The sequence below is a fragment of the Neoarius graeffei genome, chromosome 7 (genome assembly GCF_027579695.1).
Source record: "Neoarius graeffei isolate fNeoGra1 chromosome 7, fNeoGra1.pri, whole genome shotgun sequence".
NCBI classification, from domain to species: Eukaryota; Metazoa; Chordata; class Actinopteri; order Siluriformes; family Ariidae; genus Neoarius; species Neoarius graeffei.
Window position 1 is genome coordinate 22,597,410 of NC_083575.1, and position 288,358 is coordinate 22,885,767.

Below are 288,358 nucleotides of genomic sequence, written 5' to 3' on the forward strand. Positions count from 1 at the left end.
AGGAGTCCAAGCCGCCCGAGACCATCCTTCCTCCATGCTGCCTGGTGGGAGCCACCATTCTAGAGGTTGAGACGCTCATGCAGAAGGCCCTGGAGCAGGACCCCGGTGAAGGTAACCGCAGCAACATTCCTCCTAACCATCTGTTTGTTCCTGGTCCTGTGTGAACTCAGGTGCTGGATTGGGGTCATGGCTCCAAGCTGGCCTGTCATCCGGAAGCTGCCTGAACCCTGGCACTCATCCAGCAGCGCTTTTGGTGGCCATCTATCAAGGAGGATGTCCAGGAGTTCGTGGCAGCCTGCAACACATGCTTCCGGAACAAGACAGCCAATCAACCCCCTGCCAGCTTGCTAAGACCTCTCCTGACTCCACATCGACCTTGGTCTCACATCACCCTGGACTTCATCACAGGACTCCCCAACTCAGGTGGCAACACATGCATTCTCGTGGTCATTGACCGTTTCTCCAAGACCGTTCATTTCATCCCTCTTCCCAATCTCCCCTCAGCCGAAGAAACCACTGAACTACTCATCCAGCACATTTTTCGTCTATATGGACTGCCCACTGACATCGTTTCTGACTGGGGTCCTCAGTTCACTGCGCAATTCTGGAGGGCTTTCTGCAAACTCTTTGGGGCCACCTGTAGTCTCTCTGTTGGTCTGTGGTTGGAAGCCATAGGCCAGACAGAATGGGCAAACCAGGCTTTGGAGGTTGCACTCAGGTGCATGGCGTCCAGGGATGCCAGTTCTTGGAGTAAGTACCTACCCTGGATCAAGTACGCTCATAACAATCTTCCTTTATCTGCCACAGGTCTCTCACCCTTCCAGTGCTACCTAGGTTACCAACCACCACTCTTCCCCAACCAAGAGGAGGTCGCCATACCCTCTGCCCAGATCTTCATACGCTGCTGCAGGAGGAAGTGGGCATTGGCCTGGAGAAAACTCATTCACTCCACCCTAGCATCCAAGAGACAGGCCGACAAATGCCACTCTAAGGCGCCCGCTTACCGGGTGGGGCAACAGGTAATGCTCTCCACACGCCATCTGCCACTCAGAACAGTCTCCTGCAAGCTGGCTCCCAGGTACCTAGGACCCTTCCTCATCAAAAAGGTCATCAACCCATGTTCCGTCAGACTGGCACTACCACTCACCATGCGACGCATCCACCCCACGTTCCACGTGTAGCAGCTTAAACCTCTGGTCTCTAGTTCTTTGTAGCTTAAACCTCTTTGGTCTCTAGTTTTATGAACCCTTTAGAATTTTCTATATTTCTGCATAAATATGACCTAAAACATAATCAGATTTTCACACAAGTCCTAAGAGTAGATAAAGAGAACCCAGTTAAACAAATGAGACAAAAATATCATACTTGGTCATTTATTTATTGAAGAAAATGATCCAATATTACATATCTGTGAGTGGCAAAAGTATGCGAACCTTTACTTTCAGTATCTGCTGTGACTCCCTTGTGCAGCAATAACTGCAATAAAACGTTTCCGGTAACTGTTGATCAGTCCTGCACACCAGCTTGGAGGAATTTTAGCCCATTCCTCTGTTCAGAACAGCTTTAACTCTGGGATGTTGGTGGGTTTCCTCACATGAACTGCTCGCTTCAGGTCCTTCCACAACATTTCGATTGGATTAAGGTCAGGACTTTGACTTGGCCATTCCAAAACATTAACTTTTATTCTTCTTTAACCATTCTTTGGTAGAACGACTTGTGTGCTTAGGGTCATTGTCTTGCTGCATGACTCACCTTCTCTTGAGATTCAGTTCATGGACAGATGTCCTGACATTTTCCTTTAGAATTCGCTGGTTTAATTCAGAATTCATTGTTCCATCAATGATGGCAAGCCATCCTGGCCCAGATACAGCAAAACAGGCCCAAACCATGATACTACCACCACCATGTTTCACAGATGGGATAAGGTTCTTATGCTGGAATGCAGTGTTTTTTCCTTTTTCCAAACATAACGCTTCTCATTTAAACCAAAAAGTTCTATTTTGGTCTCATCCACAAAGCATTTTTCCAATAGCCTTCTGGCTTGTCCACATGATCCCTGTTCTTTAAATAAAACAGGGTGCTCACTCACACCTGATTGAAAACATCTGACTCTAATTTCACCTTCAAATTAACTGCTAATCCTAGAGGTTCACATACCTTTGCCACTCACAGATATGTAATATTGGATCATCTCATCTCATCTCATTATCTCTAGCCGCTTTATCCTTCTACAGGGGCGCAGGCAAGCTGGAGCCTATCCCAGCTGACTACGGGCGAAAGGCGGGGTACACCCTGGACAAGTCGCCAGGTCATCACAGGGCTGACACATAGACACAGACAACCATTCACACTCACATTCACACCTACGGTCAATTTAGAGTCACAATATTGGATCATTTTCCTCAGTAAAATAAATTGCCAAGTATAATATTTTGTCTTACTTGTTTAACTGGGTTCTCTTTATCTGATTTTTAGGTCAGATTTATGCAGAAATATAGAAAATTCTAAAGGGTTCACAAACTTTCAAGCACCACTGTATAATTGGCCCATTTGTTATGCTCTCTGAAGTCAAAATAAAAGTCCTTCCTAATGCTGTACAATTGAGGGCACATTTCTTTTATACATGTCAACAATTTAAAACATTTGGCACATTATGAAGCACAAAATATGACAAAGGAGACCCCAAACTGTTGAGCAACTGAAATTGTATATCAGGCAAGAATGGGACAATATTTCTCTTTCAAAACTACAGCAATTGGTCTCCTCAGTTCCCAAACATTTACAGAGTGGTGTTAAGAGGTCATACAACACAGTAGTAAGCATGCCCCTGTCCCATCTTTTCTGAAACGTGTTGCTGACATCAAATTCAAAATGAGCATATATTTTTCAAAGAACAATAAAATTTCTCGGTTTCAACATTTGATATGTTGTGTCTGTACTATTTTCAATGAAATATAGTTTCCATGATTTGCAAATTATCGCATTCTGTTTTTATTTATAGTATACAGTGTCCCAACTTTTTTGGAATTGGGGTTGTAAAATTAATAAAAACCCAGCTTTTCCACCTGGCTTTGCACCCACCCAATGACTCATGTATTTATTGAATTGTACCCTTTCCATTTTAGTTTGCTATTTGTTTAATCTTACAGTTCTATCATGGGTTTTTCTTTGTATTCCCTTTTCTTTAAGTTTTATTATTTAGTGGAAAAAGATGTGATAAACTAAACAAGACTACACGCATTATACCGATGTGTGTACACAAAAGTGACCATGGCCTTTTTGCATTCAGCTTCAGAGGTGCTTCTGTTTCATGTTTGTTTGCACATCAGTCATTCTAACTGAAGGTTGGACCCCCACAGGGTAGCTCGTGGTATGTGTATATATAATTGTCACATGGGGTCTTTCTGTTTTGATTTTTTTTTTAAACTTCAAACAAGTGACATAAAAGAGGGCTTGTTGAATGTTTCCAAGTTCTTACCACTCATAGACCTGAGGTATCACTTGGAATACATTACAAATCAGCCTTCAAATTGTTCCTGTAGGACAGGCATTTTTCCAAACCCTACTGTGAAATATGATCAGGAAAATTATCGTTATAGATATCTTGCAGGCGGCACGGTGGTGTAGTGGTTAGCGCTGTTGCCTCACAGCAAGAAGGTCCGGGTTCGAGCCCCGTGGCCGGCGAGGGCCTTTCTGTGCGGAGTTTGCATGTTGTCCGCGTGGGTTTCCTCCGGGTGCTCCGGTTTCCCCCACAGTCCAAAGACATGCAGGTTAGGTTAACTGGTGACTCTAAATTGACTGTAGGTGTGAGTGTGAATGGTTGTCTGTGTCTATGTGTCAACCCTGTGATGACCTGGTGACTTGTCCAGGATGTACCTCGCCTTTCGCCTGTAGTCAGCTGGGATAGGCTCCAGCTTGCCTGCGACCCTGTAGAAGGATAAAGCGGCTAGAGATAATGAGATGAGATATCTTGCAGTTTATTTGTTTCACGTATTGATGAATAGGGAGTTTGGAAATAAAGTACATATTCTGAAATGATTTAACAGATGAACCATAGCTGAGCAGAGAAACACATTTGCATGTTATAAATAAACATTTGGTTTCATACCTAGATTGTGTTCACAAAAATGTGATATTAGTGTTAAGTGTGTGTATAACGTGTGAGGAATTCCCTATTGGATGATCTGAAACTGTATGTTAATGAGCAGATAAACGTACACCAGTTCACTAAAATAGCTTACTCGAGATTTCTCTTTGTGGAATGGTGAAAGCTAGGATCCACCATGCCATATTGAGGGAAAAAAAGGGAAAGAAAGTAAAATGACAGTATCATTGAAGTGCAAGATGGAATACAGTATGTTTGATAATGGAGGAGGTGAGTGGAGTGGAAATAGACATTTCATAAAAACATTTTCATTTCCCCTGTCTTTGGCTGTTGTGTGTGTGTGTGTGTGTGTGTGTGTGTGTGTATATATAATGCAAGATAACAATGTGTACATTGTAGTGTTGTAACACAATGACAGCACAAAGAGGGCAAGATTGTGTAGATATGATTTTATACTGTTGCATGAACAGAACTGTATCGAAAAGTAATTTGTGTACTTTTAGTGCAACTAGTGTATTCATCATTGAAAATTCATAGTTGAAATGTGTAATATTAGTAACATATTAAATATTAGTAATCCCAATGTGTACCACTTGATACTTTTTGCACTTGGTGGTTGTTACCTTCCTGTCTGCAGCAGAAGACAAGTGGATACAGAAGAACTGGCTACAAACACTTCTGAGGGTGTTCTGGTATTGACAGTAGATCACGTCACATAAACATTCTATGCCTACTATGTACACCTCATATTTTTGCAAACTTTTAGTTATGCCCTTTATTTTAAACACTTGTTGTCAGGCTTGTGGTCGTGCAAGTTGTACCTGAGCATTAGGTCACATGACCAAAATATGTATGTAAGCAATATCTGTGCTTGGAACTCAAAACTTACTTTAAGCCCCTGTTGCCTCTCTAACATTCTTTTAAAGGCTATTAATCATTTATTGTTCAGTGTGTTACACTTGGCTAATACTTGGTTTTGATTTTTTATGTCAGGAGACCAAGCTAGAAAAGATATATAAAGAGCTTGGTAGAATGTGTCTTTATATGTAAGCAGATCTCTAATAATATGTCAGTTACTATATACAGTACTATACTGTATATTATTATACATACATGCATAAATATATGTATTATACATACATATTACAATACATACAATAATGCATAAATATGTACTATACATACATACAGTGGGGCAAAAAAGTATTTAGTCAGCCACCAATCGAGATCTTGCAGTTACGTGACCAGAAAGTACACAACCGCCATCTTGTCGGTCAAAAACACCGCTGAATACTGCTGCACTCATGTACAGAATGGATCAATTTCAACCGACGGACTACACGGCTCATTTTTCTAATGAACAGATAACTACCCAGATAGCAGAGGGACGTTGATTCGACGGGGAATCATTGGCATGTTCTTCGACCATACGCCGTCGAATCATCGTGGATCACTGGCGTTGATTCAACACCGCTTTGCTCATACGAGTTTGCGTTGAAACGACGTTGAAAAGTGGATGGTGGCCGACAGAGAATAGACCCCCTTTCACCCTTTATTCAACTACGGATTTCGGTCGATTTATAGTTTAATTTTCGGCGATGATTCATCCAACTTTACTTCCTGTTTTATGTACAACAGGAAGGCTACAAATTAAGCAAAACAGGCTAAATTAAACTAGCTAACAATAAAGCATCGGGGCTCTTGCCTAGGATGAACACACACATGCATACTTCAACCATGAAAGTGAAACTTAATTTATATCAATGTGCGTAGGCTACGTCCTGTTTTATGTACAACAGGATATAAAAATGCATGCAACAATGCACCTCTCCTAATGTTTGTCAAGCTATCTAATGAGGCATAACTTTTAACATTTATAAGGAACAGAACACACTTGAACAAGTTCTTAGAAACATTTTATGATTTATTTATAATTTATAATTGTGGCCTATTCCTCCTGCGGCGCAGACACCTGTACATGGAAACAGAAAAACATAACCAAAATTAATTTGATGCAGCATTGATAAAGAAAGTCAGCAGTAGGCTGGTTTCTGGTAGCCTGGATAATCTTTAAAGTTCATGGCCGCGAGGCGCGACCCATGGCTACACAAAAGAACAGGTCAGCTCAAAACGACATGCGACCTAGGCCTACATGCTCGATTTAAACGCTAAGTTTTCACTCCAACGCTAAGTTTTCACTCCAACAAGACAAGTACTTCGACTCATTTTTCGATTGAATAATGCATCTGCATTGTTGTTGTTTCAAATGGATACTAGTTGAGGGAAATTTCTCCAATGCGTGATATGACTGAAGTTCATCATAACTTCTTAAACTGCTTGAAATTGTATTCGAAATTCCCTTTATTAATAGTGACTGAATAATGGTACATACCAGATGTCCAGGGATGAATGAAAATGTAGCGTGGTCCAGTGTTTTTCTCAATGTTGTTTCAATGGTCCAAGCGTAACAGCAGGCCGATCCACAAGAGAGTCGCGATCCAACCGAGTGGTGTGGGAGTTTCACGTGCACCCAGGTATATAACGAAAATGATGTCATCCAGTAAACAGCAGTGGTAATCGCACTGCATTATGGGTCATCCTACCAATGTTGAAAACTGGCCGGCAAAAGTGACGATGGTTCAACATTGTATATTTGACCTTCTCTGATGGTCGACAGATCAACCTTTACCCACGGTGATTCAACAGTGATAAATCGACCTTCTCCGACGGCGGAGAAATCGACGTTTCATGGCGCCGTTTCAGCGTTGATTTTCTGACTTACGACGGAAACCGACCATTCTGACCAAGAATGGTCGTTTCAACGTCCCTCTGCTATCTGGGTAGATATATGTCTAAAATAAACGATCTACAGATTTGTGACCCTTATGGCTTTCCGGACGGAGTTTTCACGACCAGATTTTGAACTGCCAGCGGAATACCCGGACGTGTATAATTACCTCATTAACTTTCCCTCGCTTTCAGTGGTGAAACACTGCATGCCTATAAATCTCTGGACAGTTATCTTTCCAGAAATTCAGGATTTGTCAGCGACTCAGATGTGGCATCTTGTAAACAAGAATCCTCATTGGATGGGTAAGTCACTTAAGTATTGAGTATAGCACTGACCAGCCGATTATAGAATAGAATAAGGTAATTCCAAATCGTCCGTCTTGTTTACATGGATCTGGCGTTGGAGAGGTAGAGGCTTAGCAGTGGAGGTTTGAGTGGCTGTTTTCTGAGCTTAGTCAACAGGCCGGCTCTGCCTGCAGCCTCGCTTTTGCTCCCGGCGCCGCCTCCTTCGCTTTGCTTCCGATAACAATCCACGGAGACCCTGCTGGTCTCGCTATCTCATCCAGAATGTTTTTTTTTTCTTCGTCCGGAATGTTGTGCATGCGATGGAAATCACTACAAACCGTCATTTTCTGCTGGAAACCAATGTCCAGTAAGTCCATACGGTTGTAGTGGATATTGAAGTCCAGTACAGACGAACAACACGCAAAAATACACACAAAATACATAAAAAACGTGCACAGGTAGGGAGAGCTTGTAGCCACAGCCGTTGTAGTAGAATTGTATATAGTAGGGTTTTCCAGAAGAAAAGGCAGAAGTAGAAGCAGAAGTAGAAGGCGGAATATGGCGTTTGACCGACAAGATGGCATCTGTCACAATCTGGATCGGCTGTGACGTCACATGCAAGTGCTCCATTGTGCAAGTTCTCCCACTTAAAAAGATGAGAGAGCCTGTAATGTTAGGGTTTTGCTGGGATTCGAACCTGGTTCGTTGGTGTGATGATCCAACAAACCCCCACTAGGCCACCAGGGGAATGACTCAAATGCAGAGGCGTGAGGCGGAAGTAGAAAAAGTAACAAAAGGTTTATTTATACTATGTACACTATATACAATCCAGGGCAAAACAAAAAAAACAAAAACAAAGAGTATAATTCAAAAAGAAAAAGGCAAAAATGCAAAAGCTCAGAAGAGCCACAAAACACAGTACAAAGGAAACTGGAGATAAACATAACAGCACAAAGACTCCGTGACAAGAGGACTGAACTCAGGGGTATAAATACACAAACTAATTAAGGACACAGGTGAAGATAATTAGGACTAACAGGCAATTAACAAAAAAAAAAAAACACAAAACACAGGAACAGTGGCGGCCTCTAGAGGCCAAAATAAATATGACACGAAAAGGAAATAACAGCGGCCTCTAGAGGCCAAAACAGTCCAAGTCCTAACAGGACCCCCCCCCAGGAGCGTCTCCTGACGTTCCCAGGGCGATCCGGATGGGCCGAATGGAAGTCCCGACACAGTTCTTTATCCAGGACATCCCGAGCAGGAACCCAGCAGCGCTCCTCAGGACCATAGCCCTCCCAGTCCACCAGATATTGCAACCCGCCGCGGACCCGGCGGGAGTCAAGCAGGCGATGCACAGTGAACACAGTCTGCCCCTGGAAGATGCGGGGGGGTGGGGGGTTCCTAGGGGCAGGGGCATACGTAGACGTCAGTACAGGCCGCAACAGGGAAACATGGAAAGTGGGGTTGATCCTCAGAGTCCGGGGCAACTGAAGCCGGTAGGAGACAGGGTTCACCCTGCGCACCACCTTGAAGGGGCCAATGTAGCGAGGAGCAAGCTTGCGGTTCTCCACCCGCAGCGGAAGGTCCTTAGTGGACAGCCAAACCCGCTGCCCAGGGCGGAAAGTGTGTGCAGGTCTTCTGTGGCGGTTGGCCTGAGTCTGGTTGGTTCTGGAGGTCTGTATGAGGGTCTTCCTGACCTTGCTCCAGGTCTTGCGACACCGTCTCACATATTGGTTGACCGAGGGCACCCCCGCGTCCTCCTCCTGGTCCGGGAACAGAGGTGGCTGGAACCCGAATTGGCACTGGAATGGCGACAGCTTGGTGGCCGATGACTGCAGGGTGTTGTGGGCGTACTCTGCCCATGGCAGCCAGGTGCTCCACGATGTCGGGTTATCCATAGCCAGGCCTCGCAGGGTGGTTTCCAGGTCCTGGTTGAGCCTCTCCGTCTGACCATTGGACTGTGGGTGAAACCCAGAGGAGAGGCTGGCAGTGGCTCCGATGACCTTGCAGAACCCGTGCCACACTCGGGAGGAGAACTGGGGCCCTCGGTCTGAGACGATGTCCTGTGGAAGACCAAAGACTCGGAAGACATGATTAAATATAAGTTTCGCTGTTTCAAGAGCAGAGGGGAGTTTGCACAGAGGTATGAAGCGGCAGGCCTTGGAGAATCTGTCAACAATGACCAAAATGACCATGTTACCTTGTGACTCAGGGAGACCCGTGATGAAGTCGACTGCCACGTGGGACCAGGGACGCCGGGGAATGGTCAGAGGATGCAGGAGACCCTGGGGACGCTGTCGTGGGTTCTTGGTTCTGGTGCAAACCTCACAGGACAGGACAAATGACCTTACTTCCTGCTCCATGTTAGGCCACCAGAAGCGTCTTTTCAGGAAGTCCAGGGTCCTCCGAGCTCCCGGGTGGGCGGTGAGAGGGGAAGAGTGACCCCACTGGAGAACCTTGGCCCGGGCTTGATGTGGGACGTACAAGAGGCCCGGTGGCCCCGTCCCAGGACCGGGGTCCTGGCGTTGGGCTCGTCGAACAGCCTCCTCAATACCCCAGCGGACAGGGGCCACAATCCGGGACACCGGGATAATAGGCCCGACTTCATTCTCCCTGTTAGTGGCAGAGAACAGCCTGGACAGTGCGTCAGGTTTGGTGTTCTTGGAGCCGGGACGGTACGAGAGGGTGAAGTCAAACCGACTGAAAAACAGGGCCCACCTAGCCTGTCGAGGGTTCAGTCTCTTGGCTTGCTGGAGGTACTCCAGGTTCTTGTGGTCAGTCCAAACCAGGAATGGATGTTGCGCTCCCTCCAGCCAGTGCCTCCACTCCTCAAGGGCCAGTTTGACCGCTAGCAGTTCTCGATCCCCCACATCGTACCGGGACTCCGCAGGACTCAGGCGGTGGGAGAAGTAAGCGCAGGGGTGCAGCTTTCCTTCCGAATGTTGAGAGAGTACCACGCCGACACCACTGTCCGAGGCGTCCACCTCCACGATGAATGGTTGGGAGGTGTCCGGGAGGACCAGAATGGGTGCCGTGCAGAAGTGGGCCTTGAGGTCTTTGAACGCCTTTTCTGCCTGAGGAGACCAGCCATAAGATCCACCTGTCCCTTTGGTGAGGTCTGACATGGGTGCTGCCACAGAACTGAAGTTCCTGATGAACTTGCAGTAGAAGTTAGCGAATCCTAAGAACCGCTGAACCTCCTTAACGGACTTGGGAGTAGGCCAGTCCCGGACGGCCAGGGTCTTGGCAGGGTCCATTTGGAGTTGGCCTGTCCGTACAATAAATCCCAGAAAGGAGACCTCGGGAACATGAAATTCGCATTTCTGGGCCTTGGCGAACAGATTGTTCTGTAGCAGCCTCTGGAGAACCTGGCGGACATGGTGGCGGTGCTCCTGCACAGTCTTGGAAAAGATAAGGATGTCATCGAGGTAGACAAAGACGTACAGGTTAATCATATCCCTTAAGACGTCGTTGATTAGGGCCTGAAAAACAGCTGATGCGTTGGTGAGTCCGAAGGGCATCACCTGGTATTCGTAGTGCCCAGACGGGGTGTTAAAGGCAGTCTTCCACTCGTCTCCCTGTTGGATATGGATGAGGTGGTATGCGTTCCGTAGGTCCAACTTGGTGAAGACGGTGGCGCCTTGGAGCAGGTCGAAAGCAGTGGACATCAGCGGAAGGGGATATCGGTTGCGCACAGTGATCTTGTTCAGGCCCCTGTAGTCAATACATGGTCGAAGCCCCCCATCCTTCTTGCCGACAAAGAAGAAGCCGGCACCAGCAGGTGAGGTGGAGGGTCGAATGAACCCAGAGACCAGGGCGTCTTTGAGGTATTCCTCCATAGCCTTGCGTTCTGGCTGAGAGAGGGAAAACAGTCTGCCACGAGGAGGGGTAGTCCCAGGGAGCAAGTCGATGGCACAGTCGTAGGCCCGGTGCGGAGGAAGAACGGCGGCCCTGCTCTTGCTGAATACCTCCTTGAGATCCCAGTACTCTGTGGGAACTTGAGATAACTCTGTGAGATCAGGGGGCTCGGCAGGAGACACAGGAGAGCTAGAGAGCAGACAAGAGGCATGGCATGCAGGGCCCCATTCCACAACCTGGCTTGTTACCCAGTCTATGCGAGGGTTGTGGCGAGTAAGCCAAGGAAGGCCTAGAATAACTGGGAACTCAGGTGAAGGAATCAGGTGCAGGGATATTTCTTCCTTGTGACCTTGAGACTGGAGGAAGACTGGAGAAGTAACTTGAGTGACTCTTCCATCACCTAACGCTTGGCCATCGAGGGCAGACACAGACAGAGGGACTTCAAGAGGTGCAGTAGGTATATTGATGCTTTGGGCGAAGTGAATATCCATAAAGTTCCCAGCCGCCCCTGAGTCTATCAAAGCTTGACAAGAGTGGACAGACTCACCCCAGGAGATGGAGACCGGGATGTAGATTCCTTGGCCAGGGAGTCCGGGAGAGAGGGTAGGCCCCGTCACAACCCTCCCTCGGCTGGACGGGGCGGTCCTTTTCCCAAGAGTTCGGGACATGATGCTCGGAAGTGACCAGGCTTGCCACAGTAGATGCAGCACTTGTCCCTCCTTCTGCGCTCCCTCTCAGATGCGGAGAGGCGAGTATGACCCACTTGCATGGGTTCTGGACAGTCACTGAAGGAGGTAGACGGTCTCCAGGTAGAGGTAGGGAGGCTGGGGGGGCTCAAAGCTTGGTGGCGTTCTCTCATCCTGTTGTCCAGACGAATAGCATGTGAGATGAGGGTTTCGAGGTCACTTGGGCATCCAATAGAGGCCAGACCGTCCTTGATGGGGTCAGACAGACCATGGTGGAAGGCTGACACCAGGGCAGTCTCGTTCCATCCACTTACTGCTGCGAGTGTTCGGAACGAGATGGCGTAATCTGCGATGCTTCCTCCTTGCCGGATGGACATGAGCTTTCGGGCTGCATCGGTACTGATGTCTGCCTGATCGAAGACCCGAAGCATCTCTTCAGAAAACAGCTGGAAATCAAAGCACTCAGGTCCCTGTCTTTGCCAGATAGCAGTAGCCCAGGCTCGCGCCTTACCAGCTAATAAGGTGATCACAAAGGCAATCTTGCGGCGATCCGTAGTGTAGGTGGTAGGCTGAAGCTCAAAGGTGAGTTGACACTGGGTAAGGAACTCTCAGCACTCACTGTGCTTGCCGTCATACCTCTGTGGTGCAGGAAGGCTGGGTTCACGAGGTGAAGAAGGCAGCATGGCAGGAGGCACTGGAGCAGGAGTGGGAGCTGGATCAGGAGCAGGAACTGGATCAGGAGATGCAGGCAGAGATGTCAGCTGTGCCAGGGTTTTCTCAATTTGCTGAAGCAGTTCCTCGTGGCGAGCAAGGGCCTCACGTTGGCTGGTGAGCATACGTCCATGAGCGTCCATGGTCGCTCCGAAGCGTGTCAAAGCTGCCATAATTCCCTGAAGGTTGGCCGGGTAGACAGTTGAAGCAGCCTCTGCTGAGTCGGTCATGACGGAGTCTTTCTGTTAGGGTTTTGCTGGGATTCGAACCTGGTTCGTTGGTGTGATGATCCAGCAAACCCCCACTAGGCCACCAGGGGAATGACTCAAATGCAGAGGCGTGAGGCGGAAGTAGAAAAAGTAACAAAAGGTTTATTTATACTATGTACACTATATACAATCCAGGGCAAAACAAAAAAAACAAAAACAAAGAGTATAATTCAAAAAGAAAAAGGCAAAAATGCAAAAGCTCAGAAGATCCACAAAACACAGTACAAAGGAAACTGGAGATAAACATAACAGCACAAAGACTCCGTGACAAGAGGACTGAACTCAGGGGTATAAATACACAAACTAATTAAGGACACAGGTGAAGATAATTAGGACTAACAGGCAATTAACAAAAAAAAAAAACACAAAACACAGGAACAGTGGCGGCCTCTAGAGGCCAACATAAATATGACACGAAAAGGAAATAACAGCGGCCTCTAGAGGCCAAAACAGTCCAAGTCCTAACATGTAATTTTCATCATAGGTACACTTCAACTATGAGAGACAGAATGGGGGGAAAGAATCCAGGAAATCACATTGTAGGATTTTTAATAAATTAATTGGTAAATTCCTCAGTAAAATAAGTATTTGGTCACCTACAAACAAGCAAGATTTCTGGCTCTCACAGACCTGTAACTTCTTCTTTAAGAGGCTCCTCTGTCCTCCACTCGTTACCTGTATTAATGGCACCTGTTTGAACTCGTTATCAGCATAAAAGACACCTATCCACAACCTCAAACAGTCACACTCAAAACTCCACTATGGCCAAGACCAAAGAGCTGTCAGAGGACACCAGAAACAAAATTGTCGACCTGCACCAGGCTGGGAAGACTGAATCTGCAATAGGTAAGCAGCTTGGTGTGAAGAAATCAACTGTGGGAGCAATTATTAGAAAATGGAAGACATACAAGACCACTGATAATCTCCCTCGATCTGGGGCTCCACGCAAGATCTCACCCCGTGGGGTCAAAATTATCACAAGAACGGTGAGCAAAAATCCCAGAACCACATGGGGGGACCTAGTGAATGACCTGCAGAGAGCTGGGACCAAAGTAACAAAGGCTACCATCAGTAACACACTACGCTGCCAGGGACTCAAATCCTGCAGTGCCAGACGTGTCCCCCTGCTTAAGCCAGTACATGTCCAGGCCCGTCTGAAGTTTGCTAGAGAGCATTTGGATGATCCAGAAGAGGATTGGGAGAATGTCATATGGTCAGATGAAACCAAAATAGAACTTTTTGGTAAAAACTCAACTTGTCATGTTTGGAGGAGAAAGAATGCTGAGTTGCATCCAAAGAACACCATACCTATTGTGAAGCACGGGGGTGGAAACATCATGCTTTGGGGCTGTTTTTCTGCAAAGGGACCAGGACGACTGATCCGTGTAAGGGAAAGAATGAATGGGGCCATGTATCGTGAGATTTTGAGTGAAAACCTCCTTCCATCAGCAAGGGCATTGATGAAACGTGGCTGGGTCTTTCAGCATGACAATGATCCCAAACACACCGCCCGGGCAATGAAGGAGTGGCTTCGTAAGAATCATTTCAAGGTCCTGGAGTGGCCTAGCCAGTCTCCAGATCCCAACCCCATAGAAAGTCTTTGGAGGGAGTTGAAAGTCCGTGTTGCCCAGCGACAGCCCCCAAACGTCACTGCTCTAGAAGAGACCTGCATGGAGGAATGGGCCAAAATACCAGCAACAGTGTGTGAAAACCTTGTGAAGACTTACAGAAAACGTTTGACCTCTGTCATTGTTGCCAACAAAGGGTATATAACAAAGTATTGAGATGAACTTTTGTTATTGACCAAATACTTATTTTCCACCATACTTTGCAAATAAATTCTTTAAAAATCAGACATTGTGATTTTCTGGATTTTTTTTCTCATTCTGTCTCTCATAGTTGAAGTGTACCTATGATGAAAATTACAGGCCTCTCTCATCTTTTTAAGTGGGAGAACTTGCACAATTGGTGACTGACTAAATACTTTTTTGCCCCACTGTAAATACGTATATATTATACATACACTTTTTCCATGGAATAAAAACATGTATTTTATTCCCTTCTAGTGGGTTTATTGATCGCATGCAATATTGTTATCATATTGTTTATCATCCATGTATTATGCCACTCTCCCCAATGGAGAATGAGCATGCAATATTGTTACAATATTGCACGTTAAGACACCACAACGTCACACATCGGAGCTCATGTGAAGATCCAATGACAAAATTTTTCCACTGTGCATGCGCAGAATCATTCCTTTGCCAGCTGGGACAGAAAGAAGACGAGGCTAATCCAGTGCTAGGTGGAGTAAATAAGAAAATAAATAAAATTTGTGCAATGCTGTTGCTATAATGGCCAGGTGATTTTGTATGGAGCAAGTTTATTTATTTGTATAGTGCTTTTAAGAATAAACATTGTTGCAAAGCAGGAGCATATTGAAGAAAAGAAGAAACTTTTGTTACATGCACACTTCAAGCAGAGTGAATTCATCCTCTGCATTTAACCCATCTGAAGCAGGGAATACACATGTGCACACACACCCAGAGCAGTGGGCAGCCACACTAGAGCGCCCGGGGAGCAGTCAGGGGTCAGGTACACCTTGCTCAAGGGCACCTCAGCCCAAGGCCACCCCACGTTAACCTGACTGCATGTCTTTGGACTGTGGGGGAAACTGGAGCACCTGGAGGAAACCCACGCAGACACGGAGAGAACATGCAAACTCCACACAGAAAGGCCCTCGCCGGCCGCTGGGTTTGAACCCAGAACCTTCTTGCTGTGAGGCGACCATGCTAACCACTACAGCACCATGCCATCCTCTTAGCACTAAATAAATAAACTGAAAACTGAAACTAAAGACATGCTGAACACCCAAAAGGCTAGCAAAACTTCATTATATATTCTTCACACATATTTACAAGATAAAAACATACTGTGGCAGCAGGGGCGTGGTCAAGCACCGGTCTGTGACAGGAGGGCGGAGTCAGGGAAGGTGAGTGGCAGAATCACTACACCTGACGGCAATTAACCTGTGTTTGTGTGTCTTCCCAGTGACCGCGCCCTATTTAAGGAGGCAGAGGGAGAGCAGAGAGAGAGCTTCCCGAGACAAGACGACAGTGTGTGTGTGTCTCGAATTTACGTTTGAAATTGTCAGACTGGAAAGTACGGCAATAAAGCCTTCTGATTACCTTGATCTCTGTCCTGCCGTCCTCTGTGCTCCACCCACACATAGGGAACATACTACACATACCAACGGACATGGAAAAACTGGAAAAGAGATACATCGGAGATGTAAAACTTCTGTGCTAGCGAGTGACTGTGACAGTTTGTAAACAAACATGGCTGTGAGGTTTGCTTCTTTAAAAGTGGAAGATTTTGAGAGAATTTTGGCTGCCAAGTCGCCCTGTTGTGTGTAGTTGTCGATGTTGATTTTAAAAGTAGCTAAGTAAATTACACAGGGAAAATAATAATAATAATAATAATAATAATAATAATAATAATAATCTCATCTCATTATCTCTAGCTGCTTTATCCTGTTCTACAGGGTCGCAGGCAAGCTGGAGCCTATCCCAGCTGACTACGGGCGAAAGGCGGGGTACACCCTGGACAAGTCGCCAGGTCATCACAGGGACGACACATACCGTAGACACAGACAACCATTCACACTCACATTCACACCTACAGTCAATTTAGAGTCACCAGTTAACCTAACCTGCATGTCTTTGGACTGTGGGGGAAACCGGAGCACCCGGAGGAAACCCACGCGGATACAGGGAGTACATGCAAACTCCGCACAGAAAGGCCCTCGCCGGCCACGGGGCTCGAACCCGGACCTTCTTGCTGTGAGGCGACAGCGCTAACCACTACACCACTGTGCCGCCCAATAATAATAATAATAATAATTATTATTATTATTATTATTTATTATTATTACAGGTAGAGGCAGGCCAAATCAACTCAGCTTTGCACTACCTCAGGGATGACGTTGGTGGAGGCATCCTCCCTTTAAGTGATGATGTCATGAGGCAGCTCAGAGAAAGGCAGCTCAGAGAAAAGCACCCCATAGCACAGGAAGCCTGCCTAGGATCTCTACTCTTCGGACAAATCAAAGGCATCAGCAGATCAATGGTGAAATGGTCAGGGACACTGCGCTTAGGACAAAGGGCTCCGGGGGGCCGTGAGGCATTGATGCTAATGAATCAGGCACAGATTTGTGCAATGCTACCGCTATAATGGCCAGGTGATTTTGTACGGAGCATATTGATCCTCTTAGTATTGAGGCAATACTAGCAAATCGACTGATTCCATTTGACAAAGGGGAGGACGCAGTCCAGCCGATTAGGGTTGGAGAAGTATTACATAGGATTATTGGGACGTGTGTGATGAGAGTAACAAAATCTGATGTCAATGATGCAAGCAGCTTGCTTCATGTGTGTGCTGGTCTTAAGAGTGGAAGTGAGGCTGCAATTCATGCAATGCACAGCATTTTTGATGCCGATGAAACAGACGGCGTTCTGCTTATCGATGCCTCTAATGCCTTTAATGCCCTGAACAGAGCCACTGCATTACACAGTATTAGAGTGTTGTGCCCAACCATAGCGACTTTCATGAACAACACCTACAGACAGCCTGCGCAACTCTTCATTACTGGTGGGCAAGAACTGAGATTGGCAGAGGGCATGACACAGGGTGACCCTCTTGCCATGAGCCTGTATGCCATCGGTCTTCAGCAGCTGATAACTCATCTACAACTCTCAAGCACAACTAAGTAGTGCTAGTTTGCTGATGATACAACTGGAAGTGGCTCACTGGAGGATGTGAGAAAATGTTGGGATTAGATTAGACTAGATTAGATTAGATTAGATAAAACTTTATTGATCCCTTTGGGAGAGTTCCCTCAGGGAAATTAAGATTCCAGCAGCATCACTACAGATAAACAGAGAAAAAAAATAGAGAAAACTTATAGATAAATTAAAATAAATTATTTACATATACAAATATAAAAATAATAAGATATGGGGAAGAGAGGAAGGGGGGAGAGAGAGGAGAGGAAAAAAGGGAAAAGGGGGGCAGCAGGAGAGATATTGCACTTTATATTGCACGTTATATTGCACATTGTCCGGTATTGCTTATTGTTAGGCTAGGCTACTGCTCCTTCCCGTCCTCTGTCCTCCTGTTACCCCTCCTCCCCCCCAGAGAGGAGTTGTACAGTCTGATGGCATGAGGGACAAAGGAGTTTTTTAGTCTGTTCATCCTGCACTTGGGAAGGAGCATTCTGTCACTGAACAGGCTCCTCTGGTTGCTGATGACAGTGTGCAGAGGGTGATTGGCATCGTCCATGATGTTCAATAGTTTGTCCATAGACCTCTTCTCTGCCACCATCACCAGAGAGTCCAGCTTCATGCTGACCACAGAACCGGCCCGCCTGATCAGTTTGTCCAGCCTGGATGTGTCCTTCTTGGATGTGCTGCCACCCCAGCACACCACGGTGTAAAACAGGACACTGGCAACCACAGACTGAGAGAACATCCACAGGAGTTTCCTGCAGATGTTAAAGGACCGCAGCCTCCTAAGGAAGTATAGCCTGCTCTGTCCCTTCCTGTATAAGTGATTGGTGTTGCAAGTCCAGTCCAGCTTGCTGTCCAGCCACAGCCTGAGGTACTTGTAGGAATCCACAGCCTCCACCTCGACTCCCTCAATCAGAAGTGGTCATGACCTTGGTCTGGACCTCCCAAAGTCAATGACCAGCTCCTTGAGTGGACCAACACTAGGATACTTCCTGAATGTGAAAAAGTGCTGGCTGATTACTAAGCCTGAGAAAGAAGATGTAGCCAGGGAGGTCTTCGGTGACACGGCAATTAACATCACTACTGAGGGTCACAAACACCTTGCGGCAGCTCTTGGATTGAGGTTGAATCTTAAGGAATATGTCGGTGAGAAGGTAGAAGTCTGGATACATCAAGTCATCAAGCTTGCAGAGTTCACCACATCACAACCTCAAGTGAGCTACGCAGGCTTCATATTTGGTTTAAGGCATCGCTGGACGTACTTCCTTAGGACACTGCCTGATATTGTTGACCTGCTGGAGCCACTTGAGCGCACGATAACCGATGATCTAATTCCTGCTATTATGGACCGTTGAGTCACCGAAGCCAAGTGTGACCCCCTTGCACTTCCTGTGCAAGTTAGCACTGTCATGTCACAGCAAGAAGGTTCTGGGTTCAAACCTCATGGCTGACTGGGGCCTTTCAGTGTGGAGTTTGCATGTTCTCCTCATGCCTGCATGGGTTTCCTCCAGGTGCTCTGGTTTCCTCCCACAGGCCAAAGACATGCAGGTTAGGTTAACTGGTGACTCTAAATTGACTGTAGGTGTGAATGTGAGTGTGAATGGTTGTTTGTGTCTATGTGTCAGCCCTACAATGACCTGGTGACTTGTCCAGGTGTACCCCGCCTCTCGCCCATAGTCAGCTGGGATAGGCTCCAGCTTGCCTGCGACCCTGTACAGGATAAGTGGCTACAGATAATGGATGGATGGATGGATGAAAAGGCACATCTACATCACCTTGCTAACATGTATACCAAGTTTCAAATCCATATCATGAATAGTTTGGGATATATGCACCGGAAACGAATATTGCTCTTAGAAACTAAGTCAAAATCTATTTTTCATGTAAAAATTTGAAAAATAATTTTTTTTTCAAAAATCCAAAATAACAAATGGCACCAGTTCACATGTTGCTTGATATGTATACAAAGTTTCATGAAAATATCTTCAATAGTTTTAAAGAGATGGCCTGGAAACGAAAACGTGACCAGATTGACAGCCGGACAGACAGAACCCATTTCTAAAAGTCACATCTACTGTACATCACCTTGTTAAAATGTATACCAAGTTTCAAACCCATATCATGAATAGTTTTGGATATATGCTCCGGAAACGAACATTGCTTTTAGAAACTAAGTCAAAATCTATTTTCTATGTAAAAATTAAAAATTTTTTTTTTCAAAAATCCAAAATAGCAAAAGGCACCAGTTCACATGTTGCTTGATAGGTATACAAAGTTTCATGAAGATATCTTCAGTAGTTTTAAAGATATGGCCCGGAAACGAAAATGTGATCGGACGGACAGCTGAACAGAAGAAACCCGTTTCTATATCCCCCGCCCAAGTTTGGGCAGGGGATAATGAGCCATTAACTGATGTTGGGAAGACATTGTATTGTGACCTGCATACTAATACTGTCTTTAACACTCCCCTATTAACATGCCCTTGCCCATTCATTTTTCATTTTCAACAAACACTTTATCCAGATCAGGGTCAAAGTGGATCTGGAACCTACACCAGGAACACTGGTCACCAGGACTGAATGGGATGCCAGTGCATTGGAGAGCACCATACAAACTCATTCACACCTAGGGGAATATTTTAGCATAACGTTCACCTACTGGTAAGTTTCTGGGAGCTGGAGACACCACATGGACACAGGGAGAAAACTCTGCACAGACAGCAACCCGAATTCAAGAGTGAACCAAGAACCCTGGAGCTGTGAGGCAGCAATGTATACTGGCTGTGTCATTATGCCACGCCTAACCATTTCCTTCCTGGAAATCATTATCTCCTTCTAAATGTAGGGTGACCAGACGTCCCGGTTTAACCAGGACAGTCCCGATTTGGGGTTGTGTGTCCCGAGTCCCGACAAAAGTCTGTCGGGACACGGATATGTCCCGGTTTTTGCCACTCGCGATGTTTGCGACTGAGCAGCGTGGGACTCATTAGCGGAGAAATGTCTGCATTTACTATTCTGATGAATTGACAGGAATCGCAAACTTTCCTGGTTACTGTCCCCTGGCCCTGTGGCATGGGTGTTTATTTAGCCACATTATTCCAGACAACAGAACTTGTTGCCATGCAACAATAAAATAAACATTAACTGGCGCGAATGTTCTTTGTCTAGCAGCAGTAATGCTGCAGCAATTATGCCGAAAAGAAAATGTACCTTTTCCAAAGATTTACAGGGCACCTACCCCTTCCTCCGAGAGGTGCAGAACAATGCGCACGAAGCCTACTGCACACACTGTAAGTGTTCCTTCTCCGTAGCCCACAGTGGTAACGCCGATATACAGGATCACATTAAAACGGCTAAACACAAGCGAGGCTACTTTTCCTACTGGAAAAGATTCACTCTTCTTGTAAATATACGTAGGCTAATGCATTTTGTTTAGGGTGGGTGGATTGACAGTCGCCTTAGCTTTGTTCCTGTGCTTTATTCTTGTACTGAATTGGGTAGCCTATGTTGCAAATGCTGTGCGCTCCTGTGGGGGCTTTCCTCGGGCTGTCGCCCCCTCCTCCTTTATTGCTGTTTTGTTTGAGTGTATATTCTCAAATCACTTGTCTCTTTTTTGTTTCTGTTTAACATACCATTCTGACAGTTTGGCCATATTGCTGTGTTGAACAGCAGTGTTGAACAGCTTCCATTAAAAAGTGTTCACTTTTGTACACATCTTCTTGCTTTATTCATTCAGTTGTGGGGAATGGTTAGTAAGGTTGATTCTGACCTAGGCTATGTTGAGGTCACATATCTACTTTTTAAGTTCATGCTATAGTGCATACAATTTTAGAGATATAGCCTACATGTGCATATGCATTCTTCTTGGTGTTCTCACAAACAGGTGAAATAAATCAGTTTAAATTTGGCCTATGGACATAGCCTGGCCTATTCTCAGCCATTACAAAATCTGTTGTCTGACCATAATTTAACTGATCTGTATACCACTATGCTACTAGATAACAAAATGCCTGTTTGTTTTATTTCATGTGAGATGTTGATAAATATGAGCTTCAACAAAATGATAAGAGCACCTCTCTGAGTGTCACGTTTACGTAAAAAAAAGGTGTGCGGGCACGAGCATGGTCGCGCGCAAAAGTGTCCCGGTTTCAGACTAGGGAAATCTGGTCACCCTATCTAAATGCCTGTTACAATAAATGAACTCTGATATGCCCAGAAGTCACTGAGAGCTGACCAAATGGCAGACAAAGCAGTGTATAAATAAAAACAAGACCAGTGAATTCTTATTATTTTTAAAATATCATATTTGATTTGATACATTCAGGGGTGGACAAACTAACAGAAATCTATAATAATATATTAACAACAAGGACCTAATAAAGAGTAGGTTCAATAACAGCTTGAATCCTTCTTGGAATGCTGCTATACAAGTCCTGAATGGTTATAGTGTGACGTTGGATCATTATTCACAAAACTTCTTGGCATCATAAATCTTGCGTTTAAATCAGATGATTTAAAGGAAGGGCGGCACGGTGGTGTAGTGGTTAGCGCTGTCGCCTCACAGCGAGAAGGTCCAGGTTCGAGTCCCTTGGCCAACGAGGGCCTTTCTGTGTGGAGTTTGCATGTTCTCCCCGTGTCCGCGTGGGTTTCCTCCGGGTGCTCTGGTTTCCCCCACAGTCCAAAGACATGCAGGTTAGGTTAACTGGTGACTCTAAATTGACCGTAGGTGTGAATGTGAGTGTGAATGGTTGTCTGTGTCTATGTGTCGGCCCTGTGATGACCTGGCGACTTGTCCAGGGTGTACCCCGCCTTTCGCCCGTAGTCAGCTGGGATAGGCTCCAGCTTGCCTGCGACCCTGTAGAAGGATAAAGCGGCTAGAGATAATGAGATGAGATGAGATATTTGATTTGATACATTCAGGGGTGGACAAACTAACAGAAATCTATAATAATATATTAACAACAAGGACCTAATAAAGAGTAGGTTCAATAACAGCTTGAATCCTTCTTGGAATGCTGCTATACAAGTCCTGAATGGTTATAGTGTGACGTTGGATCATTATTCACAAAACTTCTTGGCATCATAAATCTTGCGTTTAAATCAGATGATTTAAAGGAAGGGCGGCACGGTGGTGTAGTGGTTAGCGCTGTTGCCTCACAGCGAGAAGGTCCAGGTTCGAGTCCCTTGGCCAACGATGGCCTTTCTGTGTGGAGTTTGCATGTTCTCCCCGTGTCCGCGTGGGTTTCCTCCGGGTGCTCTGGTTTCCCCCACAGTCCAAAGACATGCAGGTTTGGTTAACTGGTGACTCTAAATTGACCGTAGGTGTGAATGTGAGTGTGAATGGTTGTCTGTGTCTATGTGTCAGCCCTGTGATGACCTGGCGACTTGTCCAGGGTGTACCCCGCCTTTCGCCCGTAGTCAGCTGGGATAGGCTTCAGCTTGCCTGCGACCCTGTAGAACAGGACAAAGCGGCTAGAGATAATGAGATGAGATGAGATTTAAAGGAAGCCATGGATTGGAACTTGACTTCATTCTGGTAATATTCAAAATGCAACCCTGATTCCAGAAAAGCTGGGATGCTGTGTAAAATGTAAATAAAGACAATGCAATGATTTGCAAATCCTTTTTGATCTATATTCAGTTGAATGCAATACAAAGACACAGTATTTTTAATGTTCAACCTGATAAAGTTTATTGTTTTTTGTAAATATATATTCATTCTTAATTTGGTGCCAGCAATACTTTCCAATAAAGTTGGGACGGGGCAACAAAAGACTGGGAAAGTTGTGGAATGCTCAAAAAACACCTTATTTACATACAATAAAAAACAACAACAACAACACACATTTGCAGTGTCTTGCAAAAGTATTCCCCCCGGTGTTTGTCCTATTTTGTTGCATTACAAGCTGGAATTAAAATGGAGTTCTGGTGGTTAGCACCATTTGATTTACACAACATGCCTACTGCTTTAAAGGTGCATTTTTTTTTTTATTGTGAAACAAATAATAATTAAGATAAAAAACCAGAAATCTGGAGTGTGCAAAGGTATTCGCCCCCTTTCATATGAAACCCCTAAATAAGAGCTGCTCCAACCAATTCACTTCATAAGTCAAACAATTAGTTGATTGAGATCCACCTGTGTGCACTGAAAGTATCACATGAACTGTCCACATGATGTCTGTATAAATCAACCTGTTGTGGAAGGACCCTGACTCTGCAACACTACTCAGCAAGCAACATGAAAACCAAGGAGCCTCCAAACAGGTCAGAGACAAAGTTGTGGAGAAGTATAGATCAGGGTTGGGTTATAAAAAAAAAAATCCCAAACTTTAAATATCCCACAGAGCACCATTAAATCATTAAAATAGCAAAATGGAAAAAATATGGCACCGCTACAAACCTGACAAGAGAAGGCCGTCCACCAAAACTCACAAACTGGGCAAGGAGGGCATTAATCAGAGATGCAACAAATACACCAAAGATAACACTGAAGGAGCTGCAAACATCCACAGCGGAGATGGGAATATCTGTCCATAGGACCACTTTAAGCCATACACTAGACTGGGGCTTTATGGAAGAATGGCCAGAAAAAAGCCATTGCTTAAATTATAAATAAATAAATAAGAAAACATGTTTGGAGTTTGCCCAACAGCATGTGGCAGACTCCCCAAACACATGGAAGGGTCCTCAGACATAGAGTGTTTTGGTAAACTGGGATGTATGGATGCTGTCAGTCTCCTACTTGCTTGCTCACTCGAGTTTGTTGACGGTGTAGTGGCTGGCTGCTTTATGTCCTGGGGCTCCCTCATGCCTGTGTTACCTTCTGGCTCTCTCCTTTTAGTTATGCTCTCATAGTTAGTTTTGCCAGAGTCCCTGCTTGTAATCAGCGCAAAATGTTTACTGTACCTACTTATTCAGGTGACATTGGGCATACCTGTGTTTTCTCTCTCTTCTCTCCCCACACCCCCAAAAAATATATATATCTGTCCCTCTGAGTTACATGTCAATCCTGGGATTGAGGTACTGACCTCTTTTGCTCCTCAGACCTGCCTGATCCATCCTGATGTCCTATGTCTGGTTGGAGTCTCATCACATCGCTCCTGTGGAGGACGGCCCCATATGGACAGTTGAAAGTCACACTTGGAAGACACTCTGGACACTTACAGTAATGCTTTTGTGGCTGAGGACTACAGTTGGCTTGCTAACTTTGGGACTGCAGTTGTCATGAACAGTTTTGCACTCAAGTTTCCATTAATGAAGAGTTATAACATCAACAAAACTGACTTCATGTTAAAACTGTTAATGCTATAGTCATGTTGTCTGTTGTTGTCCAGGTGAGGGTGGGTTCCCTTTTGGGTCTGGTTCCTCTCGGGGTTACCTCCTCGTGTCGTCTGAAGGGGGGGGGGGGGGTTCCTTGCTGGTGTCACCACGGGCTTGCTCATTGGGGATAGATTAGGGATAAAATTGGCTCATGTCTTGGGCCATTCAGATTCTGTAAAGCTGCTTTGGGACAATGTCTATTGTTAAAAGCACTATACAACCAAACTTGACTTGACTTGACTTGACATGGAAGAAGATTCTCTAGTCAGATAAGACTAAAATTGAACTTTTTGGCCATCATGGGAAATACCATGTACAGCACAAACCCAACACTTCCCATCACCCTGAGAACACCATTCCTACAGTGTAGCATGGTGTTGGCATCATCATGCTGTGGGGATGTTTTTCATCTGCAGGGACAGGAAAGCTGGTCAGGACTGAAGGAAAGATGGATGGCACTAAATACAGGGTAATTCTGGAGGAAAACCTGTTTGAGTCAGCCAGAGGTTTGAAACTGAGACGAAGGCTCAAATGCAACAAAACAGGACAAACACCAAGGGGGATGAATACTTTTGCAAGACACTGTATATGGGATTACAAATCATTACAGTATACAGATGCAGAAGAGAAAAGGCAAACAGCACAATTGTGTTGAAAGGAAATTCAGTATGAGTGTATTGTGAATACATGCACAGTAGGGCAGTCTTGATTATATAAGAGTATTTATGAATACAGCAGCAAAGCTCCAGGCAGAAGTATTGAGATGAATCCGGCAGGTTAAGCTGGGACAGCAGGTTTAGCTATGACAGCATAATTAAAAGGAAGAGCCAGAAGGTAAAACAGGCATGAGGGCACCTGAGGATGTAAAGTGTTCTGCCACTCCACCATCAACAAACCTTTGTGACAATGTTTAAAGGTAGACTGCCTTTCAGATTTTTCAAATGTAGGTCATAAAAAGAATTTTCGTTGACACCCAATTATTTTTGTTTAGTGGACCAAAAGCTACTGAATTTGAATCACAGACTTCCAATTTTATTAGGATTTAAAAAAAAAAAAAATAGAACAATTAATGAATTTAGGGCCACATAGCCCTAAATTCTCAGCTATTTTTTTCTTGCTTCATCATGACCCAATTCAAGATACTATGTCATGCATCACATGGTGGGCTTTCCCCATTCGCGCAAGGCATTGTGAGCTACAAATTTGAAATGGGAGAGAAAAATGGAAGAAGTGAGTATGTGAATAAAATGTGAAAGACTGACTACAGTAACGGAAAGTGAGAAGAAAAGACGTTATGTTGCGAAGGAAAGGAAACACAGGACCAAACTAATAAATATCGGTGGTCAGTGAGCACCTCGGTGTGATCAGCTGTTCATTTAGCGACAGAATGATGTAACTGTCAGTGCACGGTCAAAGGTCAACTTGTGCATGCGCACACGGACTTCCTCTGTCTGCTTGACTGCGCAAAGCAAGTGATTTCATGCACATTATTTGCTAGGGAATCCCCTCAATTTAAATAACTTCCCAGCCACAGAATAGCCTGATATTTTGTGAGATATTACAGAAATTAACATATCACAATGACCAAATTTCAGAGGGAACTAAATTTCACCAATTTTATGAAATCGAAAGGTCGTCTCGCTTTAAGTTGAGGGACAGCATCAGAATGTCCCACTTTACCATATCTGACTATGCCCATGAACACAGAGATCTGTACCTTTACCTAACAGGAAAACAACTGAATAAGCATTAAAGGCGTCACGCAGTGGCGATAAAAGTCGCATTATTCTGCACCAGAATGCTTTCGAGATTCGAAATAAATTGACCGTTGATTTTTCAAAAGCTTCCCGCGGTTGTAATCGGTCCTTATTTGATCATGCCCATCACTTGAAATTTTCCACGTTCGCAGCGCCCCCTCTCGGTCAATGGAACAGCTGCGTGACGTCATACCAGTAACCACTCGGTGCAGTTGCAATGACGGACACACCAGAAAATAGGAGCGATGCTGAGGAAATTAGCTTTGATTTTACCAATACAGAAGAAGAAAATGGCCCACAAGTAGAGATTTTGACAGCTGAATGTCCTGGTGGTATCCAGCCTTACAGATTTGAACCTGAGCGCTCATCTTCAGAAGAAAATGAGGACAGTTCTGACGACGACAGAAACGAAGACGAGAATGAAGACCGGCGGCTTGAAGACTTGTTTTGGTTGGTTTCTCTGACTAAATCACTACTTGTGCGTTTTTTTAAAAGACCATTTTCACTTGAATTAGAATGCTGTGTGATTAATCTATGATTATGTGTAATACTGATAGCTGTAGGGGGTGAAAGTATAACTAGAAAGATTGAATTCTAGCAACTTGACAGCTTGCGATCTCGCGAAATGCAGTGGGCCTTCTGATACAGTAGACCCCTTGATATTCCAGTTTTCATCATTTTCCTTTTATTGCGGTTGATTTTAACTTGATATTCAGTATGTTATAGGCTGGGAGTATTGAGCTTTGTATTGTATTGTTTAGTAAACGTACAATCGTCAGTAATAAGTGATAATTATTAGTTAAAGGCAGCTCTGTGGCATAAATCTTTCAATTAATCTTCTGTCATCCATTTGCTAAAATTATGTGCCACATATGTTATCAAGACAACACTTCATGTGACAAAGAAAGATATGACAAATAAATGTATGAAAATCGTTTTGTACAATTAATGATTGATACATAGAAACACTTAAAACGTGTGTGGCAGCGGGGGCGTGGTCAAGCGCCGGTCTGTGACAGGAGGGCGGAGCCAGGGAAGGTGAGTGGCAGAACCACTACACCTGACGGTAATTAACCTGTGTTTTGTGTGTTTTCCCAGTAACCGCACCCTATTTAAGGAGGCAGAGGGAGAGCTCATCCCGGGACAAGAACACAGTGTGTGTGTGTTTCGCTATCAGATTAAAACTGGCGGTTATACTGAAAAGTCTGGCAATAAAAAGCCTATTTGCATCTGAAGCGTTGTCCTGCCGTCCTCTGTGCTCCACCCACACTTCAGAGAGCTCTACAGTGGTGCCAAAACCCGGGACAAGGTGGAGCACTAACCTCGCAGCCCCATGGAATCCTCCCCGTTCGCGGACCTGGTCCACGCCCTCGCCACGGCTCAGCAAAGCCAGCACCAGGCGCTCGTCACGCTCCGAAAGGAGCAAGAGCGGCGCTTCGAAGCCCTGGTGCTGGCCCAGCAGGAAGATCGCGAGGCGTTCTGGCATCTCCTCGCGTCGGCGGGGTCCACCAGCGCCCCGGCCGCGGGCCCGTCTCCCCTCACCGTGACCAAGATGGGCCCGCAGGACGACCCCGAGGCGTTTCTCACATTGTTCGAGCAGGTCGCCGAAGCCTCGGGGTGGCCGATGGAGCAGCGCGCGGCGCGCCTCCTCCCCCTCCTGACGGGAGAGGCGCAGCTGGCCGCGCTATAACTCCCCGCCGACCGCCGGCTGGCCTACGCGGACCTTCGCTGGGCTGTCCTCCAGCGTGTGGGGCGCACGCCAGAACAACAGCGCCAGTGCTTCCGCGCGCTGGAGGACGGCCTGGCGAAGGTCCGCGTAGGCCAGCCGGCGGGGAGTTATAGCGCGGCCAGCTGCGCCTTTCCCGTCAGGAGGGGGAGGAGGTGCGACGCGCGCTGCTCCATCGGCCACCCCGAGGCTTCGGCGACCTGCTCGAACAATGTGAGAAATGCCTCGGGGTCGTCCTGCGGGCCCATCTTGGTCACGGTGAGGGGAGACGGGCCCGCGGCCGGGGCGCTGGTGGACCCCGCCGACGCGAGGAGATGCCGGAACGCCTCGCGATCTTCCTGCTGGGCCAGCACCAGGGCTTCGAAGCGCCGCTCTTGCTCCTTTCGGAGCGTGACGAGCGCCTGGTGCTGGCTTTGCTGAGCCGTGGCGAGGGCGTGGACCAGGTCCGCGAACGGGGAGGATTCCATGGGGCTGCAAGGTTGGTGCTCCACCTTGTCCCGGGTTTTGGCACCACTGTAGAGCTCTCTGAAGTGTGGGTGGAGCACAGAGGACGGCAGGACAACGCTTCAGATGCAAATAGGCTTTTTATTGCCAGACTTTTCAGTATAACCGCCAGTTTTAATCTGATAGCGAAACACACACACTGTGTTCTTGTCCCGGGATGAGCTCTCCCTCTGCCTCCTTAAATAGGGCGCGGTTACTGGGAAAACACACAAAACACAGGTTAATTACCGTCAGGTGTAGTGGTTCTGCCACTCACCTTCCCTGGCTCCGCCCTCCTGTCACAGACCGGCGCTTGACCACACCCCCGCTGCCACAATGTGTTTTTAAAAAAATAATTTTTTTTTTCCCATCAATACCTAGCCATGACCTTGAAATCAGATCCATTGATAACAACAGTCACAAGTAGTGTTCAGTGTTCATTGTTACAGCCAAACACAATACACCGATTAGGCATTTTGTATCACAGAATATTAATACATCATTTCATAGTGTTTTGAGTGTTCAAAACTATCCACAAACTGAATAAATCCACAAAATCCGCAATGTAAACAACTCTGGTAAATGCACGCTATAGAGAAAACATGGCGACAAGCCAGCATCACCCAAGGGAGGTTACTGGTATGACGTCACACATAAGTTGACCTAGTTAACGTCTGGCTGCCTAAATTTGGCTGTGCGCGTCAACTTTAAATGCTTATAGCGGGCGCATCGTGACACTGAGATCGCGGGAAACCGAGGGGCTTGAATAACCCACCAAACCCGACATTTTGACACATGATATAGCCTGATTGCTGAAATTACCGCACGACGCCTTTAAACCAAATGTTCAGTCACCTACTGTGATAAAAGACCATTGAGTGCTTTATGTGCTTTTATTTTTACTTTGTGACTTCAAAGCCGATGTCATTCAGTGTTTCTGTTCTAATTTTGTGCTTTAAGTGCCAATTTAGGTACAAAGTTAAGACAGTGGGAAGTTGAGGAGAGCAGAGGAAAGACAAGCACAGGAACATGGTGGCTGTCAGTAAAATATCATGGAAGGCAATGTACTTGGAACAGTCTCACAGTGTGTCTATCCATACACACACTCTCTCAGGCGCACACAGACATGACAGATGGTGGCAGCTGCAGGTGGTAGGAGGAATGAGATGCGTTCCAGCACGAGAGTTTATCAGCGTCTCCAGAGGGCTGTTTTCACTCACATGAGGTGCAGGAAGGGGTGGGCTGTGGAAGTGGAATTTACGGGATGAAATTACTGCAGCTGAATGAGCACTGAGATGGCAAATTGATTTGTTTTTGAAACCATTCTTTTAAATTGTTTCGGAGCTGTGAACAAGCTGAACTCAAAGAGGGCAGTCTGTGTTTACTGATTAGATCTGGGGCTGTCTGTATACTGTCGTTTTTTTTGCAGCTTCGCCTGAACTAAATATTTTTGCACCAGTAAAGCATTAAATACGCTTATCCTCTTCCTTCTTCTTTCAGTGAACTTTCTCAATTTGAGTTATGATTAGGCAGCTTAAACAGCCAACAAAAAAAGAAAGCAAAACAAACCACACCTTGTTTTAAAGTTTCTGATTGCAAAGTTGAATTCTAGGCAAAATATTTCTATTTCTATTGCTGTTGGAGTTTCAAGATGTTTCGCTGCTGCACACACTGTGTGTCCTATGTGTGAATGTTTTGCTGAGATAAAAAGCATCCCGCATTTTAAGATTCTGGAGATTGCCAAAGCAAGTGAGCAACAATATCACGTGACCACCGTGGGGTGTGTTTGACCTACTTTTCACTAAAACAAGTTGGCGTGGGCAAACATGATGGACTCTGCTCTCCCGCCAGCTAAAAGCCAGTGGAAAATAAAAGGAAAGCCTGCCTAGTGAATACAACTGCAAGATAGAGCAAAGTTAGATGACATGTCATTTTTCTGGACAGATACCTAAATTATTCTAGCTAGTGCTTAGCTATCTTAGCCTTAGAATGCATAGGCTTGACTCCACAGTAGTTTTGTTGATCTATTCGTGAATGTAAACCACAAATTAAATCTCTGTGACTCAAAACTTTCCAAGGTTGATGCAGAGTCACAATATTTTCTGCACATCACCATCTTGGTGTGATGCAGCTCCATAATTATACTAATTAGTTAAAGCTCCTTGCATTCGACTAGTTCCATAGGGCCATACTGTTTACCTCAAGAGGTAGGAAAATGGTCCCAAAACAGACAAAAGCGACTGTAGAAGTCAGAGTGGGTGGGTGGAGCATAGAAGGACGGCAGGCCAGAACTGAGTTCCAAAAACTCTTTTTATTTGCACTTTCCAGTATTAACATTCACTCTCCCAGCCACACACATATACACACACACACAAGTCATCTGGTGTGGGAGAGAGCTCACTTCCTCTGCTCTCTGTCTCCTTATATAGGGCGTGGTTGCTGGGAAGACACACAAACACAGGTTAATTCACATCAGGTGTAGTGATTCTGCCACTTACCTTCCCTGACTCTGCCCTCCGGTCACAGACCGATGCTTGACCACGCCCCCACTGCCACAGCGACCCTCAGCACATCAAAATGATCACATCTCGTTCACATGATATTGTTCTTGCGAGACAGAGGAAAATGCCATGCACAATAAAAAACATTTGAAAATTTCAGATGACTTTGCAGTCAGAACCTTTAAACAGTTTAAACTTTAAACCCTTTACACAAAACAATTCCTAAAGTTTTTAAAATGTGATTATTAAAGATATTGACATTGTGTGCAATTTTGATGAGATGAATAAAAATCTTCATATGCACTAATCTGGGAATTTTTTTCTGGAAAAGGTTTGTAAGCAAAGCACAAAAACCCATACACATCCTACATACAGTATCCATCCATCCATCCATCCATCCATCCATCCATCCATCCATTATCTGTAGCCACTTATCCTGTGCAGGGTCACAGACAAGCTGGAGCCTATCCCAGCTGACTATTAGCCCTTTTCCACCAAATCAGTTCCAGGGCTGGTTCGGGGCCAGTGCTGGTGCTGGTTCACAACTCGTTCAACTTGTGAGCCAGCTGAGAACCAGTTTGCTTTTCCATAGCTCGGGGTGCGAAGGGGAGCCACGTCATTACGTCACTGTATATGTCAGTTACGTCGCTGCGTTTGCATAAACCTTGGCGCGAACATCGAAGCAACAACAACATGGAGAAGAAGAAGAGCAGCAACAACAACAACAACAATAATGGATGACTGCTGCTTTACTGCATCCATGATATCTTGTCGCTTATTTAAAAATGGCGACCTTTCGCGGTCTTGCTATTGTTGTTGGTCTTAACAACTCCGCCCCCACCCCCACCCACCCCCCGCTGACATAAGCGGTTCTTTCCTCTGGCCCAGCAAAGAGCTGGTGCTAGCCTGGAACCAGTTTTTCTGGCCCCAGAGCCAGTTCTTTGTCAGTGGAAACAGAAAACCAGTTCCAAACTAAGCACTGGCCCCGAACCAGCCCTGGAACTGATTTGGTGGAAAAGGGGCATATGGGTGAGAGGCAGGGTACACCCTGGGCAAATTGCCAGGTCATCGCAGGGCTGACACATAGAGACAAAAAACCATTCACACCTACGGTCAATTTAGAGCCATCAATTAGCCTAACCTGCATGTCTTTGGACTGTGGGGGGAAACCAGAGCACCTGGAGGAAACCCACACAGACACAGGGAGAACATGCAAACTCCACAGAGAAAGGCCCTCACCAGCTGCTGGGCTCAAACCCAGGACTGTCATGCTCCACCCCGGACATCCACTCCGGAGATTACGGATCTCTCACGCCAGTGCCGATCCGGATCCAGGACAGGAATTCCTTCTCCCCTGAACTCATCTCATCTCATCTCATTATTTCTAGCTGCTTTATCCTGTTCTACAGGGTCCCAGGCAAGCTGGAGCCTATCCCAGCCGACTACAGGCAAAAGGCTGGGTACACCCTGGACAAGTTGCCAGGTCATCACAGGGCTGACACATAGACACAGACAACCATTCACACTCACATCTACGGTCAATTTAGAGTCACCAGTTAACCTAACCTGCATGTCTTTGGACTGTGGGGGAAAACGGAGCACCCGGAGGAATCCCACACGGACACGGGGAGAACATGCAAACTCCCCACAGAAAGGCCCTCGCCAGCCACGGGGCTCGAACCCGGACCTTCTTGCTGTGAGGCGACAGCGCTAACCACTACACCACCGTGCTGCCCTTCCCCTGAACTCACTTCCTGGTTTTCACTGCTGCTTATTTAAAGGCCATTCTCAGACTGTTTTTGCCAGAATGTCTCGTTTGCTTCTCTAGCCATTTCTGTGCCTCTCTTGGTCCTCAAGGTTTTTCACTCTAGCGATTTTCTCTTGTCCATGGTTTTTGCACTAGAGTTTTTCTGGTTCTTGTTTTTTTGCACTAAGGGTTATTTCTGGTTCATGGTTTTTGCACTAAGGGTTTTCTGGTTCATGGTTTCTTGCACTAAGGGTCTTTTCTTGTTCATGTTTTTTTTGCACCAGTGTTTTTGTCTTTGCCTGTCTCAGGTTTTTGTCAAGTTGTTTGTTCTCATTTTGCCTGGACTATTTTTGCTATTTGTTTTTCGTCCTGTTTGTTTATCTTTTGCCACACCCTTTCTTCCCCGTATTAAATCATCTTATTTATTGGATTACTGTCTGTGTTCTATTTTTGGATCCTAACTTCACCATACCTCCACCAGCCCTAACAGTACATTCTGGCCAACATGGATCTAGTGGAATTCGCCCATTTGAGAACAGCCATCCAACTACAAGGGACTCTCCTTGGGACCCACCAACAAGACCTACAACAAAATTACCCAGAACCTCTCCACCCTGTCCAATGCACTCAACCTTCTCACCAGGCAGATGCAGCACTGTCAAGCCATGCCTACCCCTGCTCAGCCATCTCCTACTTCAGCTCCTGTCACCGCATTTCTCCATGAACCGAGACTTCCTGCACCTCAGCCCTACAATGGAGAACCAGGCACTTGCAGATCATTTTTGTTTCAATGCAACTGCAACCTCTGGCCTTCCCCACAGAAGGCTCCTGGGTAGCATATACAATAACGCTCCTCACTGGCAAGGCCAGAGAGTGGGGAACAGAAGTCTGGGATGCCAATGCACCCTTTTTTGTTCCAGTTTCAAGGATTTCTCCGAGGAGATGAGGCGAACTTTTGACCGCTCTCTGTCTGTCCGGGAGGCGGCCAGAGAGCTCATGGAGCTGCAGCAGGGGTCCCGGTCTACCTCGGATTACACCATTGAGTTCTGGACATTGGCGGCTTTGTGCGGTTGGAACGAGATCGCCCAGATTGACGCATTCCTGCACGGCTTGTCTGACACCATCAAGGATGAGTTGGTATCGCAGGAACTGCTGTCAGACCTCTCCAGTCTCATGGACCTCGCCAACCGCATCGACGCTTGATCCAGCAATGGAGGAGAGAAAATAACTGCCCCAGATTCACCTCCTCTCCACCTCCCGCCGTGTCCGTTGAACCCATGCAGGTAGACCGGGTTCGGGTGTCAGCGGAGGAACGACATCGCCGGCAGAGCACGAGAGCTTGCTTCTACTGCGGTCAGCTGGGACACATCTGCCGAGCCTGCCCGCTAAAAGGATGAGCCCGCCAGTGAATCAAGGGGCCCTGGTGGACAACGCTTGGAACCAGTCCCCCGCTAATTGTCCATCACTTCCTGTCATCATTATCTGTGATAACTAGCATCACCACCTCCAGGCCCTCGTCGACTCAGGGGCGGACAGGAGCCTGATCTGCTCCGCCACTGCCAAGCGTCTGGGAGTCCTGCTACTTGCTTTTGATGTCTCTCTCACTGTCCTGACACTCAGTGGCACCGGCTTGACCAGCATCACCCACCTTACTGCTCCGCTTACCCTAAGGATTTCCAGTAACCACTCAGAAACCATCCAGCTTCAAGTCATGAACAACCCCCACATACCCATCATCCTAGGATTACCATGGTTAATGCAGCACAACCCCCACCTTAACTAGGCTGACAACACCATTCTAGGCTGGAGCCAGTCCTGCCTAGCTTCCTGCCTGAACTCCGCTCTGCCTCCCGCCAAACCACCGCAGCCTTCAGCCAGCGAGTTCCCCAACCTCTCTCATGTGCCTTTGGAATATCTGGATTTCAAACTTGTTTTCAGCAAGACCCAAGCAGTGTCCCTCCCTCCTCACAGACCCTATGACTATGGAATTGACCTCCTACCCGGGACAGCGCCACCCAAAGGACAACTCTACTCTCTCTCTTCCGTCGAAAGGCAAGCCATGGAGAAGTACATCTCTGAATCTTTGGCAGCTGGGAAATCCGTCCTTCCTCTATCCCAGCAGGGGTGGGATTCTTCTTCATGGAAAAGGACAAGTCGCTCTGCCCCTGCATTGACTATTGGGGTCTCAACGCCATCATGGTCAAGAACCGCTACCCACTACTGCTTATGACCACGGCCTTTGAACTACTCCAGGGAGCCAAGGTATTCACCAAGCTAGATCTACGCAATGCATACAATCTCGTTAGGATCAGGGAGGGGGATGAGTGGAAGACGGCCTTTAACACCGCCACTGGTCATTACGAGTACCTCATGGTCCCTTTCGGCCTGACCAACATGCCCACAATCTTCCAGGGACTCGTTAACGACGTCTTAAGCGACTTCCTAAACATCTTCCATTTTGTGTACCTGGATGACATCCTGATCTTCTCCCGCTCCCTAGAGGAACATCGGGGTCATGTCCGGCAGGTCCTCCAGCGCCTGCTAGAGAACAAGTTGTTCGTCGAGGCGGAAAAGAGCAAATTTCACCAGAACTCTGTCTTGTTTCTGGGATTCATCATCTCCCTGGCAAGGATCCAGATGGACCCCCTCAAGCTTGAGGCAGTTGCCGATTGGCCCACCCCATCTTCGAGACGAGAGCTCCAGCGCTTCCTAGGATTTGCCAACTTCTACAGGCGCTTCATTCGCAACTTCAGCATGGTGGCTGGACCTCTCTCAGCCCTGACCTCGACCAAGACTCAATTAAAGTGGGGGGAGGAAGCAGAGAAAGCCTTTTCCATGCTCAAGCACAGGTTTACCTCAGCACCCATTCTCACCATACCAGATCCTACCAAGCAGTTTATTGTCGAGGTCAATGCTTCCGAGTCAGGGGTCAGAGCTATACTATCCCAGAGGGCCAGTGATGACAAGGTCCACCCATGCTCCTTCTCCCGCTGGCTATCCCCAGCCGAACAGAATTATGACATCGGCAACCGAGAACTACTGGCTGTTAAACTAGCCTTGGAGGAGTGGAGGCACTGGCTCAAGGGGTCGGAGCTCCCCTTCCTAGTCTGGACTGACCATAAGAATCTGGAGTATCTCAAGTCCGCCAAACGCCTTAATTCCCATCAAGTCCGTTGGTCTCTCTTCTTCTCCTGGTTCAACTTCATGCTCTCCTACTGCCCAGGCTCTAAGAACGGCAAACCTGACGCCCTGTCCAGGATGTTTTCTTCCCATCAAGAGGAGCCTAAGCTCCTAAATGCCCAAACACCGCTCTAAGGCACCCACTTACCGGGTGGGGCAATGAGTCATGCTTTCCACACACCATGTGCCACTCAGAACAATCTCCCGCAAGCTGGCTCCCAGGTACCTAGGACCCTTCCTCATCAAAAAGGTAATCAACCCATGTTCCGTCAGACTGGCACTAGCACAGCTTAAACCTCTGGTCTCTTGTTCTAAAAGAAAATATAATTCAGCTTAAGATATATCAGGGCTGTACATTAGCACCCGCCCACCCGCCAAATGTGGGTAAAATTTGGCTTTGGCGGGTAATGACTTTAGTCTCACGAGCCACTTTGACGGGTGGTTTATTCTGTGGTATGACAAGATATTTTAATTGTAGTTTTCTCTGAAGGCATCTGATATAATAAACGCATTGCAATGTAATATTACACACCTACAACTCCCATGAGCACCTGCATAAACATTCAGACAACACGTTAGAATTGTTTAGAATGTTCGCTAACATCTCAGATAAAATCAATGATATGGTAACCTGCGGTTAATGAACGAAGCAACAAAGTTGCTGACGACTGACAAGTGCACTATGTGGCGGCATATAGCTGGAGTTTCAAACCCTGCTGCTCAGGAAAAAAGGGGCAGAGATGAGCAGGGCCGGAGCAGCATTTTACAATCACCGAGGTCCGTGATGCGCAAAGCGCGCACTGAAACATCTGACATATTTAAATGAGAGGGGTGAATTACACATCACACGAGATCTATTCCTGAAATTACTTTTAATGGTGTTTGAACTGAATATCCTCAGTTTTGAAAAAAAAAAAATGTATGTGGCAAGAGTAAGAATAATTTAAGCTTGTTTAATGGTTTGATCTGGCCCAAGCAATGAGGACAAAAGATACCCTAATCATGTAGCCTATGGAACTAAAATACATTAACAATCTGGCATCTGTTACACCTACACACACACACACAAAAAAAAATTCTGGGAAAAAAAATCAGTTTTCACCACCATGTTTTAGGCAAAGTTACCCAAGGCAAACATAAGTTGAAACTTTCCACTCTATTGCTTTGGCTTATCGAATGATTTATTTTTAAAATCACAAACAAGGCAGGCTACAACTGCACTGCTGCACATGTAGTACGGAGTAAACCTGAAAAGTAAACCCGATCTGCTCAGAGAGTCATTTGAGCTCCTCTTTAGCCTCTTTCAAGATATTGAATATAGGGTTTTGATGGCGCATCCTATATGGAAAGCACTAGAGGCAAAACATGGCCACGTTCACATTACACCACAGGTTCCTGAATGTGGTCCTGGAATGCATCGTTTTCCCCTGGTTCAGCTATAATCAGCTAATTAACTAATTATACAACAGTTCAGTAATATACAGACTCACTAATTTGATTGGCTGAGCAGCGTTCCATTAGTGCCTATGTTTAGTATAACTGAACTGGGATGTTACCCCTTTTCGACCCACAGAGAACGGATTCTGTTCTTGTTCAAAGAATCCTGAATAGAATTGGTTCAAGAACCTGTTCCCTGTTGGTTGAATAGACATACCTACTCATCTGTAAGTTTTTTTTTTTTTGTAGGCTGTAGCCACGATGTCATCATGTTGTCAGAATCAGTGTAATGCATCTCTCATAACCCGGGATGGAACAGTACCGTCGTGTGTGTGTATTATTTACCAGCTGGGGGGGTCCGTATCGTGAAATACCGTGACCGAGGTCTTGAAAATACTGACCGAGGCCTCTGGGCCGAGGTCACAGTATTTCACGATACGGACCGACCTTAAGCTGGGAAATAATATATTTATTTTTTCATCTCATCTCATTATCATTATTAGAGAAAAGGGGATGTCTCACAGTGGTAAACATGGCCTTGTCCCAACTTTTTTGAGATGTGTTGTCTCATCTCATTCTCATTATCTCTAGCCGCTTTATCCTGTTCTACAGGGTCGCAGGCAAACTGGAGCCTATCCCAGCTGACTGTGAAGTTCGAAAATGTAAATTTAACAGCTTCATGAAAGTGCGCTGATGGTTACCATGGAAACCCTGTGTCTCCTGCACTGCGTTTCTCCCCCAAGTCGCGCGTGCGCTCATTCGCTTTTGTGTTCTTGGTCTCAGAGCCGCGCACACCAAACAGACAGAATCGTTTAACATCATTAACAATGCACTTTTTACGGAGACGTTTTCATGAGGAGTGTGAAATTATCGCGTTAATTGCGATTAATTAACTACAGTCATATTTAGCGCATTATGTTTTTTAATCACGTTAATCTATTTTTTAATCTCTAACTTTACTGTTTCTGTATGCGAGTTGCCTTTTTATAAAATCCGTTTTGATGTGTTGGGCTGCTTGTGCTTGAGTTGTTGGGGTGGAAAACAATGGTCAGTCACACCTGAAGTGGACATTGATTGGCTGTCACTGTGTTTGGGCTTGTTGAGCATAAACTGATAGACTCCCATTGGGTGAAGACACGTGAAAATGGAGGAGCATGTGAGAGCTGTCGGTCTAATGAACAGGAAATTTACATTTCAAAAACTAAAGGTTGCAGGCAGCACTTGAGACTAGTCTCAAATACAGCAGAATGTAAATGGCTACAACTGCATCTGTTCAAGTCTGTTAAAAACAATTAATGACTTTATAAAGCCACTTTTTGTTATATATCAATCTTTTGATCTGCCACAGTAATGTAATGAATTTAAATGAAAATACCTCAAGTTGAGGGCTTTTCTCAGTAATTTTTAGGTGAGATTAAAAAAGAAATTAATTAGATCAATTAATTACAGATCATAATTAATTAATCTCTCAATTTTTTAAATCTCTTGACAGCACTAGTTTTAATCTCATCTCATCTCATTATCTCTAGCTGCTTTATCCTGTTCTACAGGGTCGCAGGCAAGCTGGAGCCTATCCCAGCTGACTACGAAGTTCGAAAATGTAAATTTAACAGCTTCATGAAAGTGCGCTGATGGTTACCATGGAAACCCTGTGTCTCCTGGACTGTGTTCCTCCCCCGAGTCACGTGTGCACTCATTCGCTTTTGTGTTCTTGGTCTCAGAGCCGCGCGCACCAAACAGACAGAATCGTTTAACATCATTAACAATGCATTTTTTACGGAGAAGTTTTAATGTTATTCTTTATTTTTTTTTTATCCAGTTGAATATTTAGCATACAAATGTATTTTCAGCTCTTAAAAATGACCGAGGTCCGGACCGTGGGGGCCTCAGAGCTGGCTGCGGCCATGGAGATGAACAAGACGCTAATAGGAAGATAAGACCATTCAATGACAAATGGAAGTTCGGGTGAGATTGGCTAGTTCATAGCAAAACCGAAAATACCATGTACTGCGAAGACTGTAGAAAGTCTGGCAAAGACAGGCACCAGTAATTTTAAACTCGAAATTATAAAGGACCACGAAAAGTCAAATGCACACATCAGTACTATAACATCAAAACAGGCAAAGACGGCTGGTCACTACAGGACAGCATTGCTTTCAGTCCCTGGCTGTTATGAAGTCGGCTGAGCTGGAGAGGATGGAGCTGCTGTTTAGAAACGTTCAGGCGATTGGAAAGAAGTTGATCCTGCCCCAGCTATCAACTTATGGCCTGCTGGAAGCCTCAGGTCCCGAAAACCATTTTTCATGGACCATTCAGACTCATCTGATGATGAATGTAATGAGGAGATTTAATTTCTCTCTCTACACATCTTCACACACACACACACACACACACACACACACACACACACACACACACACTATTAATAGCTAATACATAAAATACATAATAATACTTGATAATACACATAATACTTGCATATCAAAACATCAAATGTTTTTCAATGATAAATGTTTTGAATTGGACTTTTAATATTAGAATCAGTTCAGTTGTACTGAATGTTATTTTTCGTATTATACGATATTTCATATTGTAAGGGGCTTGAATTTGAGTTCAATAAACAGAATACTCTTTATATTTTTGTCTGAATTGGTTGCATGTTTTCATATAGGGAACTACCTTAACAGCATTGAATACTTGAGTGCTACTGTAGAGATACATTATACGCTGCCATTCATAATTAAATCTAGATCTTCTGAATTTTAACGTATCATGGTGAAGAAAAAAAACTTTGATTTCCTGGCAACAAAATTGTGGCTAGTGAAAAGGCTGAATGGCTAGTGACTCGGAAAACCACTAGCCACAGTGGCCGGTGAGCAAAAAAGTTTATGTAAAGCCCTGATACACACACACACACACACACACACACACACACACACATATATATATATATATATATATATATATATATATATATATATATATATATATGTGGACAAAGTACAAATTGTAAATAAAAATGGAATGCAATAATTTACAAATCTCAAAAACCGATATTATATTCACAATAGAACATAGACAAAATATCAAATGTCGAAAGTGAGACATTTTGAAATTTCATGCCAAATATTGGCTCATTTGAAATTTCATGACAGCAACACATCTCAAAAAAGTTGGGACAGGGGCAATAAGAGGCTGGAAAAGTTAAAGGTACAAAAAAGGAACAGCTGGAGGACCAAATTGCAACTCATTAGGTCAATTGGCAATAGGTCATTAACATGACTGGGTATAAAAAGAGCATCTTGGAGTGGCAGCGGCTCTCAGAAGTAAAGATGGGAAGAGGATCACCAATCCCCCTAATTCTGCGCCGACAAATAGTGGAGCAATATCAGAAAGGAGTTCGACAGTGTAAAATTGCAAAGAGTTTGAACATACGGTATCATCATCTACAGTGCATAATATCATCAAAAGATTCAGAGAATCTGGAAGAATCTCTGTGCGTAAGAGTCAAGGCCGGAAAACCATACTGGGTGCCCGTGATCTTCGGGCCCTTAGACGGCACTGCATCACATACAGGCATGCTTCTGTATTTGAAATCACAAAATGGGCTCAGGAATATTTCCAGAGAACATTATCTGTTAACACAATTCACCGTGCCATCCGCCGTTGGCAGCTAAAACTCTATAGTTCAAAGAAGAAGCCGTATCTAAACATGATCCAGAAGCGCAGACGTCTTCTCTGGGCCAAGACTCATTTAAAATGGACTGTTCCGTGGTCAGACGAATCAAAATTTGAAGTTCTTTATGGAAATCAGGGACGCCGTGTCATTCGTACTAAAGAGGAGAAGGACGACCCAAGTTGTTATCAGCGCTCAGTTCAGAAGCCTGCATCTCTGATGGTATGGGGTTGCATTAGTGCGTGTGGCATGGGCAGCTTACACATCTGGAAAGACACCATCAATGCTGAAAGGTATATCCAGGTTCTAGAGCAACATATGCTCCCATCCAGACGACGTCTCTTTCAGGGAAGACCTTGCATTTTCCAACATGACAAGGCCAAACCACATATTGCATCAATTACAGCATCATAGCTGCGTAGAAGAAGGGTCCGGGTACTGAACTGGCCAGCCTGCAGTCCAGATCTTTCACCCATAGAAAACATTTGGCGCATCATAAAACGGAAGATACGACAACAAAGACCTAAGACAGTTGAGCAACTAGAATCCTACATTAGACAAGAATAGGTTAACATTCCTATCCCTAAACTTGAGCAACTTGTCTCCTCAGTCCCCAGACGTTTACAGACTGTTCTAAAGAGAAAAGGGGATGTCTCACAGTGGTAAACATGGCCTTGTCCCAACTTTTTTGAAATGTGTTGTCTCATCTCATTCTCATTATCTCTAGCCGCTTTATCCTGTTCTACAGGGTCGCAGGCACGCAGGCAAGCTGGAGCCTATCCCAGCTGACTATGGGCGAAAGGCGGGGTACACCCTGGACAAGTCGCCAGGTCATCACAGGGCTGACACATAGACACAGACAACCATTCACACTCACATTCACACCTACGGTCAATTTAGAGTCACCAGTTAACCTAACCTGCATGTCTTTGGACTGTGGGGGAAACCGGAGCACCCGGAGGAAACCCACGCGGACATGGGGAGAACATGCAAACTCCGCACAGAAAGGCCCTCACCGGCCACAGGGCTCGAACCCGGACCTTCTTGCTGTGAGGTGACAGCGCTAACCACTACACCACTGTGCCGCCGAGATGTGTTGTTGTCATGAAATTTAAAATCACCTAATTTTTCTCTTTAAATGATACATTTTCTCAGTTTAAACATTTGATATGTCATCTATGTTCTATTCTGAATAAAATATAGAATTTTGAAACTTCCACATCATTGCATTCCGTTTTTATTTACAATTTGTACTTTGTCCCAACTTTTTTGGAATCGGGGTTGTGTGTATATATATATATATATATATATATATATATATATATATATATATATATGTGTGTGTGTGTGTGTAGCTCAATTATATTTTCTTTTCAGTAGAACATTACTTGGTGGCATGGTGGTGTAGTGGTTAGCACTGTCACCTCACAGCAAGAAGGTCCTGGGTTTGAGCTTAGCAACTGATGATGGCCTTTCTGTGTGGACTTTGCATGTTGTAATTGGTGGCTCTAAAGTGAGTGTGAATGGTTCTTTGCCTCTATGTGTCAGGCCTGCGATGATCTGGTGACTTGTCCAGGGGGTACCCTGCCTCTCGCCCATAGTCAGCTGGGATAGGCTCCAGCTTGCCTGTGTCCCTGTACAGGATAAGTACAGGATAGAACATTACTGGACTCGACTTTTAGGTTGTATCATGCCTCTCAAAATCACAGCAAAACTTGAAGTTGTCAAGAAGTTTCAGTCACAAAACACTTAAAAGAACTGCATTGTCCCCTCCATCCTCACTTTAGCAGCACAATCAATTATTGGAGAGGAAGATGTGTCCCACTGAGAGTGCTTGAAAGTGACCTTTTCTCCACACAATGTCAAGTTCTCCTCCACAGCAGGATTTAAACTTCCTCCATAAATGTTAGTGTCCTCTTTTATAGGAAGCAAATAGTTCTGACAATTCTCTTATAGAGTCATAGAGGATGATCTGAGGTGCCTAATTGACTGTATCATGAAAATGAAACTTGAAACTAGTTTATATGGGAAAATTTGTTGCATTTTGCTTATGCAATGAATTATATTTCTTTCTAAATTCAATAACCAATGACTGAGACTTCTTTTTGTACCATTGTGATAAGCAAAGACTCGTTTTCTTTACTTCTGGTATTCTCAGAATCCAAAAACAAAGGTAACGATGAAAGACGCTGGATTGGTCCAAGGTATGAAATCAATATGGGGGAAAAATCCCTTTATTTATTTATGGAAAAATATTTTTGGAACAGGGCGGCACGGTGGTGTAGTGGTTAGCACTGTCTCCTCTGTAGCACTGTTCGAGCCCCGTGGCCGGCGAGGGCCTTTCTGTGTGGAGTTTGCATGTTCTCCCCGTGTCTGTGTGGGTTTCCTCTGGGTACTCCGGTTTCCCCCACAGTCCAAAGACATGCAGGTTAGGTTAACTGGTGACTCTAAATTGACCATAGGTGTGAGTGTGAATGGTTGTGTGTCTATGTGTCAGCCCTGTGATGACCTGGCGACTTGTCCAGGGTGTACCCCGCCTTTCGCCCGTAGTCAGCTGGGATAGGCTCCAGCTTGCCTGCGACCCTGTAGAACAGGATAAAGCGGCTAGAGATAATGAGATGAGATGAGATTTTTGGAACAATGTAACAATCTTTCAATATTCAGTAACTTCAGTTACAACTTTATCCTGGTTGGGGTCATGGTGGATCTGGAATCTATCCCAGGAAAACTGAATGCAAGGTGGGAATGTATCCCAGCACACCATGCACACATTCACACTTAAGAACAACTTAGAGGAGCCAATCCACCTACTCATGTATCTTTTGCAAAACTCAGACAGTAACCTGAGCTTAGAATCAAACAAGGGATTGTGGAGATGTGAGGCAGTAACACTATCTTCTGTTCCTACCCCTTACCATCCTTTGCTTAATTTAGCAATATCACACAAGCAAGGGTGTGGTTATACTATATATCAGCATGGCTGTGGTTCAGTAGGTACCACACTGCAGGGTGAGTGCTTGAGCTAATTGCAGCTGTCCTAATATGTCCTAAAGTGCAATATCGCTTTTATATTATAGTTCTCATCTCATCTCATCTCATTATCTCTAGCCGCTTTATCCTTCTACAGGGTCGCAGGCAAGCTGGAGCCTATCCCAGCTGACTACGGGCGAAAGGCGGGGTACACCCTGGACAAGTCACCAGGTCATCACAGGGCTGACACATAGACACAGACAACCATTCACACTCACATTCACACCTACGGTCAATTTAGAGTCACCAGTTAACCTAACCTGCATGTCTTTGGACTGTGGGGGAAACCGGAGCACCCGGAGGAAACCCACGCGGACACGGGGAGAACATGCAAACTCCACACAGAAAGGCCCTCGCCGGCCCCGGGGCTCGAACCCAGGACCTTCTTGCTGTGAGGCGACAGCGCTAACCACTACACCACCGTGCCGCCTATTATAGTTCTATAAATAAGAAATAAATATCGAGTAACTGACATTTTGGATACAATATGGCCAAATGTTTATTTTTGCTCTGCTAGCAGTAATAGATCCTGAAGAAACCACTGTCACTTTATAGCATGTTGGCTAGCTGGCTCACATTGTCAAAGTCCCTTCCACACCAGGATCTGGTCTTCCTAGGCAGTCTCCTGTCCCAGTACTAACCAGCTCTTTGAGGCGCATGGGAGTGGCGCCAATCTCCGTTTCCATGTAGCCCTCGGCCTCTCACCTATACAGCTAGGGTTACAGTGGGGGCTAGTCCTCTGGTAACCACAAAAGTTTGACTCTCTACTCGCATCTGTATTGCAGCATGCCTTGTCAGATGGCCATAGGTACCATTTTTATTATCTTTGGCATGACCTGACTGCAAGTAGAACTTGCGATCTCCTGGTCGAGAGGTGGACACGCTAACCACAAGGCCAACTCGCAGTTGGCTCACATTGTACATTCCTGTTAAAGGTGTATCTGGTGAAATTGGTAACCCTTCATTTTTATTTTTATCTGATGAGTCAGAAGATAGATCCTTGAAAAGTATTTTTTGCCATGTCCATTGATGCTGCTAGTAATGCAATCATTTCAAACTAGGAAGTGGAATTTTATGTGGAGCGGAGTGATACACATAGCAGAGGTGTCCACAAGTGCCGGCAACCGGCAGTTTTCTCCACCTATACAGGTGGTCTGTGTTGGTTACTCAATCCCAGAAAAAAAAAAAAAAAAATGAAAAAAAGCAACCCTTGCCTTTCTATGTTCAAATGATTGATATCATCTTCCCTGCCCATAATTTGCTGCAAATCCAATAATTTCACCATGAAATTGTCTTCGATTTGGGTCTAAAATGACCGGAAGCAACATCATATTTGTTAATCGATTCCCACACTGATTGGCTGAGCCAGACCACATGACCACACCATAGCATATGCAGTTATGTTACACCATATAGTTATGTTACAGAGCCAGGCAGCATACTACAGAGGGTAACTGACAAAGCCAAGCACACATACATCTGGAGGGAAATTTCATACATATTTTGCAAGTATTTTACAGGGAAATGGTTAGTAATTTATTAGCTGAGAATGCACCAGAAGCATTCTCAATTCTCAGTGCATGTAAATTTCAAAATTTCCCCCCTAGCATTAGTGCACCTTTGGCATGCTGCGGCAAATTCCAAAGCCACCTACTCCTTTTTTTTTTTTTAAACCTGGCTACTTCAGATTTTTTGGAGAACCCTGACATAGTAAAATTCAGCCCTGTCAATAATTTTTGGAATAGGGGGCATTTGGAAAAGCATAATAGGCAGACCCAAAGTGTAAGTAACGCCACCACCATGATACAAAAAAGGCGGGGGGTCCAGTAGTTCTACCTCAGAAAATATTTAAAATATAGATGTAAAGTAGTGCATTCTGAGTGACTGAGTGCATCTCAGAGTAAATAAAATGTTCTTATTGACTTCATGATTTAGGTGGGTCATATATGAAAAATATAAAATTAATGAAAATGAAAGTAAAGCCGGGGCGGCACGGTGGTATAGTGGTTAGCGCTGTCGCCTCACAGCAAGAAGGTCCTGGGTTCGAGCCCCGTGGCCGGCGAGGGCCCTTCTGTGTGGAGTTTGCATGTTCTCCCCGTGTCCGCGTGGGTTTCCTCCGGGTGCTCCGGTTTCCCCCACAGTCCAAAGACATGCAGGTTAGGTTAACTGGTGACTCTAAATTGACCGTGAATGTGAGTGTGAATGGTTGTCTGTGTCTATGTGTCAGCCCTGTGATGACCTGGCGACCTGTCCAGGGTGTACCCCGCCCTTTGCCCGTAGTCAGCTGGGATAGGCTCCAGCTTGCCTGCGACCCTGTAGAAGGATAAAGCGGCTAGAGATAAAGAGAATGAGAAAGTAAAGCCTCTCTGATGATTTCATGGCAATTTGGCCTATTTTCAGGTTTTATAAGTAAATCACAGGTCAACTTATATGTAGTAAATTCTTGAATATTTAATTATTATTGTGAAGGTTGAGAATATCTTCAAAATCCTGCTTGGGTCAAGGCTTTAAGAGGAAAATGGCAACCCTAAGAAGAGCTGCTTCGAGGTTAGAACAGCAACAAAGTAAATAAATAGATCTTGTGAAACTGAAATATTTAGTAAACTTTAAATATCAGAACTCAAGATACAAAATATTTTAAAAGAGTAACGAGTTAAAACTTGAGTCATTGTAAATTTATTTTTAACATGCTTTATACACTTATGCATTTAAACTACTCAAACACTTAATGCAGCCCTTGTCCAGGGTGTACTCTGCCTCTCGCCCATAGTCAGCTGGGATAGGCTCCAGCTTGCCTGTGACCCTGTAGAACAGGATAAGTGGCTACAAATAATGAATGGAATGGAATGAAAAAAAAAAACCACTGCAAAAATGTTACTGAAATTATTTTCAATTGTAATTCTATTAATCTAGGGCGGCACGGTGGTGTAGTGGTTAACGCTGTCGCCTCACAGCAAGAAGGTCCTGGGTTCGAGCCCCGGGGCTGATGAGGGCCTTTCTGTGTGGAGTTTGCATGTTCTCCCCGTGTCCGCGTGGGTTTCCTCCGGGTGCTCCGGTTTCCCCCACAGTCCAAAGACATGCAGGTTAGGTTAACTGGTGACTCTAAATTGACCGTAGGTGTGAATGGTTGTCTGTGTCTATGTGTCAGCCCTGTGATGACCTGGCGACTTGTCCAGGGTGTACCCCGCCTTTCGCCCGTAGTCAGCTTGGGATAGGCTCCAGCTTGCCTGCGACCCTGTAGAAGGATAAAGCGGCTAGAGATAATGAGATGAGATGAGATTCTATTAATCTAAACAAAAACTAACACAAATTGCACTTTTTACTTGTCTATTAACTTTGTACTTCATTAATGACAATAAAGATCTGTCAATCAAACCATGTGATTTTTACTGACAAGAAAATACACAAATCAACATACTCCATTTTTATGAAGTGTAACTCTCACTCGGCTATATATCGCATACGCAGTACTGACACATACTATTAAACAATAGTCATTGTCATAGCAATGTGATTCTTGCCATCTAAAAAGATAGTTTTTTCTTAGTGAATAAAAACAAATAAACCGTATCACATAAAAATACAAGGAAAATTTTATCCATCCATTATCCGTAACTGCTTATCCTGTGCAGGGTTGCGGGCAAGCTACAGCCTATCTCAGCTGACTATGGGCGAGAGGTGGGGTACCTCTGGGGATGGTTGTTTGTCTCTGATACACAGAGACAAGCAACCATTCACACTCACACCTACAGTCAATTTAGAGCCACCAATTAACCTAACCTGCATATCTTTGGACTGTGGGGGAAACCAGAGCACCCAGAAGAAACCCACACAGACACGGGGAGAGCATGCAAACTCCACATAGAAAGGCCACCATCGGCCACTGGGCTCAAACCCAAAACCTTCTTGCTGTGAGGCGACGGTGCTAACCACTACACCACTGTGCCACCCAGGAAAATTTTTAATTTTTTGAAAACAAACAAACAATTGTACTGTCACTTTCCTTTTTGTACTTTTCACTTTCGCTTTCCTTTTTCTGTTTTTTTCTCTCTCTTTTTTCAAAAGAACACCAAGAGCGGAAGCTTTCTTTTTCTCTCCTCCTGTGTAAAGACCACAAGCGGAGGCCATCTACATCGGATCTGCTTTAATATCAACAGATCTTCGATTAAGGGTACATGAATCTTTTCATCATGGCACACCTTCAGCCTGTTCAGTGTGCTGAGTACAGGATGTTTAGTCATTCTTCCTCCGTCACTAGCGATAGCTTTATTTGTGATAAGTGCAGATTAGTTAGCTCTCTGACGGAGAAGATTACAGTGCTAGAAGCGCGTGTCCAGGCTTTAGAGAAGGTTAGTGAGCGTGAGAACAGTGTAGTTTCTGTAGAGGAAAGTCTGGATGCCCTAGGTGGACTTAGTAATCCCCCAACTCCGGCATTAGAGCCCTTACAGCGGGGCGAATGGGTGACGACTCGGTGGCATAAGTGTAGAGTCAAAGCTACTGCTGAGGCTCGCCCATGGGAGCACCACTCCTCTCCGCGTCACGTGTCAAACAGGTTTGCTCTCCTTAGTGATGCACCCACTGAGAAACCTGAAAGAGCTCTGGTTATAGGGGACTCTATCATACGGCACGTGAAATTAGCTCAGCCTTTAGGGGCAACGGCAGCTTTAGTCAGGTGTATACCGGGAGCCAGGGTGCTGGACATAGCAGGTAATCTTAGGGTCCTAGGCAAGCACAGGTTCTCAAAGATAGTTATCCATGCAGGAGCTAATGATATATGCCTTCATCAGTCTGAGGTTACTAAGAGTAACTTTGTAGAGGTGTTTAAATTAGTGAAGGAGATGTCCGATGCTGTAGTATGCTCTGGCCCCATCCCAATGCGGCGTGGCGATGTAGCTTGCAGCAGGTTATGGTCGCTGAACTGCTGGCTGTCCAGGTGGTGCTCTAAAAACAGTGTGGGCTTTATAGATAATTGGGCTAATTTTGAGGGCACTGCTGGCCTGTTAGGGTGGGACGGTATCCATCCCACTCGGGAAGGTGCTGCTCTCATTTCCTGCAGCATAGTTCATAGTCTCAGGACAGGCCTAGTTAATTCCTGACAATCCAGAGCCAAGGCCAGGGAGCAGACGAACAGGCTACACTAACTGTCTGCTAGCTGCACAGAGTCGTCACTCAGGGTCCACTACATTGAGACTGTGTCTGTTCCCTGGGCTAAACAAAAAGGTAGAAATTTTCAGAGTTTGCTCCAGTAACCTAATCAATATAAAATTAGATCATACTGACTGTACAGCTGCTGCTAGCACCTTTTGATCTAAAGGGGGGCTATTAAATATTATCTCTCTTACATCTAAAGCGCTAATGGTTAATGAACTCATTACTGATCAGGAGTTTAATGTACTTTGTTTAACTGAAACACGGATTAAGCCAAATGAATATATAGCATTAAATGAAGCGAGTACTCCTGGATACAGTTACAGTATATAAACCAGCCTCGTCAAACTGGCAGAGGAGGAGGCGTCGCGGTTATTTATAATGATTATCTAGGTGTGTAACAAAAACCTGGTTATAAATTTAATACATTTGAAGTTCTTCATACTCATATAATGTATGTAGCCTCAAAAAATAAGTCTACCCAGTTAATTCCATTGCTTATTATTTACAGGCCCCCGGGGCCATATTCTGAGTTTCTTTCTGAATTTGCAGATTTTATCTCAGATCTGGTTATTTCCTTAGACAAAGCTTTAGTTGTCGGAGATTTTAATATTCACTTCGATAACCCAGAAGACCCTTTAAAAACAGCGTTTGTGTCCATTTTATATTCAGTAGGGATTAATCAGAATGTCACAGGACCGACCCATAATGGTGGTCACACCCTTGATCTAATGCTAACATTCAGGTTAAACGTAGACAATATAGTCATACTTCCACAGTCTGAAGTTATCTCAGATCATTATCTCATCTCATTCAAACTATGTCTGAGTAATAATTTACAGTATGCACCTCACCACGCTACTGTATTAAACGAACATTCACGTCAACTACTGCACAGAGCTTTATAAATGATCTCCCAGAGTTATCAACTTTGATTGGGTCACTGTCAACCCCCGCAGAACTTGATCAGGCAACTGAATGCTTAGAGTCAACGTTCCACCATATCTTAGATAATGTAGCTCCTCTAAAAAGGAAAATGGTCAGAGACAAAAAATTAGCACCCTTGTATAATGATGACACTCGCACATTAAAACAGACCACTCGAAAATTGGAACGTAAATGGCGTCAAACAAAATTGGTAGTGTTCAAATTAGCGTGGAAGGAGAGCTTCCTGAAGTATAGAAAAGCTCTTAGTGCTGCGAGATCAACACATCTCTCCTCCCTAATAGAAGATAACAAAAATAATCCTAGATTCCTATTTAATACTGTAGCAAAATTAACCAGGAATAAGTCCACTATAGACACATGCACACCTGCAGTATATAATAGTAACAATTTCATGAATTTTTTTAATGACAAAATTGAGAATATCCGACAAAAAATTCAAACTACTAATTTAAGGTCAGACAATGAAAGTGACCTTGTAGTTAACCATATAACTCTATCAGATCATCAATTAGAATGTTTTACTCCCCTTAAAGAAACTGAATTACTTTCATTAATCTCAAAAGCCTCAACTTGCGTACTAGATCCCTTACCTACACGTCTATTCAAACAGATAATACCTGAAGTAATTGAACCGCTTCTAAAAATAATAAATTCTTCTTTCACGATTGGCTATGTGCCCAAATCCTTTAAATTAGCAGTTATCAAACCCCTGATTAAAAAACCTGACCTTGATCCCTGTCAGCTGTCCAATTATAGGCCAATATCAAACCTCCCTTTTATCTCCAAGATCCTTGAAAAAGCTGTGGCACAGCAGTTATGCTCATATTTACACAGGAATAACATCCATGAAATGTATCAGTCAGGATTTAGACCTAATCATAGCACAGAAACAGCTTTGGTTAAAGTAGTAAACGACCTACTGTTGGCGTCTGATCAGGGCTGTGTCTCGCTGCTTGTGTTGCTTGACCTTCGTGCAGCATTTGATACCATTGATCATTCCATTCTTCTGGATAGACTAGAAAATGTTGTGGGAGTTAAGGGAACGGCCCTCTCCTGGCTCAGCTCTTATTTAACTGATCGTTATCAGTATGTTGATATAAATGGTGATATTTCTAGACGTACTGAGGTAAAGTTTGGTGTTCCACAAGGTTCTGTCTTGGGTCCACTGCTTTTTTTCTGTATATATGTTACCTCTGGGTGATATTATTTGTAAACATTGTATTAGTTTCAACTGTTATGCTGATGACACACAGTTGTATGTCTCTGCAAAACCTGATGAGAGACACCAGCTTAATAGAATTGAGGAATGTGTTAAGGACATTAGACACTGGATGCTTATTAATTTCCTTCTGCTTAACTCTGACAAGACTGAAGTACTTGTACTAGGACCACATACAGCTAGAAGTAAGTTTTCTGATTACACAGTGACTCTGGATGGCCTTTCTGTTTCTTCACGTGCAGCAATAAAAGACCTCGGGGTGATTATTGACCCCAGTCTTTAATTTGAAACTCACATTGATAACATTACCCGGATAGCTTTCTTTCATCTCAGAAATATTGCTAAGATAAGAAATTTAATGTCACTACATGACGCGGAAAAACTAGTTCATGCTTTCGTTACCTCCAGGTTGGATTACTGTAATGCCTTACTGTCTGGATGTTCCAATAAGTACATAAACAAGCTCCAGTTAGTTCAAAATGCAGCAGCAAGAGTCCTTACTAGAACTAGAAAATATGACCACATCATGCCTGTCTTATCCACACTGCATTGGCTCCCAATCAAATTTCGTATTGATTATAAAATACTACTATTGACCTTTAAAGCACTAAATGGTCTTACACCACAGTACCTGAGTGAACTTCTGGTCCTCTATGACCCGCCACGCCTACTTAGATCAAAAGGTGCAGGCTATCTGCTGGTACCTCGTATAGTGAAGGCTACATCAGGGGGCGGAGCCTTTTCTTACAAAGCCCCACAGTTATGGAACAGCCTTCCAAGTAATGTTCGGGAATCAGACACGGTCTCAGTGTTTAAGTCTAGGCTGAAAACATATCTGTTTAGTCAAGCCTTTTGTTAATGGTGTTTATGAGGTAAAGGTGTAGCTCTGGAGGGTCCTCAGACATAGTATTTTGGTAAACTGGGATGTATGGATGCTGTCAGTCCCCACTCGCTTGCTCACTAAAATTTGTTGATGGTGTAGTGGCTGGCTGCTTTATGTCCCGGGGCTCCCTCATGCCTGTGTTACCTTCTGGCTCTCCCCTTTTAGTTATGCTGTCATAGTTAGTTGCTGGAGTCCCTGCTTGTACTCAGTGCAATATGTATACTGCTCCTACTTATTCAGGTGACATTGGGCATACCTAACAACCTGTGTTTTCTCCCCCCCCCCCCCCCCCCCCCCCCAAAAAAAAATCTGTCCCTCTGAGTTACATGGAGTCAACAGGAAATCTTTTGGTGGTGGAGACCTCGACTGGCTATCGTAGCCTGTAGGGAATCGGCCGTCAGACATTCTGTCACATGTCCCAGACCCGGTGAAATGTAACTGAATTGTCTTGGCCAGCCCTAAGGGTCCCATCTGCATCCCATCATTGCTGAGGAGTGTGCTCCTATCACCCAATCAAGCATCCAGCCAGAGCAGGTCATGATATTTTTTAACCATATTAACATGCCATTGTTGTGTATTATGCCTGATGTCAAGACTCTCATCTCTGCGAGCCTACCACACAGACTTAATATTTGTGTCATTTTTAGGGCATACCTAACAACCTGTGTTTTCTCTCCCTCCCCCCCAATCTGTCCCTCTGAGTTACATGCCGGTCCTGGGATCGAGATGCTGACCTCTTCTGCCCCTCGGACCTGCTTGATTCATCCTGGTGCCCTGTGTCTGGTTGGAGTCTTATCGCATCGCTCCTGTGGAGGATGGCCCCATGAAGACACTTGAAAGTTACACCTGGAGGACGCTCTGGACTCTTACAGTAATGCTTTTATGGCTGAGGACTACAGTTGACTTGCTAACTTTAGGACTGCAGTTGTCATGAACAGTTTTGCACTCAAGTTTCCATCAATGAAGAGTTACAACATCAACAAAACTGTCTTCATGTTAAAACTGTTAATGTTATAGTCATGCTGTCTATTGTTGCCCAAATGAGAATGGGTTCCCTTTTGAGTCTGGTTCCTCTCGAGGTTTCTTCCTCATGTCGTCTGAGGGAGTTTTTCCTTGCCACCGTCGCCGCAGGCTTGCTCATTGGGGATAGATTAGGGATAAAATTAGCTCATGTTTTAAGTCGTTCAAATTCTGTAAAGCTGCTTTGCAACAATGTTTATTGTTAAAAGCGCTATACAAATAAACTTGACTTGACTTGACAACCAAAAAGTACGAGTAGCTGGCGATGGAGTGTTTATAGGTGGCAAAATCGCTGTCTACCAGCAGGTATTAACAGGGCTGGAAATGTCCAAGTGTTGTTCTAGGAAATATAAGCACTCTTGGAACATGGCTTGACCAATCAAATTAGTGGACCAGAACTAACTGTTGTATAATTTCCACATTATTTTATAAGCGGTCATGATATGAAAGTCTTTGCTCCAGAGAAAAGAACTAAAACTGATCATCAACTCTATATACAGTTATGAACATCTGACAGTTTCAGACTGTGTTTAAATACTATGATATAAAAGTGCCCATATTCTTTAATAATATCAATAAATTCTCCAAAGCAGTTGGAAGTGAAAGTTTTGTTGACCTTTTCAATATAAGAATAAAATCTTCACAGAAAGTAAAGATCATATAAGGCTGATAATCAGGCAATCATTATTGTTATGCCTGAGTAGAGAGCTGTGTGCGGTCTGCAGGCTATTTGTGGCTTTTGTGAACCTATAAATGGAAACCTACTGTGCTCCACAGTTATCTAGATGGCAAGAGGCACCGGCTCATGTCCAGTTGAGAAGTGAAGGCAAAGCAATGTAGACACGGTACTGTATGTCCAAACAAACGCTCAACACAAGCAACAGCATGGCCTTGGAGCAGCCACATGGGGCCTTAGGAAAGGTGAGTACTCACCATGAGCAGTGACATTCTGGCTAAAAGATTAACTAGTTTCCAGGGTTGTAACACTAATTGAATTTCAGGTGGATTTATTGATTTCTTTCGATATCAGTGATCTTCTATACACTAAATGGTTCTTCGCTGAGCCTGAGCCAGATGTTTATTTCTATGTTGTGAACTGCATGAGGGTAGTTGATGAATCAAATGGAGACTTTGGACATGGAGTATTTGAGGAACGACACCTGCAGTGTAACTAATGTCAAAGAATTTAGGTTGAAACTACATAGTGAAGAGAGCTGTATTGGTTATCCAAGACAGCATGTGTTTTCTTTGGCTTAAAAGCTTTTTTATCGTCATCCTCACACCCTAAAGTTTCTAAACTACAGCTTAAACTCCATATGGCTCAGTAGCTAATACACAAATTCAAAAGGCTTATGCACATTGCATATTTTCAGATGCATATGATACATTTGAGCATCCTTGTATTGTAAGTGTATTTTTCACAAAGCAGTACAGGACACTAAGTTTAAAACTGATATTATGGACATCTTGCTGTATAACAGTCTGAGAATTCTTTAAAAAAATTATGGCACAGAAAATAATTTCTACATTTATTGTAAATTGTTTTAACATTTGATTTTAGAATTGTGATGAAAAGCAATCTGGATGACAATTTTGCACTTTCAAGCCTCATTCATATAAGCTTCTGGAGTAAAACCTGGGAGAGATGTTGATGAAAATCAAATTGAATTGGCTAAAAAAACAGGCTGAGTTTAGCTTTAATTCTGAAATCTGCAATCATATTTATTTTAGCTGGTTAAAAAAAAAATCTGATATTTTTTACCACCTTGTCCTTAATTGTGATGCTTGGCAAATTCCTGTTTATATTTTGCATCATCAGACTGTATTATTATTTTTTAAATTTTCATTTTTAAGTTGTGTCTTGCTTTTATGTTACTTTGCATTGACTTTGACAGCAAAGGAAAAAAAAATATTTCCTTCATTTCAGTCTACATTTTCGATCACTGATGTTCCTTTTTTTCCCTGAGGTTAAACACAAGTGCTTGCCCATGGTCTAGACTTGATTATAAAATCTAGCTTCAGGCATTTCTGCTCAAGAAAAAGTTGGCACCATTGGAGGCATGAACTGCATGCTAGTACTTATCTGAATGGTGAACCCAGAAAACTGACATTCATTTTACTGTGTAAATATCACCATAGCTTTTGGACTTAAATCACCAAATCTGAATACGACTGCTAGAAGACGATGTTGTAAGAAAAAGACAAATATCACTTCCTTTAAATAAACATCATCAACATGTGCATTGGAGTATAGAGTGTTATGTTTGATCATTTTTAACACTCCTGGGTTTTTTTCTCCATAATTGTTTACTACTGTGTTTGCTTGGTTTATTACTTGGTTATATACACTGATCAGCCATAACATTATGACCACTGGCAGGTGAAGTGAATAGCATTGATTATTATACATACAGTATAGGACACTTTTTTGATGGAATAAAAATATGCATTCTATTCCTTTCTAGCGGGTTTCATTAATTTGGTTCAATAGCATACAATATTGTTAGCATATCGCTCATCCTACATGTATTACATCACTCTACCCAATGGAGAATGAGCATTCAATATGGCTTACGATATTGCACGGTTGTCAAGACAACATGTCACACGTTGGAGCTGATGTGAATATCCAATGACAAAGTTTTATGCTGTGCATGCACAGAAGCATTTCTGTGTTCGCTGGCGGTGCCTGCAGTAAACTGTCGCAGTGAATTGAAAATGTCATAAGATATGTATTACACGTAAAACTTCCGTGATGGCAAGTGACTGTGACAATTTGTAAAGATACATTGAACAACTGCAATGTAATAATTAACTACTACCAAAAGTAACTTTGAAGTTGAACTGTCAACCTGTAGATAAGTTGAGTTGTTGTTCAGGCTTTTTGGAGTTGGACCATTTTTATTGTTAGAACTTTGACTTTTTACATGTACATTGGATTGACAGAGCATTGAATTACATTGGATCAGAATCAACCCCCGTTCTTAGCTTTTTGCAAAATCTATAATTGTTCCATCGAATGTGTATGTATAATAATAATAATAATAATATTGGCTGAATTTTTTTCATGGTATATCAGATAGTCTTTGTCTTTGACTCGTCTTTGACTCGTTCAATATCATGCTAGCTGAATGGAATACATCTGATATACCACTCAACGCCAGCCAATATTATTTAATTATCTCATTACAATGGCACTTGTCAAGTGGGTGGGATATATTAGGCAGCAAGAGAACAATCAGTTCCTGAAGTTGATGTGTTGGAAGCAGGAAAAATGGGCAAGTGTAAGGATCTGTGTGACTTTTACAAGGGCTAAATAGATGACTGGATCTGAGCATCTCCAAAATGGCACATCTTGTGGGGTGTTCCTGGGATGCAGTAGTTAGTACCTACCAAAAGTGGTCCAAGGATGGACAACCAGTGAACTGGCGACAGGGTCATGAATGTCGAAGGCTCATTGATTCGCATGGGGCGCGAAGGCTAGCCCTTATGGTCCAATCCCATGGAAGAGCTACTGTAGCACAAACTACTGAAAAGTTAATGCAGCAGTTTTGGAGTTGGCCTGCTACTTGTTTCTCTTAACAAATGCTGTTTTTGTGACTTATAAGCCGATTACTTTTAACCTGGCATTGCTTCTTATAAGAGGTGACATGACATTTATTGCTATTATAATCTATAAAACTGCAATAATTAATTCATAGAATGTTTAAAATGTATCTGCCACAGCAGTTTAATTTAATCTGAACTGTGACCATTTGTCATAGAATGTTTAGATGAGAAAATGAGTAAATCTATCAATTTTATATTATCATAAAATGTACGTAATTTATGTTAAATCACATCATATATTAACATCCACTGCGCTGCAAATTTTCCATGAAATCTCTACCTTTTCATTACCAGTCATAGCTATTTATCTGCTCTCAGTAGCTAGATATGAAAACCTTTTAAACATATCAAGGGTCAGGGAGCTTTTCTATTTAATGCCCGTGTTTTGAGTATTGGCTATTGCTCTGCTTTTTCTATCTTCATGATGTTAGCTGCTAGGGCCTGAGTTATGTTGCCATCATTAGCTACTTACGATATTTTGTAAAGTTTTGTTTTTTTATTTTATTTTTGACTTATGAACACAACCTAACATTAGAAAAATCAAAAATAAGAACAAGATTAACCAAAGGTCTGTTCATTCGTAAAGGAAAAAGGTTGTGACTATGTCATATCAGTAAAAGGACACTGTGCCACAAGAGTTCATAGATGCATTAGGATGCTCCTCACTGAAGTCAGACAAAAACTGGAATGACATACATCCTGATTGTTATTACTTCTTAGAAAATAACAAACCAGTTGGCCTTTGGAAATGGGAAAAGTCTGAGAACTCATAGGTGCTGAGATTTGGAAGAAACTGAGCATCATAAACAACTGAATCATCTGATAATTTACAACATCTCATCTAGCCACTTTATCCTGTACTACAGGGTCGCAGGCAAGCTGGAGCCTATCCCAGCTGACTATGGGCGAAAGGCAGGGTACACCCTGGACAAGTTGCCAGGTCATCACAGGGCTGACACATAGACACAGACAACCATTCACACTCACACCTACGGTCAATTTAGAGTCACCAGTTAACCTAACCTGCATGTCTTTGGACTGTGGGGGAAACCGGAGCACCCGGAGGAAACCCACGCGGACACGGGGAGAACATGCAAACTCCGCACAGAAAGGCCCTCGCCAGCCATGGGGCTCGAACCCGGACCTTCTTGCTGTGAGGCGACAGCGCTAACCACTACACCACCGTGCTGCCTAATTTAGAACATGAATAAGAATCTAATATTGTTCTGTCTATCAAATTTGACAGTCAGCTGATCTGGTTGAAACAAGGTCCTGGTGGTCACTACTGAGAGATTCACTCTATACTATACAGAAGAATCCTATTGGGAACCCCACTTACTTAAACCATAGCAAATGATTGGTCAGCTTCTTCTTCCTCCTTGTCCAGCACTATTGCCAAATCAGGGTCCATGTGAACCCTATTGATCCACATGTCATATTAACTGGAGCATAGTTTTACACTGGATGCTCTTCCTGCCACATCCCTGAGAGGAAAACCATGCAGACACAGGAAGAGCATGCAAACTCCACACAGAAAGGCCCCCATTGGCCACTGGGCTCGAACCAAGAACCTTCTTGCTGTGAGGCGACAGTGCTAACCACTACACCACCATGCCACCCAAATGATTGGTCAGCTTATCCTTCAAAATGTGGCCATGTTTTCTTTACACGATAGCCTGACGAATTAACATAAACCTTGCCATCATTTTATAAATATGACAAATAAAGCTTAATAGCATGGTAAAATAACCTACAGCCTGTGTATAAATTACAATTTCATGACTGATTTACTATCTTGTGGTTATATAAAAAGAACATGTTATGGCTTGTCTTGTCACTGTATCTTGATAATAGATGCAGTGTTTTTCACCCCATGTCTAAGATTACACTTTCTGCCAATAAATTTAAGTCAGAAATTTTTCAGACTTAAAGGCCTGCATAAGCACAGTCGCTACATGCCCCAATACACAATTCTCCTCTGTCTTCTTTTCCCACAAGTTAAAAAAAAAATCCCAAAGCTGGGGGTTCCTGTGTTAGAAGTCATGCATTTCATAGACTGCTAGCTTCACGGCCAGTCTACCAACCTTATTTTGATCATGAATCAATAAAGAGTACTTGGCCCAACATGCTATTCAATTCAAGTCAATAATATTGATCCAAACGTTCTATTTTTCTCAGCTAAGCAGAAAACTTCCAGTCTACTCCACCGGCGCTGCCATTTTGGAACTCATGTGATGCATTGCTGCGTGCTGATTGGTTGAAAGGTGAGTGACGTTGAATTCATCTGCAAGAAACCACGCACCAATGTTTTAAATGTGAACTGTCCAAAATGAGTAACAAAAACAGGACTAAAGGCTCACGATAGACTGTGTCATGGTATGGAAGGGTTGGAAATTAAACAAGTAGTACACAAAGTGTAAATTTATGATATACTATGTGGCTTCAAATCCTTATTCTCAAGTTTATTTAGGTAGGCTGATTGGGGGATACTGATAGGTAAAACAACACGGCGTGTAAGGTTCACGAACACCATTTAAGCTTTGGCCAATCAGCGCGCAGGAATGCAATCACGTGATTTTCAATCATGGTGGTGCCAGTGGAGTAGATTAACTTTTCGTCTTGATTCAGAAAATCGGCAGCAGGGGACACTAATATTGATTTGAAGCTGCTGAAATATTGATTCGGGAAACCTTTATTGGCTTGTGATCAAACAGAGACGCGGCATGGTAGTGTAGTGGTTAGCTCTGTCACCTCACAGCAAGAAGGTTCTGGGTTCAAGCCCAGTGGCTGACGGGGGCCTTTCTGTGTGAAGTTTACATGTTCTTCCCGTGTCTGCGTGGGTTTCCTCCAAGTGCTACTGTTTCCCCCACAGTCCAAAGACATGCAAGTTAGGCTAATTGGTGGCTCTAAATTGACCATAGGTGTTTGTCTCTATGTGTCAGCCCTGTGATGATCTGGTGACTTGTCCAGGGTGTACCCTGCCTCTTGCCCATAGTCAGCTGGGATAGGCTCCAGCTTGCCTGTGAACCCTGCACAGGATAAGCAGTTATGGATAATGGATGGATGGATCAAATGGAGACTGACAGATTGTATGTGGAGTGGACTGTTCATGAATTACAGCTTTGGGATTTTTTGTGTGATAACTTGTAGGAAAAGAAGACTGAGGAGGATTGTATATTGGGGCATGTAGTGACTGTGGTCTTAGCAAGGAACACACTTCCATATATTTCCCCAAGTGTTCCCTACTAGCCAAGAAAGTCTATCTGACATACAGGTTTATTTATTTATTTATTAATTATTATTATTATTATTATTATTATTATTTTTTTAAATGTGCTACTACCTGCACAGTCACTATCTTGGGCCTTGTTTGGCATGATACAATTCTGATTTAATTGTGCTTCTGCTGAGCACTTGATCAGTGAATCAATGCTATTCCCAATTTTCCCTTTTTCTTTAGCCTTGGCAGGATTTTCTCGTCAGCCACCTCTGCTATCTGTCAGTGGTACATTACCTTGACTTATCTTGCCATGCCACAGCTTCTGTTTCCCCATGATCCACATTCCTTATCTGTTCAAAGTGTTCTCTATGATGCCCATCCTTGGGGACTATTACCTTTTCCAGGACAACGCATTTGACACTATCCTCTCCTTCTAGCTGGTGTTCAGTTACTTTTGCATGTTAGATTTTGGGGTGAAGTGCTCCGTCCATTGTGAGGAGTTTTCAGTTCTTAATATTAGTAGTTTCCGGCTCCATCCTTGGCCAGTTTATTGTGCCTGCTAGATATCTGATAACTGTTGAGCAGTGTTCATGGCTTGTTTTTCTTTTTCCTCGGTTTACTTAGCTCTTCAGGACCTCTCATCATACACCATGCCATTCTTGTATGTTTTTTTTTTCCTTTTGATGAATGGTAGGGTCAAATTGTATTTGATGTTATGGTTGCAGCTGGTAATTATATTAGTATGGTGTAATGAGCACTGCCAACTGCCAATTTTAGTGAGCTATTATTTTTTATTTCACTGCCTCTGAAATCAACATGCTAATGAGAAAGTTTGGCATCCACTTAACACGCGCTCTGTGTGAAGCTGATAGGAATAACTCTAGTATTAAGATCATATTGCTTTGACTTTGAAAGTAGGTTTCAGCTGTCATATTGCTCTGTTGGTTATGTCCCCAGCTTGCTGTGTGTTGTCTTCAGAAGTTAAAGCTTAGCAGCGTGGGAGGGAGTGTGGGTCAAAAGGGAATAATCTCCTGCTGAACTTCAGTAAATGTCATCTGCTGTACTCAAAATACTGGTTTTGTTAAAACAAAAACAAACAAACAAAAAACCCTGGACCAAAATCAGCATTAGCAGGTGTGAAGGAGTGGCATATTTATGTCTCTTATCATTTCACACACTATTTTAAATAGTAGCCTTCACTGTCCGAGGAAGAAGCTTGGCATCTGAGGGTGTTGCAGTTTTATTGACAGCCATTCTACATACAGGAGTGATGATACAAATTTGTTTGATTATGCTACCTTTCAAAAGCAAACATACTGTATGGTGAGAAATGACACCCCCTTTTTTAAGTGGTTACTAACAGGGCTTTGAACCAGAATTTTTTTCCTATTGGTTCGTTCCGAACAGAAACGGAATTTTAACGTTTCTGGTTTTGGGTTCCACCATTAAATAGACGTTCCCGAACCGGTTAGAACAAAAAAAATTTTGTTCCCGGAACGGTTAATTATGTTCCCTGTCAGCTGTTTAACAAATGGCTATAAAATTATGTCTCTGTCTCATCCAGCTTAAGCCAAATGTAGGCTAATTCTATTACAACCTTCATTAAATAAGACAAGAAATAATTCAAAACAATTATTTCAAATGTTGGCGATTTGGATTCTCAGTATGTCTTCCCACCTACACAAACAGAAAAAGTGCCAAAAATGAAAGATAATTCGTTTAGTGTGTTACCAAAGGCTAGTCAGGCCCTATGCACTGATAGGCTAACAGAGGTTAACGTCATTTAATGTTCGCGAGCCTCTCATTAACGTGGACAAATATATTGATATCGTGTTTGAAATTGACGTTTTTGAATAACGATAGACTGCAATATTTACCTCTTATTTAAGATGTGGAGACGTGATAGTAGTCCACCCTCCCGCTCTCTCCATTCAGTCAGCGAACGTCACACAGGAAGTGAACCCCAGCGGGTCATAGAAACTTGCGCAGGAGAAGAATAACTTTTTTTATTTGTAGGCTACGGAAACTTTGAGGAACGAAATAAAAACCGGTATTAACCGGTTACCATTATTTTTAATAAGCGTTTCTGTTCCGGAACATAAAAAATAATAGAGTTTCTGGTTTTGTTTCTGTTCCATGTGAAATAGAAAAAGTTCCCGGTTTTCATTTTCATTCCTTGAACCGGTTCAAAGCCCTGGTTACTAATATTGTGTATGTGCAGCTATGAAGCAAAGTGTCTTTATGTAATAGTTATAAAAGGTCTATAGTGAGTAACTTTTCAATAGGCAGTGCAACATGTGTGTACAGTTCTCAGGGAAAGGTCACAATAAGGCAGTAAACAGCAGACTATAGAGGAAAATAAGCCTTTACCCAGTTGTGTAGCTTGAAATGGAAGCTAGGGGAATGATATGACCCTAATATAGATGTGGTTATTAAATCTCAGACAGAGAGGGGAGAGCGAAAGAGATAGAAAGCTCTACTGGCAAGTACAACGTGTCTTCTGCATCTTTTCTTAGTATCTGCTTGTTTGCTTGTGACTCATTTTGTTTCTGTGGTAACACTGTAAAGGAAAAGGATACGGGGTCAACATGGGGGATTTTTCAAGGCAGTACATACAGACAGAGCACTATTAAATATACTGGGACACAGTTGTTAGTGCTTTCACATAAGTAATTAAATTAAAATTGATACCTTTACCTCCAGGGATTTCACAATTTTTGTCTGTATTATATTGCATCCACTTAAAAATGACAAGCTGTCACAAGTAATAAAAATATTAATTAAGTTCTGTAGCATAGACTTCAATTCAGCTTTTAGGTACACTGCTCATAGAACCAGTCCATCATTATACAAAAGTTTTAAACAGAACTTCAACAATAAGGTTGTTTGTACTCTAGAAATATGTTGGGTATTCTTCCTACCATAATAACTATTCACATCCATAGCCATGTTAGGCTGTTTTGGATAAAATGATAATGTAAATACTGCATCCACTTTACATCATTTCCACAGTGCATGAGGTCTCAGTGATTGATGCATATGATATACTATTACATTCACCATCACCAGATTTCATCTCATTTGAATAAGAGGTTATAAACCAGTCTGGGCCTCTCCATTACCATAATCAAAACATCATCTGAAGGACAAATCATTTGGAGGAATGGTTATCAACTCTCTAATACACTTCCAGTGATTTGTAGAAGGGGGCAGCACAGTGGTGTAGTGGTTAGCACTGTCACCTCACAGCAAGAAGGTTCTGGGTTTGAACCCAGCGGCCGACGAGGGCCTTTCTGTGTGGAGTTTGCATGCTCTCCCTGTGTCTGCATGGGTTTCCTCTGGGTGCTTCGGTTTCCCCCACAGTCCAAAGACATGCAGGTTAGGCTAATTGGTGGTTCTAAATTGACCATAGGTGTGAATGCGAGTGTGAATGGTTGTTTCACACAGTAGGGTGTTAAATCAACACTCTGGGTGTTAATTCAACACTGGGGATTTTACTGTGTAGGTAGGGCTGGTGTGTCCCTGTAAAATAAGGTAGAAGAAACTCCAGCATATACATACTGGACCTAGTTGTAGGAGTTAGGTAGTGTTATTCAAAAAGACAACCATGATTGTGAAACAGCCCATATAATCAGAACCAATGAGATGGGCACTGATTATGCAGAATTTTAAGCTTGAGATCTGCCATAAAAATAAGGTTCTGAGAATGTGGTCGTTGAGGCACTTTTCTGAGTTTTTATAACTTTTTTGTGAAAATGTTTCCTGATCATGAGGAAAGGTTTCATGGTTTCCTACAGTTTTCATGCATATTTTTATTATGCATGAAACATTTATCCATCCATTATCTATAACCGCTTAGTGAGGCGGCAGTGCTAACCACTACACCACCATGCTGCCCATGAAACATTTATAATACATATAAAAACCTAACAGGGGTGGCACGGTGGTGTAGTGGTTAGCGCTGTCGCCTCACAGCAAGAAGGTCCGGGTTCGAGCCCCGTGGCTGGCGAGGGCCTTTCTGTGCGGAGTTTGCATGTTCACCCCGTGTCCGCGTGGGTTTCCTCCGGGTACTCCGGTTTCCCCCACAGTCCAAAGAAATGCAGGTTAGGTTAACTGGTGACTCTAAATTGACCGTAGGTGTGAATGTGAGTGTGAATGGTTGTCTGTGTCTATGTGTCAGCCCTGTGATGACCTGGCGACTTGTCCAGGGTGTACCCCGCCTTTCGCCCGTAGTCAGCAGGCACCAGCTTGCCTGCGACCCTGTAGAACAGGATAAAGTGGCTAGAGATAATGAGATGAGATAAAAACCTAACATGAGTGTTATGTGCTGAAGCATGTTTAGTGCTTTCTGTGTGTTGTGCTCTCTGTCTCTGTTTCTGCAGCCAGAAGTGACTTACTGTCTGTGGATTGGCTGATGTTGACTCACTTCTTAAATCAGAAGTTCCTGCCTCCTTTGTTTTAAAAAGCTCTCGCGAGACACAGAGAGGAGATGGAGAATAAATGCCAGACTCAGCTTGTTAGTTTGTAGAGGTTAACTTTTGATCGTTGTTAGAAACCTGTGTGATATTTTGTACCTTTGCAAATATCCTCTTTCATGTTGTTCTGTGCTGGTAGGCTGGCTCAGGGAAGGCACACTAGTTCATCCTCTCTTAAAGTACTTACCTATTTATCTCATCTCATTATCTCTAGCTGCTTTATCCTGTTCTACAGGTTCGCAGGCAAGCTGGAGCCTATCTCAGCTGACTACGGGCGAAAGGCGGGGTACACCCTGGACAAGTCGCCAGGTCATCACAGGGCTGACACATAGACACAGACAACCATTCATACTCACATTCACACCTACGGTCAATTTAGAGTCACCAGTTAACCTAACCTGCATGTCTTTGGACTGTGGGGGAAACCGGAGCACCCATGCGGAAAACCCACGTGGACATGGGGAGAACATGCAAACTCTGCACAGAAAGGCCTTCGCCGGCCACAGGGCTCGAACCCGGACCTTCTTGCTGTGAGGCGACAGCGCTAACCACTACACCACCGTGCCGCCCACTTACCTATTTATGTTCTTCATCCTGAATTATTTCCATAGCCCATTGTAAATACTACCCTGCCTGTTTTTGTCCTTAGCCTCTTTACCTCAGCCAACTTTGTTGGACGAGCTTATGTTTTTGTTTTTGCCTCTGTTTGCTTGTTTGTTCCCAACATAACTCAAAAAAATAGTGAATGGATTTTGATGAAATTTTGAGGAAAGGTGGGCCATGGGCCAAGGAACGATACAAACAAATTAGATCTTGATGTAAATCCCAATATGTGACTCGGTGGAGGTATGCACTCTACCGAGTGCCCTTCTAGTTTCTTTCTGGATTCCTCCATCTGGCACATCTACGTAATACATCATGTAGATAAATTAATGCAAAGAATCACTAGGTAAGTGGCGGACACCACCTGTGTATGTTTTGTTATTAGGTAGCTTCAAGTATTTAGTCAGGTATCATTGTTTATCTCTGCCAACTTTGTTGGAGGAGGTTATGCTTTTGTCTCCGATTGTTTATTTGTTTCTTTGTTTGTTTGTCTGTTATCAACACATCTCAAAAAGTAGTGAACGGATTTTGATCAAACTTTGAGGAAAGGTGAGCCATGGGCCAAGGAATAATTGATTAGATTTTGATGCAAATCTGAATGTGATTTGGCAGAGTTATACACTCTGCCCTTCTAGTCTTGCATGAGTTCAGTAAGAGTTCCTAGAGCTAGGCTTGGGGACGTTTTGTTATGATTGGTTCTTTCCTTTGGTGTCATCTGTGGATCCACTGACCCCCTTTAATGTAGTTTATATATATATATATTCCTGTATATCTTGACTCCAATTCCATAAATAGTCACACCCTGTACTCCACTGAACACATTCTAGATAAAGCAGTGTATTATACCAACAACTCTTTTCATCCTTTCCAGTCCTGAATTAGATAGCTGTACATTACCTTCCAGATTTTGGCCAAGCGTAACAGAAATATATTGTTTTATTTCCCGGAAGTGAATGCACATTTTCAGATAAGATATGCTGTGAAGTGGCAATGAATCAAGATGGACACTTTCAACAGAAGAAGTTATGGTCACAGATATACTGTAATACTAAAAATAAATGGAATTCAGGGACTGAATCAGCTAGGGTCAGCTCCAAGGTTTTTCATTTAACTTTAATTTCCAAAACATGGACTGGAAGAAGAAGTGCTTGAGAGCTGTCACATTTAAACTAATGTTATATTATGTTAATGGCATTTAGCAGACACTTTTATCCAGAGCGACATACAACATACCCAGAGCAGCCTGGGGGTTAGGTGCCTTGCTCAAGGCCACTTCAGCCATTCCTGCTGGTCCAAGGAATCAAACTGCCAACCTTTTGGTCCCAAAGCTGCTTCTCTAACCATTAGGCCATGGCTTCCCCCATGACTGTTAGTGGGTCATGGTGTCTTGGGTGATGAGGGTGTCAGAATAAAGAATGTAAAAAAAAAGAATAAAATTGAAGTCCTGGCAACTTTATGATAATGAGCTATGATGGGGTTTGGTGGCAACCATTTGGAATTTAGAAGTGCTCTACTCGAGAGAATATCAGAATGTAACACCAACTGTAACACTGATGTAAATAGTAAAATTAACCAGTATTTTTCATTTAGAATTTAGGAGAAGCAGTCAGCGAGGAGACAAATATCTTTTGCCAGTCAGATCTATCAATTTGATTACCGTACATTCAGATAATTCTCTCATAGTTGAAGCTGGTTGAGCAGATTCTAGGAATATCTTCACTATTAATCAAAAATCGTGCAAATTATGAAAATCTTTCTATGAGCAGGTGTGTCCAAACTTTTGACAGGTAGTATGCATTCAATGCAAAGGCTTGTTAATTGTCAGAAGCTTAGGCTGGATGAAGTAAATACCTAGATATCTCCTAAATAGAAAGAAGACTTAATATATAGTGGAGAAAACACAAAATATACACTCCCTGGACACTTTATTAGGAACTTGTTCTTGATTCTAAGATTCCTGTTCTTGGCTGCAGGAGTGGAACCCAATATGGTCTTCTGCTGTTGCATGCTAAGATGCTTTTCTGCTCACCATGGTTATAAAAAGTGATTATATGAGTTGCTCTATCCTTCCTGGCAGATCGAACCAATCTGGCCATTTTCTTCTAACCTCTCTTATCAACAAGATGTTTCCACCCACAGAACTGTCACTCACTCAGTGTTTTTTGTTTTTCGCACCATTCTGTGTAAACTCTCGAGACTGTTGTGTGTGAAAACCCCAGGAGAGCAACAGTTTCTGAAATACTCAAACCAGTCCATCTGACACCAATACCCATGCTACAGTGAAAGTCATAGAAATCACAATTTTTCCCATTCTGATGTTTGAAGTGAACATTAGCTGAAGCTCTTGATTTGTATCTGCATGATTTTATGCATTGTGCTGCTGTCAAGGGATTGGCTGATTAGAGAACTGCATAAACCAGCAGGTGTATGGTTAACCTAATAAAGTGGACAGTGAAAAAGACATGCATGAGACTGAAGAATGAAGTCAGGTTTAGGGAGGATTCTGTAAATAGCTGTCTCTTTCAAAGGTAACTAATTATAATAGAGTAGCAGTCATCCAGTTATCATGACTCATAGGAAAATTTTTATTCCTCCAAGCAACATAAACTTAAATTTCAATATTTTTTTATGTTCTATGTTCTGCATTCCCAAGAAGGAAGTAACCAATGCATTTTTTTCTTTTTTTCTTTACTTTTTTTTTCAGATGGAAGCACAATCCTCACATCCATAAATATTATATGTGGCTTTTCTGTTGAATACTTACAGTGGTATGCAAAAGTTTGGGCACCCCTGGTCAAAATTGCTGTTACTGTGAACAGTTAAGCAAGTTGAAGATGAAATGATCTCCAAAAGGCATAAAGTTAAAGATGACTCATTCCCTTTATATTTTAAGCAAAAAAAAATATTTTCATCTTTTACATTTTTAAAATGACAAAAATGGAAAAGGGCCCGAAGCAAAAGTTTGGGCACCCTGCATGGTTAGTACCTAGTAACACCCCCTTTGGCAAGTATCACAGCTTGTAAACACTTTTTGTAGCCAGCTAATAATCTTTCAGTTCTTACCTGGGGGATTTTCACACATTTGCCCTTGCGAAAGTCTTCCAGTTCTACAAGTTTCTTGGGCTGTCTTGCATGCACTGCTCTTTTGAGATCTATCCACAGATTTTCAATGATATTTAGGTCAGGGGACTGTGAGGGCCAGGCCAAAACCTTCAGCTTGTGCCTCTTGAGGTATTCCACTGTAGATTTTGAGGTGTGTTTTGGATCATTGTCTTATTGTAGGACCCATCCTCTTTTTAACTTCAACTTTTTTAGAGATGGTGTGATGTTTGCTTCCAGAATATGCTGGTATTTATTCGAATCCATGCTTCCCTCGACCAATGAAATGTGCCCTGTGCCACTGGCTGCAACACAACCCCAAAGCATGATCGATCTACACCCATGCTTCAGAGTTGGAGAGGTGTTCTTTTCCTGGAATTTGGGACCCTTTTTTCTCCAAACATACCTTTGCACATTGGGGCCAAAAAGTTCTATTTTGATTTCATCAGTCCACAGGACTTGTTTCCAAAATACATCAAGCTTATTTAGATGTTCATTTGCAAACTTCAGACGCTGAATTTTGTGGCTAGGACGCAGGAAAGGTTTTCTTCTGATGACTCTCCCATGAAAGTCATATTTGTTCAGGTGTCGCTGCATAATAGAACAGTGCACCACCACTCCAGGGTCTGCTAAATCTTTCTGAAGGTCTTTTGCAGTCAAACAGGGGTTTTTATTTGCCTTTCTAGCAATCCAACAAGCAGTTCTTTCAGAAACTTTTCTTCATCTTCCAGACCTCACCTTGATCTCCACTATTTCTGTTAACTGCCATTTCTTAATAACATTACGATCTGAGGAAACAGCTACCTGAAAACACTTTGCTACATTCTTGTAACCTTCTCCTGCTTTGTGAGCATCAGGGGAGCGGGCTGCACGGGAGCGGGCTGAGAGGCTGCACAGGAGCGAGGCTGCGCGAGAGCGGGCTGAGAGGCTGCGCAGGAGCGGGCTGAGAGCTACCTGCAGGCTGCGTAACAACAACAAACACAATGCCCCCAAAGAGAGCTCCTACAGTTGAGGAGATTGAGGACATCAAAAAATCCCTCGATTTTCTGGGTGAGGAAATCTCTGCTGTCAGGATGCAGCAGAAGACCATCCTGGACCTGATGGAAGAGGTCAAAGTTCTGCGGCTGCAGAACACGGAGAAGGCAAAGAGGATCGCCTTTCTCGAGAACCGAGTGGAGAATCTGGAGCAATACACCCGGATAAATAACATCATTGTGACCGGACTGCAGATTAAACCCCAGTCATATGCTGGAGCAGTGGCAAGAGGAGACGGAGAGGAGCAGAACGAGGAGGATGCTAACTCTGTGGAGCAACAGGTGACAGCATTCCTGCACTCCAAAGGGATAGAGGTAAAAAGTTCAAACATCGAAGCAAGTCACCCTCTCCCATGGAGAAGCAACACAGACAAACCGGCTATAATAATAAGATTTGCCAACAGAAAGTATAAAATGCAACTGTTAAAGCAAGGGAGGACATTGAAAGGCTCAGACATTTTTCTAAATGAGCACTTAACCAAAAAAATGCAGACATTGCAAGAAAGGCGAGACTCCTGAGGAAACAGGGGAAAATCCAAAACACTTGGACACAAAACTGCAAAATATTCATAAAGCTGAAGGGATCTCCAGAAGAGGCCAAGATCCTGGTCATCCGAGATATTGGGGAACTGGACAAATTCCGAGGGAGCCAATCAAAGCAAGGAAATGATCAAACCTAGGGTAAAAAAACAACAACAACTTACAATCATGACACAAGGACGGAACACTTGACACAAGAACTGGACACTTTCCTTTATACTGAGCATAAAACACAAGATATGGAAAATAATATTGATCCGGAAAATAATCTTTTCAGCAACATCAATATCAGCTGCCAGTATTACACTGAAAATCAATACAATGCAACATTCAGAGAAGGAAATAAGATATCAATTATTCATTTCAATACCAGAAGTCTGTATGCCAATTTCCATAAAATGAAAGAATATCTCAGTCAGTTCAATACTCCATTCAATATAATAGCCATATCAGAAACTTGGATCAAGGATGAGATGGGAGTAGATTTTGAGCTAAACGGGTATGAACTTAATTATATCAACAGAAAGAACAAAAGCAGAGGGGGAGTGGCAATATGTTGATAATAGTTTGGAATATAAAATTAATTAAAAAAATGACAGTAGCTGTTGATGATTGGATGGAGTGTATTACAGTAGAAATATGTTGTGAAAAAATGAAAAATATAATGGTGAGCTGTATATACAGATCTCCTGGATCAAGCATAGAAGTTTTTATAGATTGGATGGAAAGTATGTTCATAAAATCAACACAGAAGGTCATGTACATCTGTGGTGATTTTAACATTGACCTCTTAAATCATAAGAAACATAAAATGACAGAAGAGTTCATTAACTCAATGTTCAGTATGGGACTGTATCCAACTATTACCAGACCAAGCAGGATCACTTCTCACAGCACCACTTTAATAGATAATATGTTTACTAATATCCTGGAAAATAATACAGAGAGTGGACTACTATTAACAGACATCAGTGACCACCTACCTATTTTTAATGTATATTATTGTAATTATAGCAAGAAAAAGGATACTAAAAATTATAAATATATAAGAGTGAAAAGGCGGCACGGTGGTGTAGTGGTTAGCGCTGTCGCCTCACAGCAAGAAGGTCTGGGTTCGAGCCCCGTGGCCGGCGAGGGCCTTTCTGTGTGGAGTTTGCATGTTCTCCCCGTGTCCACGTGGGTTTCCTCTGGGTGCTCCGGTTTCCCCCACAGTCCAAAGACATGCAGGTTAGGTTAACTGGTGACTCTAAATTGACCGTAGGTGTGAATGTGAGTGTGAATGGTTGTCTGTGTCTATGTGTCAGCCCTGTGATGACCTGGCGACTTGTCCAGGGTGTACCCCGCCTTTCGCCCGTAGTCAGCTGGGATAGGCTCCAGCTTGCCTGCGACCCTGTAGAAGGATAAAGCGGCTTGAGATAATGAGATGAGATGAGATGAGATGAGATGAGAGTGAAAAGGCGGCACGGTGGTGTAGTGGTTAGCGCTGTCGCCTCACAGCAAGAAGGTCTGGGTTCGAGCCCCGTGGCCGGCGAGGGCCTTTCTGTGCGGAGTTTGCATGTTCTCCCCGTGTCCACGTGGGTTTCCTCTGGGTGCTCCGGTTTCCCCCACAGTCCAAAGACATGCAGGTTAGGTTAACTGGTGACTCTAAATTGACCGTAGGTGCGAATGGTTGTCTGTGTCTATGTGTCAGCCCTGTGATGACCTGGCGACTTGTCCAGGGTGTACCCCGCCTTTCGCCCGTAGTCAGCTGGGGTAGGCTCCAGCTCGCCTGCGACCCTGTAGAAGGATAAAGAGGCTAGAGATAATGAGATGAGATAAGAGTGAAAACTGAAGAAACCATGATTGCACTAAAAAATGACTTAATGATACAGGACTGGAATGGAGTTCATAAAGAAAAAGATGTTGATAAAGCATATGAGGAATTTTTAATAATATTCAGTGAACTATATAATAAAAATTGCCCTATAAAGAAATACAGTAATATACATAAATATACAAATACTTCGTGGGTCACCAAGGGGCTACAAAATTCCTGCAAAAAGAAAAATATATTATACAGACAATTCTTAAAGCATCAAACTACTGTATAGAGGCAGAGGAAAAATATAAAAATAAATTAACTAATATTATGAGGATATGTAAGAAAGACTATTATAATAAATTAGTGGAGAAAAATAAAAACAATATTAAAGGTATATGGACTGTACTAAATGGCAGTGTGAGAAATGGATCCAAAACTACAAATTACCCAGAGTACTACACTGAAAATGACGAGACCATAAATAATATGGAGGATGTGGTGAATGGTTTTAACCAATTCTTTGTAAATGTGGGACCAGATTTAGCGGCAAAAATAAAGGAACCTGAGACAACACAATGTGGGGACATAGAAGATATGGGGGACAGAAATCCAAGTACAATTTTTCTAACTGCAACTGATGATGAAGAAATTATGTAAATTGCAAGAAAATGTAAAAACAAAACCTCTGCAGACTGGAATGATATAGACATATCAACAGTAAAGACAGTTATTGAGGGAATTGTGAAACCACTCACCCACATCTGCAATTTATCTTTTCAATCAGGTACATTTCCAGACAAAATGAAAATTGCAAAAGTGATACCATTGTTTAAAACCGGAGATAGACACCATTTCACAAACTACAGGCCTGTTTCTTTACTCCCCCAATTCTCCAAAATACTCGAAAAACTTTTTTCAGATAGACTGGACAAATTCATTGAAAAACACAACCTCCTTACAGACAGTCAATATGGATTCAGAATGGACAGATCAACATCGATGGCACTAATGGAACTAATAGAGGAAATCACAAACTGTATAGACAATAAAAAAATAGCAATTGGAGTATTTGTGGACCTAAAAAAAACATTCGATACCATTGATCACAGTATTTTATTAAGTAAACTAGAAAAGTGTGGTGTTAGGGGAGTTGGGTGGAGCTGGCTGTCGAGCTATCTAAGAAACAGGCAACAGTTTGTGCAGATAGGTGACCATAAATCTGATTTCATGAACATTACATGCGGGGTACCACAGGGGTCAATATTAGGTCCGAAATTATTCATATTATATATCAATGACATATGTAGAGTTTTGCAAGTACTGAAATTTGTTTTGTTTGCAGACGACACCAATATTTTTTGTTCCGGTGAGAATTTGCAGCAGACTCTGGAGACAATCACAACCGAAATAAATAAACTAAAACTATGGTTTGACAAAAATAAATTATCATTAAATCTAAGCAAAACAAAGATCATGTTATTTGGGAGACACAAAATAGATTGTAATGTAGAATTGATAATAGACAATGCTAAGATAGAAATGGTACAGGAAATTAAATTTCTTGGTGTGATTTTGGATCATAAAGTCTGCTGGAAACCTCATGTAGGATACATACGAGCAAAACTGGCAAAGTGATCGGCAAGTCTCATCTCATCTCATTATCTCTAGCTGCTTTATCCTTCTACAGGGTCGCAGGCAAGCTGGAGCCTATCCCAGCTGACTACGGGCGAAAGGCGGGGTACACCCTGGACAAGTCGCCAGGTCATCACAGGGCTGACACATAGACACAAACAACCATTCACACTCACATTCACACCTACGGTCAATTTAGAGTCACCAGTTAACCTAACCTGCATGTCTTTGGACTGTGGGGGAAACCAGAGCACCCGGAGGAAACCCACACGGACACGGGGAGAACATGCAAACTCCACACAGAAAGGCCCTCGCCGGCCCCGGGGCTCGAACCCAGGACCTTCTTGCTGTGAGGCGACAGCGCTAACCACTACACCACCGTGCCGCCTCTCGGCAAGTCTGTGGAAAACAAAACATATTCTTGATTGCAAATCTTTGCATACTCTATATTACTTGTTATTTTTGCCATATCTGACTTACTGTGTCGAAGTCTGGGGAAACACCTACAAAACCACTCTGCAGCCGATATGTACAATACAGAAAAGAGCAATAAGGATAATAAACAAAACAGGATACAGAGATCACACAAACTCACTATTCATAAAATCACATATGTTGAAATTTATGGATCTGGTCAAATTCAGAACAGCACAAATAATGTACAAAGCGAGAAATAATCTATTGCCAAAAAATATACAAGGAATGTTTAGTGAAAAAGAGGGGGGATATAATCTAAGGGGAGACCTAAATTTTAAAAAACCAAAGGTTCGAACAAATATGAAAAGCATGTGCGTATTGAGCTGTGGGGTGACTTTATGGAACAGACTGGAGACAGAAATAAAACAAAGTGCAAATATAAATCTGTTTAAAAAAAGGTACAAAAATATTTTTAAACAAGTACATGGAAGAGGAAGTATGTTAACGGAGGATGATGAGGGATAAATCTATAAATAGAATAGGGTTGATTGTTACATTAGAACTAACTTAGTATATAGTATATATGGTATATATTTATTTATGGGGATAGTTTATATATTTATATTTACAGGGATAGGTATGTAGTAGATATTTATTTTTGTAATTATATATTTATATAGATATTTATGAAGTGTATATATGGTATGTAGTATATATTTATTTTTGTAATTATATATTTATATAGATATTCATGAATTATATATGTTTTTTTTTTATAGTTAGGATTTCGGGGTAGTTAAAAAGGGGTGGGAAATTAAAAAAGTATTGTACTTCTTCCCACTCCTTTTTCGAACAATGTGCGGTGTTTTATAATGTCTTAGCTCTTTATATTATTTTATTTATTTAATTTCTCATTTTCTTTCTTTTTTTATACATGTTCGAAATAAATTCATTCATTCATTCATTCATTCATTCATTCAATTATTTTATTATTCAGAATGCAAGGGAGTTGCTTAGAGGAGCCCATGGCTGTTGATTTTAGGGACAAGTTTGAGGAGTCAGAGAATTTATACAGCTTTGAAATCTGCATCATCTGACCTTTTCTAACGAAGAATTTGAACAAGCCACAGCTCAATAAGCTAATTAAGGACTGGAACCTTGGTAAAAGTTACCTGAGACCTCAAATGTATTGGGGTGCCCAAACTTTTGCATGGTGTTCCTTTTCTTTTTTCACTCTCCAATTGTACAAAACAAAAATAAAACACAAATCTTGCAGAAAATGCTGAAAAGAAATGTGTCATCTTTACTTTTATGCCTTTTGGTGATCAGTTCATCTTCTGCTCACTTAACTATTCACTGCTCACTTAGCTTCTGTGCTCGCTTTGTGGATCCATGGCATGGTGTTCGAGCGATGTTGCTGGTGGCATCACGGTGGCTGTGATGTGGGACTTGTTTTTGTGCGCCTTTTGGTGGGACTGTGGCTGCTACACCACTGGAATGATATCCTGAACTCTATTTGGTGGACTTTTTTCTTTTCTTTTTTCTGCCGACCTTGGGTTTTGAGAAAGGCGCTATATAAATTGAAATTATTATTATTATTATTATTATTATTATTATTATTATTATTTTAATTCACAGTAGCAGACATTTTCAGTAAGGGTGCCCAAACTTTTGCATGCCACTGTACCTCTTCATCTTAATAAAGTAGAAATAGCTTAATTATTCTGAGGGATTCACATCACAGTGCTTTGAATGATAATGAAGTCAGGGAAATGCTTGGGTAAAGGTAGCATTATTTCAGAGACTCTATAAATAGACAACAACTCTCTGGACTGTTATGAAGCAATAAAAATCAGATTTTCAATAGCATGCCAACAGATCTTGAACAGCATTTCATATATATTTAATCAGAACAGTGGGCATGAGCTGAATTTGAATTTGTAACTGTACTAGAGACAAGCTGATAATCTATAGATTAATTATTTAACATTGGTTGATGTAGAGAGTCGTGTCGAGAAGCTTATGACAGTAACCTGCTTTTGCAGTGAAGTTTGAATTGGGAAGGGTGGAAACTTACTGTATGAGCTGAGGAGCAGTAAATAGCAAAGGTACAAGAAGCATTGCTGATTTCATTTGCTTACGCTTTTTCTATGGCTGACCCATATATATATGTATATCTCATCTCATCATCTCTAGCTGCTTTATCCTGTTCTACAGGGTCGCAGGCAAGCTGGAGCCTATCCCAGCTGACTACGGGCGAAATGCGGGGTACACCCTGGACAAGTTGCCAGGTCATCACAGGGCTTTTATATATATATATATATATATATATATATATATATATATATATATATATATATATATATATATATATATATATATAAACTGAGTCAAAAGCAATTGATAAATAAGCACCAGTACCTTTGAACGATAACTGGTGACAGTGGAGTGGCAGCGGTCCAATTATAGGGACTCATACGGGTATGTTTTCTCTAGGCAGTAGAACCATAACTATAAATATGCTCTATTTTCCAAGTATAGGAGATACCACAGACAACGTAAATAGATACCAGGCAGTTTGCTTCCCATGTACAGTACTGTGCAAAAGTCTTAGGCAGATGTAAAGAAATGCTGTAGACCCAAAATGGCTTAAAAATAATGAAATGAAATGTTTCAACATTAAGAATAAATACTATAAACAGCAGTAAGCCACAATAAATAAAACAAAGTCAATATTTGGTGTGAGATGACCCTTTGCTTTAAAAAAAAAGTAATCTCAGGTACAGTGAGTGCAGTTTTATAAGGAAATGAGCTGTAGGTTTTACTGAGCATCTTGCAGAACCAGCCACAGTTCTTCTGGACACTTTGACTGTCACACTTTCTTCTTAATTTTGCATCAAAACCCAGTAGCCTTCATTATATTTTCGTTTTTAATCTGAAAATTGGTCTTATGGAATATGCTGCTCAGATACAGACATTTTTCCTGTAACATTTAATTTTGTGCTGGAAAATGAACGTTTGGAACTCTGAAATGTTTTTGTACTGACTCGATAATGTTTGTTTTATCTGTAACTGCTTATCCGGTGCAGGGTCGTGGGGGGCAAGCTGGAGCCTATCCCAGCTGACCATGGGCAAGAGGCAGGGTACACCCTGGACAAGTCGCCAGCTCATCGCAGGGCATCTTAAATAAATTGCCAAGTATAATATTTTTGTCTCATTTGTTTAACTGGGTTCTCTTTATCTACGTTTAGGACTTGTGTGAAAATCTGATGATATTTTAGTTCATATTTTTGCAGAAATATAGAAAATTCTAAAGGGTTCACAAACTTCCAAGCACCACTGTAAATATTAAGTGGGGCTTCTGCTCTGTATATAGCACTCAATCCTAAATTAGAACAGTGTAAAATAACTATTAGGTTTTGATTTGTCTGTACTGAAGAAGGTTGAATTCATAAAGTATGAGTGATCTAGAAATATAAGTTCTAGAAGATTCTGCCTCAAGGATCCAGGAGCAACAGCCACTGACTTAGACACAGCAGTTCAGAGATGTTTCTCAGTTTATTGGAAGACAAACATGAGTACTATATATATATATTCAAGAGCATGACTATGTTGTAGCTATGTGATTGGAAAATGTAATATCAGGAAGCAGAGTTGTCTGAGTGTGATAGGGTAGCTTCAACAGGCGATGGAAGATTACTGAGCAGGGTGGCCTTATGAAAAACAGACAGTAGATGTGTGAGCAAAGATAAGTTTCAAGGATTCAATTGAAATTAGCCAAAACAAGTTGCAAGCACCATGGTGGTGTAGTGGCTAGCACTGTCGCCTCACAGCAAGAAGGTTCTGGGTTTGAGCCCAGCAGCCAACAGGGGCCTTTCTGTGCAGAGTTTGCATGTTCTCCCTGTGTCTGCGTGGGTTTCCTCTGGGTGCTCCGGTTTCCCCCACAGTCCAAAGGCATGCAGGTTAGGCTAATTGGTGGCTCTAAATTGACCGTAGGTGTGAATGTGAGTGTGAATGGTTGTCTATGTCTATGTGTCGACCCTGTGATGACCTGGCAACTTGTCCAGGGTGTACCCTGCCTCTCGCCCATAGTCAGCTGGGCTAGGCTCCAGCTTGCCTGTGACCCTGTAGGACAGGATAAGTGGCTACAGATGATGGATGGATGGATGGATGGATGGATGGATGGATGGAAGTTGCAAGCACATCAAACAAATATCTCTATCACTAACTTGATAAGATTTAATGATTCAGGTCTAGCACTTTTGATTTGGATAGTCCACTTAAAGCATATTAGATTAGATTAGATTCAACTTTGTCATTACTCAGTATAAATACAGGGTAATGAAATGCAGTTAGCATCTAATCAGAAGTGCAAATAGCAGAAGATATACGCAGAGCCATGGCCTCACTTTCGTTTATAAATGCCTTGAGACCTCAAGAATGGCACAGGAATATTTTTAAGCACTAACAATAAATCTAATATACCGTAGTAATTTTTATGATTAAAGTGATTCATATAGGCACCGGTCTGAGTGAATGACCTTGACATCTGTGATGTCACCACAGGAAGGCTATCGGTCTCATCGCCATTTCTGCTATACTAAAACACAGAGCTGACTGCAACTCTGAGCCTCCATTTTGAGCTAATTTATCGCCATGCCACGAAGATGTGTATTTGGCCGGTACAGCAACATGACAAAAGCTGGCTTTATGTTACATTCATGGTCCAAGAATGTTCAATCTGCAAAGATTTGGACGCGTTTTGCGAGAAGTTCACGGGCACATTGGGCGCCTACGAAGTGGTCTCTCCTCTGCTCTGCACATTTTACTGAGGACTCGTACGAAACCTCTGATCTGTTGAGGAGCATTGGCTATAAGCCCGTATTGAAAGAGGGTGCAGTATCAACAATTAAAGGAAAAGAAAACTACAAGAAAAGGAAAGTATTTATGTATTTATTTTTGTAAAAGGAAAGGGAGTTCAGTTGCACCAATCCTCCCGCAGTGAGCCAAGGGTTGTTGCTAGAACCCGGGTTCAGGATGTGATTGGTTCAGAATGTGATTGGTTCGGTTCATCTGATTATTTAATTAGCCTTTTACGTTTTATCAGTGAAAATGCATGCATGCACATGTATGTTGCATAAGTTATAACACCTATCCTGTTTTAATGAGAGTCAACCCACAATCAATGAAGTCAAATCAGTCTTAGTTGAGCAAATCGGTAACGGTATTTCTTACTTTCACCATATTTTTTTATTTATATGACTTTGGTCTATAGCTGTAAAAGGCCTCGGCCTTAAAACCGGTTACTGCAGTGATGTCATGCACTCAGGCATGGCTAGCTCACCGGGGCAGCTCGAATACCAACTTTGCGGTCGATTTTAACTCTCAAAAATATATATCTTTTATTCACATTTATGCAACATACAGGAGTCAAGAATAGAGATACTATCCACTCAGAAATTTATTTAAAAATAAAGGCTCTGTGTATGTCCTTTAAGATGTACAAAAGTTCAAGTCAAGTCAAGTCAACTTTATTGTTAAATATGCTATACATGCTTGACATACAGCACAGATGAAATTACAGTCCTCTCTGACCCACGGTGCAAATAGGCAATGCAATAAATAAAAAAATAGAATAATTGAAATAAACAATACAAACAGTATAAACACTCTAGATAAGAACTGGACATAGACTAAACACTCATAAATAAAAATAGAATAATTGAAATAAACAATATAAACAGTATAAACACTCTAGATAAGAACTGGACATAGACTAAACACTCATAAATAAAAATAGAATAATTGAAATAAACAACACAAACAGTATAAACACTCTAGATAAGAACTAGACATAGACTAAACACACACACACACACACACACACACACACACACACACACACACTGAAGCAAATAAACATTCAAGGGCACTTGAGGTATAGCAGGTAAACATGAGATAAGCAGAATAAACAAACTAATAGCTATTAAGATGAGGTAATGCGGAATAGTGCAAATGAGCGAGGTAAAGTGAAATGTGCAGTCCCTGAGTTCAGTGTGTTAATATAGTGTGTGTGTGTGTGTGTGTGTGTGTGTGTGTGTGTGTGTGTGTGTGTGTGTGTGTGTGTGTGTGTTGGGGGGGTGGGAACTGTGAGGGTGACATGTCAGATGCTGAATGGGGGGCAGGGGGGTGTGCGAGCAGAATCTGTGGCAGGGGGCAGAGGGGGGAGGAGGGGCAGAACAAGGAGGGAGTTGAGCCTCCTGGTTTTGGCCCGGAGACTCTTCAGTCTCCTTCCCGACAGCAGCAGGCTGAAGAGGCTGTGAGATGGGTGGGTGAGGTCACCTGCAACCCTGATGGCTTTGCGGGTGAGGCGGGAGTTATATATATCCATTAGAGAAGGGAGAGAGACACCAATGATCCTCTCAGCTGCTCTCACAATGCACTGCAGAGTCTTGCAGCAGGACACGGTGCAGTCGCCGTACCACACGGTGATGCAGCTGGTCAGGATGTTCTCGATGGTGCCTCTGTAGAACGTGTGCATGATGGGGGCCGGGACTCTTGGTCTCCTCAGTTTGCAGAGGAAGTACAGACGCTGTTGGGCTTTTTTGGCCAGTGATGCGGTGTTGTTGTTCCAGGACAGGTCTTCAGAGATGTGCACACCCAGAAACTTGGTGCTGCTCACCCTCTCCACTGCAGCACCGTCAATAGATAGTGGAGCATGCTGGGTGTGCGCTCTCCTGAAGTCCACAACAATCAAGTCCACAACAATCTCCTTTGTTTTCTCCACTTTCAGGTGGAGATTGGTGTCCTTGCACCACATGGCCAAGCGGCTCACCTCACTCCTGTAGATTGTCTCATCGCCATTGTTGATGAGACCCACTACAGTCGTGTCATCCGCAAACTTAATGAAGAGATTTGAGCTGGATGTTGGTGTGCAGTCGTGGGTCAGCAGAGTGAAGAGGAGGGGGCTCAGCACACATCCTTGGGGGGCCCCCGTGTTCAATGCTGGAGGAGTTGCTGCCAACCCGTACAGCCTGTGGTCTCCCCGTCAGGAAGTCCAGCAGCCAGTTGCACAGGGAGGTGTTGAGTCCCAGCTGGTCCAGTTTATGAATGAGCTGCTGTGGAATGATTGTGTTGAATGCTGAGCTGAAGTCTATGAACAGCATTCTGACATACGAGTCTTTTTTCTCCAGGTGGGTGAGGGCTGAGTGGAGGGCAGTGGAGATGGCGTCATCGGTTGAACGGTTGGACTGATATGCAAACTGGAAAGGGTCCAAGGTGGGGGGGGAGGGCAGACTTGCCGCTCGAAGCACTTCATGAGGATGGGAGTGAATGCGACAGGGTGGTAGTCATTGAAGCTGGAGGGAGACGGCTTCTTCTGGACCGTGATGATGGTGGTGGCTTTGAGGCATGTGGGGACAACAGCCTGGCTCAATGAGATGTTGAAGATGTCTGTAAAGACATCTGTGAGCTCCTCGGCACAATCTCTCAGGACACGACCAGGAATGTTATCAGGACCCGGGGCTTTCCGTACATTTGTCGTCCTGAGAGCTCTCTTCACACTGTCTGGGGACAGCATCAACACCTGGTCGCTGGGAGGTGGTGGGGTCTTCTGTGCTGTGGTGCTATTGTCTGCCTCAAAGCGAGCAAAGAAGTCATTCAACTGATTCAGCAGAGACGTGGAGGAGTCACAGGTCAGCGGCGAGGGCTTGTAATCTGTAATGGTCTGAATCCCCCGCCACAGGTTCCTGGTGTCTCTGCTGTCATTGAAATAGTCAGCAATGTACTTTGAATACTGTCTCTTGGCCACCCTGATGCCTCGAGACAGGTTGGCTCTAGCTGTCCTCAGGCCCACCTCATCCCCAGCTCTGAAGGTGGTGTTCTGAGCCCTCAGGAGCCTGTGGACTTCCCCTGTCAGTTATAGTTTCTGATTGGCCTGAATGGAGATGGTTCTGGTGACCATAACATCATCCATGCACTTCCTCATGTAGGCAGTGACGGTCTCCGTGTACTCTTGTAGATCTGTGGAGTTGTTGTAGGTGGCCGCCTGTCTGAACATGCTCCAGTCAGTGGTCAAAAAACAGTCCTGGAGTGCCTCTGATGACCCCTCTGGCCACACACGTATCTGCTTTTTAGCTGGTTTGGTGACTTTAACCAGCGGCCTGTATGCTGGCATTAGCATAACAGTGGAGTGATCTGAGGCCCCAAGGTGGGGGAGGGGGAGGGCTTTGTAGGCGTCTTTGTGCATGGTGTAAACATTGTCCAGAGTATTGTTTCCACGTGTGGGAAAGTTGATATGTCCATAGAGTTTTGGAAACACGCTCTTGGGGTTTGCATGATTGAAATCCCCAGCCAGGATGAGGAAAGCATCTGGCTGGGCTGTCTGCAGCTCACTGATGTGCTGATAGAGTTCATTCAGTGCTTCACTCCTGTTGTTGTTGGAGCCAGGAGGGATGTATATTGCTACCAGCAATATGGCTGTAAATTCCCTCGGCAGGTAGAATGGCCGGCACTTAATAATCATAAACTCCACCAGTGGTGAGCAGTGTTTGCAGACCACGACAGCATCGCGGCACCAGGCATCACTGATGTAAACACAGAGTCCTCCACCACAAGTCTTCCCCCCCTCGGCTAGCACTCTGTCTGACCGGTAGCATGTTAGCCAGGCTAGCTGAATGGCACAGTCCGGGATGCTGTCGTTAAGCCATGTTTCCACAAACATAAATGGTCACTTGATGGGTTCATGATGATTTATAGGTGGTTTGTTGACTGTAAGTTGGACTATTTGAAGGTTGCCATTGTATCATTCTGGCAAATTGCCAGTTATGTCATATTTTGTAGCTGCTTGCATTTCTCATTTGTGGTTGGTATTGATTTTTGGCTTTTATGTGAGATGAAGAGAGCTGAAGAAACAGCTGTGTGAACAATAAATAGCTGTGGTGTGAGAAGCTTGTTCATTTAGACACGTTTTCTCTGTCTGAATCTTGTGTTGATGTTATTTCACTATAATAATAATAATAATAATAATAATAATAATAATAATAATAATCATTTATATAGCACCTTTCGCAATCCCAAGGGGGAAGAAAATTTTTTTTGAAGCAGACTAAAGACACCTTTACTAAAGGAGGAAGAGAAATATTCATTGATTGGGAAACCCTAGTTACATTTTTAAGCTTAAGTATTCTTAATATCCCTTAACTATTGACTTCAGCGAAAATACACTTTTCACGTTGAAATTACAAAATGCCCCAATAAAGTTGCTATTAGCAGGCACCTATTCATGGACAATGGGGGAGTTCAACTAACCCGATAATGTGCTAAAAATAGACTCGCCAATACGCATGTGCGACACAACTTGTACAAACATTTGCTCAGTCAGTTGTACGATTGATATCGAAAGCATTAAACTTGCAAATAATAATCCATCCATTATTCGTAACTGCTTATCCTGTGCAGGGTCATGGGCAAACTGTAGCCTATTCCAGCTGACTATGGGTGAGAGGCAAGGTACACCCTGGACAAGTCTCCAGGTCATCCCAGGATTGACACATAGAGAAAAACAACCATTCACACTCATACCATTCACCATTCAATCATTCACACCTACCTGTATGGTCAATTTAGAGCCACCAGTTAGCCTAACCTGCATGTCTTTGGACTGTGGGGGCAACCAAAGCACCCGGAGGAAACCCACACAGACACGGGGAGAACATGCAAACTCCACACAGAAAGGCCCCCATTGGCCACTGGGCTCAAACCCAGAACTTTCTTGCTGTGAGGCGACGGTGCTAACCACTACACCACTGTGTTGCCGCAAATAATAATATAATAACAAATGTTTATTTTTCACCAAAATTACAGATTACAAAGAAATGTGAATAAATTTAAAAACTATAAATTATTGATTAAAATCAAATAAGAGCAATACAATTACATTTGGTGAAGGGAGGCAGAAGACTAGTCTTGTGTGTATATAAACAGAATTTGTTTATAAATATGAAAATTCAATCGTATTGTAAACTCATAATAAAATCATAGAATCCAAATAAATATACAACCTTACTGTGACTGGACATTTCAAAGTAATGATGCACATTTAAAATATATAGAACAAATAAATTATTCATGAAATAATTTAGTAACTCCTGAAAAAAAATCATGTAACAAAATCCAAATAAATCAGAATACAGTACTTAATGTCAGACCTGCGTGCCTTGGCGCATGCATCAGATGGACTCTCGGGCGCACTCCGGACTGCACGCATGTCGAGCAGACTCTCGCAGGTGCGCCGTTAACGATGCACACTTGCACAAGATTAAGGCACAATCAGTGTGCCTATATAAAGACTGTGTCAACACATGCTCAGACGCGCAGCTTGTGAACAGGCAAGGCAGGCAACTGCTTGGGGCCCCCGAGAGTCGGGGCCCGAGGGCTTATTTATTTTGTTTTTTATTGTTCTTTACCATTGTATTTTCACATTTGGAATTTAAAAAACTTTGGTTTCATACATTTTTCGTTGGTGTCAGATTATTTATGACATATTGGTGATGAACACTGGTCAGAAGGGCCCCCTGGAAATTTTTGCTTGGGGCCACAACAGACTCTAGAATCGCCTCTGCACATGCTCAGTGTGAAGTATTGTGTTACGTTGTGAACTCATTACCAAGCCTTAGTTCCTTGATTGAGCTCCTGGTTTTTTGATTCTTGTTTCTGTTCATTGATTCTGTTTTGGTCTATACCTTAGATACTCTGTGCCTTGCCCGACCTCTTGCTTGTTCTACATTTATAGTTTATGCTTGCTGGTTTGGATTGTTTGCCTTTTGTCTCTTTTATTAATAAAACCTTCTTCTGCAATTACATCTGACTCCAACCCATACCTGAAACTTAATAAGTGACTAGACAATCGATTCTGTATTTCCATAATTGTGTTGAATTTATTTCACTCAGTACATCGTAACAAGTCAGTTTTAATTAGCATTTTTTATAGAGACAAAATATATGTAATTTATATATAATGGTGTGGGATCTAGAGGATAAACCTTGTCATAGAGCCATACATTTATTTTAATAGGCTTATTACATGCATATCCAGATTTTATTTGTTTATTTATTTAATGATTGTAACAGTTCCCTGATGAGGGTGGAGTACAGAAGCACGGCAGGTGGGAATTGATGTTCACACACACTCTTTATTTTCTTTTATTTTCCACTTTTCAGCATCACACACGCTCTCCCAGTCATACGCGCACACACATATATGTGTTCTGGTCGGGAGAGCTTCCTTCTCTCTGCTCTCTCCCTCCTTTTCTATCCTCTGTCACTGCAACACAGACACATTGTAACAAGTGTTCTAGGTGGGTGGAGCACAGAAGCACGGTAGGCCAGTACTGAGTTCTCAATAACTCTTTATTGTCAGCTTTTCAGCTTCTATACGTTTACTTATACATATATACACACGCCACACACACACATGTTCTGGTCGGGAGAGACCCCGCTCTGCTCTCGCTCTCTTCCTTAAATAGGGCGCAGCTCCTGGGAAGACACACAAACAGGTTAATTCACCTCAGGTGTAGTGATTCTGCCACTTACCTTCCCTGACTCCGCCCTCTGGTCACAGACCGACGCTTGACCACGCCCCCACTGCCACATACCCCCACCGCCCGACTCCCCCCCCCCTTGATGGGAGAGGAAGTCCGCCACGTCCATCTGCGCCCCCGGCCTGTGGACCACCTTGAAGTTAAAGGGTTGGAGTGCCAGATACCAACGGGTGATCCGCACGTTGGCATCCTTCATGTGGTGGAGCCACTGGAGGGGCGCGTGGTCCGAACAGAGGGTGAAAGGGTGTCCCAGCAGGTAGTAACGGAGGGCGAGGACCGCCCACTTGATGGCCAGGCACTCCTTCTCTATGGTGCTGTAGCGCCCCTCGCACACTGACCGCTTACGGCTTATGTACAGCACTGGGCGATCCTCCCCCTCCACCTCCTGGGACAAAACAGCCCCCAGCCCTCTGTCCGACGCATCCATCTGCAATATAAAAGGTAGAGAAAATTCAGGGGAGTGTAACAGTGGCCCCCCACACAGTGCAGCCTTTACCTCAGAAAAAGCCCGCTGGCATTGCTCCGTCCACTGGACCGGATCTGGTGTCCCCTTTTTAGTGAGATCAGTCAGCGGGTTGGTGATGTCCAAATAATTAGGTATAAACCTACGATAATAGCCAGCCAGCCCCAGGAACTGTCTCACCCCCTTTTTGGTCTTGGGCCTTGGGCAGGCCACAATCGCTGCAGTCTTGTTAATCTGGGGACGCACCTGCCTGTTGCCCAAGTGGAAGCCCAGATACCGTACTTCCACCCGCCCAATCGCACACTTCTTCGGGTTGGCTGTGAGGCCCACCCGCCTCAGCGACCCAAGGACGGCCCTCAGATGTTGGAGGTGCCTCGGCCAGTCATTACTATAGATAATGATATCTTCGAGATAGGCGGCCGCATAGATGGCGTGGGGGCAAAGGACCCTATCCATCAGCCGCTGAAACGTAGCGGGCGCCCCAAACAGCCCAAAAGGAAGTGTGACAAACTGGTGTAAGCCGAACGGTGTGGAAAAAGCCGTTTTTTTCTCGGGATAATGGAGTCAAGGATATCTGCCTATAACCCTTTGTTAAATCCAGTGTCGAGTAAAAGCGAGCCGTGCCTAGTCGATCGAGCAACTCATCAATACGCGGCATTGGGTACGTGTTGAATTTAGACACCACGTTGACTTTCCTATAGTCCACACAGAACCGGACCGACCCGTCGGCCTTGGGTACCAAGACCACCGGGCTGCTCCAGTCACTGTGGGACTCCTCAACGATGCCCATTTCAAGCATGGCCTCGAGTTCTTCCCGAACCACTTTTTTCTTGTGTTCGGGTAGCCTGTAAGGGCAGCTACGCACTACCACCCCCGGGGGCGTCTCAATGTGGTGTTCTATGAGGTGGGTGCGGCCGGGCAGGGGCAAGAACACATCAGAAAATTCTGTTTGCAACCGGGCGACCTCCGTGAGCTGGGTCGGTGAGAGGTCGGCTCCACAGGGGACCAGAGCGGTGGGTGATGCCAATTTTCCCTTTTGAACCTCTGGCCCCAGCTCTGCCTTCTCAGGAACCACCGACACCAGTGCCACGGGGACCTCCTCGCTCCAATGTTTTAACAGATTGAGGTGGTATACCTGTAACGCCACCTCATAGTCGATGTCCCCGACTCGCCGTGTGACCTCAAAGGGTCCTTGCCACCTGGTGACTAATTTAGAGCTCGATGTGGGCAACAGTACGAGTACTTTATCTCCCGGTGCGAACTCCCTGAGGCACGTACCCTTGTTGTACAGGCAGGTTTGTCGTTCTTGGGCCTGCTGCAAATTCTCCTGGGTTAGGTGGGCGAGTGTGTGGAGTTTTGCGCGCAGGTCAATAACGTATTGGATTTCATTTTTACTTTATGAAGGTCCCTCCTCCCAATTTTCCCACAGCACATCTAGAATGCCGCGCGGCTTATGCCCGTATAACAATTCAAACGGGGAGAACCCCGTGGAGGCTTGTGGGACCTCTCGCACTGAAAACAACAAGGGTTTGAGCCACTTATCCCAATTACGTGCATCCTCACTTACGAATTTTTTAATTCTATTTTTGAGGGTGTGATTGAACTGTTCAACTAAACCGTCCGTTTGTGGGTGATAAACGCTGGTGCGGATCGGCTTAATACCCAACAACCTATACAGTTCCTTTAGTGTACATGACATAAACGCAGTGCCTTGGTCAGTCAGAATCTCTTTCAGGATTCCAACTCAGGAGATAACGCGGAAGAGTGCCTCCGCAATACTGCGTGCTGAGATATTGCGAAGAGGCACTGCTTCCGGGTATCACATTGCATAGTCCACCAGAACTAATATAAAGCGGTACCCTTGTGTTGACCGATCTAATGGCCCGACGAGATCCATCCCAATTCTTTAGAATGGGGTCTCGATTAATGGGAGAGTGCACAAAGGCGCTTTTGGAATGGCCGCTGGATTTACTAACTGGCATTCACAGCACGCCGTACACCACCTACAGACATCGCCGCGAATCCCTGGCCAATAGAACCGGGCCATTATTCGGGCTAGTGTCTTATCCTGCCCTAAGTGTCCAGCCATGGGATTAAAGTGAGCCGCCGGGAATACCAATTCCCGGCGGCTCTTCAGAATCAAAAGCTGCGTGACTCGCTCTTTAGTCTGAGTATCCTGCGTCACTCAGTATAATCTATCCTTCATAATCGCGAAATAGGGGAAGGACGGGGTGGTGTTTGGCAGGAGCGTTTGACCATCGATTACTCTCACCTGGTCAAACTCATGCCGCAGAGTCTTGTCTCGCGACTGCTCTAATGGAAAATCCGCGAGGGATTCTCCAAGAGAGAGAGGAGGAGCCGGCAGCTCCTCACTCTGACATGGAGCTGACGTAGACGGCTCTGTGACAGCTGCTCCCGCCAACGTGACACTGGGACCTCCCCTTATTAAACAAGACCCACTCTTCACTAGATGACTCATTAAATCCTGAAATCCCGGCCAATCAGTCCCCAAAATTATAGAGTGGGTGAGGCGAGGATTAACTGCCTCCTTTACTATAAATTTCTCCCCTCGAAACAGAATGTGAACTGACACTAAAGGGTAGCTGTGAACATCCCCATGCACACACAACACCTTCACCAATTGTGCTCCCCCCAATGCCTCGTCTTACACCAGGCTTTGGTGGATTGAGGTCTGATTACAGCCAGAATCCACCAAAGCCTGATACGTATCCCCTTGGATACTCACCGGTATGCGATACGCTCCGGCCCGATCGAGGGTGGCTCCTGGCGCGTCGGGGATCCGAACCACCACGCCCACCTCCATCGCCGAGCACTGATGCTGGAGGTGCCCCGGCTCCCCGCAGCGCCAGGACACCGGCCCGGGCTCTCTCTCTGCACCGGTGTTCTGGATATCACTCACCTGAGGGGGGGAAGACACAGACACGGAAGTAGGAGAAGATAGGACACCGCGGGTGCGGGGAGCCGGCTGGGGTGGAGCCGGCCCCTGCCTCCGTGGTGGGGGAATGGGGCGAGGGAGAGGAACAGAAGGGGAGAGAGAGAGAGAGGGGAGGGGAGAAGGGGAGAGAGAGAGGGGAGGGGGGGAGGGGAGAAGGGGAGACATGCTGTCCTGCCGTTGGAACGGCCGCCATATGGTCCTCCACCAGCTCAATGGCCTGATCCAGCGACGCCGGGCGATGGCACTGGACCCACTCCGCGATTCCCTCTGGGAGTTGAGCGACGAACTGCTCCAGCGCCACCAGATCGTTGATCTCCTCAGTGTCATGGTTGTTGGCCCTCAGCCACCGGCGGCAGGCGTCCCGGAGTTGCTGGTCAAACACAAACAGCCGGCCGACCTCCTCCAGGCGCAGTACGCGGAAGCGCTGCAGCTGCTGCTCAGGAGTGCAACCCACGCGCTGGAGGACGGCCCTGCGGAGGTCAGCATAGACCAGCCGGCTGTCGGCGGGGAGCTGTAGTGTGGCCAGCTGCGCCTCGCCCATGAGGAGGGGGAGGAGGCGCGCCGCGCACTGTTCCACCGGCCAACCCCACGCCTCTGCTGCCTGCTCAAAGAGAACGAGGAAGGCCTCGGGGTCATCGTGCGGGCCCATCTTCGTCAGGGTGAGGTGGGAAGGGCCCGCGGCAGTGGAGGTGGTGAACCCCGCCGATGTGAGTAGGTGCCGGAACGCCCGGCGATCTTCCTGCTGCGCCAGCACCAGGGCCTCGAACCTTCACTCCTGTTCTTCCCGGAGGGCGACCAGCACCTGGTGCTGGCTCTGTTGGCCCATGGCGAGGACATGGACCAGGTCCTTGAAGGGGGAGGACTCCATGGGGCTGTTCTCTCCTGCGCTCGTCCCGGGTTTCGGCACCACTGTAACAAGTGTTCTAGGTGGGTGGAGCACAGAAGCACGGCAGGCCAGTACTGAGTTCTCAATAACTCTTTATTGTCAGCTTTTCAGCTTCTATACGTTTACTTATACATATATACACACGCCACACACACACATGTTCTGGTCGGGAGAGACCCCGCTCTGCTCTCGCTCTCTTCCTTAAATAGGGCGCAGCTCCTGGGAAGACACACAAACAGGTTAATTCACCTCAGGTGTAGTGATTCTGCCACTTACCTTCCCTGACTCCGCCCTCTGGTCACAGACCGACGCTTGACCACGCCCCCACTGCCATACACATTAATTAGACACAAGTGCATTGACCAATCACCTTACCTGGCCCCACCCTCCATTCACAAACCAACGCTAGGCCACGTCCCTGCTGCCACATACCCCCACCGCCCAACTCAGGCCAGGGAGCCATCTGGCCTGCAGCGGACTCCCCCCCCCCCCCAATGGAGCAGGAAGTCCACCACTACCATCTGTGCTCCTGGCCTGTGGACCACCTCGAGTTTAAATGGCTGGAGGGCTAGATACCAATGGGTGATCCACGCATTGGCATCTTTCATGCGGTGGAGCCACTGGAGGTGTGCGTGGTCTGAACAGGGGGTGAAAGGGCGCCCCAGCAGGTACAACATAGTATCAGAGGGTGAGGACCACCCACTTGATGGCCAAGCACTCTTTCTCGATGGTGCTGTACTTACTCTCGCGCATCGAGAGCTTGTGGCTGATGTACAGCATGGGGCGTTCCTTGCCCTCCACCTCCTGGGACAAAACAGCCCCCAGCCCTCTGTCCGATGTGTCTGTCTGCAAAATAAAGGTGAGAGAGAAGTCAGGGGAGTGTAAGAGTGGCCCTCCACACAGTGCAGCCTGTAATATTTTTGAGAATGCAAAATTACCCACAATAGTGGGACATACGTATATACACTCCATAATAAAGAATACTTACTGTGAGTCTATTTGATTCAATAAATCTAAGGGTGTGTGTGTGTGTGTGTGTGTGTGTGTGTGTACAGAACAGACAGATCATATGAAGCTGACTCTTCCATGTGGGGTCTACTCCTCTCAAAGACAGGTTCAGAGGCACCATCAGGAAGGAAGATGTGAGAGTGACAGTGAGGATAAGGTGGAGACGTATAAAAATTTCCAACCCGGTGACATCATCTTCGCCAAAGTGATCTCACTGGGGGATGTTCAGGCCAACTACCTGCTCACCACGTCCGAGAACGAACTGGGCATGGTTGTAGCCCACAGTGAGGCAGGAGTATAGATGGTTCCCATCAGCTGGTGCGAGGTACAGTGTCCGCGAATGCACAATAAAGAGTTTTGCAAGGTGGCACGAGTGCAGCCCGCAGGCGTGAATGTGAATGTCAATGACGTCCAGCACCAACCTTTACCCTGGAACACACAGCTTCATACACGCACACACCTCGAGACTAGCTGCCATCTCCAGCTCACTCCACTGCTAATTTTATTTCATTTCATTAGAGAGCAGAACTCTGACCTGCTCATGTTAGCGTAAACAAACAATGATCCAACAGGAACCTCAGAGAAACAAACTGGAGAAACAACACCAGCTATCTGCCCATCGTCTCCCATGGGAACATCTGAAGTAACCCCTCCCCCCTCTGGTGGGCTGGGCGATATGGAGAAAAAAAATATCTCGATATATTTTTGCTATATCTCGATATACGATATATATCTCGATATCTATGCAGGAAAAACAACCCCCAAAAAACAGACACACCAAATTCAGGAAGGTGTTTTTTTTTTATTGAAGTGCAAACAGGTAGGCAGCCAAGTGCCTAGAGGTAGACAGGTACTAGTAACAAAGTGCTTGTGCACCATTTTTAACATGAATTATCAAACCAAGGAAGTAGTATATTGCCTTATTTTAATTACAAACATAAAACCTGAGGGTAGGCAGTTCTTATAAAGTGCGTCTTAAACATTTAAGATAACAAAAAAAACCCCTCATTTCATAAATAATAATTTGACTTATAGAAATAATACATATTGCCTTCCTTTTCCTTAAAAACAAAACTCAAACTCATCTCACTGCATTAACTCTTTTGTAGTAGTCAGTCACAAATACATAGCCAAAAACTGTACCTGTTGTGTAACATTTTTACATTTGAAGATTTTGCTCAACGACGGCAATGGGTGCCATGTCCTTTGCTATGTGAAATGCAACCGACTCCGTTATGCTGGCCCACCTTGCACTCGTTTTTTTGTATGGTACACCCCGGGGTAAAGCAGTGTGGAGTGTTGTCTGCTGTGGAGTCTTGGTAGAGGTGGTGGGTTTGGGCGTGACCCGCAGCCTGGCACACTCCTCGTACAAAAGTTTGTGGCGTACCTGTAAATGGTTGAACAGGTTCGTGGTGCTCGACGCTTTGGTTGCCACCAATTTCTTGCATTCCCGGCAGGAGACCTCTTTCTGTTGTTCGTCCGACGGTTTAAAACCAAAATATCTCCATATAATGGAGCCATTTGTCCTTTTTTTTTGGTACGAGTTCTGCCGCCTCCGGGCTTTCTGTGGGTGCCGCCATGTTGAATGAGTTAACACGTCGCCTACACGCGAGGGGAGGGGGTACAAACGCAAGAAGGAGGTGGGGCGGGCAGCACCATAGCACAGTGAAGGAAATTAAGCACAGTGGCGAAATCATATTAATTTAGAGCATTATCTCGATATATACGATATGCCAAAATCTTTTTCGTGTTCATAAAACATATCGATATATCGATAATCTTGATATATCGCCCACCCCTACCGGATCTGGTGTTCCCTTTTTAGTGAGATCAGTCAGCGGGCTGGTGACGTCCGAATAATTAGGTATGAACCTACGATAGTAGCCAGCCAGCCCCAGGACCTGTCTCAACCCCTTTTTGGTCTTAGGCCTCGGGCAGGCTGCAATCGCTGCTGTTTTGTCAATTTGGGGATACACCTGCCAATGACCCAAGTGGAAACCCAGATACTGTATTTCCACCTGCCCAATGGCACACTTTTTCAGGTTGGCTGTGAGACCCACCCACCTCAGCGACTCTAGGACGGCCCTAAGGTGTTCTATGTGCTGCGGCCAGTCACTGCTGTATATAGTCTAAATAGGCTGCCGCATAGGTGGCGTGGGGGCGGTGGATCTTGTCCATAAGCTGCTGGAACGTAGTGGGAGCCCCAAACAACCCAGAAGGAAGTGTGACAAACTGGTGTAATCCAAACAGTGTGGAAAAAGCCATTTTCTCTCAGGATAGAGGAGTCAAGGGGATCTCCCAATATCCCTTCGTCAAATCCAGTGTCAAATAAAAGCAAGCCACGCCTAACCGATCGAGCAACTCATCAATGCGAGGCATTGGGTATGCATCAAATTTAGATGCCATGTTGACTTTTCGATAGTCCACACAGAACCGGACTGACCCATCGGCCTTGGGTACCAGGACCACCAGGCTGCTCCAGTCACTGTGTGACTCCTTGATTATGCCCATATCGAGCATGGCCTTGAGTTCATCCTGAACGAACCACCTTTTTTTTGTGTTCAGGTAAGTGGTATAGGTGGCTACGCACCACCACCCCTGGGGTCATTTCAATGTGGTGTTCTATGAGGTGGGTGCAGCTGGGAAGGGGCGAGAACACGTCAGAAAATTCCTCCTGCAACTTGGCTACCTCTGTGAGTTGGGCTGGTGAGAGGTGGTCTCCACAAGGGATCAAAGCGGTTCGGGTTGTGGTTTTGGTTATTTTTACCTCCGGCCCCTTCTCCGGAACTACCGATGCCAGCACCACAGGGACCCTCTCATTCCAGCGCTTTAATAGGTTGAGGTGGTATATTTGTAGAGCCCCACCCCTATCCATTCATCTCACCTCAGTCAATATCCCCGACTTGCCATGTGACCTCAAAGGGCCCTTGCCACTTGGTGACTAATTTGGAACTTGATGTGGGCAATAATATGAGTACTTTGTCTCCCAGAGTGAACTCTTTAAGGTGCGTTCCCCTGTCATAGCCAGGCTTGACGTTCTTTTGCCTGCCGCAAATTCACCTGGGTTAAGTGAGTGAGTGTGTGGAGTTTTGCACGCAGCTCGAGAATGTATTGAATTTCGTTCTTAGTAAGCGAAGGTCCCTCCTCCCAATTTTCACATAGCATGTCCAAGATGCCACGATGATTGTAACAGTTCCCTGATGAGAGTGAAGTACAGAAACACCGCAGGCGGGAATTGATGTTCACACACACTCTTTATTTTATTTTATTTTTCGCTTTTCAGCATCACACACTCACACTCTCCCAGTCACACGCGCGCACACACACATATGTGTTCTGGTCGGGAGAGCTTCCTTCTCTCTGCTCTCTCCCTCCTTTTCTATCCTCTGTCACTGCAACACAGACACATTAATTAGACACAGGTGCATTGACTTTGCCACTCACCTTCCCTGGCCCCACCCTCCATTCACATTAGGCCACGCCCCCACTGCCACAATGACACTTAAGTGTAAGTAAAATATTCACTGGATCTATCGACCTAGGCCACAGGAAAAAAAAAATGCAGGCAAGGACCTGCTTTTGTTGTTTTTTTAAAACTGTGTTCACATTATTACAGGGCTGGATCCAGGAAAATGGGAAGAGGGGCGTCAAAGGCCCCTGGAAGCTCTGCAGTTTTTAAATGCCCGGAAATGCACTTTGAGCTGTCAGACAAGTTGTAAATGAAATCTCTTAAAGTCAAGTCAAGTTTATTTGTATAGCACTTTTAACAATAAACATTGTCGCAAAGCAGCTTTGCAGAATTTGAACGACTTAAAACATGAGCTAATTTTATCCCTAATCTATCCCCAATGAGCAAGCCTGTGGTGATGGTGGCAAAGAAAAACTCCCTCAGACGACATGAGGAAGAAACCTCGAGAGGAACCAGACTCAAAAGGGAACCCATCCTCATTTGGGCAACAACAGACAGCATGACTATAACATTAACAGTTTTAACATGAAGACAGTTTCGTTGATGTTATAAACTCTTCATTGATGGGAACTTGAGTGCAAAACTGTTCATGGCAACTGCAGTCCTAAAGTTAGCAAGTCAACTGTAGTCCTCAGCCATAAAAGCATTACTGTAAGTGTCCAGAGCGTCCTCCAAGTGTGACTTTCAACTGTCCTCATGGGGCTGTCCTCCACAGGAGCAATGCGATGAGACTCCAACCAGACACAGGGCACCAGGATGGATCAAGCAGGTCTGAGGAGCAGAAGATTCAAGATTCAAGATGTTTATTTGTCATATACACAATAACAGACACAGCGGTTTATTACTGAGTAATGAAATTCTTATTCTGCAACTGCCCGACCAAACTATGCTTACTAATATAAAAAGAAATATATATATATATATATATATATATATATATATATATATATATATATATATATATATATATAAAATATAAAATATAAAGTGCATATGGAATGCAAAATATAAAAGTAGAATGAAAATAAGCATCTCGATCCCAGGACCAACATGTAACTCAGAGGGACAGATTTGGGGGGAGGGGGAGAGAGAGAGGGAGAGAAAACACAGGTTGTTAGGTATACCCAATGTCACCTGAATAAGTAGGAACAGTATGCATATTGCACTGAGTACAAGCAGGGACTCCAGCAACTAACTATGACAGCATAACTAAGAGGGGAGAGCCAGAAGGTAACACAGGCATGAGGGAGTCCCAGGACATAAAGCAGCCAGCCACTACACTGTCAACAAACTCGAGTGAGCAAGCGAGTGGGGACTGACAGCATCCATACATCCCAGTTTACCAAAACACTCTACGGTATGTCTGAGGACCGTCCAGATCTACACCTTTACCTCATAAACACCATTAACAAAAGGCTTGACTAAACAGATATGTTTTCAGCCTAGACTTAAACACTGAGATTTAAGTCTGATTCCCAAACCCTACTTGGAAGGCTGTTCCATACCTGTAACTGTGGGACTTTGTAAGAAAAGTCTCTGCCCCCTGATATAGCCTTCACTATACGAGGTACCAGCAGATAGCCTGCACCTTTTGATCTAAGTAGGCGTGGTGGGTCATAGAGGAGCAGAAGTTCACTCAGGTATTGTGGTGTGAGACCATTCAGTGCTTTAAAGGTCAATAGTAGTACTTTATAATCAATACGAAATTTGATTGGGAGCCAGTGCAGTGTGGATAAGACAGGGGTGATGTGGTCATATTTTCTAGTTCTAGTAAGGACTCTTGCTGCTGCATTTTGAACTAACTGGAGCTTGTTTATGCACTTATTGGAACGTCCAGACAGTAGGGCATTACAATAATCCAACCTGGAGGTAAAGAAAATTACCATATCAAAAATATTTTTTAACTTTCAAAACCATTTTATTAGTCACTGAAAATGATATTGTCAGAGTTGCAAGTATATATATACAACATAATTAACAACTAATATATGTAATATTTATGAAAATTGCATTGTCATATAATGCATTACTACATGACACACTGCAGTGTAGTACACTGACCACAAGACACCTTCCATCCATCTGTCCATTCATTATCTGTAACCACTTATCCTGTGCAGGGTCGCAGGCAAGCTGGAGCCTATCCCAGCTGACTATGGGCGAGAGGCAGGGTACACCCTGGACAAGTCGCTAGATCATCGCAGGGCTTACACATAGAGACAAACAACCATTTACACTCATATTCACACCTACGACCTATGGTGCGCCAGCTAGAAAGCTGAAGATCAAGAGGAATTTCATTTTTCAGCATGACAATAACCCCAAAAAAGTTTTGAAACAGCCCAGCCAGAGCCCAGACCTAAATCCAATTGAAAATCTGTGGGGTGACATGAAGAGGGCTGTGCCCAAGAGATGCCCTCACAATCTGACAGATTTGGAGCACTTTTGCAAGGAAGAGTGGGCAAATATTGCCAAGTCTAGATGTAGCAGGCTGATAGACTCCGACCCAAAAAGACTGAATGCTGTAATTAAATCAAAAGGTGATTCCACAAAGTATTCATTTAAGGGTGTGCACACTTATGCAACCAGCTTATTGTATGTTTTTTTTGTGTACACACAGGGTGTGTACACTTTTTATATCCACTGTAGCTCCTAGTGAAAACTGCAACACATTAGCATTATTTATGTACACACAACTAGCCAACATGATGTTGTTTGTCATTCAGTATTTGAAGAGCTGTTCATGATTTTCCAAAATATCCATTCATTTTGCAAATCATTGTAATGAAATAAGAATGGAAGCTATATTTTTGTGATGTTTGCTGTACATTTCTGGAATTTGTAAGAATGTTTACTTCCATTGCAAAAGTGTTATAATGTTTCCTGTAAAACAATCCTTCAAGATAAAGAGTTCATTTACTTTTGCAATGATTATGGTTAGATATGACTGTGATGACCTGGCAACTTGTCCAGGGTGTACCCCGCCTTTCGCCCATAGTCAGCTGGGATAGGCTCCAGCTTGCCTGCGACCCTGTAGAACAGGATAAAGCAGCTAGAGATAATGAGATGAGATGAGATGAGATGAGATGAGATGAGATGAGATGAGATGAGATGAGATGACTGCGATGACCTGGCGCCTTGTCCAGGGTGTACCCTGCCTCTTGCCCATAGTCAGCTGAGATAGGCTCCAGCTTGCCTGCGACCCTGCACAGGATAAATGGTTACAGATAATGGATGCATGGCTGGTTAGATATGACTGATAAGTCTTTGATGCATTGACTGGGTTAGATTCAGAATTTCTGCAGCAGAATACTTTTTGCTAATGTTCAAATTACATCCCACAGTTCAGTTCCTCCTTCAAAGAAAACTGATGTCAAGAGGCATGGTGTATTTATTTATTTATTTATTGCTTGATGATGCTCCATAGATTCCTGATGGGATTAAAATTGCATGAAGTGCTCTTGCGTCTTCTTGGCAGGATGTCATGAAGTGTTAACATGGATGATTGAGTATCATCTTTTGTCTCCATGCCATCTGGCAAAACTTAAAAACAAAATCTCCTGTCAACTTTATGGAGAAACTCCCCGGGAACAAACCAGCTCACTATCTATTGCTCCAGCACCAAACATCACATCACCACCTCGTTACTGAAATCTCAGTCTCAGAAATGTCTGACCCAGTCCTAGGTCCATCAAGAGTCACTCGGCACTTATTAGTGAACAATACAGTTTGGATGAGTGTCATATCCCTTGTTGATCATGATACATTGCTTACACTAGCCCTGTCAAATATCTTTTTGATTTTGTCTAGAGGCTTTTCCATCAGTGCTTTCATAATGATGGAGAGTTTATGTTTCATTTTCATCATTAAATAACTAAAAAAAAACCTTTTGCATAATAGCATGATGCACAGTCATTCCATTTTTGTAGACTTAGAATTGTTCTTTATTGATCAAGTACAGGGCGACACAGTGGTGTAGTGGTTAGCACTTTCGCCTCATAACAAGAAGGTTTTGGGTTTGAGTCCAGTGGGTGATGGGGGTCTTTCTGTGAGAAGTTTGCATGTTCTCCCTGTGTCTGCATGGATTTCCTCCAGGTGCTCTGGTTTCCCCCAAAGACATGCAGGTTAGGCTAATTGGTGACTCTAAACTGAGTGTGAACAGTTGCTTGTCTTTATGTGTCAGCCCTGCGATGACCTGGTGACTTGTCCAGGGTGTACCCCACCTCTCGCCCATAGTCAGCTGGGATAGGTTCCAGCTTACCCGCGACCCTGCACAGAATAAGCGGCTATAGATAATGGATGGATGATCAAGTACACTTTGAGAATTTATACTCACACTGTGTAGACTTTAAACACCAATGTCAATGAAACACTGATAATATAACACACATTTTCTATATGGAAGTGGATAACATAACGTGATTGCACTACAGATTTAAAAGAAAAAAAAATTGCACAGAAATACTGTACATCTCACACACACAGTATTGTTTCTGTTTGTGTAGAAATTGAGTATTCATGAGTTTGAACAAGTGATGAAAGATTCTGTTCTTATCTGGTGGTTTTGATGCACACCGATCTGAAGCATGTGCTGGATGGAAAGAATACATATATGGTGTGGATTGGGTGTGATGGGTCAGTGGTGATTCCCCCACCCCTGCTACTTCCTGGCTCTAGAAAAGAACAAGTCTTTGAGGTAAGGTTTCTGTCTATCTATTGTCAGTTGATCTGACAATATTTTGCAGTCTGCTCAGCTCATTATTAGTTGCAGAGCCAAACTTGACTGCTTTTGAGGTGAGGAAACACTCACTGGTGGCTATGTAGATCCTACCTACACTACCGTTCAAAAGTTTGGGGTCACCCAGACAATTTTGTGTTTTCCATGAAAAGTCACACTTTTATTTACCACCATAAGTTGTAAAATGAATAGAAAATATAGTCAAGACATTTTTCTGGCCATTTTGAACATTTAATCGACCCCACAAATGTGATGCTCCAGAAACTCAATCTGCTCAAAGGAAGGTCAGTTTTATAGCTTCTCTAAAGAGCTCAACTGTTTTCAGCTGTGCTAACATGATTGTACAAGGGTTTTCTAATCATCCATTAGCCTTCTGAGGCAATGAGCAAACACATTGTACCATTAGAACACTGGAGTGATAGTTGCTGGAAATGGGCCTCTATACACCTATGTAGATATTGCACCAAAAACCAGACATTTGCAGCTAGAATAGTCATTTACCACATTAGCAATGTATAGAGTGTATTTCTGATTAGTTTAAAGTGATCTTCATTGAAAAGAACAGTGCTTTTCTTTCAGAAATAAGGAAATTTCAAAGTGACCCCAAACTTTTGAACGGTAGTGTATCTGCTCCTAGGTTGAACTTCAAAATGTAGCCAGATACACTACAAAGTCATGTGATGCTCCCTATTATGTGAAGCTTTTGTGTTGCCTACATACCACACAGTGCTTTGAATGCTAATGATGAAATCATGGAAATACTCTTCAATGACATGTTATTTCAATAGATGACTTGCAACCATGTGATCAATATGTGCTACATCATGAGCATCTGCCATGATGGTGGATATAAAAAGCAACTAGGATGGCAGCCGCTGAAAGCGTGTCTGTAAACAGTGCTGAATTTTCTCAGTATTACCACGATTTGAGTGATCTAGTGAAGATTCGATAAAAAGAGAAGATAGATACGTGTGGTTTTGACCCATATTATTTTAAAAAGTCAGATTTATCTGAGGATAAAACACTTCTACTGACCATCAAGTATCCAGATATCACATTCTATCTGGTTTGGCAGACTTCATGGGTCAACAAATATCAAATGAAGGCGTATAAGTCCATGGAAGCCTATAACTTCTTTGTCTCTGAATAGGTAAATACCATCCATCCATCCATTTTCTGCCGCTTAATCTGGGTCCGGGTCGCGGGGGTAGCAGCCGAAGCAGAGCAGCCCAGACTTCCCTCTCCCCGGCCACCTCCACCAGCTCTTCTGGGGGAATACCGAGGTGTTTCCAGGCCAGCCGAGAGATGTAATCTCTCCAGCGTATCCTGGGTCTGCCCCGGGGTCTCCTCCCGGTGGGGCATGCCCAGAGAACCTCCCCAGGAGGCATCCAGGGGGCATTCTAACAAGGTGCCTGAACCACCGAAACTGACTCCTTTCGATGTGGAGGAGCAGCTTCTCACCCTGTCTCTAAGGGAGCGCCCAGCCACCCAGCGGAGAGAACTCATTTCAACCGCTTGTATCCACGATCTCATTCTTTCGGTCACTACCCACAGCTCGTGACCATAGGTGAGGGTGGGAACATAGATGGACCAGTAAATTGAGAGCTTTGCCTTTTGGCTCAGCTCTCTCTTTACCACAACAGACCAGTTTAGCGTCCGCATCACTGCTGACGCTGCCCCAATCCATCTATCCAATTCCTGCTCCTCCCTACCCTCACTCATGAACAAGACCCCAAGATACTTAAACTCCTCCACTTGAGGTAGAAACTCCCCCCTGACCTGAAGTAGGCACTCCACCCATTTCCAGCTGAGCGCCATGGACTTGGAGGTGCTGAGCCTCATCCCAGCTGCTTCACACTTGGTTGCAAACCATCCCAGCGCATGCTGTCGGTCACAGATTGATGAAGCCAACAGGACCACATCATCCACAAAAAGCAGAGACCCGATCCTGATGCCACCAAACCAGACACCCTCCGCCCCTTGGCTGCACCTAGAATTAATTAATTATTAATTTATTTATTAATTAAACCAGTCAACGATGGCAAAGCAGTTGTACTTACAAGGGTAAGTTAGGGCTTCTGTTGCATTTACAGTGTTTCCCACAGAAATTTTGGAGACTAGTAGTTTAGTAGTATTGCCTCAAAATAGCCTACTGTTGCCTTACAGAAAAGGTAAGTTTGCCAGTACGAAATTTACTGAAACAATACACTTAATGTCATCCATCAATGCGCTCTCCATACGCCTATAAAGCACAATAGCGTAGCCTAAATGTCACCTTCTCAATCGTGTCAAAGGCTACATAAAGTTGTATAAACTTACCTTAACATGTAGATGCAGACAGGATGTAGCTTATCAGAGTTGTCTCCTCACGCTGTCTCAGATAGGCAACACACGCAATGTCAGGCCGGGTGCGTCAGTGTCGCCGTGTGTGTGTGCGGGCGGGCGTGGACTGAGACTATGGCGGCCCAAATTAGACTATGGCGGGCCGCCATAGTCTCGTCAATGTGTGGGAAACACTGATTTAGTTTACTTCTATGTGTAAACAACAGAGGAAGTGTGAAATTTTGACAAATCTCTAGCTTTATGGCTCACAAATTACATTTATTTCAGGTACAATTTTGCTGGTGCTCCTAGAAGCGAAATGGTAATACACATGTTAAAATTATAACGATTGAGTGAACCACAACAAAAGAACGCTTATTTTATAGCAAAATTCTAGCAACATGACATAAAATTCTTCTATGATATTATTGAGAAAGCTTTTGAAAGCTCACCTGAGATAAAATGATTACTGCAAACATGAGCTGTTTTGGTTTTAGCCTCTGTTAGATCAGCCCTGCTGATGTTGTTCAGCCGTGCTCGTCTCCTCTCCATACTAAGCCTCAGTTTCCTTGACCTCTTTCCGAATCACAGACAGAATTCTAAAAAATTGGAACATGCCATGCTTACAAGTACTGTTGTGACCACAACCATATACAGCACAAAGATATGGCATAGCTAAAATAATGCTTAAAGCAGTGGAAAAACAAAGAGAGTTGCTCAAGCATGACTATGTTTTGTATGGAATGTTGCTTGACCCCACATTTGTATATCCATCAACATGGCCGACATCCGGGTTTCTATTTTGCTTTCACGTCACTTGCAAGTCAAGGATTGTCCTTTTACACAGGAAATAGCCTAGCAACTACTTATGTCAATACTCTATTTTCACATACCCATAATGCCTTGCGCCCTGAGAGGTCACCAGGCAACTACGTCAGATAACTTCAATCATTTCTTCTAACTCACATGGGGAAAAACGACTTTTGCTGTGCACCAACTTGTTCAAATAAGCATAAAAGAATCCTGATTTAAAGTTGTATAGAATACCTAAAGAGGTTAAGCACTAAAAAGCGTGGTTAGACAGAATTCACCATCAAAATTTTACACTGACAAACAATATGCGACTGTGTTCTGCACACTTCAGTGGTGGAGTAAAGTCTGATGATCCAAGTCACGAAGTCTACAACTGTCTTTGTGTTTAGTCATAAAAAATGTGAAAAATGAAAAACAAGGAAAAGTCAAAGAACTAAAAAGGACAACTTTATTGAAGGATCAACTCCCAAAACAAAGCATAAATGATGCAGTGTAAGTCAGCTTACATGTACTTCCCCTTTTAGTGTTTATGTAGGTAGCTCGAATGTAATATTTGACTCTGTAGTCCTAACAGCTTTCTCTAACAGCCCAAAGATTGTCGTAATCTGGTAGCATATGAGCTTGAGGAAAATCAGAGTGAAGGAAATCAAAATCAACTTAAACTTAAAAAATAAATTTGACAGTTCTGCTGTGTTTACAGTACTTACTTGACTGAGTGAATTCCTTGCTTGTGTTCCCATGCACAAAGCGTTTTGTATTTTCTTACGGCTTTCTCATCATAACCAGCACCCAGCAAAAATGATTTCACTGTGGATTCTTCTATGATCAGTGTCGATCCTTCTTTCTCAGCTCTTCTGCCAATCTTTTAACTTCTGAAGGTCAGTAATTGTTGGAACACCCATGTTGAGAGATGAAGAAGGCTGCTATCTGTCACTCGAAGTAGAGATGCTCAAAGCATTCAATCCGATATTTACAAGCGATTTTTCACCAACTGATTACTCCAAGTCCATAGAAAAGGTTTTGTAGATTTCTTTAAGCTTTGGTTTAGTTAGTTTTGACACTTCTTTGAAGGTTTTAGGGAGATTTAAATTCGAAAGATTACTATCAGTGTGCGACGCAATGTTGTTTTAGTTTGTTTATATTTTGGTTACCCCCAAGGTGCAAAGCATTATGGGTAATGTGAAAGTAGTCTATAGACCCCTTGCACTGACATCACATTTACGTTAGCAACTGTTGCTACCCTAGATCTGGGGGACAAGCAAACTTTGCTTACATACTGAAGCCAAGCAAAGATATCCGATGTGTGTTGCTGTTGTCCGAAGAAAACTACAGCTAAAAAAGCTCTACTACTGGATTACTTGGATAATCTTAGTCAGAAAGAAGCGAAGTATAGATATACATGGAAATTAGAGTTTATTAGCGGTTCTGATCCATACAAAATTCCTCGAAACAACTGGAGTGATTGTGCAGATTTGTGGCCTAGCGTTAGTGTTAGCTACATGTTGGAATATACATTCTTTTTCCCGAAGAGTCCCGACACAGAAGAACAGTTAAAAAAAACCACTACAAAAGCAAGAAAGCCTTCTTTGTGTAAAGAATTTTTTCCCGACATCAGCTTTTGGGGACAGAGTGCTGTGAAAGCCAAAGCATTTACCCTCAAAGGACTCGTACCTGAACTGTGGGCTAGATGATATTCCTGCCCCTCCATGACTCAGCAACCCCAAGGACATGTAGTTACAGAGCTATATGCACTCTATCATTTATACAGTGGTACTTATTATTGTTAAAACAATATCTGAAGTGTTATAATTTGTAAAATAAAATATCTTGCTCTAGACTTTCAAACAATGTTGTAAGATTTTATTTTAATTTTAACTAATAGTGGACAGTACAATAATTACAAATGCTAACAGAATCAGCACATTCCAGTTGTAGTTATAGTCATATCGTAACTATAATCATTCTTGTAGTAATAATTTCAATAAACGGTTAATGTTCAGTTCCCTCTTCATTTATTCTCTATTCAAAAGGCACAACTGAGTCAGACAGTTTGATCAGTGTGTAATGGACAGTAACTATTTTATCCAAAATAGTTTTTCCTGCCATAGTCGATTTATTTCCATTTCACATGTGTAGCTGTTGGAAAGTTCAGTCTGTGTGTGTTTTCAGACTTAGCTCCTCTTGTCTCATTTTCAGGCTTAGCTCCTCTCGTCATATTCTCTTTAACCACTCATTTCTTTGTTGTTCTTGAAGCATTTGCTTCTCTTTGTTAACATTTTTCTTAATAGCAGGGAGACGGAAATACCTTTTATCTATTTGAACAATTTGAACAACCAAAAACAGCGCAAAAATGAACCATATTGAAGACAGATTAAGCCTTGCTTACACGAAAGATGGTGTCTGTTTGACACCAAGTGAAATGATCATGTGATGTGTGACATCATGCACAAGGGGTCTATAGATGCTTATCTATCAAGAGTGCGAATGAATAAGGTTGCAACAGTCAAGCTATAAAAATAGTGTTCAGAGAATAACCTGGACATAAACACTTCAAAAACTAAGGAAATGATAGTGGATTTTAGGAGATTGAGGCACACTGAACACTCTGCCCTCTGCATACATGGTGAGGAAGTGGAGAGGATAGAGACCTTCAGGTTCCTCGACGTCCACATCTCGGCTGATCTCACCTGGACCACAAACATTTCTCACCAGGTGGGGAAAGCCCAACAGAGGCTTTACTTCCTTAGGAAGTTAAAGCAAGCTCACCTCCCTCACCACCTGCTGATCAACTTTTATCGATCTGTAATAGAGAGTCTCCTGACCTACTGTTGTATAGTGTGGTTTTCCAGCTGCACTGCGGAGGACAGGAAAGACCTGCAGTGGGTGGTGAGGGCGGCAGGGCGCATAATTGATACACCACTACCTCCCCTCAAAGACATTTACACTGACCGACTACAAAAGAAGGCCAGCTGTATTTTAAAGGACCATACCCACCCTGGACATCATTTGTTCTCCCTACTGCCTTCTGAAAGAAGATACAGACTCATCAGAGCTGCATCAAACAGACTAAAAAACAGTTTCTACCCTCAAGCTGTCAGATGTGCAACCCCACCTCCCCTGCCTCAACTCCACCAGTGAGGGGCAACAAACACCCTCCCCCAAGGAAAATGCCTATATATTGCTTTTATGTCTATTTATTGCGTTTCTCTGTATTATTTTGTTTTTATGTGTCTGTAGCGACACCCTGATGTGGGTGGAGAAGCATGGCAGGTGGTGGTTGTTTGTGTCTTAATTACTTCCTTTATTCTTGCTTTTCAGCACACAACTCACACTTTTTCTCACACACACACACACAGGCTACTAGCAAGCCCTGGGCGCCGACCTCCCCTTCTCACTCTCCTTTTATAGGGCGCAGTCACTGGAGGAGACGCACAAACACACGTTAATTGACAACAGGTGTAGTGACACGACCACTCACCTTCTCTGACTCTGCCCTCCATTCACAGACTGACGCTCAACCATGCCCCCGCTGCCACATACCCCCACCGCCCAACTCAGGCCGGGGAGCCGTCCAGCCTGAAGCTGACTCCCCCCCCCAACAGGACAGGAAGTCCGCCACCACCATCTGCACCCCCGGCCTGTGGACCACTTTGAATTTAAATGGCTGGAGGGCAAGATACCAACAGGTGATCTGCACGTTGGCATCCTTCATGCATTGGAGCCACTGGAGGGGCGTGTGGTCTGAACAGAGGGAGAAAGGGCATCCCAGCAGGTAGTACCAGAGGGCAAGGACTGCCCACTTGATGGCTAGGCACTCTTTCTCTATTGTGCTGTACCTGCCTTCCCACATTGACAGCTTTCGACTAATGTACAGCATGGGACGCTCCTCCCCATCCACCTTCTGGGACAGAACAGCCCCCAGCCCTCTGTCCGATGCGTCTGTCTTTAAAATAAAGGAGAGAGAAAAGTCAGGGGAGTCTAACAGTGCCCCCACACACAGTGCAGCCTTTACCCTAGAGAAAGCCTGTTGGCATTGCTCCGTCCACTGGACCGGATCTGGTGCTCCCTTTTTAGTGAGATCCGTCAGCAGGCTGGTGACGTCCGAATAATTAGGTATGAACCTATGATAGTAGCCAGCCAGCCCCAGGAACTGTCTCACCCCCTTTTTGGTCTTGGGCCTCAGGCAGGCCGCAATCACTGCCGTCTTATTAATTTGGGGATGCACCTGCCCGTGGCCTAAGTGGAAACCCAGATACCATACTTCTACCTGCCCAATCACACACTTCTTTGGGTTAGCTGTGAGACCCGCCTGCCTCAGCGACTTTAGGACGGCCCTAAGGTGTTCGAGGTGCCGCAGCTAGTCATTGCTGTAGATGATAATATCATCGAGATATGTGGCTGCGTAGGTGGTGTGGGGGCAGAGGACCCTGTCAATAAGCCACTGGAATGTAGCAGGTGCCCCAAACAGCCCAAAAGGAAGTGTGACAAATCGGTGTAAGCCAAACAGTGTGGAAAAGGCCATTTTCTCTCGGGACGGAGGAGTCAAGGGGATCTGCCAATATCCCTTCGTTAAATCCAGTGTTAAATAAAAAAGAGCAGCGCCTAATCGATCGAGCAACTCGTCAATGCGAGGCATTGGGTATGCGCCAAATTTAGACACCACATTGACTTTCCTATAGTCCACACAGAACCGGACCGACCCATCGGTCTTGGGGACCAGGACCACTGGGCTGCTCCAGTCACTGTGGGACTCCTCAATTATGCCCATTTTGAGCATGGCTTCGAGTTCATCCCAGGCCACATTTTTTTGTGTTTGGGCAGGTGGTAAGGGCGGCTGCGCACCATCACCCCCGGGGGCCTCTCAATGTGGTGTTCTATGAGGTGTGTGCAGCCGGGCAGGGGCGAAAACACATCAGAAAATTCTTTCTGCAACTGGGCTACCTCAGAGTTGGGTCGGGGAGAAGTGGTCTCCATAGGGGACTGGAGTGGTGGGCGATGTCAATTTTCTTTTTTGAACCTCCGGCCCCAGCTCCACCTTCTCTGGAATTACTGACACCAATGCCACGGGGACCTCCTCATTCCAATGTTTTAATAGATTAAGGTGGCTTTCCAATGAAGGTACCGCGCCTTTAAATTTGATACCTGGTGGGTGCGTAAGTTCCAATAGAATAACTAGAAACAAACAAAGGGAACTCGCACACCTATATGCCGATGTAATAATGTACTTTTATTGCATATTAAAACAAACAAAAAGTGCTACCCAAGTGAAAAGTGCATTTTTTTTTTGCCGATGTAATAATGTACTTTTATTGCATATTAAAACAAACAAAAAGTGCTACCCAAGTGAAAAGTGCAAACGTTTCGGTCACAATCAGACCATCCTCAGTGCAAACAATTAAAAATAAAGACACGCCCATATATAGACAAGGCCACGTACACGGAAGACAGGTGGTAGACCTACAACCAAGCTTGGATACAGGTTAGGGTGCATAGATAAAGACATCCTCTCATCAGTACCGTTCCTGTTATGATTTAACTAATGACATAATTTATAGTCATAATAAATGTCATAAGAAAATAAAATAACAACAAAAATAATAACAAAAATAAATAAATAAATAAAAACACACAAAAAAAACATCAGACAATAAACGTAAGACTAAGTATACAAACTATTCATAAAAAAACAAGTCAAGTCAAAATCATCATTCAATCCATTGGGTTGCAATGTTTTTAAATAAAAAATCCATCTGGCCTCACATCTCAATAAAAACTGGCTAGTACAGCTACTACAACGATTGGGGAGAACTCTGTCAATGCCAACAAACTTAAGATCATTAGCCGAATGTTTAGCTTCATTGAAATGTCTTGCAACTGGCGATTTAGAGTCCCCCCATATATAGCGCTCCGATGCTCATTGAGATGGATTCTCAACTGTCTGCGGGTGCCCCCCACATATTGTAGACCACAGGGACAGCTTAGGATGTAGATCACATTGATAGAATTACATGTTATAAATTTTCTGATGTTATAGAGTCTTCCTGTTGTGAAACTGATAAAATAATCCGTTTTATGAATATTACTGCAAGACACACAATTACGGCAGGGGAAAAAACCAGTAATGTCATCCAGTAGTGCACACGGGCGTTTGGAGTGATCAATGGTATCTGAATGTACCAGCCTATCTTTAAGGTTCGAAGACCTAGAGTATGTAAAAAGGGGCGGCTGGGGAAAAAGTTCAGAACATACAACATCAGTTTGAAGGACATGCCAGTGTTGTTTAACAATGTTTTTTATCTGATGACTGAAGGGTGTGTACGTGGTGCAGCAGATGAGAGGAGGATCCAAAAAAAAAATGCACTTTTCACTTGGGTAGCACTTTTTGTTTGTTTTAATATGCAATAAAAGTACATTATTACATCGGCATATAGGTGTGCAAGTTCCCTTTGTTTGTTAATAGATTAAGGTGGTAAATTTGCAATGCCCCACCCCTGTCCATTCGCCTCACCTCATAGTTGACGTCCCTGACTCGCTGTGTGACCTCGAAGGGCCCTTGCCACTTGGTGACCAATTTGGAGCTCGACGTGGGCAGTAATACGAGTACTTTGCCTCCCGGTGTGAACTCCCTAAGGTGCGTGCCCCTGTCATACAGTCGGACTTAACGTTCTTGTGCCTGCTGCAAATTCTCCTGGGTTAAGTGTGTGAGTGTGTGGAGTTTGGCGCATAGATCGAGGATGTATTGAATTTTGTTCTTACTAGGTGAAGGTCCCTCCTCCCAATTTTCATGTAGCACATCCAAAATGCCATGCGGCTTACGCCCATATAACAATTCAAACAGTGAAAAACCTGTGGAGGCTTGCGGGACCTCTCATATTGCAAATAACAGGGGCTCGAGCCACTTATCCCAATTACGTGCATGTTTGCTTATGAACTTCCGAAGTATATTTTTGAGAGTTCGATTAAACCGTTACACTAAGCCATCAGTTTGTGGGTGATAGACACTGGTGTGGATAGTCTTAATCCCCAGTAACCCATACAGCTCGCACAGTATGCATGACATGAATGTAGTGCCTTGGTCTGTCAGGATTTTTTTTGGAATCCCGACCCGGGAGATAAAGAGGAAGAGCGCCTCTGCTATACTGAGTGCTTAGATATTGCGGAGAGGCACTGCTTCTGGATATCGCATTGCATAGTCCACCAGAACTAAAATAAAGCGATATCCCCGTGCTGACCGATCTAATGGCCCGACGAGATCCATTCCAATTCTTTCAAAGGGGGTCTCGATTAAAGGGAGAGGGCACAAAGGCACTTTTGGAGTGGCCACGGGATTTACTAATTGGCATTCACGGCACGCCGCACACCACCGACGGACATCCCCACGAATCCCTGGTCAATCGAACCGGGCCATTATTCGGGTTAGTGTTTTATCCTGCCCCAAGTGTCCGGCCATGGGATTAAAGTGAGTCACCTGAAATATGAGTTCCCGGCAGCTCTTTGGAATTAATAACTTATCTTTTCGCCAGTTTGAGTGTCCTGCGTCACTCTGTATAACTGATCCTTAATAATAGCAAAGTAGAGGAAGGCTGGCATCTCATTTGGCTGGAGAATTTGACCATCGATTACTCTCACTTGGTCAAATGCATGCCGCAGAGTCCCGTCTCATGACTGCTCTAACAGGACATCCCCAAGGGAATCCCTGAGAGAGGGAGGAGGGGCGGGGCGCTCCTCACTCCGCGTATCGCCCTGACACGGTGCTGATGTAGACGGCTCTGTGACAGCTTCTCCCACCAATGCTACCCCAGGGCTTTCCCCAGAAGGATTACTGCAGGACCCACTCCTCACTAGGTGCGTCATTAACTCCTTAAAACCTGGCCAATCAGTCCCCAAAATCAGCGAGTGGGTGAGACGAGGGTTAACCACTGCCTTTACACTATGCTTTTCCCCTAGAAATAGAATGTGGATGGACACCAAAGGGTAGTCGTGAACATCCCTGTGCACACACAATACCTTCACCACTCGTGCTCTCTCCAATACCTCACCTTGTACCAGGCTTTGGTGGATTGAGGTCTGGTTACAGTTGGAATCCACCAAAGCCTGGTATGTATCCCCTTGGACACTTACCGGTATATGATATGCTCTGGCCCGATCGAGGGTGGTTTCTGGCGCATTGGGGACCTGGACCACCGCGCCCACCTCCATGGCGGAGCACTGATGTTGGAGATGTCCCGGCTCCCCGCAGTGCCAGCACACTGGCCCAGGCTCTCCTTCTGCACCAGTGTTACAGACATCACTCACCTGGGGGGGAGGAGACACAGACAAGGAAGGGGAAAATGGGAGGACACCACGGGTGTGCCGGGCCGGCTGGGGGGGAGCCGTCCCTGCCTCTGCAGTGGGAGAATGGGGTGAGGACGGGAAGCAGAGGGAGAGGGAGAGAGAGAAGAGAAGAGGAGACATGCCTTCCTGCCATCGGAACTGCCACCATGTGGTCCTCTGCCAGCTCAATAGCTTGGTCCAGCGACGCCGGGCGATGACACTGGACCCACTCCGCCGTTCCTTCTGGAAGTCGCGCGACAAATTGCTCCAATGTCATCAGGTCGATCACTCCCTTGGCATCGTGGTCGTCTACCCTCAGCCACCACCGGCAGGCGTCCCGGAGTTGTTGCCCGAACGTGAATGGTTGGCCGACCTCCTCCAAATGCAGCGAACAGAAGTGCTGCCGTTGTTGCTCTGGGGAGCAGCCGACACGCTGGAGGATGGCTTGTCGGAGGTCCGCGTACACGAGCCGGCTGTCGGCGGGGAGCTGCAGTGCGGCCAGTTGCGCCTTGCCCGTCAGCAGGGGGAGGAGGCACGCCGCGCGCTGGTCGACCAGCCAACCCTACACCTCCGCTGCTTGCTCAAACAGCGCGAGGAACGCCTGATGGTCTTCTTGTTGGGCCAGCACCAAGGCTTTGAACCGTTGTTCTTGCTCCTTCCGGAAGGCAACCAGCGCCTGGTGCTGGTTCTGCTGGGCTGTGGCGAGGGCATGGATCAGGTCCTTGAATGGCGAGGACTCCATGGGGTTGTTCTCTTCTGCCCTCTTCCGGGTTTCGGCACCACTGTAGCGAGACCCTGATGTGGGTGGAGCACAGAAGCACGGCAGGTGGTTGTTTGCGTCTTAATTACTTCCTTTATTCTTGCTTTTCAGCACACAACTCACTCTCTCTCTCTCTCTCTCTCTCTCTCACTCACACACACACACACACACACACACATACACACACTCACTCACACTCTCTCACACTCACACTCTCACTCACTCACTCACTCACTCACACGCACGCACACACACACACACACACACACACACACACACACACACACACATTATACAGGGTTAGTCAAAATTATGGTAACACTTAAATGGTAAAAACCATTTATTCACAAAACATACATCATTTGTGCAAGATGATTTACAGGATGGTCTCAACCTGTTCATCATGTTCAACACATAAAAACCAGTGAGCAAAAGTACCATTTAATCTGTCACCCATGGCGTACATCTATCTGCAGGAGATGGTGCTTACAGATAGAGATTAGTGTTAACATAATATTGACTAACCCTGTATATGTATGTGTGTGTGTGTGTGTGTGTGTGTGTGTGTATGGGTCTGTCTCAGAAACTGGTCTCTCATTTGGGCCATTATGGTCAAAAAATAAATTTTCTAATTTTACTATTTTTTTTTGCATTTACCTAACACTCAATGTTTCTTTTGTCATGTTTAATAAGAATAAAGATAGTATCTTGCTTTATCTGGCCTCCACTGTGGAATTTTTTTTTTAATTACAATTCAAACGTTTTTGTAAAATTGATTTACATATAAATGTAGCACCCCTTGGCCTTTACCTGGTACTAATGGGGCGCTCCTGGGCTCTTTTAGTAACCCAAAACAACTTTACTAATAGTTTGTGTCTTCCCCTCTAATGTGTGTACTATATGTCTAATAAACTCTTATTTTTTAAATCTTTGTCTTTACTCTTTTATACCATATGAAATGAAAGCTTCTTATTTACAAACCCTTTTTAAATATCTTAACACTCAGAAGACCACTTCTTAAATATTAAATAAAAATATGTTTACTTATAAAAATGTTAAATGTGTTTAAATTAACCAAAAGTATGAGTTCTCAATGCTGTAAATACAAAACACAAAAAATATATTCCTTGAATACCTTTCAAATTAAAATGAAATAATATCTCAATTTAGTTTACAGATTAACTCAAAATTCACCTTTGCAATTGTCACTAATAAGCACCCATAAGCTACATGAAAGCCATTCAAATTTCACCAATAGCACACAACCTTACAGTAATTCAAATGCAAAAATAAACCTGTGGGCCCACACACACACCATGCACTCACACCCCAGTCCCAGCTGGCAACCTAAGTCAGTGTCAAATTAAACGTAGCAGGCCTGAAGCGATGCTCCGGTTCGGCGTAGCCCAAAACAAAATGGCTGCTTCACTCATGTATGAGCCAAAAGGAATTAAACTTTGTACCTTAATCCAAATCGCTCGCGTAGTGGGTACACTACCGTTCAAAAGTTTGGGGTCACTTTGAAATTTCCTTATTTTTGAAAGAAAAGCACTGTTCTTTTCAATGAAGATCACTTTAAACTAATCAGAAATACACTCTATACATTGCTAATGTGGTAAATGACTATTCTAGCTTATGTCTGGTTTTTGGTGCAATATCTACATAGGTGTATAGAGGCCCATTTCCAGCAACTCTCACTCCAGTGTTCTAATGGTACAATGTGTTTGCTCATTGCCTCAGAAGGCTAATGGATGATTAGAAATCCCTTGTACAATCATGTTAGCACAGCTGAAAACAGTTGAGCTCTTTAGAGAAGCTATAAAACTGACCTTCCTTTGAGCAGATTGAGTTTCTGGAGCATCACATTTGTGGGGTCGATTAAACGCTCAAAATGGCCAGAAAAATGTCTTGACTATATTTTCTATTCATTTTACAACTTATGGTGGTAAATAAAAGTGAGACTTTTCATGGAAAACACAAAATTGTCTGGGTGACCCCAAACTTTTGATGTTCGCAGTCTCTGTAGCGATGTCAGTCAATAATACCCCGTGGGTATGAAGTCTGGAATCTCCAAGAAGTTTGAAGAATCAACGCAGTTCTCCCGCAAGCAGCAGAAGTCTCGTTCAGTGCACTTAGCATGAACATCTAGCTTCAAAGGCTTCGTCGAGTTGACTCACATTAACTCTCTCAAATGCAAAGTTTCTACAGTCTCTGCTGTATAGTTCAGTTGCACATTCAGTCCAAATAAACTTTAGAACTAACACAGTCTCTGCATTCAAAAAAAACTTTAGCCATGTGATACTTCTAACGCGAAGACGGACGCAGCTTCCACCCTTCAGTTCGTCTTCTTCTCTCTTGCTTTCGCGCGGTTTGTGACCTTTCACCTCGGTAATATTCCAGTGTGTACAAACGTAGTAAAATAAAATACATTTTACACTCAAATGTCAAAATAATTAACTTTACAGCATACATTTCACTTGTCTAATGAAATGGTTACATTAGAAATTCAACATGTTACATACTTAATTACACATTACGTTTGACATGTGTGGGTGCAATCAGTTAATTATTGAAATTAAGTGATCAATCTCGTTAAATCAGTCTCATTAAATTTGAAGGTTAATAATTAAAATGAATCAATCCCATTGAATCGTTTACTTTGACTCATTTGAATTGAATCATACCATAGAATCAGTCTCATTTGAAGTGAATCATTCAGTGAATCATTTAGTGAATCATTCAATGAATCATTTAGTGAATCATACCATTAATCCTGGATAAATTACCAAACAGCTAGATTATGGTATATTTCCAAATTATTATTGATCACTTACTATATGACATAAATCTGCACCCTTTTTGAATTCTTTGAGAGATTGGGGACTTCAGATATTGTTCACACCAACAAGATGAATACACACAGCTTTGATAATAAATGAATTTATTATACAAAGATAAAAATGGATAATCAATATATACAAATATGATATGGTGTGTGTGTGTGTATGGCCTAGCTTGTTGCTAGCTAAAACCAAGGAATGTTATCTAAATAGAACAAAGGATTAGCTCTGTTGCTAATGTGTGCTTGTGTGTGTGTGTGTGTGTGTGTGTGTGTGTTTGTGGGAAGTACTTGACCATGTGTTTAGCCTCGTGTAGCTAACTACACATGGTGGAGGCCTCGATTAGCCTTGTGTTGCTAGTGTGTGTTTGTGAAAGGCCCTATGGCCTAGCTAAAGTGTGTTTGTTAGGCCTGGTGAGGCCTACTGAGCAGGTGTTGCTAAAGACAAAGGGAAGCTATCTAAAGTGTATCAGGCCTGGTCAGGCCTGTTGAGCACATGTTTTCTCAGTAACAAAAAGATTCCACACTCATAACATTACCAAACTGACTGAAACCTTGATAAGGTCAAAATGTATGATAAGGAAATTAAAGTGTTAGTCAGAAAGGAGCATGCACAGCCTATCTATTAAACAATTGAGAGAACATAGAACAGAACAATTCAACACACTGCGTGTCTAACAGTGTAACAGATAAACCTAGGTTTAAATTCACACTATTTCAATAAAAGCAAATTCCTAAGACTATCTTAATTATGCCCAAATGCCAAAATCTTACTTAATCCTGCCTTTAACAAGATATGAAGATGTTCGCCATTGCAGAGCTTCGCTGTTCGTGAAGCACGTGAGCCGCCCGTGTAGAAAGTGCAGAGTCTTCTTGGGTCCGGCGGAGCACTTGGGTGGTTCCCGTGGAAAGCAGAGGACTCTTGGTCCGAACTTCAGCATTCGTGAGGAAAAGTCTCTGATCAGAATAAGATGCACAGTGCTTGTGAGTTAAAAAGGATTCAATCGCTTCTTAACTTTTAACTGCCTGGGCTGCAGTCGTGATGTCACTTCTAATACGAATAAACCGGTTGTAACTCAGGTTGAGTTTAAAGATCGCGCTATTCTGGACTTTTACCTTGGCCAAGGGTAAGAAATCGCGCTGGATGGTGAATCTTGCAAGAAAGAAGTGTTTTCGGGTTTGAGAGCATCTCTTTATGCGTCTAGACTCCTCGGAAACCGGACGCGAGAGACAAAGAGCAGAGCTTCCGCTTGGACTTATGCGCGCATGGCGGACTGACGTAGATGATCCCGCCCACGCGTGACGTAGGTCAACGCGGAAGTAGGCTGATGGGAAATGTAGTTCTTAGAGACAAAATGGCGGCATGATATCTACACATGTAACCCTAGTACACAGAACTACAATTCCCAGAATTCCCATCTTCATTCCCAAACAGGATCCTTAAGATATAAACTCTAAACGTATTCCCTTATTTATTCCTCTTATAATGTTTTTAGTCCAAATGAATTATTATGAACTACATGAAATGTCTATTTTAATAGTTATTTATCTAATTGGCTTTTTATCACTGTGTTACATAAAATAACTACATCATGAAAAATTAAAGCCCCTCCTTCACAGATGAGTGAAAATATTGAATAAATGTCCTCTTTTTGATTGCTTGGGGGTGGCACGGTGGTGTAGTGGTTAGCGCTGTTGCCTCACAGCAAGAAGGTCTGGGTTCAAGCCCCGTGGCCGGTGAGGGCCTTTCTGTGTGGAGTTTGCATGTTCTCCCCGTGTCCGTGTGGGTTTCCTCCGGCTGCTCTGGTTTCCCCCACAGTCCAAAGACATGCAGGTTAGGTTAACTGGTGACTCTAAATTGACTGTAGGTGTGAATGGTTGTCTGTGTTTATGTGTCAGCCCTGTGATGACCTGGCGACTTGTCCAGGGTGTACCCTGCCTTTCGCCTGTAGTCAGCTGGGATAGGGTCCAGCTTGCCTGCGACCCTGTAGAACAGGATAAAGCGGCTAGAGATAATGAGATGAGATGATTGCTTGGGTTAAAAATGCCAAGTTATGATGACTGAATTGATTATTCACTTAAATATGAATAATATGATACATTTTGGGTATTTGATATGGCGAAATAGGACAATAGGACACAATGGAAAAATCAAGAACACACCGGAAAGATGAGAATAACGGCAGTGGTAAAAGAACAGCGTCTGTACCGGCTGAAGGTCGCGCAGGTCTTTGCTGCAGCGTGCGAGCAACGGGACATCACTACCGCACTGGACGGACCGCGAGGTGGGGGCGGGGCAAAATGACTGGCCGTAGATTCTATCAAAAGTTCGATCTAAATTGACCGTGATTGCAAAATATTGACCAAATATACACAAACACTACAAAATATGAAAGTAAGATGAAAAAGTAACATTCTATTGCCTTATACTGCAAGACTAAAACAAAATAAAACTGTCAAAACTCACCTTTTCAGTGATAACGTCCGAACAGATCACCCGCGTAACAGAAAGACCGCAAATGGAAGCACGATCAACTTCTAACTGTTGGAGTGGAAAATTCCATTCTACAAATGCAAATTGTTAATGTGTGTCCTTCCCCGCACACAAATAACACGCTACGGTAAAAAATAGACCACAACTCATTTTATAGCTCAAATTCATACAAGACCAGCTACCATTGTAACATATTCTGTAAGAAACAATAAAGTTCTATCTATCTATCTATCTATCTATCTATCTATCTATCTATCTATCTATCTATCTATCTATCTATCTATCTATTGTATGAAAAGTCACTGTTTCATGTTGAAATACTTTTGTTAGGCAAGTTAACGCCAGTCACTTCAGGTTGATGACAATTTATAAATGGTTTGTAAAGTCAGTTATTCAAAATGTGTGATTATATCATTCTAACAAGTAGCAGCCATTTCACATTTTGTAGCCTGTCGCTTTTTATCTTTAGGGGTTGCTATTCATTTTGAGCTTGTTGACATTGTTGTAAGAAGTGTAGTTTATTTAGACACTTTTTCTCAGTCTGAACCTCTTCCACTGATGTTCTCTGACAACTCGGCATCATAATTACAAACAGAAAAAAATCAAGCATCTTCAAGATTCTTCATTTGCTTCAATGTTGAGTTAAGTTAAAAATCATTAAGTGCCATGATGAATTGCAGCTGCAGCTTGCAATCACAAACCACTGATTAGTGTTTCACTGCCCATACAAGATAAACTAAGCCCAAGAATCTGCCAAGGTAATTGAATCTTTTTATTAAGGTCTTCACTAGGAGGTGTTCAGAAAGAAATGTTCCAATCCATTCTGTAATACAGTTCATTTAATGAGCTTGGGGTGTTTCATGTCTGTGTATTACTACAGAGATAATAAACATTTTCTCTACACCTAGGGTTAGTTTCATTGTGCCTTTTTGTGTCCATTGTAAGGAGCAATGAAAAGGCATGAGTGTGAAAATGACTTTCCTTTTCTGTTCATTCATTTTGAATGGACTGATATAATGACTGTGTTGGTTATTTACTCCTTTATTTGTAGGTTTCCGTTGTCTTTGCAACCAAGCTCAAGTCATTTACCTTCCTGCCAATTCTGAAAAAGCTGCCTACAGAGAACAGGGTTAAATCAGTGTGGTCGAGTAAACTGAGTGAGGTAAGCATTAATGCAGGATCAGCTCATGGTACTTGCCTGCTCTTCCTTCAAAAAGTTTCATTTTAATCTCCCTTGAAATGTACTATTATCATTTGATCACCTGTAATGCAGCTTTACTGCATCCTACTAGCTGTACCAAACAGCCATACAACCTTTTTTTTTAAGACTCCTCTGTATTTCCTAACAACGTCTGATATGAAGTGAGTTTGCATACATGTTCAAAATAAAATTTATTTGTAAAGGTCAACAAACACATTATCAATTAATGTACACCAGATACTCTATAATGACATCCTGACCATAATACATACAGTGCATACTCTGGCTCAAAAGTAACCAGTTAAGGCAAAACACTACATCTCGAAATAATAACTTTGATCAATTTCCAGAATTTTGGATAACATGCATCTATAACATGTCTACCTTTTAAACTGTAGTAACAATGTCAAACATCAATTCAAATATGCTTTTTTTCATGGCTTCTTTGACACTCAGGCCCACTGTAGTATCTGAAACATAGCATGTTGGAAGAAAGCTTTAAGCTCCGCCCACTCTGCAAAGTCATGTCATGTCATATTCCTGGACTCTTGTTTCCTGCTCTATATGTTATGTGCCATTATAAATCTTATAAACCACACTACGTACAGTAGTGTGAAGTCAGTGTATATTTTCCTCAAAATTGTTAAAAAAAAAAATCTCAGTTTAAAGATGACCTGCATTTATAAAATTGTATTTGTTCATTCATATCCTTAATTGGAAACATATTAGAAGAGGAATTTCTCAAAATGTAAATTTTTGGATTTACGGGTTTATGTCTTCACATGTTAACTCTAACATCAGCCAAAGACAAGATTGTTTTGGCTTTATTAAGTATGTAAATTTATGTATATTAAAAAGTAGACGGCCTTTTGATTTCATAAAACCGGTGAAATTTAGTTCCTTCTGAAATTTGGTCATTGTGGTATATGTTTATTTCTGGAATATCTTAAAAAACAAAACGGGCCATTCTGTGGCTGGGAAGTTATTTAATTTGAGAGGATTCCCGAGCAAATAATGTGCATGAAATCGCTCACTTTGCCAGGGGCGTGTTTAGCCTATTGTTGGGGGTGCTCAAGCACCCCCAAAAACGAGCTCAGCACCCCCTAGCTCAGCACCCTCAAAAACACTGCTTTTGGACGTAATTTTCAGAAATAAGTGCCCTTGCGCACTGCGCAGTGAATGTGTGCGCGGGCGTGTGTGTGTTCTTGAATTCACCTGTTACGTGATAGCTCTATGAGCAGTAAAATCCCTCTCCTCCTCCTTGCGTCCCCTCTGATTGGGTTGCCTGTCCGTGCGAGTGCTTGCTACGGCATGGTGTTTTTTTTAACTGGATTCCACGCCGATGAGGAACTCGAAGTAGCACCTGAGTATTACTGGCATAGCGAGATGTGAAGGTACGGACTGGAGTTACAGTTGTTAAACACAACACAATAATATGCATAATGCAATATCGATGTTCCCTGGTCTATGAACAGAATGATAAAAACGACATTTATCATCCATATCGCGATGATAAATACTTTTGTGCAGAGCTGTACAAGTGCTACGGTGCTAGACCACCGTGTGTTAGTCAATTTTATTTAATGTAACATAGCGTTTACGTTTGCTTATCATTTATATATTTATATATTTATATTTATATATTTATCATAAATAACATCATAATAATTAGCAAATTAATCAAAACAGACACTGAAACGTACATGCACGAAGCAAACAATTAAACAAATGACTATCAAAAGAACACGACCAAAATATAACAAATATAACAAAAAATATAAACTAATGTAAACTAATGTAAAATCATAATAATACACACTATTATTACACAATACACAATAACACATTAATTAACAATTACCACTGTTCAAAATGAATAGCTCCAACATTACAAATGCAGTAGTAGGTCTTGTTTAGTTAAAAATATAACGTAAATATTTGTGTCAGTGGTCGTAAATGTGTAGATATCATAGTTTATCGGGTCAGCTTCTGTTAAAACATTGCATAAGTCTAGTCTTCTTGTCTAGTTAAGTCTTGTCTAAATGCGGAATAAACGTGGAAACACTGTCGTTCAAGCCAGGTGCCTCTGTCAGCTCTGGGGGCTAAGCACCCCCAAAGATCAGATGCTAGAATCGCCCCTGCACTTTGCGCAGTCAAGCAGACAGAGGAAGTTTGTGTGTGCATGTGCAGGTTTACCTTTCGTCTGCATCTTCTTCTTCTCTTGGCCACTGGCATTCAGTGTTGCATTACTGCCATCTACAGATTTACCTTGACAGTGCAGTGATAGTTACATCATTCTGTCGTTAAATAAACAACTGATCACACCGAGGTGCTTGCTGACCACCGATATTTATTAGTTTGGTCCTGTGTTTCCTTTCCTTCGCAATATAAAGTCTTTTCTTCTTGCTTTCCATTACTGTAGTTGGCCTTCCACATTTCATTCGCAGCCTCCATTTTTCTCTCCCCTTTCAAATTTGTATCCCACAATGCCTTGTGTGAACAGGGAAAGCCCACCACGTGATGCATGACATAGTATCTTGTATTGGGTCATGGTGAAGCAAGGAATAATACTGGACAATTTAGGGCCATGTGACCCTAAATTCATTAATTGTTCTATTAAAAAAAATCTAATAAAATTGGAAGTCTATGATTCGAATTCAGTAGCTTTCAGTCCATGAAACAAAAATAATTGGGTGTCAGGGAAAATTCTTTTCATGACCTAAACCTGAAAAATCTGAAAGTCAGTCTACCTTTAATTAGATGAAGCCTGCTTTGGAAAAAAAAATAAGCACCAAAAATGTAAATATGAAATTGAAGAATTTACAATTCTAATAACACTTGTAAGAATTTCAGTAATCAACTGTCAAAGAACAAGTCTGATATCTGTTATTATTCTGTCCACATTCACTGGATGAGCAATCACATGCTCTGAGTACTACTAGGATATCAGCTCATTTACTAGGAGTAGAGGAGAACAAAATGGAAGAGCGCATCATATCAGATATATCACTTTATCAAGTATATAAAAGAAATAGAAAATAGAAATAGCTAAAAGAACATGGTTGTCAGCTCCCCCACTATCTCCTGTTCCACACTCCAGCCCAGTCAGTGGCAGTAAGGCACCTTTAAGTTGGTTTGCCAACCACCAAAAAACCCTAAAGAAGAAGAAGTAAAATGGCAGTGTGTTGCTGAACCAACTGAGGATGAAATAAAATCTCTTCCTGAAAACAACCCCCCCCCCAAAAAAATACAAAAAAGCAACAAAATATGGGATAAAAGTATTTGATGGTAAGAACGTATCTTTTGTTTATTTTTCAAGAATAATTATTATAGCATTGTACACAAATTGTTGCTGCCATTTCATCAGTTTGTGCGTGAATAGTTCAATAGTTACTTGAGCGGAAATGATTTTGTCGGACGTTTTGTATAAAGTTTGTATTCATCGAATTTGCAAAAATAAAAATAAAAATGCTTTGTATTTCAAAATCCAGTGAATGTGGATCGAATAAAAGTTATTCCACTCAATCTCGTTGTACATGCTATGCGCTTCATTGGCTATCAGCTCATGTACGACTCGATTTAATGGAATAATTGTTCTCATCTCATTATCCTTAGCCGCTTTATCCTGTTCTACAGGGTCGCAGGCAAACTGGAGCCTATCCCAGCTGACTACAGGTGAAAGGCGGGATACACTCTGGACAAGTCGCCAGGTCATCACAGGGCTGACACATAGACACAGACAACCATTCACACTCACATTCACACCTACGGTCAATTTAGAGTCACCAGTTAACCTAACCTGCATGTCTTTGGACTGTGGGGGAAACCGGAGCACTCGGAGGAAACCCACACGGACACGGGGAGAACATGCAAACTCTGCACAGAAAGGCCCTCGCTGGCCATGGGGCTCGAACCCGGACCTTCTTGCTGTGAGGCGACAGCGCTAACTACACCACCGTGCCGCCCCAGAATAATTGTTAATTATTATTTTTATAAATGGCCCTATTGACCTGGAGTGTCTTGCTTTAAGAGACAAACACGCATAGGCTTGCTTGTCATGTAGCTGTCGAGTTAACTGTAGCTATCTTGTTAGCTAACACATAGTGATACCTGCAGTTATATCCATCTCATTTAGTAACAAAAATGTCGTTTTTTTTAAAAGGGTTTTCAGGGTTACAAAGTGCACATACAGTGCACATATAGAGCGGCGGCTACAATTCTCGACACCTTAATGATCTTTTGGCCATTGCAAAAATAGAAAAGACTTTCTATATGTAAATTGTGCATGAATAGTTACTCAAACTTCCACTGGAAAAAAAAAATTAGTTGATTCCCGATTCTTTAGCATATCAGATCATGTGCCACTGTTCCACAATTATTGACACCTTTGTCCACAGTTATCGACACCATTCCACAATTACGGACATCCAAATGATGATTTATGAAAAAAATGCCTAACAATATTGTAATATGTGGTGGATATTTACAACAAACTTCAAAAAATATTTTTTGAATGGACTACTAAAATCTGAATATTTCAAGCATGTAATTTTTTTTATATGCTAGGAATTTAATTCTGATCTAATTCAATTTATTGCAGTAGAATTCCAAATACTCTATAAGCATTCCATTCTGTTATGAATCAGAAAAAAATATTATAAATCACGACACTTTTATTTTTTTAAAGTACTTCATCTACTTCAACAATGTTACACAAAGATTGATACATAAGTTGTAAATGTCACTTAATTCTACAGGGTGTCGATAATGGTGGACACTGGTGAAAGTGATCACTACAGTGCCTTGCAAAAGTATTCATCCCCCTTTGTGTTTGTCCTGTTTTGTCACATTACAAGCTGGAATTAAAATGGATTCTTGGGGGGTTAGCACCATTTGATTTCCACAACATGCTTACCACTTTAAAGGTGAAAATTGTTGTTTTATTGTGACACAAACAATAATTAAGATGAAAAAACAGAAATCTGGAGTGTGCATAGGTATTCATCCCTCAAAGTCAATAATATCCAGAGCCACCTTTTCCTGCAGTTACAGCTACAAATCTCTTGGGGTATGTCTCTATTAGCTTAGCACATCTAGCCACTGGGATTTTTGCTCAAGGCAAAACTGCTCCAACTCCTTCATGTTAGATGGGTTGCATTGCCACAGATTCTCAATTGAATTGAGGTCTGGGCTTTGACTAGGCCATTCCAAGACATTTACATGTTTCCCTTTAAACCAATCCAGTGTAGCTTTAGCAGCATGTTTCAGGTCATTGTCCTGCTAGAACATAAACCTTCATCCCAGTCTCAAATCTCTGGCTGACTCAAACAGGTTTTCCTCCAGAATTGCCCTGTATTATTGCCATCCATCTTTCCTTTAGTCCTGACCAGCTCTCCTGTCCCTGCAGATGAAAGATATCCCCACAGCATGATGCTGCCACCACCATGCTTCACTGTAGGAATGGCGTTCTCAGGGTGTTGGGTTTGCATCACACATGGCATTTCCCATGATGGCCAAAAAGTTAAATTTTAGTCTCATTTGACCAGAGAATCTTCTCCCATGTGTTTGGGGAATCTGCCACATGCTATTGGGCAAACTCCAAATGTGTTTTCTTCAGCAATGGCTTTTTTCTGACCACTCTTCCATCAAGCCTCGCTCTGTGGAACGTACAGCTTAAAGGTGGCCCTATGGACAGATACTCCCATCTCCGCTGTGGATCTTTGCAGCTCCTTCAGTGTTATCTTTGGTGTCTTTGTTGCATCTCTGATTAATGCCCTCCTTGCCCGGTCTGTGAGTTTTGGTGGGCGGCCTTCTCTTGTCAGGTTTGTAGTGGTGATGTATTCTTTCCATTTGACTATAATGGATTTAATGGTGCTCTGTGGGATATTCAAAGTTTGGGATTTTTTTTTTTTTTATAATCCATACTTCTCCACAACTTTGTCTCTGATCTGTTTGGAGGCTCCTTGGTTTTCATGTTGCTTGTTTAGTCATGTTGCAGAGTCAGGGTCCTTCCAGAACAGGTTGATTTATACAGACATCATGTGACAGATCATGTGACACTTTGATTGCACACAGGTGGATCTTAATCAACTAATTATGTTACTTATGAAGTGAATTGGTTGGACCAGCTCTTATTTAGGGGTTTCATATGAACGGGCATGAATACCTATACACACTCCAGATTTCTGTTTTTTCATCTTAATTATTGTTTGTGTCACAATAAAGCAACAATTTTCACCTTTAAAGTTGTCGGCATGTTGTGTAAATCAAACGGTGCTAACCATCCAAAAATCCATTCTAATTCCAGCTTGTAATGTGACCAAATAGGACAAACACAAAGGGGATGAATACTTTTGCAAGACACTGTATTATCGACACTTCACATGACTTCTCACACGCACGCTTAGATACAAAATGGCAACTGTCAAATGAAAGAGTAAGAAATAAAGTAGGTTTCGACAAGGATATAATCAAATATCGGTGAATTTGATAAGTAAAAACATGTCCATGATCTTTCCACCATGCTTACCTGCGATGATAATGTCTGGGTTTTCCTCAAATTGCTGATTATGCTAAAAAAAAATCCATCTCAGATAATGAGCTGTGTCATCAAACAACAAGATCAAAGGGCGAAGGGGGTCTTCCAGTTGATTAATTAACCAATAATAACTGTTGTAAATGAAACCCACCTTTTTAAAATTGGTTTTTATTGGTAAATCTGAAAAGGTGTTGATAATTATGGACTGTCGATAACTGTAGCCACTGCTCTATTAAAACTTAGGCTCTGCATTCGGTTGAAGGAAATCTAGCTTATGGTTAGGGCAACACACATGCTTGTGGTTAGTGACATATCTTGGCAGTAGATGGTCTAGAGTCTTATTTTTTCCCCCAAAAGTCATCCCTTCCATGCAAAGCTTGCCATTTTCTAATTATGTCCCTGGTTAATCATAAGCATATGGCCTTATGTCCAGCTCCTGAAGAGCGAACTAGTGGGTGAGCTGTACCACAGGGAAAAAAAAAAATCCAACTGGATAATTTTTCTTTGGCCATTTCAGGATTTTAAACCATTCATTTTCAACCAACAGTTTGTATTACTACTACTAAGGCATGTAAATGTTTATTTGTCAAAGATTTTTGGGCTAATGTGATTTGGCTGATGTTTCAGTTTTTACTTGATCTTTGCTGAGAAACATATTTTGTACACATGGCAGGCTTTAGGAGACCATGAGGCTGCCGAGGGGAAAACAATCGATGAAGGTTCCTACAAGGCCGAGGTTGTGTACGTTAGTGACATGGAGCCCCAAAAGATAACCAAGCACTCTGAAACTCAGGTAAGCATGAACGCTTCTTTGTTTTTGCACTCTAACAGTGCAAGATAAACAAAATTACAGAAACTGTATTCACACTGACACCATTACAAATTGCCCTGTATTTGTTCTGAAATTTGCTGTGTATTTAGTTACTATGAACCTACAGGGAGTTTTTCATGGGAGAAGTTCATCATCAGACCTTTCATTTCCAGCACTCACCTAAATACAATAGCTACTGTAACAGTAGGAATGTGAGTGTGAGCTCATCATGATCTTTTCCCAGTGTGTACATACTACAGTGCAAACACTATCTATCGGTTACTGGTTACAATGGACTTGGACTAGTAACAATTGATTCATTACTTTGCTTCTCATATTCATCAGCATTTGTTCAGGACAGTCAATGTGTATAAGATAAATGATTAAACAAATGATGAAATACACATAGGTACACAGATAAAATGTCATGGTAGTGTTTATTAGTGAACTGAAATATAGAACAGTGTAGAAAAAGGAAGTCATTTTAAATAAACAGTTTTCTTTGCTCTTGATGTTATAACGTCTTTTTTTTTTTTTCTTTTCAGAAATCTACTAAGTCAGATATTGCTCCATTGCCTACCCCAGCTGTGGCTCATGATGAAATAGTTTGCACAAGTCCAAAGCCTAGCCCTGGCACCCTGGGCACAGCTGATAATAAACATCCAAGGACCTCTCAGCTAGGGTGTCACAATACTGGAGCTGAGGTCAGGTCAGGGCTGTTATTAAACAGTGAGTCTCAGAGAGAGGAGGAGGTCCTGAGCCCAGTCAGCTCTGTGGAACTTTTTACATCACCTTTCTCTTCTAAAGAGTCCATCCTCTCTGAAGGCTGGGAGCAGGAAACAGGCTGGTCTGTGCTCCAAATGCTGTCTCCCAGTGGTTCTATCTCACCTTGTTCATCTGTGAGGTCAGGGGCCTTTACCCCTTCAGTGATGAGAATCAAGTGCCACACACTGGCCCCAGGCTCCAGCCTAATGAAGATGCCACTCACCTCCTGCCAGACACATGGTTGCAACAAACATATCACCTCGCCATGCCCCTTGTCCACCCGTGCCCGACACAGGCCCCCACCCACACAGCTGTCACTATTAACAGCCATCTTGAGGAAGGGCCGTTTGCCAGTCCTTTCTTCTGCCTTGCAGAGGCCCTACTCTCCTTGTTGGCCCATTAGCCCAGTCAACATGTCCTCCTGCATGGCCTGTTCAGCAGCTTCAAAGGTAGCTCCCATGGTGGACTTACGACCAAAGTCTTGCATGTCTAAAGGCACAATATGTACACAGCCCAGTTGCAAAACAAGACAAAATCCCCCAGTTTTAATCGCCAAGACAGAGCCTGTGTCACCCAAGGAGCAGAACAAAGGAAACATCTCGTCAACAGCAACACAATCAACAGATGCAATAGAATCTAACACACATTCAGCCAGAAGTAGGATTATTTCATCACCAGAAGGAAGAAGCTCTGTGACTTTGACAAGTTGTAGCACACCTCCTGGAGCACACCTATACAAACGAACCCATAAAGGCATTCATGTATCCACAGACCCCAGCTTGATGCTTGCTTCATCTTCCTCCACGCCAATGTCTTTTTCTCCTGAATCCAATTTAGACTCCCAAATCCAAGGAAATGGACACAAACCAAATGATACCTCTCCTATTGTGAGAAATACAAAACCTAGCCAGACGCTATCCTCTGATTTGAAACTTATGCAGATGGAAGATGAACCATGTCCTACCCCTGATCACAAACAGTCTCAAGACATCTTGGCTTCAGCAGTCCCAAAGTACACAGATGTCATACCAGGTTCTCATTTGCGAAATGACAGGAAAATCTTCCATGAATTACAGAAAGTTCATTCACCATCTCCAGTTTTTCAACATTCTCCTTCCCCAAGGGTCACTGGTCTCACTCATCTCTCTAACACCCCTTCTATTTCACCTGTCCTCCCCTCACCGAGACCAGGCTCCTGCTCTTCTACATCAGACCGCTACACGTTGTCTTCATCTCCAGCAATCCCTGATTATCACCTCTCACCATCTCCTTCTTCCTCACTCCGTTCTACACCTACTCTATACCTAAGGGACCGTACTCCAGACTGCATAGACAGGGGTCCCAAAAAGGTGGGTCACCAGAATGGCAACACTCATGTTCTCACACATGCAGCTATGTTCTACACTATTTGTATAGTTGAACAAGCATGAAATAAGAGAGGCATTCATACTATGACAGAGATCCTTCTCAAAGAAGACCCCCCCCCCATATTGGTGAGAAACATGATATTCACCAACAGAAAAGCAGATTTATGTCATTTGTGTTGGGCAAACTCAATATGCTTGAATGCATGTTAATATGGTTACTATTTCATTAGTTTAAAACTTCCTCTCAGGGTGTAAGCACCAGACTTCCAATTTTATTTATTTCCTGTTATTCATTCAACCTGATCATTTCCTTCAAACAGCCATACAAGATCAAGTCCACCTATAAAGCTCTTGCTGCTATTCCAACAAATACACTCCTTCTGGAACAGCAGGTGAGATACTTCACTGATAAGCTATTATTAAATTTTTGTCATTATTCAAATGGATGACAGACTGTGAATGACGTGCATAATTACTGTACACACACACACACACACACACACACACACACACACACACACACACACACATTATACAGGGTTAGTCAAAATTATGTTAACACTTAAATGGTAAAAACCATTTATTCACAAAACATACATCATATGTGCAAGATGATTTACAGGATGGTCTCAACCTGTTCATCATGTTCAACACATAAAAACCAGCGAGCAAAAGTACCATTTAATCTGTCACCCATGGCGTACGTCTATCTGCAGGAGATGGTGCTTACAGATAGAGATTAGTGTTAACATAATATTGACTAACCCTGTATATGTGTGTGTGTGTGTATGGGTCCGTCTCAGAAACTGGTCTCTCATTTGGGACATTATGGTCAAAAAATAAATTTTCTAATTTTACTTTTTTTTTTTTTGCATTTACCTAACACTCAATGTTTCTCTTGTCATGTTTAATAAGAATAAAGATAGTATCTTGCTTTATCTGGCCTCCACTGTGGAATTTTTTTTGATTACAATTCAAACGTTTTTGTAAAATTGATTTACATATAAAATAACTACATCACAAAGAATTAAAGCCCCTCCTTCACAGATGAGTGAAAATATTGAATAAATTTCCTCTTTTTGATTGCTTGGGTTAAAAATGCCAAGTTATGATGACTGAATTGATTATCCACTTAAATATGAATAATATGATACATTTTGGGTATTTGATATGGTGAAATAGGACAATAGGATACAATGGAAAAATAAAGAACACACCGGAAAGATGAGAATAACGGCGGTGATTAAAAGAACAGCGACTGTACCGGCTGAAGGTCGCGCGGGTCTCTGCTGCGGTGCACAAGCAACGGAACATCATTACCGCAAAGGATGGAGCATGAGGCGGGGGCGGGGCAAAATGACTGACCGTAGATTCTATCAAAAGTTTGATCTAAATTGACCATGGTTGCAAAATATTGGCCAAATATACACAAACACTACGAAATATGAAAGTAAGATGAAAAAGTAACATTCTATTGCCTTACACTGCAAGACTAAAACAAAATAAAACTGTCAAAACTCACCTTTTCAGTGATAACGTCCGAACAGATCACCCACGTAACAGAGACCGCAAATGGAAGCACGATCAACTTCTAACTGTTGGAGTGGAAAATTCCATTCTACACATGCAAATTGTTAATGTGTGTCCTTCCCCGCACACAAATAACACGCTACGGTAAAAAATAGACCACAACTCATTTTATAGCTCAGAAATTCATACAAGACCAGCTACCATCGTAACATATTCTGTAAGAAACATATTCTATACCTAACTTTCAGCTTTCGTTTTAAAAAACAAAATTGCAGATTTATAACTAAATTTTAATAAATATTTTATAAATATTCACATCAAAGATTTAGTTTTATCTGTATTATTTCTTTCATCATTTTATTTCAAATTAAAACCAACATCTGACTGTGAGTATATTTAGTGGGGTACCCCCACAGTACCCAGTTTCTGAGACAAACCCATATATATATATATATATATATATATATATATATATATATATATATATATATATATGAGATAGATAGTGGTGCTTGAAAGTTTGTGAACCCTTTAGAATTTTCTATATTTCTGCATAAATATGACCTAAAACATCATCAGATTTTCACATAAATTATTATACTTCATCATTTATTTGTTGAGAAAAATGATCCAATATTACATATCTGAGAGTGGCAAAAGTATGTGAACCTTTGCTTTCAGTATCTGGTGTGACCCCCTTGTGCAGCAATAACTGCAACTAAACGTTTGCGGTAACTGTTGATCAGTCCTGCACACCGGCTTGGAGGAATTTTAGCCCATTCCTCCGTACAGAACAGCTTCAACTCTGGAATGTTGTTGGGTTTCCTCACATGAACTGCTCGCTTCAGGTCCTTCCACAATATTTCGATTGGATTAAGGTCAGGACTTTGACTTGGCCATTCCAAAACATTAACTTTATTCTTCTTTAACCATTCTTTGGTAGAATGACTTGCATGCTTAGGGTCGTTGTCTTGCTGCATGACCCACCTTCTCTTGAGATTCAGTTCATGGACAGATGTCCTGACATTTTCCTTTAGAATTTGCTGGTACAAATCCAAATTCATTGTTCCATCAATGATGGCAAGCCATCCTGGCCCAGATGCAGCAAAATAGGCCCAAACCATGATACTACCACAACCATGTTTCACAGATGGGATAAGGTTCTTATGCTGGAATGCAGTGTTTTCCTTTCTCCAAACATAACACTTCTCATTTAAACCAAAAAGTTATATTTTGGTCTCATCCAGCCACAAAACATTTTTCCAATAGCCTTCTGGCTTGTCCAAGTGATCTTTAGCAAACTGCAGATGAGCAGCAATGTTCTTTTTGGACAGCAGTGGCTTTCTCCTTGCAACCCTGCCATGCACACCGTTGTTGTTCAGTGTTCTCCTGATGGTGGACTCATGAACATTAACATTAACCAATGTGAGAGAGGCCTTCAGTTGCTTAGACGTTACCCTGGGGTCCTTTGTGACCTCTCTGACGATTACACGCCTTGCTCTTGGAGTGATCTTTGTTGGTTGACCACTCCTTGGGAGGGTAACAATGGTCTTGAATTTCCTCCATTTGTACACAGTCTTTCTGACTGTGGATTGGTGGAGTCCAAACTCTTTAGAGATGGTTTTTTAACCTTTTCCAGCCTGATGAGCATCAACAACGCTTTTTCTGAGGTCCTCAGAAATCTCCTTTGTTCATGCCATGATATACTTCCACAAACATGTGTTGTGAAGGTCAGACCTTGATAGATCCCTGTTCTTTAAATAAAACAGGGCGCCCACTCACACCTGATTGTCATCCCATTGATTGAAAACACCTGACTCTCATTTCACCTTCAAATTAACTGCTAATCCTAGAGGTTCACATACTTTTGCCACTCACAGATATGTAATATTGGATCATTTTCCTCAATAAATAAATTACCAAGTATAATATTTTTGTCTCATTTGTTTAACTTGGTTCTCTTTACCTACTTTTAGGACTTGTGTGAAAATCTGATGATGTTTTAGGTCATATTTATGCAGAAATATAGAAAATTCTAAAGGGTTCACAAACTTTCAAGCACCACTGTGTATATGTACTGTATGTATATGGGTCTGCCTCAGAAACTGGGTACTGTGGGGGTGCCCCACTAAATATACTCACAGTCAATAAACTATACGGTTTTGAATGGTGATGTTGGCTTTAATTTGAAATAAAATGATGAAAGAAATAATACAGATAAAACTAAATCTTTGATGTGAATACTCTATTCAGAATTTGACAAAAAATTCTGCAAATTTGTGGAAAAATGGCAGCTTGATCTGGGACATGATAAATGGTTGACATCACATTCCCTTAAAAAGGTTGTAGTCCACTGAAAAGTCTACAGTTATCACTAATTGTATTTTAAGTTGTAACTTTATACACCTAAGGATTGGTGTGCTCACGGAATAATCATAACCGTAATAAAACACCATGCAAAATATTTGATCACCGTTGTAACTCCATTTTCCGCAGACCCAAAACCAATACGATCGTGTGTTTTGATCTAAACGGAAAGCCTCAGGGTCAAGGTCACTACGTCACCAAAAGTAGTAACTTCAAATCACTATGCCATATAAAAATTTAGTTATAAAAGTTATAATTGTTTTTTAAAACGAAAGCTGAAAGTTAGGTATCGAATATGTTTCTTACAGAATATGTTACGATGGTAGCTGGTCTTGTATGAATTTCTAAGCTATAAAATGAGTTGTGGTCTGTTTTTTACCGTAGCGTGTTATTTGTGTGCGGGGAAAGACGCACATTAACAATTTGCATGTGTAGAATGGAATTTTCCACTCCAACAGTTAGAAGCTGATCGTGCTTCCATTTGCGGTCTTTCTGTTACGCGGGTGATCTGTTCGGACGTTATCACTGAAAAGGTGAGTTTTGACAGTTTTATTTTGTTTTAGTCTTGCAGTGTAAGGCAATAGAATGTTTCTTTTTCATCTTACTTTCATATTTCATAGTGTTTGTGTATATTTGGCCAATATTTTGCAACCATGGTCAATTTAGATCGAACTTTTGATAGAATCTACGGCCAGTCATTTTGCCCCGCCCCCGCCTCACGCTCCGTCCGGTGTGGTAGTGATGTCTCATTGCTCGCGTGCTGCAGCAAAGACCCGCGCGACCTTCAGCCGCTACAGTTGCTGTTCTTTTAATCACTGCCGTTATTCTCACCTTTCCGGTGTGTTCTTGATTTTTCCATTGTGTCCTATTTCACCATATAAAATACCCAAAATGTATCATATTATTCATATTTAGGGGCGGCACGGTGGTGTAGTGGTTAGCGCTGTCGCCTCACAGCAAGAAGGTCCGGGTTCGAGCCCCGTGGCCGGCGAGGGCCTTTCTGTGTGGAGTTTGCATGTTCTCCCCGTGTCCGCGTGGGTTTCCTCCGGGTGCTCCGGTTTCCCCCACAGTCCAAAGACATGCAGGTTAGGTTAACTGGTGGCTCTAAATTGACCGTAGGTGTGAATGTGAGTGTGACTGGTTGTCTGTGTCTATGTGTCAGCCCTGTGATGACCTGGCGACTTGTCCAGGGTGTACCCCGCCTTTCGCCCGTAGTCAGCTGGGATAGGCTCCAGCTTGCCTGCAACCCTGTAGAAGGATAAAGTGGCTAGAGATAATGAGATGAGATTATTCATATTTAAGTGAATAATCAATTCAGTCATCATAACTTGGCATTTTTAACCCAAGCAATCAAAAAGAGGAAATTTATTCAATATTTTCACTCATCTGTGAAGGAGGGGCTTTAATTCTTCATGATGTAGTTATTTTATATGATAGTCAATTTTACAAAAGCATTTGAATTGTAATCAATATTTTCCACAGTAGAGGCCAGATAAAGCAAGATACTATCTATATTCTTATTAAACATGACAAAACAAACATTGAGTGTTAGGTAAATGCAAAAAAAATAGTAACATTTAAAAATTTATTTTTTTGACCATAATGTCCCAAATGGGCGGCACAGTGGTGTAGTGGTTAGCGCTGTCGCCTCACAGCAAGAAGGTCCTGGGTTCGAGCCCCGGGGCCGGCAAGGGCCTTTCTGTGTGGAGTTTGCATGTTCTCCCCGTGTCCGCGTGGGTTTCCTCCGGGTGCTCCAGTTTCCCCCACAGTCCAAAGACATGCAGGTTAGGTTAACTGGTGACTCTAAATTGACCGTAGGTGTGAATGTGAGTGTGAATGGTTGTCTGTGTCTATGTGTCAGCCCTGTGATGACCTGGCGACTTGTCCAGGGTGTACCCCGCCTTTCGCCCGTAGTCAGCTGGGATAGGCTCCAGCTCGCCTGCGACCCTGTAGAAGGATAAAGCGGCTGGAGATAATGAGATGAATGAGATGAGAATGTCCCAAATGAGAGACCAGTTTCTGGGAGTGATGTCATTGGAGTGAAATATCAAGAATTATTATACATACAGGACACTTTTCCCATGGAATAAACACATTTATTTTTTTCGCAGTCTGGGTTCCATCAAATCCTGTGCTATGATTGGCTAGCGAGTGGGTCCGTATCCTATGATACAGACCCCAGTTACGGACCCCGGTTATGGACCTCTGGCGACTCACTCGTTCACAACAACAACAAACATAGTAGCATTTTTTGTCAACATTTATCTTTTTTAAATAAGATTTATTTATAAGATTATCAAAAATCTTATAATTTTTTGCCAGCATTTCTCAGGAGAATAGCATTAATTTTACAGCATGGATAGCAATAACGAGAGTGTTCACAGCGAAAGTGAGTTTTACTACCCTGAGAAAGAAGAAATAAAAGAAAACCTTTCAGGAGAAAGCTAAAAACCTGTAACTGTTGCTAACGGCAAGCAAAAACATGGCTGAATCCTGAATGACTCAATTTTGTATAAATAGGGGACTACATAGGCGGCAAGATGTAGTTTTTTTCCTGCCATGGAAATGCACTTGTATAACGAGGAGGAAGCCATTTGCATTACAGCCATGAATGAGGATTCAAAATGGCGTCTCGGCTTGGTTTTCCCTTTCGGGTGCTCTCGCTTTCTGTTAGAATTTGGAAAAGAAAAATATATATATATATTATTTACCAGCTTAAGGTCGGTCCATATGGTGAAATACCGTGACCTCGGCCTTGAATACTGACCTCGGCCCAGAGGGCCTTGCTCAGTACTTTCAAGACTTCGGTCACGGTATTTCACGATACGGACCTCCCAGCTGGTAAATAACATGTATGTATTCTATTCCCTTATTGCAGGTTCCATTCATTTGATTCGATAGCATACAATATTGTTCGCATATCACTTATCCTACGTGTATTACGTCACTCTACCCAATGGAGAATGAGCATTGAATATGGTTTACAATATTGCATAGTTGTCAAGACAGCATGACCTCACACGTTGGAGCGAATGTGAATATTCAGTGAGCGTTTTCTGCTGCGCATGCACAGAAGCATTTCTTTGTTCATCGGTGGCACCCACAGTAAACTGTAAATTGAAAATGCCATAAGATATGTGTGACACGTAAAACTTCCGCACTAGCAACTGACTGTGACAATTTGTAAACAAATCTATACTTGTTCCATTGAATGTGTATGTATAATAATTATAATAATATTGGCTGGCATTGAGCGGTATATCAGATATATTCCATTCAGCTACTCGTCTTTGACTCATTCAGTATCATGTTAGCTGAATGGAATATATCTGATATACCACTCAATGCCAGCCAATATTATTTAAATATTATATATATTTATAATATTATACAATAGAATAAGACAGGGCAGCACGGTGGTGTAGTGGTTAGCGCTGTCGCCTCACAGCAAGAAGGTCCGGGTTCAAGCCCCGTGGCCGGCGAGGGCCTTTCTGTGCGGAGTTTGCATGTTCTCCCCGTGTCCGCGTGGGTTTCCTCCGGGTGCTCCGGTTTCCCCCACAGTCCAAAGACATACAGGTTAGGTTAACTGGTGACTCTAAATTGACCGTAGGTGTGAATGTGAGTGTGAATGGTTGTCTGTGTCTATGTGTCAGCCCTGTGATGACCTGGCGACTTGTCCAGGGTGTACCCCGCCTTTCGCCCGTAGTCAGCTGGGATGGGCTCCAGCTTGCCTGCGACCCTGTAGAAGGATGAAGCGGCTAGAGATAATGAGATGAGATGAGATGAGATGAGATGAGATGAGAATAAGACATCAATGTCACATGCCAGGATGTTGGTAACTGAAATATAAACTCACATAAATGATGTGAAATAATTCAGCATGGGTTAGATACAACAGCAACATTATATGCTGATAAAATGCCAATGTGGCCTACATTGTAGACTCAACATGGACATTTGAATTTTTTGGTACCGTATTCTGGGGTGTATGAGTTCCAGGCAGAATCTTAATGTTTATTCTTTACTTTGAAGGCAATTGATGATGAGGTTAATAAGAATGTTCCTCTGGACCCTCGCGACAGTTTTGCATGGGAGGACCCTCATTCTCAGGTATAACAGACTCCATAATGCTTAACTATTTGATTCATCGAAAATAGAATGGTATTAAAAAGCTGCTGCATTGTGTTTCTTGTATATAGATGTGCAGCCCTGCCCAGCTCCGACAGCAGTCCACAGAGCTGTATCAAGTGATTGATGAAGTATTAAAGGACAACAGAACTGTAAGTTTATCTTTCGATTACGTTCATTATGTCTTATATTAAATATAGTTAGTTTTTTTTTCTTTTTTTTTCTTTTTTTTTTTTTCTTTTTTATCAGACATCAATCAGATGTCTGATAAAAAAGGAAAAAAAAACTAACTGTAAGTTTATCAATCATTTTTCCCCATTACTCTGTAAAGCATCCTTGGGTTGGTGAAAGGCGCCATATAAATTAAACTTGTTGTTTTTATCATTAATCTACACTGCTTTTGGATTAAAGATGTTTAATGCTAAATTGTACGTGCATTTTTACATGTACATAAAATCTCTTTCAGGAACCGTCAAGCCCTGCAAACAAACTCACTGTGAAGTCGGTGGCATCTGAGACAACAAGGGTGTGTAATTAAGGATGCCTGGGCAGGCATTCACAGTTATCTTCAGAGCTTTGCACTCTACAGTGTAATTAACCGCCAAGTCTAATATAATCTAAATATACATTATGATGACAAATCTCATTATAAATAAATAACAACTGTTAGCTATTTTTAAAACCTCTGAAAAGTGTTAAGAAATACATGAGTTTAAAGCTTACAGATTCAATATGCCAATAAGAATTTAGCAAAAGGAAATATAATCTTACAATTTTCCCATTTCCTGCTCTGCCCACAGAAACTAACACCATCGCCACCACCAAGACCAGGACGAGAAACAAAATATGTAAGTTTATAGTTAGAATTGCCAACACTTGTACAACCCTGTACAATTACATTCCTAACACTGAAAGGTGACATTATAAGCTGTTGTCATAGCAACTTTTATACAACTGTTATAAGAGTTGCTGTCTGTAACTGTGGTTCAACGCACCTTCTAATTCAGTGTTTTTTCTTTATTTTTATGAAATAAAAAGACACTTCATGTCTTAAAGTAATGATGGATGCCATTTCTCTTTACTTAGTTGAGTGGTTCTTGGCATAATATGGATTACTACAGTTGTGGAATAGGGCTATTTACTGTATTTTTTTATTATTACTATTTAATGTTTGATCTCAAACATATTAAGAAGGCAAGAAATTGCACAAATCACCTTTTGATGAGGCACCTGCTAATTGAAGAGCATTCCAGGAGACTACCTCATGAAGCTGGTTAAGACAATGTCAATAGTATACAAAACGTCACCAAGATAAATCATGGCGGCTTTGAAGAATCTAAAATGTGAAACACATTAACTTTTTTTTTAATTTAGCACATAATTTCATATCTGTTCCATTTGTTATTTCATAGTTTTGATGTCTTCAGTATTGTTCTACAATGTAGAAAATAGTCACAATACAGAAAAACCTCTGAATAAGTAGGGGTGTCCAAACTTTTGACTGGTACTGTACATGCCGAGACCTTCAACAAAGTCTGGCTGTCTGACATACAGTGCCCTTCATGATTATTGGTGCCCCTTGTAAAAAGGGTTAGAAAAAAATCCACCTTTTGGTGAATCTCACACTGAAAAAATATAAGAAAAATCCAACCTTTAATTGAAATAAATTTATTCAAAAGAAAAAAATCCCTCTTCAGGACACTTATTTTCAACAAAAACACATCACTATTTTTGGCACCCCTGTATTTAATATTTTTTACAACCTCCCTTTGCCAGTAAAACAGCACTGAGTTTTCTCCTATAACATTTTATCAGGTTGGAGATACAGAGCAGGGCATCTGAGACCATTCCTCTTCACATCATCCAGGGTCCGAGGCCCTTTCTTGTGCTCTCTCCTCTTCAGCTCACCCCACAGGTTTTCGATGGGGTTCAGGTCAGGGGACTGAGATGGCCAGGGCAGAAGCTTGATTCTGTGCTCAGCTAATCATTTGTGTGTTGATTTGGACATATGCTTCAGATCACTGTCCTGTTGGAAGATCCAGTGATGACCTAGTTTTAGTTTCCTGCCAGAAGCAGCCAGATTTTGATTTAAAATGTCCTGGTATTTCATGGAGCCCATGATGCCATGTACCCGAATAAGTTTTCCAGAGCCTTTGGAGGAAAAACAGCCCCAAAACAGCACAGCACTTCCACCATATTTTACAGTTGGGATTGGGTTTTTTTCATTATAGCCATCTTTCTTTCTACACCAAACCCACCTTGAGTGTTTATTGCCAAAAAGCTCCATTTTTATTACAACAGACCGTAGAACACGGTTCCAGTCAAAGTTGTCACAGCGTTTCACAAACTTCAGGAGCTTACTTTTGTGGTTCACTGACAGAAAATACTTTTTTTCTTACATGCCTTCCAAATAGGGGCGGCACGGTGGTGTAGTGGTTAGCGCTGTCGCCTTACAGCAAGAAGGTCCTGGGTTCGAGCCCCGGGGCTGGCGAGGGCCTTTCTGTGCGGAGTTTGCATGTTCTCCCCGTGTCCGCATGGGTTTCCTCCGGGTGCTCCGGTTTCCCCCACAGTCCAAAGACATGCAGGTTAGGTTAACTGGTGACTCTAAATTGACCGTAGGTGTGAATGTGAGTGTGAATGGTTGTCTGTGTCTATGTGTCAGCCCTGTGATGACCTGGCGACTTGTCCAGGGTGTACCCCGCCTTTCGCCCGTAGTCAGCTGGGATAGGCTCCAGCTTGCCTGCGACCCTGTAGAAGGATAAAGCGGCTAGAGATAATGAGATGAGATGCCTTCCAAATAATCTGTTGGCATGGAGGTGGTGTCTAATGGTGGTTTTGGAGACTCGGAAACCCCAAGATTTTACTTGTTCTTGTAATTCACCAACACTGATCTTTAGGGATTTTTTTCCCCCTCTCTCACCCTCCTCCTCCCTGTACATGGAGGCAAAATAAACTTGGGTCCTCTTCCAGGCAAGGTTGTAAGAGTTCCAGTTGGTGTCCACTTTTTTTTTTTTTATTAATGCCCTAAGAGTAGAAATGGAAGGTCAACATACTTCTTCCTCATTTGGTTTGTGTGTTCTCTTATCTTTCCCATGTTGATGGATGACTAAGGGAATTTGGCCTCTGTGTCACCTCATATTTGTTCCCCAGTGAATCAGGAAGTCATGGATTACAGCTTGAAAGTTCCTACACACTCAAATCAACTAAAAAATGTACAATTTAAATGACAAACATGCTTCAGTTACGTTATGTTCAATATCATTTCCAGGGGTGCCAATAATAGAGCCACATGAGTTTTTGTTGAAAATTATTTTCTTGATGAGGAATTTGTTTTTCTCTGAAAATGTTTTATTTCAATTAAAGGTTGGGTTTTTCCTCACTGTTTCAGTGTGAGATGAAGCTACAGTGTCTTGCAAAAGTATTCATCCCCCTTGTTGTTTGTCCTGTTTTGTTGCATTACAAGATAGAATTAAAATGGATTTTGGGGGCATGGATTTTGGGGGCAAATCATCATTTGATTTACACAACATGTCTACCACTTTAAAGGTGCAAATTGTTGTTTTATTGTGACACAAACAATAATTAAGATAAAAAAAACAGAAATCTAGAGTGTGCATAGGTATTCACCTCCTTTTATATGAAATCCCCAAATAAGAGCTGGTCCAAACAATTCACTTCATAAGTCACATAATTAGTTCATTAAGAGTCACCTGTGTGCAATCAAAGTGTCGCATGATCTGTTACATGATAGCTGTATAAATCAACCTGTTCTGGAAGGACCCTGACTCTGCAACACAACTAAGCAAGCAACATGAAAACGAAGGAGCCTCCAAACAGGTCAGAGACAAAGTTGTAGAGAAGTGTAGATCAGGATTGGGTTATAAAAAATATCCTAAACTTTGTATATTCCATGGAGCACCATTAAATCCATCCATCCGTTATCTGTAGCCGCTTATCCTGTGCAGGGTCGTGGGCAAGCTGGAGCCTATCCCATATGACTATGGGTGAGAGGCGGGGTACACCCTGGATAAATCACCAGATCACTGCAGGGCTGACACATAGAGACAGACAACCATTCACACTTACGTTCACACCTACGATCAATTTAGAACCACCAATCAACCTAACCTACATGTCTTTGGACTGTGGGGGAAACCGGCACACCCAGAGGAAACCCACACAGACACGGGGAGAACATGCAAACTCCACACAGAAAGGCCCTCGTTGGCCACTAGGCTCGAACCCAGGACCTTCTTGCTGTGAGGCGACAGTGCTAAGCAGTACACCAACATGCCTCCCACCATTAAACCCATTATAGCAAAATGGAAAGAATATGTCACCACTACAAACCTGACAAGAGAAGACTGGCCACCAAAACTCACAGACTGGGCAAGGAGGGCATTAATCAGAGATGTAACAAAGACACCAAAGATAACACTGAAGGAGCTGCAAAGATCCACAGCAGAGATGGGAGTATCTGTCTGTAGGACCACCCATCTATCCATCCATTATCTGTAGCCGCTTATTCTGTCCGACAAGGTCGCAGGCAAGCTGGAGCCTGTTCTATAGGACCACTTTAAGCCATAAACTCCACAGAGTGGGACTTTATGGAAGTGTGGCCAGGAAAATCATTGCTTAAGAAAATACGTTTGGAGTTTGCCCAACAACATGTGGCAGACTCCCCAAACACATGGAAGAAGATTCTCTGGTCAAATGAGACTAAAATTTATCTTTTTGGCCACCATGGGAAACGCCATGTGTGGTGCAAACCCAACACCCTGAGAACACCATTCCTACAGTGAAGCATGGTGGTGGCAGCATCATGCTGTGGGGATGTTTTTCATCTGCAGGGACAGGAAAGCTGGTCAGGACTGAAGGAAAGATGGATGGCACTAAATACAGGGCAATTCTGAAGGAAAACCTGTTTGTCAGCCAGAGGTTTGAGAATGGGACGAAGGTTCATGTTCCAGCAGGACAATGCCCCTAAACATACTGCTAAAGCTGCACTGGAGTGGTTTAAAGGGAAACATTTAAATGTCTTAGAATGGCCTAATCAAAGCCCAGACCTCTACAAATTATTGACTTTGGGGGGTGAATACCAATGCACACTCCAGATTTGTTTGTTTCATCTTAATTATTGTTCATGTCACAATAAAACAACAATTTTAATTATTAAAATTGTAGGCATGTTGTGTAAATCAAATGGTGCTAACACCCAAAAATCCATTTTAATTCCAGCTTGTAATGTGACAAAACAGGACAAACACAAAGGGGGATGAATACTTTTGCAAGACACTGTACTTCAAAAAAAGGTGGAACTTTTTTCTAACCTTCACGGGGGGGGGGGGGGGGGGGGGGGGGGGGGGGGGCAGTGATCATGGAGGGCACTGTAAATGCCCTTGCCAAATGGCCATCTTTCTCTTCTAATCTTTTCAAGTTCCTCCTGGCACTGGTTCTGAATAACAAGTGACAAGTCTCTGTTTAGACAGGGGAGCTCAACTAGCATCCATGGCAAATAAGCATTTGATACGATTATCAAAGTCCAAATTGTACTGTCGGGCATGTACTGAGCATAATAAGCAATGCTTAGCAGGTTTCTCATCATGGAATACTGGGATGTCATTTGATTAGTTACCAACACTACTTGGTGATATGACTTTGAGCAGAAACTCTTTTTGCTGAAGGGACCTGCACATGTGGGCTGACTTCTGAATATTTTCCCCTTGAAATGTGACAGAGATAATTGTTAAGAGCTACATGAACATAAAAATACGAATTCCTAAAATTAGATGTAAGCCATGGTTATATATGGTCCTACTTTGGAGACATGTCCAGTGTTTGTGCCATGTGCCATAATGAAAATGAAACCTGTGCATCTGATTGTCAGCATCCTCTGCAGAGAAGTGTTAGTAATAACATCAAAAACAATCAAAGCTTTGTATTTGTCCCTATTTGCTTTCTCACCCTAATTAAAAACCCTTTGTCAAGTGCAAAATGACAGCTAATGTTTTTTTAAAGCTTTCACTGATAATTTGCTTGTTTTATCAGTACTTTGTCAGTATTTATTTGAGAAATATGATGAGTTTTGTTGTTCTTGTTGTTTACATAAGCTGATGCATGTGGCACTGATGGAGAATCACTCTATCAAAAGGCTCTTTCAAGAAGATGAGTTCTATTTTTAAAAACAGAAACATCACATTAAGTACAACATTTTGGATCCTCAAAGCATCTGTGTGGTCAGTATTACTCTACGGTTGTGAAAGCTGGACACGAATTAATGACTTGACAAAGAAATTAGAAGCTGTTGAGACATGGTTCCTGAGAAGAATTCTGCCAATATCACGGACAGAAAAGAAATCAAATGTGGATATACTGAGGATGAGACAAATCCAAAGAACACTTATCAAGACAGTTAGGGAGTGACATTTGAAATTCTTCGGCTTAGAAAAATTGATACTGTGTGGCAAGATTGAGGGTAAGAAAAGCCAAGGAAGACAGTGAATAATGTTCACCAACAGTTTCAGAGAATATACAAACAACCACCTGAAGAACACAGAGTTCAGACGCCTAGCTGATAACAGAGGACTAGAGGGCTGTGATCTTTGATGTCTGCTTCAGATCTGACACATGAAGAAGAAGAAGATGCATGTGGATCATGAATATGTAAATGTTTCCAGATGGGTCATTTTATTTCACAGATCTGTTCACACTAATGGCAGATAGGGGTCATTTACCAACATGAATGAGCATAAACTCATAATTATACATTAAAGATTGTAATGTGAATATCACCTGTGTAACTCTGGATCTGTTTACGCAAGATAAAATAAATGTATCCTCTCACTGCATTATCATTATCATTTGCAGAAAGTTCTTACCTCCTTCCTTAATAAGTTGCTTAATATTAAATGGTAAAATAAGCATACCCATATATCACCGACTGTTTATCAGTAAAATAATGCTAATTATTATACTTACGGGCCACTTTTTCCATGGAATAAAAACATATATTCTATTCCCTTCTAGTGGATTTATTGATAGCATGCAATATTATCATATCGCTTATCCTCAGTGTATTACGCCACTCTCCCCAGTGGAGAATGAGTATGCAATATTGTTATAATATTGTACGTCGTCCAGACAACACGACGTCACACATCGGAGCTCATGCGAAGATCCAATGGCAAAACTTTTCTGCTGCACATGAGTAGAATTATATCTTTTTGTCAACCAGGAAAGAGAGAAGACAAGGCTAATCCAGTGCTACTGCTAGGATTAGCTATGCTGTAATTAAGCATTAAATAAAGTAACTAAAAACTGAAACCGAAGACGCGCTGAACACCTGAAAGGCTACCAAAACTTCATTATATATTCTTCATACATATTTACAAGAGAAAAACATACCAATGGACATCAAAAAACTGGAAAAGAGAAACGTCAAAAATGTAAAACTTCTGCGCTAGCAAGTGACTGTGACAGTTTGTAAACAAACATGGCCACGAGGTTTGCTTCATGAAAATTGGAAGATTTTGAGAAAATTTTGGCTGCCAGCTCACTCTGTTGTGTGTACAACTAGTTGTCAATGTTGATTTTAAAAATAACTAAGTAAATTACACAGGGAAAATAATAATAATTATATTTGGCTTGACTGCGCTAGGATTGGCCTGCGCTAGCATTGGCCTGCACCAGCATTGACCTTTGCTAACGCTACACCAGCTAGAAGGTAACTGGACTGCTGTGCTAACAGTACTGAGTCATGGGTAAGCTCATGTTGGCCTTCGTTAATGCTACACCAGCTAGAAGGGACCTGGACTGTCTCGCTAACAGCACCAAGTCGTGGGTAAGCTCCCGTTGGCCTTCGAGAATGCTGATACAAAGAGCATTATTATTATATAATTATTAGGGCTGTAACGATACACCCAGCTCACGATTCGATTCGTATCGCGATTTTTGACCCACGATTCGATACGCCCACGATTTTTTTAAATGCTTTTTTAAAGTAGTAAATTTGACTTATTAACATTTACTTACTTACATTAACTATTTAATAACAAATAATTCAGACCACTGCAGAGAATGAGTAATATGTATGCAAAAATGAACAAATGCATATCCAAAGATTGTTTTATTTCTCAAAATAATACTGTTGAGCCGGAAGCTCTGTTTTTTTCGGTTCTGAAAAAGTCATTTTTCCAAATCCTGTAAATCCGTTAAGATTTTTCGGGGGGGGTGGCTCTCTCACTGTCTCACTCTCATAGGGCCAATGATTTTGTGTGATCGCGGAAAACAGATGGAAATTACGGAATTTTTATAGTGAAACGTTGCTCGCGTGTCAAAATGTAACTGCCGCAGAACGCTTCCGCCCAAGCAGACATGCCTTCAGTGTTGCCAGATATTGCTAACGTTTTCCACCCCAAAATATGTTCAAAACCAGCCAAAAAGCACCTAAACCTGCCCAATCTGGCAACACTGCATGCCTTTCCGGTCAAGTGATTGTGATTGGCTTGTGGCACACCTAGCCAGCCAATGAGCTGCTTGTTTACAGATTCGCTCCCCGCGTCGCAACCAGAATGGCGACCGCTTAAAAGAAATGAATGCTCTGCCAGTGGCGAGTGTGGACGTTGCGTGACTTGCAGAAGATTGTCGCAGGTGGGCGAAAAAACGACTTACTAATAGATATAAAAAATAAAAGTAATTTAAGTAAGTTTAAAATGTAATTTAAATAAAAAGTAAAGTATTCATAAATTGAAGTTTGGAAGCGCCTCTGTTTTTGGGCTGAGGAGAAGTTTGAAAGGGTGTACCGCGATTCTGCCTTCTTGTATCACGATACGGATCGTGGCTCTGCGTATCGCGATTTCGATACGCATATCGTTACAGCCCTAATAATTATATATTATATATATATATATATATATATAGGTGGGCGGCACGGTGGTGTAGTGGTTAGCGCTGTCGCCTCACAGCAAGAAGGTCCTGGGTTCGAGCCCCGTGGCTGGCGAGGGCCTTTCTGTGTGGAGTTTGCATGTTCTCCCCGTGTCCGCGTGGGTTTCCTCCGGGTGCTCCGGTTTCCCCCACAGTCCAAAGACATGCAGGTTAGGTTAACTGGTGACTCTAAATTGACCGTAGGTGTGAATGTGAGTGTGAATGGTTGTCTGTGTCTATGTGTCAGCCCTGTGATGACCTGGCGACTTGTCCAGGGTGTACCCCGCCTTTCGCCCGTAGTCAGCTGGGATAGGCTCCAGCTCGCCTGCGACCCTGTAGAAGGATAAAGCGGCTACAGATAATGAGATGAGAGAATATATATATATATATATATATATATATATATATATTACTATTATAATAATAATAACGATTGGCTTTTTTTGTGGTCTATCAGATACAGTGGGGCAAAAAAGTATTTAGTCAGCCACCAATTGTGCAAGTTCTCCCACTTAAAAAGATGAGAGGCCTGTAATTTTCATCATGGGTACACTTCAACTATGAGAGACAGAATGGGGGGAAAGAATCCAGGAAATCACATTGTAGGATTTTTAATGAATTAATTGGTAAATTCCTCGGTAAAATAAGTATTTGGTCACCTACAAACAAGCAAGATTTCTGGCTCTCACAGACCTGTAACAACTTCTTTAAGAGGCTCCTCTGTCCTCCACTCGTTACCTGTATTAATGGCACCTGTTTGAACTCGTTATCAGTATAAAAGACACCTGTCCACAACCTCAAACAGTCACACTCCAAACTCCACTATGGCCAAGACCAAAGAGCTGTCAAAGGACACCAGAAACAAAATTGTAGACCTGCACCAGGCTGGGAAGACTGAATCTGCAATAGGTAAGCAGCTTGGTGTGAAGAAATCAACTGTGGGAGCAATTATTAGAAAATGGAAGACATACAAGACCACTGATAATCTCCCTCGATCTGGGGCTCCATGCAAGATCTCACCCCGTGGGGTCAAAATGATCACAAGAACGGTGAACAAAAATCCCAGAACCACACAGGGGGACCTAGTGAATGACCTGGAGAGAGCTGGGACCAAAGTAACAAAGGCTACCATCAGTAACACACTACGCCGCCAAGGACTCAAATCCTGCAGTGCCCCCTGCTTAAGCCAGTACATGTCCAGGCCCGTCTGAAGTTTGCTAGAGAGCATTTGGATGATCCAGAAGAGGATTGGGAGAATGTTATATGGTCAGATGAAACCAAAATAGAACTTTTTGGTAAAAACTCAACTTGTCGTGTTTGGAGGAGAAAGAATGCTGAGTTGCATCCAAAGAACACCATACCTACTGTGAAGCATGGGGGTGGAAACATCATGCTTTGGGGCTGTTTTTCTGCAAAGGGACCAGGACGACTGATCTGTGTAAAGGAAAGAATGAATGGGGCCATGTATCGTGAGATTTTGAGTGAAAACCTCCTTCCATTAGCAAGGGCATTGAAGATGAAATGTGGCTGCGTCTTTCAGCATGACAATGATCCCAAACACACCGCCCGGGCAACGAAGGAGTGGCTTCGTAAGAAGCATTTCAAGGTCCTGGAGTGGCCTAGCCAGTCTCCAGATCTCAACCCCATAGAAAATCTTTGGAGGGAGTTGAAGGTCCATGTTGCCCAGTGACAGCCCCAAAACATCACTGCTCTAGAGGAGATCTGCATGGAGGAATGGGCCAAAATACCAGCAACAGTGTGTGAAAACCTTGTGAAGACTTACAGAAAACGTTTGACCTCTGTCATTGCCAACAAAGGGTATATAACAAAGTATTGAGATGAACTTTTGTTATTGACCAAATACTTATTTTCCACCATAATTTGCAAATAAATTCTTTAAAAATCAGACAGACAATGTGATTTTCTGGATTTTTTTTCTCATTTTGTCTCTCATAGTTGAGGTATACCTATGATGAAAATTACAGGCCTCTCTCATCTTTTTAAGTGGGAGAACTTGCAGAATTGGTGGCTGACTAAATACTTTTTTGCCCCACTGTATATTCCATTCAGCTAGCATGATATTTGTATGAGACGTGTTCATATCATGCTAGCTGAATGGAATATATCTGATATACCACTCAAAGCCAGCCAAGATTATTTAATAATATGACAAAGATATAATATACAATGATGTTTTATGTATTCTTTAAGGATGTCATTAGATAAAGCTGCACCATAATTGGTGTTCATACTGAATAATCATGAACAGATAAATATTAGAATCAAATAATTAAATAATATTGGATGGCTTTTGGGGCAGCACAGTGGTGTAGTGGTTAGCACTGTCACCTCACAGCAAGAAGGTCCTGGGTTTGAGCCCAGCAGCCGATGAGGACCTCTCTGTGTGGTGTTTGCATGTTCTCCCCATGTCTGCGTGGGTTTGCTCTGGGTGCTCCGGTTTCCCCCACAGACATGCAAGTTAGGTTAATTGGTGGCTCTAAATTGACTGTAGGTGTGAATGGTTGTTTGTCTCTATGTGTCAGCCCTGCGATGACCTGGCAACTTGTCCAGGGTGTACCCCACCTCTCACCCATAGTCAGTTGGGATTGGTTCCAGCTTACCTGCAACCCTGCACAGGATAAGCGGCTACAGATAATGGATGGATGGATGGATGGATGGCTTTTTTCATGGTATATCAGATATAATCCATTCAGCTAGCATGATATTGAATGAGTCAAAGATGAATTCAATATCATGCTAGCTGAATGGTATACATCTGATATACCATGAAAAAAACCAGCCAATATTATTATTATTATAACACATACACACACACACTCTCTCTCTTCCAGTTTTTCAATGTCCGTTGATATGTTTTTCTCTTGTAAAGATGCATGAAGAATATCTAATGAAGCTTTGGTCACCTTTCGGGTGTTCAATGCCTCTTTCTTTTTCCTGGCGAACAAAAAAATGCTTCTGTGCATGTGCAGCAGAAAACTTTGTCACTGGATATTCACGTCAGCTCTGATCTGTGACATCATGTTGTCTTGACAACCATGCAATATTGTAAACCATATTCACGTCTCGTTCTCCATTGGGTAGAGTGACGTAATACACATAGGATAAGCGATATGCGAACAATATTGCATGCTATCAAACCAAATGAATGAAACCTGCTAGAAAGGAATAGAATACATGTTTTTATTCCATTGAAAAAATGTCCTGTACCGGTATGTATAATAATACTTCTAATGGGTCTGCTATTGGGTTTAATATGATTGGAACTAGAGATGTGTGTGGGGATTGGGAATCCCATGGACAAAAAGTCATGGAAGCAGCTGTTTGTGATTTCATCTAGATGGGAATGGATGGTCTGATATGACCCTTAGATAGCCTCACAGGTTTACAGCATTCATTCTGCTTTGTAACTACTTTATCCTGGTTAGTAATTTGTTTATATTTTGGGAAACAGACCCTCTCAAACCAACCAACCCAAACCAATAGGTACAAATAAACTGTTGTACATTCAGTGACACGGTGCATAAAAGCTCCAGGGTCCCTGGCTCAATCCTGAGCTTCAGTCGTTGTCTGTAGGTTTTGTTTTGTAAAGTTTACATGTTCTCCTCATGTCCAGTTTCCTTCTACCTCATGATAATATGCGACTAGATTGATTGGCTATGATAATTTACCCCAAATGTGAATGCGTGTGTGTGCATGATAAAAAGTGATGGACTGGTGTCTCATCCAGGGAGTATGCAGTGTTCTGGCAATAGGCTCCGGATCCACTGTGACCCTGGCCAGGATAAAGTAATTAACTAAGATAATGATGGAGGTACAGAACTAAAAATAAACTTCACAACAAGTGGCATAGAAACTGAACAGCTGGTTTTCCTGTGACATTCAATCCTCAGAAAACTAAACACTAATTATAAGAAGACCAATAATTCCTGATGGTTCAACCAGTATGGACAAACAGATTGTTTAAACAAAACTAATGTCCTGTGTTTTAAACATAAAATCCAGTTTCACATCTGTGCTTGTTGTTTTTTAGGCTATAATTATGTAAATTAGAAGGAGCAAGTAGAAAAAAAAAACCCACACCATTGCATCTACAGCTATTACCATTACCTTGATAGTGAATGTAATACCCAGCAGGAGCATTTCTGAATGGAAAAAACAAATGTGAATTATTGAATCAAGTTAATTAAAAATGATGTGCACAGTTCTAAAAATTAGATATGCATGTTTCACAAGTTACATCTAATTACAGTCAGTGAAGGAGAGGCTAATCTTTTACATGCACTGATGCTTTCAAGAATATTTACAGTGCCTTGAGAAAGTATTCATCCTCCTTGGTGTTTGTCCTGTTTTGTCGCATTACAAGCTGGAATTAAAATGGATTTTTGGGGGCTTAGCACCATTTGATTTATACAAACATGCCTACCACTTTAAAGATGCACATTGTTTATTTATTGTGACACAAACAATAATTAAGATGAAAAAACAGAAATCTGGAGTGTGCATAGATATTCACCCCCTTTCATATGAAACCCCTAAATAAGAGCTGGTCCAACCAATTCACTTCATATGTCACATAATTAGTTGATTAAGATTCACCTGTGTGTAATCAAAGTGTCACATGATCTGTCACATGATGTCTGTATAAATCAACCTGTTCTGGAAGGACCCTGACTCTGCAATACTACTAAGCAAACAACAAAAGAACCAAGGAGCCTCCAAACAGGTCAGAAACAAAATTGTGGAGAAGTATAGATCAGGGTTGGGTTATAAAAATACCCCAAACTTTGAATATCCCACAGAGCACCATTAAATCCATTATAGAAAAATGGAAAGAATACATCACCACTACAAACCTGACAAGAGAAGGACGCCAACCAAAACTCACAGACCAGGCAAGGAAGACATTAATGAGAAATGCAACAAAGACACGAAAGATAACACTGAAGGAGCTGCAAAGATCCACAGCAGAGATGGGAGTATCTGTCCATAGGACCACTTTAAGCTGTACACCCCACAGAGCAGGGCTTTATGGAAAAGTGGCCAGAAAAAAGCCATTACTCAAGAAAACACATCTGGAATTTGCCCAACAGCATGTGGCAGACTCCCCAAACACATGGAAGAAGATTCTCTGGTCAAATTAGACAAAAATTGAACTTTTTGACCATCATGGGAAATGCCATGTGTGGCGCAAACCCACCATCCTGAGAACACCATCCCTACAGTGAAGCATGGTGGTGGCAGCTCATGCTGTGGGGATGTTTTTCATCTGCAGGGACAGGAAAGCTGGTCAGGACTAAAGGAAAGATGGATGGCACTAAATGCAGGGCAATTCTGGAGGAAAACCAGTTTGAGTCAGCCAGAGGTTTCAGACTGGGATGAAGGTTCACATTCCAGCAGGACAATGACCCTAAATATACTGCTAAAGCTACACTGGAGTGGTTTAAAAGGAAGCATTTAAATGTCTTGGAATGGCCTAATCAAAGCCCAAACCTCAATCCAGTTGAGAATCTGTGGCATAACTTGAAGATTGCTGTACACCAACGCAACCCATCTAACTTGAAGGAGTTGGAGCAGTTTTACCTTGAGGAATGGGCAAAAATCCCAGTGGCTAGATGTGCCAAGCTAATAGAGACATACCCCGAGAGACTTGCAGCTGTAATTGTAGCAAAAGATGGCTCTACAAAGTCTTGACTTTGAGGGGGTGAATACCTATGCACACTCCAGATTTTTGTTTTTTCATCTTAATTATTGTTTGTGTCACAATGTAAAAAAAAAGTGTACCTTTAAAGTGGTAGGCATGTTGTGTAAATCAAATGGTGCTAACCCCTAAAAATCCATTTTAATACCAGCTTTTAATGTGACAAAACAGGACAAACACTAAGGGGGATGAATACTTTTGCAAAGCACTGTATTTTTAAATGCAAAAATAAGTCTACTGGGATTTATTTAGATGTTTCAGCCAGTTTAGATGTGTGTGTGTGTGCGTGCATGTTCTTTCTTTTTGTCTCGGTTTGGACCAAATGTTGATTATATATATATATATATATATATATATATATATATACGTGTGTGTGTGTATATATATATATCTCATCTCATCATCTCTATCCGCTTTATCCTTCTACAGGGTCGCAGGCAAGCTGGAGCCTATCCCAGCTGACTACGGGCGAAAGGCGGGGTACACCCTGGACAAGTCGCCAGGTCATCACAGGGCTGACACATAGACACAGACAACCATTCACACTCACATTCACACCTACGGTCAATTTAGAGTCACCAGTTAACCTAACCTGCATGTCTTTGGACTGTGGGGGAAACCGGAGCACCCGGAGGAAACCCACGCAGACACGGGGAGAACATGCAAACTCCACACAGAAAGGCCCTCGCCGGCCCCGGGGCTCGAACCCAGGACCTTCTTGCTGTGAGGCGACAGCGCTAACCACTACACCACGGTGCCGCCTATATATATATATATATATATATATATATATATATACACACACACCGATCAGCCATAACTTTATGACCACTGACAGGTGAAGTGAATAACATTTGATCATCTCATTACAATGACACCTGTCAAGGGGTGGGATATATTAGGCAGCAAGAGAAGAGTCAGTTCTTGAAGTTGATGTGTGGGAAGCAGGAAAAATGGACAAGTGTAAGGATCTGAGTGACTTTGATAAGGGCCAAACTGTGATGGCTAGATGACTGGGTATGAGCATCTCCAAAATGGCACATCTTGCAGGGTATTCCTGGTATTCAGTGGTTTATACCTACCAAAAGTGGTCCAAGAAAGGACAATCGGTGAACTGGCAACAGGGTCATGGGTGTCAAAGGCTCACTGATTCACATGGGGCACAAAGGCTAGCCCATATGGTCCAATCCCACAGAAGATCTACTGTAGTACAAGTTGCTAAAAAAAAAAAAAGTTAATACTGACACCTTTCTGTTTTAGCCAGCATTAATTTTTTCAGCAGTTTGTGCTGCAGTAGCTCTTCAGTTGGTACCATTTTGGAGATGCCCTTGTCAAAATTACTCAGATCCTGATGTGTGCCCATTTTTCTTGCTTCCAACACAACTTCAAGAACTGACTGTTCTCTTGCTGCCTAATATATCCCTCCCCTTGACAGGTGCCACTGTAATGAGATAATCAAATGTTATTCACTTCACCTGTCAGTGGTCATAATGGTATGGCTAATCAGTGTGCATATCTTCTGCAACCCTCAACTAAATATATGTACCCTTATTCTCCTAGGCGAATTTTCATCACCAACCTCCTGCTGAAAAAACACTGGTAGGTCTCCTTTTTTTTTATTTTAAAAAACCTGATTATTCAGTGACACAATGTAAGGCCCCCATTTTTTTAAAAGACCCTTTTATTGAACTCACAATGAAGAGGTATCCATGAATAGCACAAAGGAGCTATTCTGAAAATCCGCACAACTGAATTTATTCAAGATTTCCTTGAACACTACAAGAGTGAACAGGGAATTTAAAACTAATCGGATTAAGGAAAAGCAACCGTATGTAGATTTTCTTAGTTACATCATGACTAATCCTCTCAGGCATTTTCAGTTATTCAAATATAGCTCATGAAAACTGAGTATCTGTTGCACCAAAGCAAAACAAAAGAAAAAAACAAAATCCCTCTTGATGTAAAAAATTAATTTTACACGCTAATTGATGCAGATCATAATGTAGACTTGGAATTTCTTTGATCTTGGATGTTATGTAACTGAAGTAGTATCTATAATTGATTGCAATGACTTGGGTCTCAAAAATATTATATTGTAAACAAGATTTGCAAAGCAATAACTTGAAAACCCTTGTGTAATTATAAAAATAAAAAGACCCACTACATTCAAACACTGTGTTCATTATTCCAGACAAAGCCTGGGGTCATAAGGCCAGCCATGGTTGTGTCGATGTTAAATGATGACAAAGAGAAAAGTTGTTTTTCGGAAACCTTTCAAAGACAGCAAGATAGTTTCTCCACTGGCCACCAGTACAAGGTAAGACTTTAATTTTGTTTTACTTGCCTTACATTTAATTAGAGCATGAGATATTAATAAAATCAATCCATTTATCATCTATACCGGTGTTTCTCAATCCATGGGCCGTGGACCGGTACCGGTCCGTGAGAAGATTACCGTCAGTCCGCAAGCCTGCCTCTGCACTAGTAGTCAGTATTATAATTTCAAACTACTGGTCACTGTCAATGAGATTATGTAGAAGAGCGATTGGCTGGCTCTGCTCTCAGTGCTTTTGTCACTGTGTGCCATGTAGCGTAAGTCCCGGCCCCCCCATTCTAGAATGTTAAGCGTTCCCGCCCGCGTGAGGTTGCAGACTTGCACCTATTCATTCATTCTGTCCCAAGTCCAGTCATTCATGCACACACGCTTTATGAGAGCAATATCATGGCATGTTCAAAGCAAGCTACTCTTGACTCTTTCTTTGGAAAGGGCCCATCTGACAGTGCAGATACACAACATGAGCCAGAGGCAAAAAAAATATCGCCCATTCACTCGCAGTTACGACCCTTCATACATACAATTCGGTTTTATTTCAAGTGATAGTTGTCCCCCGAAACCAATCTGTGTTATCTGCCAAACTATGCTAAGCAACGAAGCTATGAAGCCATCCAAATTACGCCGGCATTTGGAAACTAAACATTCGTATCTCAAGGATAAATCAGAGGATTTTTTCAGAAGAAAATGTGATGAATTGGCCACCCAAACTAAAGTGTTGAAAAGTAATTTGACCAAGAATGAAAAGCTAACAAAGGCATCATACATGATTTCACACCACATTTCCAAATGTCAGGCACCCTTCACAATTGGGGAGAAGCTAATTATGCCTTCGATTGTTACTGCTTGTAGTGAAGTGTTGGGTCCGGCTGCTGCAGGCAAAGTAAAAGAGATTCCTCTGTCAAATGACACAGTCTGTCGTTGAACTGATGATATGGTGGCAGACATCGAAATGCAAATTTTAGAAAGGGCGAAGTCATCTGACTGGTTTGCCATTCAATTGGATGAGACCACGGATCTCTCTAACTTGGCTATGCTTCTGGTCTACATCAGATATGCTCATGAGGGCCGGTTTCATGAGGATTTTTTGTTCTGTAAGGTGCTTCCAGGGACCATAACCGCTGGAGAAATATTCTGCATGCTTGATGGGTACATCTCTGGGCATGGGTTGATATGGGGGCGTTGTGTCGGTGTCTGCACAGATGGGGCAGCGGCTATGACTGGCAGGCACAACGGAGTTGTTGCTCAGGTAAAAGCCGTTTCACCATCAGTGCAGGCAACGCACTGTGTTATTCATCGAGAGGTACTTGCCTCTAAATGCCTGTCCACAGAGCTTCATGAAGTTTTAAATCAAGTGGTCAAAATAGTGAACTTCATTAAGGCCAATCCGACAAATTCCCGTCTATTTACAGCTCTGTGTGATGAGATGGGTGCAGATCATGTTCGTCTGCTCTTGCACTTTGAGGTTCGTTGGCTGTCATGGGGTAAAGTGGTGAACAGAGTGTATGAGTTGAGGCATGAGGTTGAGGCATTCTTGACAAATAAACAGTCCAATCTTGCCGATCACCTGCGAGATCAGTCTTGGCTTATAAAGGTAGCTTATCTTTCTGCCATCCTGGACCATTTCAATATGCTAAACCTGTCGATCCAAGGCCAAGCGTGTGACATTTTTCAAGCCAATGATAAAATCATGGCTTTCAAAAAGAAGATCTCAGTCTGGACCAACAGAGTTAATAGAGGTGTGTTTGACATGTTCAGCTGTCTGTCGTCTCTGGCTGATGAAGGTGTGGATTTGGGGCAGGTGCCGGCAGTGATCGCGCAACACCTTACTGAAACACTGCGTCATTTTGATTCATACTTCCCCTCAAAATCCCATCTCACGGAAAAGCAATGGGTAAGAGATCCGTTCACCAACCCAGAAACGAGCGTTCTGCCACCTGTGGTGCAGGATAAACTTCTGGAGCTTTCGTGCAATGCTGGTCTGCAGTCGAGATTTGGTCGACTTTCTCTGTCTGAATTCTGGCTGTCATGCTGTGATGAATATCCCCAGCTGAGTGAGATGGTAGTGAAAACACTGATACCTTTCCATTCAACATACCTCTGCGAGACCGCATTTTCACATTTGACAGCCACAAAGACAAAATACCAAAACAGGCTCAACTCAGAAAACACGCTCCGAGTGGCCTTGTCACCCTGTCTTCCTCGTTTCGACCTGCTAGTGGCGAGAAAGCAGGCACATCCTTCACATTAGAGTGCTTACTTTTCTTTTACCAAATCTTTGTGGGTGACTGGGCCTGTCATTTGAGGTTAAAAGTCAGCACATAGCCTACGTTCAGTTCTCCCTTCTTCATACTGGGACTGTGTAATCAGTCAGTATTAGGGCTACAGTGGGTCTTTAGGTTTCTTGGTTTGAGGTCCCATGTTTCTGGTAGACCTTTTTATAAGTGTGTGTATGCTATTGAGGCACTGTTTAGCAGTGCTTCAAGTTCAAAGGTGTAGTTTAAAAAAAAAATCTAAAACACAAAAGTAAAAAAAAAAAATCTTGGTTTAATGGGTCTTACGCAAATGGTAATAATAGGTTATTATTAATAATACTAATAATAATAATAATAATAATAAGTCAAATTATTGGCCCTACGTATCAGTATATTTATGTAATTTGGCAATTATCTCAAAGCCAAAGCACTTTTGTTAGTTTCCCTTGTTTAATAATAGTTTAGGCCTCAGCAATAATAATAATAATAATAATAATAATAATAATAATAATAGGTCTACTACTACTACTACTACTACTACTAATAATAATAATAATAATAATAATGATAATAATAATTGTTATTATAATGGAATATCTTTGGACAGTTACTGGTCATTTGGCAATTTTCTACAATTTTACCAATGCACTCCTGTCAGGTCTTATTTAGCCAAAATATTGTTATGCTGGTATAAGCCTGCTACTTGTAACAACTACTACTAACAAAAAAAAAATATAATAATAATAATAAAAAACTAGGACGGCACGGTGGTGTAGTGGTTAGTGCTGTCGCCTCACAGCAAGAAGGTCCGGGTTCGAGCCCCATGGCCGGCGAGGGCCTTTCTGTGCGGAGTTTGCATGTTCTCCCCGTGTCCACGTGGGTTTCCTCCGGGTGCTCCGGTTTCCCCCACAGTCCAAAGACATGCAGGTTAGGTTAACTGGTGACTCTAAATTGACCGTAGGTGTGAATGGTTGTCTGTGACTATGTGTCAGCCCTGTGATGACCTGGCGACTTGTCCAGGGTGTACCCCGCCTTTCACCCGTAGTCAGCTGGGATAGGCTCCAGCTTGCCTGCAACCCTGTAGAACAGGATAAAGCGGCTAGAGATGATGAGATGAATAATAAACTATGTACTGTATGTATGTATGTGGCGGCACGGTGGTGTAGTGGTTAGCGCTGTTGCCTCACAGCAAGAAGGTCCGGGTTCGAGCCTCGTGGCCGACGAGGGCCTTTCTGTGCGGAGTTTGCATGTTCTCCCCGTGTCCGTGCGGGTTTCCTCCAGAGGAAACTCATGCAGGCACGAGGAGAACATGCAAACTCCACACAGAAAGCCCCCAGTCAACTGGCAGGTTTGAACCCAGAACCTCCTTGCTGTGAGGTGACAGTGAGGTGACATGACTGCACCACTGTGCTGCCCTGTTAATGAAATTGTTACTGCTGTTTTACAACTTAGTTTCTGATCTTTCAGACCTGTTGCTTAATTGATTAAAAAAATGTTTAGCCTGAATTCATTTTGTCAAAATACAGGAATCCAAAATGAATTTTCATCTCAGGCCATAAGGGGCTGATCAAAGTTATACGGGATCAAAGTTACATTTTTTCACAAAGCTTTTGAAAAGGTTGTTTTTATACTTGTATTTTTACATTTTGTTTAAAAATTAAAATGCATTATAAAACAATTGGCAGCATTGTTGTGTAGCAAGTAGTTTTGGGGCTTCGGCTCAAGGGGCTGGATTCAAACCTCAGCTCTGGTTAATGTCTGTGCAGTGTTTCATGCTCTTCCTGTGCTTGTATGGGTTGTTGCCTTCAATTACTAGCTTCTTCCAACCTCCTAAAAACATACCTAATGGTTAGAGAAGCAGCTTTGGGACCAAAAGTTTGCTGGTTTGATTCCCTTAACCAGCAGGAATGGCTGAAGTGCTCTTGAGCAAGGCACCTAACCCCCAGCTGCTCCCCAGGCTACTCTGGGTATGTTGTATGTTGCTCTGGATAAGAGCATTTGCAAAATGCTTGTAGGCACAATCTGATTTATCATGTTATTCATGTTATCATGATATTGTTTTTGTAATGGATCATTCCTACAAATATTTCCATTTGTTGGTGCAACACAAAAACTTTCATCCATAGCTTTACCTTAAAAAAAAAAGACAAAACCTGTCTCATTGTTTTTGAGCTGAGCGAGTTTGCCATATCCTTTGTGTGCTGAACTTCCGTAGGAAACAGAAGCATTGCATTTTAAAAACAAAACCAGTCACTTTTATTAATGATATTATTATTATGTACGTTTATAACAAATTGCACAACAACTATAATTTGTCAATATTTCCTGTTTTCATTTATTTAAAAAAAAAGTCTGTCCTCTGGGTTCTTATGTGATGCAGATTTCACCTTTTAATTTAGGATTATTCCCTAACACCATCAACCTAAATTCAAGAGGTCTTCTTACACATTCCAACACACAAGGCTGATGTGGTTGGATTTAATTTGAATGAGCTGGTAATTGACAGAGCTCCCCTTAGGCAGTCATAGTAGCCCATGGGGCCCTTCCTGCTCTACAGGATGTCTCCGGAGCACTACAGCCTGGCCACAGGCGGACAGCCCCATGAGTGCATCATGGCCCTGGCTAGGAGCAAAGCTCAAGTTTCTGTTTTATTGTCAGTGCTTCTTAGATCAATGTTTAGGGGATTAAAACATGTTGGGCCACAAAACAAATTGCACTATCTAAAACAAAGGGCCATAAACATTCTTCCCCTTTAAAAGTATCATGATATGTTACATACAGTGCTTAATTTTTCTCTATAGGTCAATGTTCAGCTTGGTGCTTGAGGGGTTAAAACCATCTTGTGATACCAATGTTACATCAGAATCTAAAAAAACCAAGACGATAAAATGCTGCAAGATGTTCCTCTCTCTCTCTCTCTCTCTCTCTCTCTCTCTCTCTCTCTCTCCCCCTCCCTGTCTGTCTCTCTTTCATGCATTTCAAAAGATTAAATTGACCACCAAATTGAATAGACATGAGGTTCCTTGTACCCATCATATGCTAGGACACTGAAGACCAGGAAAAGAGAGAGCTGGTAGAATTCCATTCGGGCAATGCTGCAGGGCTTGATGGTATCATCCCAAGGGTTTTTAAGTCCTCTTCCTTCTCCGTCAAATTTCTTACCTAAAATCTTTATATCAGATCACCTTATGGTCAGATCCAATCACCTGCTATCAGTAGGTCTCCATCGTGAAGACCAACTGGCCTTCAGACTTGCTTCTGTTTAATTTGGCACCTAAGGCACATCCATCAGCAAGTTTCACCCATATATAATACACACCTCAATCACTTCCTGGAATACTCAGGCTTTGATCTATGGGTCCGTTCTCAAGTTCTGAGCTAGTGCCAACAACATAGAGAATGGGTGATAACCTACAACCTTTATGAACACTGCAGTGTATGTGGCATGGGCGATGCAAGAGATTTTCTGTTGGTGATGTTGTGGGGTTGCTTGACTTTTCAGTGAAGGTGCTCTGAAATGTAGGGTTTCACATTAATATGCTGGTCACCACAATTTAATTACCTCTGCTAAGGAGGTTATGCTTTTGATTTGTTTGTTTGACTGTAAGCAGGGTTATGCAAAAACTACCAGCCTGATTTTCTTGAAACTTGGTGAAATGGTGTAGCATGGGCCAAGGAAAAAGCTGATCAATTTTGGAGCGGCTCCGATTGAAACAACACAACACACGTGCACATGTGAACATACACAGTATCCACTCAGCAACAGTTACAATGTCATTCTCCATTACACACAAGGCATAATATTAAGCTCATGAGATAGAGATATTCTCATATTAAAAATTTTTAATTTTTTAATATGAGAATTTTAATATGAGAAATTTCTTGGGGGTGCTGAGGGAGTGCTATGGCTATCCTAGGGGAAGCTACAGCACCCAAGCCCCTCCCTGGTACTGCTAATGGTACGTGGACTGCTTTTGAAAGATGCCTATTAACAAGAATTCTTGTTAGGATCTGTGATCTGCCTCCCAGGGACAACATAGACTGAGAATAGGACTGGGGAGGGATCAGGTCTTCTTAGACTGTAACCACTGAATTGGCTAAACTCATTCTAAAAAAATTGTAGTCTAAGTTGATGTGATGAGACTACAATTCATAATATCTTTGCTGTAATCTTTTTGTGCCGAAACTGTCATTATTCTATGAAACTATCACCATTCTAAAGCTGTCAGGGAGTCTGTCAAGTTAAAACTCGTCAACATTCTGTGCTAACCCCCCCTCCCCCCCAAGCCCCCTTCACTCTAATATCAATAAAATTTGAAAGAGACTCCACCTACTCCTGGTGAATTCCAGCAGGTCTTATATCTAACCTAGGGTCTTCATCTTGTTGGATGTGCCTGATACAGGGTTCTAACTAAACCAAAATATCAGCATAGTGGCACCAGTCATAATGGCTGGGGGTTCTACATACTCAGAGATGCATTCTAGTGCATTTTCTGGCACTTGCAGGCCTCCATGAAAGTCACTCTTTTTGGTAATATTAATGAGATTTTTTTTTGCCAAAAGTTGCTGTGATCTTTTTTGATTGAAGACTTATTATAATTAATATTTAACTATATTGGTGACATTTATGGAGTAAGAATAAAGCAACCAATTGATGTTGACCAAGTGTGAGCTTTATTTTCAGCTTCAGCCATTCAATTACAGTGCATGACTATCCAGCTCTAACTTGGGGACCGGCACATATTAGGTGCATGGTGCGTAAGCGCCTCTTAACATGGATGGCACTTTACCGTGAACACAACATAAGGAAGGAGGTAAACCAGACTAACATGATCAGTGACAATCTCCACACAGATCTACTCGGGAAGCTATGCACTGGGCTCTTGAGTGGACAGGGAGTGGAGTATGTCTGAATGTAGAACATTCTCATGGTGGTGTGCCGTCGCCACCGCATGGGGATAAGAAGAGAAACTTAAACAAAAGACCACATTTTCAAGATTGACAAGTCTTGTTTTTAGTGTAGCGGCAACTTTTACAGGCGTGTCGGGAATACTGTGGGCGTAGCGGTAAGGAAATATTGTGTATCACCCGGATACGTTGAAAAGGCCTAGTTAGAACCCTGCGATATAGCTCTACCAGGAGCTGTACAGGGGGCATCCATGTAAGGTGGCCAAACCATCTCACTGGGCTCCTTTCAGTTCCAAGGAGCACTCTGAGGCTCTCCCAGATTGTCTATTTCTTCACCCCTTCACACAGAGTAAACCCAGCAGTCCTGTAGAAGAATTTGTGACCTGTTAAAAATACTGGTTCTAGTTTAAAAGCATGTTTTTTTTAAAGTTGCAAAAATATTATGTTAGGTGTTGTCATCATGCATGCCCTAATCATAATATGATATGGGAAGCAGAGGTGGACAAAGTACCCAACTTCATTACTTAAGTCAAAATACAGATCCCACTGGTCAAATGTTACTCCAATACAAGTGAAACTTGTACAGTCAAATCTTTTACTTAAAGTACTGAAGTACTTGCTTTTAAAAATACTTAAGTATTAGAAGTACATTTTCTGTCAATGCATCGTTGTATTATTGCCACAACACTTACAATACCAAATGTCGTTACCAAAGACAGAAATGTGAATTCACAAAATGAACACATGCTGTGCCATCATGGTGGATTAACATTAAGCTAGCTAGTCAGTGAAACTCCACCTGACATGCTAGCAAACTCTTTTCAAACTCAAAATCATATTGGGTAGCTAACATTACTAGAAAAGAAAGATTTCTACATTCTGTTTATTTGGCAAGATTATGCTAAAACATATTTCTGAAAGGACTTCAGATAAGTTAGCATTATACATGTTAGCGTAACTCTGTTTTTACATGCTAACTAACAGTGTCCAAGTTAACTAGCTATGTGTTAGCGTTAGCCGTGGACAAGGCTACGGCAACTTGGCGGGCAAATCCATAGAAAGTCATTTGACTAACCAGACTGCATAGCTATTGCAACGTTATCGCTAGCTCTAAAAGCACATAAAACTTTGTTGTAAGCTTTCTCTTGGAATAAAATGTTTATATACCTCAATATGCTTCCGCAGGTTGGACGGCGAGTTTTTGTAGGCCGTGATGTGGTTCGTTTTAGGCAAACAAAGCAAACATTTAAAATGAAATGAATCTTTATTCCTTTCAGAAAACTGAAACATGGGTTTGAGGTAAAGCCATGAGTGCATGCATTCTCCAGAAGAACTGCCTCCTTCCATTCTGCCATCAACTTATCGTGTTAAATAATGCTGCTGAGAAATCACTGAACTTGATTTTATACAGTCTATGGACGTGACGTGACCCTAGTGATTACTGATAGGCTGTCTCAGTGTCACCTGCGAAAAAAACAATCACGTTTTAGAAAAGAAAAGAAAAAACATCCACTTTCAAAGCTGCTTCATAGTAACGAGAACCTTGACAGAAATGTAGTGGAGTAAAAAGTACGATATTTGCTTTTCAAATGTAGTGAAGTTAAAGTCATAAGTTTAAAAAAAAAATACTCAAGTAAAGTACAGATACTCAACAAGTGTACTTAAGTACAGTACTCAAGTAAATGTTCTTCGTTACTGTCCACCTCTGATGGGAAGTATATTGATTGTATGCCTTATGGTATGCTTTTTTTCAGTAGAATACAGTAACTCAAATAATCACTCTTTGCCACCATGGTGAGCAGAAAATCATCTCAGTATGCACGAAACATCAAACCTTGATGTAGATGGGCTACAACAACAGAAGGCATTGTGTTCCATTCCTGTCAGCCAAGAACATGAATCTGAGGCTGTCATGGGCACAGATTCACCCAAACCGGACAGTTCAAGATTAAAAAATAAATTGTCTTTTTCCAGTCATCATCTGTCCTGCTTGCACTTAATTAGATGTGCATCATGGATTACAGTACATATACCACAGCACAGTTCAGTTTTGTTATCTACAACCCCAAATCAGAAAAAGTTGACAGTATGTTGAAACTGAAATTAAAACTTAATGACTTATAAATAATCTTTGACCTGTTTTGCACTCAAAACAACACAGCAGCACATTATTTAATGTTTTAACTCAAGAATTTTTTTTTTCCTCAAAGCAATCACTTATTTAATTTTGATTCTTGCAACACGTTTCAAAAAAAAGTTGTGACGGTAAAGCATTTACCACTTTGTAATGTTTCCATTCTTTCACACAACACTTAAAAGATGTTTAGGGACTGAAGACACCAAGTGATGAACAGCAAGTGTTTTAGGTGTTATTTTGCTCCATTCTTCCTGTAAACAGGTCTTAAGGTGTGCAACAGTACGGGGTTATTGTCATATTTTTCTTTTCAAAATTCACCACATATTCTTTACCGGGGACAGACACATGGGTGCAAGTTTTCCGGCATGTGCCGGAAGCTCCATTTTTTTTTTTTTCAGTTCTGAAAAAGTAATTTTTCCAAATCGTGTAAATCCGTTGAGATTTTCGGGGGGGGGGATAGGGGTGGCCCTCTCACTGTCTCACTCTCAGCGTATTACTGGGTTACCGCAGTACAGTCTCTGCACGAGACAAATCTTTTCATCTCGTCTTCGCCACAAACCTCATTCAATTTATACGCCGCTCACCGACGAGCGGTCCTGACTAGCCCATTGTTTCACGGTGTTATACATGTATGATGATATGTTTCACACACGTAGCATGTTGTTCGACCAAATCAACACAGCTATTCTCATGAGTCGCCGTTTCTTTTGGTGCAAGTTAGAACGGTGCTTTTGGTTGGCTCACTGTTAACTGCCATCCAATGAAACTTCAGCTTTTATAATAAGCCTTATTTCGCTTCCCTCCCTTGCGACAGATCCACGTGCTTTGCTTCTGGTTGCTGATCAAAATATGTCAAAATGAAGTTTTTATCGGAAGGCTCCAATACAAAAGAATTAGAAAAGACGTCTAGAAATAAATGGAGATGGGAATGGTTAAGCGAGTGTGACAAAAACGGTGACAAATGGGGAATATGGCTGAGAAAACCAGACGTCCCGGGAGTTGCGTATTGTGACTGCTGTTCAAAGACTATCAAGTACGGCTCCAGCAGGAAGAAGGGACTTAAAAGTCACGCCGATGAGACTAATCACTTTTCTGATTTTTGTGCAATGTAGTAATAAGTGAATTCAAAACATTTATTGGTGATTTAAATTGTCATCTGATATTGTGTGATGTGCAAATGCAATGTGCTTTCTTCTAGAATTGAAATTATTCATCACAAGTATCTGCTTTTCTAAACTTTTTTTTTGGACATTTGATTACCTTTCAGTTATTAAATAAAAGTAAGGTAGGTCTTGAAATAAATTTGTTAGCTTTTTTATCATCTTTTCTAATGTGGTTGTTAGGTTGAAAACTCATTTGTAGTCAGTAATGGATTATAAAATATAGATATTTTTGTAGATGGAAAAAGCTGAATCTTGTTATTTGCTAAAATCCAGGAGTTTCTGAGGACATCAAGATATGTGGCCCCTTATTTTAACTCAAGCTGTGTATATATTGTAAAAAAGGTATCACAGCAAAAGCATATTAGAAATGGTTGTTTCAACATTTAAATTAGTAGTTGCTAGATGTTTTGAAATATCAAGCCTTGTACTTGAAATATTATTTCAGATGAATTGATGAAATGTATTAAACATTATGTGAATATGCAAATCATATAACTATTAATATTATAAATGTTTGCATGAGATTGCATGAGAGACAACCATTTTAACTTGTAATTTAATTTTTTTTTCGAGCCCTAAGGGGGGCTCACCCCCCTTTGTAACCCCCCCGCATGGCTGCGCCATGCACGCCTGACTTTGTCAGACTTTTCAGGTTTTTGAAAATTTTATACTTGCACCCATGCAGACACCCTCTTCTTCCACAGCTATGCCTTTGTAATGTAAGAGGAAGCCATGGCTTAATGCTTAGAAAAGCAGCTTTGGGATGAAAAGGTAACTGGTTCAATTCCCTGGACCAGTAGGAATAACTGAAGTGCCCTTGAGTAAGACACCTAACCCCAAACTGCTCTCCAGGCTGCTCTGGGGATGTTGTGTGTCACTCTGGATAAGAGTGTCTGCTAAATGCCATTAATGTAATGTACTGCTTTATCTTGTTGAAATATCCCTGAAAAAGATGTCGTCTTGAAGGCAGTATATGTTGCTCCAAAATCTCAATTTTCTGTGTTAATGCTGCCATCACAAAAGTGTAAGTTACTTTTGTCAAGGGCAGTGACACAACCCAATGTCATGACAAACCCTAGCTTTTGGATTTGTTGCTGGTAACAGTCTGGATGGTCCTTTTCATCTTTGGTCCGGAGCACGCTTTGGTGGACACGTCAGTATTCATTTCTTCCAAAAAAAAGACCCAAAATACTGATTCATATTGATTGTAATGCTCGACAAAGGTTTGCCAAAGTAATCCCGAGCCCATGTGATTATATCAGTTATAGATCAATGACGATTCTTGATGCAGTACCATCTGAGGGATTGGAGATCACAGGTGTTCAGCTTAGGCTTGCGCCCTTGCTATTTATGCACTGATATTCTTCCCTAATCCTTGAATTGTTTAATGATATTATGCACTGTAGAGGGTGAAATATCCAGATCCTTTCCGATCTCTTTGAGAAACATTGTTTTTAAAGAACAATTTCCTCATGCGGGCGGCACGGTCGTGTAGTGGTTAGCACTGTCGCCTCACAGCAAGAAGGTCCGGGTTCGATCCCCGTGGCCGGCGAGGGCCTTTCTGTGTGGAGTTTGCATGTTCTCCCCGTGTCCGCGTGGGTTTCCTCCGGGTTCTCCGGTTTCCCCCACAGTCCAAAGACATGCAGGTTAGGTTAACTGGTGACTCTAAATTGAGCGTAGGTGTGAATGTGAGTGTGAATGGTTGTCTGTGTCTATGTGTCAGCCCTGTGATGACCTGGCGACTTGTCCAGGGTGTACCCCGCCTTTCGCCCGTAGTCAGCTGGGATAGGCTCCAGCTTGCCTGCGACCCTGTAGAAGGATAAAGCAGCTAGAGATAATGAGATGAGATGAGATGAATTTCCTCATGCATTCATTGACAAACTGGAGATCCTCGGCCCATCTTTGCTCCTCAAAGACTAGGCCTTTCCTGGATACTGATTTTGTACCAAATCATAATTACAATCACCTGTTGACATCACCTGTTTCAAATCACATCATTATTTAATTGTTTTACCTCATTACTAGCCCTAAATTGCCCCGTCCCAAATGTTTTGGAATGTGTTACAGGCCTGAAACACAGTATTAGATGTATATTAAAAAATTAAATGAAGTTGACCAGACAAAACATCTTGTATCTTGTGTTGATACTGTCTGCAATGAAATACAAGTCAAAGTAAATCTTGAAACTTTTCAGTTTTCTTTTCAGTTTGCATTTTCCATAACATCCCAGCTTTTTCTGATTTGGGGTTGTACATTTCACACTACATATTAATTCTTGTACAAGTATACTAAGTACAATGCTACATTCCACTTTAGCACACTTTTTTTAGGACACTTTTGTGTGTTGAAAAAAATACACTTAAGCATGCTGTAGTCTAATCATTTTTAGTAGACTGAATTTTTTTCCCCTAAAAGAGTAATTACTGAAACCATGTGTGTTGGACTACTTCACTCCAATTTCATCTACATTATGCAAGAAAAAAAATTCCCCTTGGTTAATTGTATGGATGGTATGATGCTCTAATGCCATGTAGCAGCTCATGCTGTAGTGGGAGAAGACAGACACAGGAAGTAGAGGGTGTGAGAAAACAGAGTGCTCTTTTATTTAGTTTGTGCAAACAGGGGAATGGAGTGAAGGGCTCTTTTGGTGCTGCTGGTGAGGGGCAGAAGCTCTGGGCCTGGAGCAGTAGCCAGAGAGGTGAGATGGGCCGGATGCTGTGTGGCAGGTGAGCCATGAGGTGAGAAGGTCGGTCCTCTGAGGTGTCACGGGCTGTAGCTGGAGCATCGGAGCTGAGCCGTGAAAGTTCTCTCTAACTGTAGAAATTCTTCTTTGGTGTTGTGGCCTGGAGAGAGACAGCGAGAGAGAGCGAGAGGGAGATCTGCCAGCATGCCTAGTTCAGTTTGAATTAACCTGAACTGGTGGCACTGTTTAAACGATGTCAGGTATATGCATTTGCCTGGCTCTGCCCTGTAGCCATACTGACTGCAGTCTTCCAAAACAGACATGCTGAAGTGGTGCTGTCTCTTCAGCACCAATGACACAGCAGTGTGAGGGACGACATACAGAAGACGTGGGGATTTTCTTTGGCCACCATCACATATCATCATCATCATCATCCTATCTGTCCCATTAAAAAAAATGGTAGTCATGAAAATCCAGTTCCTTCATATGCTGTAAGAGCTCCTGAGCTAGTGTAAATGTACATATAAGGGCACTCACCAATGTGAGCCTCAAGCCTTGATATGCTTCAAATCTTATAACTGCCATGAGTTACTGCAGTTTTATTTATACAAAGAAAATACCCCCTCAATTTGAAATTCCAACTCGGCAACTTGGGATAGTCTTTGCAACTACCTGTTCAAACTCCATTTATGCAATTATGTCAAATCATCAGAAACAAATTAACACTTCTTACCTTTTAAATGCATGATAATGGGTTTCTCTTGGGTGCTCTGGTTTCTTCCCACAGTCGAAAGTCATGCAGATTAGATCAACTGGCTGCTCTAAATTGCCAGTGAGTGTGAATGGTTGTTTATCTGTGTGTCAGGATGTAGCCCGTTTCTTGCCCAAAGTTAGCATGGATTGGCTCCAAATTCCTCTTGGATCCTGATGTATAAGTGGTATAGATAATCAATGGATGAATAAATTAACCAGTTAGCTGGCTGGCTTGTTGCTAACAAAATATGAACATGGAGGCATCCATGGTTTTTTCCCCCCACTTCCAAAGTTGAAAATGGTGGCATTCCAACTTTCAAACAAATTACCACTTACAAAGTCGAATACAGCATTACTGAAAGTGTGGAGTTTCACATGCGTCTGTGCATGTCCTTCCTGTGTCCGTGTGGGTTTCCTCTGGGTTCTCCAATTTCCTTCCATTCAGGCTATATTTCCCATGTTCCCATGATAGACTCTGAATCCACTGCAACTTCAGGATAGAGTAATGAATGAATGAATAAATGAATGAACTATGAAATGGTAGCATGTAAAAGGATGAAGAATTAGTGTGTGTCTATGGTAGCTGACATACTGCAAAGGCTGATCTGTATTACTGGAACATTTAGCACACTCCATACTTAGAGGGTTCCCTTTTGCCACTTAGGCTACGTTCACACTGCAGGCTGAAGTGACTCAAATCCGATCTTTTCGCCCATATGTGACCTGTATTCGATCTTTTATTGACAATATGAACGACACAGATCCGATTTTTTCAAATCCGACCCAGGCCGTTTGGATATGTGGTCCTAATTCCGATTCCTATCCGCTCTTTTCATATGCGACTTCAGTCTGAACCGCCAGGTCGCATTCATCCGACTTACACGTCATCAACAAGCCACAAACGTCACTATTCTGCGCTGAAGTAGGCGGCGGGTCTCTCAAAAAAAGTTACAACAACATGGCGCATAATCACGGGCGCAGATAGAGGGTGGGACTCGTCCCACCCAGATTTAAATTCACCTCGTTCGGTCCCCCCCCCCCCCCCCTTATAGGGAGGAAAAAACGTCTATGCTGTCTTTCTTTGCATAAGGCAAACCTCACGGAAAAATCAAAAGACTAATTACCATTCGGTTTATTGAGGTGCACGGCAGTGTATACATAGTTGCAACAACTCACATAAAACAAAACAAAGACTGATATTCGGTTGGTTGAGCTGCGCAGACTGCACAGGTTGCGAGCTCGAGCTTGGTTGCTATGGTTACTAACAACAAGTTTGACAGGCATATCGGGGTTGGGGTTGGTTTGCCGGCAGCTTTGTCCCCCCCAGTTCAAAAAACGTATCTGCGCCCCTGCGCATGACATCAATGCGAGGGACGCTTCGGGCTGTGAAGGTTCTGAATCTTCTCAATGGAAGGACGCAGAGGTTAGGGAGCTGATTTCCATTTGGGGGGATACAGCTATTCAAGCTAGATTGGATGGGTCATACCGCAACTGGGCGGTTTTACTTCCGTAAACACTGGCCATGCTCACTGCGTGTGACGTCGTCGTATCCTGCAATGCGCATGCGGAACACTTTTAGGTCGCTTTTCGTTCATACTGAGGATCACATACAAGTCGCATATATTTGTTAATGTGAACGACCTCACAAAAAAATCGGATTTCACAAAAAAATCGGAATTGAGCATTAAGCCTTGCAGTGTGAACGTAGCGCATGTTGTCCTTTTATTGTTTTCAATGGAATGGGCATCTCTAAATGCAAATCAGCTGGGCCAAGAACATCCTTGGTCATTTTTGAGTGGTGGGCATTTACCAACATGCATGCATGAGGACAAAGAAATCAGCATTACTGAAACTTTTGTAAAATTATTGAGGCCCAATGAATCCAGAAATTATATGAATATCCAAAACTGAAATAATTGCCATGACACGATGTCACTTCAACAGCACGTAATCGACTGCCGTCTCATTGTAATGTGTTGTTACCAGTTACCGATGTGGAGCTGTAATGGTACCACGTTGGAAATAGGTGGACACAAGTGCAAGATAATTTATTATGACAAACCAATCAACAGGCGGCACGGTGGTGTAGTGGTTAGCGCTGTCGCCTCACAGCAAGAAGGTTCTGGGTTCGAGCCCCGTGGCCGGCGAGGGCCTTTCTGTGCGGAGTTTGCATGTTCTCCCCATGTCCGCGTGGGTTTCCTCCGGGTGCTCCGGTTTCCCCCACAGTCCAAAGACATGCAGGTTAGGTTAACTGGTGACTCTAAATTGACTGTAGGTGTGAATGTGAGTGTGAATGGTTGTCTGTGTCTATGTGTCAGCCCTGTGATGACCTGGCGACTTGTCCAGGGTGTACCCCGCCTTTCGCCCGTAGTCAGCTGGGATAGGCTCCAGCTTGCCTGTGACCCTGTAGAAGGATAAAGCGGCTAGAGATAATGAGATGAGATGAGATGAAACCATTCAACAGGCAGGCGAAGTGTGTAATTAAACAGACAGGGATCAATATACAAGCAAACGGTACAATACAGGTAAATTAGAGTCAGGGTCAAAAACAAACAAGAACTATAGAAATGATGCAGGATATAAGGCTCAGAGATAAGCTGCTTGGGGTCGTAATCGACAGCAGTCTCCTCTGGAAGCAACACATTGAGAAAGTGGCAGAGAACATCGTCAAATCTGTCTACCCATTAAGAGGATCAGAGACTATCTTCCACTCAAATACAGAGTCTTGTGCTGTAAGACCTTCACGCAACCACACGCAGAACTATATGGGGCCAGTCAAGTCATGTAAAGAGAATCGAAAAACTACTGAATCTGACCCTATGAATCATCTATGATTGAGCTAGATTGTCTTCAGCAATCCCTCTGTACATTATGTTTGGAATCCTACCCTTTGATCTGAGAACCAAGTATTGAGTTTCGACTGTTGTGTTCAAGACACTAAATGACATGACTCCAAACTATCTCTCCAGAATGCTCAAGCTGAAATCTGCAGTATCACAACACATAACAAGAAACATGACAACTAATAACCTTTGGGTTCCTCCTGCTCATCTAGACATCAAAAGATGATCATTGGCTCACGTTGGATCAACAACCTGCAATAACATCCCATCAAGAATCAGGATCACAACCGCCAACCTCAGCAGGTTTAAATAGCTTATATATGAACACTTCCTGCAACAAATGTGCCAAACACTGACTAAAAACTTCACATATTTTGTGGAACGTCTTGTGGAAACATTTGAACTATGTGAATTTTTTGTTTGTTTGTTTATGTATCATTTTTACAGTTTGTACTGGAGTCTTTTGATCAAAATACTTAAAATCAACATTATTATTACATAACTAGGTTTTGAGATTGATAGGTATTTGGGCTGATCTAGTTAATAGTTATCTTTGGAACTTTTTAACTGATATATTTTTGTCTAATATTGTATTGATTTTAGTTTTTTAATACTGTAGTTTAGTTTTACTAGAAGGCCCAGTGTAGGATTAACGTGAGCTAAACTGGTTTATTAACCTTCTGAAAATAAAGTCTTTAAAAAAGCAGCACAAAATGGATTGACAAAGCATTAAAATTGTAGTGTGTGAGTGTGTGTGTATATGTGACCCCTCACCGAATCCAGGGACGCATGTCGGCCGAAACGAATCCGAGATAATCGCAAAAGAAGCATTTTTTTTTCGAAATTTGTGATTTTTGTTTTTTTCCATCATGTGCAAGTTGAGATCTTGAAGAATGCAATCAGTATTTCAGATAATAGATTGTTTTGTTGGAAAAGCATACATTTTTTGTTGCAAATTGTCTCGTTTTTGTCAGGACTGTAGCCTGCTGGGGGGTGTGGGTAAATTACCATATGGGCCATTCACATGATGATTTAAGTCTTTTTTTTTTTTTTACGAATCAGCTGTGTGATACGGGCTGAGCGCATGGCTACTTAGCTGCATACAGGCATGTAATTTCACTATGGAATGAGGAAGTTAAACAGAGCGCAGAGGAGCTGAAACACCGCGAAGCAAACAGACACACGGTATTTACATCGGAGATGACCATTTCTAGCAAAAAAAACGCAACCTCGTTTTCCAGATTGAATGGAATACTTGAATGATCGGATGATACACGGACCGTTCTAGGATTGCATTCCATCGGAGGCATTGGTGTGTGCGCCGTTTCTCTTTCTGATAGGGTAAGTTTATTAATCTAAGGCTGTGTGGTTATTTTTGCATGTAACGGAGAGTGTTGTGGTTTGGTTAAACCTAGGTCACAACCGGACGTACGATTTTTTGGCCGTGTGATTTTTGGCGTTTCCCAAATCGCTGCGTTTTTTTTTTTGTTCATGAAGAAAGACGTGCGTTGGCCGTAAGTTTGTCTTGCAACCTAAAAAAACCATAAGCACCTGTAGAGTTTGTTTGACATGACAAAGAACCTCTGCGGCCGGTCTACGGCTCGAAAATCAGCGCATCACACGCGCGCTCTCGTGCGTTTCATGCGCGCTCTCGTGCGTTTCTTGCGTTTTTTGCATGTAGACCGGCCGTAGGAGCACGTACCGTACGGCCGGTTGTGACCGAGGCTTTACATGAAACTAGTGTTGTGTTAGTTGTGTCATCATCGTGCTATTTTTCTTTCTTACGGTGTGAGTAATTTTTCAACCACAAAACGTTAAAGTATACTTTAGGACTTATTTTTGTACTTCATAATTGTGATAGGCATACTTTGCATGGAAGGAAAATTGACATGGTGATCTTTGTTTACATGAAAGTAGCATCGTGCTAGCTCGTAGGGGGTAGGGCTTTCCTTAATGTCATGCAAATGAGCACCATTATGTGCCCGCCCTACACCCAGAGTAGCTGAGATGGAAAACTTTGAGGGCGATTTTCTCCCTTTTCTGTTTTAAGAAGTATACACTTTCAAAAGTCCACACATTCTTCAAATATTGTCAGATCTCCACATGGAAGGCATCATTGGAAAGCTTAGAAACTGTACTTTCTGAATCTGTCAATAACTCAAAATGCCCCCGGGCAGACATGTGTCCCTGGATTCTGTGATCTGCCATATATATATATATATATATATATATATATATATATATATATATATAACACACACACAATGTCTTGGGATACTGGATGAGAAACAAGTTTGTGTGTGTTAGTAGGAAGGTCAAAATTAGCATGACAAAGTCCATACTTTCTTGCAAATTTCTTCGAATATGACTATCATGTGAGGTTCTATAGCACACTAAGCAACAAGCTCAGAGTTAGAATTACTTGCATGTTCTTTACAATAAAAAAAATAGCTTGATGCTTTGTTTTCAATAGTTCTCATAATGAAATCAATAAAAATAATTTTGAATGCCACTATTATCTGCCCTGGAGTAACTCACATCTCTGCATCACACAGCATCGAATGGAAAATACCACATCCGCATGCCAGAGGTGTTTATACTCTCAAAGTTTTACGTTATTCTTTTCCTGTCTCCTTATGTGAGTTGGTATTCTGATGTGGCTGTCTGGTTTTATGTCTGCGGTATCAGAATTGTCTGCCTCCTGGTGTATATCTGCACATCATAAGCTTTGTTTTTGCTTCACAGAGATGGTTTAAATTGGTCAGGCTCTTTCATTTGGGAATCTTATCTAATGATTTTTGGGGAAGGCAAAAATATACTATGTAAACTGAGAAAAAGAACAGGAAAATATTATTTGGAAGTAATTTATTACTTCCAAAATTAATATATAATAAGCCGAATCAAAATCGGTTTACTGGCCAGACACACATTACATGTGCTAGGAACTTGACTTGTAATGCTGGTGCAAACAAAAACAACACAAAGAACCATAAGTAAATAAAGTGCAATAGCCTGATATACAGTATTGTGCAAAAGTCTTAGTCACCCTATTTTTTTTATCCAAACTTTGTTATAGATTTATATTGTATGACTTCCACATTATTGAGTCAGTACAAAAACATTTTAGAGTTCCAAATGTTCATATTCCAGCACAAAATTAAATGTTACAGAAAAATACTTTATATCTGAGCAGCATATTACACAAGAGCCCACTTTTCAGATTAAAAAAGAAAACATAATGAAGGCTGCTGGGTTTTGGTGCAAAATGAAGAAGCGACAGTCAAAGTGTCCAGAAGAACTTTCTGGTTCTGCAAGATGCTCAGTAAAACCTGCAGCTCATTTCCTTATAAAACTGCACTCACTGTACCTGAGAATATATATATATATATGGGCGGCACGGTGGTGTAGTGGTTAGCGCTGTCGCCTCACAGCAAGAAGGTCCTGGGTTCGAGCCCCGGGGCCGGCGAGGGCCTTTCTGTGTGGAGTTTGCATGTTCTCCCCGTGTCCGCGTGGGTTTCCTCCGGGTGCTCCGGTTTCCCCCACAGTCCAAAGACATGCAGGTTAGGTTAACTGGTGACTCTAAATTGACCGTAGGTGTGAATGGTTGTCTGTGTCTATGTGTCAGCCCTGTGATGACCTGGCGACTTGTCCAGGGTGTACCCCGCCTTTCGCCCGTAGTCAGCTGGGATAGGCTCCAGCTTGCCTGCGACCCTGTAGAAGGATAAAGCGGCTAGAGATAATGAGATGAGATATATATATATATATATATATATATACACACAACCCTGATTCCAAAAAAGTTGGGACAAAGTACAAATTGTAAATAAAAACGGAATGCAATAATTTACAAATCTCAAAAACTGATATTGTATTCACAATAGAACATAGACAACATACCAAATGTCGAAAGTGAGACATTTTGAAATTTCATGCCAAATATTGGCTCATTTGAAATTTCATGACAGCAACACACCTCAAAAAAGTTGGGACAGTGGCAATAAGAGGCTGGAAAAGTTAAAGGTACAAAAAAGGAACAGCTGGAGTACCAAATTGCAACTCATTAGGTCAATTGGCAATAGGTCATTAACATGACTGGGTATAAAAAGAGTATCTTGGAGTGGCAGCGGCTCTCAGAAGTAAAGATGGGAAGAGGATCACCAATCCCCCTAATTCTGCACCAACAAATAGTGGCGCAATATCAGAAAGGAGTTCGACAGTGTAAAATTGCAGAGAGTTTGAACATATCATCATCTACAGTGCATAATATCATCAAAAGATTCAGAGAATCTGGAAGAATCTCTGTGCGTAAGGGTCAAGGCCGGAAAACCACACTGGGTGACCGTGATCTTCGGGCCCTTAGACGGCACTGTATCACGTACAGGCATGCTTCTGTATTGGAAATCACAAAATGGGCTCAGGAATATTTCCAGAGAACATTATCTGTGAACACAATTCACCGTGCCATCCGTCGTTGCCAACTAAAACTCTATAGTTCAAAGAAGAAGCCGTATCTAAACATGATCCAGAAGCGTAGACATCTTCTCTGGGCCAAGGCTCATTTAAAATGGACTGTGGCAAAGTGGAAAACTGTTCTGTGGTCAGACGAATCAAAATTTGAAGTTCTTTATGGAAATCAGGGATGCCGTGTCATTCGGACTAAAGAAGAGAAGGACAACCCAAGTTGTTATCAGCGCTCAGTTCAGAAGCCTGCATCTCTGATGGTATGGGGTTGCATTAGTGCGTGTGGCATGGGCAGCTTACACATCTAGAAAGATACCATCAATGCTGAAAGGTATATCCAGGTTCTAGAGCAGCATATGCTCCCATCCAGACGACATCTCTTTCAGGGAAGACCTTGCATTTTCCAACATGACAAGGCCAAACCACATACTGCATCAATTACAGCATCATGGCTGCGTAGAAGAAGGGTCTGGGTACTGAACTGGCCAGCCTGCAGTCCGGATCTTTCATCCATAGAAAACATTTGGCACATCATAAAACGGAAGATACGACAAAAAAGACCTAAGACAATTGAGCAACTAGAATCCTACATTAGACAAGAATGGGTTAACATTCCTATCCCTAAACTTGAGCAATTTGTCTCCTCAGTCCCCAGACGTTTACAGACTGTTGTAAAGAGAAAAGGGGATGTCTCACAGTGGTAAACATGGCCTTGTTCCAACTTTTTTGAGATGTGTTGTTGTCATGAAATTTAAAATCACCTAATTTTTCTCTTTAAATGATACATTTTCTCAGTTTAAACATTTCATACGTCATCTATGTTCTATTCTGAATAAAATGTGGAATTTTGAAACTTCCACATCATTGCATTCCGTTTTTATTTAAAATTTGTACTTTGTCCCAACTTTTTTGGAATCGGGGTTGTAGCTCTAAAGAACATATACTGAGTTTTAAAAGGTACATACATCAGTACCCCGGTGACTTGTCCAGGGTGTACCCCACTTTTTGCCCGTTGTCAGCTGGGATAGGCTCCAGCTTGCCTGCCACCCTGTAGAAGGATAAAGCGGCTAGAGATAATGAAATGAGATACATCAGTACTGCAATTAGATCAGATCAGTGTGAATATCCATTAATGAGAGTTTCTGCAGTGGGGAAAAAGCTGTTTTAATGCTGTGAAATTTTGGTCCTGATAGACTTCAACCTCTTGCCAGAAGACATTGTTTTGAGGGGTTCATGCCCTGGGTAGCTCTCAGCTACAAACTTTCTTGTCTGCCTGACAGTTCTGGTGGTGTACAGTTCTAGGAGTGATGGCAGTTGGCAGCCAATCATTTTCTCAGCATTGAGATGCGCAGATGATATGCTACCGTTGATCCTTATCTTCAACTTTGCAGCAGCATATCATATTGTAATGGAGGAAGTGAGAATAAAAACTTTATAACAGCTGTGCACCATTATCAACTGTGGCAGATTTGCCACCTTCAGCTACCTCAAAAAAACCATCCTCCACTGGTTGAATAACTTACTTACAGTGGTGCTTGAAAGTTTGTGAACCCTTTAGAATTTTCTATATTTCTGCATAAATATGACCTAAAACATCATCAGATTTTCACACAAGTCCTAAAAGTAGATAAAGAGAACCCACTTAAACAAATGAGACAAAAATATTATACTCGGTCATTTATTTATTGAGGAAAACTATCCAATATTACATATCTGTGAGTGGCAAAAGTATGTGAACCTTTGCTTTCAGTATCTGGTGTGACCCCCCTTGTGGAGCAATAACTGCAACAAAACATTCCTGGTAACTGTTGATCAGTCCTGCACACCGGCTTGGAGGAATTTTAGCACATTCCTCCATACAGAACAACTTCAACTCTGGGATGTTGGTGGGTTTCCTCACATGAACTGCTCACTTCAGGTCCTTCCACATCATTTCGATTGGATTAAGGTCAGGACTTTGAGTTGGCCATTCCAAAACATTAACTTATGTTAGGGTTTTGCTGGGATTCAAACCTGGGTCACTGGTGTAATAATCCAGCAAACCCCCACTAGCCCACCAGGGGGATGACTCAAGTGCAGAGGCGTGAGACATAGGTAGAGTATCAAAAAACAGTTTATTTACAATATATACAATCCGATGGAAAAAACAAAAAGAAAATCCAAAAGCTCAGAAGATGACCAAAAATAAAAATATCCAAAGGTTCAAAGTCCCAAAAAACAAAAGGAAAGGCAAAAATGCAGAATGCTCAGAAGATCAAAAATACAAAGTCCAAAGAAAGCAAAAACATCAAAAACACAAGGGCACAGGCAAGATACGTGGGACAGAGGAAACTAGCACTAGACAACATAGCATAAAGACTCCGTGACTAAGGGAACAAACAGAGGGGTATTTATACACAAACTCATTAAGGAACAGGGCGGGGCAGGAAACAGGCAATCAAGACAAACACAAAACACAGTGGCGGTCTCTAGAGGCCAAAACAACCATGACAAGATAAACATAACAGCGGCCTCTAGAGGCCAAAACAGTCCCAGTCCGAACAGGACCCCCCCCCAGGAGCGTCTCCTGGCGTTCCCAGGGCGATCCGGATGGGCCGAATGGAAGTCCCGGCACAGTCCTTTATCTAAAATGTCCTGGGCGGGGACCCAACAGCGTTCCTCAGGGCCATAGCCCTCCCAATCTACCAGGTATTGAAGCCCGCCGCGGACCCGGCGGGAGTCAAGCAGGCGATGCACGGTGAACACAGTCTGACCCTGGAAGATGCGGGGGGGGGGGGGGGTTCCTAAGGGCAGGGGCATACGTGGACATCAGTACGGGCCGCAACAGGGAAACATAGAATGTGGGGTTGATCCTCAGAGTCCGGGGCAACTGGAGCCGGTAGGCGTCAGGGTTCACCCTGCGCACCACCTTGAAGGGGCCAATGTAGCGAGGAGCAAGCTTGCGGTTCTCCACCCGCAGCGGAAGGTCCTTGGTGGACAGCCAAACCCGCTGCCCAGGGCAGAAAGCGTGGGCAGGTCTTCTATGGAGGTTGGCCTGAGTCTGGTTGGTTCTGGAGGTCGGGATGAGGGTCTTCCTGACCTTGCTCCAGGTCTTGCGACACCGTCTCACATATTGGTTGACCGAGGGCACCCCCGCGTCCTCCTCCTGGTCCGGGAACAGAGGTGGCGGAACCCGAATTGGCACTGGAATGGCGACAGCTTGGTGGCCGATGACTGCAGGGTGTTGTGGGCGTACTCTGCCCATGGCAGCCAGGTGCTCCACGATGTCAGGTTATCCATAGCCAGGCCTCGCAGGGTGGTTTCCAGGTCCTGGTTGAGCCTCTCCGTCTGGCCATTGGACTGTGGGTGGAACCCAGAGGAGAGGCTGGCAGTGGCTCCGATGACCTTGCAAAACCCGTGCCAAACTCGGGAGGAGAACTGGGGCCCCCGGTCAGAAACGATGTTCTGTGGGAGACCAAAAACTCGGAAGACATGAGTGAACATGAGTTTGGCAGTTTCCAGGCAGGCCTTAGAAGCGGCAGGCCTTAGAGAATCTGTCTACTATGACCAAAATGACAGTATTACCAGTCCCATGTCCTGGGCGGGGACCCAACAGCGTTCCTCAGGGCCATAGCCCTGAGAGACTCAGGGAGACTTGTGATGAAATCGACTGCCACGTGGGACCAGGGATGCCGGGGAATGGTCAGAGGATGCAGGAGACCCTGGGGATGCTGTCATGGGTTCTTGCTTCTGGTGCACACTTTGCAGGAAAGGACGAATGACCTCACTTCCTTCTCCATGCTAGGCCACCAGAAGCGTCTTCTCAAAAAGTCCAGGGTCCTTCAAGCTCCCGGGTGGGCGGTGAGAGGGGACGAGTGACCCCACTGGAGAACCTTGGCCCGGGCTTGATGTGGGACGTACAAGAGGCCCAGTGGCCCCGTCCCAGGACCGGGGTCTTGGCGTTGGGCTCATCGGACGGCCTCCTCAATACCCCAGCAGACAGGGGCCACAATCCGGGACACAGGGATAATAGGACCAACTTCGCTCTCCCTGTTGGTGGGAGTGAACAGCCTGGAAAGCGCGTCAGGTTTGGTATTTTTGGAGCCGGGGCGGTATGATAGGGTAAAATCGAACCGACTGAAAAATAAGGCCCACCTAGCCTGTCGTGGATTGAATCTCTTTGCTTGCTGGAGGTACTCCAGGTTCTTGTGGTCCGTCCAGACCAAAAATGGGTGTTGCGCTCCCTCCAGCCAGTGCCTCCACTCCTCAAGGGCCAGTTTAACTGCTAGCAGTTCTCGATCCCCCACGTCATACCGGGACTCCGCAGAACTCAGGCGGTGGGAGAAGTTTGCGCAGGGGTGCAACCTTCCTTCCAAGCGTTGAGAGAGGACCGCGCCGACGCCGCTGTCCGAGGCGTCCACCTCGACAATGAAGGGTTGCGAAGGGTCCGGGAGGACCAGAATGGGTGCCGTGCAGAAGCAGTGCTTGAGGTCTTTGAACGCCTTTTCCGCCTGAGGAGACCAGACATATGATCCACCTGCCCCTTTGGTGAGGTCCGATATGGGCGCTGCTACAGAACTAAAGTTCCTGATGAACTTGCGGTAGAAGTTAGCAAATCCTAAGAACCGCTGAACCTCTTTGACGGACTTGGGGGTGGGCCAGTCCCGGACGGCCAGGGTCTTGGCTGGATCCATCTGGAGTTGGCCTGTCCGTACAATAAAACCCAGAAAGGAGACCTCGGGAACATGAAATTCGCATTTCTGGGCCTTAGCGAACAGATTGTTCTGTAGCAGCCTCTGGAGAACCTGGCGGACATGGTGGCGGTGCTCCTGCACGGTCTTGGAAAAGATTAGGATGTCGTCGAGGTAGACAAAAACGTACAGGTTAATCATGTCCCTCAAGACGTCGTTGATTAGAGCCTGAAAAACAGCTGGTGCGTTGGTGAGTTCGAAGGGCATCACCTGGTACTCGTAGTGCCCCGACGGGGTGTTAAAGGTGGTATTCCACTCGTCTCCTTGTCGGATACGGACGAGGTGGTATGCGTTCCGTAAGTCCAACTTGGTGAAGACGGTGGTGCCTTGGAGCAGGTCGAATGCTGTGGACATCAGCGGAAGGGGATAGCGGTTGCGCACGGTGATCTTGTTCAGGCCCCTATAGTCAATACACGGTCGGAGCCCCCCATCCTTCTTGCCGACAAAGAAGAAGCAGGCACCAGCAGGTGAAGTGGAGGGTCGAATGAACCCAGAGACCAGGGCTTCCTTGATGTATTCCTCCATGGCCTTGCGTTCTGGCTGAGAGAGGGAGAACAGTCAGCCCCGAGGAGGAGTAGTCCCAGGGAGCAAGTCGATGGCACAGTCATAGGCACGGTGCGGAGGAAGAACGGCGGCCCTGCTCTTGCTAAAAACCTCTTTCAGATCCCAGTAATCTGTGGGAACTTGAGATAACTCGGTGAGCTCAAGAGGCTCGGCAGGAGACACAGGAGAGCTAGAGAGCAGACAAGAGGCATGGCATGCAGGACCCCATTCCACAACCTGGCTTGTTACCCAGTCTATGCGAGGGTTGTGGCGAGTAAGCCAAGGAAGGCCTAGAATAACTGGGAACTCAGGTGAATGAATAAGGTGCAGAGATTTCTTCTTTGTGACCTTGAGACTGGAGAAAGACTGGAGAAGTAACTTGGGTGACTCTTCCATCACCTAAAGCTTGGCCATCCAGGGCAGACACAGACAGTGGGACTTCAAGAGGCGCAGTCGGGACATTGATACTTTGGGCGAAGTGGATATCCATAAAGTTTCCAGCCGCCCCTGAGTCTAACAAGGCCTGGCAAGAGTGGATGGACTCACCCCAGGAGATGGAAACCGGGATGTAGATTCCTTGGCCAGGAAGTCTGGGAGAGAGGGTAGGCCCCGTCACAACCCTCCCTCGGCTGGACGGTCCTTTTCCCGAGAGCTCGGGACATGATGCTCGGAAGTGACCAGGCTTGCCACAGTAGATGCAGCACTTGTCCCTCCTTCTGCGCTCCCTCTCAGATGCGGAGAGGCGAGTACAGCCCACTTGCATGGGTTCTGGACAGTCACTGGAGGAGGTAGACGGGCTCCATGTTGAGGCAGTGAGGCCGGGGAGACTCAGGACTTGGCGGCATTCTCTAATCCTGTTGTCCAGACGAATGGCATGAGAAATCAATGTTTCGAGGTCACTTGGGCATCCAATAGAGGCCAGACCGTCTTTGATGAGGTCAGACAGACCATGGTGAAAGGCTGAAACCAGGGCAGTCTCGTTCCATCCACTTACTGCTGCGAGCGTCCGGAACGAGATGGCGTAGTCTGTGACGCTTCCTCCTTGCCGGATGGACATGAGCTTTCTGGCTGCATCTTTCCTGATGTCTGCTTGATCAAAGACACGAAGCATCTCCTCCATAAACAGCTGGAAATCAGAGCACTCGGGTCCCTGTCTCTGCCAGATGGCTATTGCCCAAGCTCGTGCCTTACCAGCTAACAAGGTTATCACAAAGGCAATTTTGCAGCGATCCGTAGTGTAGGTGGTAGGCTGAAGCTCAAAGGTGAGTTGGCACTGGGTAAGGAACTCCCGACACTCACTGTGCTTGCCGCCATACCTCTGTGGTGCAGGAAGGCTGGGTTCGCGAGGTGAAGGAGGCACTGGAGCAGGAGCGGATGGTGGAGCAAGAGCAGGCGCAGGAGATGGGGGCAGAAAAGTCAGCTGTGCCAGGGTTCTCCCAATCTGCTGGGGCAGTCACAAAGGAAACGCTGGCTTGCAAGAGTCCGTCCATGAGTGTCCATGGTGGATCCAAGGTGTGTTAACGCGGCCATCATTCCCTGAAGGTTAGCCGGGTAGACAGTTGAAGAAGCCTCTGCTGAGTCGGTCATGACAGAGTCTTTCAGTTAGGGTTTTGCTGGGATTCGAACCTGGGTCGCTGGTGTGATAATCCAGCAAACCCCCACTAGGCCACCAGGGGAATGACTCAAGTGCAGAGGCGTGAGGCATAGGTAGAGTATCAAAAAAACAGTTTATTTACAATATATACAATCCGATGGAAAAAACAAAGAAAATCCAAAAGCTCAGAAGATGACCAAAAATAAAAATATCCAAAGGTTCAAAGTCCCAAAAAACAAAAGGAAAGGCAAAAATTCAGAACAAATTCCAAAGAAAGCAAAAACATCAAAAACACAAGGGCACAGGCAAGATACGAGGGACAGAGGAAACTAGCACTAGACAACATAGCATAAAGACTCCGTGACTAGGGGAACAAACAGAGGGGTATTTATACACAAACTCGTTAAGGAACAGGGCGGGGCAGGAAACAGGCAATCAAGACAAACACAAAACACAGTGGCGGCCTCTAGAGGCCAAAACAACCATGACAAGATAAACATAATAGCGGCCTCTAGAGGCCAAAACAGTCCCAGTCCTAACACTTTATTCTTCTTTAACCATTCTTTGGGAGAACAACTTGTGTGCTTAGTGTCATTGTCTTGCTGCATGACCCACCTTCTCTTGAGATTCAGTTCATGGACAGATGTCCTGGCATTTTCCTTTAGAATTCACTGGTGTAATTCAGAATTCATTGTTCCATCAATTATGGCAAACCATCCTGACCCAGATGCAGCAAAACAGGCCCAAACCATGATCCTACCACCACTATGTTTCACAGATGGTATCGATAAGGTTCTTATGCTGGAATGCAGTGTTTTCCTTTATCCAAACATAACACTTCTCATTTAAACCAAAAATTTCTATTTTGGTCTCATCCATCCACAAAATGTTTTTCCAGAAGCCTTCTGGCTTGTCCACGTTATCTTTAGCAAACTGCAGACAAGCAGCAATGTTCTTTTTGGAGAGCAGTGGCTTTCTCCTTCCAACCCTGCCATGCACACCGTTGTTGTTCAGTATTCTCCTGATGGTGGACTCATGAACATTAACATTAGCCAATGTGAGAGAGGCCTTCAGTTGCTTGGAAGTTACCCTGGGGTTCTTTGTGACCTCACCGACTATTACACGCCTTGCTCTTGGAGTGATCTTTGTTGGTCGACCACTCCTGGGTCCTGGGTAAAAATGGTCTTGAATTTCCTCCATTTGTACACAATCTGTCTGACTGTGGATTGGTGGAGTCCAAACTCTTTAGAGATGGTTTTGTAACCTTTTTCAGCCTGATAAGCATCAACAACACTTTTTCTGAGGTCCTCAGAAATCTCCTTTGTTCATGTCATGATACACTTTCACAAACATGTGTTGTGAAGATCAGACTTTGATAGATCCCTGTTCTTTAAATAAAACAGGGTGCCCACTCACACCTGATTGTCATCCCATTGATTGAAAACACCTGACTCTAATTTCACCTTCAAATTAACTGCTAATCCTAGAGGTTCACATACTTTTGCCACTCACAGATATGTAATATTGGATCACTTTCCTCAATAAATAAATGACCAAGTATAATATTTTTGTCTCATTTGTTTAACTGGGTTTTCTTTATCTACTTTTAGGACTTGTGTGAAAATCTGATGTTGTTTTAGGTCATATTTATGCAGAAATATAGAAAATTCTAAAGGGTTCACAAACTTTCAAGTACCACTGTACTTTCTTAATCCTCTTCACCCCGAGTGAGGCATAAGGCCAATAACAAGCGCCTCCACTTTTGACGGTCTTTAGATGTTGTGCCTTGCCCCATGATAGATTTAACTTGGATAGCTCAGAGGTGATGGTTCTTCTCCAAGTGGTCTTAGGCCTTCCAGAGGGTGTACACATTAGGGCAACTTTGGGGATCCGCTGTTGGTCCATACATAAGACATGCCCGAGCCATCTCATGCTTCAGTGTTTGATTTCATCAACCATGCTGCGACTTCTGGTCTTTTTGTATAGTTCCTGGTTAGATATTACTGCTGGCCAGAAGATACCACAAATCCTTCTCAAACATCTATTGTGAAAAATGTCCAGCTTCCTTGTGTCACTCTGTACCACTCTCCAACATTCTGAGCCATATAACAAAACTGACTTGGCATTGCTGTTATATATTTGGATCTTTGTGCATAGATTGTACTGTTTAGACTTCCAGATAGAACAAAGCGCAGCAAAAGCACATTGTGCCTTTCCGAGGCATGCAGTGATGTCTTTGCCAGCTGCATTATTGAGCTCACGATACTGCCCAGATAGGTAAATTTATCTACTCCCTCAAGTGGTTTGCCAACTACTGCAATGGGCGCTGCTGTGGTTGGGTTGATATACATGGTTTGTGTCTTGGTGGTATTTATGTTCAGGCCAATCTGGTTTGCAAAATTATGCAGTCTTTCGGTCTTCTCCTGTAGATGGTTTTGATTAGACAACAAAAGGGCTAGATCATCAGCAAAATCCAGATCTTCCAACTGGGAAAGTAGAGTCCATCGGATACCTCTTGGTTTGTCTGCTGTGGTGTTATGCGTAATCCAATCGATGGCAAGGAGGAAGAGCATAGGCGAGATGATACAGCCCTGTTGCACACCAGACTTCACAGGGAACCACTCAGGTAGGTTTCTGTCGATGATGACACTGCATTTCAAATGTTGGTAGAATAACTCTATCAAGGTAACCAGCTTGGGAGGAATCTCATATGACCTTAAGATCTTTCATAAAGTATCATGATGCAGACTGTCAAACGCCTTCTTAAAGTCAATAAAGTTGATGTAGAGGGGACAGTTCCATTCTAAACATTGCTCAATGATATTTCTCAGAGCAAATATTTGGTCCATACATCCTCTACCCTTCCTGAAGCCGGCTTGCTCTTCTCTCAGCTTGTTGTCAATAGCTGCGTCAATTCTGGCCAGAAGGATTCAACAGAACATTTTAGATGGTACAGAGAGCAGTGTGATGCCTTGCCAGTTATCACAGATGTGGAGGTTCCCTTTCTTTGGGAGCTTTACAATGAGGCCTGTAGTCCAGTCTTCTGGGACGGTGTTTGAGTCCCAAACAGAATGGAAGAAATTTGTTAGAATCTTAGTTGAGGTATCTGTATCGGCCTTTAGCATTTCTGCATAGATGCTGTCAACTCCACAGGCCTTTCCATTCTTCAAGGCTTTGATGGCTAGCCTGACTTCTTCTTCACAGGGTGGCCCAGTGTCAATGTCCAAGAGAACTTCTGGTGTTCCTATAGTGGCAGGGTTTTCCGGCTCTGGTCTGTTAAGGACTTCATGGAAATGTTCCACCCAACGCGCTGCTTGTTCATGCTTGGTAATGATGTTATTACCATCCTTGTCTTTCACAGGGGGAGAGTGACAGCTCTTCTTGCCACACAGCTGTTTAGCGATCTTATAAACAGTACTCAACTCCCCTCTAGCAGCAGCATGCTCAGCTTCTCTTGCAAGTTCATCCATGAAGGACCTTTTGTCACTCCTCGCACTTCTCTTCACCTCACGATCTTTGGTCTTATAGGCCGTCTGGGCCTGTTCTAAGAGCCTTGGTGATTTAGTGCTCAACAACTTGGCCTTCAGGTCTTTCCTCTCTCTGACTTTCTGCCACGTTCCTGGTGTTATCCATTCCTTGTTCCTTTTCTTTCTGTAGCCTAGGATATTTATTGCTGTCTCAACATAGGTGTTCTTTATGGTCTTCCACTTAGTATCTATGTCACATTCATTGTTGGTATCAGCGAGAGCAGCAAAGCGGTTCTTCAGTCCTATCACAAATTCTCCGTTAGGCTTAGGGCACTTTAGTCTGGCAATATCTAGATGTTTCCGTGACGATCCTTCCATTGCAGTTTTATGCAGTTTAAGCTCTTGATGGTTGCCAGTAGGAGATGGTGATCGCTATATACATCTGTGCCACGGCATACTCTCACATCTAGTAGGGATCTCCACCACTTTCTGTTAATTGCAATGTGATCACTTTGGTTAGATGTTTTACCATCTGGCGAGATCCATGTAAGCTTATGAATGTTTTTGTGTGGGAAGATGGTTCCACCAATGATGCAGTTGTTTTCTAAGCAAAATTCAGCGAGATGCTTGACATTGCCATTCATCACTCCGCAGCTGTGTTTCCCCATGGCTCTTTCAAAGTTTGTATTGTCAGAGCCAACTTTAGCATTCATATCCCCCATGATCAGAAGCATATTGTGTGATGGAACTTGAGAGGCTGCAGCCTGTAGCTCTTCATACCAGCCGTCTTTGTCTTCTTCCTCCGCTTCATTAGTTAGTGCGTAGCACTGAAGGATGGTGAGTTTAGAGTGCTTAGAGTTGAAGTGGGCTCTGATAAATCTTTTGCTAATCGGTTCCCATTCAAGCAATGTCTTGGCTTTTAGTTTTAGAGACAATGATGGCAATACCACGTTTGTGACATTCTGAATGCCCCGAGTACAAGATAACCGATCCACTGCTTGTCACTTGTTTACCAGCTCCTGTCCAGCGACATTCACTGATGCCGAGAATATCTAATTGGTACCTCTTCATTTCATGTAGGACTTGGGCTGCCTTAGATGTTTTGCACATGGTATGGAAGTTCCATGTGCCCAGGCGGATCTTGGTCCTAGGCCCAAGTAGATTGCCTATCACACTTCTGATTTCCGTCTGTGGGCTTTCATCAGTAGTGGTCATACTGCCAGATAGTTGGCTCAAATCCACAGCAGGGCTGTCAATAGTGTTAATGGTAGTATTGGTTTCTGTAACAGGTTGAGTTTTTACAGGGTAGGGTTGTTGACCCCACACCCAAACCCCAACCTGGAGGACCAGGGGCTGAATTTTGTCTAAAATCTATCCCCAAGACCTGCCCAATATGGTAGAACCTTCCAGAGGTAACTCCCCCATCAGTATAGCTCTCAGGGGTCACTGATGCACGCAAGCTCCCCCACCACAACAAGGTATCAGCACCATGGGGAGGACTGGTTGAATAAGCCTCTACCATAAGCATTGTTTTCTGGCTGATACTATTATTTTAGGCCAGTAGGTTGCTCATTAATAAGGGCTTTGTTGCAATGGCACCCCCACAGAAATTATCTTGTATTAGAGATACAAGCAGGATAGAGTAGAATAGAGTGCTGTAGCTGACTAGTATACCCTTGAACATCATTCATAACAACAGAAAAAAGGAAAAATTTATGTGAAACTATTGAACTATAAATACTTAACAATTATTTTCAAAAGCCAATAAGCCCAGGGATCAGTATTGCTTCAACCACTGCATCTAATACAAGAAGCTGGTTTAAGGAAGTTGTTTATCTCTCTTCGTGGTGTGATCTCAGGCTATTCCAAGTCAATATCTGGAGAAAAATTTAATTTTTTAAACTGCAGTTTTCTGCAGGGTGTCTGCCAACTGGTCACAATGAGCCCCTGTGAAAGCATTCCATTTAGACCCACTCATGTTGCCTTTCCAAATATGGAAAGCATGTACACACTCAACTTTATCGATGGTGCTGCAGTGGAGAGGGTGAGCAGCACCAAGTTTCTGGGTGTGCACATCTCTGAAGACCTGTCCTGGAACAACAACACCGCATCACTGGCCAGAAAAGCCCAACAGCGTCTGTACTTCCTCCGCAAACTGAGGAGAGCAAGAGTCCCGGCCCCCATCATGCACACATTCTACAGAGGCACCATCGAGAACATCCTGACCAGCTGCATCACCATGTGGTACAGCGCCTGCACCGTGTCCTGCTGCAAGACTCTGCAGCGCATCGTGAGAGCAGCTGAGAAGATCATTGGTGTCTCTCTCCCTTCTCTTATTGATATCTATAACTCCCGCCTCACCTGCAAAGCCATCAGGATTGCAGGTGACCCCACCCACCCATCTCACAGCCTCTTCAGCCTGCTGCCATCGGGGAGGAGACTGCGGAGTCTCCGGGCCAAAACCAGCAGGCTCAAGAACAGTTTCTTTCACCAGGCGGTCAGGAGGCTCAACTCCCTCCCTGTTCTGCCCCTCCTCCCCCCTCTGCCCCCTGCCACAGATTCTGCTCGCACACCCCCCTTCAGCATCTGACATGTCATCCTCACAGTCCCCCCCAACACACACACACACATATACATACATCTCATCGTTCATTAACACACTGAACTCAGTGACCTCACATCTCACTTTAGTGAGATAGTGCTCATTTGCACTATTCCGCACTACCTCACCTTAACAGCTGCTAGTTTGTTTATTCTGCTTATTTCATGTTTCATGTTTACCTGCTATACCTCAAGTGCCTTGACTGTTTGGTTATTTGTACCAATTTGTGTGTGTGTGTGTGTGTATGAGTGTTTAGTCTAGTTCATATCTAGAGTGTTTTATACTGTTTATATTGTCTGAGTGTTTAGTCTGTCTTGTTCTTATCTAGTGTTTATACTGTTTATTTATTCTGTTTATACTGTTTGAGTGTTTAGTCTGTCTAGTTCCTATCTAGAGTGTTTATACTGTTTATATTGTTTGTTTTTTTCAATTATTCTATTTTTATTTATTGCATTGCCAGTTTGCACCGTGGGTCAGAGAGGACTGATATTTCATCTGTGCTGTATGTCGAGCATGTATAGCATATTTGACAATAAAGTTGACTTGACTTAATATTTCATAAACAAGCAGTAACCATGGTTGCCCTGCTACATCCATTAATACTGTCTATACCTGTTTAACAGGACTGAACACCATCATAGGAAAGCAGTAAACAAGCATGGCAACAAATAATTCACACATACACACAAATCATGGAATTTGCACCTTTTGCACCATTTTGCCTCTACTGCCTTATTTTCAAAGCTTTCAAAAAACATACCATTATATTTAAAAACTGGTACAACAGCCAAGACCAAAGACTCAATCATTTGATGGCCATTCAGGAATTTCCTTTCAGTAAAATAAATATATTTATTTTCTTGATTTTATTCTGTGATGCAACATGATTAGCAGGTCAAAAAATACATAGTTGGCTACCTTCTTGTTTATTGGACATAGCACATGTTAGCCTTCATGCTCCCTGGTTGGTTGCTGTCATATGATAGGAAAGAGCTGGCTGGTGGGTGGAAACTGGCAAGTGACCCCAAGTGGGGGGAATGTGGGAAAATCCCAACACACAAACACACTAAATTATTTGCTTTTGTTCACCTAGTTATGCCACTTTACCATTTATCAGCCAGAAGATAAAGTGTTTTTTTTTTTTTTTTTAAGATGGGAGCTTACTTTGTCTCTTTTTGCTTTTGAGCTCCTCTCATAATCCACGGATTCTCAGTTCTTCTCCTGCAACCCCCTGCGCTGTATGTTTTCCATCTTTCCCTGTTCTACCTACCTGACTGAATTCATCAGTGATACGTTTGAGGAGCTGATCCCACCTGATTTAATCAAGAGCATGTTAATCACGCAAATTTCAACCAGGTGTGTTTGGAGCAAGGCTAGATAGAAGATATGCAGGACAGGGAGGCTCCAGGAATAGAACTGATAAACACTCATAATCAAATGGCATTCTGATATTTACACCAAGTAGGTTGATGGACTTTAACAAATAATTTGAAACAAAACACACATACGCACACAAAAGTAATAAAGCAATATATTTGGCCCAAGTAATTACTGACTTCAAAATCCCTTGAATGAAATTAAGTTTGGATCAAATTACTATTGGATCCAATGAGCGTTTCGCAGACCTCCCACCAAATCTTGAATTATCTTTCAAATTCTACAACATTTGCACAAAATAATGCAATAATGCATGAGAGAAAATGTTGCAATGCATTAGGTTTAACTGAAAAATACACTTTAACCATGCAGTTGATTTATGTGGTGTTTCTTGTGTACTTCTAAAAGACCGAAGGCGTGAGCTAGAGAGGTTAAAGGGAGTCATTTAACTAGTGTCATTATTCATGCTTCTATTATTTGGAGAGAGCAATTAAACACACATTGGCATCAGCACCCGGGCCCACCTGGGTCACATGCCCTGTGCTGCACCACATTTGCTCTGCTCCTGGATTTGGTTAAATGCTGAATAATGATGCTTTTAAGCAATTTATATAAAGCTATTATTTCTCTCCCAGTGTTTGCGTGGTAAAATGATATATCATGCAACTAATTGGGAAAATCAGCCATCCACTTAATTTAGCAGATGCAGTATCTCATCTCATTATCTCTAGCTGCTTTATCCTGTTCTACAGGGTCGCAGGCAAGCTGGAGCCTATCCCAGCTGACTACGGGCGAAAGGCGGGGTACACCCTGGACAAGTCGCCAGGTCATCACAGGGCTGACACATAAACACAGACAACCATTCACACCTACAGTCAATTTAGAGTCACCAGTTAACCTAACCTGCATGTCTTTGGACTGTGGGGGAAACCGGAGCACCCGGAGGAAACCCACGCGGACAACATGCAAACTCCGCACAGAAAGGCCCTCGCCAGCCATGGGGCTCGAACCCGGACCTTCTTGCTGTGAGGCGACAGTGCTAACCACTACACCACCGTGCCGCCCCCAGATGCAGTATTTAAAGTCCAAATTATTTTTATTTGTTTGTTTGTCTAAATCCTTGGCTTTTCAAACATTATCCCCAATCTTGAATTACCACATACGGATGATGTCACATGACCAAAGTAATTCAACACAAATTGAACCAAATGGCAGGGAAGCACTATTACAGAAAACTTTACAGTTTACAGTAACACAGGTGTGTACCTTAACTCTCTAAGTGGCAAGGCTTTAATCACTGGCCTCCATCAGGAAACGGTGAGTGCTTGGACATCTTAACCACTCAGTTTATCTTTATATGCATTTTACACAAACTGTCGGCATTAAGTTATAACATTGCCAGAATTATTGTTTTCTGTGAGGAAAAGATGACTGTAAATACATTTATTTTGAGCCAGATAGACATAAACTCAGTCATCATGTTATTTTAAAACCACTCTATGGAATTTGTGTCATTCATCCCCTTAGTAATTTTATGAATTTGTCAATAGATGGTCTTTTGAAAAAGAAGAAGATCTATGATGACAAATGTTCTTTCACCTTCCGGACCTGATGCCATTCCCAATAAAATATAAATTAGCACAGAGAATTGGAGGTTTGTTATTAATTGAAATGGTTCAACAATGAAATTTGCTATATGCCATGGAAAAAAAACTAACATGAATACATTTGGCATACTTCCAAATCAAATGCATTAATATGCCATGTTTGCTTACATTCAGGATGTTTATCAAACCTAATAGTTATGGTGCACAAATAATGCATAATTGGTTGATTGTAATTGTCAGTGATTCCAGTAACATCCACCTATACAATTACATGTACCTGTTCCTGCACCATGATGTATTTCCCTTGTTCAAAAGCCTTAACTAGAGTAACTGTTCAGTTCAATTTTATTTATATAGCAATTCTTTTAACAATAGACATTGGCAGCACGGTGGTGTAGTGGTTAGCACTGTCGCCTCACAGCAAGAAGGTTCCGGATTCGAACCTCATGGCCGACAGGGGCCTCTCTGTGTGGAGTTTGCATGTTCTCCCCGTGTCCGCGTGGGTTTCCTCCGGGTGCTCCGGTTTCCCCCACAGTTTAAAGACATGCAGATTCGGTACAATGGGGCCACTGTAATTGGCGCAAGCTGTTGTGGTTTCCCATGCCATGATGTATGTACATATATATAGATCTTCCTATGGCAAAAGCTAAATAAATAAACAAATAAATTGCCACAAATCAGCTTTACAGAAATATAGAAATTCCATCCATCCATCCATTATCTGTAGCTGCTTATCCTGTACAGGGTCACAGGCAAGCTGGAGCCTATCCCAGCTGACTATGGGTGAGAGGTGGGGTACACCCTGGACAAGTCGCCAGGTCATCGCAGAACTGACACATAGAGACAATTATTCACACTCACATTCACACCTACAGTCAATTTAGAGCCACCAATTAACCTAACCTGCATGTCTTTGAACTGTTGGGGAAACCAGGGTACCCGGAGGAAACCCACGCAGACACAGGGAGAACATGCAAACTCCACACAGAAAGGCCCTCATCGGCCACTGGGCTCAAACCCAGGACCTTCCTGCTGTGAGGCGACAGTGCTGAAATATATAGAAATTCTGGATATAAATTTTAATCATAGGAATTCATAAATTTATCCCTAATGACCAATCCTGAGGCAACAGTGGTAAGGAAAAAGTCCCTGAGATGACATGAGGAAGAAACATTGAGAGGAACCAGACTCAAAAGGGAACCAATCCTCATTTGGTCAAAAAGTGCATCGTGTAACCAGGAAATTCATTATACTTTTGAAATGAAGTATATTTTGTTGAAGTTTACTGTTGGAGACTTGAGTTCAAAACTGTTCATGATAACTGCAGTCCTAAAGTTATCATGGCAATTGTTGTCCTAAGTCATCAAAGCAAATCTGTTTGCAGTTATTGTCTAGAACCATCTTCTAAGTGTATCTTTAGGCTGTCCATATGGGGCCATCCTCCACAGGAGTGAAGTGATGCCAGAAGGGCATCAGGATGGATGAGGCAGGTCCAGAGACCAGGAGAGGTCAACATCACTGGTATCTTAGGAGTGGCATGTGTAGCTTGAGAGAGAGAGAGAGAGAGAGAGAGAGACAACATAACTAAAAGGGAAGTTACCAGAAGGTAACACAGACATGATGGCACTCCAGGACATAAAGTAGCCAGCCACTCCACCATCAACAAACCATTAACGCGTGAATGCATTGGGGGAGCAGTACCCAATCATCCCAGTTTACCAAAACATTCTATGTGTGAGGACCCTCCAGATCTGCTGTTTTACCTAATAAAAAGCTATTAACAAAAGGCTCATCTCATCTCATTATCTCTAGCCGCTTTATCCTGTTCTACAGGGTTGCAGGCGAGCTGGAGCCTATCCCAGCTGACTACGGGCGAAAGGCAGGGTACACCCTGGACAAGTCACCAGGTCATCACAGGGCTGACACATAGACACAGACAACCATTCACACCTATGGTTAATTTAAAGTCACCAGTTAACCTAACCTGCATGTCTTTGGACTGTGGGGGAAACCGGAGCACCCGGAGGAAACCCACACAGACACGGGAAGAACATGCAAACTCCACACAGAAAGGCCCTCGCCGGCCACGGGGCTCGAACCTGGACCTTCTTGCTGTGAGGCAACACCGCTAACCACTACACCACCATACCGCCCCTAACAAAAGGCTTGATGAAACAAATATGTTTTCAGCCAAAACATAAACACTGAGACTGTGTCCGAATTCCAAACACTACTTAGAAGGCTGTTCCTTAACTGTGGGGCTTTTAAAAGAGAAGAATCTGCCCTCCTGCTGTAGCCTTCAGGTCATAAAAGTCCAGAAGTTTGCTCAGGTACTGTAACACAAGCCCATTCAATGCTTTATTAGTTAACAGTAGTATTTTATTATCAATGCTAAATTTGATTGGGAGACAATTCTGTGTGGATACGATAGGAATGATGTGGCCATACCTTCTGATTCTAGTAAGGACTTTCACTGCTGTATTCTGGACTAACTGGAGACTGTTTATGCACCTATTGGAACATCCAGACAGTAAGGCATTACAATAATCCAGGGGCGCAAATAGGATTTTTGAACTGGGGGGGACTGAGCTGTCAGCAAATGATTCCATTTTGTGTATATATATATATATATATATATATATATATATATATATATATATATATATATATATACACACATATACATACATACACATACTACCGTTCAAAAGTTTGGGGTCACTTTGAAATGTCCTTATTTTTGAAAGAAAAGCACTGTTCTTTTCAAGGAAGATCACTTTAAACTAATCAGAAACACACTCTATACATTGCTAATGTGGTAAATGACTATTCTAGCTGCAAATGTCTGGTTTTTGGTGCAATATCTCCATAGGTGTATAGAGGCCCATTTCCAGCAACTATCACTCCAGTGTTTTAATGGTACAATGTGTTTGCTCATTGCCTCAGAAGGCTAATGGATGATTAGAAAACCCTTGTACAATCATGTTAGCACAGCTGAAAACAGTTTAGCTCTTTAGAGAAGCTATAAAACTGACCTTCCTTTGAGCAGATTGAGTTTCTGGAGCATCACATTTGTGGGGTCGATTAAATGCTCAAAACAGCCAGAAAAATGTCTTGACTATATTTTCTATTCATTTTACAACTTATGGTGGTAAATAAAAGTGTGACTTTTCATGGAAAACACAAAATTGTCTGGGTGACCCCAAACTTTTGAACGGTAGTGTGTATACATGCTATTTCACCTCCCTCACTGCCATCACCAGGAACTACCTGCAGGCCAGGACAATGATAACATTTTAACATAGCCTATGGAAATCCAAAGTTTACACATTATCATCACGCACAGATATTGCAAAACTAGTTTTAAAACCACTAAGTTCCAACTGTTAAACATAGCGAGAGGCTGGGCTACGTGTGTGTGTGTGTGTGTGTGTGTGTGTGTGTGTGTGTGTGTGTGTGTGTAAAGTGTAAACCAGTGCATCCTGACTTTCTAACTATGCCTGTGTGTTGCGTGAGCGGCAGTCAGTCAACAACTCTTCGCAAAGTTTTCTTATGAAACAATATGCTCGCTGAAATTATGGCAGGGAACGCCAGATTAAACATTAAAACTGCCTTCTGAGCACTGTATCTACAGGCTACCACTGAAAGAAGGAGGCTACCAGAAAGGCATCTCTACTCCGTATAATTTTACTTTCACTACGACATTACTTTGAACAGACTATCAAAAAATTGCAAGGTGATATGATAAAGTAAGGCACAGTTTACTTACAGTCGTTTTTTTTTTTTAAAACGATGCAATCGTTTTCTGCCTTTTGGCACCCTTCATCATGCCGTGTTGGGGTCCTGAACTAGGAGGAGCTGTCCCCGATATGCCTGTCAAACTTGTTGTGGGTAACCATAGCAACCAAGCTCGAGCTCGCAACCTGTGCAGTCTGCGCAGTTGCAACTATGTATGTACCAGGGCCGTGCAAAGACCTTTGGAGGGGCAGGGGCTCAACATTCAAAAAAGGGCACTGGGAACAAATTTTTCACACAAGTTAACTTTATTCAAAACTAAATTTCAATTGCAACTGAACATTCTCTGTGTGTGTGTGTGTGTGTGTGTGTGTGAGTGTGAGAGAGTGAGATCCATCTAAATGCTGCAGTATTCTTCAAAGCAGCAGTCTTCGGTTTGCCATGTTCTTGAAAATGTCTATGACAACACTGTATTCAATATGGATATCTTTCTCAATTGCCAGCAGAAGAAGGTCTGACAGCCTTTCTTCATGACAAAGGCTGCGGAGTTTTGTCTTCACTAGCTTTAACTTTGAAAAGGAACGCTCTACCGTTGCAGTTGACACAGGTAGTGTTCCATATATTTTCAGCAGCCCAGCCAGCTCTGGAAAAACCAAGTCGGCATTGTTCTCCTTGAGCACAGAAAGCATGGATGCCACACTGGGGAGGCAAGAGTAGGAGGAGTGAAAGACTTTAAGTTCCGTCAGTAATTTCTCCTCTTCCTCAATCTCATAAAACTCACAAAGCTTCCTGACAGATGCTAGTGCTTCTTCTGGACTTTTCCGTGTTTGCCAGTTGTTTTGTTCAGTGAGGTGTTGCAAAGCACTCAACACTTCCCATGTAGTTCAAACTAAAGTTTCCGAATCTGCCACGTTAATGAAATGGATGGAGCAAACGGTTTAAATATAGCCTAGGCGGCTTCATTAAATGATAAACAACTCTACGCATTTACTGTTGTGTTCTAAGCTGCACAATATTGCATGTTCAGATAGAAATGAAAGGAGACTTTCAGTGTGACCTTACCATGCCGTTCCTCGCACTGTCTCCCACTGTCAACCGCCTGCATGCGCTTTCTGCACGGAGGTTCACTGAATGCATGACGTCACGGATTGATGCCCGCATTTACATAGAAAAACGTTACTTTATAAATCTATAATTTCATATATTATTGTCAAATTGTAGAGAATATTGATGTTGGAGCTAACTTATCTTTTACAAATATTAAAAAAAAACCAAAACAACAAAACAGTCCCTATGAAAAGGGCACTTTGGACAGCAAACAGAAAAGGGGCAGGGGCTAGAGCACCTGTAGCACCGGTTCATTGCACGTGGGTGGTATGTACTGCTGTGCACCTCAATAAACCGAATGGTAATTAGTCTTTTGATTTTTCCGTGAGGTTTGCCTTATGCAAAGAAAGACAGCATAGACGTTTTTTCCTCCCTATAAGTGGGGGGACCGAACGAGGTAAATTTAAATCTGGGTGGGACGAATCCCCCCCGTCCCCCCCTCTATCTGCGCCCGTGCAATAATCCAACCTAGAGGTAACAAAAGCATGAACTAGTTTTTCTGCATCATGCAGTGACATTATATTTCTTATCTTAGCAATATTTCTGAGATGAAGGAAAGCTATCCTAGTAATATTATCTACATGGGCTTCAAATGAAAGACTGGAGTCAATAATCCCAACAAGGTCACACTACAGAAAGGCCATCCAGACTTACTGTGTGATCAGAAAGCTTACTTCTAGCTGTATGTGGTCCTAGTACAAATACTTCTGTCTTGTCAAAATTAAGTAGAAGGAAGATAATAAGCATTCAGTGTCTAATGTCCTGTACACATTCCTCAATTTTATTAAGCTGGTGTCTCTTATCTGGCTTTACTGAAAGTTACAACTGTGTGTCATCAGTATATAGAAGCTAATACCTTGCTTACGAATAAATATCACCCAGAGGTAACATATATAAAGACTTAAAATGGAACCTTGTGGAATGCCAAACTTTACCTTAGTACACATAAAGAAACCACCATTTACATCTATAAACTGATAGCAATCAAATAAATAAGACCTGAGCCAGGAGAGAGCCGTTCCCTTGACTCCAACAACATACTTGCCAACCCTCCCGATTTCGGCGGGAGGCTCCCGATTTTAGCCTCCGTCTCCTGCCTCCCAATTGTATTTGTTAAAAACTGGATAATGTCCCGGTTTTGGGAAATCCCTACCGCCAAATTAAAAATGCTCCCGATTATGTCCAGTCAGAATTGTATGAGAAACACTGCTGACGTCAACTGATTTTTAACCAATCAACGAACAGAACGACAGTCACTTCCGTAATGTAGGATTCACCCAGGCTGTCCGACATTTGTTACAAGCAATCATTCATCATAGCCATTAAACCCAATACCAAACAGTAAAAATATGCAAATGCAAATACCAGGTTGCATGGAAGAATGAATTTCCATGGATAAGCAAATGTTCGATCAGCCGGTTACACATTTTAAGGTAAAGATACCTTAAATCAGAATATAATGGACATTTGAGTGTGAAATTAAACTAGTCTTCCATACCATTTCAGAAACAAACTGTACAACTTCTAAAGTGTTTAGTGAAATTTTGCATGACAGAGAATTTGTTTGATGAGTGTATTTGAATAGTGTGGTAGTGTCTTAGTGCTATTTTGAAGTTATGTTTGAAAGTTTTAAGTGAAAGTTTACAAGTGAATTATCTGGAAAGTGATTGATTTTGATCGAGTTTTGAGGTTTTAAGTAAAAGATTACTAGTGAGTGTATTTTGGTAGTACTAAAATTTTGCATTCGAGTGAATTTCTTTGCGGAGTATATTTTGATAGTATGGTAGTATTTATAGTGCCATTTTTAAATTTTGTTTGAAAACATTTAGTCAAAGTTTGCAAATGAGCAAATTCCTTTGATGCATTCCGATAGGATTTTGATAGTATTTCTAGTGCTTTTTAAAAATTCTGTTGGAAAGTGTTTAGTGAGAGAAATGCATTTTAGTAGTACTAAGACAGTGCAATATTTTATTTAATTGAGTTGTTACTAGGGTGGCACGGTGGTGTAGTGGTTAGCGCTATCACCTCACAGCAAGAAGGTCTGGGTTCGAGCCCTGTGGCTGGCAAGGGCCTTTCTGTGCGAAGTTTGCATGTTCTCCCCGTGTCCGCGTGGGTTTCCTCCGGGTGCTCTGGTTTCCCCCACAGTCCAAAGACATGCAGGTTAGGTTAACTGGTGATTCTAAATTGACCGTAGGTGTGAATGTGAGTGTGAATGGTTGTCTGTGTCTATGTGTCAGCCCTGTGATGACCTGGCAACTTGTCCAGGGTGTACCCTGCCTTTCGTCCGTAGTCAGCTTGGATAGGCTCCAGCTTGCCTGCGACCCTGTAGAACAGGATAAAGCGGCTAGAGATAATGAGATGAGATGATATAGTTCTCTGTATTTTTACATGAGCTTACAGAAGGAAAACACATTTGATGCAATCCAATAATACTTTCATTCACTGTGACTATTTTAAGAAATTATAAACATTTTTCTAAAGCATCACTTGTGTTATTTTCTGTGGGTCTCTGTATGTATACAATATTCAGGCATGAGATTTTTCAGCTAAAAATCTGATTTAAGACTTCCCTTTCATTGTTATTATATTAAAATTCAAGACGAGTATTATTTCAGATTTTTCACTCTGAGCTATCTCATGCCTGATACATGAATCCCATAACCGATAGTAATTGATAGAACAATATCAACAATTCAAAAACTCTTTAATTGTATAAATTTCAAATGGTTTGCAATTAATTGGGATCCACTGTTTTTATCATTTCAACCGCGCATCATACCCTCGTCCAATTGAAAATGTCGTTCACGCACTTTTCTCCCCCATGAGAATTTTGAAAAGTTGGCAAGTATGCAACAACATTCTTATCTATCATGGAGAATAGTAATTGCATTATAAATAGTGCCAACAGCTGCAATAAGGTCAAGCAACACAAGCAAGGAGACACAACCTTGATCAGAAGCCAGTAGCAGGTCATTTACTACTTTAACCAGTGTTGTTTCTGTGCTATCAGGGATTTTTCTAGAAAAATTTAGTATGAGGGCGCTCACCATAGCGGGGGGGGGGGGGAGGGAATGGTGCCGGTTGTCCCCCCCCGCCGTGCAAAGCCTTTGAAAAATGCTCCAATGGGACATTCTGAGGCTATCTGAGAGGGAAATTGTAACAAATTGGTTGTCAACATTGAAAAAGAAAGAAGTAATCTTCTTCTGCCCCGGACAGTCTTTGGCTTTCTTCCGCTTCGTGCCGCGGGATGACATCTTTAAATGCCCAAGTGTCAACAAAAACAACTCGCAAACTACTTCTGTCAAAAGCTCCCGCGCCGGTGGGTGAAAGGCCATTCAGTCTCGAGAAATCTCGCTCTACAAGTCAGCTGACCTTGTATGTAACCCATGTCAAATCTCGCGAGAGCAGCCACAACAAGTAAACAACTAAACAATATGGCGCCTCAGTCTGGAAAACGCCAATTCGGATTGTTTTTGCACCGTCTGGCGGTGTATCTACTATGATTGGAATATTTTTGGAGCAATTATAACGTATTTGATGATCAGACACATTGTCACATAGTGTTGCTGGGATGTTTTCACGGAGTCGGTAAGGGGGCGCACGCCGAGAGTAAGAGGGCGCAGCGCCCCTGTTCCCCCGTTTAGACGAAAGCCTGGCTATGATGAGGTCTAAATCCTGACTGAAACATTTCATGGATTCTTATGTAGGTATGAGCATAATTGCTGTGCTACAGCATTTTCTAGGATCTTGGATAAATGGGGAGATTTGATATTGGCCGAAAGTTGAACAGCTGACAGGGGTTGAGATCAGGTTTTTTAATCAGGGTTTGATAACTGCTAGTTGAAAGGATTTATGTATATAGCCAGTGCTAAGGGAAGAATTGATTATTTTCAGAGGAGGTGTGATTGTTCCTGGTAGTATCAGTTTGAAGAAACTTGTAGGAAAGGGATCTAGTACACAAGCTGAGTTTGATGAGGAAATTAGTGAAATTAGTTTGGCCTCTCAAAGGGGAATAAACCATTCTAATTGCTGATCTGATATAGCTATCTATAGTTAACTATCTGTGTTATCTACAGGGTTAGTTATCAAAAATAGTCTGGCTTTCTCTATGCTAGAAACACCTCATGGATGCACTGGGACGCATCCTCAGTGATGTATCCTGGGGTCCTCGGGTGTTTTGGGTCCCGCAACATCATACACCCTCACCCAGGCAACCCAGCTGGGCTTGATCAAGCCCCGACTTGCGTCCCAGTAGCAGTCCACGGATCACCCCTTTTAATCCAAAGCCACCGTGTGGCTTTCTCTGCGGCTTCGCTTGCGGATGCAATGGCCCTCTTCTTAGCTGCTCCTACAATGCCCAAGCGACTCAGGACTTTGCAGAGGGAGCGCCCTGCAGAACCCCTACAGCCGACTTCTATGGGCTCGTAGAAGGTTCTCCAACCTCTCTCCCTGCACTCCTCCACCAGCTCCTGGTACTTGGCTCTTTTCCTCTCATTGGCCTCCTCAAGACGCTCTTCCCAGGGAACTGTTAGTTCCAGAATGATGAGGTGTTTTGAAGCCTCAGATGTTATCACCATGTCTGGACGGAGAGTTGTTGCTGCCACATGTTGGGGAAACCTCAGCTGCTTTCCCAGGTCGGCCTGCAGCTGCCAGTCATTTGCCGTGTGGAGGAGGCCTGTTGTTATATGTTGGCGTGCTCGGGGTTTCTCTCCAGCTTTTATGAAGGAGACTGCCTTCTTTAGAGCATGATGGTGCTTGCAAGAGCTGATGGCAGAGGTTAAGCTTTCAGCAACTGCCTTAAGCACCTGGTCATGGTGCCACCGGTAGCGGCCATCAGCCAGGGCCTTTGGGCAGCAGCTGAGAAGATGTTCTAAGTAGCCTCTACCAGAGCACAGAAGGCAGGAGGGTGTCTCACTCTTTCCCCAGACATGGAGGTTCGCTGGGCTAGGCAGGGCATCATAGACAGCTTGCACTAGGAACCGGACCTGATGGAAGTCTGCCTGCAAGATGTTTGTCCAGGTAATCCTGCGCTGTAGTGCGCTCTCCCACCTTGTCCATGCTCCCTGTTGCCAGAGTCCCACCGCCCTGCTCACACACTCTTCCTCCACGCCTGCTCGGACCTCCTCCTGGATCAGGTGGTGTCTCTCATTACCGTGGGTCTGGCTGATCAGGGTCTTTGGGTAGTAACCCAGGCCTGCTCTTCCTGTTGCCACGGTGCCCACCAGTGCCTTCTGTCTTAGGCGAGACTCTGCCACCTCCACTGCTCTCCCATCCTTCCACTTCCTTCCTGTCCTCACCTCGATGCCAGCTGCTGACACCTTGTAGTCCCTTGAGTCCCTGTACTGTAAGGCTTCTCTGGTGCGTACCACCATGAACTCCTTGGTGAGGCCGCTGAAAGGAAGCTGCAGAGTGTTACTCACCCCATACAGTGCTGCACTGGTGAGACTGCGTGGGAGGCCTAGCCACTTTCAAAGAAAGCCACTGATCTTCCTTTCTAGGGACTCAACTGCTGTCATTGGGACTGCATAGATTAGCATGGGCCAGAGGATTCGTGGCAGGATAGAATGCTGATAGATCCAGGCTTTAAATCTACCAGGCAAACCAGACTTGTCAACCTTGGTAAGCCAAGTTCCAAGTTCCATGCTGGACTTCTGGATGGCAGCTGAGTCTTTCAGGCTGGAGTCGAAGAGTTTCCCCAAACTCTTGACAGGTTGCTCTGTGATGGTTGGAATGACAGTTCCTGAGATGGAAAACTGGAACTTGTCAATCACTTTCCCCTTCTTCAGCACCATCGATCTTGACTTGGAGGGCTTGAAACTCATCCTTGCCCAGGTAATGAGTCTCTCAAGCCCTTGTAGGATCCACCTGCATCCTGGGACCGATGTTGTAGTGACGGTCAGGTCATCCATGTAGGCCCTTATCGGGGGCTGCCGTACACCTGACTTGGTCAGGGGCCCTCTGCATTCCACCTCGGCTGACTTGACCACCATGTTCATGGCTAGCGCGAAAAGGATAACAGAGATGGTACAGCCTGTTATTATTTCTTTCCCAATGCGATGCCAGTCTGATGTTTCTGACCCAGAAATGACCCTCATCCTGAAATTGTTGTAGTATTCCAAGATGAGGTCCTTGATCTTAATGATGAACATGATGGAGGTGCAACGCAAGCTCGACCAGCTTATGCGGTATGGACCTGTAGGCGTTGGTCAGGTCCAACCACAAGACCGCTAGGTTGCCTCTGTTCTCGGGAGCCTCTCTAATCAGTTGTGTGACAACTCCAGTATGTTCCAGAAGGGATCCCTCCCTTCTGCACTGATGGGTCGATGTAGTTGTTCTTGAGGAGAAACTCTGTCAGTCTCCGAGAGATGATGCTGAAAAACACCTTCCCTTCAACACTCAGGAGTGAGATGGTCCGAAACTGGTTGATGTTTTTCGAGTTCTCCTCTTTGGGGATCCATACTCCCTCAGCACACCTCCACTGGTCAGCGACTTTTCCCCTTCTCCAAATCACCTTCAGGATCTTCCACAGGTGCCGTAGAAGCTCTGGACAGTGCTTGTAAACCAGATAGGGAATACCACTGGGGCCTGGAGCAGATGCTGAGTGGGCTGCCTATCTGATCTGATATAGCTATCTATAGTTAACTATCTGTATTATCTACAGGGTTAGTTATCAAATAGTCTGGCTTTAAATTAATAGTCTGAATTTTATGTCTGATATTTTCAATTTTGCCATTGAAAAAAATTATGACGTCATCGCTATTACATATTCAAGGTGTGCATGTTTCTGTAGTGGTTGTTTTGTGAGTTAACTTTCCTACAGTATTAAATAAAAATAAAATAATCTATGGTTATTTTTGTTATCTTCTGTTAGAGTGGAGAGATACATTGATCTAGCAGCACTGTGTTTCTATAGTTCAGAAGAGACTCTTTCCATGCTAATTAGAATACTACCAGTTTTGTTTGATGTCATTTATATTCTAATTTTTGAGTGGTCTGTGTGTGATTGGTATATGAAAGTGCTAGTTTTTTATGCCTCCACCACTGTAAGGTGCAGGAGGCATTATGTTTTCGGGTTGTCCGTCTGTCCGTGCGCCCGTCCGTCTGTGCGTGCATGTATGCGTCCGTCCCGAAACCTTATGAACGTGATATCTCAAAGGCTAATGAAAGGAATTTCACCAAACTTTCACCATTTGTGTGCTTTGGGACAAACATGAACTGATTAGATTTTGAGATCAAAAGGTCAAAGGTCAAGGTCACTGTGAGGTCAAATGTCTGTCCGAAAACCTTGTGAACACAGTCTCTCCAAGGCAGATGTAAGGAATTTCACCAAACTTTCACCATTTATGCATTTGGGGACAAAGATAAACTGATTAGATTTTGAGATCAAAAGGTCTAAGGTCAAGGTCACTATGAGGTCAAATGTCTGTCCGAAAACCTTGTGAACACAATATCTCCAAGGCTGATACAAGTAATTTCACCGGGTCAAGATAACTGTGAGGTCAAATGTCCATCCCCAAATCACAACTTAATAAGGTGTGTAGTCTACCGGGCGGAGGCATCCCCATAGACGCTGTTGGCGTCGAGTTCTATCTAGTTCTCTTCATTTTTCTTTTAAGTGGAGCTACATTCTACATTATCTAGGGTATAGCAGAATGTTGACTCTAAAGGCCTCTGCATGCTCTTGCGACAAGGCTTTCGCAGATAGCTTTTCGCAGACAGTTGTAATTTATCGTTGAGCGGGGGGTAATAGGCGTGCGCGATGTTATTCACCGCCACAACGCAAGGGGGCGTGAAGTCGTGAAATCGCTAGGAGTAGTTGGTGGGTGTGGTTAGTGGAGTGTTTATCCTCCGGTTACTTATAATGACTAGAACTGGAGTCGTATAGATGTACGTACTTCCTCACTTCCTCGATCAACCGCTCTTCGTGCTGCTCCATCTTCGCTCGTGTTTTTAAAAATGGCAGTTGTGAAAAAAAAAACAAACCGGGAAAGTAGGGAAGTGGAAGTGCGTGTACAGCGGATGTAGAGTGGACCAATCAGAGCCCTCTTGTCTGCAACGCTGTCTGCGAGGCTGTCTGCGGTGGTCACAATTTTTGGGAGGTGAGTGCAGAGCGTCTGCGAAGGGGGGCTTCGCAGACGCCATCTGTGACGCTATCTGCGAGGACTGGGTTGTCAGCATAAATTGGCCCTAAGCATTCAACTGCCTAATCAACTGGCCTTGGCTTTGGATTGTCACAGATTAACTAGGACATTTCTGAGACTATGGGCTATTCTACAAGAAATGAGAGCAGCACCTTCTCAAGTGGGATGGATACCTTCCCACCCTAACAGGCCAGCCTTGCCCTCAAAACTACTCCAATTATCCATAAAGCCCAGACTGTTTTCTGAGTACCACCTGAACATCTAACAGTTCAGATGAGATAAATGCACAAATAAATGAGAAAGCATCTAATCTTCAAGCCTTGCCTCACCTTTTCATCAACTCTCCTGTACTGTATTAATTTGGATTGTTGCCCTGAGCATAAAGACTGAGTAGCAAATCAGACTTTGTGGCTGCTTTGAGCCTCGATTTATTCCATATTCCTCTCTCTCTTATATATACATGTTCCTCTGAATCTCCCAGCGGAATAAATTGAGGATCAAAGCACTCACAGAGACTACTGGTTTACTACTCAGTCTTATATACAGTGTACTGTATAGTCCTGTCATTGAGCTATCAGAAGCACTAGGTTTAGAGTGAATGAAAAACCTGAGTATGCTGACCCATAAGGGCCTGGCTGACACAATGATCTGAATGATAATTTCTTCTTTGGAATGTACACAATGCAGAAATTGTATTAAAGCTATAGATAAGTATGCAGTAATATATTGCAGTTGAAATCTATTTTTTGCAATAAACAAAGAAATAAAATCAGAGTGGCATAGTGGTGCAGCAGGTAGTATCACTGCCTTAGGGATCCCCATTTCTATCCTCTGCTGGGATTATGGTCTATGTGGAAAGTTCCTGTATCCATGTGGATTTCCACTGGTTTCTCCAATTTCCTCCCACCTCCCAAAATCATACAGGTAGCTGGATAGGCTACTCTAAATTGCACCTAGCTGTTAATAAGTGTGTGAATGTATATATATATGTGTGTGTGTGTGTGTGTGTGCGCGCATGTGTGCATACGTGTGTGCATTGTGTCCTCTGATGGACTTGTGTTCTAGTGTTCCTGGGATAGGCTTTGGATCCACCATGACCGTGACCTAGATAAAGTGGATACTGTGATGAATGAATGAATGAATGAATGAATGAATGAATGAATGAATGAAATTTAAATAGATAAATAAAAAAATAACGGAACCACTACCTTTCCTCATTCATACCTTTTTTAATAGCTGCACACTGATTGTGATTCATTTTGACAGTGGTTAATTATAATTTTTCATAGAATTATTTTTATTAGCACTATTTAATTACTCATTTCCTTGTTCGATGTGTATTCCCATTTCACTTCCTGCACTTTCATTAAAGTGTTTAACTAGAATTCAGATGAAGCACAGCTGACCTATCCTGCTTAGCATATGTATTAGCCACCAAAGGGGTGTGTGTGTGTGTGTGTGTGTGTGTGTGTGTGTACGTACTTGCTACATATTTAAGACTGGACTTTTTTTAATTTAATTTCATTCATTCATTCATTCATTCATTCATTCATTCAGCAGAGGACATTTTTGGGAAGTGAGGACATTTTGGCTGGCCACAGGGCTTGTTCACAGGGCTGTTTGTGGGTTCAGACTTCAACTAAGGGTTCAGGTTAGAATTAGGTCTAGTTTAGGGTAATGGTTGGGGTTAGGTATTTAGTTGTGATAGTTAAGGTTAGGGTAAGGAGCTAGGGAATGCATTATGTCAGTGAGAGTCACCACAAAGATAGAAATACAAGAATGTATGTGTGAGAGAGACAGAGAGAGATTGACAAGCCTTCCCTTGGTTGGTTAGTGCCTCGCTCAAGTGTGGCTGTCTGTTCACGAATTGCCGTATTTCTGTCCTCCTCATCTCCCAAACCTTTTCTTTTATTTAATAAACACTCTGTACTTCTCCCCTCTCTCTATACACACACAATGTATAGATAAGTGTCACTGAATGTCAATGAATGTCATTGGTGTCAATGAATCCTCAAACCCAATTATACCTAGTCTTGTTTGTACAACCCCTATTCCAAAAAAGTTGGGACAAAGTACAAATTGTAAATAAAAACGGAATGCAATAATTTACAAATCTCAAAAACTGATATTGTATTCACAATAGAACATAGACAACATATCAAATGTCAAAAGTGAGACATTTTGAAATTTCATGCCAAATATTGGCTCATTTGAAATTTCATGACAGCAACACATCTCAAAAAAGTTGGGACAGGGGCAATAAGAGGCTGGAAAAGTTAAAGGTACAAAAAAGGAACAGCTGGAGGACCAAATTGCAACTCATTAGGTCAATTGGCAATAGGTCATTAACATGACTGAGTATAAAAAGAGCATCTTGGAGTGGCAGCGGCTCTCAGAAGTAAAGATGGGAAGAGGATCACCAATCCCCATAATTCTGCACTGACAAATAGTGGAGCAATATCAGAAAGGAGTTTGACAGTGTAAAATTGCAAAGAGTTTGAACATATCATCATCTACAGTGCATAATATCATCAAAAGATTCAGAGAATCTGGAAGAATCTCTGTGCGTAAGGGTCAAGACCGGAAAACCATACTGGGTGCCCGTAATCTTCGGGCCCTTAGACGGCACTGCATCACATACAGGTATGCTTCTGTATTGGAAATCACAAAATGGGCTCAGGAATATTTCCAGAGAACATTATCTGTGAACACAATCCACCGTGCCATCCGCCATTGCCAGCTAAAACTCTATAGTTCAAAGAAGAAGCCGTATCTAAACATGATCCAGAAGCGCAGATGTCTTCTCTGGGCCAAGGCTCATTTAAAATGGACTGTGGCAAAGTGGAAAACTGTTCTGTGGTCAGACGAATCAAAATTTGAAGTTCTTTATGGAAATCAGGACGCCGTGTCATTTGGACAAAAGAGGAGAAGGACGACCCAAGTTGTTATCAGTGCTCAGTTCAGAAGCCTGCATCTCTGATGGTATGGGGTTGCATTAGTGCGTGTGGCATGGGCAGCTTACACATCTGGAAAGACACCATCAATGCTGAAAGGTATATCCAGGTTCTAGAGCAACATATGCTCCCATCCAGACGACGTCTCTTTCAGGGAAGACCTTCCATTTTCCAACATGACAATGCCAAACCACATACTGCATCAATTACAGCATCATGGCTGCGTAGAAGAAGGGTCCGGGTACTGAACTGGCCAGCCTGCAGTCCAGATCTTTCACCCATAGAAAACATTTGGCGCATCATAAAACGGAAGATATGACAAAAAAGACCTAAGACAGTTGAGCAACTAGAATTCTACATTAGACAAGAGTGGGTTAACATTCCTATCCCTAAACTTGAGCAACTTGTCTCCTCAGTCCCCAGACGTTTACAGACTGTTGTAAAGAGAAAAGGGGATGTCTCACAGTGGTAAACATGGCCTTGTCCCAACTTTTTTGAGATGTGTTGTCATCATGAAATTTAAAATCACCTAATTTTTATCTTTAAATGATACATTTTCTCAGTTTAAACATTTGATATGTCATCTATGTTCTATTCTGAATAAAATATGGAATTGTGAAACTTCCACATCATTGCATTCCATTTTTATTTACAATTTGTACTTTGTCCCAACTTTTTTGGAATCGGGGTTGTACTTGCATATTCTTTGGCATTATGAATTTGAATTAACAATGATTAAATGGGGTTGTGTTTATATATTTTAATTTTTGTTATCTTTTTAAATAAGAATGTTAGCTATATGAATTTTTAATCCCATCCATTTTGGCACATCACTACAGTGACATGGCCACTCTGACAGCATCAGCCATCAAAGTCTCTAGGGAACATTACAGTAGTGGTTTCCCATTGCCTTCTACTGGATTATTATAGAGGTTTTCTCTTCTCAACCATTCATACTCATGGACAATTTAGAGCCACCAATTAACCTAACCTGCATGTCTTTGGACTGTGGGAGAAACCAGACCACCCATAGGAAACCCATGCAGATACGGGGAGAACATGCAAACTCCACACAGAAAGGCCCCTGTCAGCCGCTGGGCTCGAACTCAGATCCTTCTTGCTATGAGGCAACAGTGCTAACCACTACACTACCGTGCCGACTGGATATTTAATAGTAGTTAGTATAAATACAGAGGTGATTATAGGAAATCGTGCGCTGAGTGGTTGAGAAATTCTGACCATTTCTTGATAATCACCTCGAGTGACGCGGCAAAATGGCGGCCACTCACTTTGTCACTATAAGCAAGGAAGAATTAGAAATTATGAAAGAAAATGCTGTTCCTAAAATCACAAAAGATGCTACAAAGTTTGTTCTAAAACTTTTCAAAGGTAAGGTGGAAATGTGATTTATTTTGTCAATTTCAAAGCAAAGTATTTTATGTGAGTAAGCATAGATAAGTGACACAAGTCTGTGTGCGCCTTTATTACATTTGCATGCAGCTTCTGAATTTGAAATAAATTATTTTTTAATACGATTTTTTTTTAAATAATCACCTGTGGATTTATACTAAAACAGTTATCTGCCTCAGGCTCAATAAAACTTCACTTTCGGTGAATAATTGTTAACTATAACTATGGTGTCATGTTGTTAAAAGAAAAAGTGACATGACACAATAAGGTCTTTACTGCACTAATTATCAGTGTGGTGCATCACTGTCAAATTATGCAAGGCTTTTTTGACAGCTGAGCACAGCCGGCTCAAATTGACACATATTTTTTGGAAAAAGTTTTAGGTCCTACATTTAAAATAACTTTGACTGAGCCTCAGTGGTTTGTCCCGAATTAACTTTTATCTCTATTCCTTGAAGGAACAATCAATCAAGAGTGGTGCTTCAGTAATTACTTACTGACTAACAGAGCACCATCAATAGGTTTTCTTAAGTAACAAAAAGCTGAAGTGTTGAGTCTGCATTACAGATGCTTATTGTTGATGTTTCATCAATAACATCAGACCTTGCTTTGCAGCTTGCCAGCAGTATGTTGTCCACGAAGGATGAACCTCATGGACAAGGAGATTTGGAAGGGAAGACAGATTCCTGTGAGGGACCTGAGAAGTGTATGTCAAGCTCATCTCTTGTGATGAATCAGGCCAGGGGACACAGCACTCCGTCACCAACAAGCACATCTCTATAACCTATGAAGGTTGAAAATGGAAACCCATGGTACTCACATTTAAGTGTCCACACAAAATGAGTTCGACAAAGAAAGCAAGCAAGCAAGTAATGGAACAAGATGAGCTCTAACATTGTGAAATCACACAGTGAAACTTCCAAGGACGACAGTCTTCTATAATTGTCATTTCTGTTCTACCTTCAAAAAAAAGTTCATTATGAAATAATATTATCCTAACACAATTCGATTTCAGTATTACTTGGAAATGTGATTTAATGTAATCTTTCTCTTGATTATGTGAACAGGAAATGCATGTCACTTTTTAAAGGGTTTTATATCGCAATGCATTTATTAGAGGGTCAGAGGAAAATTAAGAAACTGTTTTGTACCAACTGTTTTGGTTTCTTCTGCCTTTTTTCTATCATCTGATTTTGTTTCCTGCTTTTGTTTCCACATGATTACACAATTCAGTCTTTACTGTTCTACAAATCTGTCCTTAGGGTCCTTAATTGGTCCACTGCAAAAAATTATATCTTAGCAAGTGAAAAGATCTTGAAAATAATTGAAACGACCTAGCATTTCCTATTAGAAGAATACAAGGCACCAATTCTGAGATTATTAAACCTTGTTCTAGATTGCAACCAACTTATTCTAAAATGTCTTATCAAGTAAAAATATCTGTCCATGCAGCAAGATAATTTCACTAGTATTAAGTAATTTTCTCCTCAAATTCAGTAGTCAATTTTTTGCAGTGTCCACAGTTTGCTCTCCTACAGATCCTTACACGTCTTTAGTAAGGATAGAGTGCTCTTCAGAGCTTTGTTTGTGTTTGAGAAGCTGGGCGAGAGCAAAATGTGGACCATTTAATGGAAGCCCTAAGAACCAATTCGAGAAGGATTGCATTATTGCACAAAGTTAAAGGAGGACACCCTGCACAAAATTGTATGTATTTTATAAATCCATACTTTCAAGTATTGGTTTATGGTATGTGTAAATTATTTGTGCTGTATTCTGAAATAAAAATAGCTTGGAATGACATATATATCTATATATATCTATATATTAAATTTAATGATTTAACACACAGGTGGCATGGTGGTGTAGTGGTTAGCACTGTAGCCTCACAGCAAGAAGGTCCGGGTTCGAGCCCCGTGGCTGGCAAGGGCCTTTCTGTGCGGAGTTTGCATGTTGTCTGCGTGGGTTTCCTCCGGGTGCTCCGGTTTTCCCCACAGTCCAAAGACATGCAGGTTAGGTTAACTGGTGACTCTAAATTGACCGTAGGTGTGAATGGTTGTCTGTGTCTATGTGTCAGCCCTGTGATGACCTGGCGACTTGTCCAGGGTGTACCCCGCCTTTCGCCCGTAGTCAGCTGGGATAGGCTCCAGCTTGCCGGCGACCCTGTAGAACAGGATAAAGCGGCTAGAGATAATGAGATGAGATTTAACACACGCACACTCGCTGGCACTTTATTAGGAACACCCATCCACCTGCTGTTTTATGCAGTTCTCTAATCAGCCAATCCCTTGACAGCAGCACAATGCATAAAATCATGCAGATACAAATCAAGAGCTTCAGTTAATGTTCACTTCAAACATCAGCATGGGAAAAAATTGTGATCTCTGTGACTTTCACTATTGTTTGTCTCTATGTGTCAGCCCTGCAATGACCTGGCAACTTGTCCAGGGTGTACCCCACCTTTTGCCCATGCTGGGATAGGCTCCAGCTTGCCTGCGACCCTATACAGGATAAGTGGCTACAGATAATGGATGGATGGATGTGACTTTCATTGTGCATGGGTGCTGGTTTGAGCCAGATGGACTGGTCTGATTGTTTCAGAAACTGTTGATCTCCTGGAGTTTTCACACACAATAGTCTCTAGAGTTTACACAGAATGGTGAGAAAAACAAAAAACACTGAGTGAGCAAAAGTTCTGTGGGTGGAAATGTCATTTTGATAGGAGAGGTCAGAGGAAAATGGCCAGATAGGTTTCAGCTGCCAGGAAGGATATAGTAACTCATATAATCACTCTTTACAACCATTCTGAGGAGAAAAGCATCTCAGCATGCAACAGCAGAAGACCACACTGGGTTCCACACCTGCAGCCAAGAACAGGAATCTTAGAATCAAGAACAAGTTCCTATTAAAGTTGCCGGTGAGTGTACTAAAAACAACACACACCATATAGTGTATACAGTATACAGTACCAGTCAAAAGTTTTTAAACCCCTCCCCATTCAGAGGTTTTTCTGTATTTTGACTATTTTCTACATTGTAGAACAATACTGAAGACATCAAAAGTATGAAATAACCTATGGAACATATATGGAATTATTTGGTTAAAATGTTAAAAACAAAATATGTTTCATATTTTCGATTCTTCAAAGTAGCCAGTGTTTACCTTGATGATGCTTTGTACACTACTGGCATTATCTTAACCAGATTCATGAGGTAGTCAACTGGAATGCTTTTCAATTAACGGGTGTGCCTAGTCAAAAGTTAATTAGTGCAATTTCTTGTCTTCTTAATGTGTTTGATCTCAAACATTAAATAGTAAATCATAAAAAATATAGTAAATAGCCATATTCCACAACTGTAGTAATCCGTATTATGTCAAGAACCGCTCAACTAAGTAAAGAGAAACAACATCCATCATTACTGTACTTTAAGACATGAAGTGTATTTTAATGAAAAATTAAGAAAAACAATTGAATTAGAAGCTGTGTCCAAACTTTTGACAGATACTGCATATATTTATGTTGTTAAATTAATTCCCAAAAGCACCAATCCCATTCAAAAGTATTGCTCCTTCTTGTGCTAATATTAGATTTTTTTTTTTAACTATTCCCGAAGCTTACTCTACCTTCATGAATAATTTGTGCATTTGTAAACTGGATATATCTGCTTTTCACTAGCTTTGTATTTTTGCTAGTATCTATTCAGGTTTTTTTTTTGTAAAGATGAGCCAGTGTGTAACATGGCTTTCAATGCCAATACATAATTTCATAACTGAGTACCGCTACTGACTGATCCAACAGCCTATGAAGCACACTGGCTTGTTTTTTTTTTTTTTTTTTTATTCCTGGCTCAACTGTGTCTTCCATAAAAGTAAAGCTGACCGGTTCTGTGTAAACCACCAGCATGGCATCACCCATTGCTTGCTTGGATATGAAAGTAGCCCTATGTTTCAGCTGGGGAGTGGTTGTGTCTACATGTCTGCCAAATTTCAGGCCCATCAGTTCCCAGCAGTGAACACAATGGACCCAATTACTCCAATATTTGTAGCACCTGCAGACGTGAAGATTAGAGCTTCATTGGATTCCATGCCTGCCAGAATAGCCACCAAATGCTGCAACCCCATTATAACTACTCATTTATACCCAAAGCTAAGTGACTTTGACAGGTGTATGCTAATTAAATGTTTGGTTTGAGCATCCCATTGCTGTAAGCCTTATAAGATCAATATTATGGCCTGAGCATCTGTGCTCAATTTTCCTCCAGTTTTTTTTTTTTTTGCAACATTAATAATTTGATCTTGTACAAATGTGCTGTAATTCTAGAGGTATTGAGGTGTTTGTGATCTTTTATTCAGGCTGAACTTGAAGAAGCTTTCCTACATCTCAACCAGCACAGCACCACAGTGTCAATGAGAGATCTGGGAATACGTGTGCATTTTACAAAATAACAGTCATGCTGCATTGCTGAGTACTTTGGTTGAGGATGACAGAGAATTCTAAGTGCTTAAAGCCTTTCCTTAAGCACGATAGCCATGATGCAGCTGATCGTGCCCAAGCCTATAAACCGCATATAACCACATATAACTGTACAAGCCAACAGCTTACCTCTGCAATACTGAGCAGCACTTTGTTTGTCTGTGTGTCAGTATACGCAAACAAAACAAATAATGTTAATACATAAAGATGTAGACATCTCATGTACAGTGCCTTGCAAAGTATTCGCCACCGTACCCCAGGAACATTTCCATATTTGGTGCTGTTACAACCTGAAAATGAAATGGATATAAATTTAATTGAGATTATAAAACAGCCCATAATATAGAAATGTGTGTGTGTGTGTGTGTGTGGGGGGGGGGGGGGGGGGGGGGTGCATGTTGGACTTGTTGAACCAGACATAATCTCATTACTATTGTCCTTAGTATTAGTCATCAGATATCACATAATTAGTTCAGTAGAATCCATCTGTGTGCAATTAAGGGGTTACAAATAAACCTGTTTCTGGAAGACTCCAGAGGGTGTATACAAACAGCATCTGTCAGATACGAGGTAGGCGGACATATGTTCAGAAATAATGTTTATTTACAGTGATGAAAACACACACAGGCAAGCAGTCCAAATCGGCAGGCAAAATCCAAATCGTGAAACAAGCAAAGGGTCAAGTGAGGTGCAAACAGGATAGCAGAGGCAGAGCGAAAATGGGAACGAGGAGCAGGTAGAGGATTCAGGAAACCAGGAAATCAAACTCGGGTAGAAAGGCTCAGTAATGTGTACTGATGTAGCGTAAAACTTCGCACTGATCGTGCGAAGTTCATCTATTAGGAAGAGTACAGCATGCCAACCACCCAAAGGTACTGCCTCTACCCAGAGCTCCCTATACCTCATAAAATCATGCAAATACAAATCAAGAGCTTCAGTTAATGTTCACTTCAAACATCAGAATGGGAAAGATTGTGATCTCTGTGACTTTCACTGTAGCATGGGTGTTGGTTTGAACCAGATGGACTGGTTTGAGTATTTCAGAAACTGTTGATCTCCTGGGGTTTTCACACACAACAGTCTCTAGAGTTTACACAGAATGGTGTGAAAAACAAAAAACAATGAGTGAGCGACAGTTCTGTGGGTGGAAACATCTTGTTGATAAGAGAGGTCAGAAGAAAATGGCCAGATAGGTTTCAGCTGCCAGGAAGGATATAGTAACTCATATAATCACTCTTTACAACCATTCTGAGGAGAAAAGCATCTCAGCGTGCAACAGCAGAAGACCACACTGGGTTCCACTCCTGCAGCCAAGAACAGGAATCTTAGAATCAAGAATAAGTTCCTATTAAAGTTGCTGGTGAGTGTAGTAAAAGCAACACACACACACACACACACACACACACACACACACACACCATATACTGTATATAGTATACAGTACCAGTCAAAAGTTCTTAAACCCCCTCCTCATTCAGAGGTTTTTCTGTATTTTGACTATTTTCTACACCGTAGAACAATACTGAAGACATCAAAACTATGAAATAACATCTCATCTCATTATCTCTAGCCGCTTTATCCTGTGCTACAGGGTCGCAGGCAAGCTGGAGCCTATCCCAGCTGACTACGGGCGAAAGGCGGGGTACACCCTGGACAAGTCGCCAGGTCATCACAGGGCTGACACAGACACAGACAACCATTCACACTCACATTCACACCTACGGTCAATTTAGAGTCACCAGTTAACCTAACCTGCATGTCTTTGGACTGTGGGGGAAACCAGAGCACCCAGAGGAAACCCATGTGGACACAGGGAGAACATGCAAACTCCACACAGAAAGGCCCTCGCTAACCACGAGGCTCGAAGCCGGACCTTCTTGCTGTGAGGCGACAGCGCTAACCACTACACCACCGTAGTGGTGGTGTAGTGAAATAACATATGGAACATATGTTATTTCACCATGAAATACACCATGAAATAACATATGGAACATATATGGATTTTTGTGGTAAACAAAAATGTGTTTAAAAAAACAAACAAAATATGTTCCATATTTTAGATTCTTCAAAGTAGCCAGCATTTAATGGATGGATGTACATCATGAATACAACCCCGATTCCAAAAAAGTTGGGACAGAGTACACATTGTAAATAAAAACGGAATGCAATGATGTGGAATTTTCAAAACTCCATATTTTATTCAGAATAGAACATAGATGACATATCAAATGTTTAAACTGAGAAAATGTATCATTTAAAGAGGAAAATTAGGTGATTTTAAATTTCATGACAACAACACATCTCAAAAAAGTTGGGACAAGGCCATGTTTACCACTGTGAGACATCCCCTTTTCTCTTTACAACAGTCTGTAAACGTCTGGGGACTGAGGAGACAAGTTGCTCAAGTTCAGGGATAGGAATGTTAACCCATTCTTGTCTAATGTAGGATTCTAGTTGCTCAACTGTTTTAGGGCTTTGTTGTCGTATCTTCCGTTTTATGATGCGCCAAATGTTTTCTATGGGTGAAAGATCTGGACTGCAGCCTGGCCAGTTCAGTACCTGGACCCTTCTTCTACACAGCCATGATGCTGTAATTGATGCAGTATGTGGTTTGGCCTTGTCATGTTGGAAAATGCAAGGTCTTCCCTGAAAGAGACGTCGTCTGGATGGGAGCATATGTTGCTCTAGAACCTGGATATACCTTTCAGCATTGATGGTGTCTTTCCAGATGTGTAAGCTGCCCATGCCACATGCACTAATGCAACCCCATACCATCAGAGATGCAGGCTTCTGAACTGAGCGCTGATAACAACTTGGGTCATCCTTCTCCTCTTTAGTCCGAATGACACAGCGTCCCTGATTTCCATAAAGAACTTCAAATTTTGATTCGTCTGACCACAGAACAGTTTTCCACTTTGCCACAGTCCATTTTAAGTGAGCCTTGGCCCAGAGAAGACATCTGCGCTTCTGGATCATGTTTAGATACAGCTTCTTCTTTGAAGTATAGCGTTTTAGCTGGCAACGGCAGATGGCATGGTGAATTGTGTTCACAGATAATGTTCTCTGGAAATATTCCTGAGCCCATTTTGTGATTTCCAATACAGAAGCATGCCTGTATGTGATGCAGTGCCGTCTAAGGGCCTGAAGATCACGGGCACCCGGTATAGTTTTCCGGCCTTGACCCTTACACACAGAGATTCTTCCAGATTCTCTGAATCTTTTGATGATATTATGCACTGTAGATGATGATATGTTCAAACTCTTTGCAATTTTACACTGTCGAACTCCTTTCTGATATTGCTCCACTATTTGTCGGTGCAGAATTAGGGGGATTGGTGATCCTCTTCCCATCTTTACTTCTGAGAGCCGCTGCCACTCCAAGATGCTCTTTTTATACCCAGCCATGTTAATGACCTATGGAGCACTTGCATGTGACGTCACAGCCGATCCAGATTGTGACAGACGCCACCTTGTCGGTCAAACGCCATATTCCGCCTTCTACTTCTACTTCTGGTTCTACTTCTGCTTTTACTTCTACCTTTTCTTCTGGAAAAACCTACTATATACAATTCTACTACAACGGCTGCGGCTACAAGCTCTCCCTACCTATGCACGTTTTTTATGTTTTTTGTGTGTATTTTTGCGTGTTGTTCGTCTGTACCGGACTTCAATATCCACTACAACCGTATGGACTTACTGGACATTGGTTTCCAGCAGAAAATGATGGTTTGTAGCGATTTCCATCGGATGCACAACATTCCGGAAGAGAAAAAAAAAAAAACATTCCGGACGAGATAGCGAGACCAGCGGGGTCTCCGTGGATTGTTATTGGAAGCAAAGCTAAGAAGGCGGCACCGGGAGCAAAAGCGAGGCTGCAGAGCCGGCCTGTTGACTAAGCTCAGAAAACAGCCACTCAAACCTCCACTGCTAAGCCTCTACCTCTCCAACGCCAGATCCATGTAAACAAGACGGACGATTTGAAATTACAGCTGGAATTACCTTATTCTATTCTATAATCGGCTGGTCAGTGCTATACTCAATACTTAAGTGACTTACCCATCCAGTGAGGATCATTTTCTTGTTTACAAGATGCCACATCTGAGTCGCTGACAAATCCTGAATTTCTGTAAAGATAACTGTGCAGAGATTTATAAGCACGCAGTGCTTCACCACTGAAAAGCGAGGGAAAGTTGATGAGGTAATTATACACGTCCGGGTATTCCACCTCTGGCAGTTCCATATCCACTGACACGGTCGTGAAAACTCCGTCCGGAAAGCCATAAGGGTCAATAATCTGTAGATCGTTTATTTTAGACATATATCTAGTTATCTGTTCATTAGAAAAATGAGCCGTGTAGTCCGTCGGTTGAAATTGATCCATTCTGTACACGAGTGCAGCAGTATTCAGCTGTGCTGTTGACCGACAAGATGGCGGCTGTGTACTTTCCGGTCACGTGACTGCAAGATCTCTATTGCCAATTGACCTAATGAGTTGCAATTTGGTCCTCCAGCTGTTCCTTTTTTGTCCCTTTAACTTTTCCAGCCTCTTATTGCCCCTGTCCCAACTTTTTTGAGATGTGTTGCTGTCATGAAATTTCAAATGAGCCAATATTTGGCATGAAATTTCAAAATGTCTCACTTTTGACATTTGATATGTTGTCTATGTTCTATTGTGAATACAATATCAGTTTTTGAGATTTGTAAATTATTGCATTCCGTTTTTATTTACAATTTGTACTTTGTCCCAACTTTTTTGGAATCGGGGTTGTATATTAACTGCTGTGAATGTCAGCTATATCTGGTTAATATAAAGTGAACTATTTTCACACCATAATGCTTCCCTGCCTTCTGCCAGTTCCTTGGAATCATCCAATGTGACGACTATTATGTGGACTTTTTCTGTTATAATTGAAATACTGTGTTTAATGTTTCATTATTTATAGAGCTTTTATTTGTTTAAAGAGGGGGTGGAGTTGAATGGTGAGTTCTTATTAGAACAGAAAGGCCTGGGAAAATTATGTGTCTCCTTCGTAGAACAGTAGAATTATTGTTTAATGAAGCACATCCCTGAAAAAGGCAAATTAAGACTCACCAAATGGCTCTAAAATGCGGTGGGACAGGATGAAGAGTTGGGTAGATGCTGTAAGAAGCGGACCGTGTGACGACCTCAGATAGCTCATGAAAGTGCAATGTGGACTTTTGCATAAACAAGATGGAAATGAGTGGGAAGATGACACAAGGACAATCTCCACTGTCATTATTTCTTTGAAATACAAATTGGGAGAATGCTTAGCATGAACAGCAGTTATCATTTAGGAACACTAAATGAGTCATTTAACATTTATTGTTCCAAAATAATAAATCAGAGTCATTTTAATTGATGGCAGGTGTGTACCCAAAAAGACTGAATGCTGTAATTAAATCAAAAGGTGCTTCAACAAAGTATTAGTTTAAGGGTGTGCACACTTATGCAACCAGCTTATTGTATGTTTTTTTTTATTTTTTATCTTTTCCCCCCTAACAGGTTAGTTTGCTTTTCAATTGAATTGTAGAGGTTATAGGTCAAATTAAAGGTGGGAAAAGTTTTGAAATTATTTATCGTGGTCTCATTTTTTTTTACATCAGAAAAACCTATTATTTTAACGGGGTGTGTACACTTTATATCCACTGTGTGTGTGTGTGTATATCCATATTCACTAGATATGCACAATCGCATGCTCTGATTGGTTACTCTACTACTCAGCTATCAGCTCATTTACCATGAGCAGAGAAAACCAAAATGATGGAGCATGTTGCTGAACCAACCGAGGGCAAAATGAAAACTCTACTCGAAAACAAAACCCCAACAAAATATAGAATGAAAGTATCTTTATTTTTCAAGAATTATTACTGTAGCATTTTTCACAAATTGTATATATATAGGACAACAATGCAAAAAAAGAGAAAAATCCAACCTTTAATTCAAGTGCATTTATTCAGTGGGAAAAAAATCCCACATTAAGAAATAATTATTTTACATGAAATCATGTGTGCCACAATTATTGGCACCCCTGATGTTAATACTTTGTACAACCCCCTTTTGCCAACAAGACAGCACTTAATCTTCTCCTATAACATTTCACAAGATGGGAGAATACAGAGAGAGGGATCTTCAATGATTCCTCTTTGCACAATCTCTCTAAATCGTCCAGAGTCCTGGGTCCTCTCCTATGCACGCTCCTCTTCAGCTCACCCCACAGGTTTTCAATTGGGTTGAGGTCTGAGGACTGAGATGGCCATGGGAGGAGCTTGATTTTGTGTCTGGTGAACCATTTTTGTGTAGATTTGGCCACATGTTTAGGGTCATTATCTTGCTGAAAGACCCAGTGATGACCCATCTTCAGCTTTCGGGCAGAGGCCACCAGATTTTGATTTAAAATGTCCTGGTATTTCAAAGAGTTCATGATGCCATGCATCCTAACAAGGTTCCCAGGGCCTTTGGAAGAGAAACAGGCCCACAGCATCACCAATCCTCCCCCATACTTCACAGTGGGCATGAGGTGCTTTTCCGCATACTCATCTTTTGTGTTACGCCAGACCCACTTAGAGTGTTTGTTGCCAAAAAGCTCTATCTTGGTCTCATCTGACCAAAGCACACGGTCCCAGTTGAAGTCCCAGTATCGCTTAGCGAACTCCAGACATTTACGTTTATGCTTGTAAGTGAGAAAAGGCTTTTTCCGTACATGCTTCCCAAACAGCTTGTTGGCATGTAGATAGCGCGTGATGGTTGTTATGGAGATTTTGTGACCCCAAGATGCTACTCTTTGATGCAATTCTCTAACAGTGAGCTTCGGAGAACTTTTTACTTCTCTTACCATCCTCCTCACTATGCATGGTGGCAAGATAAACTTGCATTCTTGTCCAGGCTTGTTTGCCACTGTTCCAGTTGTTTTAAACTTCTTGATGATTCCTCTGACTGTAGTTATGGGCAGGTGTAGGCAAGTGGCTATTTTCTTGTAGCCATTGCCTGACTTATGAAGGTCGACACACATCTGCCTTACTTGAATGGTGTGTTCTCTTGTCTTTCCCATGTTGAAGAGTGGATAAGAGAAATAGGCCTCTGTGTCACATCATATTTATACCCCAGGGAAAGGGGATGAACCCTGGACAAGTCACCAGGCCATCGCAGGGCTGACACATAGAGACAAGCAACCATTCACACTCACACCTACGGTCAATTTAGATCCACCAATTAGCCTAACCTGCATGTCTCTGGGGAAAAAACGGAGCACCTGGAGGAAATCCACGCAAACTCCACACAGAAAGGCCCTTGTCGGTCACTGGGCGAAAACTCAGGACCTTCTTGCTGTGAGGCCCTCTGTGTGTGTGTGTGTGTGTGTGTGTGTGTGTGTGTGTGTGTGTATAGTGACACAGAGGAAGAGACTCAAAAATCAATTGCATAAGCTGTTTGTGGGAAAGGCAAATCTTTAGGGTATCCATGTGAGATTATCCACAGCAGCAGGTGTGTAAGATGTGCAGAATGTTCGTGATGAAAAAGCAGGAAGAGAGTACGAGTAGAGCATTAGAATCATGTTGGGAGGACAAGAGGAACTACAGCAGGAGACGTGTGTCAGAATCTGGCAGCAGGAGTGCACATACTGGTATAGCTTGCAAGAGAGAGAGATTATATAGTGCAGCTTTTTCATAGATTGGATAGAGAACATATAGGGATCCAGCAGTTCTAGCTAGAACAACATAGCACAAGTACAAGCAATTGTAGAAGCAATTGGGTGATTATCTGATTTTATCTGACCACCCCATCCTGCCTGAAGTCTGCCACCATCATCCCTGTACTGAAGAAAACAGCCATTGACAGTCTCAGTGACTACAGACCCATAGCTCTCACATCTGTAGTCATGAAGTGCTTTGAGAGGCTGGTCTCACAGCATATCAGAGACTATGTTCCAACATCCTTTGACCTTCACCAGTTTGCCTACAGGGCTAACCAATCGATGGAGGATGACATCACCATAGCACTTCACACAGCGCTGAGCCACCTAGAACATCGGAAGAGCTATGTGAGGATGCTCTTTGTGGACTATAGCTCAGCCTTCAATGGAGCACTTGCATGTGACGTCACAGCCAATCCAGATTGTGACAGACGCCATCTTGTCGGTCAAACGCCATATTTCCGCCTTCTACTTCTACTTCTGCTTCTACTTCTACCTTTTCTTCTGGAAAAACCTACTATATACAATTCTACTACAACGGCTGCGGCTACAAGCTCTCCCTACCCGTGCACGTTTTTTATGTTTTTTGTGTGTATTTTTGCGTGTTGTTCGTCTGTACCGGACTTCAATATCCACTACAACCATATGGACTTACTGGACATTGGTTTCCAGCAGAAAATGACGGTTTGTAGCGATTTCCATCGCATGCACAACATTCCGGACGAGATAGCGAGACCAGCGGGGTCTCCGTGGATTGTTATCGGAAGCGAAGCGAAGGAGGCGGCGCCGGGAGCGGAAGCAAAAGCGAGGCTGCAGAGCGGCCTGTTGACTAAGCTCAGAAAACAGCCACTCAAATCTCCACTGCTAAGCTTCTACCTCTCCAACGCCAGGTAAACAAGACGGACGATTTGGAATTACAGCTGGAATTACCTTATTCTATTCTATAATCGGCTGGTCAGTGCTATACTCAATACTTAAGTGACTTACCCATCCAGTGAGGATCATTTTCTTGTTTACAAGATGCCACATCTGAGTCGCTGACAAATCCTGAATTTCTGTAAAGATAACTGTGCAGAGATTTATAAGCACGCAGTGCTTCACCACTGAACAGCGAGGGAAAGTTAATGAGGTAATTATACACGTCCGGGTATTCCACCTCTGGCAGTTCCATATCCACTGACACGGTCGTGAAAACTCCGTCCGGAAAGCCATAAGGGTCACTAATCTGTAGATCGTTTATTTTAGACATATATCTAGTTATCTGTTCATTAGAAAAATGAGCCGTGTAGTCCGTCGGTTGAAATTGATCCATTCTGTACACGAGTGCAGCAGTATTCAGCTGTGCTGTTGACCGACAAGATGGCGGCTGTGTACTTTCCGGTCACGTGACTGCAAGATCTCTATACTATCATCATGGACATATTAGTCAGTAAACTGTCTGACCTACAAATCCCCTCTCCCACCTTTGCCTGGATAAAAGATTCCCTCACCAACCAGCCACAATTGGTCAGACTTGGCCCCCAGCTCTCCTCCACCCTCACACTCACCACAGGCCCTCCAGAGGGCTGTGTGCTGAGCCCTCTATGCACTTTACACATACGATTACACTCCATCTCACCCCACCAACACCATCATCAAGTTCGTGAATGATACCACCATGGTTGGGCTCACATACAGAGACGAAGTGGGAAAATTGACCGCCTGGTGCTCAGGAACACCAACAAGAGTGTGTGTTGCCTGGTGTTTTACTGAACACCAACAAGAGTGCTCTGAGAACATAATATCCCCTGCTGGCAACTATATCTATGCTATAAGGCCATAACTCTGGTAAAATGTGACTGAATTGAAATTCTACGAAATGTGACGAAACTGCAATATGCGTATTACCAAAATATAGCAAAGAATCATGTCAAGTTTTGTGAAATTCCTCCTAAAATTGTGAGAGGAGTTGATTTCAGAAGGTGAGTACCCTTCCCGGGACGGTTGGGCGAACGGACGTGCATCGCCACGACAGAATCCCCCTTCTGGCCTTTCGGCCAGCAGGGATAATAAAACAAAGGAACTCATCATTGACTTCAGGAAGAGCAGAACAGACCCTGTCCTTCTCTTCATCAGCAGAGAATGTGTGGAAATGGTTAGCTCATTCAAGTTCCTGGGCACCCACATCTCCTCTGACCTCTCCTGGCCTATTAACACCACAGCTGCCATGAAGAAGGCACAGCAGTGGCTGTACTTCCTGCATGTACTTAGGAAAAACAACCTGGAAAAGAAGCTGCTACTGGCTTTCTACCACTCCTTTGTGGATACTGTGCTCATGTACTGTCTATGTGTGTGGTTCGCAGGCTGCACAGCAAAGGAGAGGAAAGCCCTACAGAGAGTGATAGATACGACACAAAATCATTGCTCATATCCAGTGAATGTGGACAGAATAATAAGTGTTATTTACTTTGAAGACTATCTGTTCCAATACTTCTGCTCACCTAAAAATTGGGTGGCCTGCCATCTGTCAGGTATGCGAGGGAGGCGGATGTATGTGCAGAAGTGTTCAGTTTAATAAAGTACACACACACACACACACACACACACACACACACACACACACACACACACACACATATTTTATATATATATATATATATATATATATATATATATATATATATATATATATATATATATACAACCCTGATTCCAAAAAAGTTGGGACAAAGTACAAATTGTAAATAAAAATGGAATGCAATGATGTGGAAGTTTCACAATTCCATATTTTATTCAGAATAGAACATAGATGACATATCAAATGTTTAAACTGAGAAAATGTATCATTTAAAGATAAAAATTAGGTGATTTTAAATTTCATGACAACAACACATCTCAAAAAAGTTGGGACAAGGCCATGTTTACCACTGTGAGACATCCCCTTTTCTCTTTACAACAGTCTGTAAACGTCTGGGGACTGAGGAGACAAGTTGCTCAAGTTTAGGGATAGGAATGTTAACCCATTCTTGTCTAATGTAGGATTCTAGTTGCTCAACTGTCTTCGGTCTTTTTTGTCATATCTTCCGTTTTTATGATGAGCCAAATGTTTTCTATGGGTGAAAGATCTGGACTGCAGGCTGGCCGGTTCAGTACCCGGACCCTTCTTCTACGCAGCCATGATGCTGTAATTGATGCAGTATGTGGTTTGGCATTGTCATGTTGGAAAATGCAAGGTCTTCCCTGAAAGAGACGTCGTCTGGATGGGAGCATATGTTGCTCCAGAACCTGGATATACCTTTCAGCATTGATGGTGTCTTTCCAGATGTGTAAGCTGCCCATGCCACATGCACTAATGCAACCCCATACCATCAGAGATGCAGGCTTCTGAACTGAGCGCTGATAACAACTTGGGTCGTCCTTCTCCTCTTTAGTCCGAATGACACGGCGTCCCTGATTTCCATAAAGAACTTCAAATTTTGATTCGTCTGACCACAGAACAGTTTTCCACTTTGCCACAGTCCATTTTAAATGAGCCTTGGCCCAGAGAAGACGTCTGCGCTTCTGGATCATGTTTAGATATGGCTTCTTCTTTGAACTATAGAGTTTTAGCTGGCAACGGCAGATAGCACGGTGAATTGTGTTCACAGATAATGTTCTCTGAAAATATTCCTGAGCCCATTTTGTGATTTCCAATACAGAAGCATGCTTGTATGTGATGCAGTGCCGTCTAAAGGCCAATTTATGCGGACAACCCAGTCCTCGCAGATGGCGTCGCAGATGGCGTCTGCGAAGCCCCCCCCCCTTTGCAGACGCTCTGCGCGCACCTCCCAAAAATTGTGACCACCGCTGACAGCCTCGCAGACAGCGTCACAGACAAGAGGGCTCCGATTGGTCCACTCTACATCCGCTGTACACACACTTCCGCTTCCCTACTTTCCCGGTTTGTTTTGTTTTCACGACCGCCATTTTTAAAAACATGACCGAAGATGGAGCAGCACGAAGAGCGGTTGATCGAGGAAGTGAGGAAGTACGTACATCTATACGACTCCAGTTCTAGTCATTATAAGTAACCGGAGGATAAACACTCCACTAACCACACCCACCAACTACTCCTAGCGATTTCGCAACTTCGCGCCCCCTTGCGTTGTGGCGGTGAATAACATCGCGCACGCCTATTACTCCCCGCTTAACGATAAATTACAACTGTCTGCGAAAAGCTATCTGCGAAAGCCTTGTCGCAAGAGCATGCAGAGGCCTTAAAGGAACAGTCCACCGTACTTCCATAATGAAATATGCTCTTATCTGAATTGAGACGAGATGCTCCGTACCTGTCCGAGCTTTGCGCAACCTCCCAGTCAGTCAGACGCAGTCAGACGCGCTGTCACTCCTGTTAGCAATGTAGCTAGGCTCAGTATGGCCAATGGTATTTTTTGGGGCTGTAGTTAGATGCGACCAAACTCTTCCGCGTTTTTCCTGTTTACATAGGTTTATATGACCAGTGATATGAAACAAGTTCAGTTACACAAATTGAAACGTAGCGATTTTCTATGCTATGGAAAGTCTGCACTATAATGACAGGCGTACTAACACCTTCTGCGCGCTTTGGCAGCGCATTGATACGGAGCTCAGATATCAATGCGCTGCCGAAGTGCGCAGAAGGTGTTAGTACCACAAATCATTAACAACCTGTGTGTTGTTACCACAAATCATTAATTTAATTTTTTCTTTCCTACTTTATGAACAAAAATACTTTTTATATTACTACACATGGGTCATCCAAGTGTGATTTAAAATTAAATGTCTTAATACTATAATAATAATTTGTTTCAAGTAATTACTTTAGCAGTGAATGGGGCCAGTTATTTATTTATTAACTACGTAGTTAGCTAAGCCAACTACAATAAAATTAGCTAACTAAAGTAGAATATGTAAACAGCTCGGTAGCTAATAGTAATTACTTGTAACTTTCTGACAAGTAATCTACTCACTCTCAAGGTAACCGAAACATAATCCATTTTTTTCTAAGGTAACGTTAGAACAATTGAAAAACATTACTTGCATGTATTAGATGGGCAAAGGGCGCTGTGCTGAGCTGTGAAATGTCTGACACAAGCACAATTCACAGTTCCCACCAAACACTGTAGTAAATGCATGCGGGTTGGTTCTGACCCGTGTGTAAACTTGATGTAGAATTACAAAAGCTGTGCTTGTTCATACTGTAACTTAAGAAAGGAAAAATAAAAATGATGATTTGTGCTAAACAAAAACAAGATATTTACTGCATATTTGGAAAAGTAAATGACAAAATGAATTTATTTCAAAAGTATATCATAGAAACACTCAGCCATACATGAAATAACCTGGAAAATGAATGCAGGTCGTTTTTGACCCATGTTGTGCATTAGAAGGGTAGTGATACAAAAAGGGTTTTTATTCAAAAAGTAAGAAAGGAAAAAATAAAATAAGGATGTATGATGATCAAAAACAAGTTAATTGAGGAATACCTTGAATACTGAATGATGGAATTAATTTATTGCAGAGATATAGAAGATAAAAACTCAGCCGGGTCACTTTTGACCCATGTTTTGCATCAAAGGGTTATTAAATAGGTAAACATAGTTCTCTATTTGAGAACAGGTGCGCCTTGTTCACGGCGCACGTGCTGGAGTCTACTCGGTGCGTGCGCAGCCCGAGGCACCCCTTCAGGTGCACGCGTCACAGCGAGCAGGACTGACAACACCAAAGGTGCCATGTTCTAATTTGTTGAAGATATCTAGATGTAAATATCAGGAAATTAAAGTTCAAATTCTGATTTGTTGTCTTATATCTTTTGAATTCAAACGCAAATGTCTTCACTGTATAGCAAGAACAACAGAATTGACCTTGCCGGTCCAATACTTTTGGAGGGGAGTATTTGTACAGCTTGATCTAATGAATGATTTCTGTCCACGAAGTAAAACAAGTTGAAACTCAATGCCAGTGACTTTGACAGGGATGCCACTGCTACAAGTCTAGTCCTTCTTTTGTTTAAAAATACTTCAAACATGAAGGAGGCTATTGAAAAAAAAAGTTTCAGACATTTGACCTTGCTGTCACCATGACCTCATTTGGATCAATTTCAAAATCTATTCAGTTCTTCTACTGGTTTCAGTCATAATTCTACATAAATCCTGGAAACTTTCAACTGCTTGTTCTTGAGATATTGCACTAATGAGAGTGTCAGACAGACACACCAAAACACTGATGATTGATGGAACAGACAGACCGGGAGCAAAAACTGTAGATCTGGAAGAAAATGAATCTTGAGTTTCTGACCACGAAGGTAGAAATAATCTGTGTCTTTGTATGACAAACAAGAAGGAAGCTATTGAAGAAAAAAATATTTCACATATTTGAACTTGCTATGGCCTTGATGTTGTTTGGATCAATTCCAAAATCTTATCAGTTCACGTGCTGTCCTGTTATTGTTCAATAATAATTCCATATAAATCCTACAAGGATTCAACCACACTCAGCGATGGACAAACAATGAACAAAAACCACCCTGTGATAGTTCATATTCCACCTAGAACTAATTTCCAGGTCTGTAGTAGTTCAATAATTGTAGTATAGTTCAACAAAGTTGAATATAGTTCTCGTTATCTTGAGAGTACCAGATGGTCATGATAACCTTTGCAAAGTACGCTGTGCCTTGGAATCTTTACATTACGTTACATTAATGGCATGTAGCAGATGCTCTTAGGCACAGTGACATACAACATACCCAGAGCAGTTGGGGGTTAGGTGCCTTGCTCGAGGGCACTTCAACCATTCCTGCTAGTCCAGTGACTCGTACCATTAGGACAAACCTGCTTTGACTCGAACCTGCTTTTCTAACCATTAGGTCATGGCTTCCCCTTTATATCATCATCTGTCACCCAGCAGTATTTGGTATTTCGTCTTGCGAAAGAACTATAAAAGACAAGTACCTGCCTAAACAAGCTTAAAGGTAACACATGATAGCCTGCATAAAATCCTGTCAAGTGATGACATCATTAAAAATGAGAGTCTCACATGACTCACCAACGATGCAACTTGCTCAATGGAAAGAAACCAGTTGTGGGACCTCAAAGTCATAATACACTTTTAAATTGTCTTGAAACTCTACACCCACGTGAGTAGTGCCTGCTATTAGACAATACAGCCAACACTGTGAGACCACTGCATAAGAACGGGAAAAGGAAGCAATTTAGTCACATTTCCTTTGAAGGAAAAAAGATCACCTGTAGAGAAAATATAACTTATGAAGACCAGCATCTTATAGCCTACTTTGTTCGCCAAACCATGAAGGTATATGTTTATTTCTTTTACACAATTTCTCACTCACTTATTGAGTGGATCACTTAATCCACAATTTAAAAAAAAAACCGCAACTTCAAATTTCCTAATTTGTAGCCAAAAAGTAATCATGACTTAAGCATTACGAGGTAATTCAGTTATTTTGTTTACTTATCTGGACCTTCGTAAACAATGAATTTTGTAACTTGACCTTTGCAAATTTTAGTTGAATAGCCTTGCACTAAGCTATACAGCTGTAATTATGTGTTTTTGTCATGCTGCAACCACATTCTCCTCATGTCACAACCTGTCACTTTTGCCTACACTCACCCTAGCAAACCCACTGTAAGCTGTGTTTGTATTTAACTTTCCAGTTTTGCCTCTGAACACCTCTCAAGAAGTGTAACATGATGTGAAAAAAAAATGTTTTTCAGTTATAAGGTCAGAGATAATAGACCAGTGACTGTGTCCTCAATTCTGGTGAAATTTGATCTATGAAATAAATTAAATCTGTCAGGCAGAGGACCATTTAGATCATAAGTAGTCATAGTAATAACTAGAAAGGCACTTGGTAGAGTGCATACTTCTGCCAAGCCATATATTCGGATTTGCATCAAAATCTAATCAATTGTTCATTGGGCAATGGCTCACCTTTCCTCAGAATTTCATCAAAACCTGTTTAGGACTTTTTGAGTTATGTTGGGAACAGACAAACAAACGGAGGCGAAAACATAACCTCATCCAACAAAGTTGGCATAGGTAAATATACGTCCATTTACTGTGACACGTGTATTTCTGCTCAATAGCTTTAAGCTTTTCATGGTTACCTGCAGTAGTTACAAACATTTACCTGTCATGACCTTTTTCTGTTGAATATCTGTTTTGCTTCCTGTTACTCTTTGTTTTGTTTCCTGTCTTCTTCCTAGTCTATCCAGCTCCTGTCTCAGAGCCCTGTCTTTATGTCCACACCCAATACTGTTTTCACCTGTATCAAGTTTGGTCAGATTGCAATGTTCAATTTTTAGATTATTCAGTGTTTGCCTTCTGAGAATCACATAAATAATAAAAGTATATGCATAAAAGTGTTTTTGTCAGACTGTTGTGTGCATTACTTAAACCTTTCATTTTAATTCAACAGCATAGCCTAAAACAATGCATATAAAGCTCAGAGTACAGTATGTGACACTACTTTCTACACATTCATGCATTCTTTCAATACAAAGAAAATAAACTAAGGAAAAAAAAACACACCGTATGCCAGTGCATATGAGAACTATAATGTTCAATCTTTTCTCAGAAAGTTGGACAAAAATAGATACAAATATACCAAATAAAGAGAACAATCTATAAGTATCTGAGTGAACTCTGATCTGTTTTTTTATGCAAGAAGGGAAGGAGGGAGGGAGAAATGGGGGGTTGTGAAAAAGATAAAGAAGGAACGAAACACAGAGGTGTGGCTAAGAGTGGCTCAAACAGGTCTGTTGCCTGTGGCCAGAGAGAACGTTTCAGTTTACGGTACGAATCCCCACCTATTCTTGTTCCCAGCACTTTTCAAGTTGTGACATCTCCGGTTGTTTTTTTTTTCTGGCTGTCACTCGCCAGCAGCAAAGGTTCATATTGCTTTTCAGCATACTTGTAATCGTCGTTAGAAATGGACTAGAAATGGATAGAAATACATAACTAACACTTCAGAGGATTTTCCTGTAACTGACGGTTCAAGTAAGTCATAAAGAAATAATTTTGTTACAGAAATAACAAATGGGGAATGTCAATATACTTAATGTATTTAAGTTTCCTGGCAATAACTATTCCTTGTCTAATTGAGTTTTCACATTTAATTTATATATATACATTTAATTTTTATATATACACTACCATTCAAAAGTTTGGGGGCACTTTGAAATGTCCTTATTTTTGAAAGAAAAGCACTGTTCTTTTCAATGAAGATCACTTTAAACTAATCAGAAATCCACTCTATACATTGCTAATGTGGTAAATGACTATTCTAGCTGCAAATGTCTGGTTTTTGGTGCAATATCTCCATAGGTGTACAGAGGCCCATTTCCAGCAACTATCACTCCAGTGTTCTAATGGTACAATGTGTTTGCTCATTGCCTCAGAAGGCTAATGGATGATTAGAAAACCCTTGTACAATCATGTTAGCACAGCTGAAAACAGTTGAGCTCTTTAGAGAAGCTATAAAAGTGACCTTCCTTTGAGCAGATTGAGTTTCTGGAGCATCACATTTGTGGGGTCGATTAAAAGCTCAAAATGGCCAGAAAAATGTCTCGACTATATTTTCTATTCATTTTACAACTTATGGTGGTAAATAAAAGTGTGACTTTTCATGGAAAACACAAAATTGCCTGGGTGACCCCAAACTTTTGAACGGTAGTGTGTGTATACCGGTATGTATATATATATATATATATATATATATATATAAAATGTGAAGCCAATTATGAACACGTGCAAGCCTTTAAAAAATTTGTTTGGTTTTGTCGAGGTGTCTGTATGTGTATTTGTTCACCTGCAGTTATCAAGCAATTGTGTGTTAATAAGCATGCTCAAAATTCATTCATTAAAGTTGAAGAAGTTGAGGTCATTATCTTTTCAAGTAGATAAGTTAACATTATGTAAGTACAGATGTGTGTCGTCTTTGTACAGGCTTTGACAATGTGTTTACTACATTCTTTTACAAATCTCACACATTGCTTTCGGAAGTAACTTCAGTTGTAGTGAAAAGAATGCATCTTTGCACTGCAAAAAAATGACCCCTTAACGTGGACCTAATAAAAGATTGGGGCACTAAATCTCTTTACACAATGCAGAAAAACAGTATGTAGTAATATTCTGTGGGGGCTGAACAGCTGGGTTATCTAGTAGCATCTGATCAGGGGTGGCATGTTTGACATAGTTTGCACAGAGACTAAGAAGCAGAGTCTTGTGTCTGGCAGATTTTTATGATATTCACTTCAGGGAAGTGCAATCATCACTGTTGCTTGTTTTGAGTGCAGAGGTGTATTTTAATATCTTGTATTCAGAGCAGTATTCCATTAACCGCCTTTGCTCGAACCTAGCTGAGCAAGTTTTCCATGTGTGATTTAGCCACAGGGAAATAACACTGAACCATGTCTTTAACAGTTGCCTTTTGTTTTTGCTTTGTATTTCTCACGAAATGCACACCATCCCATTATTTTCCATCATGATTCAGTTTACATTAGAATGGAGAAACCTTTGTCATTTTGCTCTTTTGGCAGAACTGTAATAATATACAGATAAAATTCTGTTTCATCTCCTAATATAATGAACAAGAGTCATCAGAAGATGACATTTGTCCCTGGCCTCCACATGAAACCCCACTCCAAATTTTCCCAAGTTGAATTGGTTGCCATGGAAATATGGGAAAAATAAAAATTACAGAAATCCCAAAATGTCAAAATGCACAAGACCTCTAGTCACTTAACATAACTGTCAGATTTTGTCAAAAAAATTCCTAATAGTTTTAGAGTTATGCTCCGGAAACTAAAATGTTTAAAGACGGACAGACGGACGGACAGAGCAATAGCTATATCCCCCAGCATTATATGCCGGGGGATAAAAATAGAACAGGAACAGTAGAACACTTTCAAGATAAAGTCACAACATTTTTGTATGATTTAAAATGAATTTCTTTCTTTCTTTCTTTCTTTCTTTCTTTCTTTCTTTCTTTCTTTCTTTCCTTCCTTTTCTCTTTCTTTCTTTCTTTCTTTCTTTCTTTCTTTCTTTCTTTCTTGCCTTTTCCTTCCTTCCTTCCTTCCTTCCTTCCTTCCTTCCATCTTTTCTTCCTTCCCTTTCTTCCTTCCATCTTTCGTTTTCTTGCTGTTCTTGCTGTTCTTGCTGTTCTTTCTTTCTTTCTTTCTTTCTTTCTTTCTTTCTTTAAAATAACAAAGCATAGACTCCATGACATTCCATAAGATTGTATGTTTTCTTTCATCAGGTACAAGCTGCTGCTCTGCCATTTAGAGAAGAGATGATCCAAGGCCCAGGCATAATGGAATCCAATCTATCTATGCTCTCATCCTTGAAAGAAGACTTCAGCCCTGAGGATTACATCCTGCCACATTATAAGGAAGCTTATCGGTTAGCCATTGACTGTCTGGTCAGTGGTGGCAAACAAGTATATCAAGAATTCCTCCAAGCTGAGAAAATTGTAAACTTCCTTTCTGAGGATGAGATTAACTTTATAATACAGAATACAGAACAATTACCTATCAGTGAAGACATAGACGATTTTGACAGTCCCAGGGTTGAGGAGGCCTCCACGGGGACATATTGGCCCACACATTCCGATGCTGCTCCTCCAGACTTGGATCTTGGTTGGCCAGAGGTCATGCACAACAGACTCCAGACCAAAATAGACCTTCTTTACCATCCACCTAGGTTAAACAGCCCTACCATCAAGGAGGTATTGAGGAAAAATATCCAAGATGCTAGACAGGTAATGGTGGCATGGCACAGATGTCCAGTTTGCTTGCCCAAACTGGTGTCATTGTGTTTAGTAGCATTTCAGTTAAGACATACAGGGTCTTGCAAAAGTATTCATCCCCCTTGGTGTTTGTCCTGTTTTATCGCATTAGAAACTGGAATTAAAATGGATGTTTGGAGGGTTAGCACCATTTGATTTACACGACATGCCTACCACTTTAAAGGTGATACATATATATATATATATATATATATATATATATATATATATATATATATATATATATATGGGCGGCACGGTGGTGTAGTAGTTAGCGCTGTTGCCTCACAGCAAGAAGGTCCGGGTTTGAGCCCCGTGGCCGGCGAGGGCCTTTCTGTGCAGAGTTTGCATGTTCTCCCCGTGTCCGCGTGGGTTTCCTCCGGGTGCTCCAGTTTCCCCCACAGTCCAAACACATGCAGGTTAGGTTAACTGGTGACTCTAAATTGACCGTAGGTGTGAATGTGAGTGTGAATGGTTGTCTGTGTCTATGTGTCAGCCCTGTGATGACCTGGCGCCTTTCACCTGTAGTCAGCTGGGATAGGTTCCAGCTTGCCTGCGACCCTGTAGAACAGGATAAAGCGGCTAGAGATAATGAGATGAGATGAGATTGTGACACAAACAATAACTAGACAGGGACACTCTAATGAGTGCAAACCCCGCCTTTTCCCTATTAAAATACATTGGGCGAAAATTTCGAAGTTCTGCCATGACCTTGACCTTTGACCTCCAAAATTTAATGGTTTCCTTCCTGGGTGATTGGCAACACATGTACAAAATTTGGTCCAAATCGATCCATTGGTTCTTGAGATATCTTGCAGACACACAGACAGACAGACAGATACACACACACACACAGACTGACGCAGGTGAAAATAATAACCCCTCCGACTACTGTCGGCGGGGTTAATTAAGATGAAAAAACAGAAATCTGGAGTGTGCATAGGTATTCACTCCCTTTCATATGAAACCCCTCAATAAGAGCTGGTTCAATCAATTCACTTCATAAGTCACATAATTAGTTGATTAAGATCCACCTGTGTGCAATCAAAGTGTCACATGGTCTGTCACATGATGTCTGTATAAACCAACCTGTTCTGGAAGAACCCTGACTCTGCAACACTACTAAGGCCATGTTTCCATTAGACCGTATCTGTCTCGTTTTCTTCGCGGATGCACTGTCCGTTTACATTAAAACGCCTGGAAACGCCGGGAAACGGGAATCCGCCAGGGTCCACATATTCAATCCAGATCGTGTCTGGTCCAGTGCTATGTGAACATTGAGAATACGCGGCTACGCTGTGCTGAGCTCTAGCTGGCGTCGTCATTGGACAATGTCACTGTGACATCCACCTTCCTGATTCGCTGGCGTTGGTCATGTGACGCGACTGCTGAAAAACGGCGTGGACTTCCGCCTTGTATCACCTTTCATTAAAGAGTATAAAAGTATGAAAATACTGCAAATACTGATGCAAATACTGCCCATTGTGTAGTTATGATTATCTTTAGGCTTGCCATCCTTCCACTTGCAAGTGGTATGTGACGCGCATGCCCGATATGCACTGAGATCACACACACAGCGGCTCAGTCCCGAATCACTGCTTGTGCGCTTCATTCGCGCGCTCTGTGAGCTGCGCAGGGCCGGAGTGCACACCCTCCAGAGGGCACTCGCTGTTCAGGGCGGAGTGATTTGGAGCGCAGGATGCCTGCGGAGCCAAGCGTATCCGTGTATTGGCGTTGCTGTGTGCACGCAAATCGTGTATTGGCGTTGCTGTGTGCACGCTAATCATTTTAAAAACGTTAATCTGATGATCCGTTGATACGGTCTAATGTAAACCACACCTAAGAAAGCAACGTGAAAACCATAGATAACCATTCACACCTACGGTCAATTTAGAGTCACCAGTTAACCTAATTGCATGTCTTTGGACTGTGGGGGAAACCGGAGCACCCGGAGGAAACCCATGACACAGACACAGGGAGAACATACAAACTCCACACAGAAAGGCCCCAGGCTCAAACCCAGAACCTTGTCGCTGTGCAGCAACACTTCTAACCACTGCACCATCATGCTGCCCAAAAGCAACTACCCAAAAATATTCAGGATAAGGGAGGCACATTTTTTTCCCTCAATCTTTGCATCCAAAACAAGGTCACCATGGTGCACAAGCATTTCTGATTATTTACTGTAAACTTTTTTTTGTTTGTTTTATTTCATTTGGCAGATTGTACATTATTTATTAACCAGCCCAACTTCTTGCAAAACAACAACCATAGCAACTGCATGGCAACAACACAAACAATAATTAAGATGAAAAAAAAAACAGAAATCTATAGTGTGCATAGGTATTCACCCCCCAAAGTGAATACTTTGTAGAGCCACCTTTTGCTGCAATTACAACTGGAAGTCTTTTGCGGTATGTCTCTATTAACTCAGCATGTCTAGCCACTGGGATTTTTGCCCATTCCTCAAGGCAAAACTGCTCCAACTCCTTCAAGTTAGATGGGTTGCATTGGTGTACAGCAATCTTCAAGTTATGCCATAGATTCTTAATTGGATTGAGGTCTGGGCTTTGATTAGGCCATTCCAAGACATTTAAATGTTTCCCTTTAAACCACTCCAGTGTAGCTTTAGCAGTATGTTTAGGATCATTGTCTTGCTGAAATGTGAACCTTCTCAAACCTCTGGCTGACTCAAACAGGTTTCCCTCCAGAATTTCCCTGTATTTAGTGCCATCCATCTTTCCTTCACTCCTGACCAGCTTTCCTGTCCCTGCAAATGAAAAGCATCCCCACAGCATGATGCTGCCACCATCATGCTTCACTGTAGGAATGATGTTCTCAGGGTGTTGGGTTTGTGCCTCACATGGTGTTTCCCATGATTGCCCAACAGATCAATTTTAGTTTCATCTGACCAGAGAAACTCAGGAGGACAAAACAAAAACTCTACTTGAAAACCAACCCCCCAAAAAATACAAAAAAGCAACAAAATATAGAATAAAACTATTTGATGATAAGAACCTATCTTTTATTTTTCAAGAATTATTATTATAGCATTTTTCACAAATTGCTATGGTCATTTCACCAGTTTGTTTACATTCTAAGTGGAAATTATTTCATTGGACATTTTGTATAAAGTTTTTATTTATCAAATTTGCAAAAAATTTAAATTTAAATGATCTGTTTCTCAAAATCCAGTGAATGTGGATAGAATAAAACAGTTATTCCACTCAATCTCCTCATACATGGCTTATAGGCGTGTATGAACAAGCTTAAGAACCCTTATGAACAAGCTGTCACTGATATATCTTGAAAAGATCCTTTGCCATGTTTATCCAATTTCATATACTCATCAAGCTTTCTCATTCTCTATAGTCTAATGAATGTAACTGTATTATTATTATTATTATTATTATTATTATTATTATTATTATTATTATGTATATATGTGTGTGTGTGTGTGTGTGTGTGTGTGTGTGTATGTGTCTAGGTGTAGCTCTATGCACCTATCTTCAAATCTTTACAATAACAGGGGAAGTTAGGAGAGGATCTCAAGCACTTTCAAAGATATAAGCATGACAGTGATTGTAACTTGCAGTCCACTTAGCACAGACATGAAGACATTAACTTGGCTCAGGACATTAGCATAGACATGAAGAGAGGTCACAAGATGTATGAAACTTTTAGGTTTTGAATTGTTTGGACTACAACAGCAGATCAATTTGGCTGATAAGACATTGATGGCATGTCAACTCTTGTTTTAGGAAGAGAAAAATGTCAGGCTTAAAATGCCAAAGTGAACATACTACTTTAATCTCAGTTTCTACAGCAACTACAACACCACCACCCACAAGAACGAAAAAAGTTTTGTGTTGTTAACTATTTAAGTTTATATATCCAAAACAGCTGCTTATACCTTATCTTGCCTCTTGAAATATTTAATATTAATGTCCTGTGTGGAAATTGGGCATTTACTACATTTAGATTTAATACATTTAGCAGATGCATTCATAAAAATGGCTAGCCTGGATGCTTCAACGTGGTGTACAAGACTGCAGAAAGAGTCTGAGTAATATTGTTAATCACATTCTTACTCCATATTTTCAATTTAAATAAAAACCAAAGGCAAAGTGACACTGAAGTCATATTCTGGTTAATTAATTTTAATCTAGTTAAATTATGCACCAAAGATATACATGTTGCTAAACAAAAACCAGCCTGTGTTTTTATTGTTAAACAATTGGAACATGCTGGATTGTTAAACAACCTGAATTCTTACAAGATCCCTGTTTGCCTTGTGAGAAAAGAGTCAGCATAGAACAGTACTCATGACCTGATTTATCACTGTGGAACTGTACATATAAGCATTAGCTTCTGAATTAAGTCAGTTTAAAAGACTTCTCAAGCTATTATTAATAGGCTTTTAAATACAACCAGACATAAATAAGTGGATATGAGCAATCAGTAGAAGTCACTCATCATTACATCTGTGCATGAAAGTCAGAAAGTCCTGCAACAGGTTTTTACTCTGAAATTTACTGAGACAAAGAAAATAAATTACGCAACAAAAAGTTAATCGGTCCACACCCTATCCTAAGCTATCTGGGTGTGACTGGAAGCACCCTGCTTGACAAAATATTCATACAGTTTTGGGTCAGAGCTACCAGGGTGTGAGCTTTTTTTTTTTTTTTCCCAGTGCAATGTTTGTTTCACAGCGCCTAATGTGAGAAGATTAGGAGTTGCTGATTGTAATGCTTGGACGTCACTAACAATTCAGTGGAACTGAATTGATTGGTGTGGTAGATGTGCTGATATAGAGTACACCCAGACAAGAAGTCTCTTTCCCTTGGCTTTAACTTAGTTCTTTGGCCTTATGGTAGTCAAAAAAAAAAAAGAGCATGTGTTCATTGCCTGCTTGCAATAAATAGCTTTTTAGTGGCTGACCTAATGATGTCTCCATGTCACAGCACCCTAACAGACAACCAGTCAATTTGTCAATATGTTTCCAGAATGTGTTTTTCGGGACAGAGTGTATTGTGGTATCTGTCATGTTTTATATATGATGGATTCTCATGTTGAAGGCAATGCATGAGTATCTGGCGACACTAGTGATGACTCTTTTCGTGAGCGAAGAGACCAATCCTAGAGCCACAAGCCCTGTCACATATGCTGCACTGGTACAAAGGGCTGGTAGTGGTGTTAGTGGCCTTCCTCTTGGCACGCTTCTCATCAAGTAGACCATTTCACCTCTCCTCAAAGACCTGGATGCACTCGCTGCAAGTGCTTCGCCATGTTGCATGGAGTTTGGGAGTGCTTTCCCGGGCGTCAGGGTTGATTCCACATTTCTTGTGATTGTGTTTGAGCATGTCCTTGTATCTCAACCTTGGCCCGTCCACTGATCTCTTTCCGCAGCTCAGTTGACTGAAGAGAAGTACTTTAGGTATTCTCGTGTTTGCCATTCTGGAGACGTGTCCTACCCAGCGAAGCTGTGCCTTGATGATCTGGCTTTCCACACTGGGGATACCACAATGCTCTAGGACCTCGACATTAGAAACCTTGTCCTGCCACTTAATGCCACAGATGGACCTCAGGCAGCATTGTTGAAACTGCTCCAGAAGTTGGATGTGGAGATGGTAGGTTGTCCACGTCTCGCAGCCATACAAGAGCGAAGTGAGAACCACTGCTTTTACACATTGATTTTTGTACACAGCCTTACACTGTGCTCAGCCCACAGTCTATGTCTTAGCATTCCAAATGAGCTGCTAGCTTTAATGATGCACGGTGTGATCTCATCATCTATGGTTGTGGAGTTTGACAGAATACTGTCCAGATAACAAAACTTGTCTACAGACTTGAGAGGTGCATTGTTGATTGTGACATCCAGACTGATGTAACTCTTGTCTGGAGCTGGTTGGTACATGACCTCAGTTTTCTTAATACTAATTGTCAAGCCGAATCTCTCTGACGCACAGGTGAACATGAATGTTATCAGCTGGATATCCTCCAAGGTACAGGCGACGAAGGCGCAATTGTCCGCATAGAGCAGGTCACGGATCAGCATTGATTTTGTCTTCGTATGGGACTGGAGGCATCTTAGGTTGAACAGGCCCCCGTCTGACCGAAACTGTATGTAAACACCATTGTCTAAGCCCTGAAAAGCATGGGTTTTTGATGGTTTTGCCAACCACCAAAAACCCCAAAGAAGAAGAAGACCCCCCCCAAAAAAAAAAAAAAAAAAAAAGCAACAAAATATGGAAAAAAGTATTTTATGCTAATGCCGTATCTTTTTTATTTTTCAAGAATTATTATTATAGCATTTTTCACAAATTGCTGCTGTCATTTCGCAGGTTTGTTTACATTCTAAGTGGAAGTGATTTTGTCGGACATTTTGTATAAAGTTTTTATTTATTGAATTTGCAAAAAACAAAAATAAAAATGCTCTGTTTCTCAAAATCCGGTGAATGTGGATAGAATAAAACAGTTATTCCACTCAATCTTGTCATACATGGTTTATAGCCAACTTGGCACTATGCGCCTTGTTGGCCATCAGCTCATGTACGACATATATTATATATATATATACACACGAGAGAGAGAGAGAGAGAGAGAGAGAGAGCACGAAAGAGAGAGAGAAATATTTCCATTGAACCAGTTTGCCATTTTGACAATGTGTGTCTAGTCAGCGGTAGAACAATGGGAGTGACATCATCAAAGTGAAATATCGGGAAATATGTCACTCAGATCCACAATGTATTTGTATGAAAAATACAAGTTTTTCAACACGAGAAGATTTATATCCAAGCCGGTGTGTAATTTTATTTTTATTATATAGACACATTCACAAACAAAACGACGCAAGTTAATCAAAACAATTCATTGATATCTTCACGAGTGAGGATATTGGAAAATACGTTACTCAATATCCCAGATGTAGTTCGTATGAAAAATTCAAATGGTGTATTTCCCAGTAAAACACTTGTGTCTATATAATATACAGTATATGAACCAGGATGACCTTTTCATGAGATAAGTTTGCAATATCAGGTAGGATCATGGGTTACAATGAAAATATATAAACACCAGAGTAGAAAAATACCAGAGATGGAACATATAAACTAAAATATGAGATTGATAACATCCTGTGCAATGGTTATTTCTCAGAAGATAATATCCAGAGAATAGGATACACAAATGGAAATCCTAAAAGGAAAGGTGGTATATTAGATGATTTTGTGAGTAATTCTGACAAAGAAGTGAAAACAAAATAAATAAAGACTGAACCAATTGAACGTGAATATGAACATCAGGAGCATATTTTCTTCATGCTAAATGGATCTAATGAATCTCATAAGGCATTGTATGGTTAGACTGTGGTTAAAATGACCAGTTGAAAGGACCATGTGTTTGCTTTCATCTGAGAAAAGAACATTATTATATACAAATGGTTAACTTAATAATTAACCCTGTATAAAGATTTTGGAGGCCATGTCTCTGCTTTTCAGTTATCATGATGTACAACAAGCTGCAGATTCACAACCAGCTGCTATTAATGATAATTATCAGCTTTAAAAGAATGAAATTCCCTTATGCCTTATTGGGCTTGAGCTGGAACAATAATTTTGATAATTAAATTAACACCAGAACAAACACATCTGTACTTGCCAAACAAGGAATGGTTAGCAATAAATGGTCATCAGCAAATGACTTTTGTGGATTTCACTGAAGTGACATTTAGTACAGAGCTTCATGATTTATATTCACCATATACTATGAATTTTGTGGCATATCCACATGTAATGCAATTAAATTGATAGTATTTGCTGTCTTTTTTTTTTTTTTTTTTTTGAAGATTGCATGCCCATGTTCAGAAGAATATTGGTCTCAGAATATAGCCATTTGATAATATGCATTTACCTCCTTGCTAGTCAGTATAATCCCTGCAAAAATGTGGTGCAATTAATGAAAAATGTGGCTGTTGCAATGAATTTGACATGCTAATTTACCATATACGTATATATATATATATATATATATATATATATATATATATATATATACACACACACACACACACACACACAAAATATATATATATATATATATATATATATATATATATATATATATATATATATATATATATGAGTGATTCCACGCTTATGGGTACTGAAATGGGGACATGAACTTATTCACCTAAAACCATTTCTTTTTTTACCATCAGGTCACAAAACATGTAATCTTTAATGAATGATATGTTAAAAGATAACTTTAATTTTCTGAGATGTAATAAAAACATTTATATGCCAAAGTCAAGCCTATGAGTTCCAAAATGATGTCTGTTACATTACTTCTGTTACGATTGTCCATCTCACGTCTGTTACAAATTAATTACAATCTAGCTATATACCATGTTAATCTTATTGAAAGAATGTGTATGTTTATTCTACTACACATGTTTATTAAGTATATTTGCTAAAACATCACCTTCCTATGTTTCAAAAAGTAATTCTACATTGTTAAAATTGAGAATATATATGTCCACAACACTTCTGTTACGTTCTGACTTTGGCATATGTTTTAATTACATCTCAGAAAATTAAAGTTATCTTTTAACATATCATTCATTAAAGATTACATGTTTTGTGACCTGATGGTAAAAAAAGAAATGGTTTTAGGTGAATTTTTAAAAATAAGTTCATGTCCCCATTTCAGTACCCATAAGCGTGGAATCACTCATATATATATATATATATATATATATATATATATATATATATATATATATATATATATATACACTTTTTTTAAATTCAGGTGTAGCACATTCTCCACACAACACTCTCTGGAGTTGTTAACGCAGATATATATTTCAAGGCATGAAAAGCACACAAGAATAGCAGCACTCAAAAATTGCTTCAGTAAACCCAACACTGCATTTAATCTGTGGGTGGTTTGTACCCCATGGTTCCTAGAAATGGTCAATTTTAAGTAGGAGTGAAAATTACTAACACATTGTGATTACCAGTTATTTAAGGAATAAAACATGATGTGGGGCGTTGCTGTAGAAAAATAATGAGCAGTAGGGTGGTGTAGCAAAGCAAGAGAACAGTCAGCTTATCCTGCCTTGAACCCAGGTGTACAGGGTACCAAACCTGCACCCTGACCACAACACTAAAGAGCCAGGCTTGGTGGTATGGCAGTTAGAGCACACACTCAACTGTAGTGACAGGCACTCCGTCACACTGCCCTCCCCTTTATGTCATGCCACAAAGTTTACTACTCTGATATTATAGTGTCTTATTCCTCTTTCACCACACCAATTTGTGAAATATGACACAAAGAACGACACATTTTATCCTTTTGTAGTTATGTTTCAAGTTAGCTTCTGTTACTGCTTCATCACATTATAGCAGATATAAACGGTCATTCCATCACCAGCCCATGTTTTTCCTTTTTCGTGACATTAATAGGACAAAATATGCAGTCCTAAAGACTGTGTAATGACCGGACACCTGAACTACTGTCCAAACTGTGCTGTTATAGAAAATTAATCAGTGCCAATTGAAAAATAAGAACTGAGTCGGATAACATGTGCTGTGGGATAAAATGTGGTGTAAGATAATGTAATGTAATGATCTAATGGTAGAATTTCACAAGTTATAATCAAGGAGCCATAACAGATTAAGATCATGTTAGATTTTTCTTGCAGGTTCATTTCAGATCAGCATAGATGTTTACATCGTTACATTTTGTAATATCTAGCACTTTCTATGCCTTAGTTTCTGAAGACATGTGAAATACCACAGGGTGTGGTGGTGTAAGGCTTAAGCATGCTGTCACGCATTATCAGCTCATCAACTTGTACTTGTTGAAGCTTGAATGATGTGATGCTGGAATTTTGGTACGATAGAAGGTCTGATTAAAATGGCAAGCATCTCCTGGAACGTTACAACCTTAATCCACCTAACCCTCCTCACCTTTCCCATACTAGCTATGAGGATGCATATTGTTGCTTGGCAGGTTCATCATGCTTCTATTGGAATTGTAGGAGCTTTCATGTATAATCTGCACATGTGCAATTTCAATGCTCTATCATGCAGCTATGAGGCCTTATGAATCACATCTCAGGGTCCAGTAATTGTGCACTTTTGATACATTTTTTATCTGTTTTGTTGTCATACAGGTCATTGCAATTGCCATGGATGTATTTACCGATGTAGACATTTTTAAAGAGGTAGTCGACGCATCTATCCGAGGTGTTCCTGTGTATATCCTTCTGGATCACTTTCATTTTAGAAGCTTTCTTGCTATGACTGCAAACCTTGACATCCAAATTCAAAAACTCAGGGTGAGTCACCTTTCTTTTATGCCCACATTACAATGTGCATTGATTATTGATGCTATTTATGAACAACTGATCAGTTTCATGGATGATTTTCACTGTCTCATTTGTCATTCATAATTCCCTATTTGTTTCACAAAGAACTTCTTCAGCATTCTCATCTCATTCTCTCTAGCTGCTTTATCCTGTTCTACAGGGTTGCAGGCAAGCTGGAGCCTATCCCAGCTGACTACGGGTGAGAGGCAGGGTACACCCTGGACAAGTTGCCAGGTCATCACAGGGCTGACACATAGACACAGACAACCATTCACACTCACACCTACGGTCAATTTAGAGTCACCAGTTAACCTAACCTGCATGTCTTTGGACTGTGGGGGAAACCGGAGCACCCGGAGGAAACCCACGCGGACACGGGGAGAACATGCAAACTCCCCACAGAAAGGCCCTCGCTGGCCACGGGGCTCGAACCCGGACCTTCTTGCTGTGAGGCGACAGTGCTAACCACTACACCACCGTGCCGCCCATTCTCATTTAAAATAAATTCAAATACCAAAAAAAAAAAAAGCTGTGTTTCTCCTTGTCACATTTTACACTGGACCTTTAACCACTGTTTTAGATAAGTCTCAGAGAAATGTCGATTTCTTGCACAGAAGAACAAAAGAACATCTTCCATGTCTGTTTTGGATGATCGTGGTCATTTTAAATCCTCATAGGAACCTTATAGGAATTAATGAAATCATTGATCATCTCAGCTATCTAACACTTCATAAACTACACCGATTTAAACAGACCCATGAGATTTGTGTGCAGATAAAATAGGGTTTGGTCCTGCACATTTATTTGAGGCCATTGTCTGACTTTTACTGCTAGAACCCTTACTCTCAGTGGCATACTCTAAATATGATGCATACAAGTTAGCGTTCATTCATGTGTGCTGTCCTTAAGAATCCTTACCTCTGATCATGTAAAAATCTCCCAGGATTATATGGTCATTAAAAGGTTCTTGATGGTGTCATATCAATATACACTGAAATTGTTCAATCAGCCAATCAACTGCCAGCAGCACAATGCATAAAATCACTGAAACTGGACAGGTGAAGATTGAAAAACACCAGGCAATGATTTTCCAATCTTTATTTGGTCTTCTTGTATCATAGCCCAGCTGCCGAAAGGTTCAACATATTGTTCATTCTGAGATGCTTTTCTTTGCATCACAGTTGTAAAGAGTTGTTAGTTGTATTACCATCACCATTAAACCAGTTTGGTCAAGCTCCTCTCATCAACAAGGCATTTATGCACACAAAACTGTCACTAAATGGATGTGGTATTTTTTTCCCCCCGGACCACTTTATCTCAATTCTAGAGACTGAAATCCCAAGAGGTCAGCAGTTCTGACATAATCAATCCAGCCCATCTGGCACTAACAACCATGCCAAGGTCAAAGTCACTGAGATGAGATTTTCCCATATTCTGATGTATGATGAGAACATTAACTGAAGCTCTTGACCTGGATCTGCATGATTTTATGCATTGCACTGCCACCACATTATTGTACACCTGTTCCTAATAACGTGGCCAATGAGTGTAAGTGGACCAATGTAATTTCTAAATTCAATGGAGAAAACTTACTCTTCTCTTGTCTGCAGAACATGAGGGTACGCACAGTGCAAGGCCAGGAGTATGTTTGCAAATCAGGTGCCAAATTTCGTGGAGCCATGGGAGAGAAATTTCTCCTAGTTGATTGTCAAACAGTGTTTTTTGGATCATACAGGTACGTTAGTAAATAGTGTCAGCCTAAAAATGGCACACATACACAAATAATAAAGCTTAAATATGTCAAACACACCTAAGAATAATGAATGAAATTTGAGGTTACAAAATGAAAAGGACTAAAAATATTGAATGAAACAAAGAGAGACCTGAGGTTATTGACTGGAGACTAAATATACAATATCTGAATATATAAAATAGCTTGCAACACCTCCCAGAATGTGTGCCTTGTGTGTTGACAACCTGAAAATGAAAGTGCTTTCTTATGTTTTTAGTTCACATCACTGGTTATATTCTCCTTCTTACCACATCTACAGGTCTTTGCATTTTTGACTGAATGCATAGTGATCAATACAGCAATTTAGAAGGGAAAAAAACTGCTATTTGAACATTATCTAGGGTAATATGTGCATGAAGATCATTAAGCTAGATATGCACTCAAATTACAAGATGGTATCAGCTTGATAATCTCACTTGCATTTTATATAGTCAGACTGCATTCAGATTTCTCAAGTTGTCATGACATTTATTCAGATTTTCAGCTTTTTGTTCAATATTTACAGTATTTAGGTTTCATTCATTAAATGTAAAATATTAAATGATGTTCTTACACTGTCTTTCACAGTCTCATGTGGTCCGATGAAAAGATCCACCTGAATATGGTTCAAGTAATAACAGGTGGATTAGTGCAGTCTTATGATGAGGAGTTCCGGACTCTTTATGCCCGCTCCAATATTCCAGTTGAGTTCCAGTCTCAGGACATCTTGCTAGGCAGAAGGATGAATGGCAAAATTGAGAATTACTTTAGTCATCCCATCAGAGCCTTTGAAAGGAAGGATCAGTTGAGGCATACACTTGACTCGGTATATCGACAAACCTGTGAAAGACAAGCAGGCTTTAGGAACCCAGTGGAAGATCTTACCATTCCTCACCATAGTAGATTTTTTCAAGATGCACTGGATTTCAACAAGCGGCACAGCTATGCAGGGGAACGACAAGAGCCCTCACACGTCATTCAGCACCCAAGGTATGGCACCAGTAACTGGAATGTGGCAGAAGACATCCGGCGTTATGAAGGGAACTACCCTTCTGTTATGGAGAATCCCTTTGAAAATGCCAGATTAAATTTCTTGAACAGGACTGCTAACTTGCGTCAGTCCTACCATGGTCATGACAAACAGGTTCTCTCAATGCAGCAGAACTTGCCAAGTTTGGCAAATACCTCCAAGTCTTTTCTACGCACATGGAGGATAGAATCTTACCTCAATAACAATGATGCACCCATTGCAGAATCATATGATTATCTTGACCAATACGAGATGGAGAACAAACCTATTCCTTCAATGCCCTCTCGTCTTAGGACGTCACTGGTTTTTAGGTCCATCATCCCAGAGGATTCAGAGCCCAACAGTTACACAACTGATTCCTTATCATCTGCACGCCATGAGGATCAATTTGGAATACAGCCAGGCACACAGTACTATTCCTCAACACAATGGAACCAAACAGATTTAATGAACAATCGAGTTCAACCTGATGACTTTATGTTAAAGAGACTGAGTGTGCAGGTCCCAAACCACTCAGGAAACAACTTAGGTTTTGGCTCAGGAAGAGATATATTATATGCCAGTCTTGGCAGAGCAAAAAGTCGATTTCAGGTTAAGGAGCCTGAGCTACCACAAGATGACTTGTATAAAAGGCACAGTGTAGCAGACCCTAGGCATAACACATATAATAGTAACAACAAAGAGGCTTCCAGCCATATGTATGGACATATGTTGAGAAATCAAACAGATGACAATCCAAGAGTTGAGAAGTCAAAAAGTCAAGGGTATTCCCAAAACCTCAAAGAGGACCAGAGATCCATCTCACATTATGACTTCAAAAAGGCTGAAGGCAACAACATGCAATGTTCTATTTGGCAAGAACCACCATCAAGAACTGTGTCAGCAACAGTTCTAGACGTGGAGGACATCAACCAGAACAAACCCAAAGTAATATCCTCACCACAGTTCTTTAAAAACAGCACCAAGAAAATAAAATCACTCCTAAACATTCCAGAGAAGCGGGACAGCTCACCAAAAAGAAAGCACATGTCAAGCCTTAAAGTAGGTGGCAGCTCTGACACCATTATTTCTGATGACAGTGAACATAAAGCACAGCACAATGAGAAACAGCAGAGTTCCACAGCCACTTCGATGAAATCCATCGACAGCAGCATTTTGAAAAGGACAGATGGGAGGTTCTCTAGAAATGAGTCCCCTGCTGCTGTTTTGACTGGAGAATCATCTGCTCCTCGTTTTAGTACAGAGCAACTCCATAGTGATGGGTCTGTGAAAGAACCAGATCAGCTGCGTTCCAACAGTCAAAGAAATTTGGTCCAGGGCACCACCAGTCAGTGGCAGCGAGGGCACGTTGGAGTGAATAGGGTGTACAGCCGTTTTGAGCCTCTTTGTTCCTTTGAGATGAAACCTACCTCTTCAGGACAGGGCACCACCATGCCTATAAATAAAGCAGAAAGACAAAGAAACCCTGTCCCTACAAGAGGAAATTCAAGTACTATTCAGAACAACCATTCAACTCAATATATGCATGGTCATGAAAATAAATTAGGACGTTTTATACAAAGGGTTGGAAATTTAATAAACAAGAATAAGTAACTCAAGCTATACAATATGTAAAAATAAGGGAAGAGCTGGTATCTTTTGAGTTTTTTTTTTTAATTGGCACTTCGTTGAACAAAGACTATCATTTGTTTTCAACTTTGGTCATTCAAAGCAGGGAGAACCCTGTTTGATCAATCTGTTACACTATTGCATAGGTTTAAAAAAATCCATTAACTTCTCTGCAGAAGAAAATAACCTATCATTACAGTATATATCAACTTCACCTTGGTTTCATTTGAAAACAAGAGCAATATGTTATATGTGTATGTTAGAGAATTGGGATTGAAACATATGTCATATGCATCTTTTACTGCATTTGTTCCTGCACTGCACTCTTGTTTCAGGTCATCCCTTATGTTCTGATCCATCACACCAGAGTATCCAGAACCCAGTATTTATGTATTTATGTATGCCATGACAATTGATCTGGAACACAGCCAGATGCACAATACAACTGCTTGATGGAATAAAACAGAATTCATCAATCGGCATGTTCAACCTGAGTGGTTTATATTAAACAGACAGCATGTATGGGTTCCATTCCAGGCATGAAACAACTGATAACCCTCCTAGGGCATCTGCTGATTTGATTGTTGTTAGCTGAACTGTTTGCATTTGTAATTAAAGGTATTTGTTGCTAAAATATTTTTCCCCTCATGTGCAAAATTTTACAATGCAGAATCTTCAGAATGGGGCGTGCATGCGTGTGCGTGTGTGTAAGTGTGTGCATAAAATTAAACTTCAGTTATGGGACATGTCAAGGGCTTTATACTATGCACTGACCAATTTGTGAATAGGAAAGCAAATTAAAGTCCACTGTGAGTTAAAATACTTTGCACAGTGCATGATCTCATCTCATCATCTCTAGCCACTTTATCCTTCTACAGGGTCGCAGGCAAGCTAGAGCCTATCCCAGCTGACTATGGGCGAAAGGCAGGGTACACCCTGGACAAGTCGCCAGGTCATCACAGGGCTGACACATAGACAACCATTCACACTCACATCTACGGTCAATTTAGAGTCACCAGTTAACCTAACCTGCATGTCTTTGGACTGTGGGGGAAACCGGAGCACCCGGAGGAAACCCACGCGGACACGGGGAGAACATGCAAACTCCGCACAGAAAGGCCCTCGCCAGCCCCGGGGCTCGAACCCAGGACCTTCTTGCTGTGAGGCGACAGCGCTAACCACTACACCACCATGCCGCCCACAGTGCATGATGTGTTTCTCAATGTACTATTTTGATAAAGTTCCAACAAACTAGCAGAGTTATAGTATGAACAAAGGTCAGGGAGAATGTGATTTCACTCTTTTACAAACAACGGCATTATTGAACAAGGAAAAGGAGGGAACTAGACTGACTAGAACCAAAACTGTTTTTTTGTTTGTTTGTTTTTTTGTGGTACAGCGAGTAACAGTGGCGTTATAAAAGTACAGACACCTGACCAAACCCACAATACTCAGAAAAGTGTAATATAAATGTTACATATCATGATATTAATATTATAGTGTCACATTACCCAGCCTTATTTAATACAGTGATGCCAGGATAATCAACTGTACAGCAGAGCAATATATAACCCGATTCCAAAAAAGTTGGGACACTATGTAAACTGTAAATAAAAACAGAATGAGATAATTTGCAAATCATAGAAACCCTATATTTCATTGAAAATAGTACAAAGATGTAGAAATCGTTGAAGGTGGATGGAGCACAGAGGCACGGCAGACCAGAACTGAGTTCTCTCAAAAATACTTTTATTTACGCTTTTCAGCATCTTACTTTGCTCGCCCACACGCACACAAGTGTTCAGGTTGGGGAGAGCTCCCTTTCTCTGCTCTCTCTCTCTCTCTCTCTCTCTCTCCTTTTATAGGGCGCAGTCACTGGGGGAAACACACAAACACAGGTTAATTCACATCAGGTGCAGTCATTCTGCCACTTACATTCCCTGACTCTGCCTTCTATTCACAGGCTGACGCTTGACCACAGCCCCGCTACCACATACCCCCACCGCCCGACTCAGGGCGGGGAGCCGTCCGGCCTGCAGCTGACTCCCCCCCCCCTTGACGGGAGAGGAAATCTGCCACGACCATCTGCGCCCCCGGCCTGTGGACCACCTCGAACTTAAACAGCTGGTGTGCCAGATACCAACGGGTGATCCGTGCATTGGCATCCTTCATGCGGTGGAGCCACTGCAGGGGCGCGTGGTCCAAACAGAGGGTGAAAGGGTGCCCCAGCAGGTAGTAGCAGAGGGCGAGGACCACCCACTTGTTGGCGAGGCATTCCTTTTCTATTGTGCTGTACCTGCCCTCACGCACCGACAGCTTCCAGCTGATGTACAGCACTGGATGGTCCTCCCCCTCCACCTCCTGGGACAGAACAGCCCCCAGCCCCCTGTCCGACATGTCTGTCTGCAAAACAAAGGGGAGAGAAAAGTCAGGGGAATGCAGTAGTGGCCCCCCACACAGTGCAGCCTTTACCTCAGAGAAAGCCCGCTGACATTGCTCCGTCCACTGGACCGGATCTGGTGCCCCCTTTTTAGTAAGATCAGTCAACGGGCTGGTGACGTCCGAATAATTAGGTATAAACCTACAATAGTAGCCAGCCAGCCTCAGGAACTGTCTCACCCCCTTTTTGGTCTTGGGCCTAGGGCAGGCCGCAATCACTACTGTTTTATTGATTTGGGGACGCACCTGCCCATTGTCCAAGTGGAAGCCCAGATACCATACTTCCACCTGCCAAATTGCACACTTCTTTGGGTTGGCTGTGAGACCCGCTCGCCTCAGGGACCTAAGGATGGCCCTTAGGTGTTCTAAGTGCCGGGGCCAGTCATTGCTATAAATAATGATGTCATTCAAGTATGCAGCCGCGTGGGTGGCATGGGGGCGGAGGACCCTATCCATAAGCCGCTGGAACGTAGTGGGCACCCCAAACAGCCCAAACGGAAGTGTGACAAATTGGTGCAAGCCAAACGGTGTGGAAAAGGCCGTTTTCTCTCAGGATAGTGGAGTCAAGGGGATCTGCCAATATCCCTTTGTCAAATCCAGTGTCGAATAAAAACGAGCCATGCCTAGTCGATTGAGCAAATCATCAATACGAGGCATTGGGTACGCATCAAATTTAGACACCACATTGACTTTTCTATAGTTCACACAGAACCGGACAGACCCGTCGACCTTGGGAACCAAGACCACCAGGCTGCTCCAGTCACTGTGGGACTCCTCGACAATGCCAATTTCAAGCATGGCCTCGAGTTCTTCCCGAACCACCTTTTTTTTTTGTGTTCGGGCAGTCTGTAAGGGCGGCTGCGCACTACTACCCCCGGGGGCATCTCAACCCTGTAACGTCCCACCCCTGTCCATTCGCCTCACCTCATAATCGATGTCCCCGACTTGCCGTGTGACCTCAAAGGGTCCTTGCCACCTGGCGATCAATTTGGAGCTTAAAGTGGGCAACAACACGAGTACTTTATCTCCCGGTGTGAATTCCCTAAGGCGCGTGCCACTGCAGGGATGTGATTGGCCAAGGACAAAAAAGCAGGAAAATATATAGACCCATAATGCGACACGGCAGCAGTGTGGTGTGGTATAAACAGAAAGTTTCAGAGAACTTTACCCATGAGATGTTATAATGACTCAGCACCCCGTTAATGGCCAAATGGAATTCAAGGTGAGCAGTTTAACTCCACACAGAAAGGCCCTTGCCAGCCACGCGGTTCAAACCCAGGACCTTCTTGCTGTGAGGTGACAGTGCTAACCACTACACCACCGTGCAGGCTAATAATAATAATTATTATTATTATTATTATATCATATAATTATCATCATGATTATGAACAGGCCAAATCCCAAACGGCTCCTGGTTGAAGACGGAGTGCACTACTGTAGAAGCCTTTTTATACTTTCTATAGGGTGGTTTTGGAGAGAGCTGGGGGGCATTTGGGATTCAGTTAATTATTATTATTATTATTATTATTAACAAAAGAGCAGCTAGCTGCGGCTGAATCCCAAATGCCTCCCAGCTCTCTCCAAAACCGCCCTATAGAAAGTATAAAAAGGCTTCTACAGTAGTGCACTCCGTCTCCAACCAGGAGCTGTTTGGGATTCTGCCTGTTCATACGCATGCGTAATGGCGCTTGTTTATAGATGTGTGTGTGTGTGTGTGTGTGTGTGTGTGTATGTAACTAACTAACTAACATTTCCAGTGAATTCAAACTGGAGCACACTTTAAAACTACTACCTGGAAAACAAAACTGTTGATGAATTAACAAACTGATTAATTCCTAACTTCACTCGTGTGTACTTATGTAAAGTATTAAATTAGTTTGCAAGCTAACAGTGTAATGTGTTTCTACATCCAGGCTGCTTTAGCGCGCGCACACACACACATAGCCAACATGGACTGAGAGAGGAACCCCCCCCCTACACACACACACTCAGACACTCAGCCAGAAGTTTCTTCACCTCATCTTCACTCATGTAAACGTTGACACTCGAGTGAGTGGTTGTTATGGCTGTTGGTGCTGATTATCCCGCTGGGTCTGGCGAGGCACAGGGCCGCCTGGAGCAGCACGCAGCCCCCGAGTGTCCTGAGGGCTGGAAGCGGCCGAGCGCGGAACTCTGTCCAGCGACCTTCAGCGCCCCGCGCCGCCTCCTTTTGCCCCAGCATCGCACCTTCACTCTTCCCTTACACTGCTTTAGCAAACCCGATGCTTCCTGGCCGAGCTAACCGTAACGCTAATGATGCCAGCTAGCTAGCTCTTTGTTCAAGTCTTCAATACTCGGGTCACATAAAGGTTACTCTCGCGTTATGCATAATGGGCTTTTTTTATTATTATTGGTACCGCTTAACCTAGGGTAGGTTATTATGTGCACGCGTGGCTCATTGGAGTTGCCTATGGATAATGTCATAGACATATAAACATAGACGCCGCATTGAGCTGGTGGCCTGTTGCTGGGATACGTCAGAGTGTCCGCCATATTGGATATGGCAAATCTTCCCCGCAAACCAATGCAAGTAAATGGACTGAACCTCATAAAGCCCCTTTCTACAATAATATTTAACTCGATGCCTTTTATTCACCCATTAAGACACACACGTATATATTTGGGAAATAAACAGGCATCAAAACAACATGTATAACTTTTAATGTGATGGTTATAAATAGTATGCGAAATACCCTGTACACTGCAAACTAGTGACAGATATGCGATAGATAGCTCAGGTAAGCTAATCAGTCAGCATACCTGTTAGGACTAGGACTGTTTTGGCCTCTAGAGGCCGCTGTTATTTCCTTTTCATGTCGTGTTTATTTTGGCCTCTAGAGGCCGCCACTGTTCCTGTGTCTTGTGTTTGTGTTAATTGCCTAATTATCTTCACCTGTGTCCTTAATTAGTTTGTCTATTTATACCCCTGAGTTCAGTCCTCTTGTCACGGAGTCTTTGTGCTGTTATGTTTATCTCCAGTTTCCTTTGTACTGTGTTTTTTGATCTTCTTAGCTTTTGTATTTTTGCACTTTGCTTTTCTTTTGGATTTTACTCTTTGGTTTTTTTTTTGTCTTTTGTTTTGCCCTGTATATAGTGTATATAGTTTAAATAAACCTTTTGATTCTTTTTCTACTTCCGCCTCACGCCTCTGCATTTGAGTCATCCCCCTGGTGGCCTAGTGGGGGTTTGCTGGATTATCACACCAACGAACCAGGTTCGAATCCCAGCAAAACCCTAACAGAAAGACTCCGTCATGACCGACTCAGCAGAGGCTGCTTCAACTGTCTACCCGGCCAACCTTCAGGGAATTATGGCAGCTTTGACACGCTTCGGAGCAACCATGGACGCTCATGGACGTACGCTCACCAGCCAACGTGAGGCCCTCGCTCGCCACGAGGAACTGCTTCAGCAAATTGGGAAAACCCTGGCACAGCTGACATCTCTGCCTGCATCTCCTGCTCCTGATCCAGTTCCTGCTCCTGATCCAGCTCCCACTCCTGCTCCAGTGCCTCCTGCAATGCTGCCTTCTTCACCTCGCGAACCCAGCCTTCCTGCACCACAGAGGTATGACGGCAAGCACAGTGAGTGCCGAGAGTTCCTTACCCAGTGTCAACTCACCTTTGAGCTTCAGCCTACCACCTACACTACGGATCGCCGCAAGATTGCCTTTGTGATCACCTTATTAGCTGGTAAGGCGCGAGCCTGGGCTACTGCTATCTGGCAAAGACAGGGACCTGAGTGCTTTGATTTCCAGCTGTTTTCTGAAGAGATGCTTCGGGTCTTCGATCAGGCAGACATCAGTACCGACGCAGCCCGAAAGCTCATGTCCATCCGGCAAGGAGGAAGCGTCGCAGATTACGCCATCTCGTTCCGAACACTCGCAGCAGTAAGTGGATGGAACGAGACTGCCCTGGTGTCAGCCTTCCACCATGGTCTGTCTGACCCCATCAAGGACGGTCTGGCCTCTATTGGATGCCCAAGTGACCTCGAAACCCTCATCTCACATGCTATTCGTCTGGACAACAGGATGAGAGAACGCCACCAAGCCTTGAGCCCCCCCAGCCTCCCTACCTCTACCTGGAGACCGTCTACCTCCTTCAGTGACTGTCCAGAACCCATGCAAGTGGGTCGTACTCGCCTCTCCGCATCTGAGAGGGAGCGCAGAAGGAGGGACAAGTGCTGCATCTACTGTGGCAAGCCTGGTCACTTCCGAGCATCATGTCCCGAACTCTTGGGAAAAGGACCGCCCCGTCCAGCCGAGGGAGGGTTGTGACGGGGCCTACCCTCTCTCCCGGACTCCCTGGCCAAGGAATCTACATCCCGGTCTCCATCTCCTGGGGTGAGTCTGTCCACTCTTGTCAAGCTTTGATAGACTCAGGGGCGGCTGGGAACTTTATGGATATTCACTTCGCCCAAAGCATCAATATTCCGACTGCACCTCTTGAAGTCCCACTGTCTGTGTCTGCCCTCGATGGCCAAGCGTTAGGTGATGGAAGAGTCACCCAAGTTACTTCTCCAGTTTTCCTCCAGTCTCAAGGTCACAAGGAAGAAATATCCCTGCACCTGATTCCTTCACCTGAGTTCCCAGTTATTCTAGGCCTTCCTTGGCTTACTCGCCACAACCCTCGCATAGACTGGGTAACAAGCCAGGTTGTGGAATGGGGCCCTGCATGCCATGCCTCTTGTCTGCTCTCTAGCTCTCCTGTGTCTCCTGCCGAGCCCCCTGATCTCACCGAGTTATCTCAAGTTCCCACAGAGTACTGGGATCTCAAGGAGGTATTCAGCAAGAGCAGGGCCGCCGTTCTTCCTCCGCACCGGGCCTACGACTGTGCCATCGACTTGCTCCCTGGGACTACCCCTCCTCGTGGCAGACTGTTTTCACTCTCTCAGCCAGAACGCAAGGCCATGGAGGAATACCTCAAAGATGCCCTGGTCTCTGGGTTTATTCGACCCTCCACTTCACCTGCTGGAGCCGGCTTCTTCTTTGTCGGCAAGAAGGATGGGGGGCTCCGACCATGTATTGATTACAGGGGCCTGAATAAGATCACTGTGCGCAACCGATATCCCCTTCCGCTGATGTCCACAGCTTTCGACCTGCTCCAAGGCGCCACCGTCTTCACCAAGTTGGACCTACGGAACGCATACCACCTCATCCGTATCCGACAGGGAGACGAGTGGAAGACTGCCTTTAACACCCCGTCTGGGCACTACGAATACCAGGTGATGCCCTTCGGACTCACCAACGCACCAGCTGTTTTTCAGGCCCTAATCAACGACGTCTTAAGGGACATGATTAACCTATACGTTTTTGTCTACCTCGATGACATCCTTATCTTTTCCAAGACCGTGCAGGAGCACCGCCACCATGTCCGCCAGGTTCTCCAGAGGCTGCTACAGAACAATCTGTTCGCCAAGGCCCAGAAATGCGAATTTCATGTTCCCGAGGTCTCCTTTCTGGGATTTATTGTACGGACAGGCCAACTCCAAATGGACCCTGCCAAGACCCTGGCCGTCCGGGATTGGCCTACTCCCAAGTCTGTTAAGGAGGTTCAGCGGTTCTTAGGATTCGCTAACTTCTACCGCAAGTTCATCAGGAACTTCAGTTCTGTGGCAGCACCCATGTCAGACCTCACCAAAGGGACAGGTGGATCTTATGGCTGGTCTCCTCAGGCAGAAAAGGCGTTCAAAGACCTCAAGGACCGCTTCTGCACGGCACCCATTCTGGTTCTCCCGGACACCTCCCAACCATTCATCGTGGAGGTGGACGCCTCGGACAGTGGTGTCGGCGCGGTGCTCTCTCAACGTTCGGAAGGAAAGCTGCACCCCTGCGCTTACTTCTCCCACCGCCTGAGTCCTGCTGAGTCCCGGTACGATGTGGGGGATCGAGAACTGCTAGCGGTCAAACTGGCCCTTGAGGAGTGGAGGCACTGGCTGGAGGGAGCACAACATCCATTCCTGGTTTGGACTGACCACAAGAACCTGGAGTACCTCCAGCAAGCCAAGAGACTGAACCCTCGACAGGCTAGGTGGGCCCTGTTTTTCAGTCGATTTGACTTCACCCTCTCATACCGCCCCGGCTCCAAGAACACCAAACCTGACGCACTGTCCAGACTGTTCTCTGCCACTAACAGGGAGAATGAAGTCGGGCCTATTATCCCTGTGTCCCGGATTGTGGCCCCTGTCCGCTGGGGTATTGAGGAGGCTGTCCGACGAGCCCAACGCCAGGACCCCGGTCCTGGGACGGGGCCACCAGGCCTCTTGTACGTCCCACATCAAGCCCGGGCCAAGGTTCTCCAGTGGGGTCACTCTTCCCCTCTCACCGCCCACCCGGGAGCTCGGAGGACCCTGGACTTCCTGAAAAGACGCTTCTGGTGGCCTAACATGGAGCAGGAAGTAAGGTCATTTGTCCTGTCCTGTGAGGTTTGCACCAGAACCAAGAACCCACGACAGCGTCCCCAGGGTCTCCTGCATCCTCTGACCATTCCCCGGCGTCCCTGGTCCCACGTGGCAGTCGACTTTATCACGGGTCTCCCTGAGTCACAAGGTAACACGGTCATTTTGGTCTTAGTTGACAGATTCTCCAAGGCCTGCCGCTTCATACCACTGTGCAAACTCCCCTCTGCTCTTGAAACTGCGAAACTTTTGTTTAATCATGTCTTCCGAGTCTTTGGTCTTCCACAGGACATCGTCTCAGACCGAGGGCCCCAGTTCTCCTCCCGAGTGTGGCACGGGTTCTGCAAGGTCATCGGAGCCACTGCCAGCCTCTCCTCTGGGTTTCACCCACAGTCCAATGGTCAGACGGAGAGGCTCAACCAGGACCTGGAAACCACCCTGCGAGGCCTGGCTATGGATAACCCGACATCGTGGAGCACCTGGCTGCCATGGGCGGAGTACGCCCACAACACCCTGCAGTCATCGGCCACCAAGCTGTCGCCATTCCAGTGCCAATTCGGGTTCCAGCCACCTCTGTTCCCGGACCAGGAGGAGGACGCGGGGGTGCCCTCGGTCAACCAATATGTGAGACGGTGTCGCAAGACCTGGAGCAAGGTCAGGAAGACCCTCATACAGACCTCCAGAACCAACCAGACTCAGGCCAACCGCCATAGAAGACCTGCACACGCTTTCCGCCCTGGGCAGCGTGTTTGGCTGTCCACTAAGGACCTTCCACTGCGGGTGGAGAACCGCAAGCTTGCTCCTCGCTACATTGGCCCCTTCAAGGTGGTGCGCAGGGTGAACCCTGTCTCCTACCGGCTCCAGTTGCCCCGGACTCTGAGGATCAACCCCACTTTCCATGTTTCCCTGTTACGGCCCGTACTGACGTCTACGTATGCCCCTGCCCCTAGGAACCCCCCACCCCCCCGCATCTTCCAGGGGCAGACTGTGTTCACTGTGAATCGCCTGCTTGACTCCCGCCGGGTCCGCGGCGGGTTGCAATATCTGGTGGACTGGGAGGGCTATGGTCCTGAGGAGCGCTGCTGGGTTCCTGCTCGGGATGTCCTTGATAAAGAACTATGTCGGGACTTCCATTCGGCCCATCCGGATCGCCCTGGGAACGTCAGGAGACGCTCCTAGAGGGGGGGGTCCTGTTAGGACTAGGACTGTTTTGGCCTCTAGAGGCCGCTGTTATTTCCTTTTCATGTCGTGTTTATTTTGGCCTCTAGAGGCCGCCACTGTTCCTGTGTCTTGTGTTTGTGTTAATTGCCTAATTATCTTCACCTGTGTCCTTAATTAGTTTGTCTATTTATACCCCTGAGTTCAGTCCTCTTGTCACGGAGTCTTTGTGCTGTTATGTTTATCTCCAGTTTCCTTTGTACTGTGTTTTTTGATCTTCTTAGCTTTTGTATTTTTGCACTTTGCTTTTCTTTTGGATTTTACTCTTTGGTTTTTTTTTTGTCTTTTGTTTTGCCCTGTATATAGTGTATATAGTTTAAATAAACCTTTTGATTCTTTTTCTACTTCCGCCTCACGCCTCTGCATTTGAGTCATCCCCCTGGTGGCCTAGTGGGGGTTTGCTGGATTATCACACCAACGAACCAGGTTCGAATCCCAGCAAAACCCTAACAATACCATAGCAAGCTACCAAAACCTGAGGCCACAATAACCAACCTACAAGACTGAATATGACAAATGATGGAAGTAGTGGAAAAACTGGAAATAGTGAATGAAAATAAAAATGTACTGTTTTATTTATTGAGTCACCACACAGACCTACTCTCGTTGAATAAAGTGAGCTGAATGACTGCCAAACTGAGTTCGGCCAGGTTCTAACGTCATACCAAAACAAAATACATCACTGATTCCTTCACATTCAGAAAGGTTAAAAACATTCATCATATGTTCAAAAACGTTCATCATAGTGTGGCACTGTATTATCTAATTCTCACTGCTTATAACTATACACCTACCCGGTGGAGATGAGCTGGGAAACTGAAGACTGAACGAACAGTATTGAAAAGTATTTTTCCAGTCTCACCTGTGAAAGGTAATCCCATGTGATCTCGTTTGGATGGTAAACCTGTTGGTACAGTTAAATGCAGCACATGAATGAGGCATCTTTATTCTCGGCTAATGTCTAGATGCTATACCAGAGACAGTTGAAGAATCTCCACTTTGCCACATCCAATATGGTGGCGAGGATGACGTATGATTCTATGCAGAAGGCGGCGTCTATGTTTATATGTCTATGGATAATGTGGTAATGTGGTCCTCCCTCCCCCCAAAGAAAAAAAAAAACAATGAATTTGCATGATTCACGAGGGTCGCATTTTTATGCCTGAAAATCCGGAATTCCGGAAAAATCTGGAAGAATCACATCCTCGCACTGTCATACAGATGGACCTGACGTTCTTGGGCCTGCCGCAAATTCTCCTGGGTTAGGTGCGTGAGTGTGTGGAGTTTGGCACGCAGGTCGATAACATATTGAATTTCATTTTTACTTGTTGAAGCTCCCTCCTCCCAATTTTCATGCAGCACATCTAGAATGCCACGTGGCTTATGCCCTTATAATAATTCGAATGGGGAGAACCCCGTGGAGGCTTGCGGGACCTCTCGCACTGCGAATAACAGGGGCTCAAGCCATTTATCCCAGTTGCGTGCATCCTCGCTTACAAATTTACGAATTATGTTCTTGAGGGTGCAATTGAACCATTTGACTAAGTCATACGTTTGTGGGTGATAAATGCTGGTGCGGATAGGCTTAATTCCCAGTAACCCATACAGTTTGCGCAGTGTGCGTGACATAAATGTAGTGCCTTGATCAGTCAGAATCTCTTTGGGGATTCTGACTCAGGAGATGATGTGGAAGAGTGCTTCTGCAATACTACATGCTGAGATATTGCGAAGAGGCACTGCTTCCGGATATCGCGTTTATTTTAGTCCACCAGAACTAAAATAAAGCGATATCCTCGTGTTGACCAATCTAATGGCCTGACGAGATCCATCCCAATTCTTTCTAACAGGGTCTTGATTAATGGAAGAGAGCGCAAAGGCGCTTTTCGAATGGTCCCAGGATTTACTAACGCTGTACACCACCTACGGACATTGCCGCGAATCCCTGGCCAATAGAACCAGGCCATTATTTGGGCTAGTGTCTTATCCTGCCCCAAGTGTCCAGTGAGCCGCCTGGAATATAAATTCCTGGCGGCTCTTTGGGATTAAAAGCTGTGTTATTGGTTCCTTAGTCTGAGTGTCCTGCATTACTCGGTATAGCCTATCCTTAATAATGGAAAAATAGGGGAAGGACGGGGTGGCGTTTGGCTGGAGCATTTGACCATCGATTATTCTCACTTGGTCAAATGCATGCCGCAGAGTTTCGTCTCGCGACTGCTCCAACGGGAAATCTGCAAGGGATTCCCCGAGAGAGGGAGGAGGAGCCTCCTGCTCCTCACTCTGATGCAGTGATGACATAGACTGCTCTGTGACAACTGCCCCTGCCAATGCCACACTGGGACCTCCCCCTGCTAAATTATGGCAGGCCCCACTCTTCAATAAATGAGTCATTAATTCCCGAAATCCCAGCCAATCAGTCCCCAAAATTATCGAGTGGGTAAGGTGAGGATTAACAGCCACCTTTACTCTAAATTTCTCCCCTCGAAATAGAATGTGGACCGACAAAAAAGGGTAGTTGTGAACATCCCCATGCACACACAACATCTTCACCAATTGTGCTCTCCCCAATGCCTCGTCTTGCACCAGGCTTTGGTGAATTGAGGTCTGATTACAGCCAGAGTCCACCAAAGCCTGATATGTATCCCCTTGGATACTCACCGGTATGCAATATGCTCTGGCCCAATCGAGGGCGGTACCTGGCACGTTGGGGATCCGGACCACCGCATCCACCTCCATCACCGAGCACTGATACTGGAGGTGCCCCGGCTCCCTGCAGCACCAGCATACTGGCCCAGGCTCTCCATCTGCACCAGTGTTCCGGAGCTCATTCACCTGAGGGGGAGAAGACACAGACATGGAAGTAGGAAACAGTAGGGTGTCTGGCTGGGGTGGAGCCGGCCCCCACCTCCACAGTGGGGGAATGGGGCGAGGACAAGGAACAGAAGGGGGGAGAGAGAGAAAGAGAGAAAAGAGGGGAGAAGAGGAGACATGCTGTCCTGTCATCAGAACAGCCACCATATGGTCCTCTGCCAGCACGATGGCCTGATCTAGCAACGCCGGGCAATGTCACTGGACCCACTCCGCTGTTCCTTCCGGAAGTCGGGTGATGAATTGTTCAAGCACCACCAGGTCGATGATTCCCTCGGTGTTGCGGTTGTCAGCCCTCAGTCACCGCCGGCAGGCATCCCGGAGTTGCTGGCCAAATGCAAACGGCTGGCCGACCTCCTCCAGGCGCAGCATGCAGAAGCGCTGCCGTTGCTGCTCCAGGGTGCGCCCCACACATTGGAGGACGGCCCTGCAGAGGTCGGTGTAGACCAGCCGGCTGTCGGCGGGGAGCTGTAGCGTGGCCAGCTGCACCTCGCCCGTTAGCAGGGGGAGGAGGCATGCCATGCGCTGTTCCACCAGCCAACCCCACGCCTCTGCTGCCTGCTCAAAAAGAGCGAGGAAAGCTTCGGGGTCATCCTGCGGACCCATCTTCATTAGGGTGAGGTGGGGAGGTTCCACAGCGGTGGTGATGGTGGACCCCACCGATGCGAGCAGGTGCCAGAACGCCTGGTGATCTTCCTGCTGCGCCAGCACCAGGGCTTTGAACCGTTGTTCCTGCTCCTTCCGGAGAGCGACCAGTGCCTGGTGCTGGCTCTGTTGGGCCGTGGCAAGGGCATGGACCAGGTCCTTGAAGGGGGAGGACTCCATGAGGCTGTTCTCTTCTGTACTCCGTCCCGGGTTTCAGCACCACTGTAGAAATAGTTGAAGGTGGGTGGAGCACAGAAGCATGGCAGGCCAGAACTGAGTTCTCTCAAAAATACTTTTATTTGTGCTTTTCAGCATCTTACTTTGCTCGCCCACACACACACGCACACAAGCATCCAGGTTGGGGAGCGCTCCCTTTCTCTGCTCTCTCTCTCCTTTTATAGGGCGCGGTCACTGGGGGAGACACACAAACACAGGTTAATTCACATCAGATGCAGTCATTCTGCCACTTACCTTCCCTGACTCTGCCCTCCATTCACAGACCGACGCTTGACCACGCCCCCGCTGCCACAAAAGGCAACATAATATGTTGAAACTGAGAAATTCTATTTATTTATTTATTTATTTAATATATGCTCATTTTGAATTTGATGTCAGCAACATGCTTCAGAAAAGTTGAGACGGGGCATGTTTACCACTGTGTTGCATCACGTCTACTTTTAACAACACTCTGTAAACGTTTGGGAACTGACGAGACCAGTTGCTGTAGTTTTGAAACAGAAATGTGTCTCATTCTTGCCTGTTATACAATTTCATTTGCTCAACAGTTCGGGGTCTCCTTTGTCATAATTTGTGCTTCAGAATGCACCAAATGTATTAAATGGGAGACAGGTCTGGACTGTAGGCAGGCTGGTTTAGCACCCAGACTCTTTTACAACAGAGCCATGCAGTTTTAATATGTGCAGAAAGCAGTTTGGCATTGTCCTGCTGAAAGAAGGAAGGCCTTCCCTGAAAAATATTTTGTCTGGATGGCAGCATATTGCTCTGAAACATGTATATATCATTCAGCATTAATGATGCCTTCCCAGATGTACAAACTACCCATGTCATGTGCACTAATGCATCCTCATACCATCACAGATGCTGGCTTTTGAACTGTACACTCATAACAAGCCGGATGGTCCCTCTCCTCTTTAGCCTGGAGGATGTGGTGTCCATGACTTCTAAAAATAACTTCTACTTTTGGGGGTGGCACAGTGGTGTAGTGGTTAGCACTATCACCTCGCAGCAAGAAGGTTCTAGGTTTGAGTCCAGTGGCTAATGGGGGCCTTTCTGTGTGGAGTTTGCATGTTCGCCTCATGTCTATGTGGGTTTCCTCTGGGTGCTCCGGTTTCCTCCACAGTCCAAAGACATGCAGGTTAGGTTAACTGGTGGCTCTAAATTGACCATAGGTGTGAGTGTAAATTGTTGTTTGTCTCTATGTGTCAGCCCTGCAATGATTTGATGGCTTGTTCTGGGTGTACCCCGCCTCTCACCCATAGTCAGCTGGGATAAGCTCCAGCTTGCCTGTGACCCTTCACAGGATAAGTGGTTATGGAATGGATAAATTTCTACTTTTGATTTGTTAGACCTCAGGACAATTTTCCACTTCGCCTCAGTCCATCGTAAAAGAGCTCGGGCCCAGAGAAGGTGGCGGTGTTTCTGGATATTATTTATATCTGGTTTTAACTTGCATTTGTGGATGCAGTAATGAACCGTTTTCACAGACGATGGTTTTCTGAAGTGTTCCTGAGCCCATACAGTGATTTCCACGACAGACATGTGTCTTCTTTTAATGCAGTGTCACCTGAAGGCCTGAAGATCACAGGCATCTAATGTCAGTTTTCAGCCTTGTCTCTTGCCTACAGAGATTTCTCACTGACTCTTTTAATGATATTATGTACCATAGATGATGTCTCGTCTCGTCTCGTCTTCTTCCGCTTATCCGGGACCGGGTCGCGGAGGCAGCAGTCTAAGCATGGAAGCCCAAACTTCCCTTTCCCCAGACACCTCGGCCAGCTCCTCGGGAAGAACACTGAGGCGTTCCCAGGCCAGCCGAGAGACATAGTCCCTCCAGCATGTCCTGGGTCTTCCCCGGGGCCTCCTCCCGGGGGGACATGCCTGGAACACCTCCCCAGGGAGGCGTCCAGGAGGCATCCGAAAAAGATGCCTGAGCCACCTCAGCTGATTCCTCTCAATGTGGAGGAGCAGCGGCTCTACTCCGAGCTCCTCCCGAGTGACTGTGCTTCTCACCCTATCTCTAAGGGAGCGCCCAGCCACCCTGCGAAGGAAACTCATTTCGGCCGCTTGTATCCGCGATCTTGTTCTTTCTGTCACTACCCAAAGCTCATGACCATAGGTGAGAGTCGGAACGTAGATCGACCGGTAAATTGAGAGCTTCCTCTTTTGGCTCAGCTCCTTCTTCACCACGACGGACCGGTAAAGCGACCGCATCACTGCGGAGGCTGCACCGATCCGCCTGTCGATCTCACGCTCCATCCTTCCCTCACTCGTGAACAAGATCCCAAGATACTTAAACTCCTCCACTTGAGGCAGGACTTCTCCACCAACCTGGAGAGGGCAAGCCACCCTTTTCCAGTTGAGAACCATGGCCTTGGACTTGGAGGTGCTGATTCTCATCCCAGCCGCTTCACACTCGACTGCAAACCGCCCCAGTGCATGCTGAAGGTCCTGGTTTGAAGAAGCCAACAGGACAACATCATCCACAAAAAGCAGAGATGAAATCCTATGGTTCCCAAACAGGATTCCTTCCGGCCCCTGGCTGCGCCTAGAAATTCTGTCCATAAAAATTATGAACAGAACCGGTGACAAAGGGCAGCCCTGCCGGAGTCCAACATGCACTGGGAACAGGTCTGACTTACTGCCGGCAATGCGAACCAGACTCCTGCTCCGTTCGTACAGGGACCGGACAGCCCTTAGCAAAGAGCCCCGAACCCCATACTCCCGAAGCACCCCCCACAGAATATCATGGGGGACACGGTTGAATGCCTTCTCCAGATCCACAAAACACATGTGGACTGGTTGGGCAAACTCCCATGAACCCTCGAGCACCCTATGAAGGGTATAGAGCTGGTCCAGTGTTCCGCGACCAGGACGAAAACCGCATTGTTCCTCCTGGATCCGAGGTTCAACTATTGGTCGAATTCTCCTCTCCAGTACCCTGGAGTAAACTTTCCCTGGGAGGCTGAGAAGTGTGATTCCCCTATAATTGGAGCACACTCTCCGGTCCCCTTTCTTAAAAAGAGGGACCACCACCCCAGTCTGCCACTCCAGAGGCACTGTCCTCGACCGCCATGTGATGTTGCAGAGGTGTGTCAACCAAGACAGCTCCACAACATCCAGAGACTTGAGATACTCAGGGCGGATCTCATCCACCCCGGTGCCTTGCCACCGAGGAGCTTGCAAACCACCTCAGTGACTTTGGCTTGGGTAATGGACGAGTCCACCTCTGAGTCATCAGCCTCAGTCTCCTCAGTGGAAGACATGACGGTGGGATTGAGGAGATCCTCAAAGTATTCCTTCCACCGCCTGACAATGTCCCCAGTCGAGGTCAACAGCTCCCCACCCGCACTGTAAACAGTGTTGGCAGAGTACTGCTTCCCCCTCCTGAGGCGCCGGACGGTTTGCCAGAATTTCTTCGAGGCCGACCGACAGTCCTTCTCCATGGCCTCCCTGAACTCCTCCCAGTTCCAAGTTTTTGCCTCCGCAACTGCCCGAGCTGCAGCACGCCTGGCCTGCCGATACCCATCAGCTGCCTCAGGGGTCCTGGAGGTCAACATGGCCCAATAGGACTCCTTCTTCAGCTTGACGGCATCCCTTACTTCCGGTGTCCACCACCGGGTTCAGGGATTGCCGCCACGACAGGCACTGGAGACCTTGCGGCCACAGCTCCGAACAGCTGCGTCCACAATGGAGGTAGAGAACATGGTCCACTCAGACTCAATGTCCCCCGCCTCCCTCGGAAGCTGGGAAAAGCTCTCCCGGAGGTGGGAGTTAAAGACCTCCCCAACAGAGTGCTCAGCCAGACGTTCCCAGCAGACCCTCACCATACGTTTGGGCCTGCCAGGTCTGTCCAGCTTCCTCCTCCGCCAGCGGATCCAACTCACCACCAGGTGGTGATCAGTTGACAGCTCAGCCCCTCTCTTCACCCGAGTGTCCAAGACATAGGGCCGGAGATCAGATGAAACGACTACAAAGTCGATCATCGACCTCCGACCTAAGGTGTCCTGGTGCCACGTGCACTTATGGACACCCCTATGCTCGAACATGGTGTTTGTTATGGACAAACCATGACTAGCACAGAAGTCCAATAACAAAACACCACTCGGGTTCAGATCGGGGAGGCCGTTCCTCCCAACCACACCCCTCCAGGTGTCACTGTCATCACCCACGTGAGCATTGAAGTCCCCCAGTAGCACAATGGAGTCCCCAGTCTGAGCACCGCTCAGTACCTCTCCCAGGGACTCCAAGAAGGCCGGATACTCTATACTGCTATTTGGCCCGTCGGCACAAACAACAGCAAGAGCCCTCTCCCCAGTCCGAAGGCGCAGAGAGGCGACCCTCTCGTTCACTGGGGTAAACTCCAACACATGGTGGCTGAGCTGGGGAGCTATAAGCAAGCCCACACCAGCCCGCCGCCGCTCACCACGGGCGACTCCAGAGAAGTGGAAAGTCCAGCCCCTCTCGAGGAGCTGGGTTCCAGAGCCCAAGCTGTGCGTGGAGGTGAGCCCAACTATCTCTAGCCGGTACCTCTCAACCTCCCGCACAAGCTCAGGCTCTTTCCCCCCCAGCGAAGTGACATTCCATGTCCCAACAGCCAGCCGCTATGTCCGGGGATCAGGTCGTCGAGGCCCCTGCCTTCGACTGCCACCCAATCCACACTGCACCAATCCCCTACTGCTACCTCTGTGGGTGGTGAACCCACAGGAGGCATAGATGATGTGATCCCCAAATTCTGTGTAATTTTCTACTGAGGAGCATTATTCTTAAATTGTTGCACCATTTGCCCATACAGTCTTTCACAGAGGGATGAACCCCTCCCCATCTTTACTTCTGAGAGACTCTGCCTCTCTGGGATGCTCTTTTTATAGCAAATCATGTTACTGACCTATTTCCAATTAACCACTTTAGGTTGTTTTTTTTAAACATTAATTAATTAATTAATTAATTAATCTCATCTCATTATCTCTAGCCACTTTATCCTGTTCTACAGGGTCGCAGGCAAGCTGGAGCCTATCCCAGCTGACTACGGGCGAAAGGCGGGGTACACCCTGGACAAGTCGCCAGGTCATCACAGGGCTGACACATAGACACAGACAACCATTCACACTCACATTCACACCTACGGTCAATTTAGAGTCACCAGTTAACCTAACCTGCATGTCTTTGGACTGTGAGGGAAACCGGAGCACCCGGAGGAAACCCATGCAGACACGGGGAGAACATGCAAACTCCGCACAGAAAGGCCCTCGCCGGCCACGGGGCTCGAACCCGGACCTTCTTGCTGTGAGGCGACAGCGCTAACCACTACACCACCGTGCCGCCCTAATTAATTAATTAATTAATTAATTAATTAATTTTAGCATTACACAACTTTTTCAGTCTTTTGCTGCCCCGTCCCAACTTTTCTAAAACGTGTTGCCGACATCAAATTCAAAATGAGCATATATTTTTCAAAAAACAATACAATTTCTCAGTTTCAACATTCGATATGTTGTCTTTGTACTATTTTCAATGAAATCTAGGGTTTCCGTGATTTGCAAATAACCGCATTGTGTTTTTATTTATATTTTATACAGTGTCCCAACTTTTTTGGAATTGGTTTTGTACAGTTAAACAACATAACAGTGTATAAAGATAATGCACAACCAGAAAAATGTATGATGCAATCAATGTGTTGATATTTCAGACCATTAAGTTACTTAAATGCCAATGCACTAAACAAAAGGCACAAAAATTGCATGAGTTTGTGACCTTTCTACAATCTGGAGACACAGAGCTTCATTGTCTGCATGATGAATCAGCCTGTAGATACAGCTGAAGATGTGGAAAAATCATTATTTAAAATGTTCAGGGATAATGAGAGGCCAGTGGAGATGAGGTATCCTCTACAACAAGTTTACAGTGATTCATTCTCATTCAAAAAACTCCAAACTTTGCAACTGCAATTGGAAGCATTTAACTTCATTCTTATGCAATGTAAACCCCCACCCCACAGTTCCTTGAAGTTTAAAGACACACTAGAGATATTCATTCTTTGAATCCTTTGGTTAGGTCATTATTCAACCAAACTTCATCCCTTTGACACCACCTCACTATATGCAAATTAATCTCCAGAGCTACACTGAAACTCTAGAAACACTCCTGACTTACTGAGATAATAAATGAAAGTTGAAACTTCTTTTACAGCAGTGTTGTATGAAATGTTTTGAGCTCTGCTCCCTTTTGCTATTTATTTTGAATCAGTTTGTATCTGACAATTGTGTTGTGCACGTGCATAATCTCTCTCTCTCTCTCTCTCTCTCTCTCTCTCTCACACACACACACACACACACACAATTCAGAAGTCAAAGCCCCATGCTGCTAAGCATCACCTTTTCAAAGAGCCCTAGTGTTTGTTTATTTATTTATTTATTTATTTATTGGGGGGGGGGGGGTAGTTTCCACAACCCCTGAAGTACGTGGCTGAATCCTAGAGTGGTTTCCCTGATTATTTCAGATTGCTCCTGGGAATAAAATTAATACAATTATCATAAAAATAATTTATGCACAGGTGTGTTATTGAAGCATTTATCTGTGTGGTATGATTTATCTGTTTTGTTCTCCCATCTGTTTAGTTCCTTCATCACAGGTAATATAATTTACAGACTCTTACAAAATCAGGTAGCAGTGTTTTCCATCTAAGCTCTTAACTAGCTCAGTTGTAGCAACAGCTCTATATCGATCTACAGTGGTGCTTGAAAGTTATGAACCCTTTAGAATTTTCTATTTTTCTGCATAAATATGACCTAAAACATCATCAGATTTTCACACAAGTCCTAAAAGTAGATACAGAGAACCCAGTTAAACAAATGAGACAAAAAATATTATCCTTTGTCATTTATCTATTGAGGAAAATGATCCAATATTACATATCTGTGAGTGGCAAAAGTATATGAACCTCTAGAATTAGCAGTTAATTTGAAGGTGAAATTAGAGTCAAGTGTTTTCAATCAATGGGATGACAATCAGGTGTGAGTGGGCACCCTGTTTTATTTAAAGAACATGGATCTATCAAAGTCTGATCTTCACAACACGTGTTTGTGGAAGTGTATCATGGCACAAACAAAGGAGATTTCTGAGGACCTCAGAAAAAGCATTGTTGATGCTTATCAGGCTGGAAAAGGTTACAAAACCATCTCTAAAGAGTTTGGACTCCACCAATCCACAGTCAGACAGATTGTGTACAAATGGAGGAAATTCAAGACCATTGTTACCCTCCCCAGGAGTGGTCAACCAACAAAGATCACTCCAAGAGCAAGGCGTGTAATAGTCGGCGAGGTCACAAAGGACCCCAGGGTAACTTCTAAGCAACCGAAGGCCTCTCTCACATTGGCTAATATTAATGTTCGTGAGTCCACCATCAGGGGAACACTGAACAACAGTGGTGTGCATGGCAGGGTTGCAGGGAGAAAGCCACTATTCTCCAAAAAGAACATTGCTGCTCGTCTGCAGTTTGCTAAAGATCACGTGGACAAGCCAGAAGGCTATTGGAAAAATGTTTTGTGGATGAATGAGACCAAAATAAAACTTTTTGGTTTAAATGAGAAGCGTTATGTTTGGAGAAAGGAAAACACTGCATTCCAGCATAAGAACCTTATCCCATCTGTGAAAAATAGCAGTGGTAATATCATGGTTTGGGCCTGTTTTGCTGCATCTGGGCGAGGATGGCTTGCCATCATTGATGTTACAATGAATTCTGAATTATACCAGCGAATTCTAAAGGAAAATGTCAGGACATCTGTCCATGAACTTAATCTCAAGAGAAGGTGAGTCATGCACCAAGACAACGATACTAAACACACAAATCGTTCTACCAAAGAATGGTTGAAGAAGAATAAAATAAATGTTTTGGAATGGCCAAGTCAAAGTATTGACCTTAATCCAATCGAAATGTTGTGGAAGGACCTGAAGCGAGCAGTTCATGTGAGGAAACCCACCAACTTGTATGGAGGAATGGGCTAAAATTCCTCCAAGTCGGTGTGCAGGACTGATCAACAGTTACTGGAAACATTTAGTTGCAGTTATTGCTGCACAAGGGGGTCACACCAGATACTGAAAGCAAAGGTTCACATACTTTTGCCACTCACAGATATGTAATATTCAATCATTTTCCTCAGTAAATAAATAACCAAGTATAATATTTTTGTCTCATTTGTTTGACTGGGTTCTCTCTATCTACTTTTAGGACTTGTGTGAAAATCTGATGATGTTTTAGGTCATATTTATGCAGAAATATAGAAAATTCTAAAGGGTTCACAAACTTTCAAGCACCATTGTATCGAGAGAGATCTAGATATATACAGTAAATAAGCGTGCGCGCACACACACACACACACACACACACAAACTCTGAATGCAAATAATCATAAATATAAATGTACACTCAAGCACAGTGATATTCATCCTCTGCATTTAACCCATCTGAAGCAGTGAACACATGCAGGCACACACACAAGTGAGCAATGAGCACACACACATACCCAGAGCCATAGGCATCTATGCTACAGTGCCCAGGCAGCAGTTGAGGGTTAGGTGCCTTGCTCAAGGGCACTTATCCCAACCTTTGGCCATGGTTGCCCCATGTTAACCTAACCGCATGTCTTTGGACTGTGGGGAAAATGGGGCACCCAGAGGAAACCCACACAGACACAGGGAGAACATGCAAACTCCACACAGAAAGGCCCTCATCAGCCACTGGGCTTGAACCCAGAACCTTCTTGCTGAGAGGCAACAGTGCTAACAACTACACCACCGTGACTCCTTGCTGAAATGAAGGAGTCTTCATGGTACACAGCAAACAATCCAAATAACACCCAGCATACCATGCTGTAAAGAACCATGAGGGGACTCCACCACCAGAGGATGAGTCTGCCACCTGCTTTGGCCCAACATCTCCTGCCCAGTGAAAGAGAAAGGAAAAGAAAAAAGAAAAAGACAGAACCTGAATCGTGATAACAGCATTATAAAACACTAAGACACAGGCATCTTAAAAATAAAAAATAAACAATAAACAATAAACTGAAAATAGACCAGAAACCATGATAGCAGTAAAGGCAAACCTACACAGACAGTACATGCAAACTCCACACAGAAAAGCCCCCCATCGGCCGCTGAGCTCGAACCCAGAACCTTCTTTCTGTGAGGCAACAGTGCTGACGACGACACCACCATGCCACCCCAAAATTACTTGATTTGTCAAAATTCAGATGGTATTTGCGCAAAGCATAATAACGAAGGCAGGTCGCACATATCACAATAACTGTGAACAAACCAATCATCATTATTTTGAACTGAAAGGATCAAAATAAAAAAGCTACACTAGTTGTGTATAACTGGTATGGATTTGGTCACTGACCAACTGCTGAAGAGGTCCAAACCCTTTTTCTGCCTGGCACTGATATGTTTAAGTTAGAGAGGTCATTCACGTTCATATATCAGTGATTGGCAGTTGTTTAGAGAGGCTCTCCTAATCATCACACTAAGAAGCCATGCATCAGGGCTGCCTTAGGAGCCCATAGAAGCTGAGCTTCCCTGGAGTTCTGCAGGCAGTGTGTTGGGGCTTCAAAGGAGATTTTCACACAAGCTGCGCGGTCCACCAAAACCAGTTTGCATTAAATGAACAAACTGCATGACACTGCAGTGAGATATTTGATTCAGTAAAATATTAAATTTCACTAAGAGTGATGAATTATATTGACACATTTCTACACTTAATATAGAAACAGTTCATTGGCTCATTTTAATGAGGTCGGGCTTAAAGCCATCTCTGGCTGTTAGACATTTCTGTTTAAAAATGAATGCAACCTAAGAGACACTAAATATGCAAGCAACCTAGTAGGCATTTTCATTTATTGCATGTGGCTTGTTTTTGGACGTTTTTATATTTCAGTGGAGACTAAATGTGGGGAAACAAGGATAGCAATATCTTATACTGTTAACCTTCTAGGTACATTTGGCTGGTCCCCACAAGGAAAACTAGAAATATTACCCTCCCACCCCCTACCCCCCTTTTTTTAAACAATGGTTTTATTTTTAAAAAAATAACTAGACAGGGACACTCTAACGAGTGCAAACCCCGCCTTTTCCCTATTAAAATACATTGGGCGAAAATTTCGAAGTTCTGCCATGACCTTGACCTTTGACCTTTGACCTCCAAAATTTAATGGTTTCCTTCCTGGGTGATTGGCAACACATGTACAAAATTTGGTCCAAATCGATCCATTGGTTCTTGAGATATCTTGCAGACACACAGACAGACAGACAGACAGACAGACAGATACACACACACAGACTGACGCAGGTGAAAATAATAACCCCTCCGACTACTGTCGGCGGGGTTAATAAAATAAAAGTGCCAAAATATCGCCTTCATTACAGAAGTTAAGAGTTAGATTTAAGTCTAGACATGGGATTAATTTTATAGCATTTGGTAGACACCCTTGTCCAGAACAACTTACATTTATCTCATTTATTCAGTTGAAGGTTACTGAAGAGCCCAGCAGTGACAGCTTGGCAATGCTGGGATTTGAACTCACGATCCACTCTGAGTTCAGCAGTCCAAACTTTTAACCACTGAGTTACAACTGACTGTTAATAATTATGGAAGATCCACATAAGAATTGTACATGTGCTCGTGTGTGTGTGCTTGTAAACAGGGCTATTTATTGTATTTTTATTATTTACTGTTTGATCTCAAACGCATTAAGAAAGTAAGAAATTGCACTAATTAACTTTTGACGAGACACACTTGTTAACTGAAAAGCATTTCAGTTTCATAAAAGATTTTGATAACTATCTTATGAAGCTGGTTAAGATAACGCCAATAATGTGCCAAGCATCATCAAGGTAAATGCTGGGTACTTTGAAGAATCTAAAATATGAAACATATTTTGTTTTTGTTTTTTTAAACACTTTTTTGTTTACCACATAATTCCATATATGTTCCATATGTTGTTACATAGTTTTGATGCCTTCAGTATTGTTCTGCAATGTAGAAAATAGTCAAGACACAGAAAAACCTATGAATGAGTAGAGTAGGGGTGTCCAAACTTTAAAAATATGTGACATGCAGTAAATAGCCCTATTCCACAACTGTTGTAATCCATATTATGTCAAGAAACGTTCAGCGAAGTAAAGAGAAATAGCATCCATCATTACTTTAAGACATGAAGTGTCTTTTAATTAATAAAAATAAAGAAAAAACTTTGAATTAGAAGGCATGTCCAAACTTATCACTGGTACTGTACATTTACAAACATAATTTATTGTAAAATGAATTTAATTTAAACATGGGCATTATATCAGTATGTAAAAGCTACATAAAACAATCATCACTTTTGGAATGGAGTAAGTGCACTGATTTCTACTAAAATATAGTATAAATGCATTTGAAAAGCATTCTACTAACATTGGGTCTCTTCCATCACTCTTTTAGTATGTGTAAATTTTTGTCGAAGCCAAGCCAAACCGAATCTGCCAGATTGACAAAAGTTTCAGAAACTAAGATTTTCTTTGTACTCAAGTGGCATGTTGTTAAATGGCAATCTGCCAGATATACAAAAGTTTTGGAAACTCTGATGTTGATAAATGGCAATCAAGTGTTAATTACCAGGTGCGTGCATGGCACAGCTGAGCTTGTGATGCCCACAAAATCCCATAAAAGGCAAAGTTCACAAAATCATTTCTTCTTGCAGTGGAAGTGCTTTTGCCTTTTTTTTTTAAACCAGTGTACCCAGTGAAGTCAACATGTGGACAGAAACCAATATTCCTCACCAGTGCTGTCTTGGAAAAGCAGGACACTATGCTCAGAGCAGTGGAGGACACTCTTAGACATGAGTTCAAGTTTAAAGCAAATTTGGCAATCACTACAAAATGTGCAATTAAACCATGTAAATGAAACAGATGGAAGATTTTTTCCCCCATTCATGCCACAAACATTTGCTATAGACACATAATGAGGTGTTGAGGTGCAGACACCGCATCCTTTTTTGAGTTTTTATTCAGGGATGTGCAGTGCACTAGGAAGTATACGGCTCACTGTAGACCGAGACATAGAAAATTAGTCATTTATCTCCAAAACATACCAGTAGCAAAAAAAAAAAAAAATCAGCCTAATCAGGGCTCTAAAGTGTTGCATAAGATTGAAAAAAGACGCTGTAGCAAACGAAGCCAATTTAGACACCATCTGTCATCCTCAAAAAAAAAAAGAAAGAAAAAGAAAAAATACCGGTCACTAAATATCTGTTCCCTCATAAGTGTACCATGTGCTAACTCCTTCCAGTAATATCAATTCTGCCATCTGCACAACTTCAGCTTCTGGCTACCATCTGTACAGACCAGGCCCCTTCAGTTTCTTCTTAATTGCATTTCTTCTTAATCAGGCACTGTTCTTATGTCTCTTAAAATGGATGTGGACCATGCTGTTTTAATTTTAAAAATCATTAATATGAAACCACAGGTATACAAAATATCAAATTTATGTGGGTCATGGAAATGAAGTTATTTAATCTGTGTAATAAAAAAAATGCAGTAACCTCTTTGCAAATTACATGCTTTGCAATCGATCAGTGGAGATTTATATTAATTAGTCTTCTTATGTGTAAATTTACATGCACTCAGGATTATGAGTAGGATACAAACAGTTTTCTGACTTAACCAGATTTTCATGAATTTACTCACACACGGAGCACAAGGAGTATACAAATGTCTTTTTTTTTTTTGTTCGATTTATTTAATCAAAAAGCCACTTTATTCGTTCTGACAGAAGAAGGCTGTTCAATATAGGAGTAAAATAGAATGGAATAGAATAGAATATACTTTATTGTCATGTCCTACATGAAAATTGTCTTTGGTCTCACTGACAAAAATTATATAAAACACATAAAGGAGGGGAAAAAACCACTTTCATTCCATTACACAGACATATCCAAGGGATTAACACCTCACATGTAACCTACACACATGCATACACATCATATCAAGTCAATAGTACCAGTTCCAGCTCATCTATAGTGCTCTTGGCCACACCTCCTTTCCATCTAGCTTTTCCATAGTTTGTTGTTGACCATAGAAATTGCATTTGGGATAAAAGAATCTTTATAAAAAAAATTTCCTTGCCATGTGTACTCTATATCGCCGCCCTAGGGAAAGCAGCTCAAACTCAGAGTAAAGGGGGTGGGTGTCATCATTTAATATGTTCATGGTTTTTCTGTGTACTGCAGTGCTGTGTAAATTTTCTAGTGTTTTTTGAGGTTGTCCTATAATTTTCCCTGCCATTTTAACAATTCTGGACAGCTTGTTCTTATTATATAAGTTTAAGTAACCATACCAGACAGAGATATTGTAGGTAAGGACACTATCACACTGACATATGTTCTCTCAAGAATATTGCAGCTGACTCCAAAGCCCTTCAGTCTCCTGATTAAAAATAGTCTTTGGCTGGCCTTTTTGCATATAGCATCAACATTTTCAGTGAAGTTCAACTTGTCATCAATGTATATAACTAAATACTTAAAACAGTTAACAATTTTCACAGTTTGACTGCTTAATGTCAGTGGTGTTGGAGGACCTGTTTGATTAAGAATTAACTCTTTTGTTTTACCTGCATTAATTAAAAGTGAACTGGTCTTACACCATTGTTCTAGCTTAAAAACATGATCTACGTAGTCAGATATACTGTTGTTCTTGTGAAACAGTCCCACAAGTGCCATGTCATCTGCATATTTAAATAATTAAAAATTACTATGATGAAGTGACATTTCATTTGTGTACACTGAAAACAAGACAGGGGAAAGAACACATCCTTGGGGGGCTCCTGTAATGAGCACTATTTCATTAGAGGCCGTATCCCTGACACAAACCCGCTGTGGGCGGTCACTTAAGAAGCGTTTGATCCAATGTACCAAGCCCCCATCCACCCCCAAGTCAGTAAGTCATTGCAGGAGTATGTGAATTTGCATTGTGTTGAAGGCTGCAGTAAAATCTCATCTCATCTCATTATCTCTAGCCGCTTTATCCTTCTACAGGGTCGCAGGCAAGCTGGAGCCTATCCCAGCTGACTACGGGCGAAAGGCGGGGTACACCCTGGACAAGTCGCCAGGTCATCACAGGGCTGACACATAGACACAGACAACCATTCACACTCACATTCACACCTACGGTCAATTTAGAGTCACCAGTTAACCTAACCTGCATGTCTTTGGACTGTGGGGGAAACCGGAGCACCCGGAGGAAACCCACGCGGACACGGGGAGAACATGCAAACTCCACACAGAAAGGCCCTCGCCGGCCCCGGGGCTCGAACCCAGGACCTTCTTGCTGTGAGGCGACAGCGCTAACCACTACACCACCGTGCCGCCCTGCAGTAAAATCAATAAATAAAATTTGTGCATAAGTATTGGTGTTTTGCAAATGTCTGGAAACCATGTTAACCATGGTGAGAGTGGCATCCTCAATTCCTCTGTGAGGCTTATAAGCAAACTGGAGAGGATCAAAATGCTGGTTCAGGGATGCAGTGAGGTGTTTAATTACAACTCTCTCCATACATTTGGCTAAAACAGGGGTCAGGGCAAAAGTCATTCAATTCTTTGGATCCAGGCTTCTTTGGTAGAGGCCTGATAATTGATGACTTCCACATATCTGGCACAGGACAAGTGTTCAATAAAAGCTGAAATAAATGAGTAAAAACTGATGCTAGTTCAGTGACACATCCCTTCAGGACCCTTCTACGGAGGCCATCAGATCCAGACGCTTTATGTGGGTTGGTCTTTGAAAGGCATTGTTTAACTTCCTGTTCTGACAACTGAATTGTGGTGGTTTGGGGTGTGCTGCTACAGATAGCATCACTTTTGTCTTTACTATCAGATGAATCAAACCTTCCATAAAAATTATTAAGTTCATTTAAAAAAGGGAGATCCATATTAGTATCCACTTGTTTTTTCAGTTCTCCACCCATGATTTTATTCAGTCCTTCCCACGCTTGTTTAGGGTTACCTATGCAAAACTTTCCCTCCACTTTATTTTAAAATCAATTTTAGCTTTCTGTGTCTTTGCCCTGAACTCCTTCCTGATGTCTCTGAACGCCTCTATGTCACCCCTGAGGAAAGCCCTTTTTTTTTATCATTAAGACAAGTTTTGAGGTCTTTTGACAGCCAGGGCTTATTATTGGGAAATATTCAGACTCTTTTGGTTTCAACTTCAGATTCCTCACAGAACTGTATGTATGATGTGATACAGTCTGTTAGCTCATTGAGGTCTCCGCATGAGTCGAAGAATAAGTCCCAACTTGTGGTTTCAAAACAGCATTTTAATCTCTCCAAGGTCATGCCATTCCAAACCTGAACTGCTTTTATGGTAGGCCATTCGCGCTTCACTACCTGTCTGTACTTTGGCAACAAATGTATAACATTATGATCTGATTTCCCGATAAGGGGGTGACGCCTCGCCTTATAAGCATACTCTATGCTGCCATAACAGTGATCCAGAATGTTTGATGCACAGGTTGGGCAGTCTACATATTGTTGTAAAGTTGTAAACTAAGCTGACAGGGAGAGTGTATTAAAATCCCCTAAAATAAAAATGGGTTGATCAGCTGATTGGGAGAGCGCGCTGTTGAAACAGTCTAATATGCACTCGGCTGCCTCTTTGTTGTTAGAACCAGGCACATACACCAATATAACAGTCAGCTGTCCAAACTCTCAGGGTAAGTAAAATGGTCTGAATGAAACTGCTAGTATTTCATAATCTCTTGTGCAGATCTGTTCCAAAACAGTGTATTGCATCGCCCACTTATTGTCAACCAGAATACAAAGGCCACCTACAATAGATTTTTGTGACTTAGCTTTGTCTCTGTCTAATCTGATAATGCTGTATCCATCAACGCTAAAATAACAGTCTCGCTTCATCCATGTTTCGGTAAAGCAGATGAGGTTACTGCATCGGAAATCCTCCTCATATTTGATGCGAAGTGTTACCTCATCTAATTTATTGTTGAGAGATCTTACATTCGAAAGGGTGATCACTGGTAAGGGATGCTGGCTCCCACGTCTCCTTAATCGATTCCGAACACCTCCTCTGGATCCGAGTTTCTTCTTTGGTTTCTTAGTCCTCGGTATAAACAATCCAAGCAGTAATACAAATCCAGTGCTCAGGTTACTTGCATTGGTCTGGCAGGAGAGGAGAAATTCCTGGGAATAGATAATGCGGGGCAGGGTAATGCCATTGTTAGAAGGCCTGTTGTCGGCGTTTACTTCGGATATCGTCGACAGGAGAGTTACCAGAGCGATATAAACAGCAAAAAAGTTCATGATCCTTGATATATGATGTGCATGCGTTGACATAACTTCAAAACTACTTCAAACACACATTAGTACGCACTCAAAACAAGAAAAAGGATAGAAACAAACAGGCAGGTGAGACACAGGGTCAGCAGCAGAGCCGCGCCCCTGGTATGAATATAATGCTGCTGTATATCAGGCCTTTTTGCTAACTGTAAAAGATCTCATCCACTGCAAAGATGTTTCATTGAAGCTCTGTGTTTGTGTAATTGGCTTGCATTGATTTAACTTCTGCCCATTTGACTGAGATTAGCTAGGAAGAACTGATGTTAGTAAATTGCTTTAGTATAAATACGCAGGTAATTATAGGAACTCGGTCACTGATTGGCTGAGAAATTTAGACTATTTCTCGATAATCACCTCCAGCAACTTGGCAAAATGGCGGCCAATCACTCCGTTACTGTAACTGAGGAAGAATTACAAATTATGAAAGAAAATGATGTTCCTAAAATGCTGTTTGTTTGATTTGTTTTATCTATTTCAAAACAAAGTGTTTTTACAGAATTAAAATATGTTTATCCATTCTTGAGATATTACAAATCAAAGATTGAAAAAATTGCTTAATTTTTAGAAAACTGCCGTAATATTATGTATTAGGATAACATGGTCCAAAATGGGCCTCATTAACCAATGAAATCAAATGTTTTTTCTTAATAACTTTTATATACTTCAACATATTTACATGGAAATTGGCAGGCACATAGATGGTTGTATACTGAATACAAAGTTTGAAAAATTAGTAAAAACAAATAATGCAAATTAGTATTTAATTAGTATTAATTATGCTAATTATGTAAAAATGTTAAATCGGTATTTCAAATACCCTCTTTGTGCTCTGTAGGCCTTTGTATTTCTCAAAAGTAGGGCCTACTAGTATTTATATGAAAAAATATAAATCATGTAGAATAAATTTTAGTGTCATACTGTTTTGTAATTTTCCTGTTTACTGAGAGTTGCCTTTTCAAGGACTAACGATAGAACATTCTGCACCGAAACATGTTTATCATGCTTCTTACGTGCGTAGCAGACGTGCGTAGCAGATGTGCCTACAAGCCAGCAATTAGCCAAGATCCAATCAGCTTTAGAGCTGATCATGTTCCCGCCGCATGATCAGGGCATGTAATTGCAATGATGTAATGCAATAGATGTCTCCTTTTTATCTAGTAAAGAGTATATATAGATTTGAGAACAAAGGGACGGTATGAGGGGTGTGCCGAACCCTCATCACTTGTCCGTTCCCACAATAAACCTTCCTTCTCTTGTGAAAGGACAAGACTGGTGTTGGTGTTTGTCATTTTTCCACGACAGTGATAATATTCACAGCTTTCAAGGTGAACCTCAGAAAAACTGTGTGATCCACATCCAATAAACAATTTCAATTAATTGAATTGAAATTGATACTTGCATTTTTGACTTCCAGTTTTTGAAAATCTCATTCCGACCACTAAGATCTCAATATTTTTCATCAAAATAACTACAGTTATATTCTAAAATAGTTATTTATTTACATGAATCAGTTTGATTTGAAAAAATAAGTTGGTAAAGCTATGAAAACTCATTTCAAAGTCTCCTGTGAATCATAACATCAAAACTAGCAGATGGAAAATTTTGCTGAATACTTCATCAGAAACAGTGAGAGCGAGAGAATATCCCTATAAAAGTTATCTGATTGATGTCCATGAGTGATCCAGTCTGAAACTGACCAGAAAAGAGAGAGCCTGACTGCTTTCCCGTGACTCAAAAAGCACTGGCAGTTTCCCGACATCACACAAGCAGAGAGTGTACTCTGTTGTACCAACTTCAACCTGCCGTTACTTTCAAAGTACTGAACAGATCTTAACCAGATACATTTCTTTGGAAAGCAGAGATTATAAGCTTTTTAAATGATACTGTAGTATTCATGATAGAAAATATTCAAGAGGTAAGCAATGACATTTGGAAACTTTGATGAGCGTCTGCATGCACAATTTTCACAGCAAGGCCAGCAAGCATCTGATATGCCTACATGTAGTATAATGACAAACGAAATGTAAGATTTAAACTGGTTTATCTCATCTCATTATCTGTAGCCGCTTTATCCTGTTCTACAGGGTCGCAGGCAAGCTGGAGCCTATCCCAGCTGACTACGGGCGAAAGGCAGGGTACACCCTGGACAAGTCGCCAGGTCATCGCAGGGAAACTGGTTTATTTTTTCTGATTTCTGAAACACAGCATGACCACTCACCTTTGCGATGATATGCTCTTTCAAGACATTTGGAAGCTGTGTTTGGACCACAGGCTCATTATATGCATTAAACTATCCTGAGTGTCCTGCAGTTTTTAATACAGTGTACACTTTCCAGTCTTTCACTAAGCTGTGTTTCTGTCTATGTGTTTTGTCTCATATTATTTAAGCAACCAGGTACCCATACTGGCAAATTAGCTAAGTAGTTTATTGCTGTGTTTGCCAACCCTGGTGCCCAAATCCCTCATCTGACTCAATATACTTTGGTAGATTACACCAGATTGCTAATCAATAATGTCTGCATGGTATAAACAGAAAGAAGGCACAGGAACATAACAGCTTATTTCACAAATTTATTAACAGAAATAACAAACACCTAAACATATAGGTAATAGAACCCCACTAAAAATGTTCTTCTTGTCTCTGATATCACTAGGGAGAGTGATCAATACAGCAATATTTTTTCTAATAAGAAGCAACATTATTTTCTCCAGTTTCATTACAACTTCAGTATGGTGTAGGTGCAATGGGCTTACCAAATCAGTCTCATGTAAAAAGGTATCAGTCTCATAAATTCATTAATCAGTAAATCAAATCAGTCTCATAAAAAGGAATCAGTCTCATAAATTCATTAACAAAATGGGTGAAGGCAATTAGAGTTATTTTCTTGGCAGAGGTTGGCACTTCAGTGAATATTGTAACAATAGACAGGACACAGTTTATTCCAAAGATACCATTTATTGAAATAGTTGACAGGACTTCGCAAACTAATCAGTGGCGGAACAACTGCACACAAGGCCCTGGGGCAAAACACCAATCAGGCCCCCCATGGTGAAATTGCAAACAAACAAATTAGAAGGCTTGCAGCATATAGGCCTACTCAGGCTAGATCTAACAAAAAGCAGTTTTTAAGAACGTAGCCTTTGGACCTAGCCATGGCGAAATTGCAAACAAACAGAAGGCCTGCAGCATATTAAAACAGAACTTGCTATATTAAAACAGAACTTGCTCAAAGCTTTTTTTTAATTATTATTTTATTTTATTTTATTATAGGCCTACATAGCCTGTATTTTCCATTCATTTTTTATTATGTTCCAAATAGACACTAAACAACAACAAAAAAAATCCAGCAATCATGAATGATACACCCTCATTGTGTAAGCATGTCTTCAACTACAAAGCCCACACAGAAACCTGCGTTCGTCATTAAAAAGGCATTCGACGCGCCTTGCGCTCCACAAAGTCGTCGACTATTTGAGGGATGTTAAGAGCTCTTGCTCGTTCATTCTCAATTGATAAAATGGCCAATCCACAGAGTCTCTCTTGACCCATTGCGCTCCTGAGATAATTTATCAATTTTAATTTGATGAAAGAGCGCTCTGCTGTCGCAACTGAGATGGGGAGAGTGAGAAAAAGCAAGAAGGCCATGCACACCTCACTAAATGTAGAAGTTACTGCTGGATGATCTACTACCAGCAAACTGGCCAGGCTAAGCACAGATGTGTGTCTTGCTATCTGCTCCTTGAAACAAGCTCTAAATGACACTAGCTGACCAGGAAAGCTGGAGTCAATATCCTGACTATAGTGATCACACAGTCAACGGGCCACTTCGTATAGCTCCTCGTCCTTGGCATGCTGGAGCGTATTTGGATGAATAGCGTCAAACAAACGAGCAGTCAGATTTCAACTGACAAACCTTTGTGACAGCTGCTGAATGATTACATCAAGGCATGCATAGAACACATTCACCCAAAAATAATGTTCTGCATCGGAAAGCCAACTGTCTTTGCTAAGGTGATCAAAGTGACTGTGGCAGTGGGGGTGTGGTCGAGCATCGGTCTGTGAATAGAGGGCGGAGTCAGGGAAGGTAAGTGGCAGAATCACTGCACCTGACAGGAATTAACCTGTGTTTGTGTGTCTTCCCCAGTGACCGTGCCCTATAAGAGGAGAGGGAGAGCAGAGGAAGGGAGCTCTCTCCCCAACCAGAACACTTGTGTGTGTGCTTGCGCGAGTGAGCGTGTGTGATTGGGAGAGTGTCCTGGATGTTTAAAGCTGAAAAGCTAAAATAAAAGAGTTTAAGAGAACTAGGCCAGAACAATTCATCACCCGACTTCCTGAAGGAACAGCGGAGTGGGTCCAGTGCCATCGCATGGCGTCGCTGGATCAGGCCATCGAGCTGGCGGAGGACCATTTGGCGGCTGTTCCGACGGCAGGACAGCATGTCTCCTCTTCTCCTCTCTCCTCTCTCTCCCCATTCCCTTCTGTTCCTTGTCCTTGCCCCGTTCCCCCACCGCGGAGGCGGGGGCTGGCTCTACCCCAGCTGGCCCGCCGCACACGCGGTGCCCTACTGTTTCCCACTTCCGTGTCTGTCTCTCCCACCCTCAGGTGAGTGAGCTCCAGAACACTGGTGCAGAGAGAGAGCCTGGGCCGGTTTGCTGGCGCTGCGGGGAGCTGGGGCACCTCCAGCATCAGTGCTCGGCGATGGAGGTGGACGCGGTGGTCCGGATCCCCGACGCGCCGGGGACCGCCCTTGATCAGGCCGGAGCGTATCGTATACTGGTCAGTATCCAAGGGGATACGTATCAGGCTTTGGTGGACTCCGGCTGTAATCAGACCTCAATCCACCAAAGCCTGGTGCAAGACAAGGCATTGGGAAGAGCACAGTTGGTGAAGGTGTTGTGTGTGCACGGGGATGTTCACAACTACCCTTTAGTTTCGGTCCACATTCTATTTCGAGGGGAGAAATTTAGAGTAAAGGCGGCAGTTAATCCTCACCTTACCCACTCGATAATTTTGGGGACTGATTTGCCGGGATTTCGGGAATTAATGACTCATTTAGTGAAGAGTGGGGCCTGTCATAGTTCAGCAGGGGGAGGTCCCGGTGTGGCATTGGCGGGAGCAGCTGTCACAGAGCCATCTACGTCATCACCGCATCAGAGTGAGGAGCAGCAGGCTCCTCCTCCCTCTCTCGGGGAATCCCTCATGGATTTCCAGTTAGAGCAGTTGTGAGACGAGACTCTGCGGCATGTGTTTGACCAAGTGAGAGTAATCGATGGTCAAACGCTCCAGCCAAATGCCACACCATCCTTCCCCTATTTTTCCATTATTAAGGATAGATTATACCGAGTGACGCAGGACACTCGGACTAAGGAGCTGATCACACAGCTTTTGATCCCAAAGAGCCGCCGGGAATGTATATTCCCGGTGGCTCACTTTAATCCCATGGCTAGACACTTGGGGCAGGATAAGACACTAGCCCGAATAATGGCCCGGTTCTATTGGCCAGGGATTCGCAGCGATGTCCGTAGGTGGTGTACGGTGTACCGCAAATGCCAGTTAGTAAATCCAGTGGCCATTCCAAAAGCGCCTTTGCGCCCTCTGCCATTAATCGAGACCCAGTTCGAAAGAATTGGGATGGATTTCATCGGGCCATTAGATTGGTCAACATGAGGATATCACTTTATTTTAGTTCTGGTGGACTATGCAATGCGATATCTGGAAGCAGTGCCTCTTCGCAATATCTCAGCACGTAGTATTGCGGAAGCACTCTTCTGCGTCATCTCCCGAGTTGGAATCCCCAAAGAGATTCTGACTGATCAAGGCACTACGTTTATGTCATGCACACTGTGCAAACTGTATGGGTTACTGGGAATTAAGCCGATCCGTACCAGTGTTTATCACCCACAAATGGACAACTTAGTTGAACGGTTTAATCGCACCCTCAAAAACATAATTAAAAAAATTTGTAAGCGAGGATGCATGCAACTGGGATAAATGGCTCGAGCCCCTGTTATTCGCAGTGCGAGAGGTCTCACAAGCCTCCATGGGGTTCTCCCCGTTCGAATTATTATATGGGCGTAAGCCGCATGGCATTCTAGATGTACTGCAGGAAAATTGGGAGGAGGGACTTTCAACAAGCAAAAACAAAATTCAATACATTATCAACCTGCGTGCAAAACTCCACACACTCACACACCTAACCCAGGAGAATTTGCGGCAGGCCCAAGAACAGCAAATCCACCTGTACGACAGGGGCACATGCCTTAGGGAGTACACACCAGGAGATAAAGTACTTGTGTTGTTGCCCACATCGAGCTCCAAATTGATCGCCAAGTGGCAAGGACACTTTGAGGTCACACAGCAAGTCAGGGATGTCAACTATGAGGTGAGGCGAACAGACAGGGGTGGGGCATTACAGATTTACCACCTCAATCTGCTAAAACTTTGGAACGAGGAGGTCCCCGTGGCGTTGGTGTCGTTGATTCCAGAGAAGGCGGAGCTGGGGCCGGAGGTTCAAAAGGGAACATTGACATCGCCTACCACTCTGGTCCCCTGTGGAGACCACCTCTCCCCGACCCAACTCACGGAGGTTGCCCAGTTGCAGACAGAATTTTCTGACGTGTTATCGCCCCTGCCTGGCTGCACCCGCCTCATAGAACACCACATTGGACGCCCCCGGGGGTGGTAGTGCGCAGCCACCCTTAGAGGCTGCCCGAACACAAGAAAAAGGTGGTTCGGGAAGAACTTGAGGTCATGCTTGAAATGGGCATCGTCGAGGAGTCCCATAGTGACTGGAGCAGCCCGGTGTACTTGGTTCCCAAGACCGACGGGTCGGTCCGGTTCTGTGTGGACTATAGAAAAGTCAATGCTGTGTCTAAATTCGATGCGTATCCAATGCCTCGTATTGACGAGTTGCTCGATCAACTAGGCATGGCTCTTTTTTATTCGACACTGGATTTGACAAAGGGATATTGGCAGAGCCCCTTGACTCCGCTATCCCGAGAAAAAAAAGGCCTTTCCCACACTGTTTGGCTTACACCAGTTCATCACACTTCCTTTTGGGCTGTTTGGGGCACCCGTTACGTTTCAGCGGCTTATGGATAGGGTCCTCCACCCTCATGCCACCTATGCGGCTGCATACTTAGACGACATAATCATCTATAGTAATGACTGGCCGCAGCACCTAGAACACCTAAGGGCCGTCCTTAGGTCGCTGAGGTGAGCGGGTCTCACAGCCAACCCAAAGAAGTGTGCGATTGGGTGGGTGGAAGTACGGTATCTGAGCTTCCACTTGGGCAATGGGCAGGTGCATCCCCAAATCAATAAGACTGCAGTGATTGCGGCCTGCCCGAGGCCCAAGACCAAAAAAGGGGTGAGACAGTTCCTGGGGCTGGCTGGCTACTATCGTAGGTTTATACCTAATTATTTGGACATCACCAGCCCGCTGACTGATCTCACTAAAAAGGGGGCACCAGACCCGGTCCAGTGGACGGAGCAATGCCAGCGGGCTTTCTCTGAGGTAAAGGCTGCACTGTGTGGGGGGGGCACTGTTACACTCCCCTGACTTTTCTGTCCCCTTTGTTTTGCAGTTGGACGCGTCGGACAGGGGACTGGGGGCAGTTCTGTTCCAGGAGGTGGAGGAGGAGGACTGCTCAGTGCTGTACATCAGCCGGAAACTATCGGTGCGTGACGGCAGGTACAGCACCATCGAAAAGGAATGCCTTGCCATCAAGTGGGCAGTCCTCGCCCTCCGCTACTACCTGCTGGGGTGCCCTTTCACCCTCTGTTCAGACCACGTGCCCCTGCAGTGGCTCCACCGCATGAAGGATGCCAACGCACGGATCACCCATTGCTATCTGGCACTCCAGCCGTTTAAATTCGAGGTGGTCCACAGGCCAGAGGCACAGATGATCGTGGTGGACTTCATCTCTCGCCAAGGGGGGGCTCCTCGGCCTGAGTTGGGTGGTGGGGGTATGTGGCAGTGGGGGCGTGGTCGAGCTTCGGTCTGTGAATGGAGGGCGGAGTCAGGGAAGGTAAGTGGCAGAATCACTGCACCTGATGGGAATTAACCTGTGTTTGTGTGTCTTCCCCAGTGACCACGCCCTATAAGAGGAGAGGGAGAGCAGAGGAAGGGAGCTCTCTCCCCAACCAGAACACTTGTGTGTGTGTGTGTATGTGTGTGTGTGTGTGTGTGTGCGTGCGCACGCGAGCGAGCGTGTGTGACTGGGAGAGTGTCCTGGATGTTTAAAGCTAAAATAAAAGAGTTTAAGAGAACTCAGTTCTGGCCTGCCGTGCTTCTGTGCTCCACCCACCACGGAGTCTTCCTACAGTGGCGCTTCACTTTTTTCAACCTGGTGGCTACAAATTGTGTTTGACTGCCCCATTTCACAGTCAATGCCAGAGTGGAAGCCTTTGCCTCATCAAACTTCTCCCTGAACTCCTGTAGAGTTCATACAGCATTCTGCAATAATGCGGACGTTTTGAGGAGATCAGTGGTCTTCTCCTGCAGTAACTTTGAGATGGCTTTAGTGCACTCCAAAATCTTTGTCAGAAGGCTGATTAAAAATATGAACTGAAATTTAGTAATGGCCTTTTTAAGTGCATCTGCCTCATCTCATTCATTCGTTTTCTCGCTTGTAAATGAGAGCTTGTCAAGATCTTTAATGACGTCTCCATCTGTACTTTAATGCAACAAGCACATCGTAGTGGGAGGACCAGCGGGTTGGGCAGAGGCATTTCAAGGTTATGTCCCTGCTCTCTGGGCTCAATAAGTCACCAAGTAATGCCCATCTCTTAACACTGTTGGCAAAAAAGTTGTACAGTTGTTCAACCACATCATAAAACTGTCTACTCTCTGGGATAGTTCTGACAGAATCATTCAGTACCAAATTCACACAATGAGCCGCACAGTGCACGTACAAAGCAAGGGGCTCCCGCTCTGCTATTCTCGCTTGAACACCAGAATAAATTCCACTCATGTTCGCTGCGCCGTCATAACCCTGTCCACTGCACCTGGAGAGATCTAAGCCATTCCTTTCAATGCAGCTAATAATTCGGCTCTCCAGTTCAGAAGCGAATGCGTTCACAGTTATCTCAAATCCAAGAAAAGCCTCAACTATCCTGATATCTGTAGCAACACCCATTTCGTCTTGATCAATTAAAACATACCTGAAGACCTGGCTCAGATGATTGTGCTTTGCTACGTCTCGTGAGTGGTGTCCATAATGATGGAATAAAATGGAGATGCATTTATTTCATGGACTATGTTGCTCTTGACTTTTTGTGATAATATATAAATGATCTCATCCTGAATAGCATGGCTCAGATATTTAACTGATCCCTCGGGCTGGCTGATCAGTTCTTTCAGGACAGGGTCATAGCGGGCCAACAGTTCAATGATGGACAAAAAGTTTCCTGCGTTCCCCTGCCCAATGGACTCTCGGTGTCCCCTAAACGCCATGTTACATGACGCTAAGGTCAGTGTGACATTCACAATGCGCTCTAACACTTGCCTCCAAAAGTTAGCCGCATTACGAACATCCCTCTCCATATCAGCATCTATTGTACCATGGAGTTTCCACTGCTCATAGACTACACATGCACTGAGATGGATCTGGGTAGATTCATGCACTGCAATTTTGGAGGAGATAAGTTTCCAATCTCTAATTCTGTTTACCCAGGCATTATTGTAGGAGGGGGCTTGATGATTAGCAAAAAGCCAGCAAGGCTTGCAATATGCACAATCAAGCTTGGGCAAGTGGCGGCACGGTGGTATAGTGGTTAGCGCTGTTGCCTCACAGCAAGAAGGTCCTGGGTTCGAGCCCCGGGGCCGGCGAGGGCCTTTCTGTGTGGAGTTTGCATGTTCTCCCCGTGTCCGCGTGGGTTTCCTCCGGGTGCTCCGGTTTCCCCCACAGTCCAAAGACATGCAGGTTAGGTTAACTGGTGACTCTAAATTGACCGTAGGTGTGAATGTGAGTGTGAATGGTTGTCTGTGTCTATGTGTCAGCCCTGTGATGACCTGGCGACTTGTCCAGGGTGTACCCCGCCTTTCACCCGTAGTCAGCTGGGATAGGCTCCAGCTTGCCTGCGACCCTGTAGAAGGATAAAGCGGCTTGAGATAATGAGATGAGAAGCTTGGGCAAGTAGCATAACCAGCTTCGTGGAAGTTTAATACCAGCTTTAGTGACAGATGTGTAGTCATCTCATTATCTCTAGCCACTTTATCCTTCTACAGGGTCGCAGGCAAGCTGGAGCCTATCCCAGCTGACTATGGGCAAAAGGCGGGGTACACCCTGGACAAGTCGCCAGGTCATCACAGGGCTGACACATAGACACAGACAACCATTCACACTCACACCTACGGTCAATTTAGAGTCACCAGTTAACCTAACCTGCATGTCTTTGGACTGTGGGGGAAACCCACGTGGACACGGGGAGAACATGCAAACTCCACACAGAAAGGCCCTCGCCGGCCCTGGGGCTCGAACCCAGGACCTTCTTGCTGTGAGGCGACAGCGCTAACCACTACACCACTGTGCCGCCCCAGATGTGTAGTAATGGGTTGAAAAACTGTGATTGCCAGTGACGGGAAAGGGACCATTTGGCTTACATGGGCCAGTTTGAAGGATATACCTCTTCACATTAGCATCTGCATTGTTTTCAGGGAAATTACCATGGTCTGTTGGAAAATTAGCTGGGTTTGATGATTCCATGCTGGGAATCATGCTCCTCACTTCAGCTAACTCAGCGTTCCCAACGTTCTCCACATTCTCTACCCTCCTGATTCTGGTTGCTCATCTCAGCTAACCCCTCTCCATGTTCCCCACCCTCCTCTATATGACTTTGGCCAGAGCTACTGCTAACCACCACCACGCTACTGCTGCTAGTGCTAACACAGGGCAATGCATGTTCACTACTAGCAAATTCAGGGACAGTAGAAGGCAAAGTAAAAAATGAATCCAACTTTGAAAGTTTAGAGTTTGCCTCCTCTTTATTTTTCTTTTCCTTCCTCTTTTGTGCCCCACTTTTACTTTTAAACATGCTGAATTCATTTCTAGTAGACAACCAACAACCGCAACCAAGCATGCACCTTCTTAGTCTTGTTGTATGTCCTCAGATGGATGAGGACGTTAGGCAGCATTTAGATCCTACCCATCATGCATTCATTGCAGTTTTCTTTGCAAATTCCTCAAACAAAAAACAATTAAATACAAAAGGAACAGCTTAGTTTAGCTTGAAAACATGACAATTTATTATATTTTAAGTTTGTTTAGGGATTTCACAGGGTTTTTTTTATTTTATTTAACCATGATAAGAATGTGTAGCAAAAATGAGAGATATATAGGTCAACTAGTCTGTAATCATGTGAAAACTTGTAGGTTTCAAGGAATTTCCAATTAAATCGCGTAAGGCACATTTATTGGGAGGGCCTGAATGTCAAAGGGTGGGGCCCTGTACAGCTAGGGGGAGGGCCCAAGGCCCAGGGGGAATGGCCCCGCCCAACCCCTTTAGCTCTGCCTCTGAAACTAATACTGATCAGATATAGCAACAATAGCAGCCAAGGAATAATTCAATAGAAATGATACAATATATACAAAATATATACATATAAGAATCAATAGTGTGTATGATAATTGAAGCACTAATGGGGTGAGTGGATGTTAAAATGTGATAGGGAAAATCACGTGGTTATATGTGTGTGTAATCCACAAGCCATGCCAGGCCATGCCTACAAGAAGAGCATGCGAAAATTAAGACAAAGGAACCTGGAGTTTGAACTATGGGTGGCACGGTGGTGTAAGTGGTTAGCACGATCACTTCACAGCAAGAAGGTTCTGGGTTTGAACCCAGCGGCTGGCGAGGGCCTTTCTGTGTAGAGTTTGCATGTTCTCTCCTCCAGGTGCTCCGGTTTCCCCCACAGTTCAAAGACATGCGGTTAGGTTACTATGGGATGGCCTTGGGCTGAGGTGCCCTTGAGTGAGGCACCTAAGGGCCAATTTATACTGACAACCCAGTCCTCGCAGATGGCATTGCAGACAGTGTCTGTGTAGCCCCCCCACCTTCGCAGATGCTCTGCGCGCACCTCCCCAAAATTGTGACCACCGCAGAAGCCTCGCAGACAGCGTCGTAGACAAGAGGGCTCTGATCGGTCCACTCTACATCCGCTGTACACGCACTTCCACTTTCCCGGTTTGGTTTGTTTTGTTTTCACGACTGTCATTTTTAAAAACACAAGCGAAGATGGAGCAGCACGAAGAGCGGTTGATCGAGGAAGTGAGGAAGTACGTACATCTATACGACTCCAGTTCTAGTCATTATAAGTAACCGGAGGATAAACACTCCACTAACCACACCCACCAACTACTCCTAGCGATTTCGCGACTTCGCGCCCTCTTGCGTTGTGGCGGTGAATAACATCGCGCACGCCTATTACTGCCCGCTCAACGATAAATTACAACTGTCTGCGAAAAGCTATCTGCGAAAGCCTTGTCGCAAGAGCATGCAGAGGCCTTAACTCCCAACTGCTCCCTGGGTGCTGTTAGCATGGCTGCCCACTGCTCTGGGTA

The 288,358-nt window shown here is 43.0% G+C and overlaps 2 protein-coding genes, 1 long non-coding RNA gene and 1 other non-coding gene across 7 annotated transcripts; 3 read left to right on the forward strand and 1 right to left on the reverse strand.

Annotated features, from left to right (window-relative positions):
- The first annotated feature begins 54,313 nt into the window (after window positions 1-54,313).
- On the forward strand, window positions 54,314-208,609 carry mlip (muscular LMNA-interacting protein). Of its 4 annotated transcripts, none has more exons than XM_060924604.1 (12): window positions 54,314-54,489; window positions 117,711-117,821; window positions 125,072-125,191; window positions 125,755-127,323; window positions 127,662-127,733; window positions 135,271-135,348; window positions 135,438-135,518; window positions 135,833-135,892; window positions 136,167-136,214; window positions 151,568-151,606; window positions 152,199-152,324; window positions 207,425-208,609. In XM_060924604.1, exons 1-12 carry the CDS (start codon window positions 54,421-54,423, stop codon window positions 207,590-207,592), a joined length of 2,541 nt encoding a protein of 846 aa, XP_060780587.1. In that variant the 5' UTR covers window positions 54,314-54,420; the 3' UTR covers window positions 207,593-208,609. The 4 variants fall into 4 exon arrangements, with proteins under 4 accessions (XP_060780587.1, XP_060780590.1, XP_060780588.1 ...); XM_060924605.1 differs by lacking the exon at window positions 54,314-54,489 and adding an exon at window positions 91,157-91,236; XM_060924606.1 differs by lacking the exon at window positions 54,314-54,489 and adding an exon at window positions 121,497-121,570 and having other exon boundaries at window positions 117,773-117,821.
- Window positions 208,610-226,155: 17,546 nt separating this feature from the next.
- On the forward strand, window positions 226,156-227,281 carry LOC132888562 (uncharacterized). The gene is made up of 3 exons (XR_009654949.1): window positions 226,156-226,297; window positions 226,947-227,044; window positions 227,212-227,281. It is a non-coding gene; the product is annotated as an uncharacterized LOC132888562 (long non-coding RNA).
- A 479-nt stretch (window positions 227,282-227,760) lies between these two features.
- fam83b (family with sequence similarity 83 member B) lies at window positions 227,761-246,052 on the forward strand. The gene is made up of 5 exons (XM_060925408.1): window positions 227,761-228,004; window positions 230,265-230,765; window positions 240,973-241,137; window positions 242,778-242,902; window positions 243,527-246,052. Exons 2-5 carry the CDS (start codon window positions 230,298-230,300, stop codon window positions 245,559-245,561), a joined length of 2,793 nt encoding a protein of 930 aa, XP_060781391.1. The 5' UTR covers window positions 227,761-228,004; window positions 230,265-230,297; the 3' UTR covers window positions 245,562-246,052.
- Window positions 246,053-268,654: 22,602 nt separating this feature from the next.
- On the reverse strand, window positions 268,655-268,754 carry LOC132889837 (small nucleolar RNA U13). The gene has a single exon (XR_009655113.1). It is a non-coding gene; the product is annotated as a small nucleolar RNA U13 (small nucleolar RNA).
- Window positions 268,755-288,358: the final 19,604 nt, after the last annotated feature.

Excerpts from the sequence above, each read along its gene's own strand:
- fam83b (XM_060925408.1), top strand. The coding sequence starts at position 230,298 with ATGATCCAAGGCCCAGGCATAATGGAATCCAATCTATCTATGCTCTCA. Across the intron at positions 241,138-242,777 it reads TCCAAATTCAAAAACTCAGG|AACATGAGGGTACGCACAGT; the intron begins GTGAGTCACCTT and ends TCTTGTCTGCAG. Across the intron at positions 242,903-243,526 it reads GTGTTTTTTGGATCATACAG|TCTCATGTGGTCCGATGAAA; the intron begins GTACGTTAGTAA and ends TGTCTTTCACAG.
- mlip (XM_060924604.1), top strand. The coding sequence starts at position 54,421 with ATGTCCAAACAAACGCTCAACACAAGCAACAGCATGGCCTTGGAGCAG. Across the intron at positions 135,519-135,832 it reads TATTAAAGGACAACAGAACT|GAACCGTCAAGCCCTGCAAA; the intron begins GTAAGTTTATCT and ends AATCTCTTTCAG. Across the intron at positions 136,215-151,567 it reads CAGGACGAGAAACAAAATAT|GCGAATTTTCATCACCAACC; the intron begins GTAAGTTTATAG and ends TTATTCTCCTAG.